We start from the raw sequence: 288,358 nt of genomic DNA, 5'->3' as shown, positions 1-288,358 counted from the left end.
CTTATAATTCAAACACAACCTTTTACAAGGCCCTTGGGGGAGTTTAGTTAATAGCAGTCTTGAATAAAACCTCTGGCTGTGCACCTTTTTGTGGAAAGCTAAGTCCCAGAACATGTTTGTTTAAATCATGGCTACTGGACAAAGCATAGCATGGATATTACATGTTATTGGATAAAAATTCAGTTTTCAGAGCCAGCAAGAAGGCTTAGTTTGTAAAGGCACTTGCTGCTGAGCCTGAGGACCTCAGTTTGATCCGTGGAAATGATGTGGTGAGAGGTGAGAACCGACTTTCCAATGTGATCCTCTGGCTTCCACGCATACCCAATGGCATGCACATGCCCATCCACACAAACACAAAATAGATAAATAAAATGTGACAAATTTAAGTTCCCTGTCACCAAACAAACAAAACAAAAACAAATAAACAAAATCCTGAAAACCTACATGTATTTTCAATGATCCGCAGCAGGTTGTTGTGAAAAACCTTACGTAGGCACTGGGAACTGAGCACAGGTTCTGTGCAAAAGGACGGTGCTCTTTTAACTGCATGGCCCCCTGGTACAATGAGGACTTATGAAAATTAGTGGCTGCGAGAGGAAGTAAAGTCTAGAGGCATCATGAAATGAACCAAAGAACAGAGAAGTAGATAGTAACCTAAAGCAGACCACATGCTAGGAAATGAACTCGGGGAATGAATGGAAGGAAAGCCAGTGTCTGCTTGGAAGCTACGCGCAAATGATTCCCTAGATGACTGCTTGATTAGGGTTTCTTTATAATTCATAAAAAGTTATAATATAATTATATATTACAATTCATAAAATTCTACACTGTTCTCCCTTATGTATCACTCTTGAATAATACATGCTTATCAATGCTAAGATACATAAGCATTCTCTTTCCTTGGATAAATCTATTTAGTCTGTTTTAATATTTTTCTGAATGACATGCTACATTAGAATGAGGTTTGGCCCATTTTTAATGAATATTTGTAGTCAATTATCATGATTATATTCAAAAATAATATAGAGTGAATATGAGCTTTCCAAAGTCTCCTTTTAAATTTTGACTTATGTTTTAACTCACGTATAGTCCTCCTGACTTTATTTTAAAGTTGAATTTTGGGGGCCGGAGAGATGACTTGGCCGTTAGGAGCATTTGCTGCTCTTGCAGTGAACCGAACCCTCACCTGACAGATCACAACCTTCTGTATCCCTACTCCAGAGGACCTGAAACCTTCTGTCCTTTGTGTGAACTCTCTGCACATGGTGCACATACATGCATCCAGGTACACATAAACACACACACACACACACACACATACGGTTAAAAATTAATTTAAAACACAAATCTATAATTTTGGCCTATAATCCATATATAATAAATACCAACACAGTTGAAAGCATAATGGGAAAGATGAACATCTTTTCTACTTCCTGTGGCAAAGAGATCCTTAAGATTTTTATAAGGAAATTGTTTGAAACGGAAGCTTTGTCACACAAAAATAACCCTGAAATGAAGGTTAAACCCAACCTTGCCATCACCCATCTACACAATACTTAGCTGTGCAAAGCCGTGGGGGTGAGCAATTTGTAACTGATTCCAGACCATCTCCCGCACTGTATTTTCTTCAGACTGAAATGACATAATTATGTGGTCAGGAGATATGAAGTGACAGAGGCAAATTATGAAGTCAGTTTTAAAATTGTTCCTATAGTGGTCATAGAAATAGATTGGTAAGTTATATCAGATGGAGGACCCGTAGTATCCCCTAAGGCAGAGAATGGATTCTCTCAAGTCTTGAGATAGCTTCTAGTTTAGCGAGTCTATAATTGTATTTCTCAAAGGTGCTAGCAGCCTGTGCAGACTCTTTAAGAGCTATGGGGTTGAGGATAGTTTTATTTTCACACTAATGATACATTGTTGTCACATGGTGCTCTTCCCTCTGAGGATCTTGGAGAGCTTTCTTGACATTTTCTAATTAACTTTCCTTGCAAGACTCAGAAGCCCTCATAAGACACAGGAGATTATCAACACTGTAGGCTCAGCAAGGCAGAATGACTCTGCTCTTTCACTCTTCAGTACTCATATTAACAAAAGGTTGGCTTTGTATAGCATGGCAGAATTCACACAGAAGGTAGCTTAGACATTTCAGGATTTTTAGAAATGAAACGCAAAAGCATTTCACATTTTTGAGAGCAATATGTCATCCTGAGTGGGTACTGGCTTATTATCTACACTACCTTAAACTCCAAGGGGGAATTCTGAAGCAAATTTTTAGCCAAAAAAACCTAAATAAAGATCAGTGGAAGGCTGTGCATGACAGTGCATTTCAGAAGGCTAGCACATTCATGACCAACCTGGGCTGTCTAGTAAGACACTATCCAGAAACAACAACAAAAAATACACACTGCAACTTGGATATATTGTGGATCTATTTTACTCACTGCCCTAGTGTTGTTTCTGTTTCTGTGATAAAAATGCCATAAATAAAATGCAACTTAGAGAAGAAACAGGTTGTAATCCATCATTTCAGTGAAGTCAAGGCAGCCCCTATTCAGATCTGTAGACAAGAGCATAAATAAATGGATGCACAGATGCCTTGTGCTCATTTGCTACACAGATGGTGGGTGTCAGCGCCCCTCACGTAGTGAAGAAACTGAGGTTCAAGTAGCCAAATGTGCCCATGAAGAACATTCATATTTGACACTAGAGATTTAAAATCCAAATTTCCCTCGGGACTCCAAAATCTAACATGAAAATTTCAGATTATTCAATGCTGGATTTGCAATCATAGAGAGAGAGAGTGATTATTTCAGTTGTATTCTATTCACTGTTGAAATAAATATTTCACAAAACAAAAGGCAAATAGGGATGCCTCCTAATCTTTCATTTGTGTAATTAATTTTATTCATAATATTAATAGATATAACATGATTGAGTAAATATCACTACCTAGCTTGGTAAGGATTTTCTGGGTTTCTTTTTTTAAATAAATTTTTATTTTTTTATATTAATTACAGTTTATTTACTTTGTATCCCAGCTGTAACCCTCTTCTTCATTCCCCCCAATCCCACCCTCCCTCCTTCATCTCCTCCCTGCCCCTCTCCAAGTCCACTGATAGGGGAGGTCCTCCTCCCCTTCCATCTGACCCTAGCTTATCAGGTCTCTCTGCAATGTCCTCCTCTGTGGCCTAGCAAGGCTGCTCTTCCCTCAGGGTGATGGAGGGGGGAGGTCAAAGAGCCAGATATTGAGTTCATGTCAGAAACAATCCCTATTCCCCTTACTAGGACACCCACTTGGACACTGAGCTGCCATGGGCTACATCTGATCAGGGGTTCTATCTATGCATGGTCCTTGGTTGGAGAAACAGTCTCAGAAAAGACCACTGTGCCAAGATATGTTTGGTCCTTGTGGAGCTCCTGCCCTCTCCGGGTCATATGAACTCTCTGACATGAACTGATTGGCCTGCTCTTTAATTACCTCCCCCTGTGGGGAAAGCAGCATTACCAGGCCACAGAAGAAGACAATGCAGCCACTCCTGATGAGACCTAATTGACTAGGATCAGAAAGAAGGAAAAGAAGACCTCCCCTATCAGTGGACTTAGGGAAAGGCGTGCATGGAGAGGGTGGAAGAAGAGAGAGATTGAAATGGGAGGAAAGAGGGAGCCACAAGGGGGATACAAAATGAATAAAGTGTTATTAATATAGAATTTTAAAGAAACAAATAAATATTTAAAAAACAACAACAAAACCCTTGGGTTGTGCTTCAATAGCAAACATCTGTAATCATGAGCTTATATTCTTTTATCCACACAGAAAGATTTCTAAGAGTTTTGGAGAGTAATGCTGTCTCTAAGTAAAACTTGTATTTCTGGGCAGATGAGATGGCTAGGAAGATAAAAGCACTTGCAGACAAGTCCAGGCAGGACGTGAGTTTGACTCACACATTGGACAAATAAAAAACTGACTCCTGTATGTTGTTGAGTAATACACATGTTTATCTGGGAAGCAACTGCCCTACTTCCCAGACAAGCAAATGTTTAAAAAGTTGTATTTCTCCTTTTCTAAATGTTTGCTTTTTATCTCTTTTTCTTTATAGTTTTCTTTTCTCCCTGAGATCTATAATAAAAGTTTGAGTGATATGAGATCCCACTTTGCTCTAGGTGTAATGGGAAAGACCAGAAGTCCTTCAGCACAGAGTTGGATACTCTTCCCTGGCGTTGTCCACAGATTGCGTATCAGATTAGAGAAAGTTGTCTTTACTTCTCATCAGTTAAGGGTGACTGGTTTTCTTATCACCCATGAATATTGACTTTTATTCAGTACATTTTTCATGTCCTTTTGACATTATTTTTCTTTTCTTTGTAAATATGATAAACTAAATTGATTGATTTTTTTTCACAAATGTAGTTATATTTTGGAAGTAATTCTATTTGAACACAAAGGATTCCGTTATTATGTGTGGCTGAATATGATACTAACATTGTTGTTAAGAAACAAGTCAGGAGCCTGACACAGAGGACCTCTGAAAGGCTCTGCCCTGCAGACTATCAATGTAGATACTGAGACTTATGGGCAACCTTTGAACAGAGTGCAGGGAATCTTAGGAAAGAAGTGGGAAACAGTAAGATCTGGAGAGGACAGGAACTCCATAAGGAGATCAACAGAACCAAAAAAGTCTGAGCACAGGGGTCTTTCCTGAGACTGCTATTCCAACCAAGGACTATGCATGGAGATAACCTAAGACCCCTGCACAGATGTAGCCCATGGCAGTTCAGTATCCAAGTGGGTTCCATAGTAATAGGAACAGGGACTGTCTATGACATGAACTGATTGGCCTGCTCTTTAATTACCTCCCCCTAAGGGTGAAGCAGCATTACCAGGCCACAGAAGAAGACAATGCAGCCACTCCTAATGAGACCTAATTGACTAGGATCAGAAGGAAGGAAAAGAAGTCCTCCCCTATCAGTGGACTTGGGGAAGGGCATGCATGCAGAGGGTGGAGGAAGGGAGGAATTGGGATGGGAGGAGAAAGGTAACCACGGGGGGGGGGGGGGTTACAAAGTGAGTAAAGTATAATTAATAAAGAAAAAAATGAAAAAAATAATTATTGAATTGGTCTTTCTGTGAAGTGTTAATTTATATTTTTCATGTTTTGACATTTGAATAAACCTGGCCTCAACAAAAGAAATGGCTAGTTACTAAAACTGGAGAGTGTTCAGTATTTATGTTTGCTTTATGTTTTTTATGGTTCTCAACACCCATGTCTGGCAAAACTTACACCACCTCAAACTCTAGCTCCGGGATGGAAAAGCATGCATCAGTGTGCCTAGGTCCAATCCATGCATGGTTCTTAGTTGGTATTTCAGCCTCTGCAATCTCCCCTGGGTACAGCCTAGTTGGCTGTGTTGGTCTTGGTGAGGAGCTTTTGTCCCCTCTGAGTCTTTCTATCCTCCCTGCCACAAGGATCCCTGGTCTCTGCCTAATGTTCAGCTGTGAATCTCTTCATGTTTCCATCACTTGCTGGATGGAAACTTTCAGAGGACAGCTATGCTAGGCTCACATCTATAAGCATAATAGAGTGTTGTTACTTGACAATTTTCAAGGAAAATTCAACATTGGAATTACATGTCCTAAATTTTTTCATTATGGAAAGAAATATTGTATACTAAAAATCAATTTTGTTGATTTAAGACTATATAGGCAATCTATTTCTTCATGAGTAAGCTTTCAGTGTGCATCTTTTAATTAGCTGGTCCTTTTAATCTATACCGCAAAGTTTACTTTCTTAAATTGTTTATGATGCTCAAATGTCACCCCTTTATCATGTTTATTAACCCTAGTGACTGCTTGCATTCTCAATTTTGGCTATTTGTGACTTCTTCATTTGTTTTTCTTGATTATTCTGGATAGTAATTTTTAATTGTATCATTTTGAAACAGTTTTCTGACTTTTATTTTTCTCTGTCTTTCCACATTCTATTCACTGATGCTTACTTTTATTCTTATAATTGATTTCTTCTAACATAATTTGGATTTTATTGCTCAGCATTTTTCAATTTCTAAAGATGTTACTTGATATATTGGCTTGAAAATATTTCTCCTTATCTAATATGAACATTTAATATTTGAAATTCCCCAGATCACTTATTTGGTTATACTTTACAAACTCTAATATTGAACTTTCTTATGGTTCAAAGTATTTTCTGCTATGTCCTGCATTGTTTTTGTGCACGTGTAGGCACACAGTACTGATGTGTTATATAGTTTTGGTTCTGATAATTTCATAATTTGTTTCATGTCTTGATCATGGACTTTGAAGCTCTCAGAAGGCTCAGAATAAATTTATATATATATTTATATGACATGCAAACTGTCTTCTGATTAGAGCTCCTTGATCCACAAAATAACAAATTTTTAAAATTAAGAATCTAGTCTTGTTACTAGAAAAGAAATGGTATTTTGTAATTGTCTATATCTTTTAATAGTGAGATTATATTTTATATTTTAATTACTTTAATTAAAATAGAATTTATCACTTCCCCTTCCATTTCCTCCCTCGAGCTCCTCCCAGTTATCTTCCAATGTCTAAGTCTTTGATGAAAATAGAAACCTATGAACATTTTTAGCAAACATATTTTAGCTTAGATTTTTTTCTATTTGCCCCAAGAGTAGTCTGTGTCTGTTTCAGTAAGAATGGGATATATTTAGTCTCTGGTTTTGGGAACAAGCATGTGTGTCTCTGCATCTATATTTGTCTCTCATATTTTTTTCTTGGCTCTTTTTATTTTGTCTGTTTTGCCCTATTCTTATTTGTTTATCTTATTTTATTATATAATTATTCTTTATATGCCTATTTTTTTCCTAAGGAGAAATAGAAATTGTGTGCATCTGGATGAGAGAGGAACTAAGAGGATAAGGGGAGAAGAAATCATAATCAGAATATATTATATGAAGAAAATTTATTTCCAATAATAGTTGAAAAAAACTCTAACACTACTTATTCAAGTTAGGTGGGGACAAAGATGATCATATTCTTTCCATACTAGGATTCACACTGGCAGGGCTATATCCACATGACAAATTTTAGTTTTAAAAATTACAGAAAGCAATGAATTGAAGACAGATGGAAGCAGATATAGTTTTCACTTCTGAAGAACAGAGACAATGAATTATTTTTAAATGCCTTTCATTTTCCCAGAAATTTCAGATTCTTCTGCAACCACAGCTAAAAATAAATAAATAAATAAATAAATAAATAAATAAATAAATAAATAAATAAAAATAAAAATAGTGGAGGATGGTGCTAGAGTGAGAATGTTCCCATAGTCTTGAGTATTTGAGTACCTGGTTGCCAGTTGATGACACAGTCTGAGAAGTTGTATAGTCTTTAGGATGTATAGTCTTGCTGGAGAAAGTAAGCCGTTAGAGGTTGAGTTTGAGAGCTTACCGCCACATGCTACTTCACGTTCACTCAGTGGGTTTAGTCATCACGATTTGAAGATTTGAGCTCTCAGCTTTTCATGCTCCTTTTGGCAAGCCTGCCACCAGCTGCCATGCCTTCCCATTGCCCTAGTTTGCTTTATGTTGCTGTGATAAGACATTGGCCAAGGCAAACCTGGAAGAGAAAGCATTGATTTGCCTGACACATTACAGGCCATGATTAAGAAATCGTGGCAGGAAATCGAGACAGAAACCCAAAGGCAAGAAATAAAGCAGAAACAGGGAGGTTGCTGCTTACTGATTTGCTCTACATGGTTTGCTCAGTTTGACTTCTTATGTAAGTCAAGACCTATTGTCTAGGGTGGCTCTGTGCACAGTGGGATTGGCCCTCCCATGCCACTCATTAATTGAATGAAGAAAATGCCTCACAGACTTACCTACAAGCTAATTTGATGGAGGCGATTTCTAGACTTAAATTCCTTTTTCCCAGATGATTTTAGTTTTTGTTGACAAAAAATAAGCAATAACAACAAAAATAACACATCTCCCTTGATGATTCTCATAGGTAAACTTTTCTTCTGTCAGCCACTTTTGATTATCACATTTTATCACAGCAACAGAAAAGTAAGAAATACATCCTATCTTGGTCTTTTCTGAAGACTAAAATAGATTGACAAAATTTCTTAAAGACAGAGGATAAACAGGAGATTCTTGTCTAAGGCTTACACACATAACTGGGTTATTGAGTTGACAAGTGGAAAAATAGGTGTTAGCTCCTCCTGGAGTTTGTCTTGGCTTTTGAGAGATTGGAGAATTCAGGTCAGCAAGACCTAGATTAAAATCTTAAGCATTTAATCCCAGTACTTGGGAGGCTGAGACAGGAGGGTTGTTGCATGTTTCAGTCAAGAAAGTACCACATAGCGATACCCGGTCACAAACAAAAGATCAGGCATCTAGGTCAGTGGTAGCAGAGATCTCCTGTCAGCAAGGCCTCTGAGCTTCATCAGCAGTGAGTCTCCACAGAGGTGTCCATAATCTTTTCCTGGAGCTGCTTAAAGTTCATCTCCTTTTATGTGAGCTGTTTAATCCTTATCTACAGGGATGTATGCAGGTCCCGGAAGACATTTCTAACTCAAATACTGTCTTAGAATATGCAAATCATTTTTTTTATTTGATTAGTTTGGTTTGGTTTTAGTAATATATTTTTGGACCAAAGTTCTCACCCACACTAAGCATATACTACACTGAGCTGCGTCCACAGCCAATAACTGCTTTTATTAAACTCTTAGCATTCCTGTTCTGATTTGATATTCATAGCACTGTGCATCACCTCTACAAAGTATTCTTTTTCACCTTTCACGCAAAAGGAAACGGAGACATGGTGGCAAATGAGGTCTGAAATTACTCTCTTAGGGATAATTGGTTACTTATATGTGGCATGAAAGTAAAAAGAAGGATTCGGTGTGGAGAGAAAGAGACTGGTAATACAGGAACACAGGGACAGGAAAGGTGCAAGAACAACAAGAGAAGATGGTTTCCTAACATGCAAGAGGCCCTGTGTTTGATTCAGGTGCTTTGTAAGGTAGAGTAGACTCGTGGTGCTAGCACTCAGGAGGTAGAAGCAGGAGAATTAGAAGTTCAAGTTCATCTTTGTCTATCTAGCAAACATTAAACACGTTGGGCTATATGAAACCCTATTCTCTACCCTCACACCCAACAGAAAAGAAAGCATGCATGAAAAACACACAAAACAGGGAACAGGACAGGAGCCTACCACAGAGGGCCTCTGAAAGGCTCTATCCTGCAAGGTATCAAAACATATGCTGAGATTCATAGCCAAACTTTGGGCAGAGGGCAGGGAATCTTATGAAAGAAGGGGGAGACAGAAAAACCTGGAGGGAACAGGAGCTCCACAAGGAGAGCAACAGAACCAAAAATTTGAGCACAGGGGTCTTTTGTGAGACTGATACTCTAAACAAGGACCATGAATAGAGATAACCTAGAACCTCTGCTCAGATGTAGCCCATGGCAGCTCAGTGTCCAAGAGGGTTCCCAAATAATAGGAACAGGGACCGTCTCTGACATGAACTCATGGGCTGGCTTTTTGATCACCTCCATCTGAGGGGGGAACATCCTTACCACTCCACAGAGGAAGACAAAGAAGCCAGTCCTGATGAGACCTGATAGGCTAGGGTCAGATGGAAGGGGAGAAGGACTGTCCCATCAGTGGACTTGGAGAGGGGCATGGGAGGAGATGAGGGAGAGAGGGTAGGTGGGATTTGGAAGAGGTGGAGGAGGGGCGCTACAGCTGGGATACAAAGTGAATAAACTGTAATTAATAAAATTAAAAAACTTCTCACTTTATATGTTAACATAAAAATGATTAAAAAAAACAATAGTAATTGCTGTATTTGAATGTCACACTGTTGATTCAGCGTCTTATTATGTTAACACCTTGATGTTAAATCTTTGGAAGAAGGGCAAACTATCAGAAAGGGGAGCTACGGATGTGACCATCTTAATATTTGAAGTTATTGAGGCTCATTAGAGCCTATCACAAGCAATACAAAATTATATCATATATGCATATATACATATGGTTCATAAATGTAGGCATGCTTTGAATAGAAATACTATTTAGTCAATATCATTTATATCTCTAGGAACACAAAGTGCTCTCAGGGATCCCTGTCCCCATCTGAAGGTGTCACATGGAGCAGATCTTGCAGACTTGGAAGGTCTTCTCCACCCATGCGGATTCCAGCCCCGGAATTTGGTAGAGGGATAAGCTTGTAAATAGGCAAGACTTTGCTAATCCTTTACCAAAACTGAATCAGAAGAGTTTGCTTCACCAGGTAGACTCTGAAAGCTTGACAGACCCTTACATATCATAATGTTTTAGTTTAAATTAATTCAATGATTTTTATATTTTTAGCCTCCTAAACCAAAACATGCCCAGACTTAATCCCAGGGGATCAAGGTATATAAAATTCTGCCACTGCTGTTTTAAACTCTCCCATTTTTTTTCCACAGAGTTTGCAACTTCTAAAATAATAGCTCTCCCCTCGCTTTTACTTTACCTATAAACAAGAAATTTACAACAAAGACACAAGAACACAGGGCTGTGTGTTTTCACAGTGGTTGTAGAAGGACAGGAAATACTGCTTTTTCTGTTCCAGGGTTTGTGTGCAAAATTTCTGGCAGGACAACTCTGACATTATAATAAAAGAATTTCATGTGTAGGGTTTTTTTTTCCCCCCAGCAATTATCAGTGCTAGACATGGTTTTAAGTTACATTTTTAACAGTGAGGTGGGGAGACATTACCCCAGATGGTGAATGTAAAATGTGCTATAAATTTTAATGAAGCAAATAAGTCACTAATAACCCTCCTGTTAACACTGCCGTGTTTAGGGCAGACCTTAATAAAGGAAAATTAAATAGGCACATGTAACCCTTCAGAGCTGAGAAAGCCCAGCATGCTTTACTAATTCTGCTGTTCACCCTGACTGCACAGCCCCCAGTCAGCTGCTTAACTAGAGCTGCTTTGTGTAAAATAAATAAATAAACAAACAAACAAATAAATAAATAAATAGTTCACTGGCCACCAGATGCCCCAGTCTGTAATGTGTGCTGGCAGATTTTAGGTCACACAAAGTTCAAGCAGATTTCATGTTCGATAGTGACATTACATTGTGAGCCGTGTGTGTGTGTGTGTGTGTGTGTGTGTGTGTGTGTGTGTGTGTTTATGAAATTCTGACAGGCCCATGATTATGGTTTCTGAGAGAGGGGCCTCTTCATTTTTCATTAAAAACCTGGCAGAAGAATCTTGAAGTTAAGCATCATTAAGTGTTTATGAAACCAAACAATTAACTTGGATATGGTAAGTGAGCATCATTTTCTACATGAGATAGCAGATATCTGGGAGGTCACATGACTCATCAGTAACACAGAGATAAGAAAGAATATTCAGCTCATGCCTCTTAGAGAACATGATATAAAAACACACACAATGAGCCAATATACATACAAATTATTAAGTTTACAAAAAGTAGAAAAATGTGAAGGATGGAGCAAAGTACAGTGGATATTATTTTTAAATCCCTCACTATGATAGCTGTTCTTGGCTGGTGACCCCCTGCAGAATACATAGTTAATGCAAGGCTTATCATGAATCATAGTGGATCCCAATCTATGTTTCAAGTAATCTTCTTTTTAATATTAATGCTAGCATATCGATTGCTACTCAAATCTCATATCATTTCCTCTTCATCCTGAGGTAGCCGATAATGAGCTCATTGGAGATAGATAAGTGCCAGGCTACAGTATCTTGGTCTTGACAGTGCTTATGTGATTTGTTTTATCTTTGACCCTGAATTATTCGTTAAGACTAAGCCCCTTGCCCATTTCATGAAAATTTAGTTAGCTAAAAGGACCTAACAGCGCTTAGTTAGAGCACACAAATTACATTGCAGCACAGTTTTAAAGCCCACAGAGTGAAGACAGAGGTGCAGAATCTTCTGTATGGCAGCTGCTAGTCACCAACCCCCCCCACACACACCCATTTAATGAGCTCAGCATACAACAGATGGACAGCATCAGGGAGAGAACCTCTGAGGGGTCCTTGTGCCTCACCTACTCGTAACACAGAGAGTGCCCAGCAGACACACAAAAGGCTGGGTGTTCAGAGCAAATCACTTCACATATTATGTACACATCATTTATAACACATATTGTTTCATTTCTTTGTTTCATAAAAATGAATACAAATAAAAAAATCTGTGCTTTTCTCTATCCAGCTTTTCAAATGAGTACTAACCTATTTTCACACAGACTTATCATCGTCAAAGCACCCATGGTCCTCTAAGCAATGCCTGGCCTAATACTATTGTCCTAGGACAATATTCTTGTTTCACAACCTATGCTAATTATCTTAAAAATAACTTTTAAAAACTGATGATAGATTAATTTGCTGTACGTCAACTTGACCCAAGCGAGACTCATTTGAGAGGTGGGATAGTCAGTTGAGAAAATGCCTCCATAAGATGGGCGGCCAGTAAAGCCTGGAGAGCATTTTTTAATTAGTGATTGATGTGGGAGGGCCTAGTCCATTGTGGATAGGGCCACCTTTGGGCTGATGGTCTTGGGTTCTATAAGACATCAGACTGAGCAATCCAGTACGCACCCTTCCATGGCCTCTGCATCAGCACTTGCCTCCTGGTTCTAGCCCTGTTTGAATTGCCGTCTCATCTTCCTTAAATGATGAACTTCCTTAAGTGATGTGGAAGCATGAGCTGAATAAACCTTTCCTCCCCAAGTGGCTTTGGGCATGGTGTTCTGTCCCAGCAATAGTAATCCTAAAACAACTCTATATTTAAAAAGAGATTCTAGAGTATGTATTATTGAAGTACTCAGTACAGATTAGAAAACTTATGTGGAGAGGAAACAATAAGCAACAGAAAGCAGATTATGTAGCTGGGTTAACTGAACTCCTAAATTATTTTAGTGTCATACATAACGAAAGGGTAAATTCATATTGAATGGTTTTATAATCTAGGTTTCAACATAAAAACAATTGCATAAAGATTTCAGGATGTGTTAGCAGGGACCTTAAACTCATGATACATTTTGCTTTGGTTTGGTTTCAGCAGGACTTTTGGGTTTTTTGTTTGCCTTGTTTGTTTCTTTCTTTAGTTCATTTGATGTTTCCTATTTTGATTACAACCTTGATTACTCATTTAGAATTGTCTCCCTTTGCCTTTAGTTTGAAAGAGAAAAAAAGTTTCATCCCTATAGGAAAATAATCCAAACTGATTCTGCTCATGTATACACAAACATGTACACATACTGAAATAAAGCAAACATTTCTAAAGAAGATATTCTTTAAACTATGTGTAATCAATTGGGATTTTCCCACACAGTCTGGGTTTTCACTCACAATATTTGGATTAAGTGCAAAGTCCTCTGTTCCTTAGTATCATTTCGTTACCTATTTAAAGGCAGAAACGCTTTTTCTCTACTGTACATCGGGGGAAATTCTGAACAAGCGATTTGTTTAGCTAAAGCTTTTAATTTCAACTTCAGTATTTCAGAGAATGAAAGACTAACATTTATGTTCTAATTTGATGCAAAAGCAATGTTAGTATTAACGTCACTTCAAAATAGTTTTGATGAAATTAAATTTAAGTCAGGATGACTGGGGAGAGGCAGATTGTGAATTAGAGGGGAACCTTCCTATTTAGTGATGTGAAATTTCCATCAGTGCCTCACTAAATGAAGTAGTTTGACATTTATTTGTTACCCCTGGTCAAAGAAAGGTTGAAACACTGCTTTCTAACTCAGTATTATAGCAAGCTTAGTAACATCACCCACATCTCAGCCTCACTGCCATCAGAGCTATAGGAACGGGGGCAGGGTGTTTATGTCTGAATTTGGGGCCAGGTGAAGGTAAACCCACAGAACTGGTGGACAGAATGAGCTCCCTCTTCTATGCTTTCTCATACCTTCTCCCTAGACAAGTGTAATCAACCAGACCTGTGGTGTTTATTTGCAAGATTTGCTTACAAAAGAATTTTCCATCTCTAGCTCTCTCTCTATCTCCCTTTCTCTGTCTCTCTGTCTCTGTGTGTGTGTGTGTCTGTGTGTGTGTGTGTGTGTTTCTCTCTGTCTGTCTCTCTATCTCTTTTATCAGTAGTATCTCAAAGCCAAGGCAGGTGTCTGTGGGATTAAACATAATTACAAAGGGAGAGGGAGAGAGAAGGCTGGAGCTAGATCCTAATTCCCATCAGAGCTGGGATTTGAGAGTATGAGCAGGTGCTGTGGAGGCCTGATGTATCCACGATAGAGAGATAGTACGATAGTGCGCAGGGGCCCACATACTTTGATGGGGAGGGCACTGGCTGTCTCAGAGCAGATGGGATGCCAGGATGGGCCCCATCAACTCCATAGCTACTGGGGTAAACAGGCTGTGTTTCTCACTGCTGCCTTTGTTGGATGGCAGCAGGAGGAAACAAAGTGCCACTTTCTGTCATTGTGCAGGCACTTGTATAATCCCCTTCCTTTGGCTTATCATCATGAATTAGCAGTTGCTCTATTATTAGATGGAAGAGTGGCAGCAGGTGATAGGGTCCAAAACTTCTAGTTTATATAGTTCTGAACCCTTTCATTGGGTTTCAGTTGTCCATGGCACTCCTCAGCTAGAGTATTCCCATTTTGAAGATAATTCTGTGATTTATTTGAGAAATAAATAAATAAGGTTATTTTGTTTATTTGGATGATATGACCCATAGTTGACTAGAGATGTGTTTGTGTGTGTGTGTGTACTTGTACGAGTGTGTGTGTGTGTGTGTGTGTGTGTGTGTGTGTGTGAAAGTACTAAAAGAAATATGCACAAAAAATCTTCTTTAGCTCAGACAATACCTGGAGTCTGACAAGGGCTGTAGGCCTCAGTGGACTCCTCCCCGGCTCCTCTGCAGATAGAGCCACTGGCCTGGGCTGTCCCTACAGTGAGGAAAGATTCCTTGCTGAATGTAACTAAGTCTATCCGGTCCCAGTCAAGATTCTCTAGCCCTTAGGGAATGACAGGGACTGAAGATGACTTTGTTCTTTTGTTGCTGCTGGGCTTTCTAAACTCAGTGAACGGGGGACAGCTTTAAACAGCAAGTGGGGAATTACATTGAATCTTAAAAGAAAGAATTGTGTTGTTGTTTTTCAGACCCTAGAGAAAAGTTTTTACAGCTGAGCTGGTTTTCCTTAACCCTAGAACTTGCAGTAAAACAAATGCTAGCATTCCACATTAACATAAATGACCCATGTAAAAAATGTTATTTTCCCAGTGTGTCAGGGTTACCATCTATGGCATGCTTATCCATCCCAGTGTATAGTGTTAATTTGACTACAATCTACTTTAATATATTCTGTACTATCAAGTAGGAGAAATAAAGTGATTGGATGTAGGAAATTATAAAGCAAGTCTATTGTGAAGTTACATATTTCATAGAAGTATCTGGGGAAAAATACTCCCCTTTTGTATCATCGCCTAGTTTGGAAATACCTGGGAGCAAGCTCTGTTGCTGCTCAAAGCCCAGAAATGACTTCCCAGGATCTTATGGAATATGTTGATGAACAAATATGTTTAAAAAGCTAGAATGGAGCCTTAAAGGAGCCTTAAAAATGGGCTCGCAAGGGCCGTGGAGACAGGTCAGTGGGTAACGTGCCTGCTGAACAAGGGTGAGGAACTCAGGGTATTTCCAGCACCCCTGTAAAGCACAGGCATTGTGACGTGGACTTGTGAACCCAGAGTTAGACATTATATATATCCTGGGGATTCCCTCACTGAAATCTATCTCCCTCAAATGGAGAGGTCTACACTCAGTCCTGCTCATTGCCTCAAAATATAACGTCAAAAGGCAGTTGATGGAGACATCTGCGTGTCTGACTCTGGCCTCTGCACAAGTGAGAGAGCAACCCACCCCCCCACACACAGCTACCAGATATGCGTAAACACATACAATGAGCTCATTGTCAATAACTGAGTATATCATAATAGTTCAGGGTATGCCAGAGAAAATACAAATAAAAAAATATCATCCATAAAGACAAGTTGGATACATGAGGACATGCTATAATGTGTGTGCATATATATATATACATGCATATATTATATATATATATATATACATATATAAAATCTTTAGTTCACATGGCATTAAAAAATAGCATGTGAATCACTTGCAAGGACAAAAGTCCATTAAGCTAGCATCACCTATCTGTCATCTTGAATAAAAGGCAAATATGGTCAGCTCAGTAACCAATTGGTTTCCCAAAGTGAGGGGAACAAGGACTATTTCTAACAGGAACTCAATGACTGGCTCTTTGGTCTCCCCACCCCCGAAGGGAGGAGCAGTCCTGTTAGGCCACAGAGGAGGGCTTTGAAGCCAGTCCTGAAGATACCTGATAAAACAGGATCAGATGAATGGGGAGGAGGTCCCCCCTATCAGTGGACTTGGAAAGGGGCACGGTGGAGATGAGGGAGGGAGGGAGGGACTGGGAGGGAATGAGGGATCGGGACACGGCTGGGATACAGAGTTAATAAAACGTAACTGATAAAAAAAAATAATAATAAAATAAAAAAGGCAAATATGGTATGGATTGTACTAGGTATGACACATGGTAAATGAATTTTACTTTTCTCTTTGTCAATTAAATATGCCTAAAGGGACTGCATTAAATTGGAAGAGAGATTATGATATGTAAGCTTGGAAGACGAGGAACTATGTGTTGGGATGTTTTGGGTTTTTTTTTGTTTGTTTGTTTTTGTTTTGTCCTCTCTCCAGTGCTAGGTGAGATGTAGAAAGAACATTAGACAAGAACAGGCTGCTCCTTCATGTAGATACAAGTCCTGAAGTGAAACAAAACCATGACACAATGAAATCAAGCACTGAACTAAAACAATTTCTTTGAGATATATGTTAAGAAAGTTCTAATTCTTTGCTTTCTAAACACAGTAAGTGAACTTTTAGCTATTTCCTCAAAATTGAAATATGCACCATTAGAAGGAAGCAGAAGGTTTGTAAAAGACTTCTTGCCAAGGGACTTTTCAAGGTGCGAAAGCCCACAAAGTGACAAGATTTACATGACACTTCTCCAAAGCAGTGAAAGTGGAGTCGACTGTACATTGGACAGAGAGCTCCAGGGAGGGTCTTTCAAGAATCATAATCACACATGCTGGAGTGATGTATTTTTGGTGATGTAGTTGCCTTTGAGTCACCTATCCTCCTGTTAAGTAACCCCAATAAATGTTAGTTCACCAAACTGGACTTGGTTGAAATCATTTCTTTGATATGTCATCAATGACATATTTATTCATGTCTCCATAGGGAATGATATATACAAACTAATCTTTAAATTGTTACAAAAACATTTTAAGAGAGACAAAAATATATGGTTCATAATTATATAGGAACATGTTGGCCCCTGGCAAATGGACACACTTGTAGTGGGGATCAGTTGCAATCCGCATAGCTTTTTTTGGGAAGGGTCTTAGTTATGATTTTCATTGCTGTGAAGAGATGCCATAACCATGACAACTCTTTTAAAGGCCAAAACATTTAATTGGGGCTGGCTTACAGTTTCAAAGGTTTAATCCATTATCATCAAGGTGGGAAGCACGGCAGTGTGAAGGCTGACTTGGTGCTGGAGGGGCGAAGAGTTCTGCATCTTGATCCGAAGGCAGCAGAAGGGGAATAGAATCCACAATGGGCCTAGGAGACCTTAAAGCCCACCCCTACAGTGATACACTTCCCCCAACAAGGCAGCACCTCCTAGTAGAGTCACTCATTATGGGCAAACACATAAATCTATGAGGGCCATTCCTTTTCAAACCACCATTCGTGGTATTTATCTAGAAAGAGTTAGAACTAGGAAACAAGGTGTTCCGTGCAGCCCATATATTTGCTTTATTTCACGGCATGGAGTTGATTGTATCGTCTCTGGAAGTAGCATGCTCCTTTTCATTATTTTCCCCCATCATTTCCATTTGTATCCACCTTAATTTATTTTTAAATTTCTTTATTCCCTATTTTGAAATGTTAGGGTTTTTTTTTTATCTGCATATTTCCACAAATTCAATTTACTACTTCATCTCTCCAGGTACCCTTTCAAGATAGGACTGAGACCCTCAGGGTCGAATATTTTATCATGTGATGCATAAATTTATGTTTTAAGGAGCAGATATAAATTCAGAATCTTTTTTCCCAGGTTAAAAAAAAACTGAAGAGGAATATTAACAACCCCCAGCTGCCTGCTATCCTAAGATCTGTATTTCTCATGGAAGAATATTTTAGAATGATAAAGAACCTTAGAAATCATCTTTTCTTGCACTAGTTTTCAATTTTTCATCCAATTTTTCAGTTATTATCTTTAAAAATTTATTCAAAAAGGAACCAGGGTTTAAGACAGTGACTTTGAACTGATGGCACAGAACACTGGGTAGCTTGCTCAGATTTGTAACGTGAATTGTTTTCTTGGGATTGTCTTGTGGTTTGTGTACAGGAATTCACTCACTCAGATCAGAACTGAAGCATAGTGCCTGCTATGGTTATGTGTGCCTGAAACGGCAGCATAAGGAAAGCTGAGGCAGAATGACCATGAATTCAAGGCAATCCTGTGTTACATAGTGAGACCTCAACAGAAAACAAAGGGAGGCTGGAAAGGAGGCTCGGTGTTTAAAGACATTTTCTCCCCAAGTCTAGCAGCCTAGATTTCATGGAAGCAGAGAGCCAACTCCACAAAGGTGCCCTCTGACTTCCACATGTGGGCCATGGTATTCACACACACACACACACACACACACACACACAGAGAGAGAGAGAGAGAGAGAGAGAGAGAGAAGTAGTAGGAGTAGTGGTAGTATAAAATTCGAAAAATTGAAAGAATTGGAGCACAGAAAACAGAGAGGTACAATTTCTACTATTATTAGGTGGTAAGTGATCATTTAATAGTATGTACAAAGGTAAACTTCCAGTCATGGATGTTCTGTATCCTTCTGCTGAATATTATCACATGGCTTAATCTTTAAAATTAAAAAGCTAGGAATGACATGGATGACAGAGATAAAGGTCAAAATACAGAAGCATACCTATGAGAAGTATCCCTTACCGTGGGCACTTTTTCCCCCAGCACAGTAATTTAACCAGCCTATGATAATGTGATCACAAATATCTTATAGATCTCTTTTCATTTAAAGTCACCACCATAGACTTCAACATCTGTTGATAAAATTCCTCTTTAAAGAACATAGCAATGCACTGTCCTTGGTTGATACATCAGTCTCTGTAGGCACCCCAGGGCCCAGATTTGTTGACTTGTTTTTTTTGTTTGTTTTTGTTTTTGTTTTCCTTTTGGAGTTCCAGTGCTCTCCGGTCCTTCTATCACCTCACTCTTCCATAAGTCTCCCTGCACTTTGCCCACAGTTTGACTGTGATTCTCAGCATCTGTGTCAATCCCCTGCTGGGTGGAATCTTTCAGAGGACATCTATGATAGGCTCCCATCCTGTTCCTTTTCTTCAGTCACTTCTGGTATTTATTCTATTTGCTCTTCTGCTAGACACCCTGCTCAGATGTAGCCCATAGGCAGCTCAGTCTCCAGGTGGGTTTCCTAGTAAGGAGACCAGAGATTATCCCTTACATGGTCTCAGTTGCCTGCTTTTTGATCACTTCCCCCTAGCAGAATGGCCTTGCCAGGCCACAGAGGTAGAGGATACAGGTATTCCTGATGAGACTTGATAGGCTAGGGTCAGATGGTAGGGAAAGAAGGCTCCCTTTTTTCTGTGGTCTAGGGGGAGAGGATGGAGGAAAGAGGGAGGGAGGGTGAGACCAGGAGTAGACAAAGGAAGGATATAAAGTGAATAAATTATAAAAAATAAATAAAAAGAGAATATAGAAATGGAAACTTCACCCCCAAATACTGTGGAATACTTTTTGGTTGTACTCTTTAATACTCTTTAATAGATTGGCTTTTGTCTGTTGATGGCTTGCAGGGTTTTGTGGGTAGACAAATAGTTGACATGTTTTAATTTTCTTGCTAAATGATTCTATTCATGTAGATATTTATTATCCATCTATCATCTATCTATTTATCTATAGCTATCTAGGTATTGCATTCTATATACTAGCTTATAACTGTCTTATATTTACCTATTATTCTATCATGTATTTGTCTATCTATCATCTATTTTTTACATCCAAATCCAGCCTGAGCCTCTCTTGTTGTGTTGTAATTTGCCATTATCACAATAACTAAATGAAGTTTCTGTGAACTTCAGAATATTTGAATTGGGTTTTATTCTCACAGAAATCAATTGATCTCTTTCCATCAAGTATAGATAGATCTCCCTGAAAACTGGAATATAGTCTCATTGATATGCTCCACTGCTTCATAGTTAATAAAGTTATGCCTACAGCTCAGATTTATTGGTGACACTGAGAAATAAATTTGGGATGTGTGTTTTCCTAACATATTGTTACTGATGCCTCATCCACTAATATAGCATAATTGTTCACAGACACAAACATTATTTCATGTCTAAAAAATATTCCATAGAATCTTCAACATGACAAATTATCATGTATGTGATACCTGGCAGAAAAGGTGTGTGGCATTTGGGGGTAAAACTAGGTATGTTTCTCTACCACTCTAACCATGTTTGAGAGTACATTTTCACTCCCACCAAAAGGCGAGCCATTAAATTGTAAACTGTGATTTGAAATAAAATTATATTTTTAGAGTTAAAACAACTAGACTGCATTGTTTTCCTCTGTGGCCTGGTAAGGCTACTTCCTCCTCAGGGGGAGGTGATCAAAGAGCTGTCCAATCAGTTCATGTCAGAGACAGTCCCTGTTCCCACTTGGGAACCCACTTGGACACTGAACTGTCATAGGCTATATCTGTGCAGGGGTTCTAGGTTATTTCCATGAATGGTCCTTGGTTGGAGTATCAGACTCAGAAAAGACCCCTGTGCCCACATTTTCTGGTTCTGTTGCTCTCACAGCCACTCCTGATGAGACATGATAGACTAGGATCAGCAGGAAGGAGAGGAAGATTTCCCCTATCAGTGGACTTTGGGAAGGACACAGGTGGAAAAGGGAGAAAGAGGGTGGGATTGGGAGGGGAAAAGGGAGGGAGGTACAGGGGGTATACAAAGTGAATAAACTGTAATTAATAAAAATAAAAACAAAATAAAAACAAACAAACAATAAAAACAACTAGGCCATTTGGATGCTTTAATAATTACACAGAGATAATACTTTCTAAGAATATTTTATTAGTAAAAATTTCAAAAATGTGCAAGAACAAAAAGCCTAAACAGTTATTTGACATAAAACATGCTCAGTCTTTAAAGATAGCTCAATTAGTAAAATGTCAGTCATGCAAGTATGAAGACCTGAGTTTTGACCCTCAGAACCCAAGAAAAGATTAGGTGTGTCAGCTAGTACCTGCAAGCCCAGCATTGGGGAATGAGGAAACAATAAGTCCCTAGAATGTAATGGATTGCCAACCTAGCCAAATCGATGAACTCCACATTCACTGAGAGACCCTGTCTCAAAAACTAAAGTGGAAAATAGTTGAAGGAGACAACTAAGAACGACCACTGACCTTTACCATACCTCAACTGCATACACACATACATGAGCATGTACACAAACCCACATAAAGAAAACAAGAACATACAACACACACACATACATACATATACACAGTTACATGCTTCTGTTATACCATACACCATATATATCATTCCTATCCTAACCCTGAAAAGAGAAACCCTTTTTCCCCCTAAGGACCGCTGGTCTCTTTCATTGTAGAGTATCATTCATAAACTGGTATACCTTATTTTTATGTATGTTTCTATATCCTCTACCTTGATCCAATGGTGTTTCTGTCCCTACAGTAATACCACATTATGGTAATTATAGACTTTATGGCATAGTTTATTTTCTGATAAGCTGAGATGCCCTTCTGATGCCTGAGATGTAGCTTTGTTTTTAAATTACATTTTTCAATATATGTCTGCCTCAAGAAAATAATAATTGTATACTACTAGGATTGTATTAAATTATCTAACATAGACAGATAGACATCTCTATGAGGCTATTTTTCCTGTTCCTAATTTGTGTAATCCTATGTTCTATTTTTATATTGCTATTTACAGAAAATCATGATTTTCACAGTTCTGTTTAACCAAAAATTGAATGTTTTTCATAGTTCAATTATTATTTTAAATGTTACCAAATCTCAAGACATAATTCTTGCTAAACTTGCCAAAATAACTTCATTCTATCCATCTTCATCTTTGTAAATCTGTACTGTATTTTCTCTGCTAGATATGAAGCTAATGTTCTCAGGTTTAAAAATTGTTTGTGAGATGAGGTGCTGATATGGTTCATGCTTGTGTGAATTAAGAGCACCATTCCTTATGTTCCTGTAGCGTAGTCATTTATCTCACACAAACTGTGCAAACTCTGTCATATTTCAAAAGAGAAATCCATTTTTTTTTGGTAACAAAGTGGCACATTCCATCAAGGAAAACAAGCCTAAGAAAGAAAAATACATTTATTATTATTGCTGCTTATGGAAATCTAAGAATGAAGGGACTTTCATCACTGCTTTCTTGTGCCATGGTCACTGGTGACAAACATCATTTAGGACTAGCATCAACTATGTGCCTTCTTTAATTGCTAGTTTCTACCCTTATTTCATTCTGCAGCTGTGGTTACTAGTTCCTTCCTTCAACAAAAGCACCATGTTGTTGTATATTCCAAAGTACCACACTTTATTTTGTGCCAAAAACAAATCCATATTTTGGGTTCCATTTTATGCCTACCTGCATCCAGGAAAAGGGAAACTGACCCTACACTAGCTTACAATTATATCAACCTCTCAATCTATGATCATGTGTGTTTATCATTAGGTCATGTTTTATCTTAAATGTAAAATTTCCTGATTGTTTATGATAACACAAACATGTAAAGGATTATGAGAAATAAACGAAATAGAATATGAAGTTGTGTAGGAAAGAAATGAAATTACTTTTCTAAGATTCAGAGTTAGTTTGGAAAAACTACTGCATTGAGATAAAACTTTGATGAAGCTAAAAAAATAAAAATAAAAGAAAGGAAATTACAGGTCTTTCCCTAAACTCAACTATGTGTCCTCAGATGCTCTGTGCCACATAGACCAGCACAAAATGCATGCATCAGTATCTGAGGCCAGGGACAGTGTCCACACTGCTTAACACTGTTGTGAAGGAAGAATCAAAAAAGATAAAATAGTATTATGTAAAGTCAGAAACTAATTTTAATTACATGATCAAAAGTAAATCAATTAGATTCTTTTAAAAGTGAGTCTTTAAGAGACTAAACCTATCTTCCTAGAATCATGATTTTTATGAAAATCTGTCTAATTACATTTTTCTTTTTTTATTTATTTTTTTTACATTTTTCATATTTTCTGTTGAAAACTATATTTATACTTATAGACACACGTTACATTAAAATTATACTTTGGTACTATTTAAATGAAGCAAATACAAGCCACCTACATCTAATCTAATGTAGAACATGTAGTGTTGTTGAGGACCTATGGAATGTTTTGCATCTATAAAAAAGAAACAAATGCCAGCTTCTTCTGGAACAAGAAGCAAGGCTGCTTCCAAAGACTCACAGGATGCAGACAGGAGCTACAGCAACTGTGTAAGCACAGCCTACTTTGTTGGATTTATTTCCATGTCTAGCTGAGGATGCCAATGAACTTATTCCATGCTTTTGTGTCTTAGGAGATAATTCCGTGAAAGTAGGATCGTGGCTCTCAGTAACTCCACAATCTCATAGTGATTCTTGATGTATGATAACCACAGAACACCCTGACCCATTGCATTTTTTTTAACCTTTTACCTCTTATGCTATAACATGGAGACATTGATAAGAGTCTGTGGTTTGTTTGTTTGTTTTTTTCCATAGAAGAAGTTTTGGCCTAATGAGACAAATAATAATATAAATATTTAATCTACAATTCTAATTGATTATCAAAATATCACCACATGAAAACATATGGGGAAGAATATTTGAAAAGTAATATGAATTCAAAAGTCTGAGTAGGTATAAGCAGCAGGCTATGTGTTGATCTCCTAGGTTTGAAATACAAAATAAAGTGGAAAAATGAATCTAAATACAGAGACACATGCTGATTTTGTACTATCAACTAAATGAGATTGAAGCATCATTTCTAAGAATTCTTGGCTCTGAAGGTTCACTAAGCTGGTTATTTTATATTTTATTTTATTTTGTCAAAATGGCATAGTTAGGGTCATCTGGAAAGAGGAAATCTCCACTGAGAAAATACCACTATCACATTTGCCAGTAAGCAAATTTGTGGGATATTTTGTGGAACATTAATGTGGGACATTAATCATTTGTTTAATGATTGATATGGAAGTGTTGAACCCACTATGGGTGATGCCATTCTTGTACAGGTTGTCCTGGGTTGTATAAAAAGCAATGTGGAGCAGGCTAGTAAGGAGTATCCCTCCATGGTCTCTGCTTCAGGTCCTCACTCTTTGTTCCTGCCTTGAGTGCCTGCCTTGCTTTATCTCAGTGATTTGTAATGACCTGTCAACCAAATAAACTTTCTTCCGAAGTTGCTTTTGTCATAATCTTTATCACTGCAAGAGAAAGCAAACTAGAACATTGATTATAGTAGTTCAAAGAAGAATGACCCCCATAGGCTCATATATTTAAATGCTTAGTCATTAGGAAGGGAGAAAGTTTATTTGGTTTACAGGTCATCATTTATCATGTTTATAAGGGACTGAGCTTTTGAAACTGTAAGTAAATCCTAGTTAAATGTTTTCTTTCCTAAGAGTTGTCCTGGTCATGATTTCTCTTCACAGAAATAGAACACTGATTAAGACATTTGACCCTAATAAAAAGGGTACCAAATTCTGGTGTGCATAAGTAGAAAGAACATGAATAGACTCTAAAGTTGATAGGATGGCAGCTGGTACCACCATTTGTGTGAAGCATGTGTTGGCTTGCTTTATCTTTAATTTTCAGGGTGAAGCGCCCAGGTTTGAAGTTCTTTAGCACACAGCAAAACTCTTCACTGAGTCTGCACACTAGGTATACATGGCATTAATATTCTCTGGGAGTAAATTTTCAGTGTTTAAATCGGCTGCATCAAAGTTAAAAAGTAAGTTTCAGTGTCTCCCCACAGGTTCCTGTTCATTTCTTTTTCTAGGCTGCAATTTGCTTCCACTGCTGATCCCATTAACTTATAACAACTTTAGCCATAGCACCATCTGTAGAGGCAACAGCTACCCAGGAGGTTCTTCAACAGCTTCATGCAATATGGCAGGAGTAATCCTTAAGGCTATTGTTTTCCTTTGCACCCCCCTGTTATCATTTTTCCAAGTTAACTTCTAAAGATGAACTACATTCTCCATTAGTTAAAGTTTATAAATGAGTTACCATGATCACTTCTTCTTCTTCTTCTTTTTCTTCTTCTTTTTCTTCTCCTTTGTGTTCATATTCTACAGAGGTCATATACATCATATACATCATGGTGATTGTTTTCTGTATGTTTATCAATCCGTGAGGTACAGAGGAAAGATCAGAGCCCATTATAGTTAGGAATTAAAAGTTCTCAGGACCCATGAAAGCATCTTGATGGAAAACTCTTCTTCCTAGGGTAGAAGCAAAGTAGAGAAACTTGGTTGCTTTTCTGTTGCTGTGATAAAACAGCATGATAAAAACAACATGAGAAAGAAAGGCTTTATTTTAGTTTATGGTTCCAGGGATATAAGAGCCAGCAGAGCAAGAAAGCATGGCAGCAAACAGGGGGAATGATTGAAGGACCAGGAAGCTAAGAGATCAAAGGTAGAAGCAGAGAAAACAATTTGCAAGTGACATGAGGTTTTATGCTCTCAAGGCCTAACTTCTTTTAACAAAGCTTCACATCCTAAACCCAATGCCCAAAGAGTGCTACTAACTAGAACCAAGTGTTCAAATTCCGAGTTTGAAGGAGACATTTCTCATTGAAGACACTCCATAACAGGACAGTGGGACTCAGATTTAGTCTTTGGTATTAGGCCAGAAATGTGATTTTATTCCAGAGATAATATGGAATTGGGATTTTACAGGTAAGGGTTAAGTTTTCATAGATTTACTTCCTCTATGATAAAATAAACTATTAGTGGTACTTTTAGAAGTTCTTCTCTTGATGCAGTATTCTGAGGTCACATAATGCCTTGCCCATTATCTATTGCCTTGAACCAAGGGTAACTAGCTAGCATTTGAACATATGTTTATGAAAACTGATTACCAAGTCTATCAAACACAGCAATGGAGTATTAAAGACTGGATCATCATTCTGCCTTGTAGGCCTGCACACTTAATAACAGTTAGCATTGAGCTGCATCATCTGATCTGGCTTATTTGGAGGAAGAAATTAAGAAACAAAAGGGACTCTGAGACACTTGTTGAAAATCTAACACTGTGGCTGTTCACATTTGTAAACTGTTTGGTCTAGAAAAATGTAGAAGACTGCCAATCATCCCTGACAAGTTCTGTAGTGTGTGTGTGTGTGTGTGTGTGTGTGTGTGTGCATGTGTGTGTGTGTGTGTGGCAGAGAGCCAATGGATAACACCATCAAGAGACTGAACTACTTTTTCTTGTTCTATGAACTAGAAAAAAAGGCAGTGCTTGTATAAAAAACAAGTATAAGGCAACCTATCTCAAATCACATCATCAAATTTACTATCTTGTTTTATTACACAATATCCAAGAATGTAATTAAGAAATCAGTAATGGTTATTTTATAGTAACTATCTGGAAGGAAAAAAATCTCTGACAAAAGAAAATCTTAATTTGGGGGTGAGCATAACCCCACAAAAATCTAACTGATTTAAAAATATAATTTGACATCTGAATTTATAAATAATCAGATAATTTCACTCATTCCTAGTTGAACAATGATTGTGTTGCAAAGATAGCAGTCTCTCCTTTCTTTCAAGATAAACACTTCCAAACAGAGCACAGGGATCTTCAAAATTAAATTTTGTTCTCATGCCTTTACTCATTAGTAATCTAAATGTCACTTTCCAAATGAATGAGGTCCAGAAAAGATAAGTTATTGATTCTTCACTGAGCACAGTGTTGAACTCATCATGAAACACTGAAAATAACTACAAAAGTAAAAACTAAATAATTAGTATGTTCCATTTTATGTACATAAAAAAGTTCTTTTATTTGAATGTTATACTCATAAAAGTTTAGATGATGAAGTTGTATTAGGACCATGAGGGTAGAAGAACAGTTAAGTTCAATGAAAGTGCATTTTAAGAAAGACACAAGCTTGAAGCACTTTTCAAGAAATGTGTATGAAAGTGAGATAATTTCAACAAATATAAAAATATTTTGAAAGGTTCATTGTCTCTTACTTGAAAATTCCATTACTATTATTTGTCATAATAATTGGGCTAATACCTACAAAGATTTCCATTACAATGTAAATTAGAATATCTAACAACCCTTGCCATCTAAAACAATTGATTAAAGAGAATCATTTAAATGTATTATGATGTCAGTGTGCCAGTTGTTCCCATGGCTCTGCCCACTGTCTCAACACTGTTTGGACTAAGCAACCTCAGTCTTATTTTTCTGCATCTTATGGTCTCAGCTTTATCCTCAGGGACCATCCTGTTGGCCATCCTTTATCCTCTACTTCCAGATTAATCAACAACACCTCTTTTTTTCAATATAGTGTCAGCAACACACACACACACACACACACACACACACACACACACACAGGACTACCAAACACAATACATATGCGTATGTATGTGTGCTTACTACACCTACCCCCAATGACCCTCTATTATCTTCTTTCTTTACCTCAAACTCCTTTTTCTTCCCATGTACTCCCCCAGTAGGTACACCATTGAAGGAAATAACACACTTTCCTAGTTTGCTTTTCTGTTGCTGTGCTAAAACACTGACCAAAAGCAACTTATAGAGAGATGGGCTTATTTTTTTACTTTTTATTTTTTTTTTTTACTTTCAGTCCTACATTACCTGCCTGCTTCTTGGTACATTGTATATTAGTGTACCCTCAATGATAAGTACTGTATCAAGGCTGGATCAGATTGGTGACAGTGACAGAGGTTCCGCATACTGCCCTAGTGCTCAAAGCAGCTGCTTTATGTGAGGAAAGCCCCAAGGAGTGAATACATAAAGGTTTGGAGAAGACCAAAAGAAGAATAAGGATATACTTACAATGAGCACTGGTAAATAGCAAGGCTCTGGTGCTGAAAATGTCATGCACATTGGTTATGAGACATGGAAACCACATGGGAACTGAGCTGGGAACTCTCTTCTGTTGTCTACTGATCTGGTGAATACGCTATGTGGGCTGCCAAGAAAGAAAACTCATTAATGTGCTCATCCAGCTTTAAAGCATGCTTGATCTAATACCAATGTGACAGGTAATATGCTCACAGGTACAATAGGGGAAAAACCATATTGGGCATAACCAAGTCCTTTATGATTATATTGGAGGCCCATTCCACAGAGGGGAGTATGTATCTGGTATTAATTATAAACTTGTTTAAAAGAGTGTAGCTGAGAGGTAATGAGCCCAAATTGGGGACATATTGCCATTGTTTCTGTAAATTGGTCAGGTTGTTGAACTTCCTTCTAATTTTTTTTTGTTCATACCTGTACATTAGTATTGCTTACAGAATGGAGCAGAGAAGCTAGTTTTTGCAGAAGGCATAGTTAATGGAGAGTCTTGTATCTGGGTCAAAGAATTAAGAATAAAATAGTCTTGAGTACTGTGTTCTAAAAAAGAAATCTATACTGTCCTCACAAAATCATTGCAGAACAATGTGGAAGAGAAGGATTTATATATATATATATAGATAGATAGATAGATATAGATATATATATATAGATATGTATACATATCTATATATATATAGATATATATATAGATATATATAAAAGCTAGAGGATGGGAAGGGGTACCGTGAAATGCTACTCAGATACAGCATGGGTTTTGCACTCATAAAAAACAAAATCAGAAAAAGACTGGGCTCTTCAATACTCTATCATGGATAAAGAAAGTGCCATGACATTCCATCTCTTTCTGAAAGCCACTATATATATATATATATATATATATATATATATATATATATGTAAATATATATATGTGTGTATTTTTTCATATATATATATATATATATATATATATATGAAACTAAACAAAAAGAAGAAAACTGATTCATATCCAAGAAGAAAGGAAAAGTGATTTAAACTATACCCTTAGTCAGCTATATTGAGTCCTGGCATTCCAGGAGTTCTCATGCATCTGTGAGGGGTTGGGGTTCAAGGAGCAATCGTATTTAAGACAATTGGCATTCAGCCCTGGTGAAGAGCTCAGACAGAAGGCCCTTTGTTGAGCCAGGAGCCACTGAGCCTTGTGCTGAGCATGGTCTGGATTAAGAGCGTGCGTGGTCACTTGTCACAAATATTTTATTGTGTGTCTCGGCGAGTCATTCTCACTTGTTAAGGAACAGCCAGCATTTTGTTCTCTATGGGCTTAAAATAAACCAGAAAATTCTGAGGGGTTCAAGGCAGAGTGGTCCTGCTGAGAGTTTATTTTGGTTTGCTTGGCTCCTTAGTTTTTGGAATCAGCAACTTCCTAGAAATTTTAGTTTAAAGTTTTCATCAGCTCTATTTTAAAGTGCCATTCATATTGGTAATTTTTAAAATGTAAATTTAAATAAGAAACTGACCTGTTATTTTGGAATAATTGTCATCTTGTTAAGTTCGTTGCCTAAACCAACACATTTTAACCCAGACCATACAATGGGCTGAATGAAGACAATTGAATCGGTGAGGGAAAACCTTTCAGTTTAGTTCTCCTCTATTTTATTTCCTTTTTGTTCATACTTCATTTTGAAAAATGTAAGAATTTCAGATGCATAATTATTGTGAAAAATTGTTGCCTCGATGAAAGATATATCAAATAATGAGTAATGTTTCTTTTCCAACTGTTCATTTTTCTTTTTTCCTTCTGCTATCTTCACCATGTCTAAAACTTTCAAAGATGAGCAAGAGCAAGTAGCCTAAAAAGTTATTTGACATAAAACATGTTCAGTCTTTAAAGTTAGCTCAGTTACTAAAATGTCAGTCATGCAAGTATGAAGACCTGAGTTTGGATCCCAGAACCCAAGAAAAAATCAGGTGTGTCAGCTAATATGAGCAATCCCAACACTGAGGGAAGAGGGGACAGTGAGTTCCTAGAGCACAATGGATTGCCAACCAAGCCAAATTCAAGAGCTCCAGATTTAGTGAGAGACCATGTCTCAAAAATAAATTAGAAAGCAGTTGAGGAAAAACACCCAAAATTGTCTGCTGGTCTTTACCATACCTCATCTGAATACATGCCTACATGAGGATGTACATAAACCCATATAAACAAGACAAGTACATACAACATACACACACTTACATGCTTCTGTTATACTGTATACCATTCCGATTTCAACACAGGAGAGAGAAATCTCTACCCCTCTCCTCAAGGGCCACTGGTTTCTTTCATTGTATAATATCATTCATAAACAAGTATACCATATTTTTATGTATATTTCTGTACCATCCATCTTGATCCCCTGGTGTTTCTTTTCCTATACCAACACCAAAGTATGATGTTCTGAAACATATCTTATCTAATGGAAAAACACGAACTCTTCACGTAGTCAGAAATTATGGTATTTGCTCCTGGGTGTGGCTTAACTAAGTGTGTATTTGTACAAGGTACTTTTTTCCTCTTTGGTCACCAAACTCTTCATGTGGCCTTTGAGAATAAGTGCCTTATTTTCAAAAGAATATTTTGATTAAAAGTGATAACCATTAAGACCCTTTGTGGATACTTGTGAGGCCTTTACATAGTCATTAAGGTAAGTAAAAAACATAGTGAACAGATCACACACACACACACACACACACACACACACACACACACACAATCAGGGAGAAAGGCTTTGTGAAGATGGTTTTTCCAGGAAATTGTTAATTATTGTGGGTTCACATTTGATGTGAAAAGGGGCAGTGAGACCCATTGACCATCTCATTTAGCTTTAGGCATAGTAAAACAACATCTGGAAGACAGCACTGAAATGTTTAAAACTTTCCATGGCTTTTAGGAGAACCATATTCTCCGAGGCCTGGTTTAAGCCTAGGAAGACAACAGAACGCTGTTGAAGAGGAGAGGTGACATAATTGGATTTAGTAAAATATAAGCAGGCATTTTCCAGTGAGCATGTAGATGTAAGCAAAGAGGGAGAGAAGGTGAAGAGAGCTGCTAGTGCTTTCTGTGCTCTGGGGCCACTTAGAAGGATAATGCCAGGGGTTCTATACCCATGCACAGTCTTTGGTTGGAGTATCAGTCTCAGAAAAGACCCCTGTGCCCAGATTTTTTGGTTCTGTTGCTCTCCTTGTGGAGCTTCTGTCCCCTCCAGGTCTTTCTATCTCCCCCTCCTTTCATAAGATTCCCTACACTCTGCCCAAAGTTTGGCTATGAGTCTGAGCATCCCCTGCACAGATGTAGCCCATGGCAGCTCAGTCTTCAAGTGGGTTCCCTAGTAAGTGAAACAGCGGCTGTCTCTGACATGAACTCAGTGCCTCACTCTTTGTTCACATCCCTCTGAAGGGGGAGTAGCCTTACCTTGCCACAGAGGATGACAATGAAGCCAGTCCTGATGAGACCTGATAGGCTAGGGTCAAATGGAAGGGGAGGAGAACCTCCCCTATCAGTGGACTTGGAGAAGGACATGGAAGAAGATGAGGGAGGGAAGGTGGGATAGGGAGGGGAATGAGGGAGGGGGCTATGGCTGGGATACAAAGTAAATAACCTGTGATTAATATAAAAAATAGAAATTATTTAAAAAAAAAAGAAAATCAGTCGTTTGGGGATTCAGGCAATTAGTGTGTGTGCCTAAGAGTGAGGAGAGAGTGGGAAATGTCTACACAGAAACCACAAACAGTAGTTCATCTTCCCATTTTACCCTTAAATACACACATTTTTATTTGGGGGAGATTTTACTTAATTGTTTAATTGATTGAATTTAGAAGCATAGTTTCATAATGTAGGTCAGCCTGGCCACAAACTTCGAACAGTTCTCCTGACTCAGTGTTCAGGGTGCTAGAATCATACTATCATGCCTAGCTGTTGAATACATTTTAATATGACAAGAAACGCAGTAAGAAACTGCATCATTATTAAGTATCTTTATTATCTTGGTTCAGCACATTGATTGTATGTCTTATAGGAGCTCAGTTCCTAAAACCTATGTAAAAATGTTGGGTGTGGGGCATATGGTACACATGTCAGCAATCTTAGCCCTGGACAGGTAGAAACAAGATATTCCCTAGGGCTCATGGGCTAGCTATTTTAACTGAACCTCAACTTGGTACATCAACTACTCAGACTTAAAAATAAACCATGAAATACAAAACACAGTTTTGTTCAGATGTCAAACTCTGAAACTCAAAACTATTCACAGTCAACTACTGAACATGTGTATTATATAAGTAATTTTATTAAAGGTTGTCAGGAAACAAGGAAAGAAAGTAGAAGAGAAGTCTCTGCCCTTGGGTTAGTTTGCAACTCGATGGTGGCTTTAGAAATGAAAGAGTATTTCAAGTTGTGAACACCTGCATAAGGGTTTACTGGCATTCTCAAAATACTGGTTCAGCAAATATGTTGTAAGACTAGTAAACAAAGCAACCCCTATGGGCCTTACAGGGCCTATATTTGATTTTATTACCTTATCTACACCAGAGTCATAGAGTTTGTTCAGTCTTCCAGTGTGTGTGTGTGTGTGTGTGTGTGTGTGTGTGTGTCCATATGGAAGCCCAAGGTTGATATTTGCTGTCTTCCTCAGCCTCTCTTGACCTTATAGTCTCTTTGTGAACTAGGAGTCTTCAGTTAAAACGGCCAGTCCACAAGCCCTAGAGATTCTCCTTTCTCTATTTGTCCAGGACTAAGATTGCCAATATGTGTACCACACCCAACATTTTTACATGGGTTCTAGAGGTAGAGGTCAGGTCTTCATGTTCACACAGTAGGGGCAAATGCTTTACTGAGTGAGCAATCTCCACAGCTTCTCACCCATGTCTAATGTGGACATACTAACATCTGTATCCTAACTATCTTGAAACTTAGAACTCGTCTCATGTGAATCTCGTAGCTCCTGAGAGACAGACGTCACTCAAGTGGGACAGACAGGTATGGGAAATAGAAATAGCAGACCTTTGCTCTGCCTACAAGTCATTTTAGAACATGTATCACAAATCCCATTGTAAAGATTTCTATATCAGAATCTTATACAGAAGAAGGACAGGAAGGTTAATCCACTTGAGATAATGGTGAACCAACTCAAAACTGAGCAATCTAAAACAAAAGATTGTCAGTTGATTAAAGACCAAAAGTTATGCTTTGCTGTGAATAAAATTGTGCTCTGTGCTAAATATAATTGTATTCTATGTTGAAATTTTAGCCACCAGGTACCAAGAATGGGGACTCACTGGGTGATAATATTACCGAAAACATAATTAGTAAAATGAAGTTACACTCAGGCTGAGGGGGCTGTTCATCCAGTGTGACTGGTGTCTTTGTGGAAAGAGGATTGGGACACAAAGACAACACAATGCGAACAAGAACAGTATCGCGTGAAGAGGAGCTTTTGCCCTAGAGCCTGCAAAGGCAGTATGGCCCTGCAGCTTCCCAAGAGACAAAATACTGCTTATGCCCCTCAGGGCATGAAATCTTGTCACAGCTTCCCTAGAAAATCAATATTTTCTTTGAATCCACAACAATGAGAGCACGTTTATAAAGGTACAGAAACAATGCTTTAAAATATATAGCAGAACCGAATATTTCTAGGAAAGCAGGCGTATTTAACATGCACCAATACCCCAGCCTCAGGTGTCAGTAGAAACTAAAACAGAAAAGCCAAGTCTCCCTGCTGTGGAGTTCATAACTGTCAGGTAACATCACATGCAAGTGTTCTCTTCATACCTCTCTTCTCTGCTATTCCCAAGTGCCTCACCTGGGGCTCTGCCTTCCTGGTTTTACACATCTTGTACCTTGCACGGGATCCACAGCAATTCTATGAGTGTTTCACAATAATAAGCATTAGCTGTTCCAGATCAAGGCAAGAGGTTCACAATCTATTGACAACTCTGGCTGGTGAGAGAGAGTCAGTTGTCTTTAAGGATGTGGGGCCAGGTACATCAACCACTAGTGAGTGCCCCGACACCCATGAGCTGATAAACAACCAAAATTGATGGATTATTAAAAGCAGAAGCTTGGGAGGGATGGAGGCGAAACTGGGATGAGGTGGAGGGAGAGTAGAGGATGAATATGATCCAAATACATTGTGTATATATATGCATGAAATTCGCAAAAAAAAATGATTAAAATGTTATATTTTAGAAAACCAAACCAAAATACACTGCATGTATACACAGAAAATTTAAAGTATAGATAAAAAATTATTTTAAAAAAACAACAACAAAAATGTGATTCATTGTTTCCAGAAACCTGACTTAAACAAGAAATTGTTATCTGACTAGTCTGTGACTCCAAGTCATGTCTATGACTATCTCCTTATTTTCATTTAAATTCAATTTTAGACATTTAATAATACTTGCACTTTATTTGTTGGTGGGGGATGGGGTGTGCCACACATGTGCAGGGGAATGGGTCTATTGAAACTAGAGTTGCAGGCCTTTGGGATCCGACCAATATGGGTGCTGGGAAACAGACTCAGGCCCTCTAAAGAGCAATACACAGTCTCAAGTACCGGATTATCAATGCAACCTGAATTCTAGTTACTTTCAGTGATTATAATGGATGTAATAGACAAAGTTCTGATACAGATCATGTTACTGAACTTCCCAAATGAACTTATTTCTGGCTCTAAGTTCTGACTACAGAATGAGACGATGGGCGCTGCCTCATGCAAGGAGCATGATCTTGGTGAGCTGAAAACATCCAGGGTGGACTCTGAGGAGAGAAGATTTATGGAAGCCCCTGAACAGTGAGACAACTCTTTTGGACTGACATTGATTTGTTGGTCTTCGTTCTTTGACACTTCACTTTGCAGGAAGAAATGTTCCAGAGAACTTCTTGGGGCAATCCAACTGAGTCTTTTGGCTGACTTGATCTGATCCAGTGGAGTTTTACTGTTTCTGCTGAATCATGCTGATTCATGTTGCTCTTTGGTGTTGACCTTTGGACTGGACTGCTGGTTTCTGGACAACAAAGAATGAACTTGCCCCAAGGAATGACATCTAAAAAGATCCACAACCCCCTCTTCCTAATTTTCTTCTTTCTTCCCTACCTCTGGTCAGTTGGTTAGGAGGGAATTAAAAGCTCTTCAGAACCCTGAATAAAGTAGGTTTATTGAAAAATATAAGCCTAGAGGAGCTCAGGGGTCTGGACACCAAGGTATGGTAGCTTGCCTCACAGACATACATTGTCCTAAGTTAAGGGCTCTTGCAGGCTCCAGCACGGCAAGCTTGGTGACAACAGATTTCGCCTTTTACCTTTCTCCCCCTTACTAAAAACCATTAGAATTATTCCTAAGGCTAAACCCTGAAGTCCATCCCTTAGTTGACCACTGACTCATTCCTAAGAGAGAACACCAAGGTCCAACAATCAAAATTCATTATTTGTCTGACATGTCTAATCAGAGATTGCCAACTCACCCTAGCACAGACTCTTTTTCTCCTTAAAAACCCCCTCCTGGAAAAAAAATACCGTTTCCTGTTGTTGCTGTTGCTGCTGTTTGCCTTTGCAGCCTCCCACCACTACCCTTGCTTGCCTCTCTGGGTTAATAAATTTTCTTTGTGCTGAGAATTTGCTGTCTGGGTGTGTCCTGCACAAACTCATTTTACACCAAGGTCCTGAGTAGAGTTGCCCTTTCTGGGTCTCTTAACAAAACCTTTCCAGTCCTCCAGTTTCTTCACCTTAAGAAGAGCTGTTTTGCTTACATAGCCCTAGCTCCATCCAATCCTCATGACCCTAGGAATGGACCATTCCTGGTGGAAACACCCTAGACTCATCGCTGACATCATCCTTGAGCCTATCTCCATCCCTCAGCAAAGAGATAATCCATATCACTCTGTACTGGAAGGACCATCCTGTACAATCTGCTCCAGCCACTTACAGCTGTCTATATAAGATCAGTCTGGTTTTCTTGATAGGAAAGTCAAAAGGAAAGACTGATTCTTATTAAGTATTTGTTTTAAATTTTTGTTGCTGTTAAATCACCCTGTAACATAGTTTGTATCTAGTTTCAGCTCCAAGATAACTAACATTTTACAGATATCACATTGATTACCTGTTAATGAGTATTTAATGTACCCTCATTCGATATACTTTCCTTTCTCCCTGGAAAAAAGGGAAGGAATAGGAGAGATGGGGGAGAAGAAGAGAGAATGAGGAGGAAGGAGAGAGAATGGAGGAGGAAGGTAAAAAGTGGAGAAGAGAAGAGGAGAGAAGAAAAAAGGAGAGGAGAGAGAGAGAAGAGCAGAGGAGAGGAAAAGGGAGGAAAGGGGAGGGGAAGGGAGGGGAGAGGAGAGGAGGGGAGAGGAGAGGAGGGAAGGGGAGAGGAGGGGAGGGGAGGGGAGGGGAGGGGAGGGGAGGGGAGGGGAGGGGAGGGGAGGGGAGGGGAGGGGAGGGGAGGGGAGGGGAGGGGAGGGGAGGGGAGGGGAGGGGAGGGGAGGGGAGGGGAGGGGAGAGGAGAGGAGAGGAGAGGAGAGGAGAGGAGAGGAGAGGAGAGGAGAGGAGAGGAGAGGAGAGGAGAGGAGAGGAGAGGAGAGGAGAGGAGAGGAGAGGAGAGGAGAGGAGAGGAGAGGAGAGCCTGCATATTGTAAGACAACCGAGAAACAGTTGTTAGAATTAGATTTTAGAATACCCAGCTCACCACAGAGTGAGGAGGTCTGTGTTTGGTGTCAGGAATGCTCATTTCAAACATCCTTCATAGCCTAAACCAGCAATTGCTCACCAGGTATGCCCTGAACCTCCTGCTCCATATCCAGGAAAACCCTGTATAACCTGCAGCTGCCTTGAGTTCATCAAAAGTAGAAAATGAAGTCATAAGTGGAAAACCCAAGCTTTTGGGGGGAACCAGTCTCCACAGGGCATCTCTATGCTTTTCCTTTAATGAAATGCCAGAGGACCTGTCTCTTCCTTCTACTTCCATGTTTTTGATTATTCCATTAACTCAGGAAAAACACAAAATGATGTATTACTTCTAGTATACCAAAGAACTTCTACAGAGTATTTTAAGAACTACCTCTGGACTCCCCTCTGTCTCTGCCTCTGTCTCTGCCTCTGTCTCTGCCTCTGTCACTGTCTCTGTCTCTGTCTCTCTTTCTGTGTGTGTGTGCGCACATTCATACATGCTTCCATGCATAAATGCACAAGCACACTGATTGTTTCTCAGGACTTATGTGCAAAGAATTGGCCCTATCGACCATTTTATTAGTGTTTGCACATTTGGTTCAGAGCCACCGGGAAGGCCTCGGTGTCTGCAGCAGCTCCGGCAATCAGCTCTGAATGAAACAGTCATAAATAATAATTAGCCATTCCCTCAGTCATGTTCCAAAGCCTCTAAAAAAAACCCACAGAGAAATCAATGCATTCTTTTCTAAAGATCTACTCTAGCTGCACCTCCCACTCACTATCACCAGATGCTAAGAGCGGCAGCAGGAGAGTGGCTACTGTTGAAAGCTTAGTGTGCATTCCTGACCAGGCACCAGGCACAGCAGGTAGGCCAAAGGGGTTCAGAGTGTGGTACTTGCCTGTCCCAAAGTCAGAAAAAACATTGCTGGAGCAAGAACGATGAGGGCCGTGGAGTTGGGCTTATTCAATAAGAACATCTGATTTTGGGTTTAGCACTTTCCCTTCACCCTCAACCTGTAAAATGTTCAGAAAGCGCACATCACTTCTTCGGGTATTGTGCAGGAGTACCCCACAAGGTCTCCTGTTAACTAAACTTCATTTCACTTCATAGAAAAGTGGATTATGAAAGCCTGCGTACTTAGGGAGTGAGGCATAGTGACAGGTAAGCCTTGTCATCAGGAACAGAGAGGTTTTAGTGAGTGCTGAGTGGCCGTGATGCTGTCTGAGTGAAACAGTTGCACGTTTGTGAGAGACCTTCACATCTGCTTATCTGGCTTTATTCCCTCGACTTTGGCAACATCTCCTTTGTTCCATTCCAGACAGACTTATGTACACAAAAGACAGAGCTCAGCCATTTGCTATCAATCGCCCAGATTCAGGTCTTATCATTCATCAGACACTTGGAGTGTTTTCAGAAACGTGACCCAGGTAGTACCCAGGCAATGACTGTAAGAGTTCCTTTTGCCTACTGGGTATTCTAGGTGACTGAGCACTGGGCACCAGAAATGTGAACCCAACCACGTCTTAAATCATTTGCTCACCCAACACCCTTTGTGCCCTAGTTAGTATTATTTCTTCAATAATACATGGATGTGAATGCACACCACACACACACACACACACACACACACACACACACTTTGTTAATGGTACCCTCTGCCATTGTCCTGCCCCATCCTTCTAGACTCAGCCAGATATATTGGTAGAGGTTGAACTTTGGATTCCTGTGTTCTAACCCTGACCTTGCCCTGTATTACTTGTACCAATTTGTTTTCCTTCATCTGTCAGCCTCTCATGCTTACAGGACAGGCTTACGGATAACTCCTTCTAATAACAAATGATGTCTCTACACTAGAAAACACAATTCTAAAGTATGTATTTAGAAAGGAAGAATAATGCTCCAACCCTACCTACTTCCTGTTCCTTAAAGCTAACTCGGGGGGAGGGAGGGGCTGACATAAGTTCTTATACAAAATTGTTCTCTGCAGCTCTCCTATGTACAGGTAAGGGCTAGGCCATACCTACAGAACTCACTTTTACTCACCCCTGTAAATGAGTGACTATATGATTTGCTTTCAGCAGAGGCGGCTCACGTCTGTAATCTCAGCCCCCAACAGCCTGACATGAGAGGATCGTCCAGCTTGCTCAGCCACCTCATCTTCAGGCTCTGGGTCAGATTCCACTTCTCAGCCCAGCACCCATCGCTAGCAGCATCTGCAGTGTTCATACAGCAGCGAGTTTAAATCGACATGGGTGTACTCCTTCCTTTACGGTCTGATGTTGCTTTCACTCACCTGGTGTTTCTGTTTCTTTCCTTTCTATCAAGATAGACATTTTCCTCTAGCTTGTTCTACCCTTCAGGGAAATACTCAGGAACTAAATAAACTCGCTGCTAAAGAGCGATGCTGATTTCGGTTAAATTTGAAATGAGACAGAAACAGACCTTGAGTCAAGATTTTTAATGTGATAACAAGAATAAGAGGTTGTTTGTTTTTGTTTTTTTTTTTTTTTTTTTTTTTTTTTTGGATGTAAGTAAACACACTGTGAGCAGAAACACAGCAGAATCATACATGAAAAGCTGCAGAATTTGGAGACATGGAGACCAGTTCCTGGTCAACTCATTATCTTAGTTAAGACTTACAGTGATCAGGGCAGCCTTTGAGGCCTTCCAGGCTGAATACTGTGTACTTACCTACAAGCTAGATTTCACCCTGACTGTCTGGGTTTGTGACTCCATTTAAAAAAAAAAAAAAAACAAGTGTGCCAAGTTGCAGTCATTGAAACCCTCCCCATAGACCCCATTATTCTCTTGAGCATGGATGATCAAATTATGCAGGGAAAGACGGCCAATCTAGTTCGGGCAGAAGAAAGAAACAAAGAGTTTTCAACCACAGCCTCATCGGTGGGGCTCTACTGCCCTCCTCAGAGGAAATGGCTGCAGTGGGGCTGCAGACAGAGCAGAGTGGAAGGAAACTGAGGCCTCTTCTAGCAGCCAACCTGCCACAGTGAGATTTTTTTTTTCCCCAGGAAAGCAACTTCCGTGTGGTTTCAATTACATGTTTCCAAGCTTGAAATACACTTGTGTGAGCTAAGAGTGTTAATTTGAAAACTAATCAAATAACACCCATAGTCACTCATATTGCTGTTAACAAAGTAACTGCTCTTCCTTGTCCCAAAGTAAAAGCCGGCCGACTCAGGCGCACTATGGAAGCCTGTTACCCGCCTCTAGCTGAGCTGCCCATTCTGCTACCCAACCAATCTTCCGGTAAGAGTTTACTTTGTTTAAAAAAAGAAAATGGCATTCTGCGTTCTGGTGATTTATGAGTTGTTCAATGGCCTGCCAGTGGGATACTGTGGAGCATACTCCCTACTGCTTCTTAAGCTTTCCTCTCCACAGCACCAAGGCAGGGCGGGACCTTTCTTCCATTTTGCCTTTTCCCTTTTATGCGTTACTCTCTTGTGTCACCTTTTCATACAAAGACAAATCACACACAAAATCCCACTTCAGAATTACTCTTTCGAGGGACATCCTCTGCCCTTCTGGTCAAAACCCATCCAGAGTGGTATCACATAGGGCATCACCTATGAAGGTTAGATACAAACATCTACTCTCTTTCTAGTGCCCTCCACAAACTAGAAAGAAATGAGAGTAAGGAACAGAAAAGAGAAATGCCAAAGGGAGAAAGAAGCTAAGACATCCTTCTAGATAGTTCTGCCATGGTTTAAAACAGAAGCATTCTGTCAGAATGTAATGGAAGAAACATATTTTCAAAGGGGTTTTTCTCTATAAGAGAATCAAAAGTAGAAAGAAATTGAAGACAAACTATGTCAAGTAGCATGACAGGGAAAAAAGAAAAAAATGTATCATAACAAGCTGCTTAATAATTTTAATTGTATTGAAAAACAAAAATTATATCAAAAATCATATAAAACACAAATCCTAAAATATAATTTGCTTAACATTTTTAATTGTAAAATTAATTAAATAGGTAAACAAATATATTTTAGAGATGTGATAATTAACCAAGATGAAAATGACTGCTTTTGAGAAGAGAAATGCTAATTCTGTCATTACATGTGTCTTGATCCTAGGCTGCTTAAAGCTTCAGAATATCTAAGAAAAGAGAAAATGGAAATAAAAAGAGAGCCAGGTATGGTAACATGACTAATGTCAACACTTGGGAGTTGGAAACTATTTAGTATGACATTGTCTAAGAGTATGAAAAGACAAGAGAAGAAAAGGAAGAGGAGGGGAGGGAAGGAGGAGGGCTATCACAAGAAAAAAAAATCTCTGCATTTTAGAGAAAGTGCTTATACTGCTTTGCTTTTTTGCTTCTTTGAACTCTATTCTGTTGCAAAAATCCTAAGCAAAAATGAATTGTTTCTTTATCCACATTTTGATAAACAATGGTTTGAATATAGTCAAACCATAGCTTCCAACTCACAGGACAATGGAATTGAAAGAGGTTGTAAACCCATTGCTGTCACTAGCATGGGTGTGTCAAGCAGACTGGTAGGTGGCATGGAACACAGAACCTAGATTTTGTTGAAACTCAAAACATCAAGAAAATAAGGGAGGTGCTATATAATGAGTTCACTCTTATATCCCCCAAAACACACACACACACACACACACACACACACACACACACACACATGTCCCGGCCTGTTAGGCACTTGGAAAGCTCATTGGGACGGAATGTTTCTGGGTTGTTTTCAGTCTTGGCATCAATGTCACTCTCAGTTGAGGATTCAGGGCAAAAGCAGAAAATAGGAAGAGGGGTATTGCAAATAAATTAAAATTCTTAAAAGAAAAACTCAGGTTATGTCCTAGAGGTGATAACCTTGTTGTTTGAAGTGTTCCAAAAGACTGTTTCACAGTAAGTACTTTGTAAAGTGTACTTGGTTTTCTTTTTAACTTATGTGTGCGGGTGTAATTCTGCTTGAGTTTAGTGTACCACATGCAGTCAGCAGCCCCCGAAGGCCAAAGGAGGTCACAGATTTCCTCAGAACTAGTACTACAGAAGTGAGCTGCCATGTGGCCATTGGGAACTAAAACTTGGTCCTCTGAAAGAGCAGTAAGCAATGAGCTAGCCTTCTAGCCCATTTCCCAGCATTTGAGTTTGTTCATCTATGTTTACAACTACCGTCCCTGGAGCAGAGCCAACTCACCTGTCTTAGCTGTAGCTGGCATCAGAGGCAGCACACTGGCCTCCAGACTTCTAAGAATGCGGGTTTTGATCCTTGCATACACGTTTGCAGGCATAGTGGGATGTGGACACAGAAATTTCATCCTGATAGTCCATGAGTAATTACGTGTCTGTTTAAGACAAGCTGTTTCTGAGCATTGTCTAATAAAATCTGTAGCTCCCAGCACTAAAACATTTGCTCAGTACTGATACTTAAATCCAGGCTAAAGCAACCCCAGACTGAGATAGGAGGATTTATGTGGTGTTACAAAATGTTTTCTAGTCACCGAATAATGACTCCACAGCCAAATAAATATTTGAATAACTGCTCAGTTGCCTTATTAATCAAACTAATGAAAACAAAAAGTTTAAGCTGAAATAGTTTTTACCTATCAACATGGCAAATATGTAAAAAGCTCTAAGAACTGAGTGCCAATTTCCAGCACAAAACAGCATTAAAAAAAAAAAAGAAGAAGAAGAAGAAAGAAAGAAATCTGGTTAACAGCAAAAATTTCAAAACAATCTAAACACCTGTAATTAATCAATAGATGTTTAATTATTCAGCCATTGAAATCATGTTCTCAAAGTCTGTACAAAGACATGGAGAAATGATTATCATGAACCAACTAACAAGACAAGATATAAAAATACTAATTCCATAAAATATATGTAAAGCATTGTTTAAAATATAGCACTGTGGTACTGTTTCTGAGTGACAAAATTATCATCAGTTTTTATATCTGAATGCCTTATACTTTTCACATATTGTGCCATGAAAATGTGTTATTTTTTAAATTAAAAACTAAATAGAATGCTACCCTCGCAGTAACACAAACAACCCCAAGGACAGGACTCACTAAGTAAAAAAAAACAGATGCAAAAGGCAATTGCCTCAATTCCAGAGAGACTTAGAAGTCTGATTGAATTAGGGGTAAAAAAAAAAATCGTTACTTTTCCCCCTTCAGAGATGACTTTTATATATTGTCAGAATTGCGGGAGGGGGGAGCAGTAAAATATATCAAGTTGAGTGCGAAATCAACATGAAATAGACGCACTTTTAAGAGGTGTGTTTTGAAATGCTTATCGTGAACTTACTCTCAGCACTTGGGGTTGCAGTAATAAAAGAGCACCCTCTTCTCTTAGTGCCTTCTGCCCACCCCCACCCTGTTCTCACACCCGTGAACAGGAAAATAAATCGAATTACACCAACAAAAAAGTTCAGTATTCTCCAAGGACAGGCCTGTGTCTCTCTTTTCATCTTTTTGTGCCTGAAGAAAACACACGGAATTTTCTCATTGGATCTAAGTATGAAAGCCCTTGGAAACACCACTCAGCCTCCCGTTCCCCAAATCACTTGTGAGTCCCATTAATGTCAATAAGAGCTGCACGGAGGGACAAGGAAAACCCACTCCTCATTATGTTTCATTGCGTTTCCACTTTATGAACTGGTCTCTTGGATGATAAATCAGTGCTACTGCGAAACTATAATTCTTCGGGGGAAACATACATGAAATCCCTCTTTGTACTATTCCAGTGCAGTCAAAAGAGAAAAGAAAATTCCAAAGGACGGAGTGTAAGTCCGCTGTTTTTACCTGTGCTATCAGGGCAGCCACCCCAATATGATGCCAGTTTCCGCATCCCTAAGAAGGGACAGCTGTAGGTTTTGTCAAATAAAAAAAAATATGCTTGAGACAATGACACTTGTATTTTACAAGTATCACTGGGCAGCTGACTTAGATAGTCTGAATCAAACCATGTTCGTTAATTGCACCTCAGGACAGAAAGCTTCCGAATCAGCAGCTTGCAGAAGTCCAGTCAGCCTGGAGGGTACCATCTCCCAGGCCACTGGGGGAAATGCTGCTATTGTTCTTTGCTCAAGAAGACACATATAAGGATGGAGATCTGGAGTCTCTCAGGCTTTACCATGACCACATTCTTGGTCCCATACCATTAATACATCCTTCTCTGTGTCTTCCTTCACATTCCATGCCCATTCTCACCTCCATAACTCAATTGATTCTCTGTTTTCTTTTTATTCTTTTTAATCCTGGACATTTTTGTTCTAAAACTCTTTTCCCTGAATAATCTATGATTTGTAAAAATAATCTGTATTGGTTTTTTTTTTTCCACTATTTTCTACTCCCTCTCTTTTCCCTTTTTCTATTTTGCCTCCAACCCTTTTTTCATTTTTTTCCCTTCAACTCATTCTAATTGCCTTCATTTTTTTTTCAGATTTCTCAGGTTTGATTTATTTTTTCTTTTGTGTTTGTTTTTTAAAACAATTGAATTACAGTATTTCCCTGTCTCTCTCCTCCTTCCAAACCCTCCCGTGTACCCGACTCCCGCTCTCCTTCAAACTGACGGCCTTCTTTTTCAGCAATTGTCATTGCAAGCATATGTGTACTTTCATACACATACACATTCACACATATAACCTGTTGAGCGCCTATGATGTTGCTGAGATGCATGTTTTTAGAGCTGGCCGCTTGGTACTGGACCACCAACTGGTGTGTTCTTCTGTGGGGAAGACCACCCGTCTCACTCCCAGCTTTCTTCAGTTGCTTCTAGTTCTTTGTGTACAGTTGAGGCCTTGAGCACTTTTCCCTGTCCAGTTTGTTGTTAGACATCCTGCTGATTTAGTGAACTAGTGGTTGTGGATTTTCCTCCAATCACCATAATTTCATTAGCATTGAATAATTAGCTAAGTCTCCAGTACCAGCTATGTTATCACTCTTGTTCAGATCGTATTAAGTGAAATTAGAGAGCCGTTGGTAACCACCAAGGTATTAGTACCATTACTACATCCATAGGTTTATTGTGCGATGACGGTCATTGATATGGTTCATAGGCCTCATAGCTGGGTAGGACTATTGGCTGTCTCCCTCCTTTGGGGGCTTGCATGGCTGGCATCTGCTGGTTCCATGATCGATAGAACTGAGGGAGGAGGTGTTCATATCATTCTATCTCAGGGATCTCTGAGGCCTGTTTCTGAAACGTTCTATTGTGATTCAGCAATAGGACTTCCTTTCCACTTCTTGGAGGCAACAAGGGCAAGAGCAGTAAGCTGAATGTTTTGGAGTTTCTTAAATAGTTCTAGCCAACAACTCAAAATAAGGCTTATATATTTGATATTGGTTTTTTTGTTACATGGTCATTGGCTCTTGGAAAAAGCACTGCCAGTGCAGATGAGAAAAGTTTATAAAAATATATATGTGTATTTATAATGAGAATTGATTTGGCTTTGGTCTCTCTGTGTGTGTTTGTATGTGTGTGCATGTGTCAGTGTGTGTAAAATGTGTCTTGCCATTTAGACAGTCATCATTCCAGCACTGGGATTAAAGTAATATTCCTACATACCCATAACCCAGCCTTTTGGAACGATGTTATACTTTTCAGAGAAGTTTTACATTTAGAGAAGAAAATGTATAAAATAAAGCAACCTTCATCTTCTCTGCTCCCAATTGACCTCCTAAAATACTGATGTGCATACTGTGGTGGTCATATTTGCTACACACAAAGAGCCCATATTGACAGACGCTACGGCCTGATGCCCACAGCTTCTATCATGATTCACTCTTGTTAAAAAAAAAAGAGTTACAACAGACACGAAGTGTATCTCCACTACTGTATTATCAGTGATGTGAAAACCTGACTGGTTAACTCATTAGTCTCTTTTTCTTCTCAGGCACTGACAACTCTTTACATTTATCCTTTTATTGACTCCCTTGGTTTTCTTTTCATAAAATGTCATGGAATTGGAATTACACTATGTAAAATTTTTGCCTTGCCTTCTTTCAACAAACAAAGTGAACCTTGTGAATATTCAATGGGTCTTCTCACACATTTCATCTAAGTGACGAATAGTATTCCAATATCTAAAATATAGTTTATATTTCTATTATTTGTTGAAAGCATGACTTGTGCCAATATTTGCTGGTTATAGGTAAAGTTTCTACTGACATCCTATAAAGTTTTGTTTCATCATGCTTTCAATACATTTATCAATAGATAGATTCCCCAGGGTATGATACCAGGTTAACATGACTAAATGATGGCTGGTATGGTTAAACTGCTTTGGAGCTGAGAATGCTGTTGAATATGCACAAAGTCAGGGTTTCATTCTGAAATTCAGTAAATCAAGTCTGTAGTGACATATCTGAAAGCCTAGCACTAAGAAAGTCAAGGGAGGAGGATATGAAATTCAAGGTCACCTCAAGATGTAGCAAGGTGAGCCTGGGATACATAAGACCTTGTTTTGCAAAAAAAAAAAAGCGAGCTACCATCCTGTTTTCTGGAGTCCCTGGGCCAGACTGCAGTTCTTTCCACAGTGGATGAGGTTTCCATTCATCCGCATCATTATTAGCATTTGCTGTCACCAGTGTTTAAGATTCTGGTCAATTTAATGAGTGTGCAGTGGTGTCTCTTTGTTTCTGTTTGGAATTATCTAGGGACACATGGCACTGAGCATTTTTCATGTACTTATTCACTACATAAAGTGAGTACCCAAATCTTTAATTTTTAATTAGATTATTCATTCTCTTCACTGAGTTTTAATAATTGTTCATATATGTAAACAAAAAACTTATCGAACATGCATTCTGCAAATATGTTCATATCTTTTTATTCTTTTGACTTGGTCATTGGTGTGGCAATGTTTTTGATTTTGGCACCCCCCCAAATTCCACATTCTTTCATCAGTCACATCTTTCGTGTGCATTGTCACATTCAAGGATATTTCTTCCAGGTTACATCCAAGGAGTTGCATAGCTTTGTTTCTTGTACTTAGGTCTACAGCCCATTTCTGGTGATTTTTAAAAAGCTTCTAAAATGTCTGCACATATTGAAATTTTTGCAAATGAAAGCTCACTCATTCTGGTAACCAATATGTTTTCTCATTAAATTGACTTTGCCCTTTTGTCAACAATCAATGGAGTCTATTTCTATGTGGGCTGATTTTGAGACTCAATTATATTTGCATATTTGACTGTTCTTTTATTGGTGCCAAAGTGTTGATTACTATGACCTCATAAAACTCTCCAGACAAGCAGCCCTGGTCCTCTGACCGTACTCTTCAGTTTTCCGAGGGCTCTTTTCTTGCCTGTGACTGCTCCACTTAAGCTTTACAGGGAATATGTCTGTTCCATTTTCAGGGTTTTTCACTGGTATTGTGTGTCCCCTCTAGATGAATTGAGAAGAACTGACATCTTGAAAATATCGAGACTTCTCATCTCTCCATTTACTAACTTATAGACAGCCTGTTTAGGGGTTTATGATTTTCTACACATTGGTTTTATATTGTCTTCATAACATTTATATTTTATTATTTTATGGGGGTTCCAATTTCAAATTCCATCTATTCAATGCTGATATCTAGATCTATCTATCTGTATATGTATATTTATATATATAATATTTCATTTGGAAGCATCAGTCATACATTTTTCAACATTTTTATAATTGATTGCTAGGTTCAGGAGGCTCTTAATGAATTGTCTACACAGATAATTATGCCAGATGTGAAAAAAAAAGTTTTCATCTACATAAATTTCTTTACTTTTCTATCTCATAACACTCGCTAGGACTTCCATGGTTATTTGAAAGCAATAATGAAAGGAGCATTCTTACAAAGCATGTACTAAAAATCAATAATGGATTTAAAGAATATTCATAGTGTTAATGTACCCAGCATTAAAAACAAAGCTGTGTGAGATTCAAGCATTCTCCATTGGGTCCTCTTGTTTCTTTGGGTCTGTAGATTTTAGCATAGTTTTCTTAACACTTTATGGCTAATATCTACTTATATGTTAGTATATACCATGTGTCTCTTTCTGGGGCTGGATTACCTCACTCAAGATGATCAGAAGAAGAAATAAAATAGACATCTGAAGTAGATGGAGGAAGGAGACTTTGTGCAAGAGGGTAACAGAGGTGGGGATCAGGTGTGGAAAGAGTGAGCAGGGAGGACCTTGAGAAAGAACAGAAATGGGGGCATCTCTGAGACAGGGGAGGCTCCCTGGAGTCTATGGGGTGACCCCAGCTGACTCATACCAGCAGGAGCTAAGGAGCCTAAGGTCACCACCTCCAGTAGCAAGGTAGAACTTCCAGTAGAGGGAGTGGGGCAGCAGTCCACCCATACAAATGTTCGACCCAAAATTTGTCTTGCCTACAAGAAGATAAAGATGGAGCAGAGATTGAGGGAATGGCAAACCAATGGCTGGCCCAACCTGAGACCCATGCCATGAGAAAGAGCCAACCCCTGTCACAATTAATGATGCTCTGCTGTGCTTGCAGACATGAGTCTAACATAACTGTCTTCTGAGAGGCTTCATCTCGCGGCTGATGGAAACAGATGCAAACATCCATAACCCAAACATTAGACTGTGTTTATGAATAATGAAAGGAAGGATAAAGGGAGGTGAAAGGATTGATCACACCACAAGAAGACCTACAGAATAAACTAACTTGGGCCCATAGGGGCTCACAGAGACTGAACCACCATCCAAAGAGCATATATGGGCTGTACGTAGGCCCCCTACACATATGTAGCATATGTGCAACTTGGTCACTATGTGGGTCTCCTAACAATGGGAATAGGGCTGTCTCTGACTCTGTAGCCTGCCTCTGGAACCCTTTCCCCTATGTGGGCTGCCTTGTCTGACCTCAGTGGGAGAGGATGAGCTTAGTCCTGATCCAACTTGAGATGGCAAGGTGGGTTGATACCCCTTGGGAGCTTTCCTTTCTCTGAGAAGGGGAGGGACAGATGTAGGGACTGGGGTGTGAGGGTGAGACTGGGAGAACAGGAAATATCAGGCTGAGATCAGGCTGGTATCAGGCTGTAAAGCGATTAAATAAATAAATGGAAAAAAATAGAACTGTAAGATACAAAACACACTTTGTCTAGAATTAGCCATTCTTTTGCACCAATTTCTATTTCAAGAATTTCTTGCAATACTTTGCAAGGTATAACTTCCTTGTTTTCTACCACTCATCTTAGCTAGCTGAACTTCAATTGTTAGGTTGCCACTTCCTAATGATAGTGATTAGCATGAGTTGACAGGCAGTAATAGACACTGTTAATCTTGCCAATGCACAGTTTCTTCATGCATAAAACTGAGTATGGTTATCATGTTGGGTACTGTGTTGGCTAGTCTTTTGTCAACTTGACACATGCAAAAGTCAGCTAAGAAGGGAGAACTTGAGCTAGAAAATGCCCCCATCAGATTGGCCTATAGGTAAGCCTGCAGGGCATTTTTCTTTGATTGATGATGATATGGAAGGGCCCAGCCCACTGTGAGCAATGCCTCTCACAGGCATGTGGCTCTGAGCTGTATAAGAAAGCAAAGTGAGCAAGCCAGGAGGAATGAGCCAATAAGCAGCACTCTTCCATGGTTTCTGCTTTAGTTTCTGCTTCCAGCTTCCTGCCTTGAATTCTTACCCTCACTTCCCTTCACACGGGAAAAGTGATCAGGACAAGCAGTCAGTTTTTAATCACAGAAATAGAACTAACTGGAAGAGGTGTCTTACAATTCAAAGGTGACCCTTGTCTATTTAACTGTATAGTCCCCTGATGGTGGCACTGCTTCTCATGGTTTAAGAGCTGGGTATCACGATGGAGGAAGGGGACGTAGGTTCAAACTACTAGCCATAACAAGCTCTAACTCTCTGAAGGTGTTTCTTATCAAGCAGCTAAGCAATGAGAAAAATAAACAGGTGTTTATGTAAATTAAATGAGAAGGATTAGGTACAGTATCTGACATAATCCAGTGTTAACTTTCGTCTTTCTTGTCTCACAACTGCTGTGGTTCAAGCCCTGAAGTTGTAATCTATTCGATACTTTCTGCTGAATGACTCCACTGTCTTCAACATTTTCTGCAGGAATGGAGATCAGGTTTAGTGGAGGAAAAAAAAGCACAATGAAATCTAAGGGGGAACTGTATAAGTGGGGACAATACAGTTGACAGTGGCTCATGTACAGTGACACATAATGACACATTGTACAGGGACATAATATGCATTCATAATGGCTTCATAGGATATGTCACCTAGTAATCTTCTCATCATTTTACTTAGTATGAGCACACTACAGATGTTCATACCACAGAATAGTCCGGTGACACATTTCTGAGAATGTCCACTCAATATTAAATAGCAGGTCACATGTAGATCGAATTGGATAAGAGAAAACATTGCATTAACACAGAGAAACACATGAGATTTTTCCCCAGCTCCCCTACTTATTAGTGTCTATGCTTAGACATGTAATTTAATGCTATTAAGCATCATTAAAACTAAATGACTTTTGAGATTCTTTTAAATATAATATGCAATTGTTCTGATCTTTATATAAAAATCCATTCCAAATATACAATGTGCTCTGAATAATTTTTACTATGTTAAAATTTAAACATAGAAATATAATACACATTTCAGAAATGTCTAGTAATATTTTTCTATTCATGGTGCTTTTAGATTGCTGAAACTAGGAGAATGAGATATTTATGTCTTGAAAGCTATTAGGAACCTTTTCTTTTAGAAAAGAAAAAATTCTTAAAAGCCCCTTGAGAAAGCTGAAACTTCCATTTGGTGTACTGAAAACATGTACTTTTGGGGGAAAAAAATACCTAGTGAAAGGAACACTGGATCCCAAGGTAAATAAGAACGAACACTAAGTAAATGTCAAGAGAGACCATGGTGGGCTGAATTCCTACATTTACAAAAAATCTATAGGGAAGTTAGCAAATATTTACATACTAAAATTACTTAGCATATTAAGAAGGAAATAATTTAAATTATTTTACTACTTTTCCTTTATGTTAAAAATTGTTTTATAAAACATCAAATAAGTTACCTTTAAATTACAGTTTGTCCACTTTTATATAGCACCCCATATAAACTTGTACTTCACGTTTTGATTCAGTTCTTTAGATGCTCAGTATTCCACCTTGTCAACATCTGATTGCTCCACATGATGCAGAGTTCTAAAGTCATTTCTTTTCTCCTTATATTTGTTTTTTACTTTAAAACCTTTTTATTTATTATTTATTACAATTTATTTCTCTTCTTCGTATTACCGTAAATTGTGTAAATAAAGTAAAACTCTTCGAGAGTGAAAACTCATTCATTAACTCAATTCCTGATGCCGGCTTCTTTAGCGTTACACTTTTACCAATGCTGAAGATAATACATGTTTTCAGTCCACAGATGTTTGTCAGGATGAGTCTGTTAGGTGATGCTTGCTGCCCCTGAATCCTCTGTCCCCTTAGGTGAGGCTATTAAACTCACCAGCTACCTGATAATCTGACACAGCCCTTCCTAGTAACCAGTTTTCTATGCACATACCACTGATGGGAATCTGTTCATTTATTAGGTCACTGCTTACAGTTATTGAAATATGACGACATTCTCATAAATGGTTAGGAATAATGGCATTCTTCCTATACTATTCTAAACTGCACAACTTTATCCTTATAAAACCTCTACCATTTCTTTTATTTTTTTTCAAAGTAAGTTCTAATAGCTTCAATGTAGAGTTAACAGAATAATAAGTTATGAGCAGAGAAGATCAGAAAGCAGGACATATTTTACCTGTGACACATAACAAAATTTCAGATCACTGAGTCAAGGGGACCCAACATTTCTATTTTTCTGAAGAACTAGACAGAATAAAATGCAAAGCTCTCTGCTCAGAATACATTGCCTCATATGAAAGAAAAGAATTTAAAAAAAAAAGAATAAAAACAAGAAAAATGAGGACCTTCTACTAAAACATCACAAGTAAAAGAAGAAAAAAGTCTCCTTAACAGAGATAACAAAACCATAAAAGTTGGTCCTGAAATAATTTTAATCATAACTATATGAATATTAAAGCATAAATAGAAAACATTGAATGAATAATTCCAAATAAGTAAAACATAAGTTGAAAATATTATGTAAAGAATAAAAAGCATGGGTTTGGAGATATAGCTCAATAGTTAAGGGCACATATCTGAGAGATATGGTTCTTACAGAAGACACAAGTTCCTTTCTTACAATCTATCTTCGCCCAAATGTAGGAGGGTTCATAATGACCTGTAATTCCAGCTCCATGGCGAAATCTAATTCCCAGGGCCTCCAAAGGTACCTGAAACCCATGCAAGAACATATGTGCAATTGAATAAAGTATTTCTTAAATAAAAAGTGTACTTAAGACATAGAAAATGGTATCTCTGAAAAGGGCAAATAGGAAATGAAATTCCACACTGAGTGGAATAAACTTGTAGCATAATGGATTCATCTGAAGAGAGAATAAATAAGCTGGAATGTGAGTATTGTAGCAAGTTATTCACTAAGCATTAGAGACAACAAAATGAAAGGAGAACAAAAGGAAATATTCAGACTAAAACAAAAAACTAAAGCAAGTGTTCAGCTTTCTACAAGGGAAAAAGGACCAGAGAAACCAAAAAAAAATTTTCTTGATATAGTGCGAAATTATGGTTTGGGAAATGATCACTAGATACTGGATAAGCATTTAGGAGACTCCTGAATGGAGAACACTATTACTCCCTCAGTATTCCTTAGTTGCCTGTAGCTCCTATTTATTTAGGAATATATATGTATATGTGTGTATATATATATATATATATATGATTTCCACCTCCTTATCATTGATGCCTTTTCTGATTTTTGTACCAATTGCTGAGAAGAATGTATTAAATTCTATTATTAAATAGGTTTGTCGCTTCTTAAATTAAATATGCATATTTAATTCTAATATTAAATATGCAAATACTATTGCTGTTCCCATACAAAACACTTTATGAATAGCATATGAATATAAACACTCCCCTCCCAAATCTTAAGGTAGTGTGACCTCTTTGTGAGTCATGTCCTCTGGCCTTACTAATGACCCATTGAATCCAATGACCTTTAAGAATTTCTTTTTCTCCTTAAACTAGTCAGAGTAGGTATCTGTGTTGTGTTTCACTTTTAGATGAGCAAATGTCCTGGCTATCAAAATTAGCTTTGAGGGTAAAGTTTAGGTATTGCAAACTCCATATGGTCAAGTTTAACCCTGACTCCACCAGCTGATACCCATCTGCTCCAATCTTTCCATGCACTGGCAGACTACAGTCCAGCAGTTGTATCTTTCCCTCTAATTGGACTCTACCTGACCTTAATACTCCATATTTTATGTTGAGTATTTTGCAAGCCAGTTTTGGGTGAGGTATTAAAACCAGTTTCATATGTCTATCTCCATAGTGACTAGAGAGACATCAAGTTAAAGGACTGGGAAATATTTTCAATGTCTAAACGAACACATCTTCCTAAGAAAAACATATTTATGTTTTCAAAAATAGGGAGCCTGAGAGTCATAGGTGTGCTTTTGAATAACTCAGTCTGTCCAGATACAAACTTGACCCATTGCTCAAAAAAAAAAAAAAAATCATGTTTAATTCAAGAGGCTATGAGCTACAACTTTCTGCCACAAGATTCCATTACCCGTACTGCCTCCTTGTCTATTTTATTCCTTCCATAAATGCTACAGGGATGCCTTAATAAAACCCTCAGCTATGCCTATAACTGCCATCTAAAATTGATGACATGATAACTTAGACATTCTAAGTTGGCCCACGAGAGCAAACAGGTAGTCACAAAGAGTGACACGGGCAGAAACAGATGTGCGTACTTGAGATAGCTCACTGTGCAATACCTGTCCACCCTCAGAGGTTCTTCATGCACTTCCGCCTGCAATTTCATTCATTATTGCCCAACTCCCCTCTTCCTTTTCTATCAAGTACATAAACCCTACTGCCTACTGCTTCAGAGAGCTGCCCCAGTTGTTCTCAGCTAACTCATGTCCTCATCTAAGCATGCACTACCGAATAGGCACTCCATGCCTATATTCTTGGTGCGTCGGTGTAAAGTAAGGTAGAGTTTCTGTGTGACATCTAGTCTAACCGCAGGAAATTCTCTGTCAGACTTCACTTTGCTCAACAAAAGCAAGCTCGGATAATATCCTCTGCCCTGAACTGAATGTGTACATTCAAACCTTACCAATTGAAGCTGATTTGGGGTCAGGGATGATGAGGTGTAGAGCAGAGAAGCAGAGTATTTTTATGGGCAACCAGTATTTTCACAGTTTTGAAGGATAAAAGGCACCCTCTCGTTGGCTCCTATTAACATACGAGCATGTATGTATGTGCATTTGTATTCACATACACTCACATGCACATAAATCTATGCATATAGACACTCAGATTAGTTCCCGCAAGGACTTACCTTCATCTGTGGTGCAGGAATTCTGTCCAAATACCAACCTACCAACTTGGATTTCTCCCCTGGAATTAAAGGGAGATTGGTGATTCCTGATTTTTTCTCGCTGTGGATGCTATTGTTTTACCGTATCACACCCTCCCTATACCTTAGCTATACTCTACTCTTGACAATTAGTTTATCTCATCCTTTGTTGCGGTGGTGGTAATCGTGGCATTATTGCTGTTGATGTTAGTTAGTTTGTTGTTATTTGTTTTGTGTTTTGTCTTCATGACTCTTCAAGATGAAGCCGAGCTATATAATTCCTCTGACTTTCTAATGGCCTTCTGGTGGTTAGTTTGCTCAATGTGGCATTATCTAGAATCACTTGTGAAGTGAGTATGGATGAGAGATTCTCTAGGATAGATGGAACTCTATGCATTCTCCTTTGGAGACTGTCTTGATTATTAATTGATGTGGGAATACCCAGCTCACTGTGTGCAGCACAATTCCCTAGGAAAGTGATTCTGGATTGTACAATATAGTGTGCAAGCTGAACAGTAACAGGAGTGCATGCCTTAATTGCTCTCTGCTTTGAACTACTGGTGTGAGCTGACTACATGTCTCACAAGTAGCTGCCTCGACTTCCCCACAGGAATAGACTGCAGCCTAAAACTGTACACTTTCTCCCCTAAAATGCATTTTCTTAAACGACAGAAGCAGAAATGAAACTAGGATAGACATCTTACTGGTTTGTATTTTCACTAGCTTAGAGTTACTCTCTATAAAAGATAGTCCCTTCTAGATTAAGATCTTATCGATTACCTCAATCTACCATGATCAAAGCTCTGAAATTTTATTTTAGCTCTGCATAATCTCTACTTGCAGAAGACAGTATGTTGTGGTGTTCTGTGGATTTCCGTGTGTGTGTGTGTGTGTGTGTGTGTGTGTGTGCGTGTGTGTATTTTACAGTGTTGCCTTGTTATATTAACTCAGTGCTCATGAAAATACCTATGCGAAGTATCAGCTGAATACAATACCACCTTCCAAATCTATTTGAAAGGGGACTCCACTCTTGATGATCTCTTGTACTGGAAGGCAGTACTTTTTCCATTTCCAAGTTGATCTGCCCCTCTGTTCCTCATTTCCAGCTGGGCCTTGTTCCTCCCAACACTTGAAGATATGATTTTTGCTGCCTGTTCCAGTAAGTCAAAATAAATTCAAAGCTAAAATCTAACTCTCACTTAGGATTTTTTTTTAAGTAGGATTAAAATTGCCTCTGGATAGAAGTAGGCGAACACTTCGGGTTATCTGACGGTATTTTACTCTATGCTTACCTAACATGCTGGACCCTTTGATTTTTCTATCTAGCAGCTGAGCAAAATGTGAAACGAGAAACAAAATTAGCAGATAGAAAAAAAAAAGACTAACAAATTCCTAAATAATTTATAGAACACAAGGCCTTTAATAATGACAGAAATGATATGTATAAAATACAGCATAAGTGTGCATATGAGCTGTCTCCTGCTCCACTGACAGGCATAGGTTGTAGGTCAGGAATTTTGTCCGAGGTAAGGGTCCGTACTGCTCCGGAACCATGGAACCCATGCAACCGCACTCATCACCCTCAGGGACGGTCTGGTGAGATCTCCAGCATGTAGATGGAGGGTGAGTCCAGTCAGGCAGGCTATCATGTAAAAGAGCAGACTGTGTCCTGACCTCTCTGGTATTCTACTTCTTAGAGCATGTGACCTGGGTGGAGGCTGGAGCTTCTGGTCTTAGCAGTTCTATTCATCGCAGGTCCCCCTGCAGAGAAAGAACGAAACTTAAGAGACCTGGAATGCTCTAGGAAGAATTGATCTCCACGTGTGGAAGGAAGTAAGTACCAGGAATGAGGACTGTCCCTTCAGACGCCTCACCTCCAACCACGGAGATTGCTTCCAAAGAATCTCAGCTACAGGACGCCATAAACCATCTCCTAAATGAGGCACCAGTGAGTTGAGACGCGATGTAGGGACCCTGCCCCAGTTCACTGGTAAAGTGCAGCTACTCTTTCCTCAGCAGGAGCAAGAATTGTAATTCCCCTCTCTGACCGCTCTGATCTCACCTCACCACAGCCCTGGACTCAGCTTGCCGCTTAAACTTTAGCTCCAGGCAACCGCAACCACGTGGCATTTCACAGCAGTATCAAATTCTGTCTCATCCAGGACTTCTCATCCAGCTTCGCAGGCCAGGTCAGCAAAGTGTACTATACTGGTCCTACACAAGAGGGTGGGATGGCTTGCTTACAGAAAATGTGAATAAAAAGAAACATTCTACGCAAAATCCCCACTTATTGAGCAAGACCTTCTGATTTTCAGGGTTTTTTTTTTTCTTCCTATGTAAAATAAATAAATAATCTCGGTCTATATAAATATTGTACAGTGCTGTGGTTTACTAAAACTACAGTGTAAGATTTTTATGGGTTACACAGCAATTATCACCTGCAGATGATGTTGGAAAGCACAGTGTAAACACTCTTTAGTATGCCCTGGCAGTTCATTTGAGGGCAAGCATACACTCACAATTTCCTTAACCTCGCCTTATCTCCCCTGGCTACTACCTTTATCTTCCTGATGCTCAGTTTTAATACCCGCTCCCTTGACAACCCAAATGTCTTTGAAAACATGTTTTCCTTCTTTTAGCAAAATATTTCTGGTCTCAGTTTTTAGGTTTGGCACTAGGTATCCTCTCAGGAGTTAAGAGTTGTGTTAGTAAACGGGATCAGTGCTTAAAAACTGAGGTGAAGAAGAACATGAAAATAATCAATAATCTCTGTTGAGCACTTTCTGAAGACAGAATAACTCCAAGAAATGGTAGAGGGGCTCCTACCTTGAAGCTGTGAGTTTATATTAGACATTTTAAAGTCTTTTTACCTACTCTTAGTTGGCTCTTTCTATTTCACTTGCTGAGGTGTGTGTCATCCTTCTGATGACACTTGTTTTTCTCTACCATCCATTCTCTCTTTACTTCTCTCCTTTTCCCTCTCTCCCTCCCTCCTGTCCTCCCTCCTCCTCCTTCTGTGTATGTTATGTACACACATATATATGAAGGCAAATGTGCTCATATGTGCACATGTAGAGGCCAGAGGAATATGTCTGTTGTCCTCTAATGCAATCTGCCTTAGTTTTTCAGACACAGACTCTCAGTGAACCCAAAGCTCAACATTTTGGCTAGACTTCATAGCCACCAAGATCCTAGGATGGGTCTCTTTTTAACCTCCAAGCTGGAGTTAAAGGCAAATGCTATCATGCCTGCTATTTTTTTTTTAATGTGACTGTTAGGGGTTTTAACCCAATTATTGTACTTTTTTCCAAGCTAATGCCTGCTCCATTAGCCATGTGTTGATAGAGTTTGCACTTGTAAGAAGTTTACACATTCTGAAGCCGCACACTTTCTACATTATAGCTATGTTTATATAAAGAGGTTCCAAATGGCCTGGTTTTGAAATGTATATATCATATTGTTTTCTCCAAAGTAAAGACTTTCCAATCTTGAGATGCCATGATATTTCCCCCCAAATACATGTAAGTTACCCAATTCCTCAGCCCATCAGCTTTGGTGTGGGTGCAGGGCAGTGCTTTACAGACTGAGCCATCTATCCACCCTCCACTATTCTTCGTGGATTACTTCCAGAAACTCTGTTACTGGAGCCACTCGCCCATTAAAATCTGCATAGTCCTATTGTCATTGTTAACTTCCAGTTAATACATACTGTTCTCTGAGATGGGATACATGTCATTTGCTTTGCCAATCAAAAATGATGCTATCTGATGAGACTAAGAGTATCTGTATAGGGGTTCTAGGTCCTCTCCATGTATGGTCCTTGGTTGACTCATCAGTCTCTGCAGGCCTCCCTGGGCCCAGATTTTTTGGTTCAGTTGGTCTTCTTGTGGAGCTCCTATCCTCTCCAGATCTTTCTATCTCCACCTTATTCTGTAAGATTCCATGAAATCTGCTCAAAGTTTGGCTAGGAGTCTCAGCATCTGCTTCGATAACCCTGTTGGGTAGAGTCTTTCAGTTGTCTTCTGTGGTAGGCTCTTGTCCCATTCCCTGTCTTCTCTCACTTCTTATGTCTATCCTGTTTGCCCTTCTGAATGAGGATTAAGCATCTTCCCTAGGGTCCTCTCTGTTGTTTAGCTTCTCTAGGACTATAGATCTTAGTATGTTTATCCTATATTATATGGCTAAAATACACCTATAAATGAGTATATATCATGTGTGTCTTTCTGCATCAGGGCTACCTCACTCAGGATGATCTTTTCTAATTCCATCCATTTGCCTGAAAATTTCGTAATTTCCTTTTTTTAAAATTGTTTTTAATTAAGCAGTATTTTATTGTGCAAATGTACCACAATTTCTTTATCCATTTCTCAATTGAGGGACATATAGGTTGTTTCTCTATTCTGGCTATTATGAATAGAGCTGCTATGAACATAGTTGAGCAAATGTCCTCGTTGTATGGTTGAGCACCTAACAGATATATGATCAAAAGTAGTATAGCTGAATCTTGAAGTAGCACTATTTCTAATGTTCAGAGATTGATTTCCAAAGTGGTTGTACAAGTTTACATTCCCACCAGCAATGGAAGAGGATTCCCCTTTTTCCACATCCTCTCCAGCATGTGTTGTCATTTGAGTTTTTGATCTTAGCCATTCTGATGGGTGTAAGGTGGAATCTCAGTGTCCTTTTGATTTGCATTTTCTTGATGATTAAGGATGTTGAGCATTTCTTTAAGTGTTTCTCTGCCATTCAATATTCTTCTGTTGAGAATTCTCTGGTTAGCTCTGTACCACATTTTTTAATGGATAACTTGGTTTGTTGGTGTTTAACTTCTTGAGTTCTTTATATATTCTGGATATTAACTCTCTGTTAGATGTAGGGTTGGTGACCAATTTTTTACCAGTCTGTGGGCTGTCATTCTGTAGCCTATGGGCAGCTCAGTCTCCATGGGGATTCTCTAGTAAGGGGAACAGGGGTAGTCACAGTCAGAAACTTAGTTGCCTGCTCTTTGATCAACTTCCCCTGGTGAAGTGGCCTTACTAGACTGCAGAGATAGAGGATTCAGACAGTCCTGATGAGATCTGATAGGCTAGGGTCAGATAGTAGGGGAGGAGGACCTCCCCTATCAGTGGAGGGACATGGGGGGAAAGAGTGAGAGGGTAGATGAGGAGATGAGGGAGGAGGGTACATCTGGGATACAAAGTGAATGAACCAGCACTGAAGGACTATGGTGGAAGTGGATAGAATTTGTCATGATTGAAAACATGCCAAAGCTACGGTAAGTGTATAATACACAGTCATCTGAGAAGCATAAACTCTATGAAAACATAACCTAACTTGTCTGAGTAACCATAAAGTCTGGCTGTAGCATCAGATAATACAAGATATTCCCCCTAAGTAAAAACTGACCTCTCTAAAAGTACATCCCCCTTTTTCACTGGGTAATTTGCATGTTTGGGGTGGGACTAGTCAGGCATTTCAAGATCAGTATGTATTTACTGTGGTGAGAACAACTTAACATATCCTTTTCAAAACAGAGCTACTTGAGGTCCCTTGTATACACAGATCTATGCACGGAAAGAAAGCAAAGCTTCTTACATGTGCAGACTCAATCAGGGCTTGGCCCCATGTAGCAAGCGTTAGCTCAGTTCACCACGTACTGCCAAATACAACACATGTTGATCAGGAAGTCTTCAGAGTTACACGTGCTTAAGGGTAAGGGTGGAGAGGTGCCTGGGAACAAAGTGACTTGGCACTCAATCTCTCTCAATCAGCTTCTACTAATCAGCAATGCAAAACTGATTGGCTCCTCTGATCTCTCCTCTACTCTACAGTAAGGAGAGCCTTATGCTGTTGGCTGGCTTCCTTCAGCACTGCCTCCCTTGACATAAGATGTGGGAAGGCTTCAGGAGACATGCTAGATTCCTAAACCTTGACACTCTGAGCGAAGAGGGTGCATTAGGGATTTCAAGCCCATGTTCAAATATAACCATTCATCTTATCCTTAGGTATCTCACAGTTGTATAATGGGATGTAATACAGAGAAAAATCTCTTGTTTTCGAACACAGTCTGTGTGGCAAGATGATAAAGGCAGCCTATTAGACAAGCATTAGGTGTCATCTCAATGTTCCTTCATGAACTCAGTATCATTTGGCCAGCAGAGCATGAGCCTTTGGACTTGGGTAAAAACATAATTTTATTCTGTTTGTCTGACTGAAAATTTGAATTTATTCTTACTCCTCTTGGAAAGTAAAGACCCAGATGTTTACATAGTGGTTTGGGTTCTGGGTTGCATTGGTGAACCAAACAATTGGAAATCTGTCTCTTCATCAGATTCAGATTCCACAAGAACAGTTATAGTTGATGTGTTTCTTGTCTGACCACAGTGGATTTTTTTTAATTCATTTTGCTTTCTGTTTTTAGCTGATTTCAGAAAGAAAATGAGGAAGATATATCATTATTTCACTTGCTGCAGCCACGTCTTCGTTTTGCCAAAGACTGTGGTTCTCAGTATCTTGAGAACACAGCGAACTCTGCAAAGCTACATGTGTCCACATGCTCACTGGTTTGCTGAGTCCTGCCTGCAGCTCTGCACTCCTGTGTCTACAAGCTTATGACACCTGCTGCATGTCTGGACAAACATTTGAAAATTCATGTCAATTTCTAGACTTAATGAAAAGTTTGTATTGTCTCTGACTCAATGTATCAATTCCTTGGATACATTTACTTATGTTTTCCTAGCATGCTACATCATAGAAAATAGTGACTCCTAAGATCTTTGGTAACAGAGCACCAACCTTCTTATTCTCTAGTGATGAAACCAAAAAGAAGAGATTATATATTTAGCAAAAACCTTTCCTAAATCACCATCCATCTCAAAGGTTGTTCTGAGTCTGATTCCAGGCAAAGAAAATGGTAAACAATAAGAATAAGACATCAGCCACCATTTAATTCATCCCCTAACCATCTATGCTATGGGCAGAGTCATCTCTGCTGATGCCCCTTTTCACGTTTTTCTCAGTGACAATCTGGCTTCATGACAGCTCTGTGTGTGTACTCTGCTTCCAGAACCACCTCTTCAAGAGCAAACATCAACCTTTATTTTGTTCATAGCATTTATTGTTCAGTAAACCGTGGGGTAGGTGAGCCCACTGTAGCTTATAAATAATATTTAAGACTCCTACTGAGATAAAACATTCTGGATAAGAACATATTTTGCATTCTCCTCGCTGAGGCCATGAATTACTGCTGAATGCATCCTGTGTTACTATAGTAATTGATTTACAAAATCGCTTTTATGCAGCACATACAAACTCACGCTTTTTCCAAACAGGAAAGATTTTTAACTGCAACAGTTTGGTGGAGCAGAGAGCCTGCTGAGCTGAAAAGCCAATATAGCTATCTGATTAATTGATTCTGACCTCATAAATATTAGACTTTGGGGGCTCTAATGGAACTTCCCGAGGGCAAATTGCATGGTTCACCTCATTCATTTATATCTCTGGCTGACAGATGTACATTATAAAATGTCACTGGCTGTGCTGGCAACAAATGAGCTATAACATTTGCATCTTGATTCTGTGGTGGGATTTTCATGAAAAACTTTTGCTAAATGATTCAAACAGTAGTGAAGCATTACTAACCCTATACCGCCCTTCCTACATTCATCGGTCTCTCACCATTCATATTGATCTTCTTTAATAGAGTTAAAAGTACAAAATTCCTGCAATAATAAAGACAGTTTTTCTCTTAATGTATACTATTCTTCCTGCAAAGCTAGTAATGGCTGACAACCATTAATAATTGGTGGGGATTCTGGTTGTGACTTCCTTATTAATAAAGAGTCAATTAAAAATGACCTAAAATTCCAAACTTCAAAATGAGGCAAATATAGGAAGTATATCACAAATTGAAACACTTAGAGTAGGCTAATGAGATGGCTCAGCAGGTAAAAGTCAGTTGCCACCAAGTTGATGACCTAACTTTGATCCCTGGAAACTACATGGTCTGAAAGCTTGGCTCTGGTTAGTTGTCCTCTAACTTCCATCATGTTCCACCATGGCACACTTCCCATAGTTAGTTAGATAGATAGATGGATAGATAGTTAGATCTAATATAAAAGACTAGGGTACCATTATTCTTTTTTTTTTTTGTATTGGCATCCTAGAACTCACAAAACTAGTTTTTAATAGTTAATTAAGAGAAAATATTCAAGTCTTTCCATGTTTAAAAAGTTGGAGAGTTTGAACACTATAGTCAAGAATTTCTTTTTTAGAAGATTTCTCTATGTATTATTTATACAGTATTCTGTACTGCAACCTGGCCATCACTGTTTTTATAAAGCTTTAATATTCTTTATTTTGTCATAGCTGCCTGTATACTATTTATGCCTCTTTACAAATTTTAAAGAAAAGTAATATTGTTCAAACAAGTTGGTTAGAGGGGAGTCAGGAAGCTCAGGCATGGAGATGAGAGGTCAGCAGGTGAGCTGAAGAAAGGTAAGTTGCATCTCAGCCAGTCACCTAGACACCAAAACGTGTGCACTATGCTTTTATGCAGTTATTGGAGCCCAAAGAAATGAGCAGCCACAGTACTTTAAATAAAAAGACTTTCTAATACAATGTAGAAATGTGAATCATTTTAATATTATAGGTAAATTTACATACCAAGGTCCTAAGTGAAAATCAAAGTGGGCTGCGGAGATGGCTCAGTGAGTAGGAACATTGCCTGCACAAGAATGAGGACTTGGTTCAGACACCCAGCACCTAAAGGGTCTGTTTTAAAATGAACCTGTAATCCTGGGGTCAGGGGAGGAGAGAGAAGGATCACTGGGACTTTCTGACCAACCTATTTAAAAAGAAATGGAGATGTCCAGGTTCAGTGAGAGAACCTGCCTCAGAGAAAAAATGCAGAATGGTGGCATCCACCTCTGTCCTCGACATGTTCAAACATTGGTATGTAGATGTGCACACATTCATGCCGTACACAATTCATTTCCCCTAAACACACACACATACACACATACAAATGACTAGGAAAGGCATAGAGACCTGGCCTCTCACAATACTTCTTTATTTCTTTGAAAATATAGAAGACTTCTTTCTTTCTTGTAAGAACTTAGAGGAGATCAACTATTGCATTTGTAAGATCTGGGAAGCACAGAGAATTCTAAGGATGCTGGGTGGACAAAAAGCAAAGCAGAGACAACTAAAGTTTCATTTTTTACAGCCCTTGTATCTTGATGATTTTTTTTCCATGATTGGGTTATCTAGAAGTTTGAATGGAACAATCATTCATGAAGGACTTGGGAGTTACTAACCCAGAGGTTCAAGGTTTTAACAGTTGCATGGGTGTCTCCAGGGCATTTTGTCAAATCCCTTATTTCAGAAGAGCAAACGCTTCCTATGTAGACTACCTCTACTGTCTACAAAGGATAAGCACCTCAGCAGAGTGAGCATCTTTTAAACCAACAAGCATGTTCCTCAGACGTCCATTAGCACTCACAAGATCTCCCCGAATCACCCTTCTCTTTAAGTCCTATCTGCACAAAGAGCTTATCCTTCCGTCAGATGTCCTTAGCCCTCGTGGTTTCCATAAAGCACTTTACCTAGTTAGAATGTACAGGCCAGTGTTTCCTCAGCATTTGAATTTGCCCTGGGCTTCCATTGCTTATTAATTTTCCTGATCCTGAATGTCTGTTTCCTCCTATGCAACATGAAGATAGCACCATCATATCACTTATGCTGAGTATGATGATTCACACCTATAATTCCACTGCTCAGAAGCCGAGCAGAAGAATTGTGATTTGGAAGTCAGCCAGGGATACACAATGGCTTGTCTCAAGAAGCCAAAATAATAGTGACTAAATCACAATATTTTATGGTTTTGGATTGCTGTGACGATTGAATGTGACTGTGAGATAGTCTATATGAAGCTCTTAACATAGTGATTGACACTGAGCAATTAAGAAATAAAATGTATTATTACCAACAAGAATATAATCAGTCATTATAGATAATTTAAAAAAGAAATATTAAAGATGTGAGAGAGAAAAACAATGGGAAAACGTAAGTCTTTCCATCTTTTGATATTGATGAGTGCAGATAAAAAATAACAGCCCCAGAAAGTTTTTCTTTCTATTTTTGAACACACTATTATTTGATCAACTGCTTTTTCTAGCTATATGTCACTTTCTGAGGCGACCAGTTGTTTCAATATTTTGTTCCTGGGAAGTATATAATCGCCTATTTTATGAGGCACAGCACAATTATTGACAGGTTTCAGAAAATCTACACCGAAGGACAGTTGTTTATATATGCCTTTTATCCTCCCTAGTAAATTGAACCTTTCTTCAAGAAAGAGGCTTTCAGGTTTTGTAGTCTCTATGACACAGATATTTGTATAATTGAGTCAAATTTCCAGTCTTGCTTTCTTTATTGAAAGCAATTACTATGTTATGACTTTTTCCATAATGTTTCTTCCTATTAAAAATACATATTGCGTTTGTACAATCTTCCCCATTTTTATTTGCCAGCACAACTGGATTGGAATAAGTTGAAGCATTTACCAATATTATAGGAAAACTCAAGCTACTGATGTAGGGTATATTTTAGAATCATGTGCAAAGAGAAAAAAATCAAAATAATACAATTATTTGTCATATACTCCAGAGTACATAATTCCAAACCTACCTTGGTCTGTATTGTAGGTCAGTGTCAGATATATTTGCTGTTACAGTCTTACACAATATTTGAGTTTTAAGCCACAATTTAAGGTTTTGCTTAATTCTGGTTTTGTAGTTTGCTGAAAACCCAGCCATCAAGCTTTGTTGCTCTGTTTTCATGTACTCAACTTCAAGACTTCCTTAACCCAGAGGATGATCTGGGCCTTGTCCAAGTAGGACAGGGTAGCTGAGCCAAGAGACTAGACACTTATGTAATTAGAGGTTTGCGAGACAATGACATGGTTCCTCCAAGCCTGGAGATGACCACTGAAACCAGAGTAAGCAGTCTGAGGAGCACACTCCTGCATGCCAAGCAAAGATGAAGAATATGGCAGCAAGAGTTGACGTTGAGGTCAGACAGAACATAATCTGAATTCTAGGTCTACCATGTATTTACTGTGGGCAAGACCTCTTGCCTGTATGACCTTTAATTTCATATATATATATATATATATATATATATATATATATATATGATTAAAATGACATACCCAACTTTAAAGGATGGTTGAGATAACTGAGAAAATAGACATGCTTTGACTTTTAACGCTTAGCATATCAGTTCTCCACAACCCTGCTCGTGACCCGTGAGCGCTTCGACTTTCCATGTCAGAAAACACTGTGGATGGCCCATTTACTCAGAGCTGCAGCGAAACCTCTGGGACCTTCTCTGTGGAGGCACTAAATCACAGCCTGCTCTCCATGAATGCAACCACAAGGTTTACTTCTGTTTGCCAGAGAATTCTGTTTACAGGGTTGCCCTTTAGAAGATGTAGACTTATTCGTGTCCTTAAAATTCTTGGACTTGTATCAGCTAGAATCTTTGAGAGTCACTCCTTCCCACCCACACACTCATCTTCATTTGTACTCTTTCATCCCTTATCCATGACACCTCTGGCTGTATGCCTGGAAGAAAACTCATGGCTCTCCAGTTAACTTACTTTTTGAGTAGGAGGCAAGCAGACTTAAGTTAATCCAGAGGACACCAAGAAGCAACAGCTAGGACATGAAAGCTGAATTTCAGTACAGGAAGCTCCAGCAGCTGTCACCAGGACTACGCATCAATCCAGCTGTGCTTAGCTCATTCGGGAGGCAGTGAGAAAGCAGCCAGGTACATAAAAAAGATTCATTTTTAGACAACTGGCCGCATTCTACCCCAGCTACTTAGAGAATTTCCTCAGCTCCCAGGCAGGTCATTCTGAATAGGTAATGGAGTATGTTGCTTCAAGTTCCCCCCAAAGAGAAAAATCAGAAAACTGTATGTATCATCTTCACATCAACTCAAATCCTCAAATATCCGCAGTCTAGGAAGCTGTTTCGGTGTGTGTGATCACACATGGCTGCACTTCTGACAAAGTAGAAAAGGAAACGGGGTTCTCAAATGTCTTGTTCCAGTGATTTATTTCCAACACTCGATTTAACACATCTGAAATGGGAAATGAGAAAATTAAGAAATCTGAGCGAAACAGAGCTAAACGGAACCATGGAATCTGGTGTTACTCTGTAGCTGTCTGCCAAGCTTTTCTCACGTCACAAATCTGCGTTCACTGCAGTGCGGAAGTACTGCAGTGCCATCCGGAAAGTCTACCGGGAGTGTGGCTCTGTTGGCTTTGCATCTGATGCAGAGTCCCATAGTTAGCACTGTAGACTTGGCCTGCCGTTTGCTTTCTCTTTCACCTTGAACATTCTGGAAGAGCGCTTGTGTTTCCTGCGATTCGTTCCTGCAACAAGAATCATTCTGGGTAATAGGAAACAACACTAAAAGCAAAGTTTTAACTTGAAATACCAATAACTGTCGTGGGGTGGGCTACAATGAAAGGTCTGTGCTATGCTATGCTGGCTTCTTACTGTTAAGTACAGAAATTAACATTGTCAAAATGAGAACAGCTTTTTTCAGTAACTTCTCAAAGATGAATCCTATTGTGTGTGTGTGTGTGTGTGTGTGTGTGTGTGTGTGTGTATGGAGTATATATTATGTACTTAAATAGGAGCTAAATGTTATAATATATAATATAATATTATAAAATATATAATTAAATGTATGTATATATGTAGTATGTATGTTTGTCCTGAGTTGAGATCTCCCTCTCTAGATTAGGCTGGCCTGGAGCTTTCAACAATCCTACTTTCTCAGCCTCCCAGTCACTGGAGTGATAGAACTGAAATAAAGTGGTTTTCTTTGCTGGGTTGTATTTGTAAGAGTAGGAGAATAGTCACTCATTTTTTCCTTCAACAAATGATCATCCCTTTCTCTGTGCCAATGATTATTCTAGATGCTAGCAACATGAAGCTATAGAACACATACTCCCAAAGAGTTCATAGCTAGCAAAGGCAGGTAAAGGTGCATGCAAATGATTCCAACATAATGTGATGTTTTTACTTCATTGTGCAGTCATGTAGACTTCTATACATTATATCATGGGGCCAGTAAAGGAGAAAAGAATGGGAGTCTGGCTACAGAGAGGGGAAGTTCTCTTATAAAATTTAATTTCTATTGAACATGCATGACAAGATTTGAAAATGAAATATTTACCAGACAGAGAAAGCACAAGATGTATCCACCTAGATAAAAGTGGTGAAATAAGCAGAGTGGCAGCAGCAAGATAAAATTAAAGGATGGAGAGATGAGCTAACAGCAAACCAAGAATCAAGACTTTCTATCCTCCTAAAGGAGGTAGAGAGTCAGCAAACAGTCTGATTGAAAAATGGAAAGGCAATACTGAAAACAGAGAAGAATGTAGGTTGGAGGGGAGGAAACAAACAGGCAGAGGGCAGATGGAGTTGTCCATAGTATGATGTATGTAATGCTGGGAATAGAGAGGAGGGGAGAATACAGAAAGAGCGGTGAGAACATTCATGCACAGCTAGAAATCTGGTATTTAGCTTCCTCTGAGAAATCCATTACATGAAAAATGAACAGGTTTCTGTAGATTTTAGTTCCTGAGTAAAGGGAGCAGGGGCTGTCTCTGGCATGAACTTGGTTGCCTGCTCTTTGATCACTTGACCCTGGTTATGTGGTCTTGCCAGGCCACAGAGGAAGAAGATCTAAGCAGTCCTTATGAGACTTGATAAACTATGAGCAGATAGTAGAGGAGGAGACCTCCCCCTTTTGGTGGACCAGGGGATGTGGGAAAGAGCGAAGGAGGGAGGGTGGGACTGGAATGATTTGAGGAAGAGGGTTTCACTCGGGATATATAATGAATAAATTGTGAAAAAAATAAAATTATAAAAGAAAAATGCACAGGGTCCAAGGTATGAAGCACAAGTTTTCAGAAACAGTAACTTCTCTATATCATCTTTTTATATATCATTTCTCTCTATCATCTATCTGCCTATCTATCCTCTATCTACTATATATCTTCTATTTGTATCTATCATCTAGCTACCTGCCATCTGCCATGTATTCATCAGTCATCTGTCATCTCTCTAATCTCTATGATCCATGTATCATCTTTCTATCTGGCACCTATCCATCCATCTATCTATCTATCATCTATCTACCTACCTACATAACTAACTACCTGTCTGCCTGCCTATCTACTTATCTAACTCTCAGTTATACATCTATCTTCCAAATGGTGAAAGATCTCCAGATGGCGTTTGGGGACAGAGATGGAGAAGGGGAAGGTACAGCAAAGTAAGAGCAGTTTGATTCTTTTATTTCCCCGTTTTACTTCTGCTATTCCTTTTTGCAGAAAATATATGTGGGTAGAAAAATGTGATTTTAAAAACGTGAGGTTATGGCATTTTTTTTTGTTCAGAATGAATCTTTCTCTTACATGTCCTATATGGGAATTCATACATAAACTGAAAAATTTTATGTTATAATTATTCACAACATAACCAACAAGTGTTTATCACAAGCTGACCACACAAGAATACTCCTTTTCATCCCTTGATTAAGAAAAATAAATAGGGCATTATAATTAATATTTGCAAACCAAAATGGATATAATAGAATCAAAGTAAAAATAATACACTTCATAGATTTAGATCTGAATTTATGTGACATGAAGTTCTTTGTTAAAATTGTCAGTATCCTGACTTTACTGTCTCAACCAAGATGACTTATTTCTAGACACAGGATAGTCATATCTGCTTCTAAGATCTCCAGCATCTTTCTTGAAATCTAAAGCACTCCCCATGTCTGTGTCTTAACTCTTCCTCTCTTAAATGCAGTATTCTTCCTTGGCCTCTGTTTTCCTTTCCTTGATACCTCATCATTACTTAAGTGATAATAATGGGGAAAAGGTGTCAGTGAAAGTTAGGACAAATGTAACATTTATAATATAGCAAAATATCTGACTTTCTGGCCAAGTTAATTTGCAACTAGGTTGATCTATATTGGAAGTAAAGTCACTCCTAATCAAGTATTAATAAAGACTTTTCTTCTGATTTTCTCCCATTAGAACAGTGTACCCGACTTTGTTACCTGCCAGCCACTGAGGGGCTTCAGAAGGGTTTCACGGAGGAAATGCCTTCATTGTGGCCACTTGCTACACTACCCCAGGCTGTTTGCATTTCTCCTCTGCACATCCAGCAAAGACACATGATTGAGCCTGAACAATTTTCTTGAACCCTTCTATTCAGTTCCTTCTGTATAGCAATGGAAATCCAGAGTATAAAATCTAGGCTGTGAATCCACTTCTGTGTAGGGTCTTGATTCAAGTGGGACAGAAAACTTGCTAAGGCGCGAGCAAACAGGACTGCTTTGCCTGAGCAATGTGTATATGTAAGTATACCTGAGCAGTGTATGCATACAAGTATGCATTTGTATACGAAGATTAATTTTACACAGTTTACGCTCAGTGTGCTTGGTTTCACACTTGCAGATTAAATCAGTTGGAGATCAAAGTACTCTAAAAAGAATTACATCCCCAAAATATACACAGAACCTTATGTGTACTTATTCTCTAAATAATACGATTATGTTTCAGCATTTATACTATATTCGGTATCATAAACAATCTAAAATAATTTAAACTATCAGTAAATTATATGCAAGTATTAGTCCATTCTGTAACAGATATTGGGACAGTCTCTGACCTGAGTATCTGCAGGAGATTTGGGGCCAATTTCTCTCTGGTACAAAGGTGTGATTACATAACACTGTATCTGTAGTTCCATGTGCATGGTGAACTTGAACTCTGTTGTGTGAGTAGGAAAGGGAGGAGTATGATGAAACGGTTTATTCAAATGAAGTAAACACAAAATCAGTCGTTGATTGCACCAGCAGCTCTTCCAACAGAAGAAAAAAAAAAAGAGCATTAAGGAATTAGAACAAAAGTAAGCACAGGTTGGTCAAGACCAAAAATGTTCTTTCCGATGTTATTGTGACTATAGTTGGAAGGGGATTGCTTTATACCCTGAAGGATGTTATCAGGTTAACACAGAAACACTGTACAAAAGACACCCTGGTGCCTTTTCATAACACTGGAATGGTGGCCTATGAATCCCAGGCCTGGCTGTAGGCACCATCATAAATCAGTGTCATCATCAGGAAAGCAAAGACAAAAGAAGCATCTTGTCACTTTGTCCCCAGCCTGTTTCCTTAACAGAGTCACCTAAACTGCTTCCTTAACTGGAGCTGACCTCTGGGATAGAAGTTGCACAGAACAAAAATTAAATTATGTGGAACACACAGAGCACAGGAGTTCAGTGAGCTCCTTGAAGGCCAGCACAGTATTGGCGACAGTTTTTATTCTGGAAACCCAGGTTTCACTTTTTCTCAAAGCATTTCTGGGTCTTGTGTGCTCCTCAGGAAGGAGCAAAAGAAATGCCTCAGTATAGCCCTCATCCATTCACCCACCCCAATACCAGAGTTCTACCCATTCTTTTAAATACTGTGATCCCATTGACATTTTATAAGCAGAAATATGCCATTTTTAATGCTATTATTACAAGGTCATGAATTCCATGTGAAGAGTCGGGATTCTGGTATTATCCTCAAGACTTCATTTTTGTTTTCAATATACTTTGTGTTTTGCAATCAAAATTATATATTACACAATACTATAATAGAATGATTTGATATGGTTTTGAACAAAATAGAATGGATGAATACTTTTCAGCTCATAAAATCCCTATCCCAGAAACATATTATAAAAATAGTCATTTTTTATAAATGGGTCAATGAGACAAATGTATTCAATGACTAATCAAATCTAATTGACCACGTGCTTTTGATTCTAGAAAGTGAAATTAAAGAGAGAACTTTCTGTCTATTCTAAAATAATCCAGTACATGTTATTCTTTGAGGGTAGTAATTGTAAAAGTTGTCATTTATTATTCCATTGAGACTTTGTCTTTCTGCATCTTGGTTTCTATTTAAAGATAAATGATTATCAGTTTCTTTGTCCTCTGTGAAGAAGCACAGGAAAGGTCATCAGTAACCGTGCATGTCAAAAACCGATTAAAAAAAAAAAACTGAGAAGTAACATGCCAAGTTACATGTGCTATTTACAGCATTAAGCCATGTGCCAACCAGCATATTAGTCACTTTCCCACTTACTGTGACAAGACACCCCAGAAGTAACTTCAGAGATAAGAGGTTGATTTTGGCTCACAGATGCAGAATATCACTCTGTCACTATACTGTGACATGTGTCCTCATTAATTTCACTTTTGACTTGGTATGCCTGGGAATAGCGACAAAAGAACTGGCTCCATTGGATTAACCTCTGTGTATGTCTGCTGAACATTGTTTTAGTTGCTAATTGATGGAGGAGGGGATACAGTTCCCTGTAGGTAGCCAAACTTCTAGGCAGGTGGGCCCAGGCTTTTTAAGAAAGGTAGGCAAACATGAGCCTGGGACCAAGCAGGGATGAAGTGTCCTTCTCTGGGTTCTGCTTCAAGTTCCTTTCTTTGCTTCCCTCTAACTGATGAACAGAGTAAACTCCTCTTCAAGTTGCCTTTGATCACAGTGTTGATCACATCCACAGAGAAGTAGTTAGAACAAGAAAGGAGCAGCGGTCTGAACAGGCCTGTCCATGTTTGCACTGGTGAGAATGCAGCTTGTTACACTGCAGAGGAAAACAAAAACAGAGAACTCTATCTAAGCGGGGTGGGCTAGAACACCCCGATATTTGTCTGCAGTGCCCTACCTCCACCAGGAAAGGCCTTACACACCAAAGATTCTACAACCTATGGACAATTGTTTAAAAGTACGAGCCCATGAAGGATGTTCTCCATCCAAACCATTTTCTCTATTAAACAAAGCTACTCCACGATAATAATAAAAGTGGGTCAGCTGTGATATAGAAGCCAAGGAGGTCATACACAGGAAGTTATACCTGTGGCACTGGGGAGCTGTGGGACCAGGGAGAGCTAGCCTGGAGTAAGAGTATCCAAGAGGGTTCCCCAATAATAGGAACAAGGACCATCTCTGACATAAACTCAGTGGCTGGTTCTTTGATCACCTCCACCTGAGGGGGGAGTAGCCTTACCAGTCCACAGAGGAAGACAAAGAAGTCAGTCCTGATGAGATCTGATAGACTAGGGTCAGATGGAAGGGGAGGAGGACCTCCCCTATCAGTGGACTGGGGGAGGGGTATAGGAGAAGAAGAGGGAGAGAGGGTGAAATTGGGAGGGGATAGGGGAGGGAGCTACAGCTAGGATACGAAGTGAATAAACTGTAATTAATAAAAATAAAATTACAATTAAAAAAAGAGTAGGGTCAAGGTGTGTCCATCCACGATAATCTTGTTACCCCAATTAAATAATCTGTCTCACTGAAGCTGTCTCCCAGAAAGTCTGTTTCTCACCCCACTCATAGCCATCTGAGGTCATTTTCACCCTCAGCCGTTCCTTCCCTGGCTTCCCCTCTCAGGATGCTCTGATAGTTCTCATGGGCCTATGATGCTGTAATGAGTGGGGAAATGAAATCTGAGTGGGATATACCTTTACTCTGCAGTTTGAAAAAAAAAAAGTCATGATGTTCTTGTTACTGTGCATTTGTTTTAGCAGAAGAACTTTAAAATAAATAAAAAAGCATAAACTTCAGGGCTCAGAGTTTACCTCCATGGCCAGCCACCTGTGACATGTTTGCAGGTGCCACTGAGAAATCTATGGCTCAGCTGGCTGTGTGTGAACTGTTCTCTTTATTAGAAGCACCGCCAAATTCTCACCCGGAAACTGAAGTTTCGTTCTGTTCCTTAAATAATTTTATATTAACTTTTTCTCATTTTGTTTGAAAGCAAGTGTATGTCTCTTAGAAATTTAGTTGTATTTTAATTTTGTCATTTTTTAAAAATTCTTTATTAATTCCACTTTATTCACTTTTTTATCCCCCCCTGTGGTTCCCTCCCTCCTCCAGTCCCAATCTTCCCCTTCCTCCACCCTCTGCATGCATGCCCCTCCCCAAGTCCACTGATAGGGGAGGTCTTCTTTTTTCCTTCCTTCTGATCCTAGTCAATCCTAGGTCTCATCAGGAATGGCTGCATTGTCTTCTTCTGTGGTCTGGTAATGCTGCTTCCCCCTCAGGGGGTGATAATTAAAGAGCAGGCCAATCAGTTCATGTCAGAGACAGTCCTTGTTCCTATTACAATGGAACCCACTTGGATATTGAACTGCCATGGGCTACATCTGTGCAGGGGTCTTAGGTTATCTCCATGCATAGTCTTTGTTTGGAGTATCAGTTTCAAGAAAGACCCCTGTGCTCAGATGTTTTGGTTCTGTTGCTCTCCTTGTGGAGTTCCTGTCCTCTCCAGATCTTACTGTTTCCCACTTCTTTCCTAAGATTCCCTGCACTCTGCCCAAAGGTTGCCCATAAGTCTCAGCATCTGCATTGATAGTCTGTAGGGGCAGAGCCCTTCAGAGGTCCTCTGTGTCAGGCTCCCGACTTGTTCCCTTTTTTCTCCTTCTTCTGATGTCCATCCTCTTTGCCTTTCTGGATAGGAATTGAGGATTTTCACAAGAGTCCTCCCTCTTGATTAGTTTCTTTAAGTGTACAGATTTTAGTAGGTTTATCCTATGTTATATGTCTATATGAGTGATGCTGGAGAGGTTGTGGAGAAAGGGGAACCCTCCTCCACTGTTGGTGGGAATGTAAACTTGTACAATCACTCTGGAAAGCAATCTGGTGCTTCCTTATACAACTAAGAATAGGGCTTCCTCAAGATCCAGCTATACCACTCCTAGGCATATACCCAAAAGAGTCTCAAGTACACAATAAGGACATTTGCTCAACCATGTTTGTAGCAGCCTTATTTGTAATAGCCAGAAGCTGGAAACAGCCCAGATGCCCCTCAGTGGAGGAATGGATACAGAAATTGTGGTATAACTACACAATGGAATATATTACTCAGCAATAAAAAAATAAGGAAATCATGAAATTTGCAGGTAAATGGTGGGATCTGGAAAGGACCATCCTGAGTGAGCTATCCCAAAGGCAGAAAGACACACACACGGTATAATTTTGTCATTTTAATGTGCTTATTTTATACATCTTGAGCTCTGATTTAAGAAAGCATCTATTCTCCTCTGTGGATAATACAGATAGGAAAAGAGAATTTAAGGTACCTGATACCTCCAGACCAAAGGAAAAGCAAGTGATTCATGATAAGACAATAATACATTTTTTTAGTCTTTCTTCCTTCTTTCCCTTCTTACTTTTTCTTCTTTCTGGAGACAGAATATTGCTACATAGTCCTGGTTTTCCTGGAACTCACTATGTAGACCAAACTAGCCTCAAAACTGCAGCTCCCTGACCCCCTGTCTCTTTCTTCCCAGTGCTAGGATTACAGGCATACATCACCATGTCCAGTGTTGAGTATTCATCTATTTAGCTGAGTTGTAGGAGGTAAGGAAAAATACTGGTCAGGTGATTTAGACTTGGTGATGGACTCCAGAGTCTCCAGTAGTTCTTGAGTGAAGAAAGACGTCTCCAGCCACATTGCCTTCAATTATGTTTGCTTTATTTCTAATTCTGTTTCTTCAGTAATCCAGTGCATTCACTAAACGAATTTTTAACCTTATGGTGAAATTCCTTATAATTAATCTGACATTTGGCTTGCAAAACAAACACAGTAACACAATAACAACAAAATCTCTAGTTGTTTATATTGTGAACCATTCTCCAGTTATACTAGACTATGTTTAACCAAATAAACTCTCAGGAACTAAGCATGTGCCCACAGCATTTAGCTGCATTTCTACAGTATTAATACATGCCTTATTTTATGCATGGAGTTTTATATAGATTTTTACTTTTGCCATAACAACATGTAAGAAAGTATTATTTTTTCAATTGTATAAATAAGATCCACACAAACTGTTAGATAGCAGGAAAAATTTAGTAGTTTAAAATATGTTTGATTTCAAAACATTTTTTCCAACTTAAGTACTCCATGAATTAAAATACTTGGCTAAGGAAATGTTTTGCTTGATATCTTGAGCATGGCTTGAGACTGTTGTATTATTTACTGTAGAATTAATATTATATGGGTTGGACCACTGAACTGTGGTTTAGAGGATGCATTTGTTTTTATGACCACGTTAAGAAGTATGTGGTAGTAGCATGAATGTGCAGCATCAATGTTGTTGACAGGGTGAGAAAGACAACTAGAAGCTGATGGTTTGGATTTGTTGTTGTTTTCGGGTTTTTTGTTTAGTTTTGTTTTGTTTTTACATTTCTTCCGTTTGACATTCTTAGCCATGTTCTTGCTTCAGCATGTATTTACTGACCAAACTCATTAAGCGTCCTTCACTACCCCAGAAGGTCAGGCAGCACCTTCCTGTTTTGTTAGCAGTTCTCCCAATGTGGCTAAAACCATGTTTGGCCACAACCTTTGTGTGGGACTATCTTATTGATTTCTTTCAGCTGTTGACAAATATCTGACATTTCAGCTCCAGTTTAATCTCCAGTCTTGATCTTTTCTTTAATTACTGTTATTTGGAAAATACAACTGTATGTATGAAAAGAAGTCTTCAAGGAAACTAAGTAATGTTCCTTCCCTGACTACTAAGTGCAGTGATGTGTGTGAAAGCTAAGTTAGTCCCCAGACTCCTGCCTTGCACACTTCAAATTGAGTTGCACACCATTGTTTTCCAAGCACAAGACAATTCCAACTTTGTGCAAGACTCATCGGAGTGTACATGTTTTGCAATTAAATCTATTAGAATCACTTCTTCACAGATAAAAAAAATTGCAGAGTATTTGCATGTGTGTGAGGTTTCAGAAATCTCAATCCATTCACGCTTTGTCAGTAAGAAAATATTTCCTCTTTCAGTCACCGAGTTATCCCTTTTTCTAATAAATTTATATTTGAAGTTGACTCACTTATTGGCAAAGATTTTTTCCGTTATTGAGCAATGAATAAGGGAGATATAGCCCATGGTAGCTCAGTATCCAAGTGGGTACCCTAGTAAGGAACAGGGACTATTTCTGAAATGAACTCAATGGCTGGCTCTTCGACCTCCCCCCCCCCGACTCCCCGAGGGAGGAGGAGCCCTGTTAAGCCACAGAGGAGGACTTTGCAGCCAGCCCTGAAGGTATCTGATAAACCATTGTCAGACAAAAGGGGAGGAGGTCCTCTCCTATCAGTGGACATGGAAAGGGGCAAGGAGGAGATGAGAGAAGGAGGGTGGGATTGGGAGAGAATGAGGGAGGGGATACAGCTGGGATTCAAAGTTGATAAACTGTGACTAATATTTAAAAAAAATGGCAAATGGAGAGGGCAGTGTTACTCAAGGGATGAACCTAGACCAAAATAAGTGGCTCAGGTATTGTCCTAAGTACAATAGAAAGCTGATGAGGAAGATCTGTAAGTGAGATTAATGTCTTTACAGTTACTACTGAGAGGAGACACGGGTGGAAAGACACTGAGACATTCCTCTAGTACTAGCGAAGCAGTGCTGCCATGGATGGATGAGAGTAATAGAGATGGAGGAAAGTAGAAGGAATTATGGGGATGGGTGGGGAAGAAATAAGTCAGGGAAAGACTCTTCTTTTTCATAAGTAAAATAACTCTTGAGCAAAGCTTCATAAATATTTATGATTATGTACTAGACAAAAGAATAAAGAAATAAAATTATTTCCTAAATTTTGTCTTTATCAGGGAGGTCATTTTTCATAATAATTCTCATAAAAGCATTTATAAACACATCCACTGATACACATATCATATGCACCTTTTCTTAGTTTCTTTTGTTCCTTGTGGAAATGTCTTCAAATTTACTTAATAAAATACACTGCTTTTTAAATTGGTATAGGGTAATTTATAATGTGAGTATGCTATAGCATAGTCATCATTTTCTACAACATATATGTATATATTATATTTATATGTATATAATTTATAATATAAATATATATAACGTATAGAGAGAGAGGAATTTGTGGGAAAAATCCCATATTTCTTTCTAAAAGATGTATAAAAATTCCAATTTATCACCAATATATTAGGAAAAAAGTTTCTTTTTCTGAACCAAAAATAACTATAATTTGCTTCTTTTTGGCCACCCATCCTTTCCTTGCATTGGAAAGTCTTTTTTTTTTTTTTTTTTTTTTTCAATGTAGTTTATTCAGGAACCTTGAACAATCCTCGGACCCTGGGGAAAGCCAGCCCACAGCTTAAATAGCCTCTGGGTAGCCAACACAGGCGTGCCACGTGGACAATGCAGATAGGTCCACATACATGGAAGCAAGCCAGATCCTCAGCCTTAGCCAAATGTGGAATTGTTCGTGACAGAGAGCACTCACCATCGGGAAGGTGGAAGGCAGAAACCAGCTCCATCTTTAAGGCATAGCATTCCGCAGCTCTCTACAGTTCCCCCTTTTTGTTTTAGACGCATCAGGCAAGAGTAGAGGTCTGATCACTGATATTAGAAATAAATTGGGACTTTGTACCGATGTTCATTTAGGTGTCATCCACCCAAAGAGCATCAGACCCGTCTGATACCTTTTTCTCAGAGGCGGGACCTGGGGCATCAACCCGCATGCAATCAGACATGCTCTTCTCTGGGTCCAAAGCGGGTGACCCTGAGTGCAGTGCTTAGCCTCACATCCTGAGCGTAACATTTTAGCTTTTTATGGTATCCAACCATGCTTGGGGAGAATGTCCTGCTTCAATGGCTGTAAAGGCCTGAATGATCATGGCTGCATCACACTGTTGTGAGATTCTAATCTTGCATATATACCACAGGCAAACCAAGGAGACCAACACCAGAAGGCCTGCTAACGCTCCCATGCCTGCCCATTCTTTCAGATGATTCATGGCTGCAGCAATCCATGATGATAATCCTGTGGCTAGTCCTGCGTCCACTCTGGTAGAATTTACTGTGACAATGGTCACACTCAGCTGCTCCATCATAGTATTGAATTCTCCAGTCCAATTACCTAAAATATAGCTCGACAATTGTTTAGACAGATTTGCAGCACAGGAAAAATTCTCATGTTATATGCTAGTGACTCAAAGTCCAGCATATTTTCATTGACAGCCAAGTTGAGCGATTTGCCATAGGGTATCAATTTGCTCCTGCACGAGGTCAATCCTCTGATTGAACACCATCAAGCTTCCTTTTAGTTGAGCATTAATTCCTTTATGTACAACTAAGGCATGAGCTACATTGGCTAAATGATTGTTCAGGGTCTGAGCAGTCTGCCCAGTATGACTCATGGCTAATGCCGTGGTGGTAGCGCATTGGAAAGTCTTTACATAGAAGCTTCTGTCTACAAAACATGCCCAAGCCAGGCTTTCCATGAAAAACCAGTGACTGGGGCCTACATAATGCAAATCATCTTTTCTGGAAAAGATCGGCAGAGTTTTACCCAATTTGAAGATGGAACTGTTAGAATAAACAGCCCAGCAAAAGCAGATTCTGGCTTTGAATATGCTGAGTTTAAGATTGCCTTCTCATGGCAAATAGACATGGACATTGCCAGTGTAGATATTTGGACTTTAGTTCAACGAGGAAATATCTAGGTAAGATATGACAATAAGCCTCTTTCCAAAGCTAAAGTGATAGATATTTCAGACTGCTATTCATGAGGCCAGGTTCCATCCCAGCACTGTATAACCCAAATGTGGCAGTATATTCTTATAATCCCAACACTTGGGAGGTATATCAGGATCAGAAATTTAAAGTCATCCTCAGTCACACTGTGAATTTCAGGTAAACCAGAGACCTATAAGACCCTGTCCCAAAACAAAAGCAAACAAAAAATTCTGTTCAACGAGGGAGTATGGAACAGACTTCTATCCTGAACCTCAAGAAGCAAGTTGTAGAGGAGAGTCTGAGGGACAGACAGAAAAGGGAGACAGCAGACAAAGAAGGCCACAATACAGTTTAGAGACATCTGCTTCACTTTCCTTTAACAGGTGGACAGAAGACTTGAGCAGAGAAGTAAAGGCCAAACTACAAGGAGCTTAAATTTTGTCCCATAGAAGATTTGGGGCCCGATATTCTGACATGGCTACACTAGGCCCATGGTTACAATGTGACAATAAAGGCAATTGGCTAATGACCTTGGTCCTTCTTGGCCCCAGAGTGTTAGACAACACAAATTTAGTGCATGCAATTTTGATCAGTTATTTTGAAAGAAGATGTGGATGAATAGAATGTACCTTCAGGCCGAATGTCTACATCAAGACTAGAGTAATGATCAAAAGGTCTCAGTAAAAGGTAAAAGAGAAAATCAGCAAGATTTTAGACCCTTGCTTAGTCTAAACATGTCTGATGCAGCAAGACATTGAGTTGCTCCAATCACCATGCTATACAAAGTACTCAATAAAAATTAGGAAAGTGACGTTTGGGCATAAGACATATTTCATCCATGGCACATACATTCAAAAGAACAGAACCTGTTATAACTAGATGTGATGTATCACAGACATTGAAAAAAAAGTTTTTTTAAATGTCACCTCAAACAAGGGCTAGGACCTACCTTCTGTGAAAGTAAGCTTACATGGGTCACAGCATCTGAACCACTCTTCAGAAGTGAGCTTTGAGAGGGCCACAGCAGGTGAACCTGCTGTAACAGTTGGCTCAGAGGAGTGGTTAGCGAGTGAACTAAACTGTAGAAGTGAGTTGTGGGAGGATCAAATCATGGGATAGGTGAGCTGTAGGGGGCATGACAGCATTGAAAGTTTGTGGAAGTGAGCGTTGGAGACATAGGCGTCACTGGAATGGCTGGAAGATTGGTAGAGTGCAAGCTGGAAGATGGAGTAAAATGTGGAGAAGACTGAGGCAGCTGGAGTGCTCTTGGGACATGTGCCTATATGCTTTTCACATGTTCCTCCAGGGCTGGAGTCTGCAGAATGCAGTCATCAGTATTTTCCAGAGTTTCTGGCCCAGGATATTGAGCATAAACTAAAGGAAGCAGGATTTATGTCCAAGCTGTTCCTTAATATATCAACTACATTTTCAAAACAAGTGTTATGGCAGAACTGGCCACACCATAAATCTACCAGTTGCTGACAGTAGAAATGTCAGCAAAGCCATCAGAGACAGGATGACTCAAATGCATATTAGCAACCATCTGACTTGCATATTTAAAAACCAGTCTGGAGCTCTGTTCCCTCTGAAACCCTGATCGGTGGAGCTCAGTGTGTAACCAATTTCTCAGAGGGTAGGTGTAAGACAGAGTAGAATTTTAAGCCATTACACAAACCATCTGAGGAAACTGAAGTATCTATAGTCAAATGCATTAGGCCATTTTAAATTTTAAACCACTGGTCCAAATTTAGTCCACAACTCCACTTACTGTGTTTGCTTTCTCTGAGGGGAATGGACATAGGAAGCCTGGACCAGACTTGGTCAGCTATAGAGAAATAAAGGAGGAGCATTGTTGCTCAAAAAAGCATGAAGTGGGGTCAGCAAGTGAGGACATTTCGTCTTTATTTCTGTAGACGACCATTTGATTAGAAATGGACAAGGCAACTGACATGAGTTCCACAGTAGATGTTTGTCTATAATAGTTCATATTTGTGGTGAATGACTGGCTGTCCCGCTTGTTTACATATTTTCCCATCAGGTAAAAGGATTTGTGGTTGCCTTACAGGTCAGGGTTCTTGGTTGCCTTACTAGGTCAGTGCCACATCAGATAGGAGCTTCCCAGAAGAGAGGCACTGTTGAAAGAAGGAGGTGTATCCAAGTCACAATAGAATTCAGGACAGACTCCAGCCACACTTCTTGGGGCAGTGGGCATGGGTGTGAGAAAAGTAGCAACTTCTGAGGCGGCTCTAGACAGCAAAGTGAGAGAATATTCCAAAACACAAGAGTTCACAAAAAACACTTTTTTTCCTCTTTTGATTTAAAAAAAAAATTAGGTTAGACTCCAGTCATTTGAGGTACTGAGAATTGAGCCTAGGACTTTGTACATGCTGGAGAAGGGTTGAGCTACTTAGCTCTGGGCACAGGCCCCTGTTGCCTTTTGCATTTGGAGACAGTCTCATTGAAATCTACAGGCTGCCCTTGAAGTCACTGTGCAACTGACACATGCCTTGAATTTATCATCTCCCTGATTCAGCCTCCCAGGCAGCTGGGATTACAGACCAGTATTACTGGGCCAAGCTATGTTTATGTTAACTGATAAAAGCACAAAATTTGTATATGTCTATGGGTCACCATGTACCATTTTAATACAGTGTACACTGCATGCACACAAGATTACCTGCCTGATAAACAGAATATAGTATGTAGAGGTGAACCCACCTTGGTCTTTATTTATTTCTTCATTATTTTTTCATTCATTTCACATCCTAATCACAACCCTACTGCCTCCTTTCCTCCAACTCCTACCCTCCCACCCACTTCCCCTATAACCTTTACCACCAACCCACCATGACACATCAAGTCACATCAGGATGAAGTGCCTCCTCTTTCACTGAGACAAAACAAGGAAAACCTGCCAGGGAAATGGTATCCAGAGGGAGGCATCAGCGTCCAAGTCATATAGCCCTGCTCCAATCGTTAGGGGACCCACTTGAGAACTAAGCAGCCTATCAATTTCATATGTGTAGGGTGCCTAGGACCAGTCCATGCATGTTCTTTTTTTGGTGGTTCAGTCTCTAGGAGCTCCCATGGGATCAGGTTAATTGGCTATGTAAGTCTTCTTGTGGTATCCTTGACCTCTTTAGCAACCTCCATCCTTCTCCTAACTCTTCCTTAAGACTCCTCTGCCTCATATTTGGCTGTGGATCTCTGCATCTGTTTCCATTATCTGCTGGATGAAGCCTCTCAGGTGACAGTTATGCTAGTTTCGGCATCTAGCCTGCATGGGAATCAGAATATCATTAATAGTGTCAGGGGCTGTCTCTCTCTCATGGGGTGGGTCTCAAGTTGGGCCAGTCATTGGTTGGCCATTCCCTCAAAATCTGTTCCATCTTTTATTCCTGAACATCTTGTAGGCAGGACAGATTTTGGGTCGAGGGTTTTGTGGGTGGGTTGACAGCCCCATCCCTCCACTGGAAGTCCTGCCTGCCTACAGAATGTGGCCACTTCAGTCTCAGCATACCCCACTCCTAGGAGTCTCAGCTAGGGTCACCTCCATATCTTCCCAGGAGCCTCTCCTATTCCAGGTCTCCAGCTTGTCCCAGAGATGCCCCAACATCAATTTCCCTTCTCTCTTTCAGCCCCCTCACCCTCCATCCCTGCTCTCCCTATGTCTGATGCACACCTCTCCCAGTTCCCCTCTTTTCCTCTTCTCTCATCCAGTTCCCTCTCTCCCTTCACTTCCTATGTCTATTTTATTTCCCTTACTTAGTGAGATTAAGGCATCCTCTCTTAAACCCTCCTTATTACTTAGTTTCTTTGGGTCTGTGGATTGTAGCATGGTTATCTTATACTATATGGCTAATATCCACTTATGCGTGAATACATACCATGTGTGTCCCAGGTCTGGGTTTCCTCACTCAGGATGATCTTTTCTAGTTCCATCCATTTTCCAGTAAATTTCATGCTGTCCTTGTTTTGAATAGCTGAGTAGTATTCCATTATGTAAATGTATCAAGGTTTCTTTATCCATTCTTTGCTAGAGTTGTTTCCAGTTTCTGGATATTACTAGTAAAGCTGCCATGAACATATTTGAGCAAATGTCATTGTGGTTTGATGAAGTATATTTGGGGTATATGGTTATATTTTGGGTATATGGCCAGGAATGGTATAGCTGAGTCTTGAAGCAAAACTATTCCCAATTTTCTTAGAAACACCAGACTGATTTCCAAAGTGGTTGTACAAGTTTACACTCCCACCAGCAATGGAGGAGTATTTCCTTTGCTCCACATCCCAGCCAGTATGTGCTACCACTTGAGTTTTTTATCTTAGTAAGATGGAATCTCAGAGTCATTTTGATTTACATTTCTCTGATGACTAACTAAGTTGAGCATTTAAGTGTTTCTTGGCCCTTAGAGATTCCTCTAATGAAAAGTCTCAGTTTAGCAATACACCCCTTTTTTAATTGGGTTATTTGGTTTCTTGGTGTTCAGTTTATTGAGTTCTTTATATAATTGGAACCAGATGATGTATAGGTTCTACCCTCTTGATTTATCAGACAATAAGGCCAGAGAAGAGACCTCTCTTAGAGTCAGAAAATGCTTTTCCTACTCTCAATCAGTAGACCAGCCATTCTAGACTTACACTGCGCTTTGCAATATCATAAAATGAACTGCTTGGCTTTCACTGCTCTCAGGTTCAAATCTCTAATTATGAAGTGAGTGTCCACATTTCCTTGAGTACACAGAGATCCTCATCTCATGTCATTTTCCTCATCACTGTCTCCAACTTCTGCTAATACTATCTTGCTTCCAACATCTATGATATCAACATTTTATAGTGGCACTTTTTGAGTGAGATTATGTTTTTATGTGTAATCCTTATTTTATTTAACTTTGTGATTTGTAGTTAAATTCATGTGGGCAATGCATCTTTTATGGGTGAATAGTATTCCATAGTGTTTATGTAACACATCTTCTTTACCCACTAATTAGTGTATAGGGGAGGGAAATGAACCAAGAATGTTGATGAGCTCTCTACTCCCAAGTTTACTGCAGCACTTTCTACAACATAGGGAGCGATTTAAACAGTAATGATCCAGAAATCATGGTGGAAACAGCAGAGTGAGGATGAGCTGGGAGCTGTGTCAGCTTAAATGCCATGCAGAGGGACAGAGTGAAGAACTCACATGCCACTTTGTCAGGAGTTCAAGCCTCTACTAAAGCCAGAAGAGGGGCTATTGTTTGCTATATGGTGCAAGTTGCTCAAGTTCTAGCTTTGCCATCAAGACCTCTGGATACACAACTTTGATGTGTGTGAGATTGTCTCCAGTTTACAACATGCAGGACATGCTCTCTGAGACAGCAGTCGAAACATGTGACTGCTTTTAAAAAATTCTTTCTCTTTGTTTTTTTTTTTTATTTTTTATAAATTACAGTTTATTCACTTGGTATCCCTATTGTAACACCCTCCCTCATTCCCTCCCAATCCCACCCTCTTTCCTTCATCTCCTCCCATGTCCCTCCCCAAATCCACTGAGAGGAGAATTTTATACATGAGCCCTGACTGTATTTGTGTCAGTCTTTCCTCCCTTTGCCTCTCGAACTTCTCTCGTATTCCCCATATCATCTCAAATTTATGACCTATGACCTCTTCGTTTTTATTCTTGTTATACACCATATACGAACATACTACACACATACACACACACACAAATACTTTGCTGCACCAATTTAGTGTTTCTCCTATGTGTATGTATTTAGTGCTGACAGCCCATCAACTCATCTCTTGAAAAAACTGATTCTCTCTCTCTCTCTCTCTCTCTCTCTCTCTCTCTCTCTCTCTCTCTGCAGACATTAGACATTAATCTCTATCTCTATATAGAGATATATAGATATCTTTATATACCTATGTCTATCTCTCTCTCTCTCTCTCTCTCTCTCTCTCTCTCAGTACCAGTTTGATTTCCCCAAGTCTTATGCCCGAAGTGTGTGATACATTAGCAATAAGGTCTTACCTTCAAGTTCTAGTAGGCAACCAGAGTCAATAGCAATATCACCTATTTATTTTTTTTGGGGGGAAGGCAATATCATATCTCCTTTTAAGCAAAATACCTTAGAGGTATTTTGTGGAAACTCTCATAAAGTACTGCTGTAGTTATGGCCCTTGCCATCAGTACTGTAATGAAGGACTTGGCAGATGAACATGTTCTTGTTAATATCGATACAAGCTGAAAGGGAAGGGGGCAGATCTTCAGCACAGCATACTTCTGTCTAGAACACTAAAAATTGTCTTTGCCAAAGACTATAATGTAACTCCAGATCTCAAGCTCTTTACTATCACAGCTGGGCCTCATTAGCAAGAGGGAGAAGCTGTTTTAAATTTGGTCCATTGTGATGTGAACATCTTTAAAACCTTCATAATTAATGTTATTTAATGATGATCGTCCAAAGTAGATTTCTTACTGTTCCTTATCCAGAGTACATTGTGGACTATTTGCTTTGACAGTTAAGCAGTTTTTACAAAATCCATACTACTGGAAGTAGCTACCACTAGATTCCTCTCAATTCCATTAAATGGTGGAGAAATGGCTGTCACTGGGGAGCATGTAGGTTGTTGGGGGACAAAAAGAGTGTAGCATGCCTGAATGGAATGGGTTGATGACTGCTGGCAGCTCTTTAATGTGTGTTCATAGCCTTAGGTACTCAAATAAAAAGTGACAAAATGAGGTTCAGAAGCCACTGGTTGGCAGTGCTTCTGAGACCATGAATCCTTGGCATTGGCAAAAATATAATGAAGACTCTTAGGTGGCTTCATCCAGTTTCTACAGCACAGTTAAGAATCTCATATAGACATATGATATGGGATAAACCTACTAAAATCTATACACCTAAAGAAACTAATCAAGAGGGAGGACTCTTGCTAAAATGCTCAATTCCTATCCAGAAAGGCAAAGAGGCTGGACATCAGAAGGAGAAATGAGGGAATAAGTCAGGAGCCTGACACAGAGGACCTCTGAAAAGCTCTGCCCTGCAGACTATCAATGTAGATGCTGAGACTTACGGGCAACCTTTGGGCAGAGTGCAGGGAATCTTAGGAAAGAAGTGGGAAACAGTAAGATCTGGAGAGGACAGGAACTCCACAAGGAGAGCAACAGAACCAAAAAATCTGAGCACAGGGGTCTTTCTTGAAACTGATACTCCAAACAAAGACTATGCATGGAGATAACCTAAGACCCCTGCACAGATGTAGCCCATGGCAGTTCAGTATCCAAGTGGGTTCCATTGTAATAGGAACAGGGACTGTCTCTGACATGAACTGATTGGCCTGCTCTTTACTTACCTCCCCCTGATGGGGAAGCAGCATTACCAGGCCACAGAAGAAGACAATGCAGCCACTCCTGATGAGACCTAATTGACTAGGATCAGAAGGAAGGAAAAGAACCCCTCCCCTATCAGTGGACTTGGGGAGAGGCATGCATGCAGAGGGTGGAGGAAGGGAGGGATTGGGACTGGAGGAGGGAGGGAACCACAGGGGGATACAAAGTGAATAATGTGTAATCAATAAAGAAAAAAATACATTAAATTAAAAAAAAAAGAATCTCTTCAGAAGGAAAAATAGTGGCTCTCTCAGTGCACTTTTCAAATTGGAGACGAATATATAATCTCAGATACTGAACTGTTAATGTGACTATGGTTTCTGAACAGGGTTTCTGAATGAGAAAGAGTTCAGATATGCACCCTCAGCTCCACCAGGAACTGGCATCATGAAATCTGCCAAGCCACTGGATCTTCACTGTTGAAACTATAAGATTTTTCAGTTGAAGGTTTTTCTTGTACTCCTTTCTTGCTGATCTGTGATTGAAGTGGTAATATTATGATGGGCCAGGCAAGAATCCAACATATTAAACTTAGAAATATTTGTGCCTTATAAACCTAACTCAAAGAACTATCCTGATGTGATTTATAGTTCTAAAGCAGTCAATGTAAAATACTTTCATTGCCTCTGAGATTCCAGTGAGAACTGTTCAGTATACACAACAAAGAGCCAAGCTCAATGTTTCCTTGGATCCATGATTTTAAAAAATTGAGAATCTTCCGTATAGCTGTACTAATGGACTATGTTTTGTGTTTTATGTGCATAACCATATAATGTAAAAAGAGTTCAAATATAAACAAAACCAGCAACAAACCCAAGTGCATTAAAACATCCCAATTTTTCAAACAGTTGGGGGGTATCTGAGAAGACAGATCAGTGATTATAAGTACGATGCATTCATGTGGAAAGTATTTTAAATGTGCAGAACCCATATAAAATATTTGGCATATCTAAACACACCTCTGTTCCCAACACCAAGGACTGGAGGCAAGTTTATCCAGGATCTTCCCGCCCAGCCGGCTGTGTGTGAGATTCCGTTTCACCAAGAGCCTGTGTCTTAAAGGATGGAGACAGAAAGGAATAGGGGAAGCCACACAACCGTCTCCTCCAGCCTCCACTCTCAAGTGTGTGCATCACCCACATACACACATCCACATACACACTCTATACCAAAGGAAAAAGAAAAGAAGATCTTTAAACAGTAGGTGGAAAGGTTAAAAACAAAAACAAAATGACAAAAGACAAGAACAGTTTGAATGAGATGTCAGCCATAAGTCTGGGACATTTTATACAAGGTCCCTAGTTGATGGCTGTTCGGAGAGGCTTAGGTGCATGGTCTTGATGGAGGAATTATGCCAGTGGGGGTTGGCTATGAGGTTTCAACACATTCATGCCATTGCAAGTTAGCTCTCTCTGCTTCTTGTTTGTGGCTCACAGGTCATATGACTGTGAGATAAAAAGTCAAGCTCAAATTGGCTGGCATTGGAGTTCCATGGTTGCCATTCGTAGCTAAATTCTGGTGATTATTTATGTTAATGAGTAAGAAGAGATCCATTCGCTGTCATATCTGTTTAAGCAATAAAATTCTGCACTGAATAATCAGTGGGATGAACCAGTGTGCACTTCAGCATCCAAGGTGGGAGAACTTTTTCACAGGTCACATATAAAGTCAAAGGTAAAATGGAGAATGTAGCTTAGCTCTCCTTAGCAACAATCTAATTTTATATCCTTCAAAATGCATTACCAAGTTCACGTTTTCCTGAGAGGAATGGAATTATTTCTATCTTGATTTCTTATTTCTGGAATCCAATTTTGCTAGAATTCTAAAACCAGTACATAAAAGTAGGACACACTCTGCCAAAATAAGGAGTAGCTCTTGTTCCAATGAGCTTATCACCAAAAGGCACGGGTAATGTGAAATGTTGAGTAGCTACACAGTAACAAATGGCAGAAAAGCAGTCAGTATTTTTAGAGTGAGAACATAATTTCCCAGGAGAGAAAAAGATTAGTAAATTCAAACTAGAGACCCAAGTCTAAAAAGAGGTACTTACAGGATGAGGGCCAAGAGTTGGGGTGTGGAATTCTTAAGGAGTATAGAATTGCCCCTCTCTTCTTCTTGGCTGTCATGTGACACCATATGGGGGGAGATGTAAATGGCTATCTCCTCATTCCAGATAGAGTACTGATGACAGACCAGAGCAATGATAACATAAAGGTCAAACTTGGTGAACCAGTAATTTTAATAGGGTTATTTAATGGAACATGGGTGAGGCATCTTAGTGTCTACAAAGATGGCTTGGAGTCAGCTGTTCACCCCAGCATCTGGTGATGGCTCATGAAACCTTGAAATCTAGAACTCTTTGCATGATTTGTAGGCAGCTCAGCAGGTTTCAGATTATCTCGTCTTCATCAATCCAGATTGCTCATACAGCTTTGGGGAGGGATGGGTCTTGTGCATCTGAGAAGTTTCTGGGACTTCTTAAGACTTCTGTGTTGTTTACTTTTTGCATGATAAGCTATCTTTAGAAATTTGTGTTAATGAGTCTCCTTCAGAACTTTGAGAATCTTAAGGGGACTCATTTTAGAGCTTCCTTACAGGATAGAATATTTCAATTAGAAGGACACTACTACACACTAATGGCACATTCAGTTAGGACCTCATTGCTACCATGTCCAGGCCTGATAATATTATACCATAAGAACATTTCCTATCTATGTCCTAACATATTGATATATTTGCTGGAAGCAAGTTGGTTAGTATTAAAGACTGTTGCTGGATGTGGGAGGCAGAAACAGGAGGCCCCTCCCTCCTCTCCTCCCATTTCCACGTTTCCTTCCACAACCCCTCTGCCTATTTCTCAGAATAGGAAGACCCTTTACCCACACCCCCCAGCTCATTTATTCACATGCGGACGGAGTTCTTCTTTCTCCCCTGTAACCTGGTAGGGAAGTCCCAACAGGAGGAAATGATCAACAAGTAGGCAACATAGTTCATGTCAGGGCTATCCCCCATCCCCAAACTTGTGTGCCCACATGAAACCTAAGATTCATATTTGGCTTCTCTTCTTGGGATCTGTGCATTGTAGTATGTCTATCCTGTACTGTATGACTAAAATCCACTTATAAGTGAGTATATACCACTTGTATCCATATGGGTCTGGGTTACCTCACTCAGGATGATCTTTTCTATGCCTGCAAATTTCATGATTTCCTTGTTTTTAATGGCTGAGTAGTATGCCATTGTGTAAAGGTACCAGAGTTTCTTTACCCATTCTTCAGTTGAAAGACCTATAGGCTGTTTACAGATTCTTACTATTACAGATAAAGCTACTATGAACATGGTTGAGTAAATGTCCTTGTTGTATGGTGTATACTCAGGAGTGGTATAGCTGGGTCTTGTGGTATGGCTTTTCCCTATCTCCTGAGAAAGCACCAGATTGATTTTCAATGTGTTTGTGCAAGTTTGCCTTCCCATCAGCAATGGAGGAGTATTCCCTTTCTCCACATACTCACCAGCATTTGCTGTCACTTGACTGTTTTGATCTCAGTCATTGCAACAGGTGGAAGATGGAATCTCAGAGACATTTTGAATTGCATTTCCCTGATGACTAAGGATGTTGAGCATTTCTTTATGTGCTTCTCCACCATTTGAGATTCCTCTGTTGAAAATTCTCAGTCTGTACACTGCAGTTTCATTCTACTGATAGTGTCCTTTGCTTTACAGAAGTGTTTCAATTTTAAGAGCTCCCATTTATTAACTGTTGATCTTAGAACATGAGCTGTTGGTGTTCTTTTCAGGAAGTTGTCTCATGGGCCAATGAATTTAAGGGTCTTACTCAATCTCTCCTCTATCAGATTTAATGTGTCTGGTTTTATGTTGAAGTCTTTGATCCACTTGGACTTTAACTTTGGGTAGGGTGATAAATATGAGTCATTTGCAGTTGTTTACATGTAGACATCCAGTTAGACCAAGACCATTTGTTGAAGATGCTTTCTTTTTTTTCATTGTATGGTTTTGGCTCCTTTGTCAAAAATCAGGTGTTCATAGGTGTGTATGTTTATTTCTGGATCTTTGATTAGATTCCATTGATAAACCAGTATATTTCTATGCCAATATAATGCAATTTTTACTACTATTGCTCTGTAGTATAGCTTGAGGTCAGGTATAGAGATACCTCCAGAAATTTTATTATCGTATAGGATTGCTTTAGGTATTCTGGGTTGTTTTTTCCATATGAAGTTTAGAATTGTTCTTTTGGGGTCTGTGAAAAATTGTGTTGGTATTGTGGTGGACTGCATTCAATCAGTAGATTGCCTTTGGAAAGATACCCATTTTTACTGTTAATCCTACTCTTCCATGAGAATAGGAGATCTTTCCATTTACTGGTATCTTCTTCAAATTCTTTTTTATTTAATTATTTTAATTAATTACAGTTTATTCACTTTGTACCACTCCTGTAGCCCCCCTTCCTCTCCCAATCCCACCCATGTTCCTCTTCCCCACCCATGTCCCTCTCAGGGTCTGTCTACTGATAGGGGAGGTCCTTCTTCCCTTCCCTCTGATCCTAATCTATCAGGTCTCAACAGGAGTGGCTGCATTGCCTTCTTTTGTGGCCTGGCAAGGCTGCTCCACCATCAAGGGGAGGTGCATATTCTTTCTTCAAAGACATGAAGTTCTTGTCATGCAGGTCTTTGACTTCTTTGGTTAGAGTTACCCCTAGATAGTTTATAGTTTTTGTGGCTATTGTGAACAATGTAGCTTCCCTAATTTCTTTCTCAGCCTGTTTGTCATTTGTATACAGGAGGGCTACTGCTTTTATTTTTTAATTAATATTGTATCCAGCCATTTTACTGAAGGAATTTATAAGCTGGTGGAATTTGGGGGGTCACTTATGTATATTATCATAGCATCTGTGAACAATGAGCAATACTTTAACTTTATCCTTGCTTATTTGTATCCCTTTGATCTCCTTTAGTTGTCTCATTGCACTAGCTAGAACTTCTAGTACTATACTGAAGAGATATGGAGAGAGTGGGCAACCATGTCTTGTCCCTGATTTTAATGTGATTGCTTTGAGTTTCTCTCCATTAGTTTGATGTTGGCTATTGGCTTGCTGTATATAGCCTTTATTATGTTTAGTAATGAGCCTAGTATCACTGATCTCTACAAGACTTTTATCATGAAAGGATGTTGGAGTTTTGTCAAAGGCTTTTTCTGCTTCTAATGAAATGATCACGTGATTTATTTTCTTTCAGTTATTTTACATGGTGGGTTACATTGATGGGTTTTTGTATGTTGACCCACCCTTGCATGCTTGGGATAAAGTCTATTTGATTCGGTTTGCAAATATTGAGTATTTTTGCCATCTTTTCCCATCTCTTTTGATTAATTTTGGATGAAAGCTTATTTTATTAGATATTACAATGGCTATTTCAGCTTGCTTCTTGGGTCCATAATTTTAATACCTCTCTATTATGTTGTAATTTTTTTATTTGAAATATTGTTCTATTTTTATGTCCTCCATACTATTCGGGCTTATTGTGTTTTAATGAGTGTGTATGTGAGTGTGTGTGTGTATGTTTGCCTGTTTCCTTGGAGACCAGAAGTGGGCGTTGGATTCCATGAAGCTGAAGATACAGTCAGTTTTGAGTCATTGGACATGGGTGCTAGGAAACGAGCTCAGATCTCTGCAAGAGAAGCAAGAACTCTTAACAACTGAAATATCTCACCAAGTGATTTTTTTAATGACTGAATACTATTGAAATTACTATTTTTATACTTCCCATTGTTAGATATTATGGCTGCTTTAGTCACTATGTTTTTCTCTTCATTTTCAGCAGTTTTGATAAAAGTTTCATAAATAGTATTTTACATTATTTCCTTATGATACATGACTAGAAGTTGAATTTTAATAGCTCAAAGGAATATATGTAATTTTATAGCTTTTATATTCATTGCCAAATGTCTTTTCAAATGTTTAAAATCAATTCACATTGCTAAAAGTGACATAGAAAGAAGTAACCTCATTGCTCATTCTGTCTTCTTCCTATAAACCAATAAGAAAAAAAAATAAGCTTATTTCACTAAGCAAACATTTATTCAAAAGCAACTATAATCTTTAACGTTTTTCAACTGGAAATGCAAAGCTAAATTAAGATTCCATTAAGTTTTTACTGGAGGAATTAAGACTAATTTTCAACAAATAATTTTCAACAAATAACTTCAGAAAGCCAGAAGCCAGAACATGTGCAATGAGAGCACATATGTGTTTGCTAGACAGATTATTTTAAAAGGATGTGAGTGGTGATAGGTCCTTGGCTTTGTGTAGTTCCGTGAAGAAGATGTCATTCTGACTCAGTTGTCAACACCTTTGTGAAAAGGTCACAATCATCCTTCATGATGTGCTACAAACCACATTAATTAGCTTTTTACTGTTTCCTAGATAAAACCATTGATTTGGGGCTTAATCTATTTTTCTTTACAAATTTTCAGGTTAAAAAAAAAGTCATTATTCTTTCATGATGCTTCCCAAGCACCAAAAATCTTATGTTGATAAAGAAAAAAGACAGTCGAACAAAATCATGTCTTCATGGTTTATCTTGTATCCACTACTAAATAAATACTAGGAAGAACTTTAACTGGTTTGTGTCTCATAGCATGCATTAAAATATGTCTTCTGTCCATTCCAAACTTGCCTTCCATGGCTATTTCCCTGATCATAAACAAGCTGTTTGCTTCCAGCAAATATGGTTTCTCAGATTGCCCTCTCACCTATGCCATCTTCATGTCCAATCCCAAATACAGAGCTCCAGGTCGAGCACACAGTACCACACCAAACGGTCCATCTTTAGTGTTAAGGGTGTGGTTCAGTAGGCAGAGTGCCTGCCTGGAATACACAAGGACATGAGTTCAATCCCTTGTGTCCTGTACAGTTGTTAGTTCCAACTGTTGGGAAGGAAAGGTAGTGGACAAGAGGCTCACAGGCTTAGGGTGCACTGGGAATTTGAGGCGAGCATGGGAGGGACTGGGAGGGAATGAGGGATCGGGACACGGCTGGGATACAGAGTTAATAAAATGTAACTGATAAAAAATAAATAAAAAAAAGAAAAAAAAAGAATCTGAATACACAGAAAAAAAAAACAAAAAAAAAACAAAAAAAAAAAAAACAAAAGAGAACTGTTTTCTATTTTCCAGGCAGCATTGATTGTCCTTCTTATAGGATACTAATGATACCTAATTCAGTTTTTCTTTGGGACTTCTTTTCAAACTATTCCCTACATTTATTTCTTTGACACATACCTCCACTCACTTGAAACAGAAAATAGAAATTTGTGTTAGCCTTCAGAAACTAGTAGTATGTCAGAAGCATGGGTTTAAAATCAATGAAAACAACAAAGGACTCAACCTTTGAAAGTGCATAATAATAGAGGAAAAAATGAAGAAAGAAGAGAAATAGAATGTTTTGATAGTCGGACATGAAAAATTCAGATACACAAACTGTGTGTGTATATCGATGAGGCGCAAGACAGCAAGTAAAGGGAGCACAGCAAGAGCTGCTGAGCAGTAGCGTTGGGCGGAAGCCTTACAGAGTCCTTAGATAAAGCTTGGCACTCTGAGGGAGGAGTGGTGCTAGCAAACAGCCCAAGAGAAAAAAAAGCATCATTGATAAAACCTTTCCACAGCTACAAGAACTGAAAATGTGAATAGACAGGAAATAATTAAATGAAGATTCAAATCATGTAACTGAAGACTGATTTTAAAAACAATTAGATATGTATTTAATTATATCATCTGATTGGATTTTCATGTCAGGAAATAGAACATAGGCATCGCAGCGTGAAGTTTTTCGAAGATGCCTTGTGGGGAATCCACAGATCCCACTTGTATTCAAGCACTGAAGAGTGTTCTGCGGCTGCAGTTTCCCTATCTTTTCTAGACATTCAAATATATGGTATAAATCATATATTCATATTTAATGTATTCATAAGTTTATAAATGTATTATTCAGCATGCACACTTACTCTACATAAAGCACACTATTCTCCTGTGCCCTTCTTTGTTCCACTTACCATTGTTGAGTAATGTACAGTGTCTGAAGTTTGTTTTATTATAAATTTGTGGGGCATTTTAGTCAGTTCTAGTTGGGGATATTTAGGTAAAGCAGCTGGGAACATTCACATATCGATCTTGTTTTGTTGTTCTTTCTTGGGTAAATATCTGGGGAAAGAATTGGGGTCACCTGGTAAGAAAATGTCTTTCAGAGTACTTTGTGGCCCCAGGATCCACATCTGCCTGATCAAGTTGTGCTACTCCTGTCAGTATCATCTGCTGGACTCTGTCAACAGTGCATCTCTCTTCCACTGTCATCCTGCCATTGGCTGTGTGCTAATTTGCATGGTCCCATGATACCAAACATTTGCCACCTATTTCTTGAGTACTTGCTTCTTTTCTGAAGAGCTTCCTTTCTTTTATTGGATCATTTACTTGCTTCTTATAGGACTGTCAGTATTCCTTGTCAGGAATATGGGTCAGAAATGCTCTTCCAGATTTGTTGTATGTTTTTGTCTTTTGTTTTTCATTTTCTTGTGCTTTTCAGAATAAAGAATTCTCTATTATTATAGCCTTTTTGATGGATAAGGTTTACATTTTCTGTCTAAAACATCTCTGTGAATTTCCTAAATTTTTTCCTATGCTTTTCTCAAAAGGTTTAGATTTTAGTTTATGATAAGGCTCACAATGCATTCTCTGAAATTTCTTGGTATGATTTAGGGACTCGGATTTTTCTCTGTGGTGTAACTGTTCCAGTTATCCTAAAACATTCCTGAAAACTATTCCTTCTGACTTTATTGCCTTAGCATCTGTATGGAACACCAGTTTAGTAAATATGTGTGTGGACTGTCTCCATGGCAACACTATACAATACCAATAAATTACTGCTCTTCATCTTATATCTTTAAAATGTAGAGGGCCGTCAATCTTCTCTCACTAAAGTGTTGTTGGCTCTTTCAGATACTGTATATTCCTATATAGACAATAAGATAAGCTTTCCAATTTTATTTTCAAGTAAAACTTGTTAAATTTGTTGTCATTATCATATACAATTAATAGAAAGAAATTAAAGAAAAATAAATTGATATTTTTGAAGTACAGTATATTTTTATTATTATTATCATTTTTTTACAATTTATTTATTTTGTATCCTGGCTGCAGCCCCCTCCCTCATCTCCCAATCCCACCCTCCCTCCTTCTTCTCCACCTAGTCCACTGATAGGGGAGGTCCTCCTCCCCTTCTCTTTGACCTTAGCCTATTATGTCTCTTCAGAACTTGTTACATTGTCTTCCTCTGTGGACTGGCAAGGCTGCACTGCCTAGGGGAAGGTGATCAGAGAGTCTACCATTGAGTTCATGCCAGAGAAAGTCCCTTTAGGCTTCACTCAGGTATGCAGGGGTGGTTCAATATACAGAAATTCATCAATGTAATCCACCACATAAACAAACAGAAGGGGGAAAAAAAAGCACAGGATCATCTCCTTAGATGCTGAAAAAGCATTTAACAAAGTCCAACACTCATTCATGTTTAAAGTTTTGAAGAGATCAGGGATACAAGGCACATATCTAAACATAGTAAAGGCAGTATATAGCAAGCCTACAGCTAACAGCAAACTAAACGGAGAGAAATTTAAATCAATCCCACTGAAATCATGGACAAGGCAAGGCTGCCCATTCTCATTATATCTCTTTAACATAGTACTTGAAATCCTAGCTGCAGCAATAAGACAACTGAAGAAGATCAAGGGTATACAAATCAGGAAGGAAGAATTCAAAGTGTCACTATTTGCAGATGATATAATAGTATACATGAATGACCTCAAAAATTTTAACAATGAACTCCTTCAGCTGATAAACACCTTCAGCAAAGTGACTGGATACAAAATTAACTCAAAAAATCAGTAGCCCTTCTGTATACGAAAGACAAAAGGGCTGAGAAAGAAATTAGAGAAGCAACACCCTTCACAATAGCCACAAATAATATACTGTACCTTGGTGTGGCTATAACCAACCATGTGAAAGACCTGTATGAAAAAAAAAAAAAAAAAAAAAACCTTCAAGTCTCTGAAGAAAGAAATTGAAGAAGCTATCAGAAGATGGAAAGATCTCCCATACTCATGGATCAGTAGGATTAACATAGTGAAGATGGCCATCCGACCAAAAGCAATCTAAAGATTCAATGCAATTCCCATCAAAATACCAACACAATTCTTTACAGAACTTGAAAGAACAATTCTCAACTTATATGGAAAAAACAAAAGCCTCAGAGTTGCTAAAACAACCCTGTACACTAACATCTACTGGAGGTATCTCCATCCCTGATTTCAAGCTGGACTATAGAGCAACAGAAATATAAACTTCATTGTACTGGCATACAAACAGAATGGTGGATCAATGGAATCAAAGACCCAGAAATAAACCCACATGCCTATGGACACTTGACTTTTGACAAAGAAGCCAAAAAGATAGCATGGGAAAAAAAGATAGCATCTTCAATAAATGGTGCTGGTCTAACTGGATAAATTGATATCTTATCACTGAATCTTCCAGTGAAGGGATTTGACGTATCCCCTGTTTATTATAGTGACAAGTTTCTCAGCTTCGTCTTACTTCAGCAAACAACACTTAGAGGCATGTTTTCAAATGTACCACTGACTGTGCCACTTATTTTACTTCAACCTATAAGTAGAAATGTTTTGAATTTTACTTTGCATTTTCATTTCAACATGTGAGTCTATTGTTTATACTCGTTTACAGCCTCAGAAACAACAAATTTCAAACATGTTTTCATATTTTAAGTATTGTAATCTCAGTACATGAAAACTTCTTGAATTTTACTCTTTCTTTAAAATCTAGGTGTTTGTTTGTTTTCTCTTGAAGTGCCACCATAGCTTCTAGAACCATATTGTATGGAAGTGATGATGCCAAGTGTCTTTGCTTTATTGCCAAACTTAAGATTAATGGTTTTTCAGTTTTCTCAATAAACATGCTAGTTACACATGCTCCAAAGATGTACCTTATTAAATTAACTAACTTGTTATTGACTATTTATTAATTTTAACTATTAAATGTATATAATGTATAAAGTGTGCTTTACGGCTTTAATGATTTGGAATAACTTATTCCTTTCCTCTCAGTATAGCAAATTATTGACTGATTTTTTTTAATTGTTAAATGAACCTTGCATTCTAACACCAGAACTATGTAAGCATGATGCCTGGCTTTAAATATTACTGTACTCAATTTAACAATGCTTAATTTTGATAATGGTTTGTGGTTTTTCTTTTTTTTTAAGATAGGGCATTTTAATAACTGAAAAATCATATCAGAAATCATGAGTGTGATTTTTAGACACTGTAAACAATAAAATGCATCTGAAAATCCTGTCCTGGGGATCCTGGGATTTGTGTGCAACAGCTCCTAGTAACAATATTAATACCTATGCATAAGTGTACAGAACTTATATAATCTAAGTCTTTGTTTTTTTTTTAAGCTGTAAGGGTGAATTTTATTTTATTCTTTTTCTTTCTTTTTTTTTTTTTCAATGCACTTTATTCAGGAACCTTGAACAATCCTCGGACCCTGGGGAAAGCCAGCCCACAGCTTAAATAGCCTCTGGGTAGCCAACCCAGGCGTGCCATGTGGGCAATGCAGATAGGTCCACATACATGGAAGCAAGCCAGATCCTCAGCCTTAGCCAAATGTGGAATTGTTCGTGACAGAGAGCACTCACCATTGGGAAGGTGGAAGGCGGAAACCAGCTCCATCTTTAAGGCATAGCATTCCGCAGCTCTCTACAGTTCCCCCTTTTTTCATACAAAGATTATATTTAGTTTTTTGAGCATCGTAATAAGATACACATGAAGCTACTTCTTTATCTACCTTCTTTCATGACCTATCTTTTATTCCCCATACTAGGAATTTATGTCTCGTCACTTAGATTCCACTATGGTAGTCTGAGATTTTTTTCCTTTGAGGTTTTCAAAAGGTTGTAACATTGTTTTTATTTTCATCTAATTTTGGAGGCTAGAGCAGTTCAGAACTCACTTTGTAGTCAAGGTTGGTCTTGAACTCATTGCAATTTAGCTGCCTAAGCCTACTGAATATTGGGATTACAAGAAAAAAATCACTATACAGAGCTTAATTTCTAGTTTTATTGTTCAGTTTTTTTCATGCCACTTCTTGATTTTTGCTCATTTGTACATTTGCTCTCTATTAATTTTCAGTTCAACTCTCTTATATATTTATTTTACCTATCAATCGATTGATAGATCCATCTACCTAACTCTATTTATCTATCTATCTGTCTGTTCGTTTATTTTTGCTGTGTGTATGTGTGCTCCGTGGGTGCACACAGGTAAGTTAGAGTACAGTTTTGGGGAGTTGGGTTTCTCTGGCTCTTGGTGGGTCACAGAGATTGAACTAAAGTTGTCAGGCTTGGTGGAGAGAGCAGTTACCCCAATTCACCAGTCCTCAACTTTTCTTCATCTCCTGTCTTCTTAAGGAGGAAGCTTAGATAATTTGCATTTAAAATATTTTGCTTTCTTTACTACTATATGAATTTCAACTCTAAACTTCTCCCTAACACTGTTTTCAATGTATATAATAAATACAATATTATTGTTTAATTTCATTAAAATGATTAAATAGTTACATAGTTTATGTTTAAAACAGTTTAAACAGAATAGTTAAATTTCTTTGCTTTTATATTTTCTTCACATAGAACATCCTGTATATCGATTACATGAGAGAAGATTGGTAACATTTTAGATATGTGAGATATTTTCATCTTTTGATAGTTTTCAGCTTAATGTCATTGAAGTCAGATTACAGTCTACAAGCATTATTTTAAAGCTGATTCATGTGCATTGAGTGTCTTTTGTGTTTATATATGGAGAAGTATTCTGTAGATTTGAATTGGGTTAATTAGTCTACAGTGACATTCATCATCTATACAATGTTGCTACTTTTCTATTTACCCTATCATTTTATACCATTTCTGTAGTTGACTTTTAAACTTCTGATGTAATTAATGTCATAGTACTTTGTTTCAATTTTTATTTAAGTAATCATTGAAGAAAACTAAAATACAAAAGAATGGATTTTAAATACAGTTTTATATCGCACTAGCTTAGAGCTTTTAAATTGCAGTCAGATCTCAGTTCCTGTTTGTTACAGCTTTTCTCCAGGCTGTGGAAGCCTCTTTAGCTGTCCACATTGTGGAGGGTATAGTTGGATATGAATGATTTCAGCTGGATTTGTTGTTGTGGCTTGAACATGTCTTTCTCTCAATTTCATTTGTAAAGCAGGGATTTGCTCTGCGCAAAGCTCTACATCAACAGCTTTGATTCTTAATGCTTTTACAATATGCCATTTCCCTCTGATGCAAATTATTCCTGAAAGGAAAATGGCCATAATCACTATAATTCATGTAAAACATCTTCTTTTCTTGCATTTAAACTTTTCTGTTTGTCAATGTTTTTTAACAATTTTATTCCAGTGTGTATTGTTTTGTTTCCCACATGATAATCATGGAGCTTCTTAGTCCATGGATATAGTTTTTAACCTGGCGAGCTCATTATATACAATCTACACATTACCTGTTCCAATTCCAAACTTCTGTTTCATTGTCCCTTCTATTTTCCATTGTTCTTTTCACTGCTCTCCATTTTAAAGGTCTTTAACACTTTAATAGCACACAACTCAGATTCATGTTCTCACTGCTGTTGTCTGTGTTCTCTTGGCCAAAACCTAGGTTCCTCCCAGTTAAGACTAAACTTCTCCCTAGTTCCTTCTTCCTGAACTCATGGAGTGTTCACACGCATACTTACAGCTTAGCATCTAGACAAGGTGTCAAGTAATATTGATTCATGATTCTGAAATATTTCTGCTGTATGACTTCTTTGTAATACTTTAGGTTGTGGAGTTCAACTGATAGTTGAAATGGTTAACACCCCTGCTGTTGAAACAAGTAAAGTCACGAAATTTCACTTGGCATCCCTTTCTGCACAACTAAAGACAACCATCCCTTCTAGCAAAACAAGCTAAGAATTTCTCTTCTTTGCCTTCCTTTCTTCAAACAGCTCAGTCCTGAGTTGCCTGATATCTGGTTTCAAAAAAATTTGCCTCATGAAGTTACTCCAGAATTTTAATTACTCCATCATGGCTGTACTAGAACTCATAGAGACCTGCCTGTCTCTGCCTCCCAAGTGCTGGGATTAAAGTCTCCATCATGGCTAGAAGAACTGTCCACAGCTTTTCTGAAAGACATCGACATTGAATAAAAACTTAACCTAAGAAACGAGAAAAAATTATCAAACCCCAAAACCAAAAGGCAATAGAAATAAAAATAACTGTACTTAAAGTATAAGATGCTGAAAGTAGACCTTAAAATAGTTATAGTTCAAGCTCATTTGTGAAAAAAATAATTTTGTTTCAAATAATTGCACAAATTTTTTTTCATAGCCAACATCAAACTCAATGGAGAGAAACTTAAATCAATCCCACTGAAATCAGGGACAAGACAAGGCTGCCCACTCTCTCCATACCTCTTCAACATAGTACTTGAAGTCCTAGCCAGAGCAATAAGACAACTAAAGGAGATCAAGGGGATACAAATCGGAAAGGAAGAGGTCAAAGTGTTACTATTCGCAGAAGATATGATAGTATATATGAGCAACCCCAAAAATTCAACCAGAGAACTCCTCCAGCTGATAAACACCTTCAGCAAAGTAGCAGGATACAAAATCAACTCAAAAAAATCAGAAGCCCTCTGATATATCAAAGACAAAAGGGCCGAAAAAGAAATTAGGGAAACAACACCCTTCACAATAGCCACTAATAACATAAAGTACCTGGGGGTGACGCTAACCAAGCAAGTGAATGACCTGTTTGAGAAAAACTTCAAGTCTCTGAAGAAATAAATTGAAGAAGATATCAGACGATGGAAAGATCTCCCGTGCTCATGGATTGGTAGGATTAACATTGTGAAAATGGCCATCCTGCCAAAAGCAATCTACAGATTCAATGCAATTCACATCAAAATAGCAACTCAATTCTTTACAGACCTCGAAAAAAAGATTCTCAGCTTCATATGGAGAAACAAAAAACCCAGAATCTCTAAAAGAATCCTGTACAACAGATCATCTGGAGGTATCTCCATCCCCGATCTCAAGTTGTACTACAGAGCAATAGTAATAAAAACTGCATGGTATTGGCATAAAAACAGAAAGGAGGATCAATGGAACCACATAGAAGACCCAGAAATAAACCCACACACCTATGAATACTTGATTTTTGACAAAGAAGCCAAAACCATTCAATGGAAAAAAGATAGCATCTTCAACAAATGGTGCTGGTCCAACTAGATGTCCACATTCAGAAAAATGAAAATAGAACTATATTTATCACCTTGCACAAAACTAAAGTCCAAGTGGATCAAAGACCTCAGCATAAAACCAGATACTCTAAATCTCTTAGAAGAAAAAGTGGGAACAGCCTAGAACTCATTGGCACAGGAGACAACTTCCTGAACAGAACTCCAACAGCACAGGCTCTAAGAGCAACAATCAATAAATGGGACCTCATGAAACTGAAAAGCTTCTGTAAAGCAAAGGACACCGTCATTCAAAACAAAACAACTGCCTACAGATTGGGAAAGAAGCTTCACTAACCCTTTATCTGACAGAGGACTAATATCCAGTATATACAAAGAACTAAAGAAGCTGAAAAACAGCAAACCAAGTAACCCAATTAAAAAATGGGAAACAGAGCTAAACAGAGAATTCTCATCAGAGGAATATCGAATGGCAGAGAAACACTTACAGAAATGCTCATCCTCATTAGCCATCAGGGAAATGCAAATCAAAACGACCCTGAGATTTCACCTTACACCCATCAGAATGGCCAAGATGAAAAACTCAAGTGACAACACATGCTGGAGAGGTTGTTGAGAAAGGGGAACCCTCCTCCACTGCTGGTGGGAATGTAAACTGGTACAACCACTCTGGAAATCTATCTGGCGCTTTCTAAGACAATTAGGAATAGTGCTTCCTCAAGACCCAGCTATACCACTGCTACATATATACCCAAAGTTTACTCAAGTACACAAAAGGGATACTTGCTCAACCATGTTTATAGCAGCTTTATTTGTAATAGCCAGAACCTGGAAACAACCCAGATGTCTATCAACGGAGGAATGGGTACAGAAATTGTGGTATTTTTACACAATGGAATACTACTCAGCAATCAAAAAGGAGGAAATCATGGAATTTGTAGGCAAATGGTGGGATCTAGAAAAGATCATTCTGAGTGAAATATCCCAGAAAGAAAAAGAAAAACACAGTATATACTCACTTATATAGACCTATAAGATATGATAAACATAAGGAAATCTATACACCTAAGAAAGATAATCAAAAAAGAGAGTGGACATGGGGTAAGATGATCAATCCTTGTTTAGAAAGACAGATGGGATGTGCATTGAACGTATGATAGGAGTCTACAGAGCGCATCTGAAAGACTCAAACTAGCAGTGTTTTCAAAGCAAAGACTCATAACCAAACCTTTGGCACAGGGAATCATAAGAAAGAAGGGGAGTTAGTCTGATGGGGAAAGGATAGGAGCTCCACAATGACCAAATATATCTGGGCACAGGGTCTTTTCTGAGACTGACATTCAACCAAGGACCATGTATGGATATAATCTAGAACCTCCGCTCAGATGTAGCCTGTGGTAGCTCAGTAACCAATTGGTTTCCCAAAGTGAGGGGAACAAGGACTATTTCTAACAGGAACTCAATGACTGGCTCTTTGGCCTCCCCACCCCCAAGGGAGGAGCAGTCCTGTTAGGCCACAGAGGAGGGCTTTGCAGCCAGTCCTGAAGATACCTGATAAAACAGGATCAGATGAATGGGGAGGAGGTACCCCCAATCAGTGGAATTGGAAAGGGGCACGGTGGAAATGAGTGAGGGAGGGAGGGACTGGACACGGCTGGGATACAGAGTTAATAAAATGTAACTGATAAGAAAAAATAAAATTAAATATAAAAAAAGAAAATCCTAGTGCTAAAAATTGAAACACTCAAATTAATATTGAAGACAAAAACTGAATAAGGTTTAACAGATAAACTTATACAGATAGTTTTATAGGTTATAAAATGACCAGCAACACATTTGCATTAGTGGGCAAATGGCCATAGAGTCACTGCTAAGTCACACACAATCACTGTTACAGTCTCCAGAGCATCAGCATCTACACGTAACTTACTTGGGTCTTGCTCAGAGTTGGAACTCATGTGACAGTTTGGGTTGGTTGGGTAGAGATCACACCAGAAACTCACTTGGGAAAAGATCTGTGCCCAGGTTTGTGTGTTTGGATATAACACTATGTTCTCCTAATAGCTGTCACTCACAGACATCTTTAGTAAAGGGAATTGATACGGTTTCTTGTCACCTGATTCTTTTTTCTTTTTTTAATATTAATTACAGTTTATTCACTTTGTATCCCAGCTGTAGCCCCCTCATTCCCTCACAATCCCATCTTCCCTCCCTCACCTCCTCCCATTTACCTCTCCAAGTCTACTGATAGGGGAGGTCACCCTCCCCTTCCATCTGACCCTAGGCTATCAGGTCTCATCAGACTGGCTGCATTGTCTTCTTCTGTGGCCTGGTAAGGCTGCTCCCTCAGGGGGATGTGATCAAAGAGCCAGCCACTGAGTTAATGTCAGAGACAGTCCTTGTTCCCCTTACTAGGGTACCCACTTGGAGACTCAGCTGCCATGGCCTACATCTGTGCAGGGGTTCTATGTTATCTCCATGCATGGTACCTGGTTGGAGTATCAGTCTCAGAAAAGACCCCCGGGACCAGAATTTTTGGTTCTGTTGTTCTCCTCATGTATCTCCCTTCAGGTCTTTCTATATCCCCCTACTTTCACAAGATTCCCTGCACTCTGCCCATATCTGCTTTGATACCCTGCTGGGTAGAGTCCTTCATAGGCCCTCTGTGGCACCTGCGACCTTCCTCCCTTAGCTACAACTGAAACACCAACATCCACTCTCAAGCCACCTGATTCTTACAGAATTGCTGATGGCTTAAATAAAATCAGGAGTCTCTCATTCTGTTCTGCTAGAGTATTGTTATATTATCCAGTTAAAGGTGAGAAATCCTATCCTGTGTGCAGTACTCATATTTGTTAGAAGCAAGCGATGGGAGGAGGCTCTTTGTCAGTGTGACTCATATACTTGTTTATATTTCGTCAAAAGAGGAAACAGGGAGTGGATAATTCTGGCACTCAGCTCCTGTAATGACCAGTCTTTGTTGTCAACTTGATCATCTAGAATAAAATAAAACCAAAGCAGCTGGGCACAGCTGTGGTGGATTTTCATTACTAGATCATTAGAGGTGAGTAGATACTTTCTAAATCTGGGCTACACCTGGTGGCAGGTTATATGAAAGGACAAAGGAAGATTTTGCTTTTTGCTTGCTTGCCCTCATCTAGCCTGCTGTTGAGGCATTACTTGCTGGTATTAGAGTTTCAGCATTCCACCACAGACTGAAGAGAAGCTGAGACATCCAGCCTCATTAACTGTATAACTACTAAATTCTTGGCCTCTCTGTCAGTAGACAGCTATGTTTGGATTATCTGGACCACAGCCTGTAATCCACTCTAATAATTCCTGCGTGTGTGTGTGTGTGTGTGTGTGTGTGTGTGTGTGTGTGTGTTTCCTTCTAGTAATTCTGTTCCATTAGAGACCCTGACTAATGCTAATACAGTTCCCTTTCTTCCTTTCTTGTTTTTTCTGTATTTCTTTTTCAGATCAAGACTCTATTTCATGGGATAGTGCAATCCACATTCATAATCCACCTTCCCCAATGTGTTGTCTGTGCCACACCTAAAGGTGAGTCTCATTAATGCCTGTAGTGTGTCTTAATACAACCAAGCTGATAAGCAGAAATAACCATCTCATTAACATATCAACCTCAATGAAGCAGTTTATGGTGCATTCATTGTGCACAGGGTGGCAGACATGGGAAATAAGATGCTCAACAATGGAAAACAAATCACCTTGTGGAGGCAGCAATTTGGAGGGGAAGAAATTGTAAGAAAAGAAGATGAGTTTAGCATGAGCTTCTACCAGAAAAAGAGTGGAGGAAACAGGGCTACTTCAATGTAAATGTCTAGGAAAGACTTTGCAAAGAGCCAACTTAAACAAGCAGACAGAGCTGGCCAAGCAAAACTTGGAAGAAGCATATCCCATGGAAAGGAACAATAGATGCAAGGGCCCCAGCCAGCTGGGCAATGTGAGGAGATTTGCAGTAGGCAGAGTGTTCCCGCACTAATTGTTTTTTTTTTTTTAATTTTACTTACAATATTGTTCATATACTTTGACTTGAAAGTCAACTTTGAACACTACCAGCAATTTTATGGCTCTGCTATAATATGGCCACTCTTCTTCTAAACCGAAACATAGATATTTACCTATATGAAAATCTTCCAGGCAACAACACAGAGTTGTTTTTTTGTTTGTTTGTTTTTTGAGCACCTTTTTTTGTTTAAGCATATCTCTCAGACTATTCTTCCACCTAAGCAATAATGTGTGTACATAAATATATAATCCTAACCAGCATATATAAAATTTGTGTCTCTAACCATATGAATACTATCACCAAGACTGGATTTCAGTTTCCCCAAAGCCATTAGTATCTAGTTAAAACAAAATTTGTCGTTCAGGAAAATGTAGGCAGAACTAAAGATTTTGTATTTCTGAAGAGTTCTCAGATAACACTGCAATCTTCGATGGACTTTCAATAGCAAGACATCACTGAACATAAACCTGAACTTCTCTAACTTAAGAGCCTTTAGGTTTTAACAGCCTGTCAGAGTGGGGCTCTGGGCGATGGCACAGATGGTCTGCCTCTTCATCTGCCTCTGGTTGTGATAATTAAGTTAAATAACATATGTGAAAACACTTCAATGATACTAAGTGCACAATTAATATTATTTTTAGCTGGTAGAAAGTTAACTGTCTCAAATAAAAACTAAATTAATGGTGATAGCACAATTAAAATCTTGCCTTATTAAAGAAAGTTCTCAAGCTCACTGGACTTCTTTGTCTTTATGTACCAAACGGGATCAGCTAACAGATGGTGCACTTTCTTTGTGTTCAGCATTCTACTAAACGCTAGGAGAATAGAAATGGTAAGGCAGAGGCATTTTTGCCCTCAAGGCTCTCTAATACAGCTGATAAACCAAGAAAGATAATCCAAGAGAGAGAAAGAGAGCACAATTAGCTGATAATTAGGATGACAGCACATTGATTACTACAGAGGATCACAGGCAAATGAGAGAGGACTTTCTTCTGCCTCCCTGCTTTCTGGCCAACTATGGAGGAGAGCCCTGAGGAGAGCAGGAGACCTACCTCAGCTGCAGGTGACACCAGCTTCTGCCTTCCTGGGTGGGCTCTGTGCTAGCCATCACGCTTTTATCAGCTCACAGAAACGTCTGAGGGAAGAGATGAGCAAGTACACTTCGAACTGACCAGAGAGACTTACCACCAAAGGCAATGGAAGAAGCTTGGGATTCCCCAAATAGAGACGTGACAAGAAAAACACTCAGTTGCAGATATATCTGTAGAGAAATTTCATGCTCTCTATTCTTTGCTTTGTTTTCCCTTCCGACCTCCATCCAGTTTCCCACACAAGGTTGATCTCAAGAAATCTCTATTTCGGTGTTACATGTCTCAAGACTGTTTTTTAGGAAAGAGGGGAGGCAACAGGTTGAGAGAAAATTCTCTTTTGGCATCTTCACCATCTTTTCTTGATAACTATCCAAATGGGATTTGGTTTCTTTCCAAGTGTGAGTAAACTTCTACAGTGTCAGAATTATGTAAAAAGGTGTGATATTTCCTTTTCACTTATTGGTTGGTAGAAAATTTGCATTTTCAGTAACCTTTTGTGATTTGGGCACACATGTGTGGGTATGGAAACGCACTCAGCCACCCATTCACCCTCAAATTGTTAGAGATCTTGTTATTGCTAAAATTCAGTTTTGATTTGAATATTATCATGTAATTCACTAATAATGTTTATATTTACCCCTTTACTTTACAGTATGTGGAATAGACAAAAAAACACCCTTCATACACAGATATATTTTGCACTGAGTCATAAAAATGGATATGACTTTAAGAACCAAATTAGAGAAGAAGGTGGGATAAAAGTTCAGGTGAGAAGAATAACAGGAGCCCTCAAGTAGACAAGGACCTTTCATTAAAAGAAATATTACATATTATTAAATGCAGAACAAATCTTACAATAAATGAAGCTACACAAGTGAGATCTTAATTGTTTAGTTATGACTGGACTCCAAGCAGGAAAATCAGACCTTAGTATTTCAGTTGCAGGAAGTTCCATGAAGCGGGCTTCACAGAACATTGGAACCTGATTTTATGGAAGTGAATATATTTGCAATTACTTAGACATTAGTGGTTTAGATCTAAGGTGCAGTTGAAACTAGAAGACAAGACTATGAGGAAGTCAAATGCTCTACACCTGTAGGCATATTATGGGGCTGTACACAAAGCTGTTATTGGGGTGACACATTCTACTTTGAGGACATTCAACAATTTCATGGATAAACCTACCTTCTTTTCCATTGTTCTCTAAGGGAAATTCCCAAGAGTTAAATATTTTTCGTTCTCTAAACAGACAACCCTGGAGAATACTCACGTCTGAGGCTCACATGGCATTGACAATAAATTAAGAACTATACTGAGAATAAGTGGCTGGATTCTTTGAAGCACAGACAGCAATCACCAGAGCATGTATTCTCAGATTTCCATCTTTCATTACTGGAAGCTTCTCTACAAGAATATTTTTGTTTGTTTGTTTGTTTGTTTTGTTTTCATACCTGTGTTATTTAAATATAAAATATTTATGGATTTGCAACTACCTTAAAATAGAAAGACATACAATTGGTCAATGTACAGAGAGTGATAGATTTTGGAACACTTGATCCTAAATAGAATGGCTTCATCAAACTCTTACACTTAAAAGACTCAGGGGTCTATGCAGAAGAGAATGTGGGAAGATTTTTAAGAGCCAGAGGTGATGGATTATTCCAAGTACAAGTGTCTTCCAGGCACAGTGGGGTTGGGACACACCCAAAGTCACAGAGGCTGTGGCAGCATGCACAGAACCCAAAGATTATGGGTTTATTAAGATTAAGATTATGGGTTACCAGAACTGAGAGGGAGAAGCAGACATGGCATCCTGCCGTATTTGCAACTGATACTTGTGACAAGAGAAAAATCAGTTTTCCCAAATAACGTGTTAATGAGTATATCAACCATCCTTCAAGGTAGGTCTCATGCCTAGAAATAGTTGGACAAGACAAAATATGCAGTCCATGTTTGCTCGTTTGTTTTTGTGGACTTGTAGTTTTGTTTAATTTGTTTTAAAATTATTTATTATTTAGTTATTTATCTTGCTGAGTTTTATTTGTTTTAATTTTGTTTTGTGTTGTTTCTTTGAAAGAGAGTAAAAGAACATAAAGTTGGCTGGATAAGGAGGTGAGAAGGATCTGAAGGAATTGGGGGAAAAGAAAAAAAAAACATGATCAAATTTAATCATATAAACCTTGTTTTAAATTAAAAATTGTGTTCCTATCCACAGCTTAACCACCAAAGCAGATTGTTACATCAAGTGTAGACTCCTGAACTAACATAGCTTTTGTTTGGCATCTGGGAACTTTAATCTTGCTACACCTTCACCATCCATCAGCTAGACTCAGACCCATTGTCTTCTAAGAACTTTCATTAAATGTACACTGACTAGTTGTTTGGAATGCTGAACTCTTGCCACTTCTTATCTTAAAGTTCTCACATAAGAATATGTTCATTTTTTATTCAGCATGCAAACTTCAGGAAGTCTTTCTTCCAGCATTCTATCCAACTTGTTCTTCTGTTTCAAGCCCCCTGGCTCAGTGCTTCCTCTCCTCTGGGTCTCTTCCTTACCTTCTACACAAGTCACTTTTTCTAAAATAAAAGACACTCTTGTTATTGCCTCCCTCTTTCTTTATCTCTAGCTCCTATTGACAACTTTGTCTTTGAGGATTCTTCACTCTGGCTTCTTCTGATTCCCACTGTTTCTGTCTCCCACGCATGTCCTCACACTGTGCATATTTCCAACATATAATCAGTCTGTTCTTCAATTACCTCTCTGTGACTCTCCTCCATTTTGAATTCCTTAAAGAAAAAAACATTTTGTATTCCTAGAATATAACTGAGTAGCTGGAAAACAATCAATGACCAATTAACTTTTGTTGATTAAGTATCAGTTATTTTTAAATCCATTACCATTGTGAATATTAATAGAAATACTATCTACCCTATAGAGAAGCAGGCCTCAACCTGGGTATCATGACTTCTTTGGGAGACTGCATATCAGATTATCCTGCATATCAGATGTTTACATTACGATTCTTAACAGTAGAAAATTACAGTTATGAAGTAGCAACAAAATAATTTTATGGTTGGAGGGGGTCACCACAAGAGGAGAAAATGCATTAAAGGGTCACAGCATTAGGAAGATTGAGAACCACTTTCTCTCTGATGTCTTTCACATAGAAATTACATACTTCTTCTAGAAACTCTGTCTTCATTTGTCTCTAGAATAATTACACAGGATAGCTTGATTATGCATGAAATTTTCTTAGGAAGCTCTCAAACAGTATGAGCAAATATCATCCCCTTAAAATAGTTCATAAAAATATAACAGCATAAATAAGTAAATGAGAACGCCAGTAACATACATATCTGAAGATCCCAGAAAGCTGTCATAGCAATGTTATTAAAAGTGGAGACTTATAATCAGCTTTACTTGATTAGGGTTTTCATTCTGACAATTACTAGATTAAGAGTAACTTAATTTTTCTATCTTAGTTCTCCCCTCTTTAAAATATAATAATAATGATGATGATAAAATAATACCTAACTCTCAGGCTTTTTTACTCAGAACATTTACAGTATCGTCAAAGTCATCAATTAGCCATTATGGGGACAAGGAGCGATAGTGCAACAGAATTAACAGCCTGCAAAACAGGATTTTGAAAACCCATCAGCTGCACTATATATGGGGTTCTGGAAACAATGAAGTTAAATGAATGGACAATCATTTCGAGATCTTTGAGAAGGGTTCAGCATCTACCATTCATCGCCATAATGTATAGATTACTTTTCTGTATATAAAAACAAAACAAGAGAAATGTAAACATGTTACCTAACATGAATGTACTTTAAAATAGATGAGTGATGACTAATCTTGGTTGTCAACTTGACTACAGCTGGAATCAGCTAAACCTCAAGATACTGGTCAAGCCTGTGAGGGATTTTCTTGAGTGGATTATTTGAGGTAAGAAGACCCACCCAGAGTGGTGGCAGCCCATATAAAAGAACATGGAAAAAGGAAGTTTTTGCTTCTTTTCTGCTTGTACTCATTCTCACTGCAAGATTATCTCCCTTGTTGCTGCGGGCTGATTTCAACAAAGACAGAAAACGAGCAGCTCTTCAGAAATCTTCCCACAGGTCAATGACAGATTGGAATTGCTGAGACATACAAAGTCTGAACAACTATGAAATTTGTGGCTTTTCTATCAGGAGTTAGCCAAGGTTGGATCACCACCACCACCTGTAAGCTACTTTATTTTTTAATTTAAATTTTTATTTTTTATATTAATTACACTTTATATTCCAGCTGTAGCCCCCTTCCTCATTCCCTCCCAATCCTACTCTCCCTCCCTCATCTCAATTATGCATGTGTGTGTGAATGTGGGCATAAATGTGTGTGTTCATATTCCTTCAGTATTTTTTTCTTTAGAGAACCCCAATACAACATGCATTGATAGGATATGGAATACATCAAAAATATAAAAATATACTCTTAAATGCTGAATTATTTTGAAGGAAAAACACTGATATTATTAATAAATTATATCATGTAGTAACCTAAAATAATATAAAATTATAAATAAACTTTTTATGAAGTCATAAAGATCAATAGAACCATCATAAAATAAGAAAACGGTATCAGCAGATATAATATAAAATTAAATGACCCATAGCTCTGCTCAGAACCACATGGAATTCAACTGGGAACACCACATAGGTTCCATAGATCACCACTCTTGCTGGCTGTCACCCCACCCACTACCCCACCTGGCCCTTGTACTTCATGGCATCTGACCCAGAATGCTAGGTACGTTCCACAGACACATTTACTCTTCAATCTACCCACCAGCTGCCCTACACATTACTCTGGCAGGCATCATGTGCAGTCCAACCTGGAAGAGTAGGGATCCTCAGAGATAATCCACCAGCACACCTACCAAAGATAACCTGGGACAACATAGTGGCCCATACCTCTAACCCCAGAAAAGGATTCCTAATCCGGCCTCTTCTCCATCCACTTTCACCTGAGCAGTGTGTAGCATCCTGCATCCCATGCCCAAAGAGTACTGCCCATTCCTATTGTGACCCCATCCCCGAATACTCACAGGTCACCTATGAACGTCTGAAAAGTGGCAGAAAGAATCTTTTAAGCCTATAGGGGGCTTGCTTCCGGGCTCCAGAAGTTGTACTTAACCCTAGACAACTCCTTACACACAGTTCTCACACCAACACGCAATAACCCGAGAACTGAACACCAAGTATCATGCAGCTGATCCACAACCTGACCAGTTGGGATAATTTCGAACAGGTTTCAAACATCCATTCAACAAATGCATGACCACACCAAGAAACACTATCAATGGCCTAATTCCAGATGCGTATTTCCCATTGCAAAAAATGCAAACAACATGAATGACCAAGACTATGTGCCACCTCCAGAAATTAGCTCCCCAATTGTGTTTATTTAAAAAGCAACGTATGTAAAGCACAAGAAAACAATTTTCAAAACAGCAATTATAAACATGACCAAGGAACTCAAGGAAGAAATAAACAAATCCCTGAAAAAAGACCCCAAAACCCACAAATGGCTTCTCAGCCATTCGAGATTTCTCTGGTGTGAATTCTCAGTTTAGCTCTGTATCACACAATAGAGAGCCATTCCCCGACACTAATAATGATACTGTGCTATGCTTGCAGACAGGAGCCCAACTTGACTGTCCTCTGGGAGGCTCTAGCCAGCACTAGATCAAGACATATGCTAGACTTGCAGCCAGGCATGGGTAAAACCTCCAGAGGTCCTATGGGAGTGTTGGGGAAAGATGGAAGAACCTGGAGGAGACAGGAACCTCACAAGAAGACCAACAAAGACAACTAACCTAGTTCCGTGGGGGTTTTTAAAGACTGAGACATCAACTAAGGAGCGTGCATGGTCTGGACCTAGATGCCCTATACACATGTGGCCAGTGGGCAGCTTGGTCTTCATATGGGGTGCCTGGCAAGTGGAGGAGGAAGTTGTTTTTGACATGGACTCTATTACCTGCCTTTGGATCACTTCCCTCTGGCAGGGATGTCTTGCCTGGACACAGGGTGGTGAAGATATGCTTAGTACTGATGTGACATGATGTGCTGGCAAAGGTTGATACAGGAAGAAAGGGACTCTTTTTTTCTGGAGGCAAAGGGGGAAAGGAGAGGGGAAGGAGAGGAAGGGAGTTGGGAGGAGAGGAGAAAGGGGGCACCCTTGGGATGTAAAGTAAATCAACTGTAATTTTAAAAAAGACTATGGATTTAAGGCTTAGTCCCTATACTTTAGGGCCATAGGGAAGTGGTGAGACCCTTAAGAGGTGGGGCCCAGAGGAAAGAAATGTTCACTGGATATGTGCCCATTGAGAGACTACTGGAACCCAAGCCCCTTGCTATCTTTTCTTGCTGTTGTTTAGGTTTTTTTGCTTCTTAGTTGTATAAACTCAATAAAATTTTCTGCTATACACTCTTCACTAAGATACACAGGCTCAGAACCAACAAGGTAAAGTAACTTTCCACCAAAATCTCTGAAACCAAGAGCCAAATAAACCTTTTTTGTTTCTAAGCTGGAATGTGCCAGGTATTTGTGACAGTGACAAAAATCTAACTGACACACATTCAAACATCTGGAGGTGGGCAGTAGTACCTCGGTACAGCATGGTGTCACTGGGTAGTTGCGTTTTCTTACTTGGCTGTCACACCACCCTTATTAATAAACACTAAGATGACTGCTGAGTTGCACAACTATTTCCACATCCTAGCCAATGCAAAGATGTAGGGAATATGGATGGTTTCTGGATACCACACAATATACTGAATTACGATCCAGTGGGCAGTAATACAACCCTCATCCAGTTCAAGAGTTTCAAAGATATCAGCTTAGTTTTGGCTAGTTAAAAAAATAGGCTCACAGTGATGATAACTATGGTTTTAGTGATGCATAATACGTATCAAGATGGTAAATAAAATGACACATGCTCAGATTACAATCTACAAGAAAACATTATCATTTTAAGCTTGAAATTCTAAATGTTAAAATTTAACAGTATGAAATGCAATCCAATTAAAAAGTGGGTAAAAGATAGCAGATTCTTCTCCAAGGAAAATATGCAGATGGCAACTAACTATATTAAATTATGCTCAATGTCACTGTCATTAAGAAAATGCAAATTAAACCAAGAGTACGGCACAGCACACCTATTAGAATGGCTAAGTTCCAAACCATGTGACAGTGTGTTCCTCTGCAGAGAGGTGCTCTCACTCACTGCTATGGGAATGCAGATAACACAGCCACTGTACTATACAGGAAGACAATGTGGGAACATTCCTTGTAAAGATGCTCAGATCATTACAAACCAGAAATCATGCTCTCAGAGCACCCAAAGGGTTCGAAAATGTATGCGCATTCAAAATATCATGAGAAAGTTTGTAGGCACTTCATTTGTAATCACTCAAAGCAGGAAGTAACTGAATGTCCTTCAATAGGTTAATGGATAAACAGTGTGCTTCTCGAATGCAATGAACGTCACCTAGAGACACACAGAATTCAAAGGATAGAACCACGCAGAAACAAAAGGGAACCCTGACATTTATAGTGAAAAGGCAGCCTGAGGAAGCTAAATTCTGTTCATTTATATGGCACTCTGTGGAGCAACTGTACGATATAGCCAAGGAGGGTTGCTGGACCGGAACATCTTGGTGGCAAGTACATGATAATCATAAATGAAGCACAGAGAAACTATTCTTTGTAACATTTTTTTTTTCTTCTCAATGCAGTTTATTCAGGAAACCTTGAACAATCATCTGACCCTGGGGAAAGCCAGCCCACATCTTAAATAGCCTCTGGGTAGCCAACCCCAGCGTGCCACGTGGGCAATGCAGATAGGTCCACATACATGGAAGCAAGCCAGATCCTCAGCCTTAGCCAAATGTGGAATTGTTCGTGACAGAGAGCACTCACCATCGGGAAGGTGGAAGGCGGAAACTAGCTCCATCTTTAAGGCACGGCATTACGCAGCTCTCTACAGTTCCCCCTTTTTGTTTTAGACGCATCAGGCAAGAGTAGAGGTCTGATCTCTGATATTAGAAATAAATTGGGACTTTGTACCAATGTTCATTTAGGTGTCATCCACCCAAAGAGCATCAGACCCGTCCGATACCTTTTTCTCAGAGGCGGGACCTGGGGCATCAACCCGCATGCAATCAGACATGCTCTTCTCTGGGTCGAAAGCGGCTGACCCTGTGTGCAGTGCTTAGCCTCGCATCCTGAGCGTAACATTTTAGCTCCCATGCTTGGGGAGACTGTCCTGCTTCAATGGCTGTAAAGGCCTGAATGGTCATGGCTGCATTACACTGTTGTGAGACTCTAATCTTGCATATACACCACAGGCAATCCAAGGAGACCAACACCTGAAGGCCTGTTAACGCTCCCATGCCCACCCATTCCTTCAGATGATTCATGGCTGCAGCAATCCATGATGATAATCCTGTGGCTAGTCATGCGCACTCTTTGTAACATTTTAACATCAGACTTCAGCTACCAGGTATTTGCCAAAACTTGCAGAAACACACAGTACAAATGCCAGCCAGGATATAATGAGCAATATGTAAAGGGGTGGGAGTTTAAAAGGTGGAGGAAGCAGAAGATGGTGCGCATAAAGTTCCACCCTGCTGTATAATAAACACACACCGCAGCATTTCTGCGGGAGAGAAGAAAAGGTGCTAGACTAAGCTACTCATGAATGTCCAGGGCTAGAAGTGAACGAAGGTTGAGATGCCCTGCTCTAGTTCATCTCCTTGTCAATAAGTTAGCAGCGATTAACCCACTACATGTCTACCCTGGTGGCCAGTGTCTTAGGAAATAACTGCAGCTGGTGCCAGCTAGAGTCTTGTGGTTGGAGCAAGAAGTTGCTGGGGGAAGAACATTTAATACAGCATGTGGTGATGGATAGGAGCTCACACGTAGCATCAAAGGTTTCCAGCGTTGCATGTGGAGACATTTGTCAATAGATGCGTGTTTAGACACAGTCATACCCTTGCTGTCAGCTGAGAGAGCCTAAATGCCATGAAGTCCAGTGTCAATAAGAACATGGAACATCTAGTTCCTCATTTTGAGCATTATTATTCCAAACCTGGAAATAATAGTTATTCTAGCTCTGTAAAACCAACATACAAGACAAGCCTGGTAATTTCCTGCCAGAAATGTGAGCAAGTCTTCAAAAGACATCAGCAGCAAGCAGGACGGATGTGTTAAGTTCTTGTATTTACAAACTGAAAGTGCTCACAAGGACCATTGCCAAAAAAACATTGAACAAAGACATAATATAGAATCATAGCCAGCCTGTACATGTGTATAAACACAGACAGAAAGACAGACAAACAGACAAGAAGGCAAGCAGATACAGGAGTTCATTCTAACATGAACTAATCAAAGACAGAAAAATTCTTAACAGCTAACAAATTAGGCAAGCATGCCCTCAGTTTGGTAACCAGGACAGAGCTAAGGTAAGAAGGTTGAGTCAAATATGGACTTCATTTAATCAGCACATATTCATCAATAAGTATATTGATAAGTATAAGATATAATAATATATGAATTATATACTATTAATATAACTTTGATATAAAGTATATGCAACTTAAAGGAATTTAAAACAAAAGGTTATTTATTTTAATAAATTACAGATTTAAGTTTTCTATAACCTGAAGTCATTTAAATAGGTAGACCACTAAGAGTGAAATAATTTTAAGTCATCTGTATATTCATGACTCTTATCAGGGTATCAGAAATGTCCCTGATGGATTCCTAGTAAGCTTATTATTTTCTACTTAAAATTCAGGAGAAAGATTTCAATAAGAAATTGAGTTGCCAACCACAGAGAGATATGGAATTGGAGACGGCCGAAGAAATTTGGCCAAATAGTCTAAAGGTTTGGGGTTAACTTCACCAGTGCCCATGTCTGATCTGACCACATGAAGTGTAATGGTTTCCATTAGTGCTGGTCCAGGGATGACTGCCCATATGAGCATATTTATTAAAGCTCATAATGGAGATTTATTTTAAAAATAATTGAAACATTTTTGTGTGAGAATTGTGTGCAGGAGAGCAACTAAATAATTTACAGATATAGTGAAAGCTCAGTTTATGATTTCATAAAGAACGACACAAATGAAATACGGAGAAGAAAGCAAGCTGAGAGAAAAATCATCAACTGGTTGTCTCTGGTGCTGGTCTTACATGACATGCTGCTAATTGAGAAAGCCCAGCTTGTCCATTTGCCAAAGAATCTCAGATGTTGGAAAAAGATATTCTGAACATGCTATTTCCATGAAAGAGACTAAAACATACTTTTATCATAACCAAAAATGTACATGTAATAGCATGAAGAGTGAGTAATAGATGAAAGCTTAAATCACCAGTTTCATATCAGGATACTGTTTTCATTATTTTTTAGAAAGACTTATTTCATTATTTCTTTAGGTTTATGATTTATCTATGTGTATGCATGTGTGGGTATGTGAGCATGTGTACAGATAACTGTAGAGAAGAGAAGAGGGTGTCAGATTCCTCTGGAGCAGGAATTACAGATAGGCGGTTGTGGGTGCTGGGAACCAAACTCTGTTCCTCTGTAAGAGCAGCAAGAGTTCTTAACTGCTGAGCCACTTCTCCAACCTGTTGCATGGTATTTTTCTGTATTAGGCCCTCAAGAGCAAAATACTTCTATAGTAGTATGAGATAAGTGACTCAGTGGATGTGTTCTAACACAATTTATACTTGATATTAATTGTATAATAGACAACTATCCTATACAAACTTTACAAATAATTGAGTGAAAGACTGTTGTAAACATAGAGTTACTATGTTAGACAAATTATGCATTTTTTTGAGTGATAGCTAATTAAATACTATAAACTACTCAAAGCCATCTACATACTTAAGTAAAATCTTGTAAAACTGAATCTAACCTAACTTATGGGAAACACACACATGACAGAGTATTGAATACAAATTGTCAGAAGAAAACCTGGAACTGGAGTCAAACATAGAGGTCAAACCATGATGAAAGAAAGCTGAAGTGCTTAGGAAAACCTGTGTTCAAGTGATTAAAACATCGAGATAATACAAAGTCAGAGTTAAAACTGAAAGGGAGAACAAGATTCGGGCTTATGAATCAGTCCTATGTACTTCTTTCTTTTCCTTTCTTACTTTTGTTCTTATTTGGTGTGAGACATGGTTTTAGAATGGTGTCCCAAACTCAGTTTGTGGCAAAATCATCAGTAAAGATGCTTGAAGTCCAACTGCAGATGTGCATAAAAAATGTCACCCACTTTGAACAAGTCAGTTTTATCTCACAGATGCAAATGTGTTTAAACATATGTAAGTCAATAAGTGTAATAAATCACATAAATAGGTGTAAACAAAAATCACAGGGTCATCTTAATAGATACAGAAAAGCCTTTGACAAAAACAAATTACCTTCATAATAAAAGTCCTTAAAAGAGTAGGAATAAAAGGTACATATAGCACCATAATAAAAAACTACATGTGAGATGCTCAAAGCAACTTCATCCTCCATGGAGAAAACTGGAATCAGTCTCACTAAAATGAAGACTGGGAAGTCTGTCTGTTCTCCCTACTCCTTTTCAAAATTAAATTCACAGTACGAGCTTGAAAAAGAGAGAGAGAGAGAGAGAGAGAGAGAGAGAGAGAGAGAGAAAGAGAGAGAGAGAGAGAGAATTAAAGAGGCACAGATAGGAAAAGAAGTTAAACTATTGCTAATTGCAAATATGTTTCTATGCATTAGAAATCTCAAAATTTCTACCAGAAAACTTCCAAAAACAATCAACAATTTCAGAAAAGTGGTAGGAATCAGTTTACAAAAATATATATCTTTTTTTATAAACTAACAACAAACATACATAAAAAAAGATCATAGGTACATTCCCATTCACAACAGCCTCAATGAAATTAAAAATATCTAGAAATAAAATTTAAAAGGAGGTAAAAGACTTCTACAATCAAAATGTTAAAGAAAGAAAAACATTAGAAAATGATCATGGGTTGCTGAAAGTAATACTATGAAAATGATCATTCTACCAAACTATTTAGAGTCAGTGCCATATTAATCAAAATCCCCATGTCAACATTCATAAAAATATTCTAAAATTATGTGGACCTGCAAAAGACTCTAGATACCCAAAACAATCCTGAGCAAAGAGAGCAATGATGAAAGCACTGCATTCTGGACTTCAAGGTATATATAACAGAGCTACTGTAATAAAAAGAATGTGGCAGTGGCACAAACGTGGACAAGCGTTATCAGCTGAACAAAATCAAAACACCAAACATAAGTAGATGTAACTGAAGTCATAAAATACTGAACAAAGGTGCCAGAATATACACCAGAGAAAGAGCGGAATTTTCATCAAATATCGCTGGGGGAAACTCGATGTCCACATGCAGAAAAATGAAATCGGATCTGTATCTATCATCTTGCATAAAAACTAACTTCAAATAGATCAAAGACCTAAATGTGAAAACTGAAACCAGCAGAAGAGAACATAGTCAATATCCTACATGGTAAGTGAAGGGAAGGACTTTCTTAATAGGGTTCCACTTGTGCAAGAATGGAGACTAACAATTGACAAATGAGACCCCACAAAACTAAAAGCTTCTGCACAGTGAAAGAAGTGACAAGGTGAGTGAGGAGAAGCCCACAGAATGGGAGAGCATGCCAGGTTAACATCTGACAAGGGATTAATACTCAGTGGACTGGCAGAGGGAAATGGGAAGAGAAGAGGAAGGGAGGGCAGGATTGAGAGGAGGGAGGGAGGGGGCTACAGCTGGAATACAAAGTGAATTAACGGTAATAAATAAAAAAAAATTAAAAAGGAAGTCAAAATGCAAATGACCTGTTCAAAAGTATGCTACAAAACTGAACAGAGTTCTCTAAAGAAGAAATAAGAATGACTAAGATATATCTCTTTAAATGTTGGTCACTCCTGGCAAGTAGGGAAATAAAAATCAAAAGACAGGAGACAGGGAGCCCCACAAGGTCCAAATGTATCTGGGCACAGGGGTCTTCTCTGAGACTGTTTATCCAACCAAGGACCATGTGTAGATATAACCTACAACTCCTGCTCAGACATAGCCCATGGTAGCTCAGTATCCAAGTGGGTTCCCTAGTAAGGGGGACAGGAATTGTTTCTGATATGAACTCAATGTCTGGCTCATTGAGCTTCCCCTTCCTCCCCGAGGGAGGAGCAGCCTTGCTAGGGCACATATAAGGCAAACATCCTGCAGATACCTGATAAGCTAGGGCCAGATGGACGGAGAGGAGGACACCCCCTCTCAGTGGACTCGGAAGGGGGGCAGGGAGGGGAAGATTGGGAAGGAAAGAGGGAGAGGGCTACAGTTGGGATACAAGCGAATGTATAAAATTATTTTAAAATAAAAAAAACATTTAAAAAAATAAAATAATTTTCTTAGGGGAAAAAAAAACTTGCCAGGCCACAGAGGAAGACAATACAGCCAGTCCTAATGACACCTTATAGACTATGTTCAGATAGTCAGGACTGGGTCAGGACTGGAGGTGGAGCATGGGAGGAGAAGAGGAAGAGAGGGTAGGATTGGGAGAGGATGAGGGAGGAGGCTATGTCTGGGATACAAAGTGAATAAATTGTAATTGATAAATATAAATAAATAAAATTTATTTATTTTTGTTGTTGTTGTTGTTGTTTTTGAATTTTTTTTTATTTTTTTTATCAGTTACATTTTATTAACTCTGTATCCCAGCCGTGTCCCGATCCCTCATTCCCTCCCAGTCCCTCCCTCCCTCCCTCCCTCATCTCCACCGTGCCCCTTTCCAAGTCCACTGATGGGGGGGACCTCCTCCCCATTCATCTGATCCTGTTTTATCAGGTATCTTCAGGACTGGCTGCAAAGCCCTCCTCTGTGGCCTAACAGGACTGCTCCTCCCTTTGGGGGTGGGGAGACCAAAGAGCCAGTCATTGAGTTTCTGTTAGAAATAGTCCCTGTTCCCCTCACTTTGGGAAACCAATTGGTTACTGAGCTACCACAGGCTACATCTGAGTGGAGGTTCTAGGTTATATCCATACATGGTCCTTGGTTGAATGTCAGTCTCAGAAAAGACCCTGTGCCCAGATATATTTGGTCCTTGTGGAGCTCCTATCCTTTCCCCATCAGACTAACTCCCCTTCTTTCTTATGATTCCCTGTACTCTGCCAAAGGTTTGGTCATGAGTCTTTGCTTTGAAAACACTGCTAGTTAGAGTCTTTCAGATGCGCTCAGTAGACTCCTGTCATACGTTCAATGCACATCCCATCTGTCTTTCTAAACGAGGATTGATCATCTTACCCCATGTCCGCTCAATTGATTATCTTTTTTAGGCGTATAGATTTCATTATGTTTATCATATCTTATAGGTCTATATAAGTGAGTATATCCCATGTTTGTCTTTCTCCTTCTGGGATATTTCACTCAGAATGATCTTTTCTAGATCCCACCATTTGCCTGCAAATTTCATGATTTCCTCCTTTTTGATTGCTGAGTAGTATTCCATTGTATAAAAATACCACAATTTCTGTACCCATTCCACCGTTGATGGACATCTGGGTTGTTTCCAGGTTCTGGCTATTACAAATAGAGCTGCTATAAACATGGTTGAGCAAGTGTCCTTTCTGTGTACTTGAACAAACTTTGGGTATATACCTAGCAGTGGTATAGCTGGGTCTGGAGGAAGCACTATTCCTAGTTGTCTTAGAAAGCGCCAGATAGCTTTCCAGAGTGGTTGTACCAGTTTACATTCCCACCAGCAGTGGAGCAGGGTTCCCCTTTCTCCACAACCTCTCCAGCATGTGTTATCGCTTGAGTTTTTCATCTTGGCCATTCTGATGGGTGTAAGGTGATATCTCAGGGTCGTTTTGATTTGCATTTCCCTGATGGCTAATGAGGATGAGCATTTCTTTAAGTGTTTTTCTGCCATTCGATATTCCTCTGTCGAGAATTCTCTGTTTAGCTCTGTTCCCCATTTTTTAATTGGATTACTTGGATTGCTGCTTTTCAGCTTCTTTAGTTCTTTGTATATACTGGATATTAGTCCTCTGTCAGATAAAGGGTTAGTGAAGATTCTTTCCCAATCTGTAGGCAGTCGTTTTGTTTTGATGACGGTATCCTTTGCTTTACAGAAACTTTTCAGTTTCATGAGGTCCCATTTATTGATTGTTGCTCTTAGAGCCTGTGCTGTTGGTGTTCTGTTCAGGAAGTTGTCTCCTGTGCCAATGAGTTCTAGGCTGTTCCCCACTTTTTTTTCCAATTGATTTAGGGTATCTGGTTTTATGTTGAGGTCCTTGATCCACTTTGACTTTAGTTTTGTGCAGGGTGATAAATATGGATCTATTTTCATTTTTCTGCATGTAGACATCCAGTTGGTCCAGCACCATTTGTTGAAGATGCTGTCTTTTTTCCATTGAATGGAATTGGCTTCTTTGTCGAATATCGAGTATTCATAGGTGTGTGGATTTATTTCTGGGTCTTCTATGCGGTTCCATTGATCCTCCTTTCTGTTTCTATGCCAGTACCATGCAGTTTTTATTACTGTTGCCCTGTAGTACAGCTTGAGATCAGGAATGGAGATACCTCCAGATGATCTGTTGTTGTACAGGATCGTTTTGGAGATTCTGGGTTTTTTGTTTCTCCATATGAAGCTGAGAATCTTTTTTTCAAGGTCTGTAAAGAATTGAGTTGGTATTTTGATGGGAATTGCATTGAATCTGTAGATTGCTTTTGGCAGTATGGCCATTTTCACAATGTTAGTCCTACCAATCCATGAGCACGGGAGATCTTTCCATCTTCTGATATCTTCTTCGATTTCTTTCTTCAGAGACTTGAAGTTTTTCTCAAACAGGTCTTTCACTTGCTTGGTTAGGGTCACACCAAGGTACTTTATGTTATTAGTGGCTATTGTGAAGGGTGTTGTTTCCCTAATTTCTTTCTCAGCCTTTTTGTCTTTGGTATATAGGAGGGCTTCTGATTTTTTTGAGTTGATTTTGTATCCTGCCACTTTGCTGAAGGTGTTTATCAGCTGAAGGAGTTCTCTGGTTGAATTTTTGGGGTCGTTCATGTATACTATCATATCATCTGCAAATAGTGACACTTTGACCTCTTCCTTTCCGATTTGTATCCCCTTGATCTCCTTTAGTTGTCTTATTGCTCTGGCTAGGACTTCAAGTACTATGTTGAAGAGATATGGGGACAATGGACAGCCTTGTCTTGTCCCTGATTTCAGTGGGATTGATTTAAGTTTCTCTCCATTGAGTTTGATGTTAGCTATAGGCTTGCTATATATTGCCTTTACTATGTTTAGGTATGTGCCTTGTATCCCTGATCTCTCCAAGACTTTAAACATGAATGGGTGTTGGACTTTGTCAAATGCTTTTTCGGCGTCTAAGGAGATGATCATGTGGTTTTTCTCCTTCAGTTTGTTTATGTAGTGGATTACATTGATGGATTTCCGTATGTTGAACCACCCTTGCATGCCTGGGATGAAGCCTACTTGGTCATGGTGGATGATATCTTTGATGTGTTCTTGGATTCGGTTTGCAAGTATTTTATTGAGTATTTTTGCGTCAATGTTCATAAGAGAGATAGGCCTAAAGTTCTCTTTTTTTTGTTGGGTCTTTGTGTGGTTTAGGTATTAAGGTGACTGTGGCTTCATAGAATGAGTTTGGTAGTGTTCCTTCTGTTTCTATTTTGTGGAATAGCTTGAGGAGAATTGGAGTTAGCACTTCTTTGAAGGTCTTGTAGAATTCTGCGCTGAAGCCATCTGGTCCAGGGCTTTTTTTGGAGGGGAGACTGTTAATGACTGCTTCGATTTCCTTGGGAGATATAGGGCTATTCAGTCTTTCTACCTGATCTTGACTTAGTTTTGGTAGATGGAATCTTTCAAGAAAATTATCCATTTCATTTAGATTCTCAAATTTTGTGGCATATAGGCTTTTGTAGTATGACCTAATAATTGTTTGGATTTCCTCAATGTCTGTGGTTATGTCCCCATTTTCATTTCTGATTTTGCTGATCTGGATAGTTTCTCTCTGCTTTTTAGTTAGTTTGGCTAAGGGTTTGTCTATCTTGTTGATTTTCTCAAAGAACCAGCTTTTTGTTTCATTGATTCTTTGGATAGTTTTATTTGTTTCTAGTTGATTGATTTCAGCCCTTAGTTTGATTATTTCCAACCGTCTGCTCCTTTTGGGTGTATCTGCTTCTTTTTGTTCTAGGGTTTTCAGTTGGGCCATTAAGTTGTTTGTATGTGATGTTACGAATTTCTTCTTGCAGGCACTTAGTGCTATAAATTTTCCTCTGAGCACTGCTTTCAGTGTGTCCCATAAATTTGGGTATGTTGTGCCTTCCTTTTCATTGAATTCTAGGAAGTCTTTAATTTCTTTCTTTATTTCTTCCTTAACCCAGCTGTCATTGAGTAGTAAGTTGTTTAGTTTCCATGTGCGTGTCGGCTTTTTGTTGTTTCTGTTGTTGTTGAGGTCGAGCTTTAGTCCATGGTGGTCAGATAGTATACAAGGGATTATTTCAATCCTTTTGTATCTGTTGAGGCTTGCTTTGTGGCCCACTATATGGTCTATTTTGGAAAAGGTTCCATGGGGTGCTGAAAAGAAGGTGTACTCTTTTGAGTTTGGGTGAAATGATCTGTAGACGTCTATTAGGTCCATTTGATTTAGGGATTCTGTGAGTGCTTTTATTTCCCTATTTGGTGTCTGTCTAGTTGATCTGTCCCTTGGTGAGAGTGGAGTGTTGAAGTCTCCCACTATTAAGGTATTAGGATCAATGTATGATTTAAGCTTTAATAATGTTTCATTTACGAATGTCGGTGCTCTTGTATTTGGGGCATAGATATTCAAGATTGTGATGTCCTCTTGGTGGATTTTTCCTTTGATGAGAATATAGTGGCCCTCCTTATCTTTTTTGATTAACTTGGGTTGAAAGTCTATTTTATTAGATATTAGGATGGCTACTCCAGCTTGTTTTCTGGAACCGTTTACTTGAAAAACAGTTTTCCAGCCCTTTACTCTGAGGTAGTGTTTGTCTTTGTTGCATAGGTGTGTTTCTTGGATGCAACAGAATGTTGGATCCTGTTTCCTTAACCATTCTGTTAGCCTGTGTCTTTTTATTGGTGAGTTGAGTCCATTGATATTGATAGATAATAGTGACCAATGCATGTTAGTTCCTTTTGTAATGGAGTCGATGATCTAACCCTGATTCATTGCTTGTTTTCTTTTCATTTTTGTTGGGATATTATCTGTATGCCCTGTTTTCTTGGGTGAATTTGTTTTCATTGGATTGGAGTTTTCCTTCTAATATCTTCTGTAGGGATGGTTTGCTGTGTAGATATTGTATAAATTTAGTTTTGTCATGGAATATTTTGTTTTCTCCATCTATGTTGATTGAAAGCTTTGCAGGGTATAGTAGTCTGGGTTGACATTTGTGATCTCTTAGAGTCTCCATGATACTTGCCCAGGCCCTTCTGGCTTTCATAGTTTCTGATGAGAAGTCCGGCGTGATTCTGATAGGTCTACCTTCATATGTTACTTGGCCTTTTTCCCTTGCTGCTTTTAATATCTTTTCTTTGTTCTGTAGATTTAGTGTTTTGACTATGATGTGACGTGATGTGTTTCTTTTCTGGTCTAGTCTATTTGGAGTTCTGTAGGCCTCTTGTATATTTATGGACATCTCTTTCTTTAAGTTGGGAAAATTTTCTTCTATGATTTTCTTGAAAATATTTTCTGGACCTTGGAGTCTGGAGTCTTCTTTTTCGTGAATTCCTATTATTCTTAGATTTTGTCTTTTCATAGCATCCTTGATTTCTTGGATATTTTGTGATTGGAACTTTTCTGATTTTACTTTTTCTTTGAGAGAAGTATCCATTTCTGCAAGTGTGTCTTCAGCTCCAGAGATTCTCTCTTCCATCTCTTGTATTCTGTTGGTGATGCTTCCTTTTGTGGTTCCTGATCTTTTCTCCAAGTTCTCCAGCTCAAGGGTTTTCTCATTTTGTGTTTTCTTTATTGATTCTAATTCTGTTTTCATGCCTTGCACCATTTCTTTCATGTGTTTGAATTTGGATTCCTGTCTCTCTACGATGGCCTCTATTTCTTTTTTCATTTCCTTCTTATATGCCACTAATTTTTCCTCTACTTGTGTATCTATTTGTTTGGCTATGTTTGCCTGTGTTTCTTTAAGGATATTGTCTATTTCTTCTTTCTTTGCCTCCAATTGACTGGCCATCTCTTTGAAAGACTTGTTCATTTCCTCCTTATGAGCCTCAAATAATTGGGCAAGCATGGCTTTAAAATCATTTTCCTGTGCTTCTGCTGAATTGGTGTATCCATCGATTTTGGGGTTTGCTGGTGAAGTCATGATGTCCTGATTTATGTTGGAAGTGTTCTTTCGCCTACCTCTGGCCATTGGCTTATCTGAAACCTTCCCTGTTTGTTTTTGGATTCTGCAGATCAGACTGGTGCTGTCTCTCTCTGGTGTCTGGAGAGTTCTTCAGGAAGCTGAGCACTCTCAGCGTGTGCTGAGGACTAGCTGTACCTGTGGGAGGAAAGTACGCAGGCGCAAACGGGGCAAATGCAAGCGTGTGTGTGTGCGCATGTGTGACTGTGTGTGTAAGTGTGCGTGGATGAGTTTCTCGAGGGACAGAGTGATGGCTAATGTTAAGTGTGTGGGAGGGGCTCTGTACTGTATGTACTGTATATGTCGCAGGCGCTAATGATGATCGCAGCGCAATTTCTGGTATTAACTGTCTTAGCTCCTCAATCAGGCCCACAGGGCAGGAACTTCAATGTCCCTAGTGCCCCTCTGTTTCCCAAAGTGGGTATGTGGGTGGGAGGGGGGTTCGATGCCTGGCTTCTGATTTAGAAGGACCCAGGATCTGGGGAACTGCAGATTCTCAAGGGTGCACTCACTTACAGGCAGGTCTCTTGGCCGAGATCGTGGTATCCGGGGCTCTCTGCTCTCTGGTTTGGCCCTGCTTCTTTGATGTGTTCCACCAGTTCTGTGCTGCTGTCACTGCCAGGTTCTGAGGTCTTGCTGCAGCTGGAGATTTCAGGGTGGTCACTTCAGCAGGGATGGGGTAACCAGGCTCTCTGTTCTCTGGTTTGGCCCTGGTTAGTCTTAAACTGGAGGGCTGTGGTGCCCCGCCAGTTCACTACTGCTCCGCTGCCACGTCCTGCTGTAACTGGAGACTGGCTTGCTAGTCCCAATGCTTTCTGGGAAGTCCTGGGATCTCTTCGTTGTGCTCTCCAAGCTTGGGAGGCCCAGTGCCTGGTGTGTCCAGGTTGTATGACGTTTCTGCCTGGTTTCGGTGAGTATATAGCGTATTCTCTGTCACTGTGGGATTGGGCGGGTCGTACATCAGTGATGGCGATCCTGCAGAGCTAGTATGGTGTCTAGCAGATTCGCGCCCTGGGAGGATGGTGCAGCCGCTGCGCGAATCTGGGACTCCGGGGTACGTACTGCTGGCTTTTGTCTGCCGCTAAAGTGGTTGGGGCTCCGTCTCAGCGGTTGTATATCCCAGGCAGTTAGGTCTGCGCTGAGAAAGATGAGTCCGCTGTGCCGCTGTGCCGAGGAGGAAGGAGGTCTGGGGGAAGGGAGTGCAGCAAGAACAAAGGATCTTTTCTCTCCCTCCCCAAGCAAGTCTCCGGGTGACCGGAGGCCAAAGTTTTCACCTCCTGCGATGTTCTCTGGTGTTCAGAAAGCCTCGCTGTGGTTTTCCTGGGTTAGGGGTCCTTCCATTCTCCAACTCAGAAGATCAGGTATCCCACTGCTCAGAAACTGTGTGTGCTAGTCGCCATCTTGGCTCCGCCCCCCAATAAATAAAATTTAAAAACTGACTCTGAACTCAAAAAAAAACCCAAAAAACAAAAACAAAAAAAAAAAAAAAAAAAAAAAAACTGGTCCAGAGACTTTGGAAATCAGTGTGGAGGAGGTTCAAAGCAAAATTATATCTACCATACGACTATACCACTCCTTGCTATACTCACAAAGGACTCAACATCCTTCTCCACAGATACTTGCTCAGCTCAGCTATGCTCATTATATATTGTAAATATGCTCTATTCACAACAGCTAGGAAATGGAAATGACCTAGATGTTCTTCAGCTGATGAATGGATAAAGAAGATGGGGTGCACAAACACTATGGAATATTATCCAGCTGTAGAGAGAAATGCAGTCATTAAATTTTCAGGTAAATGAATGAAAGTAGAAAAGATTATTTTGAGTGAGGTAACAGTACTAGGAAAAAAATTATATAGCACATGTTCTCTCTCATCTATGGCTGCTAATTCCAACTCCTCAAACGTGACTCCTTAACCTGGAGTTATCACTGAAGCCAGGGAAGCTTAAAGGTACCATGTGTAAGTTGTGGGACTGCCTGGCCTGATGGTACTCGGTTTCCCATGCAATCAGTTCAGGCAGCAGGAGAATGCCAAGAAAGAGGAGATTCTGAATTCCCTCAAGTATAACTGTCCAGGTGGTGGGTTCCAACCCAACTTGACATTGAGAACTGTGAAGTAAATGGTGAGAAGGCTCGACCGCTTTCGACCTTCCTTTGGGAGGCCTGGCCAGCGCCGGGTGACGACCCCACCGTGCTCATGAACAGCACTAAGTACAGCATTTGGTCTCCAGTGTGCCGCGATGACATGGCCTGGAGCTTTGAGAATTCCTGCTTGGCCCGGATGGTGTTCCAGCGGGCAGGCAGAGTGGCAGCCACTTTCCCACCATCGACGTGGAACCTGACGTAGAAACCTGGTATCCCGGCTTGATGATCACTGGCTGCTCTCTGGAGGGAGGTTCTTCGATGATGGTGTTTCTTCTAAATTCGCATGGAGCAACACCTTGATTCTCAGGGAGATCCCCTCAGATGGACGCTGGCCTTGTCCATCCCTAGGATGCCTTTCTGCCTAAACATAGGCAGTGTTGCCACTAATAAAGTGCTCAATGTTGGGGGGTGGGGGGGAGGGAGGAGGTACCATGGGGGGGAGGGAGGAGGTACCATGTGTGAGAGGAGCAATAGACAAGGTAAAAGTAATGTTGAGGGGGAAATGGTTATAAAACAGGGAGATGTTGGTTGAGAAGTTCTAGGGAAGTCCACACAGGAGAAAACAGGAGGAGGGTAAAATAACAGTAAGACTACCTGAAAAAGTCTTAAGAATGGTATTAGCTATTATCTAAAGCTAACTATAACTTATGTAATTTGTATATACACGTGCATTATATAATTTAAGTGAAAATTTCCCACCTTGGCTGGCAAAGCTCCCCCCTCAAAACCCATAGATTAGAAAAAAACTCTCAGGCATGAAAGGCTCTCTTAAAGGTTGTTGGTTTAAGAGACTCCTCAAAACATTGCAGACTGTTGCTGATTCCCTTCGTTTCCTCTCAGAGGTTGAAGATAAATCCCAATTGCTGAAGACATCACACACTTTGGACACAGGACACAGAGGACACAGAAGTCAGAGGATACTCACCATATTCAAGCTAACAGACTCCTTTCTGGGGACTACCTTTCATGGTGCAAGAAGATCCCGTCAAGCTAAAGCAAACACCAGTCCTATCGATCTTTGACAATTATGAAGTAAAACAAAGAACAGCACGGACAATAACCCTAGAGATGCAGCAGTAGTACTCATATATTGGAAACAACCAATAGCTCTCTAATTCAACTTAAGGCCTTGTTGACAAGAGGGAAATCGTGTCTATTACTGGACATACCCAACTATTTGGGCCTAGTGACAGCATGGATCTTGAAGAAGAACCTACAACTGCCATTTTACTAAACCAGTTTAATTCTCAACTGCATTTTATGTGCACATCTGTATAGCACAGAGAAGTGTAGCTCTTACCACTCATAAAAAGAACCTCTCTTTGCAACAGACAAGAGGCCACTATGGAAAACTCACAACTGATAAAGATGCAAAAAACTCAAGTGATCCTGTAGTGCCTAGCTCTAACTGATATATTTACAACAAGGCCCCTGCACTGACAACTCAGGAAACATCATAGCAGAGAAAGCAGACAGACTGTAAGAGCCAGAGTAACATACATCTTCTGAGTCTGTTTCTCCTCCTCCTACCTCCTGAGGGCTGTGATGGCAGGTCTGAGCATCTGTGCTTGATTTTTATTTGTTGTTGTGTTTGCATGTAAACCATAAGCCTTTATAACTGTCTGCTTGCCTTTATATAAGAGAAACTGAATATCCAAAGAGAACACATGAGCCGTATAATGCAAGTGTCTCAGCACATTGCACATGATCACAGTTGATGGCTGTGAACCCTTTCCCTTATGAACACTTCAGTTCTCCAAGAATGGAAAGCAGAATTAGGGAGTCCAAAGCAGAATTTCTGAAAATGGTATTGAGTTATAATGAAACTTGGGGAAACACCATTAATCCTTCAACAAAGGTATAATATTTCCATAGTGCATTTTATGAGAGCCAACTTTTCTTATAACCAACAAATCTTGACTATATCCCAATTTTGCCCAGAGCTAGCATTACTTCTCTGGGTAATTTTTTTTTTGAGGGAAGTGTAACTGTGAACAGGGAGAGACTGTTATACCTTAAACTGTATAATTCTCAGAGAGCAGCATCTTGATTGAAGTCCACCTGTGGCCATTTTGTATGTTGCATTTTAATATATTTGTGCAAAGCTAAAAAAAAAAACTGGACAAAATTTAGAAAACACAAATATATTGAAAGCATCAAGCCAAAGGAACTGGAAAAGAAATTAAGTAATACAATATGCCTATGTGAAGGACACAGAACTCAGCTGCTCTTGGATTTGTTAAATTCCTGTTTTTCTTTTAAAATACTCTGGGGAATAGGAAAACTCAAAAGGTGTTTTGCTAAGCACTTTTTCCATGCATGTATAAATGTCCCAAAGGAAATTTAATCTCCATGTTGCTGGTGCCTTCACACTTAACTTCAAAGAGTTGTTTTGTAAGGGTTATTTGATATATTAAGAGGGTTTTAAGCTTTTTTCCAAGGCTTTTGGACTGTTTTTCTTTGGGGAAAAATGTGGTCACATATAGCCAAGGGGAAACTAATTCATATAACACTGAGTTCAAATTCAGTTCAAAATTCTGATGCCAAATTACTCAAAGTAAAGGCGTTCCTGTTTTTTAAAAAAAATAACATTTCCTCTGTTATAACATCTTAGCCAAACACTCCCAATTGCACAGTAGATGCAGACATTTTCCCCATCCCCACACTGATCTCATATACATCACTATGTAAAGAGGCTGCCCAGTATGTAATATAAATGAGTACATTTCACCTTCTACTATATTACTATCATAAATTAAAGATGCATGAGTGACTTCATCAGATTCTGCAGGGAACTCAAAGTGAATGGAAGGGAAGCAGGAACTCCATCAGTTGTTAAGAAAAGTGAAACTTGAAGCTCTCCAATAAGGAGATGATCTCCAAGATTTTTAATATCACCAAGATATTTAATCCTCATTTCAGAAAAGCCATTACAGCCTTAGGCTTTTCTGATCTTTACTCCTGAAATATCCACCTGTTCCCCAGACTAGAGGAGTAGCTTAGCAATCAGTCTTTCCACCAAATCTTATTTTTCTTCCATCCACGGCATCTTTTTCTTCCAAGGCATCTTTGCTCTCACCCTTCAATCCCATCTTCATAGCTCAGTCAGAATTATTTCTATAAAATAAAAACCCAATAACATATGCAATGCACTTGGATTAAAACGGTGATTGTACATTTCACAAGAAAAAGAAAAGCCAGTACTGAATTTCTCAGGGGAGAGGATTCCTCAGCTGTGAATCTTGAGCTCCCTAGACTTCTGTGGGACTAATGTGAAAAGCCACTTACAGAGCCAACTGCTTTGCACATCTCTTGCTTCCACCTGGACTCTCTGCAGACTGCCTCCCGGTCCAATAAATTCCTCTTTACTACTTGAACTTTCTTACTCAGTCTCCCACTGAGCATCGTGCTGTCCACCTTATTCATACTGAACTTCTTATCTTAGCATTTCTAAAACATGAGCCAAATATGGAACATTTTCACTTGGGTAATTGAACTGGCATTAGCCAGGAAATCTGTTCTTGGATTACCACAGAAAATTTAGACTAAAACATCCTGATAACCGAAGCTATTTTCAAAGCTAATTTAGTAATAGGTAGATAAGCTTAAGTCTTTAAACAAAATCCAAGACTCATTAACTCCCATTCTTCTTGTCCTGTGCTTCAGCCCTAACTGATATGGTACCTACCTGCCTTGAGAAGCTGGTGGAAAAGAATGTCTGCTTGACCTTCCTGAGGAAGACACCAGTGCACCAGCTCTTCAAAAATAGTGCACCGTCTTGTGCCTCATACCAATAACTCACAGGGGTAACACTGAGCTCCTCTTCATTTCTATAGCTGAGTATGAAGGAAAGGCTCTCAGAAGTCAGAGAAGTCATCTTTTCAAAGTATAACAAATTATAGGGGCCAATAGGATGGCTCCACAGGTGAAGACACTCGCAAGCCTAACAACCCATTTTGATCCCTATGTCCCATGTGGTTGAAGGAGGGAACCAACTCCTTCACAGGACTATAGCATGGGCATCCCTGCCTCCATCTCACCCCTACCTTACATAAATGCAGTCAGAATTATTAAAAGAAATGACTATCTCTGCTAGTGTGGTTCAGATATATGCTTATGTATGTACGTGTGTGTGTGTGTGTGTGTGTGTGTGTGCAGAAGTACCCTCATACAGAGGAAGTGCCTCAGTTTATCTATTCAATAACAAAATATGCCCATTTACATTCTTCCATGTTATTACAAAGCAGAAGGCAATTTCTTTGAGGGTTTCAGTTTTCTTGGCTACAGCCCAGAAATGAGGATTGCTTTTGCTCTGGGGTACCTGCTAACTTGAAGCAATAGGAGATTTATTGCTCAAAGTTGGCACGGCACTCAGCACTTGAATATACGGGTTCATGACAAATACCCAGAGCCTCAAAGGAGTTGTTATATTCTCTACTTTTAATTACTTTGGGTTTTTTTTTCTCATTCCTTTTCAGTGTTTTAATATTTGTTTTTATTTTTTTATTTCTTTTAGGAGACTGCATTTATCATTCTGTGCTTTGTGTCAGGCACAGGTTTTGGCCAGTGGCAAATGCTTGATAGTTACTAAATGAATGTTTTTAATATGAGTAACACTGAAGAGCTAGCTGTTTAGACGTGTATCCTTAGATTAATATTTAAGACTTTGGGGCTGGGAGATGCCTCAGTGGTTGAAGAACCTCCCACAGAACTATGAGGAGCAGAATTTAGATGCTCAGAAACTAAATAAAAGCCTGAAGGCATAGAAGCTGCCTGTAATTCCAGAGACAGAGGATTCCAGAAACAAGGTGATGTCCAATCAGGGAGCACTGTATTTCTGCATCAGTGAAGTGGAGTGTGGATGATGAAGAAAGCCCACATGAACTTCAGACGTCTACACACCTGTAACTACATGTGCATGTAAAGACACACACATGAGAACATACAAGTGCACATACCCACCACACACATATGCAAAAATATTGAAGATTCTTGTTAAGGAAGGAACAAAAATCCTGGTATATTTAAGGCTTTTATAAATATTCCGTGTTTGCCCAGTATAAAAAATTTAATATTAGCTGCTAGTCTTTACCCTTTATAATTGTATTTTAAATTTGGAATCCATTCATATTCTACTGGTCAGCAGAATAGAATCATCCTTTGACTTTAGGCTCAGACACATGAGTCGCTTCTGCAAATTTGTTATTAAAATAATAACACAGTAACAGACACACAATTTGTTAATATTCCAGATTTCAATAATAGAGTCCATGTCTTAGCAAATTAACTTTTCACAGCTAACAACAAATATTGCAAAAAATAATAAAATCTTGGAGAAATCTGAATGGATTATAAACCAAATCCGCCCTCCTTGTCTTCGGCATCAGCATCAACATGAAAGTACTATATAAAGAAAATGGCTACTTGTCACAGTCCACAGTCAACACCTTCTGTGGAGGCAGAATATGTCAGGTTTCAGTAAGAGGTAGAATAGCTATCAGAATCCTGCCATGCCAACAAGACAAACTGTTACACAATGCATGACTTGATTCTCCCTTGTTATGGTTTCAATGTAAAATATCCCTCATAGGCTTGAACACTTTGTCACCAGGTAATGGTGGTGCTTGGATGGTTTCAGAATTTTTAGGAGTTGGGGCCTGAACAGTGGAAGTGAATCCTTGGAGTCTAGACCTTGAGATTTATTGCCTGGCCCTGATTCCCTTTGCTTTTCCATTTCTGCCTGACCTCTACTTCTTGATTTGCCAAAGAGTAACAAACAACTTCACACTCCTACTTCCACAACTCTGAAAGGCTCCTGGCACCATGCTGGCCCCACCACTGCCAACTGTACCCGCAAACCATGAGCCAAAACAAAGTCTTTCTCTTGTAAATAGCTTCTTGTAAGGTATTTAGCCACAGCCGTGTTAAAGTAATAATTCAAAGTCTTTTATTTTTCTAAATTCTACACATATTTGTCTTATCACAATGTCTGGGAACACACAGCCAAGAAAAGTGTGAGAAATATGTTGTGGACTAGCAAAGTTGATGCATTATGGAACCAACCACCAGATCATACCTTTCTAAAGGAATTTTTCATCACACCTTTAAACTTTATGGCTAACTATGATCACATTTGTATCTATGATGCATATTAAAAAATGTGCTTTCAGGCATTCTATATTCATCTATTGAGAATTCCCTGTTTAGCTCTGTACCCCACTTTTTAATTGGATTACTTGATTTGTTGCTGTTTAACTTCTTGAGTTCTTTATATATACTGGATATTAGTCCTCTGTCAGATATAGGGTTGGTGAAGATTCTTTCCCAATCTGTAGGCAGTCGTTTTGTTCTGAGAACAGTGTCCTTTCCCTTACAGAAGATTTTCAGTTTCATGAGGTCCCATTTATTGATTGTTGCTCTGAGAGCCTGTGCTGTTGGTGTTCTGTTCAGGAAGTTGTCTCCTGTGCCAATGAGTTCAAGGCTCTTCCCCACTTTTTCTTCTAAGCGGTTTAGTGTGTCTGGTTTTATATTGAGGTCTTTGATCCACTTGGACTTTAGTTTTGTGCAGGGTGATAAGTATGGATCTATTTGTAGTTTTCTACATGTAGGCATCCAGTTAGATGAGCACCATTTTTTGAATATGCTCGCTTTTCTTCCATTGAATTGTTTTGGTATCTTTGTTAAAAATCAGGTGTCCATAAGTGTGTGGATTTATTTCAGGCTCTTCTATTTGAATCCATTGATCCACCAGTCTGTTTCTATGCCAGTACCATGATGTTTTTAGTAGTATTGTTGCTCTATAGTACAGCTTGAGATCAGGGATGGAGATACCCCCAGAAGAACTTTTACTGTAGAAGATTTTTTTTAGCAATTCTGGGTTTCTTGTTATTCCATATGAAGTTGGAATATCGAATGGCTGAAAAACACTTAAAGAAATGTTCAACGTCCTTAGTCATCAGGGAAATGCAAATCAAAACGACCCTGAGATTTCACCTTACAACCATCAGAATGGCTAAGATCAAAAACTCAAGTGACAACACATGCTGGAGAAGTTGTGGAGAAAGGGGAACCCTCCTCCACTGCTGGTGGGAATATAAACTTGTACAACCACTCTGGAAATCAATCTGGGGCTTTCTCAGACAATTAGGAATAGTGCTTCCTGAAGATCCAGCTATACCACTCCTAAGCATATATCCAAAAGATGCTCAAGTATACAATAAGGACATTTGCTCAACCATGTTTGTAGCATCTTTATTTGTAATAGCCAGAACCTGGTAACAATCCAGATGCCTCTCAACTGAGGAATGGATAAGAAATTATGGTACATCTACACAATGGAATATTACTCAGAAATAAAAAAGCAAGAAAAACATGAAATTTGCAGGAAAAGGGTAGGAACTGGAAAAGATCATCCTGAGTGAGTTATCCCAGAAGCAGAAAGGCACACAGGGTATTATACTCACTCATAAGTGTATATTAGACATGTAATATAGGATAAACGTACTAAAATCTGTATACCTAAAGAAACTAATCAAGATGGAGGTCTCCAGCTAAAATGCTCAATCCCCATTCAGAAAGGCAAAGAGGTTGGACATCAGAATAAGGAGAAAACAGGGAACAGGACAAGAGCCTGTCACAGAGGGTCCCTGAAAGGCTCTACCCTGCAATGTATAAATGTAAATGCTCAGACTTATAGCCAACCTTTGGGCAGAGTGCAGGGAATCTTATGAAAGAAATGGGAAATAGGAAGTCCTGGAGAAGACAGTCACTCTGCAAGGAGAGCAACAAAACCAAAATATCTGGGCACAGGGGTCTTTTCTGAGACTGATATTCCAACCAAGGACCATTGAGGGAGATAACCTAGAACCCCTGCACAGACGTAGCCATTGACAGTTCAGTATCCAAGTGGGTTCCATAGTAATTGGAACAGGGACTGTCTCTGACATGAACTGATTGGCCTGCTCTTTGATCACCTCCCCCTGAGCGGGGAGCAGCCTTACCAGGCCACAGAGGAAAACAATGCAGCCACTCCTGATGAGACCTGATAGACTAGAATCAGAAGGAAGGAGAGGAAGACCTCCCCTATCAGTGGACTTGGGGAGGGGCATGTGTGGAGAAGGAGGAGGGAGGGTGGGATTGGGAGTGGAGAAAGGAGGGCCTTATAGGGGGGGTACAAAGTAAATAAACTGTAATTAATAAAAATTAAAATTAAAAAACAAAAAACTATGCTAACAGTTTTCTAATAAAAAAGAAAAAGAACTTGAAGGAGAGATTTTACTGGTTTTGATTTCCTTTGTCTGTAGATGAGCATCAGCTACTTATTCTAGTTATTTTGTAGGTTGATAGCCTATTACTAAAATAGCAAGATTAAGACACCCTCTAGCTAGAAGTCTCTTTGCAGAGGGAGGGGAACGCCAACCAACCCATAAAAACATTTACCCAAAATTTACCCTGCCTACAAGATGTGCAGGGATAAGGGTAGCAGATAGAGCAACAATTGAGGGAATACTCAACCAAAGTGTGGCCCAACCAAAGATTTACCCTATAGGGGAATGCCAATTTCTATGACACTGTGAATGATACTCTGCTAAGCTTGGATACAGGAGGCTGACAGAGTTGTCCTCTGAGAAGCTCTACCCAGAAGTTCCTAAAACAGATGCTGAGACTGTCAAATATTGTGTGATGCATAGGGAGTCTTGTGGAAAAGTGAGAGGAAAGAGAAAAGGACCTGGAGGTGACAGGAGCTCTACAAGAAGACAAACAGAACCAACTAACCAGGGCCCAGAGGAGATTACTGAGACTGAAACATCATCCAAGGACCATGCAGGAAACGGACCTAAGGGCCCTACAAAGAGATAGCAGATGGGAAGCTTAGGTTTCACATGGGTCCTCTAATAAAGGAAGTGGGTACTGCATCAACAGGGACTTACTTGTCAGCTTTCTGATCACTTTCCCTTGGCAGGACTGTCTTGTCAGGCTGCAAGGGAAAGAGGACATCTTCAATCCTGATGCAACTTGATGAGCTAGACTGGATGGGAAAGGGATCTCTTCTCACAATGCCCCCCACCTGCCCCCAGGACTCTGGCAGACACCAGAAACTATCATCCACTGTCAGAGACAACCAGATGTCTCAGGATTAAAAACACAATCAATAAAAGCTAAAACAATATGACACCTCTAGAACCCAGTTATCCCAAGGCAAGTAGCTCTGGATACCCTAACATCCTGAAAGATAGGAAGATAACCTTACATCTATGCATATTGCTATGATAATGCAGGAAACACATAAAACCCATAAAAAAAATACAGGAAGATGCAGTTGAACAGAATGAGGCCATTAGAGAGGCCTATAGAGAGGAAATGAATAAATCATTAAAAAAAATACAGGAAAATACAGTCAGATGAAGGGAATTAATAAAACGGTTAGGAATCTGAAGATGGAAATGTAAACAATAAAAGAAAGCTCAAACAGAGGCAACCCTGGAAAGAGAGAACTTAGAGAAGAAAAGAGGTAAGTATTTCCAACAGAATACAAGGGGTCGGGAAAAGAATCTCAGATGTAGAAGACACAATGGAAAAAACTTATACATCTGTTCATAGAAAATGTTAACTAAAAATTTTCTGTCACAAACATCCAAGAAATCAAGAACAGGAATATATGTGATTCACACTCACATTCACACAAAACAGTCACAGGCATAAGATAAAAATAATTAAATAAATCTAAATTGTCAGTGAAATTAATAAGAAGTCCCGTCTCAACTGTGTTGATTTTGTAAGCACTCAATTAAGGGCCCACAATTGTTTTTGGTCTTGTGCTTATTGAGGTCACGACAAACTACCATAAAATAGAATTTAATTTAAATTTAAAAATAACAAGACTAAGCTATTGGAGCAATTTTTATCTATCCAACATAACAGGTTGGTGGAGTTAACCCCCACTATATGTAAAGCTCTTGAGGCAGGCAAGCATAGGGAATGCTTTAGTAAGTTTTGATTTGGCTTTATATATTCCACCCCCTCTAATAACACACCCGGTAACCTAACTTTTTTTATTTTCATGGACTGTGTGTCTGCACCATTCTCTGAACCGTGCACCCAACATCAGACCCCCACCTTCATTTGGCTACTTGTGCACTTCTTTCTGGACAATGGTTTAAATTTCTTTTTTCTCTCATGACTATCAAGCTTGGATAGTTTCTTTACAAACATCCTTTTAATGAATTCTGGTACAGGGTACTTATGCATAGGCAAGAGGCATATGCAGCAAGGTGAAATTGTACCTTTAAGTGGATGTTTAGGCAGAATCTCTACCACATCTCACGCCTATGTATAACTGGGCATCCATATAACTAAATTCAGGTCTGTTGTGAGAAGACACATGTGCAGAAAAAAAAGAAAGAAAGAAAGAAAGAAAGAAAGAAAGAAAGAAAGAAAGAAAGAAAGAAAGAAAGAAAGAAAGAAAGAAAACATGTCCTTAAGCTATCAGTCAGAAGAGAGAACCACTCCCATTATGTTGCTTAGTAGTCAAAGTTCTCCTTTTCTTGAATCCCACAAAAGGAAAACTCGACTATTGAGGTGTTAGTGTAGCCTGCTGTTCCTTTACTATGTATTCTAATCTTTTCTATTGATTTACTTTAAACTACGTTTGCAAATCTACATGGGCTTTTATTTTAATTGTTTGAATAAGAGCCCAGAAATCTGATGTAGCAGTCCAATGTGAACTACACATTGAACCTGCACAAACTGGCTTTGAACGTTCATCAAATCTGATTCCACCTAGTGTCTCAGTATAACTTTAATATCATTAGAACTAAGCTTGAGAAAAACATCACGAAAATGAATGGTTTGGATTCTCTTCCCTTTCTGAAGATGCTTCTCCCTCCCAGCATGCTCCTCTCAGTGATGGAAAAGCTAACATGGCACTCAATCCTGAAATGCTTCCTATCCCCTTCTTCTTGAGCCACTGTGCTGTTTTGTAATCTTCAACATATGCGTGAAATCACTCTGCTTTCTCACTAGGTTCCTGTGATACCTTTTAAGTATATTTATACATAACTCATAAATTAAAACACTTATTTAATATACTCTAAGGATTTTTTTTGTTGTTTTATCTGGTAAGAAATAATGTATAATTCCACACAGTAGAAAATAATTCCATACCACTCACACAAAAATTGTCTTAGCCAGACAACTTGTAGGGAGGCCATGCAACAGAAATTCTTTCTCCTTTTTACATAATAAAATGATAAAATAAAATTCGATTCTTAGGCAGTATTGAGAGAATTAAACCTAGGAGAACATTCCAGTCAGCTGAGCTTACTTTAAAATCAAAGAAATAAGAAGTCTACGTCTCTGTAAAATTGTGTGCTAACTGAAAGAAAGAGAGCAATGGAGAGAGAAAGGGAGGAATGGGGTGGGAGGAAAGAAGGCAGCTAGACAAAGTGTGGAAAGAGAAGTTATAAACCCTCCTTTTGGTGTTCAGGGATGTATTAACATGGAAAGTAGACATGTATTAACATGTATTAACATGTATTAACATGGCAAATTCTATTCACCCCAGAACCTCCATTGAGCAACAGAAGCAAAGATGCACCCTGTTTACAAGCTTAAAGAGCAAATGTGATGACCCCAGAAGGTCTTTGGTTTCCTTGCCCACTGATGGCAGTGGTCCTGGATTTATTTCCACTGGGATCTTCGAAAATGCATTTACTTGCTGCAGAATCAAATTGCTAGGTAGAGCTATTACTAACATCAATGAATACAGTGTGCATTAAGAAAATTATAATTATAGAGACCACACACAGCCATGTAAGAGATTGCCTCTGCCAGGTTACTTGTGCATTGCTGTGTTTGCCTTGCCTGGCTCTTCTCTCTCCTTCTATTGCAACTCTATTTTCAGATCAGACCTTCTTCACATCCTCCTAGTACACTGTTTCTAGCAGGCAAAATGTAATAAATGTGCCAGTGTATCACACTCACTGTCTCCTCCCAGGGCCTGGGGATTCGCTGATATGGTTCTGGTGTGTCTGTTTCTTACTTCTGAAAAAAGATCCCCCACCCCATTTTCTCTTAGCATTTTTGTTTCAGAAGACTCAGAGTGAGGGAAAAGAATCTATTGTGTTTTTTGATCACCCAGAGGAGCGTGTTATATTATCTACAAATAGGAGTCGCTGCCACAGTTTACTTTAAAAGATAACTATTTAAAAATGGTCAAAGTCCCAATTTATTTCTAATATCAGAGATCAAACCTCTACTCTTGCCTGACGCGTCTAAAACAAAAAGGGGGAACTGTAGAGAGCTACGTAATGCCGCACCTTAAAGATGGAGCTGGTTTCCACCTTCCACCTTCCCGATGGTGAGTGCTCTCTGTCACAAACAACTCCATATTTGGCTAAGGCTGAGGATCTGGCTTGCTTCCATGTATGTGGACCTATCTGCATTGCCCACGTGGCATGCTGGGGTTGGCTACCCAGAGGCTATTTAAGCTGTGGGCTGGCTTTCCCCAGGGTCAGATGATTGTTCAAGGTTCCTGAATAAACTGCATTGAAAAAAAAAGAAAAAAAAAGAAAAAGAAAGACCTGCATATGCTGGTGTCCCTTTTAATCAAGGGATGAGATGCCCAGTGAGCAAGAAACAACTCCTCTTATGGCTTTGGTCCTTTGTTAGCTTTCCTCCACTGCTAATAATACTTCTGTTTTCACTTTATCTGGTTTCTGATATATATCCCAATAAAAACAACAAAGTCAAAAAAAATGGTCAAAAAATTATTTGATTTAAAAGGGAAATAGAGGGTTTTGGTTTTTTTCCTCTACATTCTTAAATCTTCTACCCCATTCAGAAATAGGGCAGGTGGTTTGTTTCAGTGCTCAGTGGCAGCAAATTAACGGCATCATGTGGTATTTTGTTAAAATTGTTACCAGGGCCATGTTGGAATTAAGTGTATTTTTTTTATAACCAAAACCCAATCTCAAGATTTTCATTAATTTCTTTACCACTCAGCATTTATTCAGAAGCTATTACATGATAGGCATAATGGCAGATGCTGGACCACATACAACAAAAGATGCAAAATCAATATTTTAATCTATTCATACTTCTGTTCAAATCTATACAGCATCAAAAGAAAATTCAGTTGACTCTGAGGTATTGACTAAAGCATTCTTATTCAAATTACCAGTCAGAATTTTTTGATTAAAATCCATGATTGCTGGTAGTTTGAACTCTCCACAAAGTTTGTCAATTGGAGCTAGGTCATAGCACGTTGACTGCTAAACCATGATAACACATCATCACAGTAATGGGGTTTCTATTCTTCTCCCAGAGCCTATTTGGTCATTAGATAAGAAACTCATCCCTAAGACACAGCTGCCTACAACCTTAATACATATGTTAACTAACACTAGAGACACAGCTTGAGGCACACATTGCCTGATGTGCAAACTCAAGCTAAAACTGGCTTGATTTATGCTTTTCAGTTAAAGTTTTCCATGAAGACATTGTTTGTTTGTTGTTTTCATCTTTCTTGAATGAATAATCAAAAGAGCTGGAAATCTGTCATGGGTTAGATTCTGAGGTTTCAGTAACAGGGACAAAACAGGAGTTCTTCAGGAATGCTCATGTGGCTCTGAGACAGAGTATGCTCTTGGTGTGTTTAAGGCTTGGGGCTCTACCCACAAAACAGAACCACAAGGAAACAAATACGAAGTCAATAAACTATAATGAATATAAAAAATAAAAATTTAATTAAAAAAACAAAAAGACAAAGCAACAATGAAAAGAATTATTTCTCAAAAGTTAGCCACTTTATTCTCTGCCCATCTTTCACACCAGCAGATATTGAACATAGTTCTGCTCATGAATGAAAAGCGAGGCTGTTATACTCTGAAGGTATTTTTTTTTGCACATTTTTTGGCTCTAATATTCCTTGGTTTTCTTGCTACTACAAAGTTTCCCATAAAAAAATGATATTCTGAAAATATTCACTTACTTTAATATTTTCAAAACTACTTAAAATATGAGAAAATATTCTTCTGTTGATAAGCTGTAACTTTACAGTCTCAGTCGAACTGTTGAATTTTAAGGTGATATTAATTCCCTTCACTAGTCAGTTGTTACGGGTTGTTCAAAGTAAGAGTTTCTGCTGAAGAATTAATGTGCAAATTTGTACTTTACAACTACAAAACCTAAGGTTTTCAAAGCCCTCAATTGCATCATTCATAAAAATTTCAAATAATGTACTCATTCCTATTCCCAATATTTAAAAGAGTAGGCTTTGCAAATTTAGCAGATTTTAATGCTCAAACAGGAATAAATGTTTGAAAATAAGAGATTTTTAGCTGTAATGGTATGCTACTAGAAAGTTGTTGAGTAGCTGGCGCTAAGCCGACCAGTTCCTCCAAAATAAGAGTCGGATATGACAGGCATGTCCCTATGGTGCAGCAGCCACTAAGCACTGGTGGATACTGAACTTTTCAAATCTGGCTGTTCAGTTTCAGTCAATTCAATTTAAATAGTCAGGCATGGCCACTTGTTGCCTAATAAGCTTCATTATTAGAATTCCATGTTATACGAAATTAGGTGGCAAATAAATAGGTTGCTGTTATGTTTTTAATGTACTTCATTCACGGCCTTTAATATTGGTGTGTGTGTGTGTGTGTGTGTGTGTGTGTGTGTGTGTGAAATGTAAGTGTAGTGCTCATACTATGGCACTGATGTAAAGGTCAGAGAACTGGGTTTTCTTTTTCCACATTCATGTGGGTTTCAGGGATGCAACTCAGGTCACCAGAATTATAGGGCAAACAAGTCATCCTGCCACACTCTTTTTTTTTCCCACCCTGTCTTTATGTTATTTTTGGAGAATCTATTGGATGGATCAGTATTAAACCTTTTGCTCCTAGGCTGGATCTTCTTTTCTAAAACGCATCTTTGCACCAACTTGTAGGGTGTCTTTTCGTCTGTGAATTTAAGGTAGGGTCTTCAGCTCCATTTTAGTAGGTTACGAGTCCCTGACAGTCACAGTGAGAGATGGGAAGACATGTATAGAGATTGTCTTTGAATTCAGACCTCCTGAAGTCAAGGAAGAGTGGGCTGAAGAGTGCAGAACTCAAGGGTCTGACCCAAGATGTGAGAGTTCTTGGAAAATCTGTCAGTATAGAAAATGGCAAGAATAGAAGTGTCATGATATAAGGAAGCTTTACCATAGGAGGAACACACAATCAAGAAAGCAAGGAGATGAGGTTGTTTCTGACATGAACTGATTGGCCTGCTCTTGGATCACCTCCCCCTGAGGGGAGAGCAGCCTTACCAGGCCGCAGAAGAACACAATGCAGCCACTCCTGATGAGCCCTGATAGACTAAGATCAGAGGGAAGGGGAGGAGGACCTCCCTTATCAGTGGACTGGGAGAGGGAGACAGGTGGGGAAGAGGGAGAGCGGGATTGGGAGGGGAGGATGGAGGGAGGTACAGGGGGGATACAAAGTGAATAAATTGTAATTAATAAAAATAAAAGTAATTTAAAAAATGGATGTAAAACTTTTTCCAGGTTTAAGCTAAGTCAAAACCCTATGGGGGCAACTGGATCCATGGACAAAGGAGATGAAGAGCACAGACCTCTAGGGATTCAGCCAAGGCTTTCAGAAGCTGTAAAGATCTGTGAGGGTCACACTGAGATTGACAAGTAGTAAAAGCAGACACAGCTAATGTGTGTAATGTGAATAAAATAACTAGAAGTCTGCACTGAGAGAAATGTATGAAAAACAGAAAAGCACAGCTCAAAAACCCGAAAATCCAGAGAGGTCTGGAAGGATCTAGAAAGTTCTGAAAATATGGATGGATTTGTGGCAGAAGGGCAGGAGATGCTTCCCTCCTTCTCTGTTACTTCCAACCGAGAGAATATTCTGTGAGGCATCAATAATTGAGGCATGTGGATTAATAACTGCTGACTTCAGTGTGTGAAATGTTTCTGATGGGAAAATATAAATAACCAAAACTTGCTACTTTCACCAGATTAAAGCATTTCCTTTACTATATCCACAGTGTTAGGTACCTCTCCCCTCTATTTGTCACGGAAACTTTTATCACGCCATGCCAATTATCCACATCAATTAAACAACAACTCACTGTGCATGCTCAATCTTTGTAATGTCAAGTCGAGATCAGAGAACCTAATAGATAATGATATTGAGTATCCTTGTATGTCACAAGCTGCCGGGACAAAACTCAAGCACACTGACCTGCAGCCAAGAGCTGGACAGTTAGGAACCTTTGAAAGCCTGTAAGAAATCGGTGTCCCTTATGAATTACTCATTAGCCATGTTCTCATTTCGGGAGTCCATAGGAGAAGTGTAAATGATTGATAAGCAGAACACCACTGGACTGTGCCAGCCTCTAGACAGTGATGGAGATCCCATGCAGAATAGGAAGACTCACAACCATCATGGCAACTCATTGTCTTGACAACCTAGAAATTTCCAGTGAGTGGAGATCACCTAGTAAGTAATGAAGGAATCCCAGTAATCTGTAGGTAGATCCCCAAGCCAGAGGATGAACGTTAGAACCACAGTAACCCCAAACCATGGCACCTCGATACCCTGATCCAAAGATGTGCTCTATGAATTTAGGAGGCCTTTAGAGATACAAACCAATGAGGAATCCTCTATCCTTACACGCCATCAAGAAATAACCTGAGTCCCAGGATGTTGAGACACCCCTCCCCCATAATGCTTTTCTCTACGGAGAACACTGATGACCTAAGAACCGCATGGCCACACAAAAAAGCAACTTCCTAGTGAATCAAGGGTTTCATTAAAATGTATAAAGAAATATAAACATTTTGAATGTGACTGGTACTACTTTATTAATGCATGTCCTCTCACAGAAATGTACATGAGTAAGGTTAATTTTTTATCTTTAATAGTGGCTTGTTGTTTTTGCAGGCTTTGAATATGAAGTACAGAAAAAATAAGAGCTCAATCTCCAAACACAAAGTTATGATAAAGAAATGGGAAAGAGAGTTACCATGAGTCAGCACACACCGCATGCATGATGGAAATGTAGCAGCAAACCTCATAAGCATACACTATTATTAGGTGTTAATCAAAATGTTTTGATATGTTTGAAATAGAAATACTAACTACACCATTTGATGATTGCATACTGCAGTGTTCCAAATGATTACTGTGTACCCAGTGAGAGGATACAATTAAAGTAATAATTATTGAAGAAAACAAGAACCAAGGTAGACAGGATTCCTGTGAGCTTGACTCAGTATGTGCTCCTCATTTTCCCTTCCAAATCTTCTAAGTTTTGAAATGTCACAGTAAGATGTAGAGGCCCCCTACACAGATGTAACAGATGGGGAGCTCAGGCCCATGTGGGTCCTCTAGTAAGTAAGTGGGAGCTGTCTCTGACATGGACTCTGTTGCCTTCTTTCTGTTCACTCCCTCCAGGAGAGGCTGCCTTGCCAGGCCTCAGGGGATGAGGACATGCTCAGTCCTGAGATGACTTAATGAGCTGAGGCAGGTGGGACAGTTGTGGGGAGCTCTCGCCTTATCTGAGGAATAGGGGAGAGTGATAGGGGAACAGCGAGGAAGAAGGGTGGGATGGGGAGGAGAGGAGGGAGGGGGATACAACCGGGATATAAGGTTAATTAATTAATTGATTTAAAAAGATGTAGGCACAATTTACATATTTGCTTTTGAGTTCATTTTCTTTTACCTTTATGACTCCTTTCCCTAAAAAAAAAAAAAAAAAAAAACAGGTTGCTACAGAAGAACATTTATTTCAGTCACAGATGAGCTCTCAAATGTTTCTTGGAAACATCATTGATCACCTCCCCCTGAAGGGGCAGCAGCCTTACCAGGCCACAGAGGAAGACAATGCAGCCAGTCCTGATGAGACTTGATAAGGGAGGTGGACCTTATCAGTGGAATTGGGGAGGGGCATGGGAGAAGATGGGGGTGGGAGGGTGGAATTGGGAGGGGCTGGGGGGGGAGCTGAGACACAAAGTGAATAAACTGTAATTAATAAACAAATAAGTTTAGTAACTATTCTAGCAGGGCTTGATGGTGCAGGTCTGTAATCCCAGCACTCTGTGAGGCAGAGTCAGGCAGATCACTATGAGTTCAAGGCCAGCCTGGTCTAAAAAGCAAGTTCAGGACAGCCAAGCTTACACAGTGAAACCCTGTCTCCAAAAACAAAAAAAAAAACCAAACAAAAAATATTCAACTGTCTTATCCAGATGGTAACATTTTCTAGGTTCTTTTTTTCTGATTGATAATAAAACAGTTAGTAAATTCACATATTCTCCCCAATGCTTATCCTAAACTAAATTTACCTTATTTTTCAACACCTGATAAATTTAATGTATTTTGAAATCTTCCACTGATGAAAGCATTAAAATACAGTGGTCTGGTATATGAAATTCTTAAAATTAAAATTAAGGATTTTTAAAGTGTGCAAACTGAAACAGGCCCAGGTGAAAGTGCGTTTGCAGTGTGTCTCCGCCATCATGGTAGCAAGTCCTGGCCTGCGGTTTCACGCTCCTAATTGCTCATCAGTGATGGTGATGGTGATGCTGTTCTTTGGACTTCCTGGCAGGGCAGAGCCACCTGAAGCTCCGCCCCTGAATGGCGTCATGTCACGCCAGAAGACAGCAGTCATGATCCTGCTACCACCATCAAGACCTGACATAATGTTTGCTGTGTCTACTAACGCACTCCCGTTATCCCTCAGTTTATAATGACACTTCTTGTACACAGCCCTTCAAAGACAGCAATCGGCAAACGCTCTGTATCTCAAGGTTTTCCTCAATTAACGAATAGCCATGTTCCTCTGTTAATTGATGTAAACATGACATAAGAAAAAATAGCTTTAAATTTTTTTTCTTTTAAATTTGTGAGTGTGTGAGGGGGGGCTGGGAGTGTCAGCATACAAGTGGGCTCAGAGGATTGGCAGGCTCTCGGGGTGTCAGGCTGGGAGGTTAACACCTTTTGCAGCACACAGATCAATAATATTTTGCACTGCATAGGTACTCACATGTGTTTTCACACACACTCACTCAGGTTTCCTCAGGCTTCCTTGGACCCACTGATTTAAGTTGATCAGACTTACTTTGCTAGATTGCTAGATTGTGACTTAATCCTATTCAGTTTGATGTTCTTAGCTTGTTCTTTTCAACCTGTACTTTATCTGGATTTTTTTTTTTTTTTTTTGGTAATTTTCAAAATACTTTGTGATTTTCCGAGATAGCCTTACTGTTTTTCATTTCCAATTTAATTCTGTGGCTAGATCACACACTCGGTTTGATGGTATGATTTATGTTGTTATAAATTTATTGGATTTCATTTTATTTACCTCAATGGAGTCTAATTTTTTTAATGTCCCACGTCACTTGCAAAAAATGTGTTTTCCGCGCTCAGTCAGCTCCCCTATAAATAACACTGAGGTCATGTTGCTAGGGTTGTAGTAGGTTTTTTTCTACTGCCTTATGGATATTTCTGTTGACTCAGAACCTCACTTATTGGCTAGGAATGTTGAAATTGGAGATTTCAACAATTATGGTTTTCTTTAATTTTCCTCTCAGTTTTCTGTGTTTATTTCACACATTCACAGGTTCTATTATGGATACATACTTGTTTACATTTGTCATATGTTTTGAAATAAATTGTTCTCTTGTCATTTTTTATACATTACTCTTCTTAAAGTGTTTTCTTCTAATCTATTTTGCTTTATTATTAATAGATGAAAGTTCTATAGATTTCCATTATTTTGCTTTTAAGTTGTTTGCCTTATGCTTGAAGTGGCATTCTTGAGTGCTTTGTTTGTTTGTTTGTTTGTTTTTGTTTTGTTCAGTCTAACAATATCTACCACTTAATTGGAGGATTTAGTTCATTTACTTTACATGTTTTTTAATTAGAGTTCCTATCGCTGTGATAAAAACATAGTGATCAAAAGCAACTTGGGAGGAAGGGATTGATTTCAACTCACATTTCCAAGTAATATTATCAGTGAGGGAAGTCAAGGCAGAAGCTTAATCAGGGAAGGGACCTGGAGGCAGGAGCGAAAGCCGCAGAAGAACTCTGCTTACTGGCTGGCTGCCATTGCTCAGCTTGATGTCCTACACACTCAGGACCATCTACCTGGAGGGGCGCCACCTCAATGGTTTTAGCCCTACCACATAAATCACTAATTTAAGGAAATATCCCCCTGCCTTGCCGAGAAGCCAGTCTTTATTTATTTATTTATTTCTCTATCTCTTTCTTTCTTCCTTCCTTCCTTCCTTCCTTCCTTTCTCTTTCTTTTTCTTTCCTTCCTTCCTTCCTTCCTTTCTCCCTCCCTCCCTCTCTCCCTCCTCTCTCTCTTTCTCTTTCTTTCTTTCTTTCTTTCTTTCTTTCTTCCTTCCTTCCTTCTTTCCTTCCTTCCTTCCTTCCTTCCTTCCTTTCTCTTTCTCTTTCTTTCTTTCCTTCCTTCCTTCCTTTCTCCCTCCCTCCCTCTCTCCCTCCTATCTTTCTTTCTTTCTTTCTTTCTTTCTTCCTCCTTCCTTCCTTCCTTCCTTTCTTTCTTTTTTTTCAAGACAGAGTATCTCTATGCAATAGCTCTGGGTGTCCTGGAACTTTCCTTCTAGACCAGGCTGGCCTCTCACTCACAGAGATATGCCTGCCTCTGCCCCCTGAGTGCTGGGATTAAAGGCATGTACCAATCTTATGGAGGTAATTTGGCAAACATGCTTCCCTCTTCTCATATAAGTCTTAGCTTGTGTCAGTTTTACATACACACACACACACACACACACACACACACAAAGCAGGATACCACGTAATCACTGACATGGTCATATCAAGGTATGGCATCTTGCTATTAAAACTATTGTCTATCCTTGGTTTATTTTTTAATTTTAATTTTATTTTCATTAATTACAGTTTCTTCACTTTGTATCCCAGCTGTAGCCCCCTCCCCTATTCCCTCCCAAACCCATCCTCCCTCCTTTTTCTTCTGCTATGTCCCTCCCCCAGTCCAATGATAGGGGAGGTCCTCCTCCCCTTCCATCTGACCCTGGTCTATCAGGTCTCATTAGGACTGGCTTCATTGTCTTCATGTGTGGACTGGTAAGGCTGCTCCTCCCTCAGGTGAAGGTGATCAAAGAGCCAACCCATGAGTCCCTATCAGAGACGGTCAAAAAATTGAGTGTGTACTTGCAAACACACACAGATAGCATGTGCGTGTGGAAGACAGAGCTACTTGTAGAAGTTAGCTTTCTCCTTTCGCCGTGAGACCCAGGGTTGGAACTTGGGTTTTGAGACTTGCAGGGCAAGTGTTTTTATCCCTGAACCCTCTCCCTAGTTCCATCCTCTGTATCTGACCATGCTTTACTTCCATTAGTTTTCTTGAGTACCTTTAATCAATTCATTTTATGTTAACATGCTTTCTGTGCTCATGTTTTGTTGGACATTCTTGGAGTTTAGAGTATCAGTCATAACTAATTGTGCTTTTAAATACTATGTCGCTTTACATATGTTACATATATAAAAAGCCTATAACAGTAGCTTTTAGTTTAGCTTCTTCCAGACTCTGTACTCTGATTTTGATACACCTTACTTCCACAAGAGCTGTGAATGACCCAGTATTGTCTTTAAGTCTTTTCTTAGCTATCATACAACAGAGCTGAGTTTCATTTCAGTGCATAGTTCTATAAAGTTTTAACATGATTCTACCCCCTTTAAACAGATTAAGCTAGACAGATACCCCTATTTTGGTATTAACTTGATTAACACAAGGGCCTGGACCTTTGGCCATACATTTGAGATTTGGGTACATCTGTGAGAGTACATTTAGATAAGAAGAATATTTGGTCAACAGAACCAGTAAAGTGGGCTTCCTTCTGTAACCTGAGTGGGGCGCTACAAGAATGGGTTACTGTGGAAAAAAAATAAAAGAGTGGCTCCTGCCAGATTTCTTTCAAAACAAGACATATTCTGTCATGCTTTAGAAGGAGATCTGTGTAGCACTCATTTTTAAACTCTATTTTATTTGGAGTTCCTTAAAGCCTCTCCCTTCCAACCCTCCAACCCAAGGTAGGAGAGAGAAAGTTAGTGGGGAGAGGGACCACTGACCCTATTACTTCTCCCTGTTCTTTAGAATCGATGAGTTCTTTTGGAGCTATACCAGTCTCCGTCAACAGCAACAAACAGTTGCTCCTCCAAGCTGCTGCGTTGAAACATTTCTTTCAGTCTGTCCAACTGCCACACTGTCTGTCTCTGCTATCTGCAAACTGCCACCTGCCACACACACCCTTTTCTCTCTCAGGGCTCTCATATTTATCTTCTGCAGAGTCCTAGACCACACCCCTCTTAGTGCTGCACGAGGCAGGCCTTTATCAGCTGGCAAACACCATGCCCCACAGGAGACAATTATCAGCTGTAGAAAAACTAAACACCAAACTAAAATCCCACACTTGAGATTAAAACAAAAACATATTTACATAACATAGATGAGTTTTTAAAGACAGCAAAACTTCCACTATAGATCTGAACCACTGGTTTTTGTGGGCTGCAGTTATTGGACCTGAACTGCAGCAAGGCAAACACTATACTGGCTCTTTAGGTTACCAAACCAAGTGGGCAGACCTTGAGATTTTTCAGTCCCAGGAGAAGAGGGGGAGGCTGAGAGAGATTGAGAGGAAGGAAGAGAAGGAAATAGATAGGGAAAGGGAGAGAACAAGTATAGTGATAGATAGGAGTGAAGCAAGACCTTGTTGGGTTTCAGACTAGGCTCTCCTCATGACTCAATGACATGCAACACCTCTCCAGGCCTCCATTTTTCCATCTTTATTTTGTCCTTGGTGATGTGCCTATTCATATATAATATAAGTTGTACATAAAATATTTTGAGTTTTGACAAATCTTTCTGTACTCATTATCTTAAAAGTCTCCTCCACTTTGCAGCCAGGCCTGAAGATACCTGATAAGCTAGGGTCAGATGAAAGGAAAGGATGTCCTCCCCTATCAGTGGAGTTGGAAAGGGGTAGGGAGAAGATGACGGAGGGAGGGTGGGAATGGGAGGGAAAGAGGGAGCGGGATACAGCTGGGATACACAGTTAATAAACTGAAACTACTATTAAAAAATAAAAATTTATAATAAAAAAGTGTCCTCCACAGAACAGAGGATACTAATGTTGAAGCCATGTTTAGGAATCCTGTCTCAATCCAAGCCCCAAAATTATTCCCCAAACTCCTACTTATTATTAAAAGCATAATGGAAGACTAAGCAAGAACAGAAAACGTTCTTTCATATATGTCATTAACCCTCTTGATTGTGTATGGGTGCAAGTCTGTACACAGTAGCATTTACATTCAACCAGAGTGATTATGTCCAACATTTCTTTTCATGTATAACCGCTGAGGATAGATTTTTCTCAATCTTTGTCTGAAAATGTTTTCTTTTTAAATTTTCTTTGAAACACTAGTTTCATTAAAATAGAAAATAGCTGCAGGTTTCCTTTTCCCCAGTTTGTTAATGGTATTGTTCTGCTGTTTTCTGGCTTGTTCCACTTTGGTGACGAATTCACAAGCATCCCTCTACTCTCTCTCTTGTAAGTAATGTGTGTTTTGTTCCACTAGCTGCCTTCTCGTTCTTTCCTCGTTACTGTTTCCACTAATTTGATTATAATGTGCCTTTGGCTTTCTACAAGCTCATTGCTTAGATTTGTTGAACTTAATTATTTATATAACATTTAGAATAATTTCATCAATTATTTTATGATTATGATTCTCTTACTCTTATTCTGAAATTCTACCAGTATCCTCCTTCCTTATAACTGTTGCTGAGGAGCTGACTTTCTTAACTTAAGGCAACTACGTGAGTTTTTCATTTTAAATATTGCATTTTTTCTTCCCCAGAGATTCTACTGCAACGTCCTATGAATTTTTTATTTCTCTTCTCTTCTTTGCCTGTGATATTCCTTAAATATTGATACCTAATATTGATACCTGGTTTCTCTGTCCCTCCAGGACTATCCCTTCTATTAGTTAATTTTTTTCATAGTCAGTGGACACCTTTTCCTGATTCTTCATACATCCATAGAACTTTCTTAGATTATAATAATCTAAGATTATTTTCTTAGATAATTATCTAATAGTTAGCTTATTAGATATAAGATAATGTCTTAGATTGTTATCTTAGATGATCTTAGATATCTTCCTAGAGAAGATTGTGGTATCTGTGTTCACAGCTTCTCTTCTAAACAGTTCTGTACTTTCTACTGGCACTCGGTGTCTGAGGCATGTTTTCACCATTTATTTTGGACTAAGATAAGATGTGTTGGGACAAATAATGACATTAGAAGCTCTGTGTCTGAGGAGACTCCTGTTATCTGCGTATACGGCTAAGTGTTCCTTAAGACCTTTGCCCTCTGACTAGGTGAAACTAAAACACCTTTTATTTGAGAGCAGTCTCAGAAGTACTTTAACTTTCACCTTTCTAATATTGAGTCATGCATGACTTCATGAAGTTTCAACATAAAGTTTACGCAACTTAAGATTATTAGTGAATATTTTTTCCCTTCTTCAATATTCTGCCCCACTTCAGCCTTCTCTAATCAAATCACCTCTTGCCTGGTGTATGACAATAGCTAGATTGTGGAGCTATTTTGCTGGTTTTCTGGTTGTTTATGAAATGCAGATATTAACAACTCCAACTTGGCTGAAAGTGGTTGTGACAGAGAGCTATTATTTTGTATAAGAAAAATGTGAAAGCTTTAAGAATCCAGGAAAAAAAATGATCTGACCTTATAAAAGGAAGAATCATCAAGATACGATTTGTTTAAAATTATCTCATAGACCAGAGGTTAGCAGAGGATAGAAAAGGTGGGAGAAAGGAGAGGAGAGAAAAGATGTTGAGTAGGTACAGGACTACAACTGGAAAGGAAAATTAACATTTCAAAGTCCCTGGAGCATACTAAGACTATTTGGCAGCATGTAATTAATTGTGTTTCAAAACAGCTAATGCAAGGGCTTTCCAGTGGTCCCAGTGCAAAGAAATGGCAAATGTCTGAGGTAATGGATAGACCAATTATCCTGACCTGACCTTTGCACATTTTAAACACAGTACACATGAGTGAAAATATCTCACAGTATCCCCAAAATGTGCCAGATAAAGTTGGAAAAAAAAACTTAAAAGGATGACATATCAGCAATGTTATAACAACAGATGATTCTCTGTCCTCCTAACTGCTTAAAATTAGAAAATCTATAGAGTGAAGAAAACATAACATTTTGAAGGGTTTACGTTTAGTTTTAAAATGTGGTATTCTGTCCCGTATCTTAGAAATTGGGGCTTTACTCAATTCTGTTTCAAATTCCAGAAACAAAATCCATGTTTACCACAAAGGAAGATAATTTAGAATTCCTCTTGTGAGATGAATACTGTGTCTATATAGTACCTGTCCAAAAATGTTCACATAATCAGTTTATGAGAACATGGACAGCAGGCTCATCCTCCACCCTCACCCAAGCAGAAGCAGGGCTAAACAGTATGGATATGATTTAAGGAACAAGGTCGACACCGTGGTTATTTGTTTGAAGTAGCTGGCTGTTTTTGCTCTGCTGCAAGTTCTATTTGGGAAAATAAACACACTCAGTGACCACGTTGGAAAGAAGATCAGAGAAGGGAGTAGGAATGTGCAGACCTTCATTCTTTCTAAATGAGTATCATTAGGACCACAAACATGAAAGCTTATATTCTGCAAATGGTTGCATCTTTTAAAATAGCCTCTAGAGGCTAGCTGTCTCTCCACATAAGTTGGTCTTTCAAATAAAACTGAGACCCATCCTTGACAGTCCACTTGTACATTGATAACTTATTTTCCTAGATATTTGTTGCAAAGTATTTAGAATGATTTTTTATTTTACCTGTTTTTATCTTTAAATTATTAATATTCTTCTAAAATGGTTAATGCTTCCTAAACTCATAATATAACTCTTTGTATGGATATTCTTTTTCCATATTTCAAAAATGCATTAAAGTTTAATTCTACATTTGCCAGGTCATTGTTCAAGATGACAAGCCATTAAACACAGTTTTTATTTATTTGTATTATGAAACTTAATCTAGCTTTCCATTGTAAACATGAACAAAAAAAATTGAAGGACAAAAACTACTTTTCTATTTCACTGAAAAATATAATTTCCTGTGTAACTAACTGTATTCAAATAAAATCAGGATTGTATTTCCCTCAAACAAATCAGTTGATTTGTTTGCTTTATTCCCCAATAATCAACTTTAACCTTCAAACAATTTTCCATTTTCTAAACATTAAATATAGATTAGTCATAGCTTAGAATGTGTATGTTTATCACCCTTATGGTCAAGACACAGCATGAAGCCATTGGAGAACAGTGAGCACTCTGCCTTTGGCTGTGGCCTTAGAATCAGAAACCATCATAGGCTGCCAGCAAAAAGGTACTAAAAGCAATTTCACCCTGCAGCTGTGTTCATAAATGTGGGTTTCTGGCCATTACTACCCAGGGTATTGAAACTATATTGACAGGTCAATGAAGCATTGTGGGATACACTCTCCATAGAAAGGTATATTCGTTATGCTTACCAGAAACCATGGAGTGGAAAGTCCATCAGGATATCTCATAGTATGAACAGCTGCAATGTGCGGAAACGATAAGGCCAAAGCAAAGAGGAGAGCAGAGGAAAACAGACAGCAGGATATCCTGATGACAGATGACCTGTCACCTGCTTCATTGACCTGTCAATATGGTTTCTATACCCTTGATGTTAATGGATATAAACCCGTGTTTCCTAAGACAACTGTGGGGTGCAATTCCTCTAAGCACCTTTGGCTGACAGCGCCTGATGCTTTCAGAGCTGTTTCCAAGGCCATGGCCAAAAAATAGATAAATAAATTAACAAAGTATGTTAATAAAGTAGATAGGATGGTCTCCAAGCGAGATTGAAATTGGACATATAAGAGGAGTCTACTGCAGAAGGCATCTGAAAGACTCTACCTAGCAGTGTTTCAAAGCAGATGCTGAGACTCATAACCAAAACTTCGGCGGAGTGCAGGGAATCATATGAAAGAAGGGGAGTTAGTATGACGTGGAGAGGACAGGAGCTCCACAAGGACCAAATATATCTGGGCACAGGGGCCTTTTCTGAGACTGACACTCTTCCAAGAACCATGTATGGACATAACCTAGAATCTCTGCTCGGATGTAGCCCGTGGTAGCTCAGGAACCAATTGGTTTCCCATAGTAAAGGGAACAAGGACTATTTCTGACAGGAACTCAATGGCAGGGTCTTTGACCTCCCCACTCCCTAAGGGAGGAGCAGTCCTGCTAGGCCACAGAGGAGGACTTTGCAGCCAGTCCTGAAGATACCTGATAAAACAGGGTCAGATGAAAGGGGAGGAGGTCCTCCCCAATCAGTGGACTTGGAAAGGCGCAGGGAGGAGATGAGGGAGGGAAGGTAAGATTGGGAGGGAATAAGGGTGTGGGATACAGAGTTAATAAAATGTAACTAATCATAAAAAAATTAAATTAAATTAAATTAAATTAAAAGAAATTACCTCCAGAGAAACTTTAGCTTTCCTGCCACCAGGAACACAAAGGCATCTCAGTTCAGCCTACTTCTTCTGTCACTTACTAATACATCTACCCTGTGTTTAGAACATGTAACATCCATTAAAAAGATAAGTATAGTGAGTTGCATTGATGACCTACTCTGAAATCTAAGAGCCCACACCTTCTCACAATGTGTCCCAGTAGGGGCAGCCTGTGTGCCACAGAGTCTTGTACTACTCAGACAGTCATGTCTGGGAAACAAAGTTACACACCTGCACTGCACACAGAGCGATTTTCCCAGGAATAATTACAGGATTCAAAAATAACAGTGCTGTTCATATATGTATCCACTATGAGTAACATTCAAGGCCAGAAGACTCATTTTTTTTTCACTATGACTTTAATCCTTTCAGCTACTTTAAATATATAGTGTTCCTAACTTGGAAACAGCAAATAGAGACTAGGAGAACCAAGAGACCTGATAATAACAACAAAATTAGACAGAATACTTGAAGCAAATCTTATGTTTCAAGTCCAGAGTTAATAATCATTCAAAATTTATTACTACTTTTTGGTGTGTGTGTGTGTGTGTGTGTGTGTGGTGGTGCTGGTGTCACACTACACGTGTGGAAGGCAGAGGACAAATTACAGAAGTCAGTTCTTTCCTTCCACCTTGTGGGTCCCAGGGATGGAATTCAGGGTGTCAGGCTTGGTAGCAAACCACTTTACCTGTCACCCATATGTTAATATGTCGCCCCGGAGTTAATAACCTTAAGCTGTATATTTCACAGACCTTCAAAATAAATGAGTGATTAAATGAATGAGTAATGCCAACAACATCAAATTTCCACACGCTGGCACGTATCTCACATTATTTAAATGCGTTTCAGAACCAATTAATCATGCCTTGAATATAAAAGCTATAATAACAAATATCACTTGTTCAATACTCAGCATCATGTAAAATGCTGAGCTTCAAATGTCTCGACTCTGAAACTGCAGCAGACATTCAGCCTCAACTCAAACGTAGGGAATGTTGGACTCCTCCGAAAGCAACCAACGTGGCATCCTGCTGGGTTCAGAGGGTCAGCCCTGTCCTCCCATCATTTGGGAAGATAAAGAAAGAAGACTGCTGTGTTCAGTGACAACCTCTGCTACTTAGTGACTCATGACAGCCTTGGCTCCAGTGACACCTTGTCTCAATAATCAAATTCATCATCATCACAACAACAACAACAATAACAATAACGATATCCACAGCGATAGGGCTGTGCTAAAGGTGAATGAATGAGGCCATGGTGCACCCATATAAGTAACTCAGATGCACTCTGCCTGTTTCTCAGGTGGACGTTCATCCCAACATCAAACTCAGTCTCTGAAATGCTTGCCCATGCTGTTATGGAAGCCAGAGGGGACGTAACAGTCTCATCAATCCCTCTCTGTATTGATCTGGAAATGCCAGATCTCAGGGAAAAAAAATGGGAGCAAACTGTTGATAGTGTGTTTCATTCTGAGAAGTGTCATTTCTCCAGATAAAGTGTTCAAATGGGATTAGAACAGAAAGTTGTAGTAAGCCAGCACATTGATGATTACAACCTCACAAGCACTTCATCACAGCAATGTCAGAAGTTTAATAATGGAATGAAATAATCAAATTTAAATCTCCAGAACTTTCTTCTTACTATCTAAGGATAAGAGAAAACTATACCATTTGATATATTGTAAAGGCTTGAGACATGCAAAAGTGTATCGCTGCAAGGTGAATACTGGCATGCTGTTAGCCTAGAAAATGATTTTTCTACACACAGATAAGTTGATTACAATGGAATAAAAACAGGTTTTAGGAGATGTCTACCTGGGTAAATACCTGCTGTGCAGTCATGAGGACATGAATTCAGAAAGCTCTCCAGAGACCACATAAAACCCAGGTACATTCACACATATTTCTAACCCCAGCATTGCTGAACAGGAGACAGAGTCACCTGGAAAGAGGGAACCTCACTTGAGAAACCACCGCCAACAAACCAAATTACAGTAGAGCCTGTGGAGAAATTTTCTTTCTTAATGATTAATGTAGGAAGGCAGGTTCGCTCCTGTGTACATAGATAGTTCGGTGTATACTCAGTAGCCAGCTTAGCCTCCATGTGGGCCCCCCAGAAAGAGGATCTGGGGCTGTCTTAGACATGGTCTCTCTTGCATGCTTTTCAGTCACTTCCTCCTGGCAGGGCTGCCTTGTCAGGACACTGCGAATGGGGAAGTACACAGTCCTGATGAGAATGGATGTGAGGGAGTGGGTTTGTGGGTTGGAGGGACTCTTTTTTTCTAAGGGGCAGGGAACAGAGAATAGAGGGATGAGGGAGGGATGGAGTGGAGTAACCAGGAGGAGAAGAGGGAGGAGGCTAAGATTGAGATGTAAAGAGAATAAGTAACTAAATTAAAAAAAAAAAACATACTACAGGAACTTCTCAAAGACAAAATATATCAGTGCACAAGGGTCCTCTATGAGACTGTTTCTCCAACCAAGGACCATGTATGTATATAACCTAGAACCCCTGCTCAGATGTAGCCCATGATAGCTCAGTAAAAAATCACAGAAAATACTAAAATATTGGTTGTTTTTCAGTAAAAACTATTCTGCATCAGCAGGAGTGAATGATGGGAAAGAGATGAAGCAATGGCTGCTCCTCGGGCAAGCATATTCAGGACTTTTTATGTCACTGATCACAAATTTTAAAATAGTGAGTATAGTTACAGTAAAGACAAAACAGACTCGCATGAATCAAACTCATTATGAAGATATATTTTTATGAAGTTCATGAGCCTTGAAGGAAAATTATCCACCCCTTTAAAAAGAGCTTTCGTTGTACAGCCGGGACTCTTTGGGGTAAACGGTGTCACTCCAGGTCAAACTCAAGATCTGCAGAGTATATACGACACGTTGGAACAAATGAGAACATATTGAAAACAGATGTCAAGGCAGAGTTGTTTCAGTGAAGGAGTAGTCATCATTTGGAGTATGTGGACAGGGAAAAAATATACACTGGCTCCCGGGGTCATTCAAGAGGCCAGGGCTGATGTTACAGCAGAAGCTTCTTGCATGCAGTCTGCATCCAGATGCTGAAGGATCTGTCTTTGCTGAAATGATCAAAGGTTCTCTAGACCACATTTTATCTCAAACAAAATAAGACCCTCATGCTATATGGACTGTTCCCTAGCATGTGGGTCACTGTGTTTGACAGCAAAGTGACAGATCTTTACCCGGCAACTTAACTCTGAGCTTCCATTTTTTAATTTGCTTTTTAATCTTGGAAAAAAACAAGAACTCTCCTCATAGCTACAGAAAAAAAAAAAGCATTAGTTAGACAGAAAATGGACACCAAGGCTTCTACTTTTTAATAGCTATCTTCCATTGAATTTCTTTCTTTTCCTTCCTGTTTTTGGGTGGGGCAGGGGTACTAGGAATTGAACCAAGAGCCTCATGCATGTTAGAAAAGTTTGATGCCATTGAGGTATATTCCCAGCCCTCTTTTTTTGTTTGATTTTGTATTCAATAAGCCATCCATGCAAGTACTTTCCCAAACTTCTACCAACTGGGAACTGATGATTCAAACATATGAACTTAAGTAAATTATTCTCATTCAAACCACCATAACCAATATAGTTGGAAAAATGTGATTTGGCTTTTTGCTTCTGTTTTTTCTAACCTAGAAATTCTGTCAGGTCCTCGAAAAGACAGGTCTCTCAAATGTAAAGAATTATATAAACTTACAGATAAAGGTCATATCGAAACATGAATATCCTCCGTTAAAACTACCTGATTATACTGGAGCAACTTTAGTATGTGAAATCAGCTCTTGCAGATCTACAGCAAAGTGGTTGAGGCAAGTGAGATGGTGCAGGGCTATAAGCACATTCCACAAAAGCTTGTGAAACTCAGTTTGAATCCAGGAACACACATAAGGGAGAATAGGAAAAAACCAAGTACTGAAAGGCATCCTCTGACCTCCACATCACACACACACACACACACACACACACACACAGAGAGAGAGAGAGAGAGAGAGAGAGAGAGAGAGAGAGAGAGAGATAAGTATAATAAATACAGTTTTTAAAAAGGATGCTTCTTGGTTTGATGTTAAATAAATAAACATAATTTCAATCTTTTCATTTATGCTTTCTTTTTTATTCCTATAGGGCCTTCCTACAGGGCCTAAGTTGGCCTACCTTGCACCCCTTGACTTCAACTTTACCATTGCTTGGTTTACAGATGAAGGTTATCATGCCCAGTAGTAAAACAGTTCTCTTTAATTTTTTTTCTTTTAAAATATTTGATTGTGTGTGTGGATATACATGCCACAGTGTGCATGTGGAAATCCATGAACAAATGGTTCTCTCCTTCTGCCTTATGGATCCATGGGCTCAAATTCTGGTCCTAAGGCTTGGCAGCCACTGTTTGTGTATATTCTCTCACTCACTGGTGCGGGTGAACCTATACTGAACCAAAGGACTGATTGCTCACGTTCTGCATGACTTATTACAGCTTATTACAGTTTTAAGCCGATCATCACCTCTCCTTCACAGGGTGGTCATGAGCAAGAAACAGGATCCCGTGACTTAATGCTGAGGGCACAGAACGTGAGCCGGCCCTCCATGAGCCGGACTTTCATTGTTCTTCCCTAACCTTAAACCAGGCACTGAGATAAAGTGAGAAGTGAGAGCAAACACATCTTACATATTTGTGTATGCTCTGCTATTTGTGGCTTTTTTTTCCCTAGAGAAGCGATGAAAAATAAGACTGGAATTATCTTGTGGAAAAGAACAAATTTTTCAACCATGAATAGGGCTTAGATACCAGTCCCAAGAACGGTGTGAGAGTATAATAATTCCCCAAGTTATCATACTAAAAAGGGAAAGCAAAAGTGCTTCTCAGATGTGGAAAACACTTTATCAAATGAGGATGAGCACCCAGGGAAGGATAAGCCCACAGAGACAGCAAAACAACCATTGAATCCAACCTGTCATCCTCCCCACTTGCTCCTTATCCAGAGCCCTATCTTCACTCTTGTGTCTTCTCCCATGCCACCACCATCAGGCCACAGACTGAGGAAGGGGACAAAAGACCTTTTGACTTTGCAAAAATTAATAATTTCTTACTGAAGTTCACAGTTGAGTCACTGAAGGAAAGAAAAACTTTCAGGTATAATTAAATCCTACAGTGTAAAAGGCCCTGGACTTTAGTTGATACGTGTAAGAGCAGGTCCTCCCTGAAAAAAGAAGCTCCCTCCCCAAAGAAGAATAAGTCCAATAAAGCAAAGAGCACATAAAAACCAGATTTCTATCTCAGTTTACGCAAGATTTCGGTTATGAATAGACTGCTAAAATAACAAATTGTTTGGCATGGAGTCTCTGGCTGTATATTTTCCTTGACTAATCTGTTTTAATGAAACCCTCACTTCCACAATAACAGCAAGACATAACAACTTCTTGGAAATCCTCCCCCTATTGTCTCAAGCAAGACTCCAGAACAACTGAAATGAAATCCTTAGCTGTTAGCAGAAAAGAGAGCTGTCCCAAAGTGCCCTAGGTTATCAGCCTGTTTCTCATAAACCAGCTCCTGAATTAGGCTGCATCATTTAAAAAAAAAATGTAAAAAGGCACACAGATACGTCTGCAAGATGAACAGATGAGCCCTTGATGAAGGCCAAGCCCAGTAAAATATAAGTCAAGCCAAACAAGAGAACTTAACTGTTGTAAGATTGGACCAAATGTTTGTGTAGACCCAGCCCAGTCATGTGATATGATTTACAAAGCAGCTTATAGGAAACAGATGCCCCAATCCTCTCCTCGTGTCCTCTGGACTTTGCTCAGATTGATGAATGCAGCTAAGAATTTTATCTTATGCTTTTATTTTTTAAGCTTTCATATAAGTGCATATATATATATGTATATATATATATACATATATATATATTTAGCATACATGCCCTCCCTCCTACCTATCCTCTTTTCAGCCTTCTCCTCTTCCATTTATCTCCTTTGTCCCTCTAACAGCTTCACTTCTACTTTCATGTCACAAATTCATGTGTTATAAAATTTATGCACATACAGGAATCACAAATGTAATCTGTGTGATCATAGGTGTGCAGGTGAACATAAATATTCAATTTGCAAGGACGTGCCTGTGGGAATATGTGTGAAGGCCAAAAGATGCCCTCAGCTGTTGTTCCTCAAGTGACATTTACCTTGGTATTTAAGATAGTGTCTCTCTTAAAAATTAGCTTGGAGTTCACCAGGTAGGCTAAGCTGGCTGGTCAGGAACACAAGAGGTGGCAGAGAACCTCTGTCTCTACCTCCCCAGGGCCAGGACTGTAAGCACACAACACCATACCTGCTCTCTTTGTTTGCTAGTTGTGTTTTAAACATGGGTTCTGAGAGAGTGAACCCAGGTCCTCATGCTTGCAAGACATTTTATTCCCTAAGATATCACCCCAGCCCGATATTTTCCCTTACTGAGGATTCACTGTTGTTTTTGTTGTTTGTAAGTCAAAATCATTTATTTATGGATGCAAATTTTGGAGATGTTTAGCTTACTAGAAATAGCCAGGCTTCACATTTCTAGTCTTTCGTTTCCAGAGACCTCATGCTTCTACATGACTCTGGAGGAAAAAAAAAAAGTTTTGAAACACTTTCAGTGCAACCATAAGATGTGAGGATGATTTCTAAATGTCCCACAGTTGTAAAGCATACAAGAGAAGGAGACCAGGAAACCAGAGTCAATTTGATGGACATTTTCTTCTGTTTCTGGAATGGTTTGACCTCATTCCTTCCCTGGTGCTCAGGAAAATGCCAACTCTCTGGCTCAGCACACAAGGGGCTTTCTGAATAATTTAAAAGCTCTTCCCATACAACCATTCTTTCTTCACACTGACAACAACAGCAAAACACTACAACCCAACCAAAGACCATCTTAGTCTTCACAGCCCTTCTTGAAAAATGACACCTTCATGGGGGAGATCGGGGCTCCAAGTTTTTCAGCCCCTGCCTTGCTAGCCTCCAGGAAGAGAAATGCCTCTTACAGTGGTAAGTACCAAGCAGGCTGTTAATAGGTGTATGTTTACTGGCAGGTGAGCCCATTAAATGCTGTCTTATTAGGTCATGTGCATAGCATCTTCCCTCAAAAAGCCTCCATCTTTTTTTAAAGTGATACATCTTAATTTTCCCCAGCTAAGCTAGGTCTGTTTCATGAGCCGTGTCTTAGACACAAAACTTGCATGCCACGCACACCTAACAAATGTCTTTTCTTCTTGATATTTGCTCTCTGGGCTTTCAATTTATGGTTGCCTTCAAAGGAAGATAAGCATAAACTAGTCAAGATTGCTTCCTGAAAAAAATACCCTACTTTGTTATCATTAAATAAATGTGACAAGAAAAGAAAAGATATGAACGGACTCTGTGCTCTGCAGTCTCTCACAGTCACTTCTTCCAGAGTGCAAATCATGTGGTTGCATTGGGCTCTGAGCTTGGTTTTACTTCATATTTTTCTGACTCTACCAGAGCAATGAGAGCTGCTTGAGGGAAGAGATTGCTTCTTATTAAACTGTGTCTTCAACTCCTCCTGCAGAACATGCGAAAACATAAAGAATAAAAACAAAAGCACTATGACTCAAGCTTCCAGCAAAATCAAGCTAAGTTTGTTTGGACCAAATATCCCTCAAAGAACAATTAGAAAAAAAAAACACACAAACAAATTCTTCTTCAGTTAGAAAATGTTCGCATACAAAGCAGTGAGCATGTTTGGGGTTTTAGGATCCAGAAGGACAGGGAAGTTAGGAGAAGTGAATCAGGCATGTGAAAACCACCAGTTCACCTCTGCAGACAGTCAGTCTGTGAGATCTTATCAGAACTGTCATTACTCACAGGGGGCCGGCAGGCAGACACAGGGAGTCAAGGCCCCCATGGGTTAATATCAGGTAAAAAAAAAAAAAAAAGACACAGATTTGACTAAGAATTATTACAATAACCCAGGAGTCTGAGGGAACTATGAATTAATGTTGTCACGCTGGATATGGCGGCACAACCTGGATTCCCTGCACTCAGTGGGAAGATAGAAGCTGGAGGCCACCCTGGTCTATATAGCTATCCTACCAGGACAGCCAGGACTGTAATAAGACTCCATCTGAAAATAAAGCAGATCAATGAATAAGTGGGTAAATCGCTCTATTTGATCTAAGCTTAGTTACTAATCGTTTTTTTTTTCTAACTTAATCACAATAAACAGGTGCACAATTTCTTGGGATGATATTATATTATCTATGTGTATTTCCAGAGAAAGCAATTGGCTCTCAAACAAAAATAGTCAGATGGAAAAGAAAACAAAATTGACAGGTTACAGTAAAAGACACATGTACTAAAGTTTTGACTCCCAGAAAGTAAATAAAAATAGAGTTACAGATGAGGACTTTAAAATTATGTATATAATTTGAAGTAATTGTCAGGAGCAGTACTTTGGTAGGAACTATAAATATAAAAGAAAAAACTTTTACACAAGGAAAGAGCATGGGGAGATTTTTTTTTTTTTTTTTTTTTTTTGCAACTGGCCTTGATGAAGGTGGCAGCCACAAGCTGCCAATAAGCTGTTTGTTTATATATGTGTATTTTACAGCACTCCTTGTGATAGTCTTCCAAGGGAAATGCATACATTTGTGTACAAAACATTCTGTACAAAAGTATATTCTCAATATAAGATGGATTTATCTACTCTAGAATGGTGGATGCATAGTGGTCTATTTGGAGAATAGAATAATGCAGACATAAAACACCATGACATAGTTTTGTGCAACGTGTATAAATCTCCAAAGATAACACTAAATGAGAATCCAGACACAGAACAAATATATATACATGTATATATATGAGGTACTGTGTATATAAAGTATAAATGAAACCACAACTTGAAGCACTGGTTCCCTTTAGGAAGACAGAATGGTGGAAGTATGCACAGAGGGTGTTTAGAGAGGCTGATTTTGCTGCCCTGTGAGTTTATCATCATTCACTGAGCTATGTTTATGATTTGCACACCTTTCTCTATGTGGCATTTACTGCGTTAAAAACCATATAAAATTATAAATAAAAATAGGCATTCAATAAATGTTGTTGGAAGAATTAATGTATGAATGGATAGATCAATGAATCTTGTTTTAAGAATTTACAACCGTGAGAGAAAAGGGGCAGTGGGAACAGGTACTAAGAAATGAATAACCTAACAACTTCACCTGGACTTACCAGGATTTATGTCACTGTTAAAATGAGGTGACTATTGGGTACGTGAAATAAATGTCTTTCCAGATATTACCCAATATTTGACTTAGCAATAAATTCTTTCTGTTATTATAAACCAAATTACTCTCACGGTTAACATTCTATTTGTCTCTGGTCATATTTTACTTCTCTTTTACTAAAGACTGCTCTCAAGACAGACCATGCTGGCTAAACACATAAATATTTGAATAGAAAGGACAGTAGGAAAACTGCTTGTTAAAATAATTGACTATGAGTCTGTTATAATGGATGCCTGTAGATACTGGCTGAGTTTTGAAAATTAACACATGCAGATAGATACTCAGTGAACTCTCTTGTTCATTCTCATACCAATTACTATATGAAAGTAGCAATTTATCAAGAGTTCCCAAAAAATATCTACAAAGTTGAAGAGCAGTCTCCCAGCAGTTAAAATATCCTTTTGTTTTACCAATAATGTAGAGTCAACTGCTTCATTATTTCATTTTTGGTATTTTACTTGATTTAATTTATCCCAATTTTATTTCCAAAAAAGAAAAAAAAAAATCTAGCGTTCTCCTTTCAGTGTTTCATAAAGCCAGTTTATAATTTGACATCTTGGGCAAATAGAAGAATTCCAGATTGTCTTGCAGAATATAGGAAAGGGACTATGAAAAAGATATATTTATTCAAGTACTTCTGGAACTCAGCAATATACTGAAGTTTCTCAGATCAGAAAAAATATATGTATAAGACAATGGTACTTGAAGACAAGGTTAAGTTACAAGGTAGGAAACTGCAGGACAAACAGCTATTAGCACCTTTAGGTATTCCAAGCTGCCCCTTTGCAAAACTCAAAATCACACTCTGAAAGTAAAAACTGCCTGATCATTTAAAGCTCACAGATCTGCCTAAAGCCACGGAAGTGGTCAGAGGACCACCTTGATTTACTACTCCTGAGTCTTCAACCTCACATACTGTCGTCTGTGGCCAGCCAAAGAAAGCATGGTCTCTGTTTTACAGCAACACTTCTGATCACCTCTTCTTAAGAGCAGGAGACTATAAAATCATACAAAGGGTCTTAATGGGAGTTCAAGTGGCCAATGGATAACGTGGCTCTCTAATTCTGCCCTCCATTTAAGAGCTCTGCATCTGGGAAACAATTTTAAAGATTACAGGTTATTCATGGTGTATTTGACCACAAATCCTGACCGATTTTAAGTGGTTAATCTTAAGTAATTTAATTCCTTGTGCAAACTCACATTTTCAGTTTTTGCCCTTTATCTTTCTTCCCTTACTGCTGTTTAGTGAACAAAATATCTTTTCTGTTTTTGTGTTTTCGTTGACGGTTGGTTGGTTGTTAGTTTTCAATTTTCTACAGGATGACAGTGTCACCAAGCCCAGGATGAATACTTTTCTTTGACTTGACTCAATGTAATTTGTTTAAGAACGTCAATTTCCCCTTAAGCAATAATATTTTCCAAATCGTGAGATTTGTGGGCAATCCATATTTTAACATATTTAAAATAAATGTATAGCTATAAAACTTTAAGAAATTGTACCAATCATTGAACCATTGAAAAACAGCTTCTTTTGTTTGTTCGTTTGTTTGTTTGTCTGTATTTTCAAGACAGAATTTCTCTGTGTAACATTGGCTGCCCTGGAACCTACCCTGTTAACCAGACTAGCCTCAATCTCACAGAGATCCACCTGCCTCTGCCTCCCTAGGTGCTGGGATTAAAGGCACATGCCACCACTACTGGAAAAAAAAAGCGCTTTCGGACACATTTATATTTTATGTCAGCTTTGTGGTTCCTTCCAACTGTTTCTGAGACAAACAAGTAAGTACAGAAAAGGCAGTCAATATCTACAAGCAGACTGAGTTTCAAGAACAGCTTAACCGCAAAGTAGCTGTAGCACAGATGATTGACTTGCTCTCTGCATCTATTTTATCATCCGTCCATAGAAATAAAGACACCCACTGTTCAGGACTATGAAACTTAAACAACATTGTGTTTCCACCACAGTACGCACAGTTAATGTGACACAGAACTCAGCAAATGGAAACCTGTGCTTCACTCCTGTTTTGAGCAAAGAACAAATCACAGATTCTCTGGAGTTAATTTGTATTTTGAGTGTTTTTTTTCAATGCAAAGATGAAAAGTTCTATACAAGTGAGCAACAGGCACATCATATGGGTTACATTATTATAAATCATAGGAGCCAGAAAGATGGTTTACAGTTAAGAGTACTTAGTGTTCTTGCAAAGAGAGATGTTCAGTTCACAGCACTCGCATCAAGTGACTGACAACTGCCTATAACTCAGCTCCGGGGCATCCAATACCCTCTTCTGGAATCTATGGGTTCTTGCACCCATGCATATGTACCCACAAAAGTAAATAATTAATAAAAAAGACATGAATTTAAAATAATAAATCACTACAATGTTTTTTAAATTTTATTCATTCATTCATTTATAACAATTTATTCACTTTGTACCCCCTCTACAGCACCCTCCCTCATCTCCTCCCAGTCCTACCCACCCTCCCTTTTCTTCCAGTATGCCCTTTCCCTAGTCCCCTGATAGGGGATGACCTCCTCCCCTTCTTTCTCACCCTTGCTTTTCAGGTCTCATCAAGGCTGGCTGCATCATCTTCCTGTGTGACCTGGCAAAGCTGTACCCCCAGGAAGAGGTGATCAAAGAGCTGGCCACTGAGTTCAAGTCAGAGACAGTCCCTGTACCCCTTACTAGGGAACCCACTTGGAGACTGAGAAGCCTATGTGTTTCCTTTAAACAGAGGGTCTAGGTCCTCTCCAAGCATGGACCTTGGTTGGAGTATTGATCTCTGCAGGTCCCTCTGCCCACGACTTTTGGCTCTGTTGTTCTCTTTGTGGAGCTCCTGTCCCCTCCAGGTCATTCTATCTCCCTCTTCTTCCATAAGGATTCTGGCACTCTGCCTAAAGTTTGGCAGTGATTCTCAGTATCTCCTTCGATACCCTGATGGGTAGAGTCTTTCAGAGGTCCTCTGCGGGAGGCTTCTGTACTGTTCCTTGTCTTCTTCTGATGTCTATCCTGTTTGCCCTTCTAAATGAGGATTAAGCATCTTCCCTAGGGTCCTCCTTGTTGTTTAGATTTTTTAGGACTATAGATTTTAGCATGTTTATCCTATATTATATGGCTAATGTCCACTTACAAGTGAATATATACCATATGTGTCTTTTTAACTCATACCCATCAGAATGGCTAAGACCAAAAACTCAGGGGATGATGCATGCTGGAGAGGTTGTGGAGAAAGGGAAACTCTCCTCCATTGCTGGTGGGAATGTAACTTTGCACAACCACATGGAAATAAATCTGTCGCTTTCTGAGAAAATTAGGAAGAGTGTTACCTCAAGATCCGGCTATATCACTCCTAGGCGTATAGCCAAAAGTTGCCATTCTATAAGGATATTTGCTCAGCTATGTTCATAGCAGCTTTATTTCTAATAGCCAGAATCTAGAAACAACCTAGATATCCTTCAACAGATGAATGGATACAGAAAGTGTAATACATTTAAACAGTGGAATATTACTCAGCAATTAAAAACAAGGCAATCATGAAATTTTCAGGCAGATTGTGGGAACTAAAAAAGATCATCCTGAGTGAGGTAACCCAGAAGCAGAAAGACACTATATTGTTAATAATTATGTTGATATACCATTCTCATATGGCACACTGAGCCTTACTTAACAACTCAGACATCTCCTGACCCATAGGAATACATATATCTTGAGGACAAATTCTGGGCATTTGTTGTGTGACATTGTTCCTGAGGAGACATGAATAGATGTGTCTACTCACCCCAGAAACAGAACCAACAACAGACAAAACTATGGGTGGTACCAAAGCTCAACTTAATAACTCAGTGACTTCTACTGAAGTGACCTACAGGGATATGAGTGAAGGGCTACTGACAGGAGAAGAAATCACTCAAAGAAGGCTGTGTTAGTGAAGCCCATCCCAGCTCACAAAAACTGGAACCCTGGAACTCACAACTTGCAGGCAGATTGCCATGTTGTATAGTTTCCTTCTCTGGAGGCCTTTTCCAGGCAGACTGGCTGGTCTCTGCTGCTGTCGGGCTGCTTGGCTGGTCTCTATCTCTTTCAGGTTGTTCATTCTTAGCCTCTTCTTTGTGGCTTCATTTGAAAAAAGGGTGACTCTCACTAGTCTTTGCTTACATACTCTGAGGGAGAAAGGGGTTGGACGAGTAAATCTGATCAGTTTCAAGGACCTCCTGAAACTTTTTGAGTTGTTTTCTCCTTAAAGATCTTTCCTGGAAAAAAAAAAAAAATCTTCCTTGCAAGACGGAGTATTTCACTTCCCCTTAGAACATTTTATTGTTTCACCTCCTTGTAAGAATCCTGCCTCAAAATATCCTGTTGTTTCACCTCCCATTATATACTGTGTCTTAAGGTATTTCTCCTTGAGATGGAAGCTTTTAACCTCAGAGGAAGCTGCTACACAACATCATCTAGTTCTACTGTCTAAATCTCTCTAGAAATCTGCTACTTCTTTCAATCACACTATTGCAATCTAGTCCAGGTCGCTTTGATTCTCTTATTTTTGTACATGTGTTGATATTTATATGTATGTGCACTTATCATAGCATGCCTATGGACATTATAAGACAGCATGGGGGTATCATTTCTTCCCATCTACCATGTGGGTCCTAGGAATTGATCCAAGGCTATCAGCATGGTCATATCAGCTCAATGGTAATAATGCTTTCCGCCCCCCACTGAGCCAGCTAACTCCCCAAGAACTCTTCTTTAATACACTTCTATCCCTTCTACTTGTAATATGTCAGCTACTTAGTAACACTTTTTAGAAACACCTACATTCCTTCTATATAAACCCAAATATCATATAATCTGGCCCCTATCTATATGTATAACCTAAAACAATATTATTGACTTTCCCACTCAAATATATTTTAAAAGATTTCACAACCCCTGCACAGAGGTAGCCTATGGCAGTTTAGTATCCAAGTGGCCTCCATAGTAATGGGGACAGGGACTGTCTCTGACTTGAACCGATTGGCCTGCTCTTTGATCACCTCCCCCTGAAGGAGAAGTAGCCTTACTAGGCCACAGAAGATGACAATGCAGCCACTCCTGATGAGACCTGATAGACTAGGATCAGAAAGAAGGGGAGAAGGACCTCCCTTTTCAGTGGACTGGGAGAGGGACACAGGTGGGGAAGAGGGAGGGTGGGATTGGGAGGGGAGGACGAAGGGAAGTACAGGAGGGATACAAAGTGAATAAACTGCAGTTAATAAAAATAAAAATAATTAATTAAAAATAGTAAAAAAATAAAAATAATAAAAAGATTTTACAAACTGTAACACACTTTGTCTTGTCCATTTGAGACTCTTGAATGTGCTGTATATTTTTATCTAGAATATATCTTTCACAAGCACAACTGACTGTGTCTGCACTTTAGCCACCAGAGTGAAAGTCTTTCACCCTGGAAGCATGTCAAACATTTTATATTTCCTTTCTGTTTGTCTAAAGTCAACTCTCAAACCACAATGACAGAGAAATGTCTACTCTTACACCAGAAACACACATACACAAAAAAAAAAAAAAAAAAACACATTCTCACACTCTGAGGATACAGGCCTCTTTTCATTGCCATGTCCTCAGCAGCTAAAGCAGACTTGACCCACATATACACATGTAAAGAATTCATGAACACATCAGAATGGACTCACTCATCATACAAATTTTTTCTGAAAAAATCTACTGACATATACATGCATTTAACTACAAAATCCTACTCTGCTGAGACAGATTTCTGAATGCCCTTTGAGAATTGCTACACATTAACACACCATATATCAATTTTTTTCCCCACACCAACACAATGTTCTGCTGTGTCTATGCTTATTTCTTAGTCAAATCTGCACAGATGGGAGAGAATTTCCTCAGAGGTATAGAGCACCTCCCATATCCTCCCTTTTGGAGTGCTCCTTTCTGATGAATGAGGGTACTGAGTCTTGAAATAGATAGCTCTCACTGTCTGACACTCAGGAGTTCCTGAGATGTCAGCCCCAAACCCAATGATAAGGAAATTTCTAATGATAACATCAGGCTTGACACTGATGAAGCCTCCCCATCTGGTGTGGTTAGGGAAGCTCTCGTGGGTAAAAGGTTGTGAAATGTGTTCTCTTGGCTCCTGGCCACCACCACATTGTGCTTAGGTATCTCTCCCTCTCTGCCATATCTCCCTCTCTGCTCTGCCATCCCCCACCCCACTCGGTGAGGCCTGAAAGAACTGCCCTAGAAATTCCAAGCTGCCTCCGTGAGCCATCCTGTCTTCTTTTTGAGTAAACTGGACTGCTTTATTAGATAGGGGAGAAACACCTTCCCTTTGGATGTATTCAGGAAACTCTTATGCAGAAAAGAGAGTTTCATAAACAGTCTGTGTCACATTAATGTCCCCTCAGAGGCCAATGCAAAGTCTAATGGAGTTTCTCGGTACACATTAAAAGTCAGCAACATTCTTAAATGATGGTGTATGTCCCTTCTGTGGTCCTTTAGCCATTTCCCTTTATTTCCTTTCGGATCCGCTAAATAGGAGGTGGCACACTTAGGCACCCAACTTGATCTAATGGATTACATGTACTTCCGAGTGTCTTGTTTTTCATAAAAATGACTTGCTGATCCAGCACCCCATTGCCTTGAGAAAAAGTACACACCCATTCCGTCACACATATAATTACATCTGAATAGCTGTAATACAGTCATGGATTAATTAGCTGGCCACAAATTGTGAACTGATATTAAACATGATGGGGATAAATTCTTTTCATATCCTGTGGAAGAAGGAGGAAATTGAAGTGACCTGGACATGTGCAACACTATTCTTTGTACTAAACATAAGCATAGATCTTCCAAAAACATAGTTGAAATGTATAGAAAAATTTGCTTACTTTCTATCTAATGTACCCTAGAATATTATCAGGAAAGCTTAAAACTGAACGACTTTGACTGATAAATTAGAACTAATTATCTTGGCCAAGGACATAAAGAACCTCATGAAAGTCTCTAAAATAGAGGCTAAAGATCTTTATTTCCAATTATTTTATCTAATACAACATCCTAATCATCTCTTTATAGAGAAAATTATTGTTATTTTCTTAATTATTTTAGTATGATTAATAGTACTAGAAATATTAGCCAGACTGAAACCCTAAAAATGTGTTAAAACTTTTCTAAACCAGTAACACCTTGTGTATTATCACCATAATATCTGATTTCTCTTACGTGACATGATCTACATTTCTAAATTTTTGTGGGAATGGGTTGTGATGTGCTAAGAGTGCATGTGTGTGTGTGTGTGTGTGTTGTATGTGTGTGTGTGTGAGTGTGTGTGTGTGTGTGTGTGTGTGTGAATGCTTGTATGTATATGTATGCATGAAGGCACAGAGGCCAGAGTTTGAAGTTGAGTGCCTGTCTTTATTCCTGTCCACTTTTAGTTTAATTTTTGAGACAAGAGTTTGTTACTGAACCTACAGTAACATTGGTTAAGTAAGATTGGTTAGACTGGCTGGCCACCCACCTCCAGGATCTTCCCGTCTATTTTCACCTTTGCTGGAATTATAGATGTACATTGCCAAGCTTGGCATTGATTATGTAGGTACTGAGGATCTGAATTCAGGTACTAATGCCTGTATGGCAAACATGGACTGATCTCTTCAGCTTCTAAATGTCTTACTCTGTTTCTATGTTTAAAAACAAAGCAGTGAACAACTCCACATTTGGCTAAGGCCGAGGATCTGGCTTGCTTCCATGTATGTGGACCTATCTGCATTGCCCATGTGGCACGCCTGGGTTGGCTACCCAGAGGCTATTTAAGCTGTGGGCTGGCTTTCCCCGGGGTCCGAGGATTGTTCAATGTTCCTGAATAAACTGCATTGAAAAAAAAAAAAATCAGAAAAAAAAAAAAAAAAAAACAAAGCAGTGACCGAAAGCAGCTCATAGAGAAAGGATTCATTTGATTTTTATAGCTCCCAACCCCAGTCTACTATTGAGAATAGACAAGGCAAGAACCCAAGGAAAGATTACTGATTTGCTCTCCATAGCTTGCTCAATTGGCTTTCTTACATAACACAAGACGGGATGAGGAATAGAAGTGGGAAGTGAGGGTTGGGTATGATCAAGATACATTGTATGCATGCAAGCAACTTTCAAAGAATAATTTAAAGAAACAGGACAATAATATGAACAAAAACCAGAACTGACTTTCTAGGGAAGACACTGCCCATCAATCATTAAGAAAAAAAAAAAAAAAAAAAAAACATTGTCCCATAGATTTGTCTGTAGGCAATCAGATGAAAGCATTTTAATGATCTGAGGTTTCCTGGAATGAGATGACTTGAGCTGTGTCAAGCTGACCAAAAACTAACTAGCACCACCAATTACAAAAGATACTCTTCATCTGGTACAATCTAGATTATGCAGATAGAAATTTTTGAACATAATTGTAAGCAGAATATAGTTGTACCTTACATTTCCTGTCTTCACTAATGATATAAATCTTCCAATGAAAGATACAATGTGGTACATGATCAATGTCAACTTTCTCCGGCATCCAGGCTATTCTCACATTATTTCTTGCCAACAATGGAAAAGATGAGCTATTTCATTCTGGACTGTGGAACTGATCCAGGCTTGTATAGAAGCATCTGCTATTGACAGCACAGACATGATCAATAGGTTTCTTCTGTGAACAATAAGAACCTGATTTTATACTTCAACTACTTTGGATAAACTTTAAAAATCTAGCTTCAGTGGCTGAAGAAATGGATTAGTGTTTAAAAGCACTTGCTGTTCAGAGTTCAAATCCCAGAACCAAGGTAAAAAAGTTGGGCATGGTTCATAAACCAATATACTTTATTAGTGTTGATGAATACATTCTCTCTGATACCTCCAGAATTTGCTATTAACTCAGTACCAGTTAAATCCTTCCAGCCTAAGAAAATTATTGTAATGGTTTGGGTATGAAATGTCACCAACAGTCTCACATGTTTAAGAGTGAACTTAGCTCGTGACAGTTTTGGGAGGTTATGGACCTTTGGACACCAGAGTATAGATGGAGAAAGTGGGTTTCTGGGACAGTATCTTGAGGTTTATAGCCTCTTCTCACTTCCTGTCTTCTCTCTACCTCCTCAGATCTTCTGATTAATCAGGTATAAGGAATCAGCCTCAGTCATGTGATATACAACCTCAAGCTGCTCCTTCCACTGTGTTTTCCACACTAGGACAAACTGTACCCTCAAACTATGAGACAAAACAATACCTTCAGTCCATGATTAAAGTCACCAGATGCCATTCATAAAACCCTCTGTTGCTTCATATGTTAAACGCAAGAAGTCCTTCACTGTATTGCATCAATATCAGCCTCCTCATGGCAAGGCTTGAACAACTCCAATGGCAGCCTTCCAAATATCAAGAGCATCTCTTTTATACAGCGTCTAAAATATTGCTCTTTATGATACCACTACATTCTTATTATTCATATAATGATGATGTTGGCAATGAGGTTAATCACAACCCTTTCTTTTTCTACTTAAAACAAGGCATGTTATACTCATTTTTTTAAAATAACAAAATGAATTAGAAAAAAAAATCTTTGTGAAGAGACTGTTCCTATCCATGGAGGTAAGGGATATTGTTGAGGGGTACATTGTGAGGGGCCGCTGTTGTGGCCACATAGAGTTGCTTTGCACCTTTGTTCTGAACCATACTGTTTCTGTTGTTGTTGTTTTGTTTTGTTTTGTTTTGTTTTGTTTTGTTTTCAGACAAAAGAGACTGTCTGTATCTGCTGCAGGCCTTCATACAACTGCATGATATGAGCCTCCGTGTGCCAGTCACTTTAAATGACTCTACTTTTGTGGTTTCCAGTCCGCTTTTTTTGGTGCTTCCAATCTAGAGACGTTGCTGATTTAAAACCTGACAGACAGCTGTACAGGACGGCTTTGTTAACCAGAAGCAGGCTTGTTCAGAATGCATTCTCTGCTCAGAGTGGCAAAAAGAGCACGCATCCTGGCCATTGTGGCAAGGTGCTTTCTCTATGATAAATTGGAAGGCAATCTACACCTGTTCGATTTCTACTTTTATATTATTCTACGTTTCACTCCCTTTTGTTTTTGACGCTCTTATTTCCCTACAGATCTCAAGTGATATGCCTGCTCGACAGTCACTATTTCTTCATTTCCTACTGCTGTTCTTTGCATTCGTGTTGGGCTATAAATCTTTTAGGACTGCTGTGGGGAAACCTGTTAGATCCTTTGCTTTATAGTCTATCTTCTCAAAGGCATCCATTCATCTGAGCTTTCACATTACATACCCATAAAGACAATCCTTTAGACTCAGAGTCAAGCACATTTTCCTCCAACACATCAAAATCTCTAGTTTTCTTTGTTCACAGATTTAAAAAGTATGGTCTTTGTATTGAAAAAAAAAAAAAAACACGAGTTCCTCTTTTATTGTCTTCATTTAAGTAGTTCATGTTTTCTAATGTTAACCTTGATTTTTTTTTTCTGGAAGAAAAATAATAGCTATCTTTTATGAAAACATCAGAGTTACTTATATTACACTAAAGATCTTTTTATTCCATTTTCTGGTAATGGATGGCTGCAGTTTTTTTCTGACAAATTGCGATAGCTGGCAATTTATACCAATAAGCATGCTGTACTGATGCTGTCTTAATATATATCTTAAACGTTTAGAATACCAATCTTTCATTTTATTTTATTTTTATCTGTGTTTATCTGTGTTCACATGGATGTGAAGGCTAGAAGATAATTTCAGCTATCTTTTCTCGGGAGTATACTACCTTGTTCTTTTGAGGCAGGGTCTCCCAATGGCATGCGGCTCACCAAGTAGACTAAGCGAGCTGTCCCAAAAGCCCCAGAGATCTGCGTGTACTCACCTGGAATTACAAGTGTATACCACCACACTGACATTTTTTTCTTTTTTTTTTTGAATTTTTCATCAATTACACTTTATTCATTCTGCATACCCCCATAAGCCCCTCCCTCCTCCCCTCAAAATCCCACCCTCCCTCCTCCCTTTGCTTGCATGCCACTCCCCAAGTCCACTAATAGGGGAGGTTCTCCTCTCCTTTCTGATCTTAGTCTGTCAGTTCACATCAAAAGTGGCTGCATTGTCCTCTACTATGGCCTGGTAAGGCTGCTCCCCCCCAGAGGGAGGTGATCAGAGAGCAGGCCAATCAGATTATGTCAGAGGCAGTCCCTCTTCCCATTACTAGGTAACCCAATTGGACTCTGGACTGCCCTGGGCTACATCTGTGCAGGGGTTCTGGGTTATCTCCATGAATAGTCCTTGGTTGGAGTATGAATCTCTGGGAAGTTCCCTGTGTTCAAATTTTCTTGTTCTGTTGCTCTCCTTGTGGAGATCCTGTCCTCTCCAGCTCTTACTATTTCCCAGTTCTTACCTAAAATTCCATTCACTCTGCCCAACAGTTGCCCATCAGGCTCAGCATCTGCTTTGATAGTCTGAAGGGCAGAGGCTTTCAGAGGCCCTCTGTGGTAGGTAGGTTCCTAGGTTGTTTCCTGTTTTCTTCTTCTTCTGATGTCCATCCTCTTTGCTTTTCCGGATGGGGATTGGACATTTTAGTTAGGGTCCTCTCTCTTGCTTAGTTTCTTTAGATGCACAGGTTTTAGTGGGTTTGTCCTATGTTGTGTGTCTATATGAGTGAGTATATACCATGTGTGTCTTTTTGCTTCTGGGACAACTCACTCAGGATGATCCTTTCCAGATCCCACCATTTACCTGCAAATTTCATGATTTCCTTATTTTTCATTGCTGAGTAATATTCCATTGTGTAGATGTACCACAATTTCTGCATCCATTCTTAAGTTGAGGGGCATCTGGGTTGTTTCCATGTTCTGGCTATTACAAATACAGCTGCTACAAACATGGTTGAGCAAATGTCCTTTTTGTGTACTTGAGCCTCTTTTGGATATATGCCCAGGAGTGGTATGGCTGGATCTTGAGGAAGCGCTATTCCTAGTTGTCTGGGAAAGCGCCAGATTGATTTCCAGAGTGGTTGTACAAGTTTACATTCCCACCAGCAGTGGAGAAGGGTTCCCCTTTCTCCACAACCTCTCCAGCATGTGTTGTCACTTGAGTTTTTGATCTTGGCCATTCTCATGGGTGTAAGGTGAAATCTCAGGATTGTTTTGATTTGCATTTCCCTAATGGCTAGTGAGGTTGAGCATTTCTTTAAGTGCTTCTCTGCCATTCGATATTCCTCTACAGAGAATTCTCTGTTTAGCTCTGTTCCCGTGGATCAATGGAACCGAACAGAGGACCCAGAAATAAACCCACACACTTATGGACACCTGATCTTTGACAAAGACGTCAAAATCATACAATGAAAAAAAAAGATAGCATCTTCAACAAATGGTACTGGTCTAACTGGATGTCTACATGTAGAAAAATGAAAATAGATCCATACTTGTCACCCTGCACAAAACTGAAGTCCAAGTGGATCAAAGACCTCAACATAAAACCAGACACATTAAATCGGCTTGAAAAAAAAGTGGGAAATACCCTAGAACTCATTGGTACAGGGGAAAACTTCCTGAACAGAACACCAACAGCACAGGCTCTAAGAGCAACAATCAATAAATGGGACCTCATGAAACTGAAAAGCTTCTGTAAATCAAAGGACACCGTCATCAAAACAAAGCGACCACCTACAGATTGGGAAAGAATCTTCACCAACCCTTTATCTGACAGAGGACTCATATCCAGTATATATAAAGAACTAAAGAATCTGAAAAGCAGCAAACCAAGTAATCCACACTGACATTTTTACCAAGGCTTAGAGAACTAACTTAAGGCCACTATGCTTGCAAGCCAAGGGCTTTACAATTTGAGCTATCTCCCAGCCCAAGCTTTCATATACCATGTGTTTAATGGTAAGGACCTAATTATTTGCTAAAATAGAAAGGAGTAAAGGTGAAAAACTACTAAACCTGAGATGAATTACAAGATCTTAATGAAACACTGCATTCTCAAATACATTAAAAATAATAAAACCATACACTGAAACAGGGTATTAGGAACTGCGCAGTTTTCCAATGTTACCTAAAGGTCTACTTCTATCTACAGTGAAAATCAATGTATATCTAGAAAATTGGCCCCAGAAATCCTTCTAAGCAGAGCTGTCTTGTCAAATTTTTCTATTCTGAGTGTATAGATGACTTCTTAAAAATTCAGTACAGAACAAGATACAGAAGGAGATCAAAATGTCAACAAACTAAATTTTAAGAATCAAGTAATTTGTGTTTGGACCAAAGCATAGAAAAAGAGACTCTTCATGGTGATCTGTCCATTTGTTTGTCCACAATTTCTGCCGTCTTCATCATGATGTATTGAATATCTATCTTGGACTACAGGATACACATGTCTGTTAATCTATACTAACTCTAAGTGAGTTGCAATATTAAGTTTATTCTATCAATAAAGATTCTCAAAGGTATGAGGAATGTGTTCACAGACTGTAGACAGAGAGTGGACCAATATGGAATCACTCTGAGATAGTGGCCTATTGCTCTAAATTCCACTGTAAGCTACCTTATTAAAAGGCTGCTACCTGGCTGCTCTTCCAGAGGTCCTGAGTTCAATTCCCAGAAATCACATGGTGGCTCCTAACCATTTATAATGAGATCTGGTGCCCTCTTCTGGTATGTAGACAGAACATTGTATACATAATAAATAAATAAATCTTTAAAAATAAATAAATAAATAAAAGGCTGCTACACATTTAATCTCATGACATGTATTAGCATAGGTTATATGGCAGTTTTTCTCCAAACATCATATAATCATACCATTACCCACTTGAAATTTAATAATATGTTTGCTCATTGGCATAGCAACAAAATAAAAATAATTAGACAAAGATATTTAAGCCTATATAAAGGATAAAGGAACGATCACTATTCCCCCAATAGAAGCAGAAGAAGAGGGGAGGTCATAGACCTCTCATGGGATTTCTGCTTCCTCCTTCTTGCCCTTCCCAGATATAAGTGGTCTTTGGAGATGCTGCAGTATGTCAGACTCATGATGGATCTTCCATGAACTTCTATCAATGATGAGGAGATACTTTGTGGTGATAGAGCTCTTTCACAGTCACCCACACTCCTATATGTAACCCCTCTTCCATGTTCCCATTAGTAAGCCTATTAAACTTGTTTGTCCACCAAGCAAGGTTGGAGGTGGACGCCATACTTCAGCCTATCATTAGTGTCCTCTCTGAACTGAACAGAGAGATATTTGTTCACATCCCCAGGGAAAGTCACATGACATCAAGACTTGTCTCTTGTCTTGGTTGGAGCAGTTTCTATTTTCTGTGGTACCAAAATCACAAAATTGCAGCATGCCCCATGCCACTCTTTCTTTACAAATTCTTTGAAAGGTCCTTGAGGCTTTCTGTGAATAAAGATGATGTCTAATGATTTACTCTTTTTAGTGTCAGAATGAGAGCACGCATTTTATGCTCCGTGAAGTCAGATTTGTCACATACGCTGTTTGTTGTCTGGGGAGCGGCCTTCTTAGCACTGGGGGGAAAAGGGTTGCCTATAATCAGTCATGCGCTGTGTAGGTGCTCAGCATCCTTTTCACTGATGGGTCTGGCCATATTTCCCACAGTTGGATATATATTCATGTCAGCCTAAACGCCAGCAGCGGGTAGTTTGTCTCTTTGATATGTTGCCTGCCTCTAGAAGCCTGACAGTTTTCCCTGTGCAGTTTTAATACATACTGATGAGTTTCCTGAACTACTATGTGCTCTCAAAACCCCTTACAGTTCCCCAAAGGTGTTGCACCTTATTTAAAAGTTCTCAGTATGGGGTCTCTGGGCCACTAGAGATCTTCAGGGTAGCAAATGGGTTTGGGGGATTCCCCCTCCTAATTCACAAGGCTTAGTAGGGAAATTTTTACTTTTATAAATATGACTGGGTTAAGACCATGTTCAGTCATTTTGATAATTTGATTAATTAATACTTTGTGAAATCACTAGCTGAGAACTGTGAGCAGCATTGATTGGTGAATACAAAAACTCATCAAATTATGACTACATAAAAGTCAATTATTGATAAAGTCCTAAATCTTTGAGGCTGTTAGGAAAATCTGAATGACAGTAGGCACTTATGTTCCTTGGAGCTCAATGAATTCAGACTCAATAAGTGACTAGGCATCAGCAGCAACACATCATGTGGTTAGCTGTTATGAAAAACCTATTCTGCGTAGTGCACTTTAATACAGATTTTTTTGAAAACCTGGAATACATACAAAATAGATAGAATTTCTTTCTTCTTATGAGTAGGAAGCATAAACTGAAAACAAAACAAACCTGAAATTTCAATTCTAGTCACAGTCTTGTTCCATGGATGATCTTACAGGATTCCATTCTACAAAGAAGCAATTATCTAGGTGTAGACAAATTGAGCAGTATCATCCTAGGATGATAAAGTGAGCCAGGCACTTGTTTCTCCTCAACAATGCTTCATTCATGTGAGTAAACACTGAACTCGTATGATGTAAGTCAGGGTTTGCTGTAGATAGCCACAGCTGTTTTTCCACTTGTTTTCACATTGAAGAAATAAGACAGGATGAGGACCTGTCTTCCGCAAAGCAGTGTGGAAATTCAGTCACAGCCTCAATTATTTAGCGAGGCCCTGACAGTGAGGTCAAGCACCATAACATGGTTATTTTTAGAAGACCAGTGAGACCTTATATCCCCCATGGTACAGAGAGTTCCTGAACTTCCATGTACTAGACAGGGTAGTGTATCTGAAATCTCTTCTTTTCAGTCTGCCCTTCTGAGTACCCGAGTAGTTGCCTTTTGTTGTTGTGGTGGTTGTTTTAAATCTTGTTTTCCAGTAGTTTCTCAACCTTTAAAGTGGATTGTAGTCATCATTTGCTATTTTGTGGGCCCCTTTTTCTCTCTTCCACCCTTATTAAGCACCTAACACTAGATAGGAAAGAAAAAAGAACAAAGGGTGAAGGGAGCAAAGCTATCATTCTGTTACTTTCTGCTGGTCAGGGGCATTGAGCTCCTTGAGATAAGTTTTATCTTTGCAGTCAGGATATCAAATTTCTTCTTCTCTTTTCTTTGTACACAACTACTTGGCAAACGGTAAACAACAACATCCAACCACCAAACACCTAACAACAGAAACCCTGCCTCCTTAGGCCCTAGGAAACATATCCTACGAAAATTTCCAGAATTCCAAGCAAATACACTCACAGGAACTATTTGCAGCTGGCAAAGGCACGCTCCTGCCAGAGCATGAGGCAAATCACAGTCAGCTTCTATGAAGAAGCCTAATATCCCCACAACTGGGATAAAGCAAAAACATGTCCCATAATATTTCTGTGTTTTTTGAAGAACCTGGTGGACTAGGGTCAGATGGAGGCAGAGGAGGACCTCCCCTATCATTGGATTGGGTGAGAGGCATAGTAGAAGAGGGAGGGAGAGTGGGATTGGGAGGGGACAAGGGAGGGGCTACAGCTGGGATACAAAGAAAGTAAACTGTAATTAATAAAAAGAAAAAAACTTAAAAAAAAAAACAGAAACCAAAATTACTGCAGTGACTTTTTAGGGACAAAGTTTTAAACTTAATCACTGAAGACACTGTGATTTACTGAGTAATTTCAAATGGCTGGTTCATTATCCTTTTAGAATTCTGAAGAATTTCTCATCTATGTTTTTTTTAATTGCATTATATTTATTTAGCATTCAGATTTTTATTCCCAGACCCAAGTTTACAATTCTCTCCTAAATGGACCATCAAATAATTCATAGCCTATAAATAAGTTCAGAATTGTTAATATTTACATGACACTCACCTGGTCTTAGAGGTGAGTTTCATTCTGAGTGGCCAGCAATGAGTTCATCAGGTAAACAATGGCCCCTTTATTTATGTGTCTTATAATTAGATTTTTTTAATTTTGTGTCTTGTGAAAACAGCTTGAAGAAAGTGAGAAAAACAATGGCCAAAATGGTGGAATAGTATTTCCTAGATGTCAGTGTGGAATATGGAAACCTTGATGGCGCCTCTGAACTTCCCAGACCTCCACATCACGGCGCTGTCTCTGGAGACCTCCAGTGAAACAAGAAGATTGTTCTGCCTCTGAACTGGCATTCCATATCTTTCAGCCATCCCATCAGCATAACTTAAAGTCATATAGCACAGGTGATGAGAGAGGACTGTGCAGATATAATCAGGAAACCTAGTTATTCCACAGACTGAAGGATTTTTTTTTTTTTAATGTAAAAAGAAAGAGTTCATCAGACCTGGATGGGAAAAGAGAATAAGCAACACTTATCTCAATAACACCTATTCAAAAAGGCTGGCATGATGGGAGGCACGAGACAGACCAAGTCACATGCCTCTCTGAGTTTATGAAAAACTATGAGCAGGACATCTCAGGCTCCAAAGGACCAAAAGTACAGTTAAGGCAATGACCAGTTGTCAGCAATGATGTTTTCCATTTGGAGAAATAATTCTGAAAGGAGATAACACAAAGAATTTCTCACCACAAATATAAATCAACATTTCTTACAAAAAAAAAAAAAACTTGTGTTATCTCTCCAATAATTTACAGTGTGTTGAAATCTGATCAATCCAAACCCAGAAAGACACATGGAATTCACTCACTTACAAGCAGATATTGGCCATATAATACACAATAAATATACTACAATTCATACCCAAAGAAGAGGAATAACAAAGAGGACCTAAGGAAGGTTGCTTAACTTTCACTTAGAAGGAGAAATAGAATAGAAGCAGTAGTGGTTGAAGAGAGGGAACAAGGTAGGAGAGGGAGCACAGGGATAAATGAGGATGGAGATCAGACCTGGCAAGAACAGGGGCAGGAAGACAGGGGGCATGCAGAAAGAAGAGAAACCTTGGGTGGGGGCAAGCTGGAGACCTAAGACAGGGTAAGCTTCTGGGAGAATATGGGGATGAGTCTATGAGACTCAAAGTAGCAGGGGTTATGGAGATGACACCCTGTAACTAGACAGGATTTCTAGTAGAGGGAGAGGAACACCAACCCACATACAAAAACTTCCAACCAAAATTTACCTTGCCTACAAGATGTACAGGAATAAAGATAGAACAGAGATTGAGGGAGTGTCCAACCAATGCCTGGCCCAACCTAAGACCCACTCCATGGGAGAGAGCCAACCCATGACACTATTAAAGATACTATGCTATACTTGGAAGCAGGATCCTAGCAGAGCTGTCCTTTGAGATGCTCTACCCAGCAGTAGGTCAAAACGGATGCTGAGACTCAAAGCCAAAGATTGGAGGAAGATATGGAGTCTTGAGGAAAAGTGAGGGGAAAGATAAAAGGACCTGGTGGTGAAAGAAGTGCTACAAGAAGACCAACAGAGCCAACTAACCAGAGACCAGTGGGGTTTGTGGAGATTGAAGCACCAGCCAAGGGCCATGCATGGACTGAATCAGGAACCCTACACAGATGTAGCCAATGGGCAGCACAGGCTTCATGTGGGTTCCTGAGGAAGGGGAGCAGGGGATGTCTCTGACATGGACTCTGTTGCTTGCATTTTGATCACTTCCCACCTGGTAAGGCTGCTTTGCCAGTCCATAGGGGAGGAGCTCTTGATCAGTCCTGATGCAACTTGATGCTGCGGTGGGTTAATATGGAGGGCTCTCCTTTTCTGAGAATAGGAGAGGACACCGGGAGCTATGATCTGGATGTAAAGTGAATAAATAAATTAACTAATTCAATTTTTAAAAAAAGAAAGAAAGAAAACCAATCACAATAGATCACATATCCTGCCAGCCAGATCTGTTAGAAACAAATTGATTGATGCCACTCCTACCAAGGCTGCATGCTAGATGAATAACAAATACTCCTTTTAATTCATGAATGTAATTTAACTAGGTAACATGTATGATCCTTTTAAACAAATGCATATTGTGAATATGGAGGACTTCAAACTAAACTCTGTTAGAGAAACAATCCAAAAATTATAATTCCAGTGGTTGATGCTTCCTCAACTAGTTCAAAATGGAAGTTTCACTGGGCACGGTGGCACATGCTTTCAGTTCCAGCACTCAGAGACAGAGGGCGAGCACATCTCCATGAGTTTGAGGCCAGCCTGATCTACATAGTGAGTTCCAGGCCAGCCAAAACTACATAGTAACAGCCTGATCAAAATAGATAAATAGATGAAAGAGAGAGAGAGAGAGAGAGAGAGAGAGAGAAGGAAGAAAGGAAGGAAGGAAGGAAAGGAAGGAAGGGGAAAGAAAGAAAGGAAAGTTAAAATGACTGGAATTACATTTTACATTCATAAACGAGTCTAATACATCTAATAACTTTTCCTTTAATAAGGTAGAAGTACATTGACTTGGAGGCTTGGGGGTCTGTGGTAGAGCCACCCAAATCCACATAAGATGAACTTTGGAATACCTCTGATATTGCAAACTGCCCTCCTCACAACTGTTATTAACAAAATAACAATGGCTCCTTCTCTATGCCATCCAGATACTCAGGCATTGTTCCCCTTCTAACAGGAGTAAGGACAGGTTAAGTAACCAACCTCACTTGCCATTTTCTTTATAGACCTATACATATGACTGGCTGTGATGCTTGCAAATATTTAGCCCCCAAATATTTCTCCATGGCTCTTAGGCTTCTATTCAAATTCATGTCTTTTTACTTTCAATCTGCTAGTTTTCTCTTCCCCTCTCAGTGGAGCTACATAAATCTTTACTGCCTGGATTTTTATGCATTTCAGCATGTTCTACCTTATCTCCTGCTCCTAATCTCTACTGATCTAGGAATGGTACTAAGAGTTTGGCCTTGACAGCCATTCTAATAAATCAGTCTTCATTGGCCTCCATAGCCTTCGCCAGGTTTCCTCCATTCATCAACTACTTAATGATGCCAAATCCCAAACACGACTGCAAGAGTTAAGCTGTGTTTTTACAGGACACTGAACAAAACCCAATCATTCCAGGAAACAAAACCTGGATCAAACTATCATGGCTTGAAACATACTGGCTGGAGTGAATAGAGACAATGGCTTAGATTTACCAGTTGAACATAAAACAACAAAGCAAAAAAAAAAAAAAGATTCACTTTTTAAAATTCATATTCATGATGGATGTCTGAATTAATTCACACCTCAAATCAACTGTAAAACAGGTTATTATTGGTTATTTAAAAGTGCATATAGACAAGCCATGACTTCAGTCTCAAAACAGAGCTGACACAATTCATTTGCAATGTTTATAGCTGTCAGTTATTTTTATTAGGCTTCCTATATTAATTTAAAAAAAAATCCCACAGCATGAGTTCTGCTTCCTGGAATTAGAATTCATAATTCAAATACTTTGCCCTACTTTGGGGTTCAGGGTGAGGAGAAAGACAGCTCTGTCATTCAAACTTCTCTACAAGAGGATTTATGGTGAAAGTAAAATAATGTGGACATAACCTTGAAACTGGCATTGATTGTGCCAGTGTCAGTGGAAAATATACTAAACTTTTGAGGATAATTATAATCATATATGCTGAATTCCTGACACCTAATTGAAACGGTTGCAGTAATGATGGATACCCAACTTTCTGGCTATTGATGGTAGTGGAAATGGTGCCTAATTTAGTTGACAATTTTTTTGTTTCTATATAGAGAGATTTTTCCTAGGCCCTCACCCATCAGTTAGTTTATTCATTCCTTTAAGCGATACTGGGAGCAGCACAGCGTACTTTAGAAACTAATGGTTTTGCTTACATTATCCTGAGCAGTCTCTTCTGTCTCCAGAATAGAACACTCACCAACAAGCTAACTCCTAAATCATTTATAACAGCTGAAGGATAATGAAAATTTTTATATGGAGAAAATGAATTAAAAAATATCTGACTCAGCAACAGAAGTCCTAGTGAGCTCACCCAAGTGCAGAAAAGAATGCAAGACCCTTCAGATAGCAGGATTAAGCTGTGCACATAGCTTAGCAAGCATGGGCAAAATAACAAAGAAATAAATAATCAAAGGTTAAAGTGTGAGCATTAAGAAATTTGAGTTTGTCATGTAGCTATTAACTTCCTTTTTAATTTCTTTTAAACTTCTTGGAGAGTTTCGTACAATGCATTTTGATCATATCCAGCCTTCTTCCCTACGCACCCAACTTGGTGTCCTTTTTTTAAGAACCCTTTTAAGGACAGTTACTGTTCCCCAAATATTCTTGAATGTGTTGTCTTCCTCCGGAGAGTAGTGAACTTACCAGAGGATACACTCTTAAAGTAACCACATTTTGACTTCAATCCCATTCCACAAGATGAAACTCAGATCTGGTGTCATTATTGGGCCAAGGACCTATGGTTAGACAGTCACAGGCCCTAGGGGAGAATCTGTTACTAGTGTTACTAAGTGAGCTTAATATAAAACCAGATTCTAAGGACTTATTGTTTAAACCCATGGTTTAATACCTCGTTCAACCCTTGTCTTAGAGGCTTCTTTTGCACCAGATGCTGATTAGCACCGAGACCACAACTGGTCAAGGTGCTATTAATTATTACATATACACATGAGCTTGTCTATTATATGCTTTTCAATTCACTAGACTTTTCAATGCCATATATGTTTGATATTCTATAAACATTTTATGTGGATCCAGTTCACTTAGTATAAGATTTGATAACATTTTCTGAGAATATAATTAGTAGACTATAAATCAGAGCATGTGGACATTGAATAGTTGAAGAATGTAGTTAATATTTTTTTAAAATTAGTTGACATGAATCATAAAATAAGGGAGAGAAGGGAAGAATTTTTGCAGTACCAAGAGCATCAAGTTTTTTACATATGATAAAACAATAAATTAACTTATCCAGAGGCAAATTAATAAAAATCAAATCATACAAAAATTATAAAGTTCCCAAAAGTCAATTCCAAAAACAAAAATTTTAAAGATCTACGGAGAGGAGATGGGAGTACATTCATACAGAGAATCCAAAAATAAGAATAACTGCCAAATTTAATATAGATTTACAAAACAAAAACTATAAAACGTATTAAAGGTGCTGGAGGGAGAGGGAAGCCTTTAAACCTAGCATTTGATCCCTAACAAAATGTCTTCCAGAAAGAAAAGGAATCTAGATCTAATAAGTAAGAAAATTTATTACCACACCCCTGCATGAGAAGAAATAGTCAAAATTTATTACATGCAAATGTATGAGGTGGTAGCATGAAGCTACCTGAATTAAATCTCTTAATTGATTTATCTGAAAGTAACCAAGTATATAAAATAAAAAAGCAAACTAAAATGACTATGAATGTTTAAAGATAAACAAAAAGAAACAAGACATAATACATAGGGCAATGAGAGCCAAGCTTTAATGCCATAGTGGTCTTCAGCAGGAAAGACTAGTTCCATTTGTAGATGGACTATGAACAGTTGAGAGATGTATTCCAAATGTTAATTTTATCTAAAATAGACAATAGAAGCAAAGAATGAACTAAAAGTAGAGATAAGAAAAGATATTATAAAATACTTACTATAAGTAAAAGCAACAACAACAACAAAAAAAAAAAAAACAGGGGGATGGAATGGAGAGATGGCTCAGTAGTTAAGAGCATTAACTGCTCTTCCAGATGACCTGGATTCGATTCCCAACTCCGACATGGATGCTCACAATTGTCTGCGACTCCAGTTCCAGAAGACCCTTCACCTTCACAGAGACATACACACATGCAAGCAAAACTCCAAAGAAGATAAAATAAAAATAAATAAATGAAAAAAAAAAAAAACAGATGGGACAATGAAGAGATGGCAAGTGGAACCATATTAGAAAGAAAATAAAAAGTAAATATGTAACCACTTCAGTGCAAATGTTTGGGGCATTATCTTAAAATCCCAGTGGTATACCATGAAAATATGCAGGAGGCTGATGGATTGCTACAGGCCACACACTGGCAAAGATGTTGATATACAGTTGTGTGGAATTCAACATCCCAAGTTGAGATTCACATTCATTGACTTCTCAATCCCAGTTCTGAGGTTTGCTCTAGTGACACTCTCACAAGCAGCCATAACATTCAACTCACAACTCTGACAAGGATAAATAAATATCAAAGAGACAAAGTAAATTATGATATATATACACAACGAATTTTAAGCAAATATATTTCCCTTTAAAAAGTTCTCATATTTATGTATACTCATAGTTACATGTGTGAATGTGTATATACATATATACACATGCACACAAAATACAAACACATGTGGCATCTTAGTTTGTTTGGATATCTATAACCAAAAAGAGGAAAAAATATGCTCAGTAAGTTATACAAAGCAGGAACTTATTTTTGATAGTTCTAGAGGCCAGAGGCTGCAGATTTTTGCCTTAGAAAGGACACACTCTTGATTTGTCCCCACACAGTCAAGGGGAAAAAGAACCTCCATTGGGATTCCTTCATAAAGTCTGCAGTCCATTCTAGTCCAATCGCATCTCACGTTCTCCCTGCATTAACTGGAAAGTGAGCTCAAATATGAGTTCCAGAAGAACACAAACATTCAGAGCATTAACATATCATATTACACCATAATTTTTCATGACTTTCATGACAAAAATGGATATAAAATTAAAGGAACTAAATTGATGTTCTCCATCAATTTAGTTGGAATCTTGGAATATAGATTACTAGATAAACAAGGAAGAGAAAAACATACTAACTCTAGTTACAGCACAGCAATCACATTATGCAGTTTAGATTTTATAGACATGTGCCTCACTGTTTAGAAGAGTGTCTTTGTTTAAACTCAACCTCCTCTGGCTTTTGTAGGCATATATATTTTGTGTAAGCATGTATTAGAATTTTGCAAATTTTTCCCCACTTTGGATCATCGAAGATGATAGTGAAGTCCCCATATTTTTCTCTAAGAAGCTAAGTATGTAAAAATGTGTCTCTGCCTCTTGTGTTTCATAAGTGGCTCAGTCCTACCAGGTAGCATTTTCTGTTGTAGCAAAGGAGTCATGACAAGCTGGTTAAGATTAGCATGTTTCTGGCCTGCCAAAAAGTGGAATTCTTCAGAACCTCTCAACAGTGGAAACTGGGAAGATTTAAATGAAGAGTAATAAATATCCACACCAGTCCCAGCCCCAGAAGGATTCAATAGCCCAGAGCAGCAAATTTCCACCTTTTGAGGACCTGTTTACTATAGCTAGGCCATAAATGTGAACTTAGTATAAAACAGCTCACCTTGCTGCCTATCAGCTGAAGATAAACCATATCTTGAACAGCAATTACTTTTTCCTATGAAAATGTGCAGGATATCACTATACAATTCACTTCAATTAAAAATTAGCAAATTCTCACTTTTGACACTTTTGATGCTCCACGAAAGATGAAGTTGTGAGATTGTCAAACTCTATTCCTTGAACTTTGTCTAAATCATTGTAAGACAAGTCAGATCTCTCTGAAAAGGAAAGACCTTAGTGTCTCTGTTTGAAAGACTTCTATTTCCAAGCTCACAGTTCAAGAGAACCACTTCCTTTACAGGCAAATAAAATTCTATTTCATATTTCTATTACACATACATATACAACATTTTAATTATTCATTTATCAGTTGACAGATCACAGATTGTGTGGGAAAATGGATGGAAGTAGCAATTATATTAATATTATGAAACTCAGATTCAAAATAAATTAGCACGCTCAAAGATTTTCTAAAAGGATCCTACCATGTTGTCTATATGTAAACAGATGTGCAGGTGAATAACAGAGTAAGGTGGGAAGTTAGAATAAAGACCCTGGAAAGAAGGGCCTTGAGGAGGAGGAGGGGAAGGCAAGGCGCATGAGATACAACAAGGCGCATGAGGTGGGTAGAAGGGTACAAGAAGGGAACAGAAGATGGGAGAGATGACGAAGGAAGATAATCAAACAAAAACAAATATTGTTTAAAAAATACTACCATGAAATTTAATCTTATTTATACTAATTTTTAAAAGGTAATTTCAACAAAACAAAACAAAATGAAAACCTTATCATTTTCACCACACTGAGATATTTCCATAGCTATCTCTAGCCAGTCTGTTTGTCATTTACTTTTGAGATCCTATTTTAATTACACCTCTCCTTTTCCTTTTCTCACTCACATTCTTTTAAAATATACATTGACAAAAGGATGATTAGAGGATCTTATATTTTTAAATATAAACACAGCATTTTCTGAAATTAATGATTACTTTCATAAACATAAAACAAGAAGCAAAAACTAATGATTTTTAACCACAACAGGCTTCTAATGAATAGTAATAAAATGAGATAAATTTCAAAAAGAAAAAGAGCCAAACAAAAAGCACAAGAAACCAATACAGATGCAAAGACACACATATTCGCACATACACAGGAGTCCCATAAAAACCCTAAACTGGAAGCCATAATGTGTGTGTGAATGTGTGTGTGTGTGTGTGTGTGTGTGTGCTCATGTGTGTAGTGGATGTGATCTAGCTTATTCTGAACATGGATTCACAATGTAGCTAACCATAATTTTGAACAGGATCTTTATCATCTTGCCTCTACCTCCCAAGTTCCATAGTTCTTGGATTATAGGCATGTGCTACTAGACCCACTTAAACACTGTCTTTTATTTATAAAGTTAGAATGTAAGCTGACACATACAGGCAGGCACAAGCAAATCTATAATCTATAAACTCAACTTCTGATGGTTTGGGTGTTGCACCTGAACATACATGTTTATATGTATACATATATATGTATGTATATATATAGGAAATGTGTATAATCAGATATGTCGATGCATTAAATTTAAACATGCTATCTTGGCACCGTGTATCTTTTTTTCCTAAGGCTAAATTGTGGGAGGTGAAAGTCTCTGGATTAAGAGGTCACATTTTCTTGAGATTACCTGTAGACTGGGTGGAAGCTAAACTCAGATTTTAATTCATGTCAGAATTAGGAATGTCACACAAGTGCCAAGGACAAGGAAAGGTTAATTCTCATGTGGTGAGGTTTTCATGGACAGTCAGGACAGAATTCAAAGCAGGTCCCAAAACTTGGGAGAATGGTAGAGGAAGAGGCTAGCTTGGCTTACAGGGACCAGTGACACATAGGGGTGGGTCTGGGTGAAGGTTCCCAGAGGTGGCTCCGACCTCACATATCTGCTACGATAAAAGAAGTCCCAAGTGCTTGCATGTATGCATGCATGCATGCTTGTACCATAGAGTGCCCTGGAGGTCATTAGACAACTTGTAAAAGTCAGTTCTCTTTCCGCTGGGGAAACCCAGGACAGGACTGAATTGTCAGGCTAGGAAGCACATGACCTGGCGTGGTGAGCTGTAGCACCCTCCAAGGCAGAGGTGGAAAGGTAGCTGAAAGACGTGAGTACTGGTGAGATCAAGATCAACATGGCGTCCAGTGTTTTATTACTCTTCCTTATCAGGTACTGTGGGGCTTGGATGAATAGATACACCCATGATAGAAAATTAATACAGAGATATTGATGATGAGTTACTTGGTGTATGAAAATACAGGATTAGTTTTACAGTTTAAGTTGTTGTTTTTGTTGTTTCATGTTTCCTGATTAATGGTTTTGCCCCACTGTTCCACCTTCTCTTGTATTACTAATCTGATTGTTGCATTCTGTTTTCTCTGGCTGCATTTTGTCCCATACTTTTATTTTTGTTTCTCTGATGACATTGATTTAGGAAGATGTTTAATTCAGGGGAAATTTAATTTCATTGTTGGATCCAATCTAGTTTTTCTAGTGAAATTTATTTGCATACATGCTATCAAAGCATTTCTTATTTAATACTTTGTTTCCTGTTGTAAAAATGTCTTGTAACAGAGTTATGTTGGTTCTTCCCTTTATCAAGAAAATGTTTTACCTGTCTATCTTCATATTTCTCTGATTTTTATCAGTATATATGTGTGTGTGTGTGATATACTTTTTAGAATTTTTTTGTTGTTTTCCTTTTTTATTTCTGAGACAGTGTTTCTCTGTGTAGTCTTGGCTGTCCTTTAACTTACTCTGTAGACCAACTTGGCCTCAAAACCACAGAGATTTGCCTACCTCTCCGTGCCTCTGCCTCCCTGAGAGCTGGGATTAGGATTATATGCATACACCATCATGCCTGACTTTAAAGATATAATCTGTCCTCAATTATATGCATTGTAGACACCCATGTGTTTGTATGTTCACAGGGAGGGTCTCAGAGGTCATCTGATTCCCTGGAACTGGAGTTATTCAGATGTTAGAGAGTCATGCATGTATGCTGGGAACTGAATTTAACTCCCCTGCAAGACTATAATGCAGGTGATGCAGGTGAAAAAGGGAATATGAGAAGGATACATAACACAAACAGCTTTCTTAAATACATACATACATGAAAGGGATTTAAATGGAGTCACAATACAATGGGGAAGAGAATGCCCAAACCAGACATTTCTTACCACCAAATAAAACCACCATTGCCAGGAGCAGGTTATATCTTGTTGAGTGTTGGCCAAAGGGGTTACATAGACTCCTCCCAAATACCATATACTCTTGCCAAGGCTGTCAGTTACTCTATTTCCGAAGTTACTTCCACAGCTTACTTATGCCAAAGAGCATGGGAAAAATCAAGCTTGTGCCCAACTAGAAGCTTCACCTCTACTGATTAGCAACTATGGTGCTGGAAAGTACTTTTAAATTACAAAAAAAAAAAAAAAAAAAAAAACAATCCACCAATGTCATTGAGCTACAAACCTTGAAGCCTACTATGACCTGCCTGTGTGGCACACTGTTTTATTGGGTTTGAGGCCAATAAAACCATATCTGTGTGATCAAAACTATATCTGGCATTGCTAAAATGCTCAAGAACTTGAGACTTGATAGGTCATGGGCCTAGGAGAAACCTACTACTATTATTATGCTAAATGGACATAGCAGTAAAATGACTCTTAATTATGTATTTCTATATTCATAAATCAGTGCATCACTCACTCCTCAGAGAAGCTTCTTCTTGTCCATAACTGAACACTTAAGCACCATTCAGACAGTAAGAGACTAACTTTACCAAACCTTTCTCTCAAGGTTCAGAGATCCATGCAGAAGAGAAGTCAATGTGTATATATATAAAATCTTCCATATACAACAGAGTTGATACACATACAAACTCAGAGATTGTGACAGCAAGCACAGGATATGCACAAGTTCACACCAGATAAAATCCCAGCATGGATAAGGGGAAATAAGCACAAAATCTCAGTCCTAACCAAGAAGCTATCTGTAATTGATATCTGAGGGGAAAGGGAAAATCACTTTTCTCCAATGTAATGTCATTGGTTATATCGTCCAAATTCCAAAATAAGCCCCATGCCCAGGAATTGTTGGCCATAATAAAACAGGCTTCATGTTTGTTTGTTTGTTTGTGTACTTTTTTTGTTTTGGATCAGTATTTTTTGTCTCATTGTGGTTTTGTTGTTTGTTTTGACCTTTACATTTGGGGTTTTGCTTAACTTAAAAAAAAAACAGAGATGTAGATAGAGGTAGAGATAGGAGTAGGGATAAAAATAAGGATATAGATAAGGATATATATAGAGAGAGAAAGACAGAGATAATAGAGACAGGGATAGAGATAGAGATAGGGCATGAAGTTGGTTGAGTAGGGAATTGGGAGAATCTGGAAGGTGTTGGAGGAGGGAAAAGAATATGATCAAGATGTATTGTTTAAAAATAAAATAAAAAAATTCTTAAGATCATAATGCACACTTAACCACTGAATTATCTATCCGGCCCTCTGCTTATATTTTAATATTAATTCCACTCAGATCTTAAATCTTCTAATCTTAAATTCAACAATCTCTGGCATTGGCATTTTGCACAAGGTTGTTATAGCAACTACAAGTTCTTTCAAGCCTTATTTCATTTTTGCTCTGGTCATTTGTTCATTGGCAAGATGTAGTCATCAAATACCTTTAAGTGATGGATCATATTAAATGAAGTATCCATGGAGAACATTGATTTTCTTTCCTTTAATCCAGAGTAGTAAGTCAGCATTTCAAAATCCCAGGTCATAATTTCCCTTATCTTATTGCTGCTTGTGCTTGGCATTTTACCACCCTAACAAAATCACATAGGAGACCATTGTCATTTCTTTTACTTTATGTGTAATTTGTATTTTCTCAGCTTCAAATAAGTTTGTTCAGCCTTGAAATGCAACAACTGTATTGCTGTGTCTCCGTTTTAAGTACAAGTACAAAAACAATATCATGTTGGGAATCACTCTCAAATTCCACCTAAAATATATGTTTTTAGAAACTTTATCCTTATTATCATTCCCCACAGGCCAAAGGCTTCAGGAAATCCCTGAAACTGAGTAGATACACTAGCTCCCTGCCTCTCTGCTATCACCTTCCCAAGAAAGTTGATGCTTGGTGGTATCCCTACTGTGTTCTGCTGATGATCCATGTTTGAGGTGAGTACACTTGTTCTCATGTGTTCCTTGGATCAGTTCATGGATTGAATGTCACTGAGTGTTCCCTTTTGGACAGACAAATAAAAACATAATAAAGCTGTCACAAAAATAAATATGAAGCAAGCATTATTTTTGTAAATTAAATACAAACTTAAAAAATTAATCATAGTTACTAAAAGAAGTTTACAAGGAGAAGTATAAAATATTTTTGCTGAAAATGTTTTCATGTGTTGTGGTATTCCCCCTCCTTACTCATGCACTTGAATATGTCAGTTGGTATTCTTTTTCAAGTCTTATTGAGGCAAAGAGTTTCTTGAGATACCCTGGGTTGAGCACGTCATCATATATAGAAGACATTACCTCACAGCAAATGCCATGGTCATTCGGCTCTCAGTATCATTCTGCATCCTATTCAGTGATGTTCCCTGAGCTTTAGGTTTTGGGTTTACATTGAAGATGTGTTTACTAGGACTAGGCAATATAAAAGTCAGTTGTTCTTTTCCTTCTGATCGGTTGTGTCTTTCTGTAATGTTCTTCATCTGCTGCAAAAATAAAGTCTCTTTGATGTGGGATGAGATCAATTACATGTAGGTATGAGGGTAAGATTTTAGAAAGTGGTTAGAATCATACTGGTTTGGGAAAGCATAGTAGGTTCTCTTATAGAATCTATAGCCTCACCAACTGAGGGTATTGGGTTGGATTTAGAACACCAGGCATGAATTCACTCATGCTGAGAGTGGCTTAAGCCAAATTAGACAGTTGTTGGTTGACCCCATGTGTAACTACCACTATTAAACTTTTCAGGGTATCATACCATTCTGGTCATTGTGGATATTAGGCATTAAAGCCAAATAGGACTATCAGCTGTTTTTTTTTTTTTTTTTTTTTTTCTTCCTTAGCAGCTTATGTAGTGTCTTCCAGTACAGAGGGCAGGGCTAATCCTCAGCTTCAAGAGACTTCAAGTCAGCTCCGACTCAAGTTTTCCAAGTCCTCTGTCTGATGTGTGTGGTTTCTTCAGCAATAGGGTCTCATCTTCAATTGCTGGGAAATGACAAAGGTAATGACAGCAATCTACCTTGTTTGAGAGATCCCTTAGACTCTTCTTGCCAAATGTAACTCAAAAGAAGATTGCCTATGCCCCGCACTGGGTTTTTGTTACATAGTCTACAGGTTTTGAGGGATGACAAAGCACCCTAACTTCATCAAAATATGCAAATGTTATTTTAGGTAAGCATGAAAGAGCATGATTCCCTGTGGCTTTTTCAATAATCCTTAGTACTGCATATTCTTCCTCTCATGGCCTACCTCTCTGTTGCCTTTCTTCCCCCCCCCCCCATCCCAGGTAAGTCTTTCCTTTTCCCAAAATTGGGGTTAACAATTGACTAATCAAACCTCATAAAGTTAAAAGGCTTCTTTGCAGTTAAGAAAACAACCAATTTGGTCGAGCAGAAGCCCATGGTGTTGGAAAGAATATTAAGCCAAATATCTAACAGAGGATTAATATCCAGAATATGTAAAGACCCCAAAAACAAAGTCAAGAAAACAAATGACTCAATTGAAAAGTTGGATATGGAAATCTGAATAATGAATTTTCCAAAGAAAATAATTTAAATGGCCAAGAAATATCTCAAAAAAAAAAAAAAAAGGTTTAACATTCATCCTTAAAAATTAGGGTAATATACCTTAAAGGTAATTTAACATTTCTTCTAACCCCAGATAGAAATGCTAAGATCAAGAAAACAACTGACAAAAAATGCTGGCAAGGATACAGGAAGAAAATGAATCTTCAGGCACTGTTGGAAAGACTGTAAACTGCTGTAGCCACTCTAGAAATCAGTGAAGTCTCAGAAAGCTAAGGACCCATCTACCACATGACACAATTATGCCGTTCCTTGGTATATGTCCAAAGGACTCAGCATCCTTCTCCACACTTGCTTGTTTAGCCAGGATGGAAAGTTTTAATCTCTGAGGATACTGCTGCGCAGCAGGCTGTTTAAGAATGACTACCAAATGCGAGGCTACTCTTGACCTCCCCTGGAAGTACGAGCACTCATCTCCCATGCTTCCTTCTCACAGCCCTTGCAATCCCAAATAAACATTGTACGCCAACGGATTTTCATGTTCTAATATTTCCTGTAAATAAAGGCATACTCATTTGGCTTCTGTGTCTTCACTTTGCAGAATGTCTCCACACATGCCAATGCCCATAGATTCCCGTGGCATCTGTGAGCACTTTATGTCCTTTCGTAGAAATTAATATTCAACTTTCATCAAACTATTCTTCAACTGATGAGCATTTGTGTTGTCACCTATTGATGATTATCAGTGGATACGACTGTGCATGCACCACGTCATACTCACAGAGAGCTGATTGACACACTATGACTTTACCTTGTTCTAAGAATTTTGCAGTTGTGACTCTTAATTTGTAAATGGGGTCCACTTTCATCTTCCATCTTAGCATAATGTGAGGTACAGACCCAGATCTTTTTTCTTTCTTTTTTGTATGTCTGTCTCTTTGTAGCAACATTTTACATCTTGAAAAGCTCTCTTTTCTTCTTTGGATTTTCCTGAAAAATTAACTGACCGTAAATGTAAACAGTTACCTCTGGGCCCCTGACTATCTGTCATTGATTTTTTTTTTCAGTTCCACATGCCTTCATGGTGACAGCTATGCAGGAAGTGTGGAAAGCAGGGGGCTTGAATTTCTGACATGTTCTGTTTCAAATCTGTCCTGGCTATTCCATGGCCTCTTTGTATTTCCAGCTATAATATAGGTATGAATGAGTTTATCGACTTTTCATGCATCAGAGTTAGAGATGCCACCTCACAGGGATGTGTCGATTCTGTAAATTGGGTTCAGAAGCCTGGGTTATCCTCACCTTCAGCTCTCTCAATCCATGAACTTAGGGTATCTCCCCATGTTTGTTTACATGTTTCCAAAGTGTTCTACTGTGTGCTATCCAGGACCTACAGAGCCCATCAGAGAACATCAGATCCAGTGGAACTGGAGTTACAGAGGTTGTTTGTGATTTGCCGTGTGGGTGCTGGGAATCAAACCTGAGTCCACTAAAAAACAGCGAGTACTCTCAACTGCCCACACATCTATCCATCCCCCAACCAGGTGCTCTATTTTATGTTATTATAAATTATTTTTTAAACTTTCTTTTTTTTTTTTACTCTAAATACATGGGAACATAAATGCTCATTGAATGTTGATCTTTAGGACACAGAAACATAATGGCTCATACTGCACCCTTACAGAACTTGGCTTTGGCTAATAGAGTTTTATGAAGACTCCAGTATATTTCATATGCAAAGCTACATTGTCACAGTAAATTCTACCGGAGTGGACGCAGGACTAGCCACAGGATTATCAACATGGATTGCTGCAGCCATGAATCAGCTGAAGGAATGGGCGGGCATGGGAGTGTTAGCAGGCCTTCTGGTGTTGGTCTCCTTGGTTTGCCTGTGGTATATATGCAAGATTAGAGTCTCACAACAGTGTGATGCAGCCATGATCATTCAGGCCTTTACAGCCATTGAAGCAGGACATTCTCCCCAAGCATGGTTGGATACCATAAAAAGCTAAAATGATACGCTCAGGATGCGAGGCTAAGCACTGCACTCAGGGTCAGCCGCTTTGGACCCAGAGAAGAGCATGTCTGATTGCATGCGGGTTGATGCCCCAGGTCCCGCCTCTGAGAAAAAGGTATCGGACGGGTCTGATGCTCTTTGGGTGGATGACACCTAAATGAACATCTGTACAAAGTCCCAATTTATTTCTAATATCAGAGATCAGACCTCTACTCTTGCCTGATGCGTCTAAAACAAAAAGGGGGAACTGTAGAGAGCTGCGGAATGCTATGCCTTAAAGATGGAGCTGGTTTCCGCCTTCCACCTTCCCGATGGTGAGTGCTCTCTGTCATGAACAATTCCACATTTGGCTAAGGCTGTGGATCTGGCTTGCTTCTGTGTATGTGGACCTATCTGCATTGCCCCCGTGGCACGCCTGGGTTGGCTACCCAGAGGCTATTTAAGCTGTGGGCTGGCTTTCCCCGGGGTCCGAGGATTGTTCAATGTTCCTGAAAAAACTGCATTGAAAAAAAAAAAAAAAGAAAAAGAAAGCAGGCTGATCAAGCCATGAGGAGCAAGCCAGCAAGCATCACCCCCATGGCCTCAGCATCAACTCCTGCCTCCAGGTACCAGCTCTGCTTCAGTTCCTGTCCTGACTTCTCCAATGATAGACTATGATCTGGAAGTGTAAGTTGAATAAACCCATTCCTCCCCCCCCCAAAAAAAAAAAAAAGAGATACAGTATCTATACATTGCTTTTCAAGTGAAATAAAGGCATTAAGAATGTATAATTGGAAAAAAAAAGCTACATAAGCTGTGAATAGATTTAGTATAACTTTTTACTTTTTAGGCTAAATGCCTTCAATTTCTGTTTTTTATATAATTCCTACAGAGTGAACTCTAGTCTAATGTCAGACAAGAGCAGACATGAACTTCTCTGCCTTTTTGTCTATTTTTTATTGTAGGCCATGTTTTTGCTTCTATATACAACCAATACAACCACAATTTTATGTTACATTGAAAGCTTTGCTATCTTATTTTAATGGTCTTTTTCCTATATTTTGAGTTGTCTCCTATTGGCCTATCTGATTATTCCAATTGTCATCTTAAAATAACCTATCTTGGAGTAATATTAATCTGATTTCCTAGTATACCAACCTGTTAATGTAACCACTTTTTCTGTTTTTTATTTTAATTTTTTTTCACAATTTATTCATTATATATCCTGATTAAAGCCCCCTCTCTCTACCCCCCTCAGTCAAACTTCCCTTCCTCTTCCCCCCATCCCCTTCCCCTAGTCCACTAAAAGGGGGAGCTCTCCACTATTGCAATATCTGCTTATAGCTGGTTAAGTCTCATCAGGACTGCCCGGATCCTCTTCCTCTGTGGCCTGGTAAGGCCACATCATCAGGTGTGAGTGGTCAAGGAGCAGTCAACTGAGTTCATGATAGAGGCAACCCCTGACCCCCTCTCTCAGAGATTCACATGCTGACTGAGCTGCCAATCAGCCACATCTGAGCCGGGGATCTAGGTCATCTCCATGAATGGGCCTCCATTGGTTCATCAGTCCCTGCAGGATACCCTGGGCTCATATCTTTTTGCTTTGTTGGTCTCCTTGTGGGGCTTCTGTCTCCTCCATGCCCCTATATTCCCACCCCTCTCTTCTTCTAAAAGACTCCCTGTGCTATACCCAAATTTTGGCACTGAGTCTTGGCATCTGCTTCTGTCCCCTTTAGATGGAGCCTTTCAGAGAACTCTCCATAGTAGGTTCCCATCCTGTTTCCTCTCTTCCACTGCTTCTGGTGTCTACCCTGTTTACCATTCTGACAAAACTGTAGGAATCCCTGGTTCTTCAAGAGGGCTGTACCCAAAAATTATACCTTAAGAGCAACAGCTACTGCTCACTAAATTCAGAGCAAGAAACCCAGCAGCAGACAGCCATCATCAGGACCTCTCCTGATGAGAGGAGAGCCTTCCTGAACACCACAGTTACCATACAGGTCTATACACCTGAAGTGAACTGTAACAATTCCTGAGAAGCACCACCATTCAGTTGATCATACCCAAAAAGCAGAGAAGAACTTCAGAACCCCGCCAAGTGGATTCTCCCTGCCCCAGGATCCAGCAGGCACCAGAAATTAACAGACAACACCTGAGACAGAGAGATGGGTAGAGGCCAGTGAAAAAGCACAACCAACAAAGGGCAAAGCAATATGGCATCCCCAGAACCCAGTTATCCAGGGGCAAGTAGCCCTGGACACCCTAACCTTAGTGAAATTCAAGAAGATGACCTTACATCTATGCTTATGAAGAGGTTAATGGAGGAAGTAAACAAAATGCGTAAAGAATTAGGGGAAGATATAATAAAATAGATTATGGTCATCCGTAAAGAAATACAGAAAGATGCAGCCAAACAGTATGTGGCGTTAGAGCAGAAATGGTTAAATCACTGAAAGAAATAAAAGAAACAGAGAAATGTTAAAACAAACAGCTGAAGGAATTGAAGGAAAAACAGGAAAATACAGTCAGACAGGTGAAGGAAATCAACATAATGGTTCAAGATCTGAAGATAGAATTGGAAGAATTAAAGAAAACACAAATGAAGGAAATCATGGAGAGGGAGAACCTAGGAAAGAAAACAGGAACTACAGAGGTAAGCATAACCAACAGACTACAAGAGATGGAAGAAAGAATCTCAGGTGTGGAAGATACAATGGAAGAAATTGATGTATCTGTCAAAGAAAATAATAAATCTAAAAAATTCCTGACACAAACCATCCAAGAAATCCAAGACAACATAAAAAGACAAAACCTAAGAATAATAGGAATAAAGAAAAAAGAAGATTCCCTCCTCAAGACCCAGAAAATATTTTCAACAAAATCATTGAAGAAAATTTCCCCAACTTAAAAAGAAGGCCTATAAGAATACAAGAGGCCTACAGAACACTTAATAAATTAGACCAGAAAAGAAAATCCTCCCGTCACATAATAATCAAAACAGTAAGTATACAGAACAAAGAAAAAATACTAAAAGCTGCAAGGGAAAAAGGCCAAGTAACATATAATGGCAAACCCATCAGAATCACACCTGACTTCTCAACAGAAACTATGAAATCCAGAAGGGCCTGGACGGATATTATGCAGAGCCTAAGAGAACACAGATGTCAGCCTAGGCTACTGTACACAGCAAAACTCTCAGTCCTCATAGACAGAGAAAACAAGATATTCAATGACAAAAACAAAATTTAACATACCTACACACAAATCCAGCATTACAGAAGATACTAGAAGGAAAAATACAACCCAAGAAAAGTAATTACTTTCAAGAAATCACAGGAAATAAATAACCTCACTACAGCAAAACAAAAAGTAGCCAAACACACAAACACACTACCATGGCCAACATCAATATCAAAGGATCTAACAGCCACTGGTCATTAATCTCCCTCAACATCAATGGGACTCAATTCTCCAATAAAAAGACACAGACTAACAGAATGGATGCGTAAACAACACCCAACAATCGTGTGTTTCATACAAGAAACACACCTAAATCACAAAGATAGACATTACCTTAGAGTAAAGGGCTGGAAGACGGTTTTCCAAGCAAATGGACCCAAGAAACAAGCAGGAGTAGCTATTCTAATATCTAATAAAATATATTTTCAACCCTTTTCCCATTTCATATCATCTGTGTCTTTCTGTTTCCCTCTCAACCCCCTGACCACCTGTGATCGCTTGGTACTTTCTTGGGTTTTGTGATGACTCAATAATGGAGACTCACATCTGGAGATTTGAAGCTAGGAATTGCAGATGATAAAGAATAAGGAGAGTTTGTCTTTTATTGAGTCTGCACTACCTCACTCACTATAATCTTTTCTAGGTCCATTAATTTATCTGCAAATTTTATTGTTTCATTTTCTTTATAGCTGAATGGTATTCCATTGTATATATGTACCACATTATCATTATCCATTTACATGCTAAAGGACATTTAGGTTGTTTCCATCCCCCTAGCTATTGTGATAGGGCAGCCTCAAAGCCACATGCATGCAAACAACAAAAACAGAATCAGCAGGTTGTATTTATATATATTTCTGCATATACATTTATGATATACACATGCACACATATCTACACACATCTACACACATGTATATGGATACATATATGTTTGGGTATGTAACAAATATAATAAGAGAAAAAGAGCTTATCAATTTGACAGTGGAGTATCATGGTAGAGATTAGAAGGGGGATGGCTGAGAGAGGAAGGAAGGGGAGGAGGGAAAGTGATGTAGTTCTACTTCAATTAAAAGCATTTTATAAATTTGCAGGCAAAGGGATGGAACTAGAAGAGATCATCCTGAGTGAGGTAACCCAGAAACAGAAAGACAGGCATGGTATGCACTCACTTATAAGCAGATATTATCTGTATAATATAGAATAGACATCAACAGACCTAAAGAAGATAAACACTAAGGAAGACCCTAGGGAGGATGCTTAAATCTCATTCAGTATGCCCAAGTCACATGGTGGTTTTATTTTTAGTCTTCTGAGGCCTCTTCATGATGAGTTCGAGAGTGGCTGCTCACACAAATAACCATGTAGTATATTCAAAGACCTGTGTCATTAGGTAATTCTTGTCATTGAATAAACTTTATGAGATATATTTATTTAAACTAAGAAAGCTACCATCTTCCTCTACTGTACACACACACACACACACACACACACACACACACACACACACACTGTGGGAACCATTACCATTCTCACACTCCACCACTGATCAAAATACCAAGGTATGGCACATGACCTCAAAGCAGCTCATCCATTTCCCACCTCTAATGCTTCTACTTTCATACAAGTTACAGTTTTATATGCTGTAAGCACATCAGTACAGATTTTTAATTATCATCTTGTGCAGTTGCCTTTTAAGTAATCAACGAATTAAAGAACAGATTAGAATCACTTACAATGTCTTCAATCTGTCTATGTAAATATTGTCTTACTGGCACTCTGTTGATTCTCGTTTCTAGAGTAGGTGGTAAGTGGTGAACTCTGTCTACTTTTGTTTTGCCTGGAGGAGGGGAGAATCTCTATATTTTTTCTTTGTTGCATGGGAGTTTCATTCAATATAATTGGTCTGATCATCATTTTCTTCCAGTATTTGTTAAGCTGGCCCGCTGAATTCTGGACCCCCATGGGTAGCCAGGGACTTATTGTTGATCATTTCTGTTTAGACTTCAGGCTTTGTTCATTTGTTTCTGATATATGTCCTTACTGTGTGACTGAGTAGGACTGAGCTTGTGATACTCCTACTTTGGCCTTTCTAGTGTACCATCATGCCTGGCTTGGCCAGGGTTACCTGTGACTTTATTTATTGACAAATCTGTGTTTATATTGGATGCTTGGCTCTTACTATGAGAAGGAAAATCTGTCTAGTTATGAATCTTTCCATCGTTGTCCATGTTTATCAACATTAGAGCTCCTGTAACTTCTTAGATACTCAAACTAATCTTGGATTCTGCTCGTGAACACTGAATATTTTAAATAAAAAACAATGTGGGAGCTCTGGGAAATTAGAAACTCTTTACTGAGATTCCTCTGCTTGTGTGTTACTGAAGTGCTGACTGATGTTTGAATGGTAGTGACTTAGTTATCATAAATTCTGTAATGTCTCTCTTCTGCTCAGTAATACTCACTACAGCCTTTCCCTGATGATCTCAGGCATCAGTTAATGCCTGGACATACCTCCTTTTGTATCTCTTGAAAGAGTTATTTTCATCTCCATATTCTCCATGTACCCATTTCTCTATATCATATTCTGAGTATTTCCTTAAACTTAGCTTTCTTATCATGTGTAAACTCTATAGCTGTATCTAATCTGTTAGTGTCATAATTTTCTTTTAAATTTCTATTTTCTATTTCAGTAATAGAATTTTGGTATATATCCTGTCTGAATTTATTTTACTTATTATGTCAGATGTCATCTTTATGCTGTGTTTCTCAATATTGTATTTCATTTGCCTTTGTCCCTACATTAACTGTGCTTAATCTCTCTGGAGTTGTGCCCCCTATATTCCGTAACCATTTCTAGCAAAAAATAAACTCCAGTTATAGTATTCTAATACTTAGGATGCTATGGGATCTTGAATTAGAGATTTACATTTATCTAGATCCATAAGATGTTAATACCCAGATTTAAACATGTAGATGCCTCTTTAAAACAGATAAACATAAATATGTTCAGTTTTTATGTAGACAAATTCTCAGCAGAAAATTTTAAATAGAAAGTTATGGGGAAAATTCTGAGTGTTTAACCATAGAAAAGTATGTATTCATTAGCTAGAATTGCATGCAGCTATTTTTAATGAAATTTTCAAGTAAACTTTTGTAACCTAATAAACTACTCATAATTTAATATTAAATGAAGTTTTGGGATTAAATATGGTTTCTATAAATTATTTCCAAAAATGAGGTTATTTATTTATAACATTATAAAACAAAAGAAAGAAAATATTCTTAAGGATGAGGCCATGGAAATTATTTTAAATTGTGTTTGTTGTAATTTAATACAATTTCTACACTCAAAACTTGCAAAAACACCAGTCATATTTCAAGTTAAATGAATTTCAAATAAAAGAAAAATCACTTGAGGTTTTGTGTGTTTACGGAGAAGGCAATTTGTCCACGCACCCCCTTTCTCCAGCCTAGTCAGGTTGCTTTGTCCCCTTTAGTCTCTCCTCTGCTGTTGGCATATTTGTTTTTGTAGCTGTCAGATTGTCACAATGTTTTCCTTAGAGAAGAGGGCTCGGAGGCATCTTCTATCTCTCCTATCTCTGAGTACAGCCCCAGGGGTGAATTCATGATGAATATTTAAGCTCTCACAAAGGTTGTGAGCACCTCATCTTCTGGGTCATGACAAGTGACAGCCTGGACAATATTCTAACGAGGGTGCTGACAAGAGTCTGGACTAGACAGTGCAGACTTCGTCTTCTGACATCATTTGCATAAATCAATGATATCTGAAGGAACTCATTCCAGAATTACTAAAACTAATAACTGGATAATGGGATAATAATTGAGACCAGCCCTGTTTTAAAATTTATATTTGGGTAACCACTACCCATGCTGTCACCGTTCACCTCTCCTCTCTGCTGGTGTTTTAGCAGAGTATCACTCATTATCATTTTTTTCTTATAGAAACAGTTTTCCTTATTCATTATACTAATAATACAATGACTTCTTGTCGGTACGCCAAGTAATTAATCCTCTGTGAGCAGGCCTGGTTTAATTTAAACATGCTAATCTTTTGCACTTTTCAAGTAGGAACTGAGACATCACCTAACAGATAATTAGTTTTTGCAGCCCCACATTACATCTCACAAACGACAGGGAGAGATTGGATCATATATCAGCCAGAAAACATCCACTTCCCAAGCTTCACAGCATGGAAAGTTTGCATGAAGACAGGTGGCATAACTGTTGTTCATCAAAAGAGAACGTAAAGCCTTTGTGCTAAGAAGTCAGATGTGGGAAGACATCACAGAAATGGGAGTTCTTAGAGAAAAGAGATGATTTAAGTGAGAAACGAGTTAAAAATTGATTGACATTTTATTTGGCTAATTGTGTTTTGATTTCCTCTGGGAAGAAATCTGAGAGTGAGGCCTGTTGAAGAAGGAATATTCCCAGAATAATCTTTTTTTGGTGAGATGAGCTCTAGAGCAGTTAAGGCAATTGCTGATGGTTTGCCGAAAGATGGGTTCAACTAACACAGACAGCATTAACAAATCCAGGCTCTGCACACTGCCCAAGTTAAGTAGGTTATGAATGAGTTTTAGGAGACCTGTTTGTTCATGACTGGACTTCAGCCAAAAAGAACTGGAGCATTACAACGGGTATATTGAAAAATGCCTGGTAATTGTTAGGCTTTGTGAGAACTAAGGTACAAGTCAAGTTCGTGTAAGAATAATTAAGTTGTCCTATCAAGTAAACTTAGCCTTAAGGAGAAATGGAGGCATGGAGTATCATTATCCAAGTAAGTATAAAGGAATGATATCAGTAAGATATAACCCACCATATAAAAGCTACAAGTAACTGATATAGAAAAAAAGTAAATGAAGAAACTGAAAGTTTAATCACAAAGCTACTGAGCAATATAGTTTCAAATATCTACGTACAGAAAAAAAAATCTTAAAATGTAAGAACACTCCTAAAAGAAGAGAACTCAGAAGTCACCACAGTTACTAGTATTCCCATTGAATATCTTTAATAATGAGAAACAGTAACGACAAAACACAAGGAGAGAATCAGAGAATTGTGCCTGTGATATAGTTGACATAAAAAATATGGTTTTGGTCAAAGCAAAAATCGTACACCAGAAAATTTCAAGTGAGGGACATTACCCCTTAAAAGATGCAATACCAAGGTCAAAGGAGAGGTGAGCAATGTTTCCGACTGAAGGAGTCCCAGAAATACAAGTAATTATAACCTCAGATTCTCACAATTCATTCCAAAGGGTATGCAGACAGCTAGAGTGCATCTGTGACACCAAAAGCGACTTGTCTACTGACTTTAGACCAACCCAATAGCTCTGGATAGTAGGTCATATACTAGGGAAAGAAACTACTGAACTAGTATAGGGAGGGGTGGGAACCAGGTGAATTTTGAACAGGTACAAACAACTTCTTGGGACAGGAAGGGAAAATTACTCTGTCTTTAGTATTTCCTTCTCTTAGACACATTGGAAGTGCTATACATACGGGGTTCTGATGTGAATTTAACCTAAATAGGAGTAAAGGCTGTGATGCAGTGATCCAAGGATCAACTGAAACCCATCTCTGATGATCTCCCTAGCTGTGGCAGCAATGATTTAAAGGTCAAAGCTTTTCAAATTTTCCGCGATGAACACCTCAACAGCAGGTCTAGGTAACAGAGATTGTGACCAGAGAGGCAGTTACACAGGCCAACACAACTACTTTACTACTCAAATATACCTATTAATGGAGTGTGTTTTCTTTGCCAAAATGTTGCAATTCATGGCTTTGAAACTTAAGGGTTGGGATCAAAGTGTTCCCGGCACCACTTCAGACAATTTCCATTGTTATCCAGCATTCTGTTTCTTCTCCATATACTCCTTATACTGTTTAGTTCTTCGAATTCTCTTGTAAATGCTTCCCCACCACCACCAAAAAATAAATAAATAAATAGAACTGGGACTTCTAGAAAATTGACAGTTTGGGCTTCAGTCTGCTCATTTGAAGTTCACATCCACTGACTCTGTGAAGACAGGCGTTTACATTTTAGAAAGACCACTTGACCTTTTTTCAAAAAAAGAGTCACGGTGCTATACAAGGGGACCAAAACTCTGACAAGAAGCAATCCTAAGGAGAAAGGATTTCTTTTGGCTCCCTGTTTGAGAAGACACAGCCCACCGTTGTGGAGAAAGTGTGGTTTCAGGTAGCTCTACAGCAGTAGGAGCCATGTGCCTGGTGCTTTCTCACATAGCAGCGGAGCAGGAAGCAGAAGGAAGGCCCTGAGAAGGACGTAACTATCAACATCAAGCTCGCCACCACGGAACCAAGTCTACACCACCCAGCTAGGCCCACCTCTTAAAAGTTTTACAGCCTCTCACACCAGCACCACCGTGTGGCAACCATATGCTCTCAAACACCTGAGGGAGAACAACCACATTGACCGCAAACTAAGGCTTTAGGCCTGTACAGACACAGTCACGAGTCATCTAGAGAGTATGTCTTAATATTTTCAGGCCCAGGAGTAACGGTTAATGCAAAGTTGGACTAAAGGTGGAGTTCAATGATCAACCACCTGCTTAGCATGTGCAGAGCCCTTGGTTCAATCCCCAGTACTGCAAGCAAAAGATTAAGATTTATTTATTTATTGTTTGTACAGTATTCTGCCTGCATGTATGCCTGCACACCAGAAGAGGGCTCCAGATCTCAGTATAGATAGTTGTGAGCCACCATGTGGTTGCTGGGAATTGAACTCAGGACCTCAAGGAGAGCAACCAATGTTCTCAACCGCTGAGCCATCTCTCCAGCCCAAGATTTTTTTTTTAATCATATAATATCACAGCAAATGAAAACAGATGTGAGGACACAGTCCCTTCAGAAGTGGAATATAGGTCAGTCAACTACATCGAGAATCCTAATCAGCTGAGGTCTTTGGCTAAGAGCGAAGAAAACAAGGAGGCGGAACACTGTTTCTGAGCCTCATCCTCAGAAATGAAGCTGCATAGAACTGTGCTTTCCCTGTGTCTGTACCTACATCTACATATGTGTGCGCTGTCAGTGTCTACCTCATGCCACTGAACTGACAATCACTGATCCCGTTTTTGAACTTCTAGGTTTTCCCGGGTCATCACTGTTATCGGTTACTTGTTATACACAGTTAAGGGTAAATCTAAATGTATTCACAGCTAACTAATTGCCCGTATGCAAAAGAGGATAACGTATACTTTCCATAATAAGCTAAAGTATTTTCTTAAATGTTGTAGAATTCATGTTCACTCAGAAATACCTGTCTGTCTGTCCCAACACTGAGCCCTACCTTTTAGCATAAGATGAACCCAAAGTCTCCTCTGATTTCATAAGCAAAAGGTTGAAAAACCCCTGTGAGATAAACCTCTCCTTGACTCGTGTCTAACTGCCCCCTAAAAAATAGAATGGACTCGGTAAACACTTTTAAATTCTTTAAATATGAATTAATAGCCATGTTCAGGTTTAAAATCACTTTTCAAAGGACACGAAACAGTGAACACTTGGCAATTCTAATGCATTCTTTCTGCGTGTTTGCATTGGGGACTAAATTCTGCTTCTTGGACACACCATGAAAACAATCATTTGAAGCTGAGGATTGACATTTCAAAAATAAATGTAATCAAGAGGGAGTCTTTCTGAATATGTCTGCTCCAATATATCATCTTGTGAATTTTTTCTCTCCCACTTATGTACTCAAAACCCGTGAGAGCTCTCAGAACACTTCATGTGTCAGTCTTGAAAGTCCCTACTGTGTGGTCCTAAAATAGCCCACTAATAAACATCGTAATCTCCAAGGCTACAGATGATGAGGTTGAACTTCCTCAATCAGCAATGCCTAGGCCTTTTTCTTTTTTATTTTTTTTCAAAATACACCCGCTATTGGGTTTGTCATAGCTTTATGAGGGAGTTAAATACTAAACTAAAATCCAACATGTTGAATTTGGGAGAACACACAATGACCTGTTTATGTCAAGGCTTAGTTTGTGACTAAAATTACGTCAAAAAACCTCATACTCTCAACAAATGCTAGAGGAGCTGGAAAAAAAACATCTGACATTGCTCTCTGGCCTCTGCATATGCACACACACATTAAAACACATACATGCACACACTAGACAGAAATGTAAAGTCTGTAGTTCTCACAGTTGTTATTTCCACGTTTATATTTTTCTATCTTTGGGGAGCCATTAGAAAAAATGGGCACTTTTTGAATAGATGCCATCATGCTCTGCCGTGTGACCAATGGCTCGCCTCAAGAAGCTGTGTGATTCACATTTTAGGGGAAACAGCATCGCGAGAGTCTGCAGTATCCGATAAAAGGATGGCCGTCCGGGAGGAAGAAGACCAGTACTAAGTCCGCCAGCAATAGTCATTGGAGACACCGGCAGGGCCCGCACGCTCATTGTGATCGGTATGTCACTGTTGATCTGCTCAGTCCTCAGGTGCCACTCATTCAACTGATGTCTAATTTAGCCCAAGATTAGGAACATTCTTGTTTGCCGTATTCTCCTTTAGGGAAATGTAAGGCTGTGTTTTAGGCATTCAGGATCTTAAGCCCTATCTTCCCATTTCAGGTTTTTCCAGTGCCAATGAAAACAACTGTTCCATCCCGTATTCTAACTTGTAATTTCTACATGGTATCCTTCACCCAGCAGCCATAATTTCCCTCAGTTAAAAAGGCAAGTTTTTGAGGTGAACCTAGTTTATTTGCACTTTCATCACCTTTGTTAGCAAGTCACCTGCTTACAAGGGCTCCATTCCAGAAACTTCCTCCAGGAAAAGCAAAGCTCAAACCATTTTTTTGGTTTTTTTTTGTTTTGTTTTGTTTTGTTTTGTTTTGTTTTGTTTTTGCTGGTGTGTTCTTTATTAATAACTGCCATCATCAACAAAAACTACAGTCCCTTTTAAAACTCCTATATGCATCCTAATCTAGGAGCTCTGTCTAGACAGAAAGCCTGTTTCTTCTGCTTGTCCTTTTGCTACACAGAAACGCTGTCATACAGGTTTGTATAGATTTATTGATTCCCTCTGCCCAGCAGTAGGGTTAGATTTCCAGCTAATCCACCCAGGTTTCATCTTCCCACATGTGCAGACATAGCAAAACATAGCACAGAGCAAGCCACAACAGAGGATTTCCACAGTAACAAGAATCACAGGCTACCATCAAAGCCTGAAAATAGGAGATGGATGAAAAAAACTAATACACAGTGTTAGTGATGAAGTGAAAGACATACTTTACTTTGTGAAAGAGATGCAGAAAATCCCTGTAAGGGTGTGGTATGACCTGTAGTCAATTCTAAATAAAGGATGTGATAGGGATCCTGTGTTTTAGAAAAATTTAATCTTTTAGATACATTCCTGCACTTAAATATGTACTAGGAAAGGGATTTTTGTATTCTTTTTGTTGTTGTTTTGCTTTGCTCTATGGAAAATGGTCACTTATCCTGTTTAGAACCAGTTTCTTTTATTGTGCTTTCAACAGTATGTTAGAGGCAGGATGGAGTAACTCGGAACCATTTATTCAGCACATCTCTACAGACTGTCTCCTACAAGACAGGCCTCTCTCAGCTCTTGAAACTGTAGCAGCTGATATGTAGTCAAGATCTCAGGATTCATGGACATGAAATTCATGTGGCTTTATGCTCTAGTAGGAAGACAGGCAAGAGGGAGGAGGGGAAGAGAGAGAGTAAAGTTTAGGTGATGGCCTGAGCTGGGGAAAACAGTAACCCTTATTGCTATGATGAAAGGGTGCTCAAGATGTAGCCCTGGCAATACTGTAAGCCTAGAGTCAAAGAAAATGGGTGATGCAGAAATTAACTTCCAGAAATAACTGATATGAGGTCCCATGGAGGGAGTAGAACAAAAGGCCACCGACTATGCTCCTTCAGTTATGGTCTCTCGGGTTTGCACAGTTATTCAAACTGTTATAGCAAACTGTTCAAAACAAAGCCAGGAGTGAGACCACAATGTCTTATCTTAGTACACTGCTGAAAGATGCCTTGAAGAAGGCCCAAAGAGAGAGCTGTCTTTCCAGTCCTCTGCAACGCTGTCCTGATTGAAGAAAGATGCCCCATGTGTGAGCAGGAGGGAGCTTAAGTCCTGAATCCCATAACCAAGTGTGACAAGATGAAAGCCAATACTGCCCAGGACCTCAGTCACCCCAGCTCCTGGGTCAGCACTCACAGGCTGATGCACTGTACTCACGTTAGAATGGTACCTGCCTGCTTCCTAACTGTCTTTCAACCTTATGCAGCAGAAAGAGGGACAAGACTGTACTACAGGGCACAAAACATAAATATCAACACATGAATTCATCACGCATTCAGTGCTGTGAGAACTGCACACCAGGCTACATATATCCAAACATCACAAAGACACCTGTGTACCAGTGGGATAAACTAGAATGATGGCCTACATTGTTACCAATCTGGGAGATGGAAAAATATGGCAGAGAGTGAAGTCTGGGATGCTGCTTTACACAAAAGCTGAAATTTTAAATTTCAGAAAAATAAGCTGCCAGTAAAAAAAAAAAAAAAAAAAAAAAAAAGGCTGGGAAATACCTTCTGGATGTCAGAATGTAAACTGTGGCTCATTATTATTACACCAGCGCACACAGTCCAGAGCAGAGTTTTAAGGTGTTACTGTGACCCGTGGCTTCTACCACAGCTCTGCACCTCTGCTTTATTCCTTGTTTGGAACAAAAGGAACCTGTGGTAGGTAAACTCCCACCCTCATCCAACCCAATGTCTCTTGGGATGGTCATGGGGCAACCATCCTCACAGTTCACAAGTACCTAGAGCTGTGAGACTCGGGTGTGATCCAGTTCGTGCCATGCTTGGTAGCCAAAAGTAATTGTCTCGTGACCAATCCCACAGCTTTAGTTAGCAGAGATAACCCCAGACCAGCGAGCAAGAATAAAGCCTTTAGTCTTTCCTGTACCAGGAAGAGCTGTGTTCCAATGAGACCGACTCAGGTTTAGGCCCATGATGAGGGGTTAGTGCTCCCCTGCCCCCTGCATAGATCATGTAGCACCCAGACACAATCCAGCTCAATGTCCTTCCCAGTGATGGGTGACTACCCCACCATTACACAGCACAGCATGAAGCAAGACTCCATTCATTGACAGCAGGACAGAGAAAGAAGGGTACTGAGCATAGGATTTGACCTTGGAACACAATGCCAGGATGGTAAATCCTAACACGGGGCAGATCCTAGAAGTCTTTATTCCACATCAATATCCTCAGACAGAGACTCTAGAATAGCATCGGCATCATGGGAGATCTGTGTGGTCTCAGTCCATTTGACTGAGATCCTGTTGTTGACGGCAGCACTCTGGACCATGCGCCCACCTCAGCAGCAGGCAGCTGATAGCATTGGCGATCTTTGTTTTCTCCTCAGTGCTGGTCTCAGAGAGCAGTGGGCTCTCAAAGTGTGATGCAGTGTTGGTGGCCACAGAAATCACATGGGAAGCTGCAGCTGGTCCCCTCAACCAGGAGCCAGTCAGAAACTCACAGCTGACCGTTTAGGCATGCAGCTGCAGCCAAGCCCCAAGCCCCGGGAGAGGAAGGAACTACCCTTTTGAGCTATTCCCCCAATTCTTGTTGAACAGGACATCAATTTCAGGTTTATGAGAAACCTAGGCTTGGATTGCCCTCTAGTGGTAAAATAATGACAGCACACCAACAGTAGTCAGAATGACCCTGGATTTGGGCACCACTCTGCTGAAACAATGGAAGTGACCACAGGTCTCTAGAAGGGGCCAGGGAGGGGGGGCTGTGGGGGTAGCCTGCTTTGAATTTCCGGAAAGATTAGCACAAACAACACTAAATTATGAAGACTGGAAATACATGTAAATACCTTAATTGCCCGGACACTGCTGTACAGAAATCTTCAGGACCTCTCACAAAAGTGACCTCATTTGAAAGTCAAAATAAGTTGCCAGAAGCTGACAAAATCACAACCAACATGAGTTAACACTTGGTTTGAACACCCTTTTAAAGGAAACTCAATGAGCTTGAAGAAAACAGAAATCTCTAACTCAGTAATTTAACGGAGGGATCAAAGCCATTTCAAAAAGAAAAAAAAAAAAAGAAAATGTTCTTTAAGCTGAAAAAATATACTAACTAAAATTAACTACACAAGAGAAGGCATTAATACAGTAGATTAAACAGAAGGGAAAAGTAGGGGACTAAAAGATGGGCTGTTTGAAAATGCACGGTGGGGTTAGGGATAAAGGTGGATGAAGAAAACTAACAGGAGCATCAAAGCAACGTGAAAAGAGTGGACACTGAGCACTGGCACTCAAGAGGAACTGGAGTATAAAGTAAAAAGCGACTTCCCGAACTCTGAGATGAGAACAAACATCCGGGTACAAACTTTCTAAGTTGAAAGGTGAAGGGAAGACTCTTGAAGGTGCAGAAAAGGAGAAATAACACAGTGGGTGGCTCAGTTCTCCTGACAGTGGTCTTTTTAGCCAGAATCATCAGGGCTGGCAGAGAGTGGCATGTGATTTTTATGGCATTAAAAGGAACAAACTAACAGTTGAGAATATTGTACCCAGCAAAGCTATCCTCTGAAAATATAGGAGAGCTAAAGACATGGCCTAAACAAAAATTAGGAGAATACGAACCTTCCATACCTCTTATACAAGAAGCGCTAAAAGAAATTCTAAAACTGTAAGAGCCATGATAAATATAAAAACTCCTAGGCAAGAGTAATTATATAGGAGAGTTGACAGTGTCTCATCATAACTTTAGAATGAAGACTGAACAAAAAAGACAATAACTATAAATTATATCAATACATTAGGATGTATTCACTGCAGAAAGATACAGAATGGAACACAGAAAGGGCAAAATGAGGGAGGTGAGGAAGAAGGATAACAAAGAATCCACTACTTCCTTACTTATTCCCAGTAATTGAGTTAAGTTGCTACTGTTTAAACAATATTCTGTTAACCCCCATGGCACGACAACTCCAATGCAGCAGTGGTACACACACCTTGGCAGTAACCAACAGTTCTCTAATTGGACCTGAGACCAAATCAACAAGACAGAAGCCACGCCTAGTACTGGAAACCTAGCCAGCTGCCCAGGAATGGTGAAGTCATGGATCTTAGAGGAGACCTTGTAACCACCATCTTAATTAACCAGCAAAATTCCGAACTACACTCCCAATGCTTTTTCCTTAAACTCATAGATAAGTTTAGTCCTCATCAAGGGACAGAGACCATTACAGAAAACCACAGCCAACCAAAATGCAGAGTTATGGAGCCAATTGCAATGGATACTTGTACAAAACACTGCTACACCTAAGGCTCTGGGGGAATTGTGGAAGACAAGGCAGCAATATCGTGAGAGCCAGGGGATCAGGGAGTTTGCTGTTAGATGGCCGCTTAGTAAGATCAGAAGTGATACCCTTTAAGTTTCACCAACATGACTGTCCAAACATGATCTACACATGGAAAACAACAACAGAAACACCAAAGTTCTCGGGGGGGGGGGGGAAGACCACAGGCCTCAACCCTACAAAAAGAACTATACACAACTAAGAAAGACTGAGAGTGGGAAAATCATTTTTTCAAGGGAAAAGCATGCCAGTGGTTTATCCAACACCAAATGCTAAGCCCTAAAACGTAAGTGCAAGTAATGTTACAAAGACTGAGCAGGTTGTATTGAGGAACATACACACATAAGAGCAATTCATGAAAAACCTGACCATGAATTTGAAAAAGAGCAAGATGTATGTGAGAGGGTTTGGAAGAAAGCCATGGAAGGGGGAAATGATATAATTATGATCTCAAAAATTAAAAAAAAAAATCAAAAATAAATAAATAAATAAATAAATGTCACCTGTTAAAAAGAGCATGGTATAACATACTCGAACCCCAGAACCATGGAGGCAAAAGCAGGAGAACCTCTGTGTTAGGGACTAGCCAAGGCTACCTCGTGAGACACTGCCTCAAAATAACATAAATGAAAAAAAAAAGCTGTTATGTAAGCTTCATTAATAACCAGAAATCAAAAATTAATGATAGGCAGATCTAAAGCATAATCAAAAAATCAACATACAATCCCAGAGGTGGCTTAGCTTGGTGGTAGGGCAATTGGCTGGAAAATATGCTACTAGAGTGAGTAAGCATGAGGAATGGTGTAGGGGAGTGTGAAAGAGAGAAAACACAATGATGATCTATCCTCATTTAGAAAGACAAATGGGATGTGCATTGAACGTATGACAGGAGTCTACAGCAGAAGGCATCGGAAAGACTCTACCTAGCAGTGTTTCAAAGCAGATACTAAGACTCGTAACCAAACCTTCGGCAGAGTACAGAGAATCATATGAAACAAGGGGAGTTAGTATGATGGGGAAAGGATAGGAGCTCCACAAGGACCAAATATATCCAGGCACAGGGGTCTTTTCTGAGACTGACACTCAACCAAGGACCATGTATGGCTATAACCTAGAACCTCTGCTCGGATATAGCCCGTGGTAGCTCAGTAACCAATTGGTTTCCCATAGTAAGGGGAACAAGGACTATTTCTAACAGGAACTCAATGGCAGGCTCTTTGACCTCCCCACCCCTCAAGGGAGGAGCAGTCCTGCTAGGCCACAGAGAAGGACTTCGCAGTCAGTCCTGAAGATACCTGATAAAACAGGATCAGATGAAAGGGGAGGAGGTCCTCCCCTATCAGTGGACTTGGAAAGGGACAGGGAGGGGCTGAGGGAGGGAGGGTGGGATTGGGAGGGAATGAGGGAGTGGGATACAGCTGGGATACAGAGTTAATAAAATGTAACTAATAAGAAAAATTTAAAAAAAAAGAAAGAAAGAAAGAAAGAGAAAAAACAAACCATGAGAAGACTGGAATACAGTTCACAAGATGGCTGCAGTATGACTGTCACTCTAAGGGTCAGTGGATCAGGTTCTTCAACTAAAAGACATAGCATTGATGAATGAGCTGAAAATCAAAAGCAAGGCCTAACTATCTGCTGCATATAAGAAACTCATTTCATGTGCAGGGACACACGTGAATGAAGGCGAATGGTGGGATAAAACCTTTTATAGAAATGGATCCAGAAGAAAGCAGCCTAGATGTATTTGCCTGTCATTGCCGCCGTATGATCAAACACAGTACAAAGAAATAGAGAAAATAATTCTACATAACAATAAAGAGGGCGACTGAGCAAAAACTAATTGAAATTCTAATTGCATTGAATGTTGGAAGATCTAAGTATGTAAGGCAGATATTAATAAACATGAAGGGAAAGGCGAATCAGTTTGGACAAGAGCAGCATGTGGCTTTAATACCCCACTTTCAGCAAGGGACCTATCACAAAAAGAGAAATCATTAAAGAAACGGCAGAGTTCAAGTACACCCTCCACCAAAGAACTGAATAGACAGCTATAGAATATTCTGTGCAGTAGCTACAGAACATGTCTTCTCATCAGCACATGGAGCATCTTATAGAATTAATTATATGGTCAATGACAAGAAAGTCTCACAGATTAATATAATGGAAATCAAAGCAAATGCTGGCAGCTAAGCCATAAAACTAAAAATCTGCAGCGGAGGAAGGAAAAGAACTTTTGAAAGTATGGCAGTAACATGGGAATAAACCAAACTATTAGACCAACAGTAGATCAAGGAAGAAGGAAGGGGATTAAAAATTGGCCCCAAGCAAATGGAAATGGATACACAGTCTGCCAGGCTCCAGGAAGCTGCAAATGTGGCCCCAAGAGGGATGCATATACTCAGCAGTGCCTGCCAAGAAATCAGAATGATCTCAAACGGCAACCCATGACAAGGACAAACCCAACCCAAAATTACTAGAGCAGGGGGCATGATAGCAATCAGAGCAGAAGTTAATGGAATCCAGATGAAAAAGTAGTTCTAAAAGATCAGTAAGATGAAGAGTTGATTGTTCAAAAGATCAAACTGACAACTGATAAACCCTTAGTTAAGAGAGGTAAGAAGTAATGGAAGAAGACTTGCATGACATCAGAGGCAAAAAGAGAGACCTTGAAATGCCACAGAAACAAAGAGGACTCCAGAAATAACTGTCGATAAATAGAGGCCAACAAGTTTTATGGCTTAGAAAACTGGAACAAATTCCTGGACATAGACAACCTTCCAAGATCAATCAGGAAGAAACGGCAAACTCCATGAACTGATAGTAAAATGAGATTAACTGATAACAAAAGAAAAAAAAAGGCCCATCAAAGAACAGTGTGGCGTTAGATGGCTTCACTCCTGGCACAACTGAGCATTTCAAAAAAGGACCTAACACCAACCCTTTTTACATAGTAAGGAAAAACTTGAAAACTATGTTATCAGTATTACCCTAACACCAAAGCCAGGGAAAGACAAGATAAAAAGCGAGCCACTGGGAGGGAGGTATCTATGATGAGTACGGCTGCAAAATTCTCAAAATCTCAGCAAGTCAAATCCAACAGTGCACTGATGAATTTACCATGATGAAGGGTGCCTAGGGTTGCAAAAAGGAGTCAATGTATGAATATCAACAGTAGGTTAAAGCTAAATGCTTTTATACTAAAATCTGGAACAAGGCAAGATTGCCCACTTTCACCAGTTCTGTTCACCAGAGTCTTCAGAGTCCTAACAAAAAGAAAAAAAAAAAGAAAAAAAAAAAAAAGAAGCTACACAAGAGAAAGAAACAAATCAATTTGAATTGGAAAAGAAGACGTCTCAATGTCTCATGGTCAGTTTGACAACATTATATATATATATATATATATATATATATATATATATATATATATATATATATATATGGAAAAACCCCAAAACAATAAAAGTAAACAAAGCCTCTCATAGTTAATAAGCAAATTTGGGCAAGTTGCAAGATACGATGAACACTCAAACATCAATAGCACTGCTATACACCATCAAGCAATGGTCTCAGATAGTTTGCTTTCTGTTGCTACCCATGGCCAAAAGCAAACTGAGGAGGAAAGGAGGAAAGGTAACGCTTCTGGGTCACAATCCATCACTGAGGGAGGGTAAGGCAGGAACCATGGATGAATGCTGTCTACCGTCTTACTTCTAGGTTATCTTGTTTACATAGCCCAGGCCTACTTGCCTAGAAATGGCACTGCAGGCAGCGTGCTAGGCCCTCCTGTCAATCAGCAATCAAGAAGTCCCATAAAGACATGTCCACTGGGCAATCTGTTTGAGGCATTCACCCAGTAGAGACTCCCTCATATAACTCTGGGGCTGTGTCCAGTTGACAGCTGCAACTCCCTTGGAGAATGAAATAGCAGTCAAGAAAGTGATCCCATTGGTTGCAGCTGCAAAAAGTAATAAAATACCTAAAAGTAAATTTAACCAAAGAAAAAGAAATTAAAAAATACAAACTACATATATACACACACACACACACAAATGGAAAGCTATGATTCCATGGATTGGAGAACCAACACTGTTTAAATGTTCATATCAAAAGGAATGCACAGATTTAATGCAACCTTTATCAAAATACAACCTAATGTTTTTAGAGAGCTAGGGAAAAAACCCTAAAATTTGTATAAATGATAATAATATCTAAATAGCCAAAGCCATCTTGAATAAAAATAGCAAAGTGGGAGGTGATATATACTACTTGGCTTCAAAATATAAAACAGCCAGCAGCACACACCTCTACTCCTTGCATACAGAAGGCAGAAGCAATTGGATCTGAGTGAGTTCCAAGCTGGTTACTCAACAAGTTTCAGGCCAGCCAGAGCTACATAATGAGAGCATGTCTCAATACATACATACATACTTACATACATACATACATATATACATACATATGCATGAGAGGGAGGCATGGTGATGCATAGCTGTAATCCCAGTATGTAGGAGGTGGAGGCAGGAGGATTAGCAATTCAGGGTCTTCCACAGATACATAGTAATTAGAGGCCAGCCTAGACTTCATGAGCCACTGCTTCAACACACACAGTTTTAGTAATCAAAACACCATGCTTTTGTCATTAAAACAGACATACAAGTGAATGAGGCAGAATACAACCCAAAGGTAATCACACATCTATAACCCACCAGTAACAATGCTAAGAACAGTTTTGGAAAATCATATTCTTTGGAGATTTTTTTTTCTTTTAATTCGCAGAACTGGAAAATTGGATATACAAGCATAAAGAATGAAATTAGATACCTTACTCTTACTAATTACAAAAAAAAATAAAAATAAAAAAACACCATGTATGGGAGCTTACATACAAGATCCAAAACTGTAAACTCCACAGAGGAAATGCTTCTTGGCATTGGATTTGTAGGAAAAGGCCCTAAAAGGAATGATCGACAGAATGAAGACACAACCTCCAGGAAGGAAAAAAAAAAGATGTTTGTAAATTATACAGCTGACAGGGAGTTAATATTCAGAATCTATATAGAACTCAAAAATTCAACAGTAAAAATATAATCTACTTACTATGAGCAAGACTTAAACAAATATTACTCAAAAGAAGATGTGCAAAGTTCACCAGGAGTATGAAGAAACAATCAACAGTATTAGTCATCAGGGAAAAGTGAATCAAAATCACAGTGTAATAGTATTTCATTCCTGTTACAGTTGGTTTTTATCAGAAAGAAGAAAGTCAGGGAGCATGGATATGCAGGAAAGACAGTTCTGAATGCTTTTCCTGGAGATGTAAATTTGTAGAGCCACTAGAGAAATCTTCAAGAAATTACCAAGAACATCACAGTATCCAAAAATACAAGGACACATGCAAATAAAATTGTTCACTAAAAAGAAAACTGTATCCCGTGTTAAGGGCAGCATTAGTCACAATAGCCATGAAACAAAAATGAACGTGATTTTCATTTTCACCTTGAAAGTATTTGATCCTTTAGACAATTTTACTCTAGCAAAAAGTAAAATGCAATTCTCCATTTGGGGATTGGTGGGAAACAAAATCATTTTACAGCTTGTTAATGGCTCTGAAAAAATTACGAGTTCCTAGCAAGAATAAACCATCCTTTTAAAAGCAGACAATGACAGGGTTCTAGATGTCATGTCCACTCTGGTAGTGGTCAACAGCAGCCCCACAGAGTTGGACATGGAGTCCATGAGGAGACAGAAATGACCGATTTTGCAGCTCCATTCTTGTACTCTTTGTGCTACCTGCTATATAAAATATGTCACATTTACTCTAAACTGTGATGGATATCAAGTCTTTGTTGTACAGAGATAACTCATCTTGAGGTGAGAAAGCATCATTTTTCACTTGTTCAGTCCTGACAGTTGTCTTTATATGTCACCCATCATGATTCTACTTTGAGACATAGTATCATCCTATTAGACCCTAGCACAGCTGGGATCTGTGCAAAACAGGAATCCCTTCTGAATCTAGGAAAGATGTAAAAGCACACAGTGGACACCCTCACTCCAAACTCCCAGTTTTTATATGCATGTTTGCAATTGCATGGTTCCAGGGGGAAATGCTACAAGCAGCCAGCAAATAAAAAACAAAGGGTCTGCACATGCTGGGACAGTGATGGTTTCCAGGGGAAGGGTGAAGCCTGGTAAATCGCACCCTCTGACTGTATTAGAGGCAAAGGGAGATATTTCCAAAATTCACTTACAAAAATCTTTGAAAACTGAGTAAGCACATTGCCTTGTAATATAGAATACATTTGCCATCCAGAATAATTCAGAATGCAAAATCTCAGTGAGCACTGCAGTCAGCTAAATAGCAAATGCAAATAAACATTTTAATACAGTGAGTTTAAGTATCTATGGAATGAAAATTGAAAGAAAAAAATGAAAATTGAAAAAAAAATAAGCCAGATATCTAATCTAAAAAGTAGTCATCTTCATTGTAAAGCCTGAGTTATAAATCAAACCAAAATAGCAGCAGTGAGTCAAGGAAGTAAAAAAAATCTTAAAAATCTTGAGACTGAATTGCCAAGATGGCCCAGAGAATTAAGGCACTTGCCTCCAAACCTGAAGATCTGAGTTCAGTCCTGGGAATCCACAGGGTGAAAGGAGCAAGCTGGCTCTCGAAAGTTCTCCTCCAACCTCCACATGAAGCCAGTGACATACAGTAATAAATGCATGAGCAAACACATGCAGAGACCGTAATGTTTTAAAAATTAAACCCTCAGGTTCTGTTTTAATCTTCCAAGAACTTGGGGGGGTGGCTGAGGACGGTGATTTCCTTGGGCTCCAGAGTGATTGATCAGCCTGGGCAACATAATGAGATCCCTCTCCAAAGAAGGGAGGGAGGAGAGGAGAGAAACAGAGAAGGTAAAGAAAGAATAAAAGGGGAAAGGAAGAAAAGGGAAAAGACTGGACACCACAGGAGGGAATGGGAAGAGATCAGAAGGAAATAGGGAAGAAGGAAAGAAGGGTTCAAGTATATGTATTTTTACTTTTGACTGGAAATTAGGAATAAAGGGTATTAAGGATGAAATTCTATGAATTGACTATAAAAATTCTAGAGTCTTAGGGAAAATAGAAATATGACATAAAATAAAATTATGGGATCAAGTAAATACTACATTTTTTTAATTCAGCCAAGACTGTTATAGATACAAGTATAAATATATATATATATATATGTATATGTATATATATATACAAAAAACATGGACTAAAAGATAATGGTTTTAAATTCATGTCTAGTCTGGCAAAATATTATGTAAGTCGCATCTTTTCCAAGTCCTAGATTTCTGACTGAGACAGCTGTGAATCTCTCTGGTGAACACTCAGCCTTTGCAACTAGCTACCTTCTCAGAGACTTTTACACACACAGCAATTCAGCCAATTGTTAAGAAGCTTTACGTCAAGGATTTCTGCATTAGAACTGAAACAAGATCAAAGGGTCAGTCAATGAGTTCATGTCAGAGACAGCTCATGTTCCCCTTACTAGGAAACCCTCTTGGACATTGAACTGCCATGGACTACATCTGAGCAGGAGTTCTAGGTTATCACCATGCAGGGTCCTTGGTTGGAGTATCAGTCTCAGAAAAGACCCCTGTACCCAGATTTTTTTGGTTCTGTTGCTCTCCTTGTGGAGCTCCTGTTTTCTCCAGGTCTTTCATCTCTCTCTTCGTTCATAAGATTCCCTGCACTCTGCCCAAACTTTGGCTATGAGTCTCAGCCTCTGCTTTGATACCCTGATGGGTAGAGTCTTCAGAGGCCCTCTGTGGCAGGCTGCTGTCTTGTTCCTTATTTTCACCTTTTTCCTATGTCCATCCCATTTGCCTTTCTGAATGAAGATTGAGCATTTTACCCAGGGTCCTCCTTCTTGGTTAGCTTCTTTAGGTGTACAGATTTTAGTATGTTTATCCTATATCATATGTCTAATATCCACTTATAAGTAAGTTTTTACCATGTGTGTCTTTCTGCTTCTGGGATACCTTACTCAGGATGATCTTTTCTAGTGCCCACTATTTGCCTGCAATTTTAATGATTTCCCTGTTTTTAATTGCTGAGTATTCACCTCCCCCCTGAGGAGGTGGGGGCAGCCTTGCCAGGCCACAGAGGAAGATAATGAAGCCAGTCCTGATGAGACCTAATAAGCTAGGGTCAGGTGAAAGGGGAGGAGGATCTCCCCTATCAGTGGACTGGGGGAGGGTCAGGGAAGGAGAAGAGGAAGGATGGACAGGATTGGCAGGGGACGAGGGAAGGGGCTACAGCTGGGATACAAAGTGAATAAATTGTAATAAATAAATAAAAATGTAAAAAATGCTGGGAAAATGTGTAATTTTAAAATGTGTTATGAATGTTTAAAATGTAAATATGAATGTCTTGAATACATATAAAAGTCTGGCAATATATCTTACAGAGCTTTAAAATGAAGCAAGGACATCTTTGGTTGTAAGCCTAGCGTTTAACAAACAGATATTTTTCTAGCCAGAATAAGAATATTTTTAAATAAAATGAATTAATAACTGTAAAAGAAGCTGAAACAAGAAAATAAAGTAAAAACTCAGTGTGCAAAACAAAATGTTATGTCAAGAAAATTGTATTTATAAGGATAGTTTGAAATGGAAAAGTTCCTTGAGAAATGGAACTTGCAAGCTCTTAGGGCATTTTGGGCAGGGACACAGCTGAACATCTTTTTTTTAATTTTAGTTTATTTAATTTACATCCCAAGAGTGCCCCCTCCCTCCTCTACTCCCAGTCCCTCCTTTCCCTTTCCCCTCTCCTGTTCCCCCCAGAAAAGGGGAGCCCCCTTCCACCATCACCCCATATCAGCTTGCCCTAGCACATCAAATCACACCAGCACTGACCATATCCTCATCCTCTGAGGCCAGGCACTGCTGCCAGTGGGACGTGATCCAAAAGCAAGCAATAGAATCTATCTTAGAAACAGCCCCCTGCACTCCACTCACCAGGCTCCCCATGTGAAGATCAACCCACCCATTGGCCACACATGAGCAGGGAGCTGGATGACCATGCATGCTCCTTAGTTGATGCCAGCCCCCATAGGACTGGATTAATTGTCTCTGTTGGTCTTCTTGTGAAGTTACTGTCCCCTCCAGGTCTTTGCATCTTTTCCCCAACATGTCCACAGGACCCCTGGAGCTCCACCCCATGCTTGGCTGCAAGTCCCAGCATCTATCTCTATCTGCTGCTGGCTGGAACTTCCCAGATGACAGTCAAGATAGGCTCCTGTCTGCAAGCATAGCAGAGCATCATTAATAATGCAAGGGGCTGGCTCTCTACCGTTAAGTGGGTCTCAGGTTGGGCCATTTATTGGTTGGAATTTCCCTCAGTCTTTGTTCCCTCTTTATCCCTGCACTTCTTGTAGGCAGGGTAATTTTTGACTCAAAGGTTTTGTGGGTGAGTTGTTCTTCCCCTCCTTGCACTAGTCCTGCCTGGTGAGGAGATGTTCACTTCAGTCTTCATGCCCCCTCCCCCATTAGGAGTCTCAGCTTAGAGTCACACCCATGTCCTCCCAAGAGCCTACCCTGTCCCAGGCCTACTTCGTTTAGACAGACATTAGAAAGCTTCTCCATGAAACTAAAGATTGTCGCACACAGCACAAAGCCACTGACCTCTGCATGAAACAGAGACCCTCAGCAGAAAAGAAAAGCAGGAATTGTCCTCAAAACTAAGATGTCCCAGGTATTCCTAATATCTCGTTCAAGGACAAAGCACAGGCGTAAAGCAATGTTGCTGTTTATTTTTTGCTATCAAAGCTTAGCAGCTTTGGTGACAAACGTGTGAAGCCAGCCTGCTTAGTTGTCAACCTCGCATTTTCAAGGGACATTGTTTACCCAATGGCTGTCATTTGAAAATACTGTAATGTTCTTTCTTGAGAGGAAGAGAGCAATTGTGCACATTGTCATTCAACCAACCGGACTTGGGCTTGGGCTCAGCTGGAATGTGGCGGAGACAATGGTTCTTATTATATGAATCACAAGTATATGTGCTGTCCATCAATCACAATTACTCTGACAGCTCCTGACTGTAACACACTCTTGATGCCTGTCGGGCAACACTTTCTGAGGGGAATGGAGGCGGTGCCATTTCCAGTACTGTGATTACAAGTGGCTGTGAAAACAGAACGAAGCTGCTTTTGCTGCCGTAGCTTCCACCTACACGGTGAAGGAAAGCTTTCAGGAAAGGCTGGCTAATGTTCGCCATGATGGCCAAAGCTGTCACCTCTAGGCTGCTATATCTTGAGCATCTTAACTAGTGCTCACCCAGCTAAGAGGTATACTATCTTTCTTCCTTCCAAAGGGTAGAAAATTAGGTGTCTAGAAGTCAAACAAGCTTTCAAAGTCCAAGTCAGGAAAAAAGAAAGGAAGGAAGGAAGGAAGGAAGGAAGGAAGGAAGGAAGGAAGGAAGGAAGGAAGGAAGGAAGGAAGGAAGGAAGGAAGAAGGAAGGAAGGAAGGAAGGAGAAAGAAAGAGAGAGAGAGAGAAAGAAAGAAAGAAAGAAAGAAAGAAAGAAAGAAAGAAAGAAAGAAAGAAAGAGGAAGACTCAGAGACTCAGTAATCTGAGAGGCTTCAACCAGCAGACAATGCAAACAGATGCAGAGACCCACAGCTGAACATTCAAAGAGTCTTGTGGAAGAGTTAGGGGAAGGATGAAGGGGTCGAGTACACCACAAGAAGACCTACTTGGCTAACCTGAGCCCATGGGGCTCATAGAGACTGAACCACCAAACAAAGAGCATGCATGGACTGCTCCAAGGCCTCCTACACATATGAAACTGATGGGCTGCTTGGTCCTCAAGTGGGTCCCCTATCAATTGGAGCAGGGGCCGTCTCTGGTCTCTGATTAGACTCTGTCGCCTCACTCTGGATACCATTTTCCAAGCAGGGCTGCCTTGTCTTGCCTCAGTGAAAGAGGAGGCATGTAATCCTGCTGTGACTTGATGTGCCAGGGTGGGTTAGGGTATGAGAGAAATGGGTGGAAGGGTGGAACTGGGAAAAGAGGAGGAGGGAGTGGAGTTTCGGTTGGGATGTAAAATGAACAAATAAACAAATCAATGAAGAAAAATTCTCCATCATGTATCTATCTAATAAAAAAATCCCCGAGAGCGCCTGGCCAGTCTCTGTTTCCCCTCTCTGTATTTATTAGTATAGTAGCTTAGATTTTTTTTCAGACTATGGTCTTAAAATGAGAAAGGCTTGATGCTGCTTGGGTTATATGACCCTTTCAGCAAACACATGAAGACATTTTTGAACTATCGAATTTTAAAACAAATGCAGAATTTTCAAGACTATTCCACTCCTTTTATTTTACCAAAAAGGAATCATGGGTCAGACTGTCCCAAAGCCACCTAATCAGCAGAAAGAGAAGGGATGAGTTTCTAGTGGTCCTGGTGTCTCCCTTTTCCATGAGTGTTCATGACCTGTTGCTAAGTGTTCAGCCATCCTCACAAATCCCAGAACATTTGCAAGCTATGTGACATGCTCTACCATCCAAACATGTATCTTTATAGAAGTGGTAACAAGCATTTGATTCCATCTTTCTGTTTGTTCATCTACACTGGCAGTTTGGTATGCAGCTGCCTGTAACATGGAAGCCTTCAAGTCCCAGTAAAGTTACCATGTCAGTGATTCCTCAAACATGAGCAAGTTTCTTCTCCACACACAATAACAACAACAACAACCACAAAACCACCCTACATAGCAGATTCAGGAATAGGCTGCTATTGTCCTCCAGGAGAAATTTTATCTTATTAGTACATAAGTAAAATAGAAATTGCTCTCTAAAAGCAAATCAAGCTGTAGAATCATTCCTTCTGAAAACAGTACAATTTTTAATAAAAGCATACATACGGACTGTGTGCTCATAAGTATTCCTTATGAAATAATTCACTAATGCAAATTTTAATCACTAAGGAGTTGGAAATTTGGGGGAAACATCATCACTTATTAATAACGATGTCAGAAGAAATTAGAAAGGGGTTCTGTTAGCTTCCAGGTGGCTTCTGCCACCAGCGTGTGGTCGTCAGACTCGGTTGCCAGTGTCAGAGGTAGGCACACGGAGCTTGATTATCTTCTGACAACACACCCAGCCAAGGGGCATTGTTCACATCCTTTGTGAAATAAAGCTTGCCTTGCACAGAACTTCAGGCACTAAATAAGATTTATTGAAAATCCTAATGTCCCCCTGGTGGCTCATGAAGTATGAGGCTCCTGGTTACAGTTCTGTCTCTGCCATTTTGGACAAGACATTTAACTTCAGGTTTGTTTTTATTGCTTTTTGAAGCCACTTTGTGTGTAGCATGGAGAAAATATTGCTAACATTTTTCAAATAATTTTTGTGAGAATAAAATTTGATAATGGTTATGAAAGCACTCTATAATGCATAGAACACGAAACTGTTCACTTTCAGCCTCTAAATCCAAACGGAAGAGGTATTAATTGGCAAAGGCCCCACGAAATAATTCTAATTGGAAGCAGTAGCCTTCCATACATGCCATGCTTTTGATTTAACGACTCCCCCTCTGTGAAAATCTGCTTTAGGGAAATAACTAAGAGTGTGATAAGAAGTATACATACAAGATCTTCAAGAACAAACTATTGATAATAAGTAGCAAAAGCAAAGCAGTCAGTGTATAAGCCAGTTCATAGCATAAATGTACACAGAAAAAGATCAATTAAATACAGCCATTCAATCATAGAATCTTTGAAAATTTGTTATAACTAACAAATACATAGAATAATACTAAGTTGAGAAGCAAAACAGAAAACCATGTATGTTATGATAAGATTACATAAACACTACACTCATAAGGAGGTGTGTGAATGATTGTGAACACGGAAGCCAGAGCTACCTATTCACCCTGGGTAGAATAATTATTAGTAACTTTCAATCTCTTTGTGCTTTTTTGTCTCCTCTTTCTACAATTGACTTTCCTTCTTAGAGTCATAATTCGACTGTTTATAGAAGTGAACAGGACCTCACAGGCATCGTCTGCAGGCACACTCAGAATGACCAGGAGCAGAAGCTCCTAACTAACCACAGGGCTACGTGCTAACCATCGTCATGCAGACTGTGGGGTAGGTCTTGCCATTTCTACAGTCAGACTGAGAAAGCCGTGTCTCATCTTAAATACTTAGTCCAAGGACATAGATAGTGAAATAGGAAACGTGTTGTTGACACTCCAGTCTGTGTGATTCCACAGTGCATCCGTGTAACTGCTATCCCTTCTTAAATGTTCAAGTAATAAAGTGTCATTGGATCATGCCTTTTAATCACAACCAATTCAGAGAACGCATGGAGAAGATTTCATAAGCCTTATCTTTGGATTCTGTGGTCCATATAGGAAAATATAGTTATACCCCATATACTGAATATCTATATTTCTAAATTAATACATAAATACATTCCCTAGATACAATATAAATACAGTATATTGAGTATCCTAGATGTAATATATTATGCATTTTATAAAATATGTTGAATGTATGTTGACTTTATAATATGCTATAAAACTGTGATTTGCCTTCATATGTACTCTGTAAAATGTAGACAAGTGAGGCAGTTGTTAAACCAAAAGCATGAATTTTGCAATTTGGCAGATGTAAACTTTAAGGCTGACTCTGTCATTTTCGGGGGGGGCCAATATTGAGTGAATTGCTTCACCTCCCTCTGAAAATCATCAGTAATGGTGGTAACAAAAATCATTAGACTTGATCCTCATGAATGCATGAGTACTAAATGAAACAGTGGCCTATTTCAGAAACAAACTGACTTGGGTAGTACTGAGGACTCTAGTCTAGAGTGGAGGAAAATCTCTGTCCCTTTCTAGTTGAAGATTTTCCTACCTCCTTACTGTGTCTACTGTGATAAATGCACTGTCAGGGTCCCATGCAGCGTCTTCTGTTTTCTCCCCTGTACTATTCCAAAACTCCATGATAACTGGAAAAGGTAGGAGCCAGGGCAATAGTATGACCCAGTGTGACTGATGCCTACTCAGTCTCTGAACTGTGGTTTGGGTCCCAGGTAATGCACAGTGAGTGGATCTGGTGACAGTGTGGTCCAGGAGCACAGCCAGGGTTGTAAAGAGCTGGCACAAACCTGAGAGCTACAGGAGACTGAGCATTCTTCGAAGGTTCGTGCTGTGAGCTCTGAGACTTGGAAAAGGGCCAGGTGGCATATGCCACCTCCCAGGCTGTCACTGTAGTTGTTGACAAGGCAGCTACTGAGCTCAGGTCCACAGATACCCACTGCTCTCCACCCGCCTCTACAGGACTCTTGTACTGCGGCTGGGGAAAAGTGACGAGGTGGCTCAGGAGAGAAGCAGACTCCAAATACTAAGGCCCATTTTACCCACAAGTCATTTCCCCAGCACTATTACAGCACCATTATTCCAGTGAGCCCAGTGACTTAAAAATGTAGATAAGAGTTTAATTATTTAGGGACCAGAGGAGAAGAAAGGAGTGGATGAAATCATACTTTTTGAAGAATTTTTTTCTTTAGTATATGTTCATGGTTTGTGACAGGAAGCTCATATACCTAGCAACATGTGTGTACCTAGCACAAATAAATATGTGACCTATAGACATAAACACTTTGGAAAAATTAGATACATCTCGGTGAGATATTTTATTTTGCTTGTTATTTGTGGGTATGGAGGGGTATGTGTATGTGTGTGTGTGTGTGTGTGTGTGTGTGTGTGTGTCACAGCACATAAATGGATGTCAGAAGACAATCCCCAGGAGTGGGATCTCACCTTTCACTACGGCATCTAGGGATGGAATTCTGGTCTCAGTCCTGTGGCAGGCATCTCTGTCCACGCGGCCATCTTACCAGCCCAGGACTCTCTAAGTCAGTCCAGTTCAGGGAGTCTTTTTAAGTTGTTTACGTGTTTTCTTTAAATTCTTAAATGGGATCAAGTACATGAAAGTAACATACCTTGTGGATTACAAAGAACAAGCGCAATAAATTAAGTGGTCTTGATTCAGCGAGCTCATGATCATGTGTACAGCGAATATCCATGCCCTCACTCGGATTCATATTGCAATCAAGTACTCGTCTTTGAGCTTAACAACATGGATCAGACTGACCTGGAGTGATCGAATAAATAATCTTGCGTTTAAATTCTTCTACCCTTTCCTTTTGTCTCTTCAGTATTCAGACTTGAGTTCTGGCTAGCTCAGGATTTCCCCTCCTTTGTCTCCACCAGCAGTTGGTCTTTCCCTATAACCCATCTGCTTCTGATCTCAGATGAGGAATTTAGCTCCTAGGCATACACAGAGGACAGGGTCTCAGAGAAAACAGAAAAGATTGGCTGTGCAGTCAGTGTAGCTTTTATTTCCACACTTAAAAAAACAAACTGTTCATAGATTTTCAGCCACTCTCCAGGTGTTTCTAAGGAGTTACATGACAGAGGCAGCCCCCACTTCCCTTCCTAGTGGCCCCACATGAAGCCTGGGCTGCCCATTAGCTGCATATGTGTAGAGGACCTAGGTCCAGTCCATGCATGGTCCTTGGTTGGTGCTTCTGACTCCATAGGCCCCTCTGGGCCCTGGTTAGTTGGCTCTGTTGGTCTTCTTGTGGAGTTCTTGTCACCTCTAGATTATTTTATCCTTCCCCCACTTTTCCACTTGACTCCCTACACTTCACCCAATGTTTCGCTGTGGGAGTCTCAGCATCTGTTTCGAACTGTTGCTGGGTGGAGCCTCTCAGAGAACGACTCTGACAGGCTCCTGTCTGCAAGTCCATCAGAGTATCACTAATAGTATCAGGGGTTGGCTCTCTTCCATGGGGTGGGTCTTGGGTTGGGCCAGGCATTGATTGGATGTTCCCTCAATCTCTATTCGATCTGTACTATCTTTGTCCCTAAGATTTGGACTGAAGTGCTTTTGGGTGGGTTGGTGTTCTCCTCCCTCCACTAAAAGTCTTGTCTAGTAAGTGTGTGTCCTAAATGATTTAAACTGCATTTTCTAATACATTTTTTAAAATTTCACAGGTTTCTATCAGATACACTTTTTCTAAACTGATGCACTTTACTCTCTACCACAGCATCCTAACCCAACCCCACCGACTCTTCTTTTTCAGAACCTTCCCAGAATCTTCAGCTTCTTGCCCATGTTAATTGCCGAAGATTTCAGATTGCCTTAGGACCACTTATCAGTTACTTGCATTTGCAAACAAAATAGCCAACTCAAACAAGAGGAGACCATTTCACTCTGACATGGACTAGGTTGCCTGCTTCCTGATCACTTCCCCCTGACAGGACTGCCTCACCAGGCCACAGGAGAAGAGCACTAACTCAAGTCTTCATGCTGACTAGATGAGCTAGGGTGGGTGGTCTCCCCTTTTCTGAGGAATATGGGAAGGGGGGAGGAAGAGGGTTTATGGGAGAAGATGAGAGAGAGGGATAGGATACAACCAGACTATAGAGTGAATAAATTAATTAATTAAAATAAATTATTTCCTCTACCTTCCCTTCAAATTTTCAATAAAACTTTAGTTTACCTAAAAAAAAATTTTTTTTAAAAGAGCTTACATCACTGAAAACCACTAAACTAAGACTCTGGTAATGAAGAAAAGAGAAAATAAAGAACCAGGAAGTGCATAGTAGAAACTGTAAGCCACACTTGGTGAGTTGGCTATGGCTCTACTTAGCATGTATCTAGTCAAACACTGACTAGATATACTTCCTAACGTTTAGCCCATTTTCAGCTTACAACTATTGGCCCAAAGCACAGCCCTCACCTCAAGAAGAACAAGATGATCACAAGAAGAACGAGTGATCACAGCCCGGAAACAGATCTAAGTTACTCCAAATACCACATTCCAACATGGAAACAGCTTAAGGAAATTCTTATCACGACCTTTCAAATACATCTGTGAGAACATTAAGGATTCTGGCTGCCACAACAGGGGAAGTTTCCTGGCATAGGTTTCAGATGCTCCCTGATAACATTAGTTAGCTTTGGGGTTGCCGAAAGCTAGAGGTCTATTAGTACATCCCAAAGGTATCTGGATATTATGTCAGATATGGAAGTGGGCAATGAATGGCTGTTTAGAGGACTAAAGCCTAAGCTACTCAGAGGCCTGCAACATTCCAGCTCTCCAAAGTTGTGAAGCTCTAATCAGCCAACCAGTCATGTAGACTCTTGTAGACTAAGAGTCTGAAAAAGAAATTCTTTTTTTCTGAAAACTTGTATTTTGTAAGATTAATTTTGATCAATTAAATTGAATTACTGGATGATGGAAAGTAATGCAGATCTTGAAGTTCTAGAGTCACCAAGCAGAGGAGACATCCAGACACTGAGTGTTCCAGAGTTTAGCAGGGCAAGTGAAGCCCCACCCAACAAGGGCAGTTGCAAATCCACGCTTTCAGACACTGCTCTCGCTTTATTGCTAGACTATGTATTGCTGTCTAGGCAAGAGAACGGTCTAAAAAAGAACAGCAGAAAGATTGTTTTTTCTTTTTTGTCTGTAAGTATGAAATCTTTTCTATTTGACAACCTATGTTTTTTTTTTTAAGAAACAAAACAAACATCAGCAAAACCATGGGGAAAATCAACCTTCCAAAACCGACTTTTATGTTTATTCAGCTAGACTCTGCAAAGAGAAAAGGTACGCGTTCTCACTTTTCCCCAAACACACTCCCATCTATTCCACGCTCTCAGGTCTCCTTCCTCTGGGCAGGGCACGAGGCTCAACGAGAGCAGCTCTGAGGGCCTCTGCCATAGGCTCACTACAGCTCCAGTGCGCAGCCCCTTAGGAAGGTCCAGCCCACAGTCAGTGCTTGCCCAGAAGCTTCTGGCGCCTTCTAAAATTCATGAGCTCCATGAAAACCAAACAGAACAATGGCTAGAGTTTTTGCCATCTCCAAATGCAGATGGGATGGGGAAGCTGTGCAAAAGCCACAGACTGGCCCTGTGCCACGCCTGTGCATTCTAAAATGTGCCTGGTCCACACGTAAGTGCTTGAAGTATAGAGAGAAACGTTGGTTCTGCTGGGCTAAGCCACGCATTTCATTAAGGCTTTTTAAAATAACGGTAAGGTGTTCTGACCGATATGATAGTAGAGGAAACAACTGGTTAAGTTTCTAGTAAGAAAAGTCACACATGCAGTGGAAAGGATCAAAATAGCACAGGGACCAGCCTTCTAGTTTACATTTCACTGGTGTATGTGTCTTAGGAGGGGACATGCTGAGGGTAGCAGGGTGGTGAAGAAAGAGGAATAGTGATACATGCGTATTAAAAATGTCGTAGTGAGGCTAATTTCTTTGTTTGATGTGATAATAATAATAAACTTTAAAACAAAGCAAGCCTAATGCTTCCTAAATGCTTTAGCACCTTCAGGGAGTATGGCTCAGAGTAAGACAATGCTAGGAATTTTTAAAAAGCCAGTTTTAAAAAAGCTTAACCTTTCTCAAAAAGAGTTCCCCCTCTTTGGACTCTTATTAGCTGACTTAGAATAACAACGCAATTTGCAGTGGAGAAAATAAACTTATAAAACAATCCTTCCTTCATCACAGCTTTGCTAGGCCAATCAGGGACCGTATTGCTGGTATTATTCTCGAAGTGTGTCTGAGATAATATCTGATTAATGTAGCCCTTTTTATTGAAGCACAGGCACTGATTATAATATACAGATCTCCAAACCACCTAGGTAATTACAGGCCTGCACGGCAAACTTGGTGCTTTATCCTCGCCAAAGGAAGTTTCATTATCCCTGTATTATCTTGCATGCAGAAAGAATTTCCTGAAGGTGACCTTTTTATAGGTGGTAACCATGGTAACAGATTTCCAGCCGCTAACACTCTGACACTACTGGTGCACTGCAAATGTTAGAGGGATGCTACGATTGATGTTTTGGGTTGCCCTCGAGAGACATGGCTGCATAAATGCTTACCAATTTCAGAGCAAATTTTTAAAAGATTTAAAACCATACTTTCCATTCCCTTGTTAATCGGAGAGTTGTTTTGTTTTGTTTTGTTTTTAATTCTAAGATCTTGGTAATACATACAGACACTGTAAAATTAGAAGATGGAAGAAGGAAAATTTATTCCTTACATTTTTTTTAAGTAGGACATTCAATTGATGAGGTAGTGAGGGGCAAACACCCCTTTGGGTCTGTTCTTTGGTTGGAAGTGCTGCCGGAGCCCTGAGGAGCTATAAAGCTTGAGTCTGCTCATCAACAGGCTTGGTGATGTGATTCTAAGAAACTGTGGCTTTAGCACTTAATTCCAATAGACTTGAGAAACTTTCTAGGTAAACAGGAAAGTTTGCAGGCAAATCTACCAATGCAAAGGCATCCAAGAAAACATCAGGACAGAGAATCATACTAAAACTTCTGGCTCTCTTGATCCTAGAGTGAGTGAGGAGCACATATTAATTGGGAGGTCAGTCTCTGACCCCTTCTAGAAGGAAGTTGACTTGAGTGACTGATATCTTACTGTAGAAACTAATTCATATATTTTAATATACAAGTTCACTTCTGGCTCCACTTTATAAGAAACTCCATATTTCTTTTGTAGGAAATGTTCCCTAATAATACTAAGAGTCAACCACAATCTGCAACCAGTTTTTCTCTTAATAACTCCATTGTTTCTCAATTACTGTCTCTCGTTTGGGTATTATTTATTCTAGGCTCCATTTTAGTTAATATATTTATCTGCATATTTTCATTATTTCTGGCCTCAAAAACTTCTTGTACCATTCGTGAATTTACAGCTTGCTATTAAACCATTGACAGGACTGGACCCTGTCTCTCATCCTCTCTCACACTCCATGACTATTGTGGTCCACTCAATGTCTCACAAAACTGAATTAGTCCAGAATACTATCTGAGATGAAGAAAAGCACAAAACTACACGTGCAAACTCTAATTTGTGAACGTTGCCTTGCAGGCAATATGGCCTATTGTAAGAAATCTTGAACTGATTGGCCTGCTCTTTGATCACCTCCCCCTGAGGGGGGAGCAGCCTTACCAGGCCAGAGAGGAAGACAGCGCAGCCACTCCTGATGAGACCTAACAGACTAGGATCAGAAGGAAGAAAAAAAACCCTCCCCTACCAATGGACTTAGGGAGGGGAGTGTGTGAAGAAGGAAAAGGAAGGGAAGGATTGGGAGGGGAGGAGGGAGGGAACTAGAGGGGGGATACAAAGTAAATAAAGTATAATTAAAAATTTTTTAAATAATGGAAAAAAAACAAGGACATCTTTAAATTTTCAGGAAAATGGATGGAACTGGAGAAAATATCATCCTGAGTGAGGTAACACAAACCCCAAAAGACATGCATGGTATATATTCACTTCTAAGTGAATATCAGCCATAAAGTACAGGATAACTGTGTTGCAATCTGCAGACCCAAAGAAGTTAAGTTATAAGGAGGGCTCAGGGGAAGATGTTTGAGTCTCACTCAGAAATGGTAATAAAATAGGTATTGGAGGTGAACAGAGAGAGGGAACTGGAGAAGAGAGGGTATGCGGAGGGAAACAGGAGTGGGCTGCAATCAGAATGTAAAGTGAATAAATAAATTAATTAATTAAAACTTTTTTTAAATTGAAAAAAAAATTGAAAAGAAGAAACCACACTGTTGGCACCAGCAGAGCAGTGGGGGAAATGTGATCTAAGAAACTAGCAAACAAGGCCTCTGAAAGACTCTACTGATTGAGGTATCAAAGCAGAGGCTGAGACTCAGAGCCAAACTTTGGGGAGAGTGCCAGGAATTTTATGGAAGAAGGAGGAGATAGAAAGACATAGAGGGGACAAGAGCTCCAAAAGGAGACCAACAGAGCCAAAAACCTGAGCCCAGGGAGATCTTCAGAGACTGATACCCCAACCAAAGACTATGCAAGGAGAGGACCTAGATTCCTGCTCAGATGTAGCCCATCAGCATCCAAGTGGGTTCCCTAATAAGGGGAACAGGGATTGTCTCTGGCAGGAACTCAGTGGCTGGTTCTCTGATCATCTCCTTCTGGGGGGTGTAGCCTTGCCAAGCCACAGAGGAAAACAATGCAGCCAGTCCTGATGAGAACTGATAGGCTAGGGTCAGATAAAAAGGGAGGAGGACCTCCCCTATCAGTGGAGGTCCTATTACAAAAGCAATAAAATTTCCAAATTTCTAAGAAACATAAGAAAGAACCAAAATATGGATGATCAGTCAGATGTCATGGCAGAGCCAGGAGACATCTAAGGGTCAGCAAGGAAATGCAGCTGATAATGTCACCACAGAAACTTGATGGTCTAGATAACGTGACAGACCTACTCATAAAATACACTACCCCCACCTAGTCGGTAGGAAAGATTATCTGATATCTTCCCAGTAACAATTAAGAAAATTCAGTTAATAATTTTAAATATTTTTGATAGGAGCTTAGATTTATATTTAATACATCATTAAATAAACTGACAAAGCATATGCATTAAATTTACTGACCTGTGTGGTGACAGTAACCTAGCAAAAAGAATCATGCCAAAAGGCAAATTGGGAACCATTATATCTTTCCTGGAGAGTGGAAAGTCATAAATGATGGCTACATCTTAAAGTTATATGAGCTAACAAATGATTTAATTATTGTGTGCAAAACAAACTCTTCAATATTTCAATACAATCTGTGATGCACAGATTTTTCCAAAACTATTGGCCAACTCAAGTCAAATAGCATGTATAGTACCAAGGACAGCAATTTGTTTAATAAGACAAGGAATTTTTGCTTACTAAGAAAGTCCGCTTGTCAAATATGTCTCAACTATGACACAGAAAATCAGACTACAAGCTCTATAATTGTCTTAAATAAAGCCATACCCTCAATTTGGCAATACATGACAACACTTCAATAGAATCAGACCCTAGAACTTAGGCACTGAAAAAAATAAATTTGTGATTTCTGAAGATGTATCATTTTGCAGAGGAGAACCAAGACTTACATATTTCCTGATAAAATTGTTGATAGAACATTATACATGCTTATGAAATGATGAGTTCATTTAAGAATATATAAATGATGTTTATAAAATTCAGAAAGTCTGAACTAAAATAGGCATTATATTTGCAATTGTCTTTATTTGTGAAAGTAGTTTTGTTCTATCTCCTTTTGTTATATTTTATATCCGTACCTTAAGCTTTTAATTTTCCTGTTAATAAATGGGTAAAATGATCCCAGGTTTTTGCTTTTGTTTTTGTTTTTTTCTGTGAATCATCCTGTCAGAGTGACCTCCCGGTTTTCCTCTGGTACATACAATGCAACTCTCAATATAGAGCTTTTCAGAGATAAAGAGCCAGAGGGGATGGAGGACACTGAGAAAACAAGACCCTCCACGCTTTAGAAATTTTTGAACATGTTTCTTTGAAAGAAACATGATCAAAGCTCATATAAACTCACAAAATGCTGAAAATAGAATGACCACATGGTCCAGCTACACCACTCTTGGACACATATCCAAAGGGATCTGTATCCAACTATCAAGTTAACCTGCTCATCCATGCTCATTTTTGCTCTATTCACAAGAACCAGAAAATAAAAACAGCGTAGATGCTCATCACATAATGAACAGGAAATGAAGCTGGTATATTTATAAAATGGTTTGTTCAGGTGTTTTAAAAACGAAATTCTCTGATATTAGAAATAAATTGGGACTTTGTACCGATGTTCATTTAGGTGTCATCCACCCAAAGAGTATCAGACCCATCCGATAGATACCTTTTTCTCAGAGGCGGGACCTGGGGCATCAACCCGCATGCAATCAGACATGCTCTTCTCTGGGTCCAAAGCGGCTGACCCTGAGTGCAGTGCTTAGCCTTGCATCCTGAGCGTAACATTTTAGCTCCCATGCTTGGGGAGACTGTCCTGCTTCAATGGCTGTAAAGGCCTGAATGGTCATGGCTCCATTATGCTTTTGTGAGACTCTAATCTTGCATATACACCACAGGCAAACCAAGGAGACCAACCCCAGAAGGCCTGCTAACGCTCCCATGCCCGCCCATTCCTTCAGATGATTCATGGCTGCAGCAATCCATGATGATAATCCTGTGGCTAGTCCTGCATCCACTCTGGTAGAATTTACCGTGACAATGGCCACTCTCAGCTCCTCCATCGTAGTATCGAATTCTCCAGTCCAATTACCTAAAATATAGCTAGACAATTGTTTAGACAGATTTGCAGCACAGGAAAAATTCTCATATTGTATGCTAGTGACACAAAGTCCAGCATACTTCCATTGACAGCCAAGTTGAGCGATTTGCCATAGGGTTATCAATTTGCTCCTGCACGAGGTCAATCCTCTGATTGAACACCATCAAGCCTCCTTTTAGTTGAGCATTAATTCCTTTTTGTACATCTCAGGCATGAGCTACATTGGCTAAAATATTATTCAGGGTCTGAGCAGTCTTCACAGTATGACTCATGGCTAATGCCTCGGTAGTAGCTCTAACAGCCGCCAATGAGATGGCAGTAACAATGGCGGCTGTAATTCCAAGATCCCTTTTCCGTATCAAGTTTTAAAATAGTATGTTAGCAAATAAGCACTTTAAATAAAGAGAAATATTGAATGGTAGGACTACTTTTCTTTGGATGGCAATGATCAAAGGATGCTATCACAACACCTATGAAAGAAAGCAGTACATGACTAAAAATAAATGAGCTAATGTACATTTTACACAAAGCATAACAAAGTATTCTAAAACTACTAAAATTCATGGCAAGTCCCTTAAAATCACTGAAGTATGTTTAATGTACTACCTTTATAATCACAATTAAAATATCTTATATCAAACTGAATATTAAAGAAGAAATACATAAAAAGATATCTGAGGAAAAGGTTGAAATGAAGTTTAGAAATGTAAAAAACAAAAAAATCTGCCAGTCAAAATACTAAAACCTCTAGAGCAGACATAGTCATGTTAAATTAATTAAAAAAAAATGAAATTCTCAAGTAAATGAATTGATCCAGAAATAGTCATTCTGAGTCAGGTGACCTAGAGACAGGAAGACAAATGTCGCATGTTTTCTTTCATTTGCATATGTTAGCTTTAAAGCCCCAGAAACGTGTGTTTCATGTGGACTATCCAGAGATCAGGAAATTACTAAGGAACCATGGAGAGGGTCTTTCAAGAAAGGGTAGATAGAACACTATCTAACCCTCTAAAGAGTTAAAGAAAAATAATACAAGAGAAAAGATTAAATTAGGGCAAGAGAGGGAAGAGTAAAGGAAGGAATGTAGGGAAAGATAAACACTTAAGACCTTCCAAAAAAGTCATATGAAAACCTACGGTTGTAGAAATTTTGTCAAAACATACATATATAATGAAAAGTTAAAATAGAGCTGCTCAATAATGGGACAAAATAAAAACCAGACTAAAACCCTTACTAAAAACCAGAGATTAACAAATAAAGCCCCTGTTCCATAATTGTTTCTTTGGAATTACTTCTTTTGGAATTGTTGGACTGTGGTCCCCTAGACCTCAAACATTACAATTACAGGCCATTGTTAATGTTTCTAGTTACCCCCCCCCCAGAACTCAACATTTAAGACCCTATTGCTGAATAAAGAATATATTTGAGTCATAGAACATGGAGAAACCAAGCTGGTACTGATCTGGAAAATCTATCCCTACTAGCTTGTTTTCATAGTGCTAGAAGGAGAAGGTATTATGCCTGCTACAGGAAAGAAAAAAGAAAAAAAACAGCCATCAGCCTTACCCATCTTTGATCCCTGTGAGCTACAATAACTAGCTTATTAAGACATGCACATGAGTGCAGTAGTGGCGAGATCATCATGGAAATAACCAACCACTTTCTGACTGGCTTTAAGCCCCATTCTACAATACAAAACCTATACTTGGCTCTATTATTTGGCCAAGAAGTTGTGGCTATAAAGATCAAAGACCATAGGGGAGAATCTACTACTATTATTTTGCTTTATGGACATGGAACTAAATCAACTCCTAATGATTTATACACCCCGTAGATTAATGTATATTTCAGTCATCATCAGAGAAGCTTTTATTTGTAGTATATGTTGATTAACACCACAACTGGCCAAGATATAGAAAATAAGACACTGCAAAATAAATGCTGATCTATATATGGAACACATATACCATACATTTCCTTTCCAGGACTCAGGGATCATTGTATAAGAGAGGGCTGAAAAACTGTAAGAACCAGAGGCCATAGGTGGTTACAAGGAAACAGTATCCTCGGGCACATCAGGGAATCTGCACGTATGAACTCACATTGGTTATGACATCTTGTACAAGACCTGTGTAAACCCAAGTCAGACCAAATCCCAGCATGAACAGTGGAGTCAGGCACACAGTTCCACATCTAGCCTTTAGGGCTATAAGAAACATGATAACTGCTGGGAGAGCAAAAGACAGTTTTTTCTAAGAGTGTAGGCCCTAGGAAATTGACCATGCCCCACTGGAAAACCACACATTGAATAGTTGAGCAGCAAAAATTGTTCTTGATGGGGGTAGAGGGGAGGACACAATGTTGGAGAGATGGGGAGAAGAGATGGAAGAGTTGGTGAGGAGGGATTTGATAAGATCAAAACACATTGTCCAAAACTCTCAAACAATCGATAAAAAAAATAAAGATACATACAATGACAACACATTTGGGTCAAGCAGTGACTAAAAAGAAAGTAAATGTTGGAAGGAAGTATCTCAGGGACTCAAAAATAATCAGAAGGCTGCATAACTTTAAAACTGAATACTCCCCCAAAAGGGAGTTATTCACTGATCTGCTTGCATTGAGCAATTCTACAGTTTTATTCAATTTTTCCTTCGAATACTGTGTTGTCTTATCTGAAATCTCAGTTTAATTAAAAAGGTCAGAGTTCAGTTCCTAGCACCCACATCAAATGACTCAACTGCCTGGAATTTCAAATCCAGAGGATCTGATATTCTCTTCAGCTCTCCATAGTCATCTACATACATGTATATATATGGGCACACACACACACACACACACACACACACACACACACACACGAATAAAAATAAAATAAATACTTTTATTTTAGAATTTATTTTATTGTTTTATGCTATAGATGTTTGGCCTACTTGTATGTCTGTACACTGTGTGTTTGTGTGTGTGTGTGTGTGTGTGTGTGTGTGTGTGTGTGTGGTGCCTGCAGAGGCCAGAAGAAAGGATCAGATTCCCTTGAAACTGGATTTTCAGATGATAAAAGGTAAACACAACTTTTATTCTCCTGATAGAATTGTCATCTTGGAAGCTTACTGCCTTTGTCTGCTAACCTAAGCCTAGCCAGGGAAGCTTCTAGCCTCCATACAATCTAATCTAGGCCTAGAATGGTTGAAGCCTCTGAGACTTACTACTGAATATGCTCACCTTTTCTAGTTCTTTCTGAACTCTAGCTGGTTCAACTCAGCCTATTTGCCTCAAACTCCTCTCCAACCTGATTCAAACTGGCTTCTCTCAACTTCTTACTGAATTGCTCTGCTTGGCCTCATACTAACTTTGGCAATATGCTTAATCTTCTGGCTCCTTCTCACTCTCTCTGGCTCGTTCTGTCTTCACTTGTGTCTTAGCTTGTTCTCTCTTCAATCTGTCTCTGTAAAACTCTTCCAGTAAACCTGCCTCTGAATTCCATGAACTGAACGTCCACGAACTCAGCTCCGCTGCACTGTCTCTCAACTCCCTGACTCAACTAAACAAACAAAGTCTGAACAAAGTCGCATGCCTCAGTCTGCCACTGTATACTGCAGTGCTGGGATTAAAGGTGTGTGCCGTCACCCCTGGACCTTTTCCTTACCTGAAACTTGCTTTTCACCAGGCTGGCCTTGAGCTCAAAAGTCTGTTTGCCTCTGTCTCCTGAAATTAAAGGCGTGTCTATATTTCACCAGGGTAGCCATGTTGCTGGATTAAGAGTCCTCTACAGTAACCAGTTGCCCATGTGGGTACAGAGAATTGAACTCGGTCCCTGGAAGAGCAGCAAGTACTCTCCATCACTTACTCATCTCTTCAAGCCCCCAAATAAAGACTTTTAAGTGACCTTTAAGATAATGCTTTCTCCTTTCTCCTACTTGGTGAAACGGAATACTTAAAATCCCTCCAAACCTAATATTTAAACTCCCTACAGAGATGATCTTGTTTTATGTTTGAAGCCAGGTGGAAAGCTCCCCAAAGCTTAGAATGTTGTCTCATTACATAACTGTCCCAACCCTCTTCATTATTTTATCCTTCATTATCTGTTGTTACATTCCTTCTAACACCTCAGTGAGAAACATCTACCAGGGCCCATTTGTCTGCTCACAGGGATGCTTTTAAAAGAAAAAGGCTTCATAAATAGGTCTAAGTAAATTCAGCACCCCGTCTTCAATCCCTGCTCACCATCCTCTCTGGCAAGCCCATTAGCGTATTATTTTTCACAAAAGCTGAAAGCACATTATGGAGCTGCCTACTGTCAGTCAAGCACCACCCTTGCATTTTGACTTCCTGGGTCTTAGAGTTACCATAGTTACTAATTAACTCCCAGACCTGAATGCATTAGGCTCTGTAGCACAGAGACTGTTTACATTATGTGAAATGCTTTTGTTCTAAATAAATTAACAGGATATGCTAAATGTGTTAAATCTTGTCACAAAATAACATTAGCTCATCCCTCACGAAGTCCATTATTGAAATTTTTAAATCTAAGCCGTGAATTAACCCGGCTTTCACATCCACCTTCAACCACCTCAGCCTATAACAGAAAAACCATGGCCTCTCTCCTGCTTGCTTTTGAAACATATCACATTATTGTACTTTAAAAAAAAAATCTACTTTTTTCAAATCCAAACTCATATTCGTACCCAATCAAATAACCAAGCACTTCCAGCTAAATATATTTAAATGTAAATCATGTTTTCTAAATTGTTTTCTGAGATAATTTCAAAGCATACTTAATAGTCATACAATGCTATTTTCTTCTACAAAATGAATTGTAGCTTCTAATTATATAGTATTAGAGAGAATGTTAAGAAATCAATAAACTGTCTTCTAATTTTCACATAATTAAGCTTTTATATCAAATCATTTTGAAGTACAAGATTAATGTGTATTTTGAATTTTAGGTAGTTAGCCATTTTAAATGTTCATATCTACAGTACAAAAATGATTGTAAAAATAAAAAGAATTTTGATATCTCTGACTTTCATGGCTTATTTCATTTTGGCAAATAAGACCATCTCAATAAACAACACAGAATGGGAAGAGAAGGAAATGATTAATTTGAATGATGCTCTTCACCTATGCTCCTATTTAAGTTTGGTTGATAAGCTATTCAAATAATCATATTTTATATTAGGGATGTTTTATAAATCAGAAAGAATTAATTATTTCCAATACATACATCTCACAAAACAAATTCCACACCCATCTGTGAGTTGCCTTAGTTTCACAAATGACACACTGGGACAAATGAATACTGTTGAATAGACACCCAGAAATGTACTATGCTGATGCAAGAACAGCAAAAACACAGGGCCACCTTAATTGTCGTCCTTTTCATTACATTTGTGCCTGTTGTTATTTAGTTTCACCTGCCTATTGAAGCCAGAAATAAAAAAAAAATAGATTCTTCTATTTAAGCACCATTTACAATTCCCTACACACACACACACACACACACACACTTGCCCTTTGGATAAAAAAAGAGTCCCTCTGTGCCCAACCTCACTGCATTGCAGCACACTATATTACTCAGGAGTGCATTGTCTCAGGCCTATAGCACCCAACCACACCTGAGAGAAAGTAAGGGATTAATAAGCTTTTGAAGGTTATCCAAAAAGGCATATATATATATATAGTAAAGTCATAGATGAAAACATAAATGATAGCGAATAATGTCATGGATTTGAAGATACAGGAGGTAAATGAAAAGGGGGACATTGCCCCACCAAAGGAGACCTTTCCCAAACCAGGGGATACCATATGATTAGGAGAAAGCCTTGGAAGAAACTCCAGTGCACAGGACAAAGACTACATGTCATGGTGGAACATTTACAAAAGGGCCCTGACTCTATCACCCATATCTGCTCTGCCCCACTGGCCTAGCCCACTCAGAGAGAAGCCACACTCTGACCTATACTGCAGGGTCTGTTCTTCTTCCCGGCTTTGCCTCTTGGCATAGACAATAGAGCACTTTGTGTTCTGCTTGTCCTCTGTGGGCCCACAGATGACCTGTGTCCCTCCAAGATGCTCTCCAATGACAGCTTCGCTGGTCACTTCCTATTCCACAAACACATGCAGTGAAATTTAGGTCCCTCCTTCTATATCCTCATGTTCTTGGACTTATAGGCTGAGTGGTCAAATGCACAAAATAACTCAGAATTAATGATGCTGTGGGGAGATGGTACTTATGCATGGTGGTGGGAGCTGGCATTGGTGCAACAACATTGTGTAACAATTGGTGGTGGCTCACAATGAACATCAATTAGAAAATCACCAGTGAAAATTCAAATACATATTCAAATTCAAATATATGTTATACATAAGAATCTTTTTTTTTTTTTTTCAAAATGTGGCCGTGGTTCTGAAAGATCCTGGCCTCAGCTTTGGTGATGAGTCTTTATTTATTTATTTTTTTTTAATGCAGTTTATTCAGGAACATTGAACAATCCTCGGACCCTGGGGAAAGCCAGCCCACAGCTTAAATGGCCTCTGGGTAGCCAACCCAGGCGTGCCACGTGGGCAATGCAGATAGGTCCACATACACGGAAGCAAGCCAGATCCTCAGCCTTAGCCAAATGTGGAATTGTTCGTGACAGAGAGCACTCACCATCGGGAAGGTGGAAGGTGGAAACCAGCTCCATCTTTAAGGCATAGCATTCCGCAGCTCTCTACAGTTCCCCCTTTTTGTTTTAGACGCATCAGGCAAGAGTAGAGGTCTGATCTCTGATATTAGAAATAAATTGGGACTTTGTACCGATGTTCATTTAGGTGTCATCCACCCAAAGAGCATCAGACCCGTCTGATACCTTTTTCTCAGAGGCGGGACCTGGGGCATCAACCCGCATGCAATCAGACATGCTCTTCTCTGGGTCCAAAGCCGCTGACCCTGAGTGCAGTGCTTAGCCTCGCATCCTGAGCATATCATTTTAACTTTTTATGGTATCCAACCATGATTGGGGAGAATGTCCTGCTTCAATGGCTGTAAAGGCCTGAATGATCATGGCTGCATCACACTGTTGTGAGACTCTAATCTTGCATATATACCACAGGCAAACCAAGGAGACCAACACCAGAAGGCCTGCTAACGCTCCCATGCCCACCCATTCCTTCAGATGATTCATGGCTGCAGCAATCCATGATGATAATCCTGTGGCTAGTCCTGCGTCCACTCTGGTAGAATTTACTGTGACAATGGCCACTCTCAGCTGCTCCATCGTAGTATCGAATTCTCCAGTCCAATTACCTAAAATATAGCTCGACAATTGTTTAGACAGATTTGCAGCACAGGAAAAATTCTCATGTTGTATGCTAGTGACACAAAGTCCAGCATACTTTCATTGACAGCCAGGTTGAGCGATTTGCCATAGGGTATCAATTTGCTCCTGCACGAGGTCAATCCTCTGATTGAACACCATCAAGCTTCCTTTTAGTTGAGCATTAATTCCTTTATGTACAACTAAGGCATGAGCTACATTGGCTAAATGATTATTCAGGGTCTGAGCAGTCTGCCCAGTATGACTCATGGCTAATGGCCTGGTGGTAGCTCCAACAGCCGTCAATGAGATGGTAGTAACAATGGTGGCTGTAGTTCCAAGATCCCTTTTCTGTCTGAAGAGAGTCATAGCGTGAGGGGCATCAATGGGCATAGGCACCCAGTGAGGCATGCGAGTAACCAGGGCATACCTAAATTTACTAGCATTCCAGCATTGGGCAAAAAAAGCAAGTATCATTACCACAATTACTTGGCTCTATCTGGCTAATAATGAATAAAAATGGGGGATATAGACAAACAGGTGTGGGCTTATAGGAAATATTATGAGAAGCCTTAACCCCTCGTTGGAACACCCTGCGTCAGTTCTAGAACTAGCAGTGGTGGTGTCCGAGGTCTGAGTAGGTTCAGGAGACCATTGCCCCCAGGGGCGAGACGTGCTCCATGCCAATTGACTAACTCCATGTTTTCCTCCAATTTTGAAAGTCATTTAAGGTTCTTAAATTATTTTTTCCCTTTTTTCTTAAATTTTTCATCAATTACACTTTATTCATTCTGCATCCCCCCATAAGCCCCTCCCTCCCCTCCCAATCCCACCCTCCCTCCTCCCTCTGCTTGCATGCCACTCCCCAAGTCCACTAATAGGGGAGGTTCTCCTCTCCTTTCTGATCTTAGTCTGTCAGTTCACATCAAAAGTGGCTGCATTGTCCTCTACTATGGCCTGGTAAGGCTGCCCCCCCCCCCCAGAGGGAGATGATCAAAGAGCAGGCCAATCAGATTATGTCAGAGGCAGTCCCTCTTCACATTACTATGTAACCCAATTGGACTCTGAACTGCCCTGGGCTATATCTGTGCAGGGGTTCTAGGTTATCTCCATGAATAGTCCTTGGTTGGAGTATGAGTCTCTGGGAAGTTCCCTATGTTCAAATTTTCTTGTTCTGTTGCTCTCCTTGTGGAGACCCTGTCCTCTCCAGCTCTTACTATTTCCCAGTTCTTACCTAAAATTCCATTCACTCTGCCCAACAGTTGCCCATCAGGCTCAGCATCTGCTTTGATAGTCTGAAGGGCAGAGGCTTTCAGAGGCCCTCTGTGGTAGGTTCCTAGGTTGTTTCCTGTTTTCTTCTTCTTCTGATGTCCATCCTCTTTGCCTTTCTGGATGGGGATTGGACGTTTTAGTTAGGGTCCTCTCTCTTGCTTAGTTTCTTTAGATGCACAGGTTTTAGTGGGTTTGTCTTATGTTGTATGTCTATATGAGTGAGTATATACCATGTGTGTCTTTTTGCTTCTGGGACAACTCACTCAGGAATACATAAGAATCTTAAATCCTCACTAATAACACTGAAAATCAGAACCAATCCAAATAATCAGTTATGTAAGAAACTTAAATTCTGTTACACTGGAAAATGGGTAAGCTCAAACACAGTTAATTGTATGGAGAAAACACCAGACTCGCAGTATTATGTTAACAAGGCAGAATATAAAACACAACAAACAATTTTTCTTTCAGGGACTAAATATGCATATTAAAAAAGACAAGCCAGCTTTGTCGTTTTTGCCAGCATTGTTATCCCTAAAAAGCAAGGTAGTTGATACATTATACTATTTTCTATGGCTACCTTTTTCTGTAACTAGGCCCTTGATTAATAAAAGATGTTATAGCATATCTTAAATATATCTACCCAAATAGAAGGTATTTTTTTTTGTGAACCAATCTGCCCACTCATCTGTCCACACATGTGTCACTGAGAAAGGTCACAAAGACTAGTTTTGTGGAGTCATGGACTACCTAACAATGTATTTTCTTCCCAGATCACTGACACAAATGGTGCCAGGATCCTCAATCCTGGCTTATAGTCCGGGGTTGGGGGTAGAAGACTCTGCACACAGGACTTTCTCAGAATGAGACAACAGTAAGAGAAAAATGGGCTCTCCTAAGAGGAGGTGCAATGCAGAGGCTTTGGGAGCTTATTCTACCATAGCAGTGCTGTGATAACTGCTAATGACCTTCATTAGCTAAGATATTCATTCCATCCAGGTCATCCTGACATTTTACTTATTACTGAAAAAGCCATTTGCAAAGAGTCACAGGAAAACTACAAAAAACTGTGATAAATTCTATCTGAAGTAGATTTTCTTTTAGCCTCGTGCTCGCTCTCTCTCTCTCTCTCTCTCCCTCTCTCTCTCCTCTCTCTTCTCTCTCTCCCTTTACCCTATTCTATACAGGGACATTCTGAGGTGCATGTTGACATGCTTGTATATATAACATCTCTTGAGTGTGGATATTTTTTTGTAAGAAATATCTCCATCATTGAGCTAAAAGATAAGGACAATATTCGCTGCTCATGTCCTACTGATGGAAGAATTACACAAATTACTTAATTATGAAAATGAAATTAGTAAGTAGGATTTGTTCTGCCTTCCTGTGAAGGGGCTTCTCCGGAAACCAGGTCACAGTCACTGATGGACTATCGGTGAGGTGGCAGTGTGGCAGGGGTCGCACAACATCTTGCAAAAGAGCCCGAGAAGACATTTTTTTAAAGCTGAACTTTAATCATGTGGATGCAAAAAGAACTGAAGTCTTGAGTCCTGAGAAGAGTGCTTTGAATGAAACTGTGTTTTTCTCTTTTCTTGAGGTTGTCAGTAATTTTCTGTGATTCACACCCTAAAACAGAGATCTTGGGATAAAGGTATCAGCAACTGCCCAAAACTTGTGGCCAAAAAGCAACAACAACAAAAATAAAGTGACTTAAAGCAATACCATCACTCTTTATAATTTTTATTAGTGATTTTCAATACATATTTAAATTAAACTATAATTACATCACGTCCCCCTTCCAGTTTCTCCCTCCAGCCTCTGCTTTGTATACTCCCTCAAATCTATCCCATTCCTACCAGTCTCTCAAACTGATAGTCCCTTTTTTGTTATTATTATTACATATACACATATATAAGTGTGTGTGAGAGAGAGAGAGAGAGAGAGAGAGAGAGAGAGATGCACAATGCAAAGTGGACAGCCCTGGTACATTACAATATACAGACAAACAACAAAAACAGACTCAGCAGACTGTATTTATACATTTGTGCATCAACCTCTAATTATTTCACTGGCTGAGCAAGTTTTAAACAGAATTCTTTAAACAGAAGCAAAATACTAACGTCCCTAGTCTCGATGTCCTTGCGAAGGACCTGAGATCCTTGTCATTGGTCTTTTAGATTTTACCGTTCAAGACATTGCTCGCTTGCGTGAGCATTGCTTGTGCAGGCACAGCACTGATGTGGCAAGGTCTGAACCAAGATATTCACACAGTTCTTCCCTGGCCACAGTCAATGATCTTACAAACCTTCAGCCTGATTTTCAAACTCAAGCGGTCAGACTCAAGATTAACACTCCAGAAAGGAAGCCTAGCCAGCTTCCATGAAAGCAGACAGGGCCCTGGGGGTAGAACACAACTCATTTCCCCCACCTGCAGAGCCCTGAAGATACTGGCCCAGAGCTTTGGTGAAGCTAAAATGAATACTATTTCTGTGCCCTTGATCTCCCAGGAAAGGAGCTGAGGGACACAGTGAGAAACAACATAGAGTTTCTCATACTCAGAACCAGAGGTTACACTAGCTTGCTGTGTGGCTTTGGGCTATTCAGTCACCTTCTCTGTTATTTTTTTCCCCTACACATGAAAGAGACACAGTAGCTCAGTGCTTCTCAAACCTAATAGGAAATGGTGTAATCACACATACTGTTCTGTGAAACCCTTTGAAGTCTTTCACACAGCAAATCTCTACTAAACACAATATGTTACAAAGAGCAAGCGGCCAGCCTGGCAGTCTGTTGGGAAGGGGCATAAAGGAAGTGTGTGCTTTTCTTTTATGTGAATGTTGTGTGAACTGAGGCTCTAAAAAGAAACAAAGGAGATACTTTGGCAGTGAGAAAAATTGGAGGTAAAAGCGGTGGGTTCAATTTCCATAATCATAAATTGGGCATCAACAGAACTACAGGTGCCAATAAAGAGCAAAGGAAAAGAAACTGAACAGAGAGTTCCAGAGTCCATTAGACTGGGACCAGAGCTATACAATAGGTTTGAGCTATAGGGAACTTTCTGATTGAAGAAAATATCTAAATGTTTCACCGAGGGCGAAAGTTACTTTCTACTAACAACACATACACATAATCTAGATTTCTCCCCCTACATACACTCCATCTCACAATTCCTCCCAGAGATCTCTGTTCACGGCTGCTAAATACATATTCAGTATCATTGGCTTGAACAGATCAGAGATGGAACCTTCTAACAAATGACAGGTACTTATCCTCAGGGACACATAGCAGACATTAGTAAACAATCAAAAGAAAGTATGACCAGCCAGTAACAATCAAGGATCCAGAAGAGTTCCTGTATTGAACCAATTTTCCACTCCTATTATATAGCAGAAATGGTACTGGGTTTTAGCTCAGAGGACCTCTGTCTCCTCCTGACCGCTTTACACTTCACAAGCCACACTACTTCCCCTGTGTCTCAGAATTTCCTGAAAAGGGGTGGCGAGGGAGGAGGAGGCAGTGGGTAAGTAGATCACCAGGAAGCTTCAGTGACATAAGATTCTAAAATATAAGGATGTTTTTCAAGTCACTGTTTTGTTTTCCATCGCTGTGATAAAATAACCTAGGGATCCTGTCCTGTTTCTTGTTTTCCTCTACTTCCAATGTCCATCCCATTTGTCTTTCTAAGTGAGGCTTGATCATCTTACCCTGGGTCTTCTTTCTCGTTTATCTTATTTAGGTGTACAGACTTTAGTGTGTTTATCCTATCTTATAGGTCTAGAATCTACTTATAAGAGAGTAGATACCTGGTGTGTCTTTCTGCTTCTGGGGTACCTCACTCAGGATGATCTTTTCTAGTTCCCACCATTTGCCTGACAATTTCATGATTTCCTTGTTTTTAATTGCTGAGTAGTATTCCATTGTATAAATGTACCACAGTTTCTGTACCCATTCCTCCATTGAGGGACATCTGGGTTGTTTTCAGGTTCTGGCTATTATGATTAGAGCTGCTATGAACATGGTTGAGCAAATGTTCTTGTTGTGTACTTGAGCATCTTTTGGATATATGCCTAGGAGTGGTGTAGCTGGGTCTTGAGGAAGCACTAATTCTTGAGAAAGCACCAGATTGAGGTCCAAAGTGGTTGTACAAGTTTACATTCCCACTAGCAATGGAGGAGGGTTCCCCTTTCTCCACAACCTCTCCAGCATGTGTTGTCACAAAGGGCCTCTGAAAGACTCTACCTAGCAGTGTATCAAAATAGATGCTGAGAGTCATAACCAAACCTTGGGCAGAGTGCAGGGAATCATATGAAAGAAGGAGAGTTAGTATGACCTGGAGAGGACAGGAGCTCCACAAAGACCAAATATATCTGGGCACAGGGGTCTTTTCTTAGACTGTTTCTCCAACCAAGGGCCATGCATGGATATAACCTAGAACCCTTGCTCAGATGTAGCCTATAGCAGCTCAGTATCCAAGTGGGTACCCTAGTAAAGGGAACAGGGACTATTTCTGACATGAAATCAGTGGCTGGCACTTTGACACCCCCCACACCTCCGAGAGAGGAGCAGCCTTGCTAGGCCACAGAGGAGGACATTGCAGCCAGTCCTGAATAGACCTGATAAGCTAGAGTCAGATGGAAAGGGAAGGGACCTCCCTTATCAGTGGACTTAGAGAGGGACAGGGAGGAGATGAGAGAGAGAGGGTGGGATTGGGAGGGAATGGGGAAGGGAGCTACAGCTGAGATACTAAGTAAATAAACTGTAACTAATATAAAAAATAAAAATTTAATTAAATATAATAACATAGGGGGCATGGGGAAAGAAAAAAAAAAAAAAAAACAAAAACAAGGCAGAAAGTATTTATTTTGGCTTACAGTTCCAGAACCACACAGTCCATCATGGCCAGGGAAAACATGACAGCAGGAACAGGAAGGTGGCTGATCAAATTTCATCCATGCTGGAACCACAGAACAGCAAGTGACAGCAAGTTATAAACTGTCAATCCTGCGAGGTCCTTCCTCTGAGAAGGGTCCATCTTAAAGGTTCTACTTTTCCCAAACAGCAGCAGTACCACCAGAAAACCACGACAGTACCTCTATCTGAGAATCTACTGCCACAACAATAGATATATTATATATGTCACAACAACAAATTCAGGTTTTAATCTCATACAATAGCTTTTACGGACCTTTTCAGGTAGTTGACATATTGAGACCACTAATCACTATTTACCTCATTCAAATGAGTTTTCTATTTTGTTCTGATTAAGGAAAATAGCTACACTTTCATTTTATACATTTTTCTCCTTTTCTTGCTTTGTTAAAATGACTTTGACATTCCATCTTACTCTACTCAGAATGGCCAAGATTGATAAAAAAAAAAAAAAAAAAAAAAAAGACAGCACATGCTGGTCAGCAAGCTCTGTCTCACAAACAAGGTTAACAGTGTCTAAGGAGCAAGAATCAACATGGATGTCTAGCTTCAAACCCAGGTCACACACATGTGCATGTACCTGCTCAGACTTGTGCATGTCCATGTCTGTATGTGCACAAATTCACTCACACAAATTCATTCACTCACATACAAACATGCACACTCGGAGAGAAATCCTTAATGACCACCATGATCGCTAAAACATGTTAAGTCTCACTGCCTGGCTCTGTGTAGTTGGTACAATGTGTTATGGGTTCCATTTGTCCCTCAGAACAACTGAGTGATGACACACTTACAAATACAATTTTACCGAGGAAGAAAATGGACACGGCATTGTTTGAACTGGCTGTACAAAATTAAACCCAAGTCTTCCTTAGCACCCTTTTTTTGCTCAAGCACTTCTCTCTGTTCTATTTGTCAACCAGGGATTGCTTGGTGATATCTAAGCCTCGGGCAGGAGAGTGCAGCAGAGATGGGCAAGCTTGCCATATTCAAGAGCTAGTGGCAGGAAACACCATCGGTCCAAAACAAGAGACTTGGATGAAAATCTTGCTTCCAGAGATCTTCCTAGAGCATGACAGAAAGGAGGGTAAAGCTCTCAGAAAGAAAAATGAAGGCTAAGGGAACTAAGTCAGGCAGGGGAGCATCCTTACTGCAGAAATGGACATACAACACAGACTTGTTGCCATTTAAAGCTGAAACACGAGGGGCAGTAAGATGTCAATTCTGATCAGCTGAGTTTGATGTCCATATTCCAGAGTAGAAAGAAACAAACTGCTTGAAGTTTTCCTCTGCTTTCCATAAGCACGCTGTTGAACAGCCACAGGCACACCCATATATGTACATGGTATATACACACACAATTAATTAATTAGAAATACATTTTTAGAGTTTAGACACTAGAACAAAGAAAGAGGCTTTCACTTGTTCTCACTTTCTTACTTGTTCTCTCTTCTTGCCTTTACCTGATCCTCTCTTCTTCCCCTCCCCTCTCTCCTATCCTTTCTTCTTTCTCATCTCTGTTCCTCTTCCATTCCTCTCCCTCCCTTCTTCCTTCCTTCTCTTCCAATAATATTTGCCTTGTTCCCCACTAACAGACCCAGCTAAAGGACATTCAGAGAAGATGCTTGATGATTGCCAGAAATGATGCTGTCTATAGACACAGCAGAGCAGAGCAGAGGAACCAACTAGAGATACACAGGCACATTTGTACCCAGAGGCTCAGGGAGACCTGTTCTTCTTCCATATTGACACTAATGTCATAGTTGGAGACCTGAAAAAAAAAACCCAAGGCTATTCAAATATATAATCATTGTGCTATTTTTGGCCTTTAAAAATCACCATATCCTCCTGTCCACACAATAAATTCTGGTGTTAATCGGTGCCGACAGGTTAGCATTACTTCAGAAAGATTTGAAGTAAACCCTATCTACAGCCAAAGGAAAGGATAAATGCCATGAAAATGTCAGAACACGATCTCCAAGCTGTGTTCTTTCCAGTACTGCTTTCTAGTCTCCAGGCTGTGTCCTTTGCACTACTGCTGACCATGAGCGCAAGGCTGTGTTCTTCCTATTACAGCCGTCTGTGGCCACCAGGTGTGTTCTCTCTATAACTGATCTCTTTAGTCTTCGTATTTCCATGCAAATGGTGTAAGCTCTTCTGTTTTTCAAATTTCACAAATTCCTGAAGTCTAGGGATTCAAAGGTGTTGTTGAAAGTAGTGATACAATCATAGGTGAACATCACGGCTATGTAGATAAGGATTTACAGAAAGAAGTGTTGACTGGAGAAGGCTGGATTGAGGAAAGAACTGAGTGATGAGCAGACAACATGAATGGCATTTATCCATGCGGACATGATCAAAAATGAATCTCTTGATATGATGAGAGTCTAGATCAGAAGAATGTTTTGAAAAACCATTCTTCCTGGATTTGAGTTAATTAACAACAACGTTTCCATTTTCAGAAGAATAAAATCTAGTTCAAATCCGTGTTTACTTTCAGCTTCATATTTTTAACATGTCAAGTTAACAGAAGCAATAAATCAGTCTCAGGGAAGGAAATCAATTACAAAGTGTGTTTCTAGAATATTCTCAACAGTGAAGATAAAGGGGAAAAAAGTGTCGTTTTATTTGAGTATAGGAGACGTCTCTAATCGTGAGGATGATTCCATGTTAACTGTTCACGAGTAAGTGGAAAACACAGTGCATGAAGCAACAAAACTGTGTAAACAGAGGGAAGTGAGCTGATATTTGTGATATTACTTACCTCATTAGTCTAACACCTTCAGGGAAACACTAAGACCCTGGTATTAAATTACACGTGACAATTGGATGTTTTTCTATGATCCATTAGGCTTTTTTTCGATAGGAAATTAATTATGTTTCCATTCCATAATTCTCTCCTGAAACATTTACACAGGTGTCAAGGATGCATTTGACACAGTTCAAACCCCATAATGCCTTTAAATAAAACACTTTCAAAGGTGCTTGCACATGGGGAAACACTATGGATCAAAAATCCTTGGTTTGCCTCTGGTATATATGCAAGATTAGAGTCTCACAACAGTGTGATGCAGCCATGATCATTCAGGCCTTTACAGCCATTGAAGCAGGACATTCTCCCCAAGCATGGTTGGATACCATAAAAAGCTAAAATGTTACGCTCAGGATGCGAGGCTAAGCACTGCACTCAGGGTCAGCCGCTTTGGACCCAGAGAAGAGCATGTCTGGTTGCATGCGGGTTGATGCCCCAGGTCCCGCCTCTGAGAAAAAGGTATCAGACGGGTCTGATGCTCTTTGGGTGGATGACACCTAAATGAACATCTGTACAAAGTCCCAATTTATTTCTAATATCAGAGATCAGACCTCTACTCTTGCCTGATGCGTCTAAAACAAAAAGGGGGAACTGTAGAGAGCTGCGGAATGCTATGCCTTAAAGATGGAGCTGGTTTCCACCTTCCACCTTCCCGATGGTGAGTGCTCTCTGTCACGAACAACTCCACATTTGGCTAAGGCCGAGGATCTGGCTTGCTTCCATGTATGTGGACCTATCTGCATTGCCCCCGTGGCACGCCTGGGTTGGCTACCCAGAGGCTATTTAAGCTGTGGGCTGGCTTTCCCCAGGGTCCGAGGATTGTTCAAGGTTCCTGAATAAACTGCATTGAAAAAAAAATGCATATAAACAGAAACAGCAACGTTTGAGAAACTAAACATTGAATCTGCCTGGGGAAAGTGACTGTACAGCTTTTCCAAGGCCAGGGCATTCCTGCCTTCTTTCTCTGGGTTTAGATTCACCTGTAGAGGCTGAGATGTTTTCAAAGAGATCTCTGAGAGAAAACTAGAACTTGACCCAAGAAAGCCAAGGAGTGGCCCAAGGGAAGATGTTTGAATCTTACTCAGAACAGGAAATAAAATAAACATATGAAGTAGATGGAAACAGGAAACTGAGTGAGAAAGGAAGTGGGGAGGGCAATGGGGGTGGAGATCAGGTTGTAGGGTGGGAGCATCTCTGGGGCAGGGGAGGATACAGGGAGTCTATGGAGGTGACCCTAGCTGAGACTCAAGCAGCAGGGGTTAAGGGACATGAAGTCACCACCTCCTATAATCAGGTGGGACTTGCAGTAGAGGGAAGGGGACACCAACCCACCCATAAATCATTCAACCTGAAGTGTGTATTGCCAACAAGAAGTATAGGTGGAAAACTGGAGCAATGATTGAGGGAATGACAAACCAATGACTTACTCAACTTGAGACACACCTCATGGGAAAGAACCAATTCCTGTCACTACTAACGAGACTCTGCCACACTGGTAGATAAGCGCCTGGCACAATGGTCTTCTGGGTGGCTTCATCAAACAGCTGGTGGAAACAGATGCAGAGACCCACAGCCAAAGAATAGGCTGACCTCAGGGAATTTTGTAGAAAGGTGGGAGGAAGGATAGAGGCCTGAGAAGACCTACAGGGTCAACTCACCTGACAGACACTGAACTACCAGCCAAAGAGCATGCATGGGCTAGACCCAGGCCTTCTGCACATATGTAGCAGATGTGCAACGTGGCGAACATGTGGGTCCCCTAACAATGGGAGTAGTTGCCTGCCACTGCAACCCTTTTCCCCGGATGGACTGCTTTGTCAAGCCCCAGGGGGAGATGTGCGTAGTCCTTCTGCGACTAGAGGTGCCAGGGTGGGTTGATATTCCTTGGAGACCCCCCTTTCTCCCCTTCTCCGACAAGGAGAAAGGGGGAATGAGAGGAGGGGGTGCGAGGATAGGACTGGGAGGAGAGGAAGGAGGGGCTGGTATCAGGCTGTAAAGAGAATACATAGATAGATAGATAGATAGATAGATAGATAGATAGATAGATAGATAATCTTCCGCCATGTAATTAAATGTTCTTGCATCTCATGATCCTATATCATAGTTTTACAGCAGACCTCTGAGTATAACATAAAAGTTTTATTTTGGTTTTGGTTTTCTGAGACACAGTTTTATATATCCCAATCTGGCCTCAAACTTATGTTTGCTGAGGGTGACCTTGAGCTTCTGGTCCTTCTTCCGCCTCTGCCTCCTCCTGAGTGCCCTGATTGCAGACATGCTCCACCACATCCAGCTTATGTAGTGCTAGGATTCAAACCCAGGGTTTTGTTCATGCTATGCAAACAGTTTACTAACTAGGCTATGTCCCAGGTTCTAATATATCAATAATTAATTTTCAAATTACCATACAAAATCCCATGTCATTCCTTTCAGATTCATAGTCAGATATAATTCCCTGGCTGCTTCTCCAAGCCAAGACCATTAAGGAAAAGAATTCTCAGAAGCTTGCTAGCTCCCCTGTAAAATTTAATTTTGAAATGCTGGGTTATTTTCCAGTTGCAATTTCTCTGGCATGTTCCCCAATTGCATTGTGATTGTCTCCGTGGGTTTTTTTCATTTCCACAAGCTTTAAAATACAGTTAAAACTTTTCTTTCAAAAGTAAAAACTCCCTTGGTTTCTACGTTGAGCTCTGTGGAATAATTTCCCAGAGTGGTGAAAGGACGAAGGGCATTCTGCATGGAGCAGAGAACACACCAACAGCACTTGAAACATATCCAAGGAGTACACCTTCAGGCATGTACCCACTGAGAATTCAAAGAAACCTGGAAAATCACCAAGAAGATAGATACTCAGAGTATGTACAATAATACAAACCTCTACGGCACTTTCTGGAGCCAGGAAATAGCGAAGTTCCCGGGTAGAACCTGCATGGAATGTCCTGAAAGCAACAGGGATGAAGATACACCAAGGAAACTTCATGTTTTTATGGCCTATGTCAATCAGCATTTTCAAAAATCCTTCAGATATTAATGTAGAAGAAAACCAATCACTGACTGTATGGTTCCTCCCCCCCCAACTGCATGAAACCTAATGCTACATCAGAAGGCCTAAAGATAGAAAGCCATACATACATTCTGCAAGAAGCTGAGGCTCTAAGAGGTTCATGTCTGTCCATGAGTCAATGGGGTTATACTGGAAAGGGCAGAAAACACAAACTCCTGGCTTCTTGTCTGCACCACATGGAATCCTAGCAAGATAGAAGCATAAGGTGCTAAGCAGCTTGACTTCTTTGTGTCTAGGACAAACTCAGAAGAAAAGATCCAGCTCTCTCTCTAGAGAATGTGGTGATCAGCTAGATTTCCTAGGCCAAAATAAGCAGTGACAGTCCTAAGTACATGGAATTCCAGAGGTCTGCTGTTATTCAGGAATGTGGAGGTGGCTCAGTTGGTAAAGTTCTTGCCTTGCAAGAAGGACCCAAGTTGGAATCCCACAACCCACACAAACGCACACACAAAATCTAGTCATTGCAGCAGGATCTTGTAATCTCCATGCTGGGTCAGGGACAGATGAATGTCCTGGGGTCTCTGGCCAGCCACTGTGGACTAATCAGCAAACTCCATTTCAGTAAGAGGAACAATAACCAAGATTGTCCTCTGACCTCCCTGCACACCTACCTACCTACCTACCCACCTACCTACACACACACACACACAAACACAGTGCTAACCCGACATTCCCAAATGTAGAGTATAAGATTTTGATTTTGTGTCTTGATAGTTTTAATTTCCCTTGAAAAATGAATAGGACATCCCTGCTTAATTAACTAGCTGCGTGATGGTGACTTATAATAACTGTGGAATGTTACATAAATTTCATTTTTAATAATTACTGTATTCTCATGCAGAGGAAAATGCTTTGTCAGTTAGGAGTTAGAAGCAGTTTAGATGTCAGCAAACCATAATCAGAAAAGGTGGAGACAGTGACCAAGAATGACTGCTTTAAACGATTGATAACATTGAAAATTCTTTTCATAAAAAGAAAAAAATGGCACCAACATTCAGCTTTCTAATGAAGAGTACACACCCAGCAAAGATGGAGAAATTTCAGTTAATTCTGAAACTACAGATTTTGTTAAAAATAAAACTGAAAAACACTCCAAAAATGAAGGAAAAAAAAAACAGGAAGGATTCAAGCATTCTTGAGAGCCCAAATCAAGGCTTGCCCCTCATCTTGACTCAACAAGATCCTGTCCTCATGTTTTCCTCTCCACAGCAGTTATTCAATGAAACAATTTCCACTAAATACCAGGCCAAGTATCTACCTTCCCTGCCTTCCTAATTCTGGGTAGGTACAGTTATGAAGAGGCATTTGAACCTGTGAGGAACTGAGACCATTTCAGATAGTTTTTGCACCATTGATAGTGTGGACGATTTCCCTGCAGACCATGGGAAATGATTTATGAATGATGCCTGCAGAAAGACTAGGGCTGGTCTCCAATTAATCAAATTCCAAAGTGCCTTAGCAAAGGATGGCACGTTGGTCATTGGAAGCTCATTAGCTGATGATAACCCCTACTTTTCAAATAGCCTTTAAAGATAGCGTGTAATGAAAATAATCTATCAGCTATGAAGTGATGAGTGCGAGCTTCTAATGAGCAGTAAAGCCTGTGGAATATGTAATAAATAAAGTCGGCCCTGAATTTGCAGTAATTTGTGAAGGAATTTCAATATGTGTTTACAAAATAAGAAATGGCTTCCCCACAAAGTGCTGAAACAAAAGTCCCGATTTCCTAGTGACTTTCACATCATCATTGATCTAAGTAGCATTGTTTCCCTCTGTTTAAAAAAATAATAATAATAATAATTTGAAGCTGGGGAGATAGCTTTATCAGTAAAGTATCTGTCCCTTATGAATGAAGACCTGAGTTCAGAGATCCAAAACCACATTAAAAAAAATTTTAAAGCACAATGGCATATATGTGTAACCTCAGCCCTCTGGAGCACAGAAACAGGCAGATCCCTGAAAGCCATTGTCTAGCCACACATGGCTGAATCAAAGAGCTTTAGGTTCAGTGAAACACCCTATAAAAAGAAATAAGGTAGACACAATCAAGATACCTAACCTCTACTTTTACAGGTAAACACATGCACACACACACACACACACACATACACACACACGCATACATGCCTATACTAGCAAGAATTAACACTCTACACCAAGAGAAAAAAAGTAATTTTACTTTCTTGAGAACACAGATAGTCATTTGGGTGTATTGTGTCAGTCTTTCAGAAGGCTAAGCCATTATTTAGAAAGGTGGGGGCTCTAATTTGTCAATGAAGTGAAGAAAGGAAGTGTTACTGAGAATCTGGTGACAGATCTACCCATGTAGCAAAAATTCAAATGAGAGCTGGCCACCCTCTCCTCATCTGGTCAGTCAGTGCTTAACACTCGCAGCATGTTCATTTCCTTTGTTATAATTTCAGTGTAATGAGTTGGTATCATCACCATCTCAAATAGCCCAAAGCACACCACCGGATCCAATAATAGCAGTTTTCAAAGGCTATAGAAATGGACTAGATCTCAGATCATTCCTGGGCAATAATCATATCTTTTGTGCTAAATTCTGTTTTAATTACACAATTCCCCACCAGCATCACATTGAGATACTCTGCTCTTTTACACACAAGCTGCCAAAAGGCTTATATTAAACATGCAGTAATGAGACAGCTCTGCCCTCCTAATGTCATGGTTACTTTAATATGTCAGATAAGATGAACCCATTATGATAACATTTCATCTCACACTTCTGCACAGAATTCACAATGTTCTATACCTATTACCTTAACTTCTTCCCATACTCTTAGAAAGCTGGGTACAGTTGATGGCGTATTTGACTCACATCAAATGAAGTGGGAAGTCTGGGCTACTTGGAGATGGTTCTGATACTATATGAATTATGTTTATGAGGAAGGGAGCCAGATTTAGAGAAATCAAGGGAGAGTCCCACAATTGCTGCTGGTAGACCAGGTGGCCTCATTCCTGGGGACCAGGGTAAGGTTTTGCTATCTCAGTTTCAATGTCTGCATATAAAATAACACTGTAAGATAGTCATATCATTACTTTGTGAAGAGTTATGTCACACTGACCCCCTAACAAAATCTCGTATAGCCAAGTAGAGGTAGCTTCGATCAATCCTCAGAGTGAGTTATTAGTATAAATTACTGCTCAGATATGTATGTGTTTTTAAATGAATATTTTGTAAAACATTCACTGGTTTTCATTTATGTGAACTGATCTTCATTTATATATACTTTTGTATATTTTATATATAAATATATAATTTATATATAATTAATGTATTTAATATAATTATATATATAATATATATATGTATATATGAACAAAAACTAGTGAACTCTTCACAAAATATTCACAAACATTGTGCATACTTCTTTTTCTATGCACTGGTTTTGAGAAGTTTGGAACTGTTAATGATGAGAATTTATTAGTGATGAAATAGTGCTAAAGATTAATTGGCCAGAACAATTCACTAAGAGAATTGCTTGTTTGTTTGTGTTTGTGACAGGGACTCACTACGTAGCCTAGGCCAATCTGGCAGTGTTAGAAACCCAGACTGGTCTGGAACTTGTGATCATCCTGCCTCAGCCATCCACATGCTGGAATTACAGATGTCCACCATAGCATCTGGCTACTATATGAACTTTAAGTAGCTAAGTCTCTTGGGCTACACTTGATATGTGGGTTGATGTGCAGGGAGAAAACTCTCTCAAGTATCCCTAGTACTTCTAATAACTAGATTCAAAAGTAATAGTGATGATGGAAATTTTTAAGTTTTATTGAGAGCATACTATATCCAAATGCAAAAACTGAGGCAGAGAAAGGCGAAGTAGCAGGACAAGGTAGCGTTAAGGTTAGGGCTAGGGTTAAGGTTAGGGTTAGTCAGAATGGATTTAGCCCCAGGCATTGTGATTACAGATGTTGCTAATCTGCTTACTATCACTGCTACTTTACTGTCTCAACTTCCTGAGTATGGAGGATGCTCCTTTCAAAGCAGATTTACCAGGCATGCATTTGTTGATCTTGGGAAAGTTGTCCAGGTCCCTGAGATTTTACCATGGCTTCTGTGAAGCCTGTAGTAATTATGATAGGGCCTGAGTTTTTTCTAGAGAAACTTCCTGCTTCTGTCATATATGCAGACAATGTTAGCCTAATGACTACATTTAAACTTATTACCTTTCAACGCTTCCCTGTTTTAGCATCTGCAGATGTTTCTTTTGATAATTCAGCATACATGTACACTCTGTCAGTGCCTATGATATAGCCATAAAGGCAATCTTATCCTTCTGGTAGGTACATGTTAGTTATCAGAATTATAAGACCATTTAAAAATAATACCTTAGAATCCATCAATAGAAATAAAATCATTGATGTTCTCAGCTACTTTGTTTTTAAGATAAAACCTATCTGCCCTTGAACTTGTTATACAGTTTAAGATGACTCTGACCTCCTGACTCCCCTACCTTTACAATCAATCATTATCTTACTTCTTATGAATAAGAAATACCTTGTACTACTTGTCATAACTCTTGACAGAAATAGACCTCAACATAGCACCCCCACAAGGGCCGGATTCAGCAAAGCCCATCACTTCTATGCAGAGGTCTTGCCATTCCTTCTGAATAGCATATGCTTTCATTAAACTGTATGTGGTTTACATGTTTTAAGCATGGGAAACCCCATCAACGGTGGTGTATTAACTACATTCAGTCCTAGTGTTCTTTTAAAAAGATGTACAAAGAAAAGAATTAAAGCAAAACTTGACCCTATCAAAAAAAGAATTTTACAGTACCCGATGTAGTAAGAGGCCAGAGCCATATTTCTTCCCCAACATGGGACTTCATGTCAGTCACAATCCCAGGTGGCATTTGCACCATAAATTGCTCTCTTGAAAAGTAATAACACAGAAAACAAACACAATTTTATTTTGACCTGAAATCTATTGGGGACTTTCAGAGGGTTAGAAGTTGTAGCCTGCAGTAGACAAGATAAGAAATACTTCAATAAGGATACTCTCAAAACGCTGCTTCCTCGTTCACCGGGATTATATCTAACGGCATCTAAAATCATCTTAGAAAACTCTCCTAACACACACATACACAGGCAGATGCACACAGACAGATGACAGCCTTTTTTAAACTCTTTTTAAACAAATACAGTAATTGGAGACCGTATCTGGCCTAGTCACTCCTTCTGCACGTGATAATGGGAAGGGAAAGGCTGGACTGTGATAGCTGTACCTTTATCAGGTCCTTCACCGAGCAGTCAAATGACAATTGCTGAGTGATTCCTCTCCCCTAACTCAAGCTCTTGGTAACTGTTGTATGTAACATGTACAATGCCAAAAGGATTCAGTTTGATAATGTGAAATTAGCTGATTTTGTCCTTAATTCACAATACGTATTTGGTAAACATATAGGGTTTTTTTGTTGTTTTTTTTTAAGTTTTTGTTCTTTAATCTCTTTTGCCTGTGCATAAGTATTACCCACCCCTGAAAGTTGGCTCTTATTGGAATACGTTCTCCTTCTTGTATTCAGAAAAATAAAATACAGTTTTTCAACACCTATTATATCCTGTAATCCCTCTTTAACTATCTAGACTTCAAGTCGAAAGCTATTTCTTTAACATGAACATGAAAGGCTGAGAGATGATCATTCCTACTGAGCCCAGAGCTCAATGGAAGCTTTGAGATTCATTTGTATCACTGAGCTGGATTTTATTTTATTGTAAAAAGGGATAAATAAGATAAAAAAATGGAGAAGATGGAGATGAACAAATAGGCAGAAGAAGCAGAGAGCAGACAGATATTCACAAAAGGAAAATACCAAAGGTTTTGTTTTGTTTTTGAGACAGGATTTCTGTGCTGATTTTTGTAGACCAGGCTGGCCTCAAACTCACAGAAAACTGCCTGTCTCTGTCTCCCAAGTGCTGGAATTAAAGACACACACCACAATGCCTGGTTGGTGTGCATTTTTTTAAGGTTTCTTCTTTACAAATCTTTGAAACAAAAAGGATACCATTATTAAATATTGCCTTAGACAAGCTACACACACACACACACACACACACACACACACACACACACTCAGTACAGGATGAGAACAAAATAGCTGTGAGGAGGACACAATACAGGCCAGGCTGTGGAGAGCCAGGAGGCAAACTGTAAAGAGGAAAGGAAAAGTAAGGAGTCGAAGCCATCCTCAAGAAAAAAATGTTTATCCTAAGGGCTTCAAAGAAAGAACATGGATGCTTGCGGTGCCAGTGGCCTTGAAAGGGAGAGAGAGGTGGCATTAGGAATCTGGAGTTTAGGTAGAAAAGTTAAAAAAAAAAAAAAAAAAAGCAAAGAAGAGAAAGAACAGGCCTGTAACAGGAGTAGGGGGGAGAGATGGAGGGGAGAAAAAACTTTGTTTCTTCTCTGAAAGAAAGCAGAACGTTTCTAAGATGTTAAAAGGTGAGGGCTTTTTTTTATTTGTAATTGGTGTACAAAAATACAAAAAAATTGACACTAGTACTATGAAATACTTCAATAAATGTGCATACTGCACTATGTTTAAGTCGGAATAAACATACTTATCTCCTCAAACATGGATATCTTTACGACAAAAACCGTCAAAGCAGCCACATAATCTTGGGAAAGGTGTAGGACATCACTGCTATTTACATTCAGCACTGTGCAAGAGTGTGCCAGAGCTCCTCCCTTCCAACTGCAGCCCGCTGATCAGCCGTTTTCCCAAATGTTCCCTGAGTAGGAGGGTCTTGGGAACGCCTGTATGTCTCATCCACTTTTCCAAAGCTCAGTCCTGCATAATGTGAGGAGCAGCACAAGCATGAGAACAACAAAATCAAAACAAAATGAAACAAAAAATAAACACTGGAGGAAAAATACCACACCTATAAACCCATCACACATACCAAAATATTTACCATAGAGGGGAAAAAATGAAACCACAGCACTGCGAGCTAATTTTGTGTATTCCCAGACAGTTGTGCTACGATAAAAACCATGATAAATGAAAGCAAAATCCTCAGAATGAAAAGACAATAAGCTAGAAAGAAATGAACCAAGGGAAGGATAGGAGCCTGGGAAGGATATGAAAGAGATTTTACAAAACAGAATTGGGGACATAGGAGATAGATAATGTTCAAAGTAACTATTATCTGTCTGAAATAAAAAATATTTATGTGTTCTCTTCACTCTGTATATTGAGTTCTTGGTGGACTATTACTTTATAAATAATGGAACAAAGAGAATTTTATAAAAATCACTGTGAATGACTGTTTACTTGTTTTTTAAATAAATTATATCCTCCTAGATGAATCTAAAATGAAAGACTTAGAAAATTTACCTATACACAAAAATAACAGTGGTCTCCTGGAAAGTCATGAGTTAATTAAAATTGAAAGATGAACTATAGGTGCATAATTCTTACACACATCACATCAGATACTGTGTTATGTGCATGCTGTTCTGATTGAATAAAAATAGGAAAAATTATTTTAAAAAGAGGAAATAAAAGATATAGGAAAATATGCAGCACTATTAGTTACAATTAGATGACAATTAACAGAAGAAGATAAGATTTATTTTACCTACACAACCAGCAACTCTTCACCTGTGTAACTGGAGATCATTAGAAACATGTGATCCAATACAAGAAATTGCATGGCAAACTAATTTGTAACTTAATAATATCATGCATAGAACACTCTTGTACTTTTACTTAATAGATTATATTTATATTTCATATTATATTTTTAAGAAGACTGGAAAAGAGCTTATAGGACATGGGTTCTATGAAGGAGCAAAGGGGAAAAGGAAGGACAAACTAGAGAAGGATCGTGCAGATGGAAAGGTGGGGAGACAGATGACACCAAATAACATTTGAACAGTCACAGAGAAACCTATAATTTTATAAGCCTTTTTCACATTCTAATTTTCAAAAGATGCTCAATCTTTATAATACAAATGGAGTCACAGACTCAGAAATGGATTCAATAATATGCCTGAATCCTTGCCTCTTGTAAGTGAGAAAAGTAGAAACCAGAGGATAAAGTTTTGCTTTCCACTTTAGCGACTACTCGCTCCTTTCATTATGAATAGCTATTGACTGGCACAAAATGAACACAAATATATTTCTTATGTGTAAAAGGTAATTCTAGCAGATTTTCTTGTTTGCTCTTTCAGTTAGGCTTTTTCACATGTATTTACATTCAGTTTTTATTTCCTTGCATATTAGTTTGTCAAAGTGGCCATAGACTATGGGTGTAAAAACCAGAAATTAGTTTTCTTATAGACATAGTAGCTGTGAACCCAAGTTTAAAGTGTTGTCTGTGGCAATTTTTAATGAGACTAGTCCTTCAATTTGTGTGTCTGTGATCTGTTGGCTTTTTCTTAAAGGACACTGGCCCCAACCTGTCTCTGTAAAACTGTCCCGGTAAGAAACTCTTGGTTAAAAAATAAATAAATAAAAGCTTTCTATTTCTCCCAACACTGCTGTCCTCTCCTCATGCAAGTTGAGCATATCCTATCTCTGACTCATTCTGTCAAATCTTTTTCTGATTTGTCACTTTGTCTGCCCCTCAATTAGACGTCACTTTCAAACTTCATTTTCTTGGGATTAAAGGTGTGTACTAAGGGTATGTCTGTATTCCAGACAGATCACATAGATCTAGATGGTCTTTGGATGTGTTCCCTTTTACTGGAGTAAAATTCCTCTAAAAAATACTCCATCATCAAATACTGTCCTACCCTAAGGATCTAGAGATAGGGTCTTCAAAACATGAATGGAGTAAGAAATTCAAATTCATCCCATACTACCCTCTTGAAATGAATTCCTTAACTAACTAAAATAGTAGAGCTCATTATCAAGGACACACGGTAAGTCTGGAAATGATTAAACCAGAGAGAGAGGTTCTAGCCCCTGACTTTGAGGACTGCTGATATGTAGGAAGTTTGAGAATAGGTAAATAGATGTAGAGATGGTTTGAGTTTCCAAAATCTATGTGTTGGAGTCCCTATTTTCAGTTTCTACAACTGTTGAGACATCATGAAATTTGTAGGAGGTGAAGCCTGGCAGAACAAAGTTAAGTCATTTGGGATATGTCTAAATGGGGTATTGTGTCCTCTGTCTCTTTCTCTGTCTGTCTATCTATCTATCTATCTATCTATCTATCTATCTATCTATCTATCTATCTATCTCTGTCTCTCTTTCTGTCTCTCTGTCTGTTTTCTGACTCTTAAGAGATGTGCAGCTTTGTTCTACCATATTATTCCTTCCCTGATGTTCTTCTGTACTGCAAGCACAAAGTGAGATAGGAATACGCAACCATGGACAGACACCTCTGAAATCATGAGCCAGAATAAACCTCTCTCCCTTGTCCTGCTTGTGCTTGCAGAATACTAGGTCTGCCCTGATTACTGTGCTGGTCATTTTTCTATCACTGTGAAAATGTACCGAGAAGGTGCTTTAGACAAGTCTAGGAGAGATTCATGGCAGATAATTTGGAGAAGGTGACTGAGCTTCACTCATAACCAAGATGAGGATTTAGTTGATCTGATACATATGGATCAACTCATTGAAAATATCCTAAGCAAGGTGTGCTCATGTGGTAATCACAAGAGAAAATGATGAAGAGCTACGAAGACGGCGTACTGTTATTGGATAAATGTCTCAAATTTTCTCCAAAGGGTTAGGAAGCCACTGAACTATTCTTAAGCAGAGGTAATAAATTAATGTGCATGGGGAGCAGATTCAGGGAAGGTAAGAGGATGGGCTGAAGAATGAAGCAAAGAGCCAAAAGCAGTCTGTAACAGTGCAATACCCCCTGTGTTTACACTGCTGGATCCATTTGAAACATAATTTACAAGTATGTATACCACTAAGTGATGCGTTAACTAAATCTGTTTTTCTTTTTGGTGTGTGTGTGAGAGAGAGAGATACTAATGCATTAAAATTGTTCATGGAATAATGTCAGGATAAATGAAGAGCCCATGTAATCAGACTTATGCATGGACTATGTGTAGTGCTTCCTAATTCTTCGTACTTAACTACAGCCTTTGTGAAGAGTTAGTTGTTTTATGTAAATACAATGGTGTGTATTGATTCACTACAAGTAAAGGAAACAAAGAAGAATTTTTTAGCAGCAACAAGTTTAACAGGCCTCATGTTCTCCAAGTCAGAATAAAAATGAAAATGTTTTTTTTTCAATTTTAATAACATTAATAGCCTAACCTCAAATTACACAAACATATTTCATATGAAAATTGTGACATAATTCAAATAACATAAATCTCACTCAGAATGGGAGATAAAATAGACAGAGGTAGTAGTCAAAGAGAGGGAACAAAGTAGGAGAGGAGACACAGAGGGTTAAGAGGATGGAGATCAGACCTGGGGAGAGTGAGGGTGAGAAGACAGAAGGCCTGTAGAGAAAAGAGAAACTAGGGGCTTCTGTGACAAGCTGGAGATCTAAGTCAGGGTAGGCTCCTGGGTGGCTACGAGGGGTACTCAAACAGAGACTCCTAGTAGAAGAAGCCATAGAGACCGAAGAGGACACAAACTAACTAGACTAGTCTTCTAGCTGAGGGAGGGGAATACCAACCCACCCACGAAAACTTCAACCCAAAATTAACCCTGCTTGCAGGATGTGCAGGGATAAAGATAGAGCAGATGAAGCAGAGGTGGAGAGAATGCCCAGCCAATGCCTGGCCCAACCAAAGACCCACCTATGAGAGTGTCAGCCCCTGACACTATGAAAGACATTCTGCTGAACTTGCAGACAGGAGCCTGACAGAATTGTTCTCTGAGAGGCACTACCCAGCAGAACCTCAAAACAGTCCCTGAGACCCACAGCCAAACATTGGGCAATGCATAGGGAATCTTGTGGGAAAATGGGACCAAAAAGAAAAAGACCTGGAAATGACAGGAGCTCCACAAGAAGACCAACAAAGCCAACTAACCAGGGCCAGAGGGGCTTGCTGAGACTGAAGCATCAACCAAGGACCATGTGTGAACTGGACCTACAAAGATGTTGCAGATGGGTTGCTTAAGCCTCATGTGGGTCCTCTAGTAAGTCAACTGGGAACTGCTTTGGACATGGACTCACTTGACAGCTCATCCAAAACTTCCCCCTGGTGATACTGCCTTGCCAGGCCACAGGGGAAGAGGACACATTCAGTCATGATTCAGCTTGATGAGATAGGGAAGGGGGATAGAAAGGAAGCTTCCATTTTCTGAGGAGAATGGGGAAAGGGGGAGAATTGGACTGGGAGAGGAGGAGGGATGGGGATACAACAAGGATGTACAGTGAGTAAAAAAAAAAAAAAATTAAAGAAAATTATGACATAATTCAAATAGCCTCCTAATATCTTACATCATTTTGAACAATGTCCACAATAAATATACATTGCAGAACACACCACTTAGTTGTTTAAAAAACACTATTAAAAATACAGTGACATCAGCTTCACTGTTTGCTGGGAAACATCAAGGATTAGGTATTAATTAACTTTCTCGTTGCTATAGTCAACCTGACAGAGCAATCTAAGGGAGGAAAGATTTGCTTTAGCTTGTGGTGTCAGAAAGTTTCAGTCCATCATGGTAAGAACAGCCTGATGAAGCATCTTACACCATGGCAAACAGGAAGCAGAGAAGAACCTCAGCATGGAGGAGCAGAGGAAGATCTAGCCCCAAGGACATGCCCCTATCGACCCCAGCAGACAGGAGCTCCAAGCATGGTAGAGCAAGGGGAACGCAGAAACCCCAAGAACATGCCTTTAGTAACCAACTTCCTGCATCTAGGGCCCACCTACCACAGTTCTGCTAAATCCTACTGTTTTATTCACACTTTAAATCTATCAATGAATTAAACCACTCATTAAGTCAGAGCCCTCAAGATCTATCTAATGGTATGGAAAAGCCATCACAAACACACCCAGAGGTATCCTTTATTAATCTCATGTAGGTTTCCCAACCTAATCTAGATTAGCCACCTCACACCATAAATGCATTCCCTGTGATGTCATTCCAATTGCTTGCTATTAGATACTCTGTCGGAAATAATTAAAATGTCTTTCATTTCTTGTGAAAGCAATTAGCATTTATATTTAAATTTCCCTCTTTAAGTGAGTTTAATCTAATAAATCAATAAATGATTTAGTCACTGGAGCTCTCTTTCAACCAGTAACTGCATGTGACACTCAATTACATCAGCCAGGAATTTATTTTCTTCCCATCTCGTCAGTCTTAGAGATTTGAAATATCAGCTACCGTCCCACAGCACTGCACCAACACAGTTCTTATGGAGGTAAGCCAGTTTATAAGTCCAGCAGCAGTAAGGGCAGACACTCACTTCACTGAATAATGTTCTAGAAAGTTCAGGAACAAGTTTCCCTGGCGTTATGAATCACCATAGTCTGGTTTAGTATATGTCTTACAATGTACATCTCTCTCCTGAATTGGTCTAGATCAATTATGCAATACTTGACTGATTAACACAGGGAGGCAAAGAACAATCTTTAAATAAGTCTTTATATACAAATAGTTAAGTCAGCTGTTTTTCTAGAACTAAAGATGGACTTGCGGCCCACATCTATTTGACTATTTCCACCACTACTTAACATGGGTTGCATTCGGTTGACAAGTCATTAAAATTATTTTACTCCCACTCTTTAAATCTCTTTTATCTCCTTTCTGATATTGCTCCCACTATTTTGAGGTTATCAATGACAACATTTACCTTTCTAATTGCTATCTGAAATTCAGTTTTTCTAACATGCATTAATGATTCACCAGGAAAAAAAGTTACATGTATCTCAGATCAACAGACAACTGAAGGATGATACTTTCTTAGAAAGCAATTTACAACTCTACAAAAAGTTTTATACACAAACTACTTTTAGAACCTTCTAATTTGAGTAATTAATGAGACTTTTATGTTTCCCTGCAAGGTTTTGAGTAGGAAAAATAGATGAAGGCAAATAATAAATAACAGGTGGTCAGATTGTATATCAAGTGGATTTGCACTTGATATGGCCACATTATTTTGAGATAAATTTAGCAACTGCTCCAACATTAGTTTTCTATCTCTCATGCAATAATGTCACAATGATAATGGCTTAGAAAACACAAACTTATCATCTCAGATCATAGGTAAAAAGTATTAAATGGTTCTTGCGGTAGTTTGAGTGAGAATGGCTCCCAGAATCTCCAATATTTGAATATGTGGTCCCCAGTTGGTGAAACTGTTTGGGAAAGACTAAGAGGTGTGGCCTTATTGGAGGCTTCATGATAGGCCTCTATTGTAAGCACTTATTAGTGGTTTCCCTTTAAGTAGGCAAGATGTGGTGGGTCAGGGTGCTTCGACTTGCCAATAGGTAGCTAATAGATGCTTCTGTGAGGAAAGGAGGACTGGAAGACAATCTTCTTTGACAATTAAATATACTGACCTCTTGACAGCTTAGATGCTTTGAACACAACTCACATTCCTTGAGGAGAACACACTGAAGCCACATTTGCTTGCTAAAAATGATAATTGCCACTATAGAAAGCACCATCCAGCTGTGACTAAAGACTACTGCAAAGGGCTTATGCCAGTCTTTTTGGAGCCACAAAACTTGGTATATTCTTCATACCCCTTATTTCACCCAGGTCAGAGCACTTCCTCTTGTGGCCCACAGAAAGCTTAGTGATTGGTGTGGATCATGGTCTTTCATTTGTAGGTATGACTATGACAAACACAATTATCCCAAGTCCCCTTTGGTTATCAGGCTGCTCAGCTTGATGTTTGAATCAGCCACAAAATGATCTCTTGGCTCATGGGAAGGCTTTCTTGGGTCCTCTCTTCTTGTCTAATTTGAACCGTTTTCATTAACAGATCAGGATGATCTGGTAACTGGAGGTGGTGGAGGCTACAGAGAAGTAGCAGCTGTAGTAGTGAGAGGGCAACTAAAGAAATCCAGAGAAGCAGAGCCAGCAGAGCAGAAGGAGATAAAAAATATGGAAGGGAAAGAGCATTGAGAAGCAGGGCTTCAAAAAGGTAGAAGTTTATAACATGCCAAAAATGAGAAACTGGAGGCTTCAAAGGTTCCTTCCAAGTTGCTGGAAGGGCTCCAAGAAGCTTCAGAGAGTTAAGAACCAAATTTCTTTGCACTCTAAGTTGTAGAAACTGAGGCCCCTATCATCCAAGGCTCAGGCAAGAGCTGTGAGGCTCACAGTCACTGCTTCTTGCTGTTATTCATTGCTGCCTGAAGCTGAGAATTCCAAAAGTTAATAAAGCGCTTGAGATGATAATTGTTATTGCTCAAAGCAGTGACCTTCTTACCTAAATGCCTAGAGCCATAAGTCTCTGGCCTCTAAACCTTGAAGCAATAGGCCTCCCTCACTTACAGTCTGGATTTGTAAGTCTCCAGATCATTCAGGAACTTGGAACTGCCAATACCAGAAGAACCTCTCCTCACCTGTTCATGATTTTGTTTGGGAAGAACAGAGAGGCTTAAGCTAGCCAACTGATACCATCAAGGGTGCACTGCTGTCTAAGCGAAGAATTCATCTTCTTGCCTTTTCTATCATGGAATTTCCCCCCCATCACTTGATCAGTGTCCAGCCTCAGATCCAGGAACATTGAGTCAATTTCCTGTAGAGTCATGTATTTGTATTCTATCTCTTTCTTCCACATGTAAGGATTCTTATGAAGATCGGCCTCACCAAAATAGTACAAAATTCTCTCCCTATTTTATGATAGATTGAGTGGAAGTTTTTCTCAGACATTGTTTTAACAACCAGAATGTTGGGATTTTTAGATTTAGCCTTTTCAAAGGATCATGGAACAAAAAAAAAAAAAAAAAACAAAACTACAGTTGTTGCTAAAATTCCTTCCCTGGGAGAGATGTGAATAATGTCTATTTCATCCTTCTAAGGTCCTAACAACAAACCAAAGTATGATTCTACCACATTTCACCCTGGGAAACCAATGAATCCATTGTGTTTACTTACAAGGAAGGCTTGATGATAGGATTGTAGGAGGCCCCAGAGCATGGATGATAGCTTTCAAATAGCTCCAGCCTGCATGGATGATAGCTTTCAAATAGCTATATATACTGAGCCCTCATCTCCAACCTATATACTCTAGCCACATCCTGAGTCTGAGGCTATATAAAATTAGGGCAACACTGCACACAGAGAACTTGGAGGTGCAGCAGAATACTCAGGTACATGTCCAATGACTCCTCCCACCCATCTTCCTATGAATAAATGTCAACAATATACAGGCCCAATTCTGCTGGACTTCTGCAAGGAGTCACAGCTGATGTCATGGGTGTGTCACATCACCGTTGTTCAGAAGATAGCACCTTACAGCTGCAGCTTTCCCACAAGATTAAAATATTTTATTAGAACTATTTTCACTCATTAAGTTCAGGCATATACAGTACCTGAGACATTCTGACCATGTGCAGGGGCAAAATCTCATACTGTGAAAACTCAGCTGAGGAAATAAGAACTGCCAAATCATTTCTCTCAATGACACTTCAAAAGTCAAAGAACACACGCACACACACACACACACACACAAAGTATGGCCCCTATAATGTCACTTATTTAAATTTTACCTGATAGGTTCATTTAGGATAAAGTCTTATGACTAAATAGTTTGTCATTTATGCTCGCTTCTCCATTTTTAAATTGTTTTTATTTATGGGAATAGCTGTGTGTCGATGTGAGTGTATGCCATGCGTCTGCAGTGCTTACAGAGACCAGAGAATGGCATTGGATCCCCTGGACCTAAGGTTATACGTGATTGTGCTGACACAGCTGCGGGGGCCCAAACTCGGGTCTTCTGCAAGAGTAGAATCCTTCCCACACACTTCCATTTTCACGTTACAGTGTGCCTACTTAACTTTTTTATTCTCATGCTCTCCTCTCATTCACTTGCCAGGTTGTTGAAAGAAAATTTTGTAGTCAATAATCCAACATGTGTTCTTGGATCTACATGAGTGATTTTTCTAGCTCAGTAATAAAGAAAAGTGTTGGCAAAGGCAGGAATGCTGTTGAGGAGAACAGCTTTCCTCAGAAAATACTCACAGACAATAAGTTTGTCTGAACTTGCCTACAATTCTAATTATGTTTTGCTACAGATGTATAATATAAAATCTCTCTAGGCTATTCCAAGTCAAAGAACAAGATGTATGAAATCCCAAGTAGGAAAGAGGCGCATGGAAGAGCCTTGTCCAAGCCCACTAACAATCCATCACTGTGAGGCAGCTGATACAGTTAAAGTCTTTCCCTCATGGAGAAGCCAGTGAGGCTGCAGTATGGTGTTCTCTCCTGACAGCCACAGGATGCTTGATGTTCCTGGGGTGGAGCGTTGTTTACTTCTGGATTCACTGCTTACTGGAGACTCCAGAGAGGAACTCTTGACTGCAGTGATGTGTTCTTCCTCAGAAGTTAAAAAGCATGCTCTTCGGTGGTCAACCCCAGACTCCTGGCATTGAAATTTCTTTCTCCTCCACACTTAGTTCTCTTGAGAGATATCTCTTGGAAATGACCTCAAGCCAATCCCACTTAGCAGTCCCTTAAACTCATAGGAAAACTCACCCACCCCTGACTTCATCATTAACGAAAGCACAGGCTTCTCTTATTTGTCCTGTTGCCTTAAGTCCAAATTCTTGGAGAAACATATCAGGTCCCCTCCATGGTCCCCTTCAAACTTATCTCACGTGCCATGGGTGAAAGAAAAGGCAAATCAACAAACAAACCTACAGCAGAACACTTTGAAAATGCCTGACTTTTCCAGCTTCAAACACTCCTCTACACTCCTCCACATTTTCTTCCATTTATAACCTAGTGCATATAAAAATAATGTTACTTCTGTTAAGTTAATGTTCTAATAGAGTACAGAGTTACATGATGAATAAGTCTAGATTCTTGAGAAGGTTCGCCTAGAAGTCTGTTTTGACCATGTTTACCGAACTCTGTGTGAATGAGAAACAAATTTCCAGCTGTAAGAAAAGTTAGTCTGTCTTTATTAGTCTGTTTTTAACTTTCTGTAACAAAATTCCTGAGGCTAGACACTTCACAAATGAAAGAGGTTTATTTAGCTCACAGCAGTTCTAGAAACTCAAGGCCATGCCACAGACATCAGCTCAGCTCTGGGGAAGGACATTGTAGTAGGAGGGACCTTCCTGGGGAACAGCACACACAGGTGCTGTTTATTCATCCTATATAGAGAACTCACAGCAGACCAAAACAACAATTGCACAAAATCCCAATTTAATGAATCAATGAGTATGGGTAAGAATTTACGTACAGATTACTTACAGACATTTCAAAAGCAGGTTTATTGCTGAAAATCTCACCCCCCTCCAGCAGGTGTGAATAATCTGCAACCCTGAAGCAGTCACAATAACTTGCAGGTAGCTTGATAGATTCAAGAAATCTTACCTCTCTGCAGGCTGGCCATTCAGAAGTCCTTGCGATAGTGATGAAAATGTTGGTTATGAAGGTGATGGTCATGAAGAGGTTGGCTATGAAGACGATGGCTTAAAAGGTGATGGCTATTAATGTGTTGGCTATAAAGGTGATATCTATGAAGGTGTTGGTTATGAAAGTGTTGCTTATGAAGGTATTGCTTATGAAGGAGATGGTTATAAAGATACTGGTTACAGAAGTGATGGTTATTAATGTGTTGTCTATGAAGGTGATGGCTCTGAAAATGCTCTTCAGGAAGGTAATGTTTATGAAGGTCACTGTTATGAAGGTATTAGTTGTGAAAGTGATGGTTTGAGCCGTGCAATGACAAAGGAGTTAGCAAAAATAAAATCTTATCACACCCTGAAAACACACTACCTTGAGTATACACTATGTACCTTCTGAGCTATAGCTCTAGTCAGGTGGGTGGAGGACACAATATTCTAGGTGCATGATGCTTCTTGATATTCATGATGTATGTCACTAAAATCTTTAATCCTGTAACAAAAATAGAAAGAAAGACAACAGGGAAAAAATCATGAAATTTAGACTTGCCTGATTGAAAAAGTTGACAATTTTATATTTCAAAGAACAAAGAGAATTTTTCAGAAGATTTGAATGAAAAAACCCTGCTGAGAGTCCAGTAGAATGGATGATTCAGTCTCCTAGAATTCAAGTGAAGAGTAAGACCTTATCACAAGACTCTAGCTAGGCCAAGGAACCTGTAATTTAATTTTTAAAGACATGAGGTACTTCTACAACCAGACAGAACTATGTTGTACAAAGGCTTTCTCAGACAAATAGGAATAATGCTATCTCAAGACCCAGCTATACCACTCCTAGGCATATATCCAAAAGATGCTCAAGTACACAGCAGGACATTTGCTCAACCATGTTCATAGCAGCTCTATTAGTAATAGCCAGAACCTGGAAACAACCCAGATGTCCATCAATGGAGGAATGGATACAGAAACTGTGGTACATTTACACAATGGAATACTACTCAGCAATTAAAAACAAGAAAATCATGAAATGTTCAGGCAAATGGTGGGATCTAGAAAATATCATCCTGAGTGAGGTATCCCCGAAGCAGAAAGACACACACGGTATATACTCACTTATAAGTAGATGCTAGTAAGTAGATGCTAGACCTACAAGATAGGATAAACAAACTAAAATCTGTACACCTAAAGAAGCTAAACAAGAAGGAAGTCCCGGGGTAAGATGATCAAACCTCACTTAGAAAGACAAATGGGATGGACATTGAAAGTAGGAGAAAACAAGAACAGAACAGGAGCCTACCATAGAAGGCCTCTGAAAAAAACTCTACCTAGCAGTGTATCAAAGCAGATGCTGAGACTCATAACCAAACCTTAGGCAGAGTGCAAGGAATCATGTGAAAGAAGAGGGTTAGTAAGACCTGAAAAGGACAGGAGCTACACAAGGACCAAATATACCTGGGCACAGGGGTCTTTTCTGAGACTGATTCTCCAACCAAGGACCATGTATGGAGATAACCTAGAACCCCTGCTCAGACATAGCCCATGGCAGCTTAGCATCTAAGTAGGTACCCTAGTAAAGGGAACAGGGACTGTCTCTGACATGAACTCAGTAGCTGGCTCTTTGACCTCTCCACACCCTGAGGGCAGAGCAGCCTTTCTAGGGCACAGAAGAGGACATTGCTGCCAATCCTGATGAGACCTGATAAACTAGGGTCAGATGGAAGGGGAGGAGGACTTCTCCAGTCAGTGGACTTAGAGAGGGGCAGTGAGGAGATGAGGGAGGGAGGGTAGGATTGGGAGGGAATGAGGAAGGAGTCTATAGCTGGATACAAAGTAAATAACCTGTAATTAAAATAAAACATTAAAATTAAAAAGAAAAGAACTTTCAACAAGATCATGAGCACATTTAACTGGCTGGACATGAAGAGATCAGGATCAAGCACCTTTCTTGAAATTGTGTTGCCAACGAATCCGCATGATTCAATTTACAAGTCTTCAATTGTCTGAGCCAATCTTGCTCTATTTGCAGGCAAACTAAAAGAGCTTACAATCCTGAGAAAGAGTATGTTCTCTAACCATCAAATGAACTGATGGACAAGGACCAACCGGAATTAGGGAACACGGAGGACAAACAGTTAAGCCAATGACTTTCACCCAGAGTAGGTGGCACTGTCTGACTACAGGAATTTCTTAAGCTGAGTTAGGGACATTTATGACATTTGCCAAGGGGCATGCTGGCATTGTCACACCATTCAATGTTATATGTTCCCTGTGAGAAAAAATCCTGAAAAAAAAAGGCAACTCAGAAGAAAACGGTTGTATTTGGCTTTCAATTCTAAGTTACAGTTTATAATATCATGGAAGTCAGGCAGGAATTTAAAGGATCATATTCACAGCAAAGAGCAGACTAGGAATAAAAGCCTGAATCCTTGCTTGCTTCCTTGTTTGCTTGCTTGCTTTCTTACTACTCAGCTTAGTTTATCTATATTTATACGTTTCGAGGCTCAACTCATAAAAAACGATGCTGCTCACGTTCAGGCTGGGTCATCCCAATAATTAAACCAATAAAGAAAAATCCATTACAAGCATGGTAGCAAGCCAACATTATCTAGCCAATCCTTATTCAGGCTTTCTTCCCAGTGATTTTAGGTTGTAGCAGGTTAACATTTAAAATTTACCATCCCGTCTTCATGGTCTAATGTAATGTCTCTGTTGGTATTTGCCATCCCCACTTCATCATTATATGAAGATAATATGTCATAACCTAGCCCTGAGGCGATATCATGAAGACTCCATCCAGACCAGAATAGGCTGCAATGTCATCCAAGAACTGTAGAATTCTGGTTACGGAATATACATGAGACACAGGAAGAAGTAATACTTTGTGAACATACGGGCATATTTTGACAAGCCCAGGGTTATATTCTCTGCCAGTGCTATACCACCTCAGCTAATTTTGGCTAGCTAAGGCTAGTTTCCCAAGGCTCATGAAAGTTAAGAGACACAATTGCATTGCACCCAACAGAATGTGAGCAAAAGTGCTAAATTAATTCCAGTTTGGGTTCCTATAAGGTCTGTAATGGCCCTCAGTGATCTCTCCTCTTCAAAGTCAGGTAATAATTAGAGTAAACATATAAGAATGAACTCATCCTGGATCCCAGTTAGGAGGAATCATCTGAAGAGAAACATCAGCACTACCATCTGTCAGGGTAAGAAATAAACGCTGTCAGACAGATTTCCTGAAATTTGTAGGTTTTCAAACTCAGATTAGCACATAACTTGGCGCAAAACTGCAGCGCGCAATTGCTACGCATGCAACTATGGGGAGACTGAAGCACACAAGCAAAGCTCCTTAAAGAAACTGTGATTTGAGTCCTTATATTTGTAATTACTGGCTGCATATTAGTTACATCACCTCTCACATCCCTGTAGTCTCGTTGGAGCAGTAGTGATGGCTCTGCTTTTGTTTCTGAATTGATCATCTGTGACTGCCCCCTTTTATCTTGGTCAGACTGGCTAGGAGATAATCAATTTTATCGATCTTCTCAAAGAACCCATTGTTGCTTTTGTCAATTTTTAATATCATTCTTCTGTCCTTGGTTGCATTTATTTCTGCTCCAACATATTTTTTTGCTTGAATTCAGCTTAAATTGCTGCTATTTCTCAAGTTTCCTAGGAGGAAAGCTTAAGTTATTGATTTTCTGTATCTTTCTTCTCCAATATATGCATTTCAGAACCAGAAACTTCTGTGTAAGCACTTGATTTCAATACACTCACACTTTTTCTTAAGATCTATTTTCTGTCTTGTAGCCTGTTTATACACATTTTGCTTTGTTTGTAAATATTTATGGCTCGGAATTTAACCTAACGCAGTCACTGGTGACACTTGCCACGCATCTATATTATTTTCTACTTGTTTCATCTTCCATTTTCTTAGGGCAGTTGAGTTCTTTCAAAACAGTGGTGACTGTGACTGCTTCTCCTTTGACACTCCGTTGTCAGGCATGCAGATGTGAAGCATATCTCTACCTTTCCATAGACGCAATACTTTTATTATTATTATATCAGCCACTGCCCTACAGAGCTCTTCATCATTCTGGCTTGACCTGAACTAATGTAGTTATTCTGGCTTCCATTGCTTCATGTTATCATCGTAAATATTTTCAGAATTAGCTTCTTATTTACAACATAGCACAGCAGTCAATTACTGCTGTTTTTAATGTTGCTCTTTTAATTATAAGCCAGTAGCGCAGTAGTAGCTGTGATTGGTGGCAGGCGCAGAAGTATTGTAGTACCCGTGCCTGAACCCAGGGCCTTGAGCATCCTAGGCAAGAGCTTTACTTCTGAACTTCATTCCCAGACCCGTCTTTCAATCGGAGTACGTATACCATTCGTTTGGAATATTTGCTAACACATTCAGGTTATGGTCCACTGTGATTAGAACTTCTTTCTGTTTGTTTCATTTGTTCTTTATGCTTCGACAAAAATAATGCTCTTCTCAGACATTTTATTTTTGTTGCTGGACTTCTGTTTCTGTATTATTTCCTGCTGGGTTTCCTTGTGGAAATTCACTCATGGACTATGTTCGTCTTTTTCTTTGAGTCTTTTGGGAACACACAAAATCACAGTTCTGCCGCACTCTGACAGTATTCATGTGTTTTGGGTGACTACTTTTTATTACAGATTCTGTTATCTCCCTTTGCATCCATCTGTTTTCTTGTTTTTCAATATTGTCAACAACAAGCCCTAGATTACACTATTGCCTTCTTGATAATGAAGTATTCAGACATGGAAACAAAATACCTGTGTATTTGTACCATTCCATAAGTTTAGATGAAACATATATATATATATATATATGTATGCATATATGTATATATACATATATATGTATATATAGTAAATGTTTAGTATATGTACATATATATACAACAAAACTAATTGCCCCTGAATATCAATATCCTTCCAAAACTTTAATGGTTTCCAAATCCTTTATATGTTCCTTTGAATTCCTTTCCTGAATTATCAGTGAACATGACTTACAAGTTAATTAGAGTAAAAATAAGCCACATATAACTTCTCACATACCAAACAGTAAACAGACAAGCAGCCCTTGCCTACAGCCAAATGTGTCACTCAAACGATGGCTTTAGTTGTCTCTCATTGAAAGGAATAGAGGTGCGTGTTAATGACAAATTTCTTCAAAGTAATAAATGATATTTAGATCAGTTCACTTGGCCAAAGGAAAGAATGGAACACACACCTTGCTGCTTCTGGCTCTCTGCCCTCCATACTGCTTCAGCCTGAGGAATTCATCTTAGAAAATGCATGACATGTTTGAAAAGCACGCAGGACTTCAAAGAGTACATCAATAAAGCCAAGTCTCAGTGAGGCTGCAGAAGCCCCTGAGGCTTGCATATTTATTTAATATTTCATCTGCTACCAACTGAAGACAATGTTCTAAGAAAAAGTAATTTCATCCAAGGCTTAAAAGGGAACTGATACAACCTCCACCTAAGAATGCAGCCAAGCATCTCAGTCATTATCCAACATTTAGCTTCTTGGCATAGTGTATAAAATTATCACAATGATTTCATAAATATTTTATTCCCCAGATAACAGATTTCAGTGGTTTAAGAGAAGCTGTTTTCTCAAAGAAAAAAAAAATACAGGAACCAGTGAAAAGCTCCTTGGTACTGTAGAGGAAACACATGGATGTCTAATTTTAATATCAGGTGAATTTTCTCCCTTTTAACCAATTAAATCCAGCTTTATGGTGCTGTTAAATGTCTTTTTTTTTTAAAGAAAATGCTGATCCAGAAAAAAGCTTGTCATAATGTAGCTGCAAGGCTCAAAGGCAATTAAAGAACAAAATGTTGTTTTCTCAGTCCACGCCTTCAACTTAAAAAAGAAAAACAAAAAACAGTAGTAGAAATGCATCTGTCATAACTCTGAAGGTTGAGCAGTCTAAGGTAAAAAATTGGGAGATCAGTGACACCTCCCTTTCAGCTCCCCAAATGAAGCCCTGGTACTCTCTATGCCCAGAGCTATACACAGTGTCTACACAGCACTGAAGAGATTACTCAAATGGACCCAAGACACATCCTTCAAAAGCAGATACTCAGGTTCCACTACATAAAAGGGAGGCCAGGGACAGGGACAGTATAAGAAGGGCTTGATATGCCACTATTTATAGCGAGGATCTTGGGGCCAGAAACTCCTCAGAGCTTTGGGCACGAGCCCTGCCTAACCAAGACCATGGTTTTCTTTATAAGCCTCTAAGCAGAGAGTCTAAATTCAAGTGTCGCTTGAGCAAAAACTTCTTTCTTTTCTCCCTCCTTCTCTCTATCTCTTTCCCCATCTCTATCTCTTTCCTCATCTTCTTTTACTTTCTCTTCTGTCTTTGGGATTTCATATGAAGGCTGTCAACCACTTTGAAAGTTGTTCTGCAAAAAAAGTCTCAAGATCTGGGTGGCATTAAATGCCTCTGTCAAGAACAGGAGCAAACAGCAGCTTCCATGTAAACTAGACCTGATGGAGCTTGTGTTCCCTGACAGCGGTCTTTCTCTAAGCCACTAGATCAATAAGGTTGGTGCCACCAATGGCTCCATCGGTGGAGGCTCTTCCTGGTTATCTCAGAGCTTTTCTCCTCTGGTCATTTTAGTATCAGAGAGACTTCCCAAAACCCTGGTCCCTTGTATGAGATACATCTGGATCCCTGCTCCCCACACTACCACTTCTAAGGTCCAGACCTGTATGCTAATGTTATTTAAAACCATCATGTTTACGATCTTCTGTGATAAAGCAATAGAAAATTAACAAGTCCACACACAAAAATACTTGACATATTTGTATTTCTCACATATACAATAAATACATAGTTGTACATTAACATGTACTTTATAATGCATTGCATATTATTATAGATAATGTGCTACATATTACGGGTGTTGTTGCTAAATCTCTGAAACATGCTAAAGACTACCAAAAATTAGCATATCAATGGGAGGCTTTCAAGAAGGCTCTGTGGTGAAGAGCACTGGCTGCTCTCTCATAGGACCAGGGTTCAACTCACACTGCCCACGTGGTGGCTCACAACTGTTTTAATTCCAGTTCCAAGGGATCCAACACTCTCTTCTGGCCTTTAAGAGTACCATCATACACATACAGACATACATCCATGCAGAAAAAAATACCATACACATAAGAATAAATAAATAAAAACAAAAGATTAATGTATCCTTTTATGGGCAGCCTTCAACATGGAAGAAGGAGACAGAACCAAATAAACTAAATTATAGAAACCAAAGAGAATCAAGAAAATAGGGAGAGCAGAGGGAAACTTGACAACAGCTAATGTTAATAAAATTATATAGATAAGAGAAAGTATGATAGCTATAAGTAATTGAAAACCGCAATAAAAGTTAAAAAAAGAAGTCTGAGAGTGAACCAACAGGCCCCAGTAAAATGTTTGGAAATATAATAGAGATGCCTTTTAGGAATGAGACTAAATCACAGTAACAATGAAATGAATATTAGTACAATAATAATAGTATAATAATAATTACTATAATAAAAATAGTACAATAATAATTAGTATAATAACAACTTCAGCTGAGCATCTGTCTACCAATACTAGTCAGGCATCCCAAACAGCTTCCTAGATCAAAACACACAGACATCAGCTCAGGAGATTCTATTAGGAGCCCACATGGTAACTCACACTGACATCATCTCTCCTGTTTACACTAACAACAGCTCGTGTGTGTGTGTGTGTGTCTGTGAGTGTGTTTTCTTTCGAAAGTCCACCAGCCTTGACTTGCTTTCCTTTTGTTTGTGAATATTCTCAGACTCTGAATGTGACTGACGCTGTCATGCTTTATTAGAACAAAACTCTGCTTGAAGCAAAACTAACCTTTCTCTAATTATTACTCCATGTTTATTCCAACTGCCTTTGTGACCTTAAACCCATTTTTTTGTAATATTTGAATAATTTCAACCTAAAACCTTTTTATTCTCAGTCATCTGGAAGAGTTTATTGTACAATCCAACCACTACACATTTTACCCCTGAAGAGGCTCCCTTTCTCAAATTCATAAATAATTGAGTTTGTAGAGCTGTTACCAATCAAACACTAACACATGGATGACTGATAGTGGCTGAAGAGATGGCCGGTGGGGAAGAGCAAGTATTGCCCCAGACAATTCAAGGTCAGGTCCCAATACCCTCAGCAGATAGTTCACAACAGCCTACAACTTCAGCTCAAAGATATCCGAGGCCCTGTTTTAGCCTCAGTAGACACCAGTGTGCATGTGGTGCACATGTAGACACACACACACACACACACACACACACACACCTTGAAAGAAGTCTTTCTAAAACATAATTATATGACTATGATTGGAAAAAACACAACCTGTCCCCTGCCCCCATGCAGACAACAGCATCTGGCTTTCTGTTGCAGCATCACAATTCCCAAGAGAGTGGAGAATGTTTTGTGCACAAGCAGAGTGTTGTGTGATGTCATGTGACCCATGGGTGTTGAGGGTAGCCCTTCCTCCCTTGTTTGTAAGGACGCACCTAGCTCATAGAGAAGAGAAGTGCGCCCGCAGGCTTGTTCTGCGACCTGGATCCCCTCCCCCCCGGAACTTTGAAACCCGACTCACAGTGTCTTTCCACGCAGATGACAGGGAATGATTCATGAAGCAAGCTTCAGGTTTTGTGTGTTCCTCCTCGCCTTTTACATTCTGAAAATGTATTCTTTCACACAGAATAGGACACAGTGCCACCTTTCAGCAACGCAGTGCAGAGAGAGAGAGCTACCGAATGTGGCTTTCAGAACACTGTGTACCAGTCAGCTTACAAATGACAAAGCAAATAAGAACAAAAGCTGGAGAGAAAGAGAGAGGGAGAGAGAGAGAGAGGGAGAACCTTTGCAACCCAAGAATCTGAAGCAAAAATTACTGCTCCCCTTGGAATGTTAATGAGTTGACTTCATCACTGACCCCTAGAGAATGTCAAATTCCACATTTATATGGAAATATAGAGAGCACACATGCTTGTTAATAGAAGCTTGTTGCAGCAAGGCTGCTGTGTTATTCTCTCTTTTCTCTCCTCACCTCTCTCTTTTCCCTTTCTTACCCTCTTCCTTTCTACCTATCTCGATTTAGAATAGGCACTTATATATGCATATATATGTGAATATGTATAAACAGCCATTGAACTTAAACGCATGAGTACATTTTGAGGAATGCGTCTTTGTGGTTTTAGTGTACAAACATCACACAGGGGTCTTACATAAACCAAGGTGGCACCAACCTCACAGAACAATACTATCTTATGGGGTCGCCACTGTATATGTCCTCCATTATAGTATATACACGGTTATACCGTCTCAGTCTCATGTAATATGTATAAATGGATGCACATTGTAAATAAATAGACATTTTTTTTCTCCACTGAGATAGTCCTTGAGATAAAGTAGGTAGTGAGATGGAACTGAACTAAAACAATGCTATAAAATGGCTCAGACAGGTCTCTTAAGATTAAGATAATACCAGACCTGAAGAACTAAAATAGACTGTCTCTGGCTGGTGAGCTCTCTCCATAGGCAGAAGCTCTTGGCCACAAGCCTGACTACCTGAGACTTCGTTCCTCACATGCGACAATGTGTCAGGAAAAACCTAACTCCCAATATTTGTCCCCTAATCTCTACCACCCACCCACACACCATGTGTGTTGTGGTGTGTAGGGGTGCATGTGTGAGCAAACACGCCATGGCATGGTGTTGGGGGGGCATCAGAAGACAAGTCAGTTCTCTTCTTATACCCTGTAGCTCCCAGAAGTGAAGTTCAGGTCATTAAGTATGGCAAACTAAATTTTAGTTCCGTTTACCCTTTCCAAATATTTCCTTGAGCTGCCATTGCTTCCAAATAATATAAAACGTACTGACGCGTTTTCGTTAAATTTTGTTCTAACGTGAAAGACAAGACCGTAAGTGAGACGGAAAACAAGTGAAGAAATAAATAAGTACATACATAGATTTGAGGATCACACTGAAGGTTTTGTTGAAAAATCTCTAAGGCTTGAAATTCAGACAAATTGAGAACTGCGTGTTCCTGCCATGTAGCGGTGTGGCTCAGCAGACAGAGCATGTCAGAGTCATGCCAATGCTGGACCTGCTCTTCATTAGTTATTAAAGCCAATAGTCTATGTCATCACATGCTATTGATTGCATCTAATATGAGCAAGCTATGTCTGCCTAATAGAAAAGTCAATCCCAAAAATTAACGTTTCATACATTGAAAGTCATTGCCCAGGTAGGTTCGTTCTTAGCAAGGTCTCATCAGCATAACTTTCCTGGGGGATTCAGCAACCACTTTCCTTCTGATTGTCTCTTGTGCCAGACTAATCACTTCCCCAGCAGCTAATTAAATAACTTTGGCTCAGGTTTACATTTTTATGAATATAGGGATATAAGTACTTCAATTGTACGCAGACATTTAACGGTGTTTCTCTTTAAAATCTCTTCTATCTCCACAACTTTTCAACTCTATCCAGAGAGCAGGCTTGTGTGAGCCATAGTTACGCACAGAATTAAAATATAGCAAGCAATATGGAGGGGAAAATATAATGAGAAAGAGACCATGATGAGGTGTGGTTTACCTGACAGAACTCATAGATCCCTCATATCCTTTATGAAGCGTTACAGTGTTTAGGAATCAAGCATTCTGAGCTCCCAGATGGTGGTTTTGGTTGATGCTCTGATTCCAGATGCTGGTATTGCATGGTGTCCTATAGACATGTTAGTGAAAACTCTTTCAGGGAGCAGCTGTCTATCCTTGAGGGAGCAAACCCTGGATTTTGCAGAACAGAAGATATTCATCATACCCAACTTTCTACAATTTGGTCTTTTTGAAAGCTAGTATGTTTTCAGGTCCTAAGCTTTAGTCTCTGCTACTAACAAGAAGCAGAAGAAGCTAAATCCTCTCAGGAAGAGCAAGTCCACACCATGGCCTAGGATGGGCTCCCATATGCTCCTATAGATGCTTGACAAATGGGCTTTTTTTGCCAGAATTTGGGATAGCCCATGGCAAGAAGTATTTGACACCAACTAGATGATGTGGTTCCCATGTATCTTCTGATATGTACTGCTTGGGTAGTTCCTGCTGGGCTGGGGGTTCTTCCCTGTTGGCATCACAGGTCTTGCTCAAACTTTCATTCTGAGTTTCCACTCTCCAGAATGGTGAGACAATGAAATTCTGCTGTTTGCCCCACCTAGCTTGTTTGGTATTTGTTGCAAAAGCTCCAGGAAACGAATATAAGTATTCCCACTGTAGCCCTATATAAAAGAATAAGAGATTTAAAAATTTGTAGTGTACTGACATTTGCCCCTGGCTAAAATTATTGCTAAAAGAATTGTGTCTGCATGAAAGTTTATATTTGAAAATTTTTATTACATTTGTGCACGTGCATGCTTGTGTGTGTGTGTGTGTGTGTGTGTGTGTGTGTGTGTTTGCACATACCACAGCACTTACATGGAGGCCAGGAGTCAGTTCTCTCATTCCACCATGTGAGTCCTAGGGAGAAAACACAAGTCATCAGGCTCAACTGCAAGCACCTTTACTAAGCCTTATTATTGGTCTCTGGCAGCCATTTTAAAATGACTGTAAAGGAAGAGGATATATAATAAACAAGAGCTCTTCCTTCTCTTCTGAAGTAATTCTCCTCAATCTATTTTCCTGTTCCCTTTTGTGTGGGGGACCCAGTGAGCTTCATTGTGTTGCTCACAAGAACACAGATGATTCTTTACAGGAGCATTATAAACTCTGCTACAACACTGTAAATGTTTGTCTCTCCCCCTGTAATCATCAACTGTGTTTCTATCCTTAGAGAGGATGGCACCTCACGATCGCCTCCCTCTCTACATGACCGGATTGTTGAAGGGAACGATCTTGGACAGAGAGTACACTGATAATTCCAGCTGCTGAAAGTTCCAGAACACCTTGTCATGTGTGGAAGACAGCATTCCGCGACACACCATCCATCACTTCCTTGGCCCCTTCTCTTGGTTCCTCTAAGGAAATGTTTCTACCTCAGAGAAAATCTCTGTCTCCATTAGGTCCACCCTACAATAGTTACACCCAGAGAGAGATAGGAAGGGGGATTGAGTATTTAGAGAAATTACATTTTTAAAGGAAAGAACATTAAAAAATTAAGGTTTTTTTGAAGAATTTTAAGACAAGAAAAAAATCAAAGAACTTTGATAAAGAAGATGTGGGCGGACACCAATTCTTAACACTACAATTGGATTTAAATACAAAGTAGCTCATTTTTAGAAGCTTAAATAGATTCCTTTTTGACAAACATACAATTTTAAGTATAAAGGAGAAATTTGGGCAGAGCTATACAATACAGCTTTTTCCCCCATTGAGCCATGTTGAACACAAAGAAGATTTTTGGTGAGAAAAGTAACGGTTTGAATAAAAAATAAGGTTTTAAAACATCTTACAAAGGCAAATTTTATTTTATACTGAAGGTTTTAAAACATCTTACAAAAGGCAAATTTTATTTTATACTGAAGGTTTTAAAACATCTTACAAAAGGCAAATTTTATTTTATACTAGTCACAAAGATGAAAAGTAAGTCATGTGTGTTTAGTGATGTCAGGAGGCACAAGACCAGCCACAGAGATGAAAGGGATGGAAACACGTGAGCAACAGACAGGAACCATGGACCATCTCATGCTTCTCACTGTCCTGGTGACCAGAACCTGACACATGTGCCTTAATAGCACAGAACTCCAGAGGACTTCTAGTAAGTTGGTTTGGGCAAAGAAAGGAATATCAAGCAATAGTCCCCAGTAGGAAAGCAAGAGTGACAACATGGCCAGGGAATAACAAAATGTCCACACCACAAAAAGAAATAACTAGGTTTCATCAACCACTCACTTCCTTTCTGTGTACACAAAGACGCTGGCTAAAGAAATTACAGGAGAATGACCTACCAAAAGAGGAACATACACAGATCCTTCCAGGACCAACTCTACTCTTTTTATAAGGAGACAGAGTGACATCAACGATAGATGATGATGGAT

General features: G+C 39.4%; 1 long non-coding RNA gene across 1 annotated transcript; it reads right to left on the bottom strand.

Moving 5' to 3' along the window:
• Positions 1-55,869: 55,869 nt before the first annotated feature.
• Positions 55,870-284,097, bottom strand: LOC132649256 (uncharacterized). The gene is made up of 3 exons (XR_009587694.1): positions 283,929-284,097; positions 66,108-66,887; positions 55,870-56,206 (listed from the first exon to the last, which is right to left on the bottom strand). It is a non-coding gene; the product is annotated as an uncharacterized LOC132649256 (long non-coding RNA).
• Between the last annotated feature and the right edge of the window lie 4,261 nt (positions 284,098-288,358).

This window comes from Meriones unguiculatus, chromosome 19 (genome assembly GCF_030254825.1).
Source record: "Meriones unguiculatus strain TT.TT164.6M chromosome 19, Bangor_MerUng_6.1, whole genome shotgun sequence".
NCBI lineage: Eukaryota > Metazoa > Chordata > Mammalia > Rodentia > Muridae > Meriones > Meriones unguiculatus.
This window is presented reverse-complemented; position numbering and strand designations above follow the sequence as displayed.